This window comes from Pleurodeles waltl, chromosome 8, assembly GCF_031143425.1.
Source record: "Pleurodeles waltl isolate 20211129_DDA chromosome 8, aPleWal1.hap1.20221129, whole genome shotgun sequence".
Taxonomy (NCBI): domain Eukaryota; kingdom Metazoa; phylum Chordata; class Amphibia; order Caudata; family Salamandridae; genus Pleurodeles; species Pleurodeles waltl.
Window position 1 is genome coordinate 377,776,479 of NC_090447.1, and position 288,358 is coordinate 378,064,836.

General features: G+C 46.0%; 1 protein-coding gene across 1 annotated transcript; it reads left to right on the top strand.

The window, feature by feature from the left end:
- Nucleotides 1–21,977: 21,977 nt before the first annotated feature.
- ARGLU1 (arginine and glutamate rich 1) lies at nucleotides 21,978–134,369 on the top strand. Its single transcript, XM_069204261.1, has 4 exons — nucleotides 21,978–22,625; nucleotides 50,285–50,510; nucleotides 52,962–53,045; nucleotides 133,505–134,369. Exons 1-4 carry the CDS (start codon nucleotides 22,225–22,227, stop codon nucleotides 133,667–133,669), a joined length of 876 nt encoding a protein of 291 aa, XP_069060362.1. The 5' UTR covers nucleotides 21,978–22,224; the 3' UTR covers nucleotides 133,670–134,369.
- The last annotated feature ends 153,989 nt before the right edge of the window (nucleotides 134,370–288,358 follow it).

A 288,358-nucleotide genomic window follows, 5' to 3' on the forward strand; every position in this document is an offset into this window, starting at 1 on the left:
GCCAGAGTTGATAATGGAAGTAAGTGAGATGCGAAATTTCATAGAGCACAAAATAACACTGTGTACAAATCATGTAACACTGGGGACACCATCAGTGCTTAATTTGAATCACTGGTTTCCGGTGCTTGGTACCAGCACTTAACTCTCAATACTGGTACTTATGACAGCTGCCACATGGTGGTGTTGTTTTGTTAACTTAAATATGAGCATAACATCCGATGTTTATTAATTCAATATACATTAAGAACAACTAATACCTGCTGCTAAGCCATTCCTATATCTTTGGGGTTCTCAAACAGTCTGAATTGTTACACTTGCAGCAGTGTGATGGTTAGTAGTTGTGTCAGTAGTGTCTGTGGCAGCGCTGTCAGTGGCAATGGGTGGTGCAAGCTGTGGTGCCTCCTGGCAAGATCCCTGGCACTTATTTGTTTTTACAAATTAAGCACTTCCCGAAATGAAAGCACAAGTGTAACATCATAGAATTAGTCCTCAAGCTGGAATTGGGCAAGTCAACTACACAACACAGAGAACAGAGCAATACAATGGAAAGCTCCACTGAGTGGTGATCCTGGAGACTGTTGTTGCACCGTTGGACTTTCACATACCTAATATTAGGTGCAATAGCAGCAGTGCTCCTCTCCTGCTGCTCCTGGTGCAACTCTGGTGTGCATCCACATCCAGCTCTTGCACGTGCCAACCAAGGCACACAGACAGCAACAAAAGCATACTGCACTGACCACCACACTGTAATGGTGGGCTAATGGTTTTGCCTGGCCAGTATTTCACAGGCAAGGTTCGTATTTTTAAGGTAAAGGTCAGTAAAAACTAATTAGGGAGCATAGACAAAGATCAAACTGTTCAAAGTTGACAAAAATCTTAAAGCATCTGTTGGCCCGGTCCTTTTTGCAGAGTTATCTCCAAACGTTTGGCCTTCTTCCTCCTATTTTTTCTGACCTGTGTTGGCTTTAAGACTCCAGGCACTTCACCGCTGCTAAAGTGCATATGCTATCTGTCTTACTTGTATTGTGATTGCTTTATAGATGATTGGCATATTTGATTTACGAGTTAGTCCCCAGTACAGTGCGCCTTGTGTACCCAGGGCCTGTAAATCAAATACTACAAGTGGGCCTGCAGCACTGATTGTGCCACCACAGGAGTAGCCCTGTAAACATGCCTCAGACCTGACACTGCAGAGTCTGGGTGTGCAGTTTTAAACTGCCATTTCGATCTGGCAAGTGTACCTACTTCCCGTAAACGACCCCGAAGCTAGGCCCAAGGAAGCCCCATGGGCAGGGAGCAGTGTATTTTAAAGGTAGGACATGTGCTGGTGTGTTTTTCATGTCCTGATAGTGGAAAACTGCAAAATTCTGGTTCCACTATTCCACTATTGGAAGGCCTATATCTCCCATAGGGTAACATGGGGGTTGCCTTGAAATATCGTTTAAGTGCAATTTCCCATTGACAGCAGATAAAGATATGGAGTTTAGGGGTCTTAGAACTCACAATTTAAAAATATATCTTTTGGTGAAGTTGGTTTTTAAATTGTAAGTTTGAAATTGCCGCTTTTAGAAAGTGTTGCAAAAAAAACAGGGTAACCCAATATTCTCCACAGAACTGGGTAATCTAAACTATAAAGCACACAATGTTCATGGAGTAATTATTTGCATACAAATATTTCCGCGATGTTAAACACTATTAATGTTGTAATGAACCTTCAATCAAATTCCATACAGCAATAAATCTTCGAACAGTATGTAATTTGTTTCTGAAAAAATGAAGAATGTTTATATATTCACTAATAATATATTCATCAATTTAGCAATGCAACAAAGATCATTTTTTGTGTTTTTATACAAATGTACTGGTGACCCCTCTAGCTGCGCTGTGTATGGAGGAATTATTAAGTCCAAGCTTGCTGTTTATAATCTATTAGTTGTGCTTTACATGCAAGTCTTTGTAAGTCAGTCAGTCAAAAATCTTTATTCGGCACTATGCCATAAAAGCACATGTTGTCACGTACTGCGCTGGACTTCTCACCTCTGGATTTCGGATTGGCGAATACACCAAGTCTTCTACAGGTCCTGGATGCTCCCAGATAAGGGCGACCCCTTCTAGTAGCCACGGTGCCGCTTGACAGGCTACGCCAAAGCAGACCGTACCCTCCAGAAGGAGTCCCAGAGGGAAAAAAAACCAACACTGGGGAAAAAACCTCTAACAGGAACTCCAGAAGGAAAACAAGAAAAAACAGGACTTGACAACAGGAAACAAAAATAGGCAATATCCAGGGTACAAGGCAGGAAAAAAGGAACAGGCAAAAATATCCCAAGGCAAAAGCAGGAACAAAGAACAGGCAAAAATCTCCCAAGGCAAAAACAGGAACAAAGAACAGGCAAAAATCTCCCAAGGCAAAAGCAGGAACAAAGAACAGGCAAAAATCTCCCAAGGCAAAAAAGCAGGAACAAAGAACAGGAGCGAACAGCACAACCAGAAGGAAGTGTTTGCAACGCAAGGAGGAACAAGACTGACTGACTTATATACTGAGAAAAGGGAAGTGACATCACAGGAAAGGGAAGTAACACCATCTTGGATTGGGAAAAGCCCATAGACCAGTATAGGAAAAAGGAAGTAGTATAAAAGAAAAACAGAGCATGCTGGGACAAAAACACGAAGAAGACAAGATGGACACAACATGGATAGAGACAGGCAAAAGGCCCAACAAAAAACCCACCACCAACAATAAAAGAAGAAAAAAGGCTACAAGTAAGTGTAGCGCGACCGGGAGCGAAATATATGCTTCCCAGAAAGCTCAGTCAAAAAACGCGGGGAACGGCGCTCCGAATATCGGTAGCGCGTTCCACCCGCGAGGACAGAAAGAGACGCTGCGTCAGAGCGCGGCGTTACAGTAGGTCCCCTCCCAGAGGCTCCAGGTTTGTCAGGATGATTGTCAAAAAACAGGCGAACCAAACGGGGAGCATGGACGGAGGAAGCATCTTCCCACGAACAGTCACTGAGGGGGTATCCCTTCCAGTGGACCAAAAACTTTAGTTTGCGTCGAAAAATTCTGGAATCACAGATCTCCTGGACTTCATACTCAGGCTGTCCGGTGATAGAAAGAGGAGGTGGATGTTGGAACTGGCGATGGTAAGGATCAGGAACAAAGGGTTTTAACTGGGACACATGGAAAACAGGATGAACCCTCCAGGTATGAGGTAAGCGGAGACGCACAACTACAGGATTCAGGATGTGCGAAATTCGAAAGGGTCCATAAAAACGTGGTTTGAACTTATTGGTGGAAAACCGGGATGGTAGAAATCTGGAAGAAAGCCATGCCTTGTGGCCCACTTGATACAAAGGTGCAGCTTGCCGATAACGATCCGCCTTTCGCTTCATAGCTTGTTTCGAAGCTAGGAGAGTAGTGTGAAGTAGGCCCTGGATTCGACGGATCTGTCGTGAAAAAGAAGTGACAGCAGGCACAGAAGAGGATGTTTGGGAAACAGTAGTGAAAGTCCTTGGATGAAATCCATAGGTACAATAAAAGGGTGTGGTCTTGGTCGCACTATGTATTGTGTTGTTATAGGAGAACTCGGCAAGAGCAAGATATTCTGACCAATTGCTTTGTGTGGCATTACAGTAACATCTCAGATACTGCTGAAGTTCTTGATTCACTCGTTCAGTTTGGCCATTCGTTTGTGGATGGAAACCCGAGGATAAAGAAATCTCAATGTTAAAGAAGGCACAAAAGGCTCTCCAGAAACGTGAAACATATTGAGGCCCTCTGTCCGAAATGACCTCTAGAGGAAGACAATGGAGGCGAAAAATATCTCGTGGAAAAATGCGACTCATTTCTGGGGCCGTTGGTAGTTTCTTCAATGCTGAAAAATTGGCCATCTTGGTGAATGAATCTACGGTAACATGATTACTTGGTTACCAGAGGAAATAGGTAGAGAGCATATGAAATCAGTGGATAGAGTACACCAAGGAGCGGAAGGAACCGGTAAAGGTCTTAAAAAACCTGCCACCTTAGTTCGGGGTGTCTTAGTCTGGGCACATACTGGGCATGCTGACACATAGGTTTCAGTGTCTGTCTTTAGTGAAGGCCACCAAAAAGATCGCTGAAGCAGTTCCTGGGTCTTCCTGATACCTCGATGACCGGCTATAGGAGAATCATGGCACATTTGCAGGGCTTCTGTCTGCACTTTCTTGGTAGGTAGGAAGAGAGCATGTTGGTGATAGAAGTAGTTGTCCTTCTTCTGCAAAAAAGGAGTCACTTTATCCCATTCTGAAGCAGACAGAAACTGGTACTCGGATTGAATGCGTTCTTGAAAAGATTGAGTAGCTCCGATGATCCTGCTAGACTCAATAAGATGTGGAGAGGAGTTCTGGGCTATGTCAAGATATCTGCGGGATAAGGCATCTGCCACTAAATTCTGGGAACCAGGTATGTACGTGATCACGAAATCGTACTGGCTAAAGAAGAAAGCCCATCGAGCCTGACGACTGTTGCGACACTGAAAGCTCCAAAGACACTGGAGATTACGGTTATCAGTCCTAGCTTCAAAAGGCTCTCTGGAACCCATCAGGAAATGCCTCCATTCCTTACAAGCTACTTTGAGAGCGAGTAGTTCTCGTTCCAGTACTGAATAATTTTGTTCAGCCTCTGATAGAATATGGGACAGATAAAAGATTGGATGTTCCAATCCATCATTGTCTTGCTTCTGCAGCAAAACTGCTCCAATAGCTCTGTCTGAGGCATCAGTCACGACAATACATTTCTTGGTATTGTCAGGATGACGCAACACGGGTGCTTGGGTAAAGGCTGTCTTTAATTCTTGAAACGCGTGTTCAGCCTCCTTGGTCCAAATGAAACCCTTCTTCAGGTTCTCTTTCTTAATTGTTTGTGTTATGAAACTTTGTAGGTGGGAAAAGTTCTGAATAAACTGACGATAAAAGTTTGATAACCCAAGAAAACATTGCGTTTCTTTAATGGACGTTGGAGAAGGAAAATCTAATCTGGCACTGACCTTGTCAGGATCCATGGATATTCCATGTTGATTAATACAAAACCCGAGATACCTTACTTCAGATTTATGGAACTCGCACTTCTCAGGTTTACAAAACAATTGTTTTTTCTTGAGTCTTTCCAGGACTTGCAGGACATGATCTACATGGTGCTCAGGATCACGGGAATATATCAAGATATCATCCAAATAAATGACTACATATTGATTGAGTACATCAGAGAACACTGAATCCATAAATCGTTGAAAAACAGAAGGGGCGTTGGTCCGTCCAAAGGGCATAACACGATACTCATAGTGCCCAAAAGGGGTACGGAAAGCAGTCTTCCATTCATCTCCTTCCTTGATCCGAAGGAGATGATAGGCACCCCGTAAGGCTAATTTAGTAAATATCTTGGCTCCTTGAATGGCATCCAGTATATCTCTGATTAAAGGCAGTGGATATCGATCCTTAATCGTTATTCTGTTGAGTTCACGAAAGTCCACACAAGGACGCAGATCCTTAGTCTTCTTTGGGACGAAGAAGAGAGGAGCCCCAGCGGGGGACGTGGAAGGAGCAATCAAACTGTTGTGTAAGTTGTCGTCTAAATATTCCCTTAACACCTTCTTTTCTTGGTCTGTCAGAGAATACATTTGACCGAAGGGAACGACTTCATCAGGAATTAAAGGAATAGTACAGTCATAACTGCGATGAGGTGGCAAAATATGATTACTAGGTTTCTGAAAAATCCCGATATATTCCTGATAACAATCTGGAACCCCCTGGATAATATTGATAGAGTTAGTGTTATCCTTAGTTGACTGACAGGACCTTTTTGGAGTCCAATAAGAAGTAGTAGAATAACAATTCTGTTGACAAAATGAAGACGTTAGGGATATAGTTCGTGTTTCCCAATTGATATAGGGGTTGTGTCGAGCTAACCAGGGAATTCCCAAAATCATGATGTGATTTGGTGAGGCTATGAGATCAAAGGCAACGTGTTCTTGATGCCCCCCAAATGTCAAACAAAGAGTAGGAGTTGAGGCCACCACAGGTCCTGAGGTTAACGGAGAGCCATCCACTGTGTGAACCTGCTCAGGGGTTTCTTTAGGAATGCGGGGAATTCCTTTACTAGTAGCCCAGGTCTCATCCAGATAGAGTCCACTGGCTCCACAATCAAGGAGAGCCAGAAGATGTTCTTCTTGATCTTGTGAACTCTGTAACTTGACCGAGAGAATAAACAGGGTGGACATGCTTTCTTTGGAGGAACATATTCATGGTACTTCAGCTCCTCCCGTCTCCTTCCTCCTTACAGGGGATGGGAGCTGGCGTTTCCCGCAGGCCTTGAGGGACGTACTGGACAACTACGGATCAGGTGGCCAGCCTTACCACAGTATAGGCAAAGTCCCCTTCGTCGTCGTTCCTCCCTTTCTGACTCCGTCATTGGCCCACGAACCAGATCTATCTGCATGGGCTCTTCATGGGGAGGTGGAGAGGCTTCAGATGGACTATCTTCCGTTCGCCGACTGCTAGCACGGAAGGTACCGGGCTGGTATGGCGCTCTAGTTCTACGTCTTTCCATCTTGCGCTCTCGAAGTCTATACTCGATGTTCATAGATTGATCCATTAATTCTTTCAAAGAACAAGCTGGGGAAGAGTGTACAAGCTCATCTTTAATTTCTTCACGCAGGCCTCGGTGGAAAAGGGTTACGAAGGTGCGTTCTTCCCAGGATGTTTCAGCTGCCAGCTGTTTGAAGCGGGTTATATACTGTAGTACATCCTGATTACCTTGCTGAATGTCACATAAGGCTTCTTCAGCAGCTGCTTCTACCCCAGGTCTCTCAAACATTTGTTTGAAAACAGTCAGGAAAGCGGAATAGTTAGCCAGGACTGGGTCATCTGCAGAAACCAGAGGAGTCGCCCAAGCAAGCGCTGGACCAGACAAGGCGCTGATCAGATAGCCCACCTTAGTCTTATCCGAAGAAAATTGGAGTGGACGAAAGGCAAAGAAAACCGTCAGGGCGTCCAAAAATTCCTTCATCTTTAAAGGATCTCCGGAACATCGAGGAATAGTAGCAGATACGGGTGACATGTCCATTGATCGGGAAGACAAGACCTGTCGTAGTGCAGTGTTCTCTGCCCGTAACTGTTGTAACTCTTGGGCTTGTTGTTGGACAGTCTGTAACATAGCTTGAGCATTTTCTGACACCTCTCCCTGTGGATCTTCCATGGCGCTCTCGCAACGCAGAATCTTTTGGCGTTGCAATCTGTCACGTACTGCGCTGGACTTCTCACCTCTGGATTTCGGATTGGCGAATACACCAAGTCTTCTACAGGTCCTGGATACTCCCAGATAAGGGCGACCCCTTCTAGTAGCCACGGTGCCGCTTGACAGGCTACGCCAAAGCAGACCGTACCCTCCAGAAGGAGTCCCAGAGGGAAAAAAACCCAACACTAGGGAAAAAACCTCTAACAGGAACTCCAGAAGGAAAACAAGAAAAAACAGGTCTTGACAAAAGGAAACAAAAATAGGCAATATCCAGGGTACAAGGCAGGAAAAAAGGAACAGGCAAAAATATCCCAAGGCAAAAGCAGGAACAAAGAACAGACAAAAATCTCCCAAGGCAAAAACAGGAACAAAGAACAGGCAAAAATCTCCCAAGGCAAAAAAGCAGGAACAAAGAACAGGAGCGAACAGCACAACCAGAAGGAAGTGTTTGCAACGCAAGGAGGAACAAGACTGACTGACTTATATACTGAGAAAAGGGAAGTGACATCACAGGAAAGGGAAGTAACACCATCTTGGATTGGGAAAAGCCCATAGACCAGTATAGGAAAAAGGAAGTAGTATAAAAGAAAAACAGAGCATGCTGGGACAAAAACACAAAGAAGACAAGATGGACACAACATGGATAGAGACAGGCAAAAGGCCGAACAAAAAACCCACCACCAACAATAAAAGAAGAAAAAAGGCTACAAGTAAGTGTAGCGCGACCGGGAGCGAAATATATGCTTCCCAGAAAGCTTAGTCAAAAAACGCGGGGAACGGCGCTCCGAATATCGGTAGCGCGTTCCACCCGCGAGGACAGAAAGAGGCGCTGCGTCAGAGCGCGGCGTTACACATGTACATTTCAAGCTAAAAAGTTTAAATAATTAAAATACAATACAGATAAGTTAAGACAATAATTACAAAACATCTTCAATCAACTAAATTGCAAAACTATATACATTGCCTTTGTCAGTCTATCCAGCGACCCATATATATAAAAATATAATAATTTGCATATAATAAAATAAAATCCCAACAACAAAATAAAATCACATATTGCCTATTTATGTTAGTATGTAACTGCTTAGACCAATTCATATTGATTCCTAATGGCCATGGCAGATTTAATAAAACTTAAAACAGGATAACACATTTGTATTGAAGAAAGTCTTTGAATACTAATTAGCGCTTCCTTATATGAAGTAATTTCCAATTTGTGCAAAATTGGCAATATAAAAACTTGTCTGGGAACAGAGAGAGCAAACAAAATAATAAAAAAGCGAAAAGTGCTTTGCTTAGAAAAGTTATCACTGGGACGGTTCGGGAATGTTTTTGCATCGTATATTTCTTTGGAAAAGCCACTCTAAAATGTATCAGATTTAATCTGAATAAGACAAGAAAAGAATATGATGAGGAGCTCAGAAACCAAGTTAGATTTGGCTCTATCGAAATTGAAGTTGAAATCTTAACATAAGAATCAAATGTTTTCAATTTTACTGCCCCTTGATATCTGAGGTTCGCAGCATGCTCTATATATTGTGTTTTAACCAATTCCTTAGCGTTGATAGGCAGAGACCCTGGGTTAATAAACATAATTCTCCGAAAATAATTATGCACAAAAGAAAGCCACGGAATTTTATTACGGTTAGCTGATTGAATACAGTCTGTTAGGCAGTCTTGTACCAAGCTAGCTGCACGGTTTTACCAGACTTTTAACCATAACAGGTGTGGGGCATGCCGACCCTCCCCGTAAGTAGCTGCAGTAACACATTTAGACTTATAGAGCATGATGATCTGATTAACTGGCCTGTGCCCCAGTTTACGGGCAAAGCGAAAAATCGCTTCTATATTTCTCTCCATTTGTTAGATCTTGAAAATAAGCTGAGAGTTCCATGACAAGGAAGAGCTTAAATATAGTCCTAAATAGCAAAAGTCTTTCACTTTATTTAAAATATTTCCACCCATAGTAAAACATTTGGTTCATGTGTTTCGGGGGCCACATGTCATGACCTGCGAGTTTGTAAAATTAACTTTCAAGTCAAGCTCCTGCATAAAGGTTAAAAAGAGATCCAATAAGTTCTGAAGGCCATTTGCTGTACAAGCAATTAAGACAGCATTGTCTGCATACAGTAAAACCGGAAGTTGTCTAGATCCCATCCTGGGAAAGTCCTTACCATTTTTTACTAGAAATCTGTAAAGGCCATTAAAATATAGCAGAAATAAAAAAAGGTGCTGGGGTACAACCCCGCCTAACTCCTCGCATGGATGAAAAGGAAGAGGACCTCTCGCCAAGCTGGCCATATTGGACTGAAATTGTAAGGTCAGTGTATAAACGTTTAATTAACTCAATCACATCCTGGTCAACCCCCATTGCATCCCTGAGTTGCCACAGCTTCTCTCTATTCACCAAGTCAAACGCGCAAGATAGATCAATAAAAGCTAAGTGAATAGATCCTCTCCTGGAGGTAACATATTTACTGAGGATGAGATGCAAATTTAAAGCCTGATCCACTGTACCTAAGCCAGGCCTAAAACCATATTGGACTGGGGAGAGAATTTAGTCTTTCCCACCCAATCCTCAAGCAGGGTCAAGATGACACTCCCCAAAATCTTGGCAGTAGAATCTATAAGGGAGATTGGTCTGTAACAAGTTGGATCATGCCTATTTCCCTTTTAAAAAATAGGAACAATTATTGCAGTTTTCCATGAAGAGGGGATGTTGCTTTTAGCTACGCTGATCAGTACATTTGTGATTAACGGGCCCCAGAGGTCAGGTATAGATTTAAAGAGATCAATCGGAACCCCATCAGGGCCTGGAGCTTTCGCTGATTTCAGTCGTTTGATAGCTTTAATTACCTCATGTACCTCAAAGGATAAATCATTCGTATTCGAGTTTAGTACCACCATATTCGAATTACTACAATCCCCTTTTTCATGTTGGGGTCATTTTCGGGCTGTAATACCTTTGTAAAATGTTTCACCCAGACCCATTCAGGTATAAGACAATCATCCTCCTTGTTATCATATTCCAGAAAGAAGGGATGGTTAACTACTTTCCAGAACTGTGCAGAGTCCTTCAATTCTGTGGCAGCCAGGAGTTCTTCCCATGCTCTAGTTCTAATTTCATTTCTTCTTTCCTCCAGGGCTGTCTTATATCGGCCCCTTGCCCGTCTAAGTAATTCCTGACTGAACGGGATTGTTTTCAAGGCTACTTTTAGATCTTTATGGGTAGCTGTACAGGTAGAATTAAACCATCGCCGAGGCTTCGCGCCTTGAATGGGCCTACTGCTCACTAGGGACTCACAAATAGCATGGCTTAAGAGTTCAAATTCAAATACAAGGTGGGCATAAGTTGGCTGTAGCAACAAACATTTATTGATAGAATCAAGATTTTGCTCAATGATTTCCTTATGAAAGGTTTTTGGATCTACTCTTTCCCATTTCATGCGAAGACCAGAGTTTTTATTAAAAACTGGTTTGCCCCTGCATTCTATACTAGATGAAGCCAACCTGTTGTTAAAAACTAAATTGATACACAAGGGATTATGGTCGCTGGCACAATGTGGTATTATCTTGAAATCCAGAATTGAATGGAAATCTGGGGAGCTAATTAAAATAAAATCAATGATACTGCCTTTAGAATACCCCGTATAGGTGGGTGTCTTTTGGATATGTGTAGCAGCCTTCTCCCTAGCGTAAGCAAGATCAAATTTGTAAATAAGGGTATTTAAAGCTTCACCTTGATTAGAATGAGTAAAATGGGTAGACGTCTCTTTCCCCTCTATAAAGGTGCCACACACATGTGAAAGTTCCTGGTAGCATAGCGACACATTAAAGTCTCCAACCCAAATCATAACTAGCTCACTGTCCTGAAGCTTCCCAAAGGAATCAAGGAAGTCAGTTAGCTCTTTGAGGCTTTGTTTCAAGGAATCACATGGAATATTATTATAAAAATGTATAAGCAAAATGCCCTTATTCCCCTCCATCAATAATTGAACCACCATAAAGAATGCAGAAGACCAAATCAAGGACACCCCCATTTTGGGAAGCTGCAAAGAAACAAGAACCAAAAGCCCCCCGCTTGCGCTACCCGCTGGGGAAGGGGTTGCTGGCTGGAATGCAGAAAAATACCCATCCAAATGGAAAAGGTCCGAAGACCAGGTCTCCCGAAAAAAAATAACATCATAGGATATAAATTCCAGCCACTCAGGGTTTTTAGCCTTTGACCGGAGCCCCGCAATATTCAAACTAATCAGTGTTAAAGGTTTGTTAATATTAGAGGTCCCATCCACTGACTCCTTATATGTGACAACATCTACTATGTCTTGGAGGGGAGTGTCTATCTCATTGAGCCCTTTCAGTAATATAGGAGGCACATACCCATCACCCACCACTACTCCATATGGGACGCCTGTTGTGAGCCTGTTCTTAACCGCCTGTCAATCATTTGCGTCTAAAGGGGTCGAGTCTTGAGGCGGCTAAGAGTAAGGGTATTTTCCTGTAAAAGTGTCATAGGCAACCCCACGTTAAAATCACAATAAGCCTCAGCAGGGGAGGAGATTAAACAATTGAATCAAAAAAGAAACTCAATGGTCGTATTTGAACCCCTCCTTTTCTCTTGGCACAGCATAATGAATCCATCAACAAACGTTTAACCAAGCAAGGATTAGCAAAGTTAATCACAATACAGTCACCATCATATACCTTCTTTGAAAGACCTACCCACTTCTGCGTGCCATAAGTATATTTTTATTTAAATCATCTTGATGGTTAAGCTTTAGCCTCAGCTAATGAGCACACTTCCTCATTAGTGCCTGGGTGTCTTCCCTGTATGGGGATCAAGAGGATGCACATTAGCTAAGACCAAAACATATAGCATACAATCTGGTGGAAGTTGGAAAATCTCTTTTTGGGCAGTAATATGATTTGTCTGAGGAGCCGGTATACATTCTGATGGAGTTCCCATTCTACCTGCGAAAATAGGGACCGTGTCCGTAAATAAAGTTCTGTGGCTGGCTATGGTGTGAGCCACAGGTCGATCGTGGACCATTGATCGATCAGTTTGCAGTACTTCTTTGTATTCAGGCACGACCTCCTGCGTGTGGAAATTGCCCATTTTTGAAGAAAGTGTTTGGGTGATCAACTCAGTCATATTGTTCTGCAGTTGTTCAAACTTTGTGGTTATTAGAGTTACTAGTTTCTCCTCCAGAGCTGCAAAAAGAATTTTAAGCATGGAGTCTATTTTGTGTGTGTGATCATCCCGAGTGACTCTCTTCTCCCTAATGTCAGAACCTAAATCATCTGATGGTAAACCTGGAGCTAGTAATAGATCGACTGGAAATCCAAAGATGAATGGGTGTTTCCCTTTGCCCTTGGGCTCCGTTTTGAGGTCTTAATATGTTTGGAATGGCCTCCCTCTCTTCTTTTTTTGGACAGTGAAGGAGACCACAACAAAACGGTCCACAATAACTTCGTCACATGCATTAAGGGATTGCAGGCAGGAAGCACCAGTTTCAGGCTGGGATGAGTCATGATTAAAAGTACTCCTGGAAAGGCCTTGAGTCCCTTGGTTGGGCATTATATGAACCGAGGGCTCGAGGGGAATTCTCTGGGTGAGTTTATGAGCAGCCCCAATCTTTTCTTCAACCTGCACGATTTCGGTTTCAATGGCCCCAATAACAGAAGATAGATAACTGATTATAGATATGCGGGCCCTGGGTACCGTCTTCCCCTTGTGTGGTACTTTTCCTTTTACCCATTACATAAAAGGACTATAAAACCTATATAACTAATCCAGAGGACCGAACCCAGGGAAATATATATAGAGCGGAAGACTGCCCAAGTACCAATCCTCAAATTAGTCATGCACTATGCTGCCTTAAAAGTAAGGCTTAACTAAACATAAGCATGGGGCTAACTTCTGCTCAAAACTTCTTACCACATTGCTCCCCGAAACATGATTGTCAGGGGCGTGGCCCAGCCCGGCCTCTTCTGGCCGATGACGGGCGCAGGAAGGCCCGCCCTTGGCCCGGGCGCCGCCCGTGCACGTCCCGCGATGTGGGGTTCCGTGAGCGCTTAAGAGCGCGATGCAATCTGGCCCCGCCCCCTGGTGCCTTCACGGGGTTCTGGGACCTGTTGTCCATTGTAGCAGCATTTCTATGTTCCCGCGACGCGGGGTCCCGTGAGCGCTTAAGAGCGCAATGCAGTCTGGCCCAGCCCCCTGGTGCCTTCATGGGGTTCTGGGACCTGTTGTCCCTTGTAGCAGCGTTTCTATGTTCCCGCGACACGGGGTTCCTTGAGCGCTTAAGAGCGCAATGCAGTCTGGCCCCGCCCCCTGGTGCCTTCACGGGGTTCTGGGACCTGTTGTCCCTTGTAGCAGCATTTCTATGTTCTATGTAAAGTCTTGGTCATTTGCTGTTAATCACATGCCCTTGATGCACGCGCATGTTTAAAAATTTTACTTGCCTTTTTCTTCCTTCATTTGACAGAGTATGATTTAGCACATCGGAGCTGCTGATGTCGAAGTCTGGAGGCCGATCCTGCTGGATGCAGGACTTGAGGGAAGCCAGTTTGTGAAGATGCTGCTAGTTCAGGTGCCAAAGCCCAATTGCCAAACAAGGAGTGGCTTTGTACGTGGCCTTTTATGACCTGATGCTGTCAAGATGGCTGCTGAGACTACTAAGTCTTGCGCGACCTGGGACCCACCTAGCATGAAGTTCTGAGCCAGGGCATGTACATGTCTCTGGCATGCGGCTGGGACATGATTGGGCATGTCTGGGATGCAAGTGTGTCCTTGGTCACGTGAGGCTTCCTGACATGTGGCTGCAGTGTATGTGGGTGTGTGCCTGTGCTGAAGGAGTGTGTTGGTGTGTGTGGAAGGAGGTGTGTCTGTGTGTGCTTTTGCCTGGGTCTCACCACTCTGGGCTGAATGAGTGACAGGGGCCTACTGGCCTCTGATACTATGATTGTAGTACTTTGGTATACCAAGATCTTGTATGAACATTGAATACATCATAGTTGCCAAGTTTTCAGTGTACAATTGATTGTTATTTCTATATTTTCACTATTCCCAACAGTAATATTTAGGTCCATCAGGTGTGGCACTTTGCTTGCACTTTATCATAATCAGTTAGAAAAGAAAACATCTCCAGTACAAAAATCTAATCTTTGTTTTATTCAATACATTGCAGTACCTGGAATTAACCAGTCATACCTGATGTAGAGCAATCTGAGATTTCTGAAATTGTCCTGTGTTAGGTCCATCACATCTTCCTCTAGTTCATGTTTTTAAGTAAAAGTAAAAAATGTTGAGCGTTTCATGTATTGATTTGGCACATTGTTCCACTAGAGTTAATAACAGAAAATCTACACCCAATAGCATGATATTTTTGTAAACAATATTTAAGTCACAATATTGATGTCTGGCGATATTTTTTGCAAACAGTATCCTAACATACTACTTATAGAAAAGCAACAGGCAAGTGGCCTACCCAGTTCAGCAGACAGAGCAGGTTTTTAGTGGGGAGGAGACCTGGGAAGCAGAATTACAAGGCTTGAACAAGCACGGCCTTCGCAAAGCAGAGTCACCATCTTATGCACACAGAGTTGAAATTGAACCATAATGCACTCTTTCATGTATAAAACAGTGACACTTTCACATATGCCTACACGCAGTGAAGGAAGCAAATTAATTTACCTAGATAGACTTTTGACTAGGGAATGCCAGTTGGCATCTTCCACCAAGGAGTTAAGACACAAAGGCCTACGTCCCTCGACTATAAGGCTACTGCCACCACCTTCAACCACAATATAGTCTGGGTTGAAGAGGCAGTACCATACATGCCAAGAGAGCCAATTCGGGGAGGAGATTCCCCATTTTTGAAGCCAAAAATGTCTTCATTTTGCCTCTGTTTCAATAAAAGTAATTGGGGGAGATACATTATCTTGCTTATGTTTTAACATCTCCCAGTTCTTCAAAAATGTTGGCATGTATGCAGTACTCACTCTCAAATGGCTGGGGAAATACACATAGGGTTTGCCTGGCCACCCACGCACCACTTGAATGGCAAACAACAACATAAAAGATTGAGGTCTTCAATAGATTTGCACAGTTATTAACTTCACTAGAGGAAAATGCAGGGATAGCTCGAAAAAAACAGACATAGCAAGAATGTTCATAGTGTCTTAGTTCTGCAACTGATTTTCATCTTAGCACCTTTATTTCTAAGACTGACACAGCCGTTTGGGGAATGGAAAGAGGCAGGATGCCAGATATATGGGTTTTTGGGGAATAAAGTGGGCCTCTCTTCTGGTGAAGCGATCTAAAATTATCAGACAAACCTGGCATTTAAGTTGCATCCCAAAAATGTGAACACCTCTCCGTGGTAGCCTAGAACACGTATTATTTGCAGATCTAGCATTTTGGATATGCCTGCTTGTGCCCTTGACTGCAGTGAGCGGAACAATGTTGACATACAATCAAATGCTATCACGCTGAGAGAGAAGTTGTTACGGGAACCAGACCGGGTGTTGGGCCACGGACGCCAGGCCCCTGAAGCCCGCCTGAGGAGGGTAGACTGCCTTTAGCACTACTTCACGCCAGGAGGTGCTTGATAGAAAAGCAGCCTGGTTCTCCCGCAACCGTCTTAGCCCGTCATGGGCCAGAGGAGACTTGGCTGGGCCCTCTTCCCTTGGTTCTCTGGCTTTTGCCCTTGCCCCCTCCCCTCTCCTGGCTGCCATTGTCTTGATCAACTGACAAGGTACTGTGTGTGTTATATCTTATTCTCTATCATTTCTTGTTTGCCCTGTGGGCTTGTCTGTTTACAGAAATGGGGAAGAGGAAGGCCACTCCTGCAGCCGCTATTGACCCTCGGGCTCAATCATGCACAAAAATAGATAACGTTTTGGTGAGGTCTGTCAATGTTATTTCTAACAAGATCAAGCTTCACTTAAGGCTGAGGATCTTGGCCCAACCAGGCAATCTACATTATCAACGTTTTTCTCCTCCGCCAGTGCTAATGTTAATAGCCACAACTCTGGTTTTAATGTTAATGATGAGAAATTGTGCTCCGCAAGGAGACTGACAGTAGTAAAGGGTTGTGATATTGATCCCAATATCGCATTAAGCATTGGGTGGGTACTGTCAGGTTGCGACTCTAAAAATCCATGTGTATTAAACTCTTATGAGGAGATAATCACACTAGAGGAGGGAACTAACTCAGTTCCCGTACTGGAAATACTTGCTGGGCAGAAACTGTCTGAATCACACTGCTTATCACCAGCAGCAAAAAAAAAGCACTTTCAACACAAAAAGGGGAAAATAGGCCATGACGCACTCCTGCCATTAGAAGGGAACCTACCACAACCAGCAGGCCTTGAGACTTTGATGATGGACCTGGCTAGCAAAATTGTCCCTCTGGAAGGGAAATTTTATGACTAAGGTCTTGAGTAGGTTACACTCCCTAAAGGCCCGTCTACAAAATAACGACTGTGGTGACCCCCTTCATAGTCCACCAGCCAAGAAGTCAAGAATAAAAAATGCTAGTACAGATTTCAGTCCGGTCATTTCGCAGAGAGACTTGTCTGTATCTCAGTGGACTATCTCTCAGACATGTGAACATGTGCAGTCCCTCACCTGCCCCTAGCAGGTGACAGCAATGGGGGGTGAGGGAAGCTGGTGTCTGGTAATACATCATGTTTGCAAGGCCAATTAGGTCATAGAGAGGCCCATCAACTGATGTAATTTCTACCATGCAATCAGTCTCTCCAATTACCACGTGAGGCTACCCCATATATGTTGATTTTATAAGGTGCTCCCCCACTGATGCCAAGGACCCAGGAGAACTACGGGCAACTGCTGAATAAGGCAGGTGAATTACGTAATAAGATTAATTGCGTATGAAGGGTGCCCTGGGTATGTAACTCACTGAAACTGGACAGCAAAGACTGTATGGTTGTCAACTTTAGAAATAGGACAGTTGTTGATTACATTTTGAGCAGACTCAGCTATAGGACTCATAAGTACTCTGCCACCGAAATTCTTCTATAGATCTGCTGAAATTTGTAGGCCTTTGCACCACATTTCAGCCCATCCTGTGATAACTCAGAACAGATTTTCCCCACTGATAGGGCTTGATCTATTGGACTGACAAGAGGGGGAATTGATTGGCACAAAGCCCTCAGATGGCCAGGGAACTGGTGGGGATGCATATGTTTTCCAAACCAGATTACTTGACTCTTCCCCAACATTGAAAGGGGCATTTGCAACTCAGCAACTTATCCCCGGTGTCATTGTGGGAGTTGGTTTTGCTTCTTGGAATGATACAGGCTTGAGTGCCAAACTGGAGAACCTGGAGTGAATTAATTTTATCAAACCTTATGCGGTGTTTTGTGTCTACAGGAAAAATGGCTAGTGGAAGATGTCTATACTGATGGGTTTGCAACATATTCTATCCCAGCTGTTCCAGGAGCCATGGGTATGCCTAAAGGAGGATTAGCAGCACTAGTGGCTCTTATCTTTTCAGGTCGTGTTATCTTGACTAATTTGGCCAAGCCCCATTATGAGCTTATACTCCTGAAGTGGGACACCGAACATATATTATTAGTGAACCATTACAATAATGTGTTTGATGCTAATAATTTTGTCAGCATTAAATCTTTGCAGGATAATATGGAGTTATGTTTGAGTAATTTGGAGGGTAGCTAGGCAATTGTCTGGATGGGGAACTTTAATGTTAAACACTGCACAGCCTCCCCTAACTCTTGTGATTTCTTGACCAATGATGGAGAGACTGCTACACATTTTTGCCATGGTCATTTGGGGGTGCATTTCATTTGCCTTTGATGAATTTGATATTTGCCTTTGACTCCTCTAGCAGTGGGCTAGATGAGACACCCACATTTGTGAGGCATGGTCGTTTTGGCCTCATCGATTTTATCCTGCTTTCATACATTCTAAGATCATGGCTGGGGAGCTATGAGGTTGCGGACTTCCCCCTTGACCGACAATGGGCTGGTTTCAGTTACGATAAGTGGTGCCACAGATGGGAAAAGGCAGGAGTTAGGCTAGCCATTCCCTTCATCGTTATCTTTTACCCCCAACATAGGGAGGTGACTGTGAGTTAGGGTAAAGTTGATAAGTATCTTTTCCTCTCAAATTTGATTGGCGCCTCCTATAGTGAGTTTGTGTTAAGTTTGGAAAAATGTGAGGGCAGGGGTTTTGAAACAATATTAAACAGCTTTGATTTAATTTTGCAGGGCACCTCGAGAAATGCACACTGTCATCTCGAAATCCACCTGCACTAAGCAAACTAGATGGTTTAATACCACCTGTACTAAGGCCCACAACCTTTCATTGAAGTCTCTTAAAGATACATCAAGAGATCGAGAGAGGGTTTGTTTCTGTAGAATGGACTATAAGGCTGCATTACGAGCCAGGAAACTGTTAGTAAAGGAGGAAGCCTATTATGATTTGGTTACAGCTAGTGAGCTAAAGGACAGTAGGCTGTTCTGGCAAAGAGTGACCAGAAATTATTTAAGAAAGGATCAGAGCAGTGCTGTGGACATAGTAATTTCCCCAGGGACATGGGTCAGGCATTTTTCACAGCTATCAGGAATCTCCTGTACTGGACAGGCAGGTGTCAATCAGTCCTCAAACAACAACATTGTCAACTTGATTGATTACCGGCTAACACTTCTGTAATTTAGATATAGGGGTCTCTGATGTAACTGAGGCTATTAAGAAGTGCCCTGCACAGAAGGCTCCAGGCCCAGATGGGATTCCAGCTGATCTTTTTGGGGCCAGCTTATCCTTGCGGGCTCCCCATTTGACCAATGTTCTTAAGGCTGCACTCCACGTGGTCTACCCAAAGGCATGGTCACATGCAACAATAGTACCCTTTTCTAAAAAAGGAGCCAAGGATGACCCAAAGTGTTACCGGCCAATTTTGTTATTTAACTCGACAGCTAAGGTGATGGGCAGGGTCCTATTGGACCACTTGCAAACTTGGACGAATGACAACAACGTCCTTTCTAATCTCCAGTTCAGGTTCTGAGCTGGCCCTGGTACTGTACAGCAATGCCTTAACTTGTATATGTTAACAGGCAAGTATTGACTGGCCAAGGAGGGGAAACTTTATGTGGCATACATTGACCTGAGCTCAGCTTTTGACTCAGTCAATAGGTCGAAGCTCTGGGCAATAATGGCTGAGATGGAGGTCGAGCCCACTATTATAGACTTTCTGAGGGAGCTCGATGTGGATGTCCCTGCAAGTTAAGATACGGGCCAGCAGGGAAAATTACAGAAAGGTTTAGATTAGAACGGGGTGAGCGTCAAAGTTGACTGTTGGCCCCATTTCTCTTTTCTTTATATGTTAATGATATAGAAAAGCATCTTCTAAATATCAAAACTGATTGCCCAATGGTAGGTAGGCGTAGTATTGTGGCTTTGGCCTACACCGATAATAGTGTTCTGTTGGCAACAACTATTAGACCAATTTAAATTTTTATGTCCAACTTAGATTTATCAGTTAATCAATCTAAAACACATGTTATGGTTTTGGTCATCGTGCTAGGGCTTGCAGGACTTTCTTTGTTAGCAGGACAATGATCAATAGGGTTTCATTGTAAGCCTCCCTGTGTGTGTTGTTTGATGACAGATTGAGCTGGCATGCATTAAAAGATGGCAGGGTAGCTACCTTAGCCAGGAGCACAGAAGCAGTCTAAGGTTTTGGTACTAGGATAAGCAGCAAGCCTATCAAAGAGCTGCTGGAATTCTATACAGCTAAATGCCGCTCTGCTGCAACCTATGGCACAGGTGTCTGGGGCATTTGCGAGCAGCCAGAGCTGGAGAAAGTGGAAAAACTGATTTATAAAATGACTGCTCGCTGTACCTGAATCTACCAGCAATTATGTATGCCATTTGGAAATTGGGCATGGGAATATAAGTGATTTTGTGAGATTGCTGACCCTTTTTTATGGTTAAGAATATGGACCAAGGAGGTGACTACACTAAATTCTGCAGTCCTGGATGATTGCCTGGCCCTGGAAAAGAGTTTAAAATACCGTAGCTGTCATATATATCCAAGGCCTGTAACTGGCTGGCCTTGGATGAGCTGTTCCTGAATCTTCATTCATCTTCAGGCTCAACGTTAGGAAACATCTGGTGAAAGCCTTCTCAGATAGATGTGCAGAGGAAAGAATGGCAAAAAATTCTGGTCTGTCTACGATTGTAGCTCATGGCCAAATTAGAACTTGCCTTGGCACTGAACTGTATCTTTTATGGGTTAGATTACACCTTAACACTGCCCATTTTCTAGTGGCGTATCCGATACATAGCATTTTGTCTGCCACTCTCCCAGCCTGTCCCTGCGTTGGATTTTCTGTACAAAACACTATGCACTTTATCCGTTTTTGTAAATACTATTCTGCACTGAGGCATATATACATCTTACCATTATTGAAGAAGGCCAAGATAAGGCAGTGCAAGGCTGTCCTGGAATTTCTCCAAAGGATACCCACAGTAAAGTTGTCACTTTGTGGCAACTTATGTGCAGCAGGATTTAAATGTAGACTCTGTATCATGACCAGTATAAAACTGACATTGACAATAATTGTCTTTCCTGTGCGCTGCATTTCAAGAACCGTTATATCCTATGGAACTTGTAAAAAGGCGGACAGGATATCTGTCACTTTTGTGAAGGAGTAGCTAATCTGTCAAGGTCATAATCAGGCCCTGAATGTTTAAATTCGTGCTGCTAATTGTACTTTATACACTTTATGATGTATATGATGTATTACTCAACCCAGGCAGCTCCTAATAGAGCTTAACTATAAATTGTAATATTATTGCTTTGTTTACGATTATGTCTTGTAACTAGTATGTAATATCGGATTAATATGTACATTTATGGGGTGTTTTTCCTTTTCCCACATTGATTCGTTTAAGACCGTTTTATATTTTAAAAATGTTTTATGATATGCCTGTTGTTTATGTGTACTTTTATGATGTTTAATCAAAATCGAAAAAAGGATTGAGGGTCTTCGGGGTGGTAATGATTGTAGCCAGCAGAATGCCTGGAATTGTCTTTTGTCAGAGATGAGCTCTCTGAGCTATTCCATAAAGACGATAAAGAGATAGGGTTTATCACTACATTTATCAACAAAATTATGCAATATACGCAATTTTCTGCCTCAAAATTTCCAGCTTTAAACTATGTTTTGAATTCACTACCACAATATCAACGTTTAAGCAACGTACAATACAGCCGAACTAAATTTTAAAATAATAATAAAAGCATAAAAGCCAGACAAGCTTTCGATTAAATGAGTTGTACTTGGATAGCTATCATTTTTAAAAAATAAAAAAGGTATATTGCGGGATGCTCGTGCTATTTGTTCCTCATACGTAAAGGTGTTACTAGGTTTAGTGAAAAATGTAAACGCGTTAACGTGCCTTTTCAACCGTCAAGCACGTCCGCTTTCTGCGCAAGATGCTCCAGAGGACAAGCCTGAGTTGTCAGAATAGCTCTGCACGTTTTGACAGCTTTGATACATTTTGTTTAGATTTGAAGCCAGACAGACAACTTTCACGACTTTATCAGAGAAATTAACTATCCGAAGACGTTCGTGTATTTCCGGAGACGCTTCTAAATTCTCCGATGATGCCGTCAGTCCTCCTGAGTCAAGTGGTCGCTTTGCATTATGGGACAACAAGTCGCGCGAGAAGTCTAGCCTGTCCGCCATCTTGTCTGGGAGTAGGTTTTCCCTGCTCGGCCTGTCGGGTTTTTTCCGCTGCGGTTTCCAGGTGGCGGCGATTCCCCGTTTTTGTTTGAAGCTCCTAGAGAGGTGTCTGGCCTCAGTTTCATCTCAGAGGGTAGTACCTACGGGCAGGAGCAGCGTCGATTTATATTAATCTAGGCAGCGGGCGCTTCCGAGGCTACTGATCTGCAAGACCGGCCATGGGCCGTTCTCGCAGTCGCAGCTCGTCCCGTTCCAAGCACGTCAAGAGCAGCAAGCACAACAAGAAGCGGAGCCGCTCGCGCGACAAGGAGCGCGTGCGTAAGCGTTCCAAGTCGCGGGAGAGCAAACGCAACCGGCGGCGGGAGTCGCGTTCGCGGTCCCGGTCTAACACGGCAGCGTCGGTGGCTGCAGCGGCGGCGGCAGCTGCGGCAGCACGGCGCGAACGAGAGAGAGAAAGGGAACGAGAGCGGGAGCGCGAGAGGGAGCGGGAACGTCCAGTCACCCCACCGGAACGCGTGGACATCTTCGGGCGCACCCTGAGCAAGCGCAGCACTGTGGACGAGAAGCAGAAGCGCGAAGAGGAGGAGCGCAAAGCAGAATACGAGCGACAGCGCAAGCTGTGAGTACCAGCTTAGGAATTGCATCAGGAATGGTTGTGGAGAGATCCATTAATCTGCTGTGATCATTTTTCATGGCGATGCATGTCTAAGATCTTATGTGGGGCGTGAACTTGAGTCTAAGCTCTCACACCGGAAGCTTTAAGATCTTATGCTGAAAGGTACAGGTGATTGGAGGATGTGCATGGGCCTAGAGCATCGTACGGGGGGGGGGGGGGGGAGAGCATGTGCCGATATCTAAAAGGAAGCATACAGCTTGTCTTAGGTTTCAAACGAGGAAGTGTATATGTCTTCGTTCATAATGTGAAGTGCATGTGTCTGCTACCTGTCTTTGGAGGGGGTGTATTTGCAACTTCATGCCTGGGGTCGTAGTGTATCTGTCTGCAGTTTCATACTGTGGGCTTGTCTGGCCCTTAGCCAGTGCATGTGTGGTGTGTGGCGCAGCTTCATGCTGGAGGGAGGGTCATGTGTCTCAGGCTTCAAGCTGGGGGCGTGGCGGTGGCTGATACTTTTTATGCTTTGGATAGTGCCTGTATTTGGGACTCTCGGGATGAGGCGTGTCAGTGATTTATTAATGTGGCATGATAGATAAACTGGGGACCTTAAGTGGATGGCTATCCACATGGTAGAACGTGTGTGTTGGAACTGCTGATAAATGTTATTGTGGCCTTCATGGATAGCGTTATGTGCAGTAGATAAACTGTAAGAGGCATGTATTAAGGTACTTTTATGTAAGGGTGAATGGGTTCATTAATTCAAGTCTTGATACGTACGATGGGAATACATTAATACGATTTAGAAGATTTGCATGGGTTGCTTCAGGTATCCAGTAGAGACGAGATCCACCTTGTATTTAAATTAAAATAGCAAAACCACATTTATTTACAATTGAAGTGCGCTCAGATTGTTAACTGAGACCATTTGGTAAATGTTTACTAAGATAATTCCAGCAAGTGAACGGTCACGGTGAACTAGGCTGCCTCCACCCAAGAGGACATCAGTTTTAAAACACAATAGGTGTTAGACTTGGCATCCTTGGTGTGGTTTCTTCTAACTTTTTGCCTCTGTTTCCCAGGTTGTTGATGTGTGCTGGACTCTGTTTTTGCTGTTTTTGTTATTCTGGGCACTTTTCCACTGCTATCTAGTGCTAAAGTGCAAGTGTTCCTATACAAAATGTGTATGTAATTGGTTTTTCCATGATTGACATCATGTGTACCCACTTGCCAGGCCTAAATCTTCCCTTTTCTTACATGTAAGACACCCCTAAGGTAGGCTCTAGGTAGCCCCAATGGCAGGGTGCAGTGTATGTTTAAGGTAGGACATATTCTAATCTGTTTTATATGTCCTGACAGTGAAATACTGCCAAATTCAGTTTTCACTGCTGCAAGGCCTACGCTTCTATAGGTTAACATGGGGACTGCCTTTAAATATGATTAAAGCGTAGATTTCCTTTGGGAGCAGATAGAAGTGTGGATGTTGGGGTCTCTGAGCTCACAATTTAAAAATACATCTTTTAGTAAAGTTGATTTTAAGATTGTGTGTTTGAAAATGCCACTTTTAGAAAGAGAGCATTTTCTTGCTTAAACCGTTCTGTGACTGCCTGTTTGTGGATTCCCTGTCTGGGTCAGTTTGACAGTTGGGCTGATTGCACCTCTCTCTAGACCATGGGTACTCTCAGACACATTCCCAGGGGCCTCAAGTTTGGTCTGTGGTGTGACCGAGGGCCGCGCTGATGCTAGCAGCAGGGCGATGGAAGGGAGAAGGGGCCTCTGGATGGGGAGGGGTTGTGGCGTTATGGGGGGTGTTGGGGGCAGCAAAGCATATAGATCTAGTGGCTGAATCGCTCAATGTGAAACCAGAAAACCTGGCATTAATCCCAGCCTCCCCACTTTACCAAATTGTGTGATCCTAGGCAATTGTTTTATTTCAAGTTCTCTTCGTTTTCTTCATTATTGTATGTATGAGGACCTCCCAATGCACAACTTCAGTATGTGTGCTGTGCGGACCCTTCTCTTTTGTTTTATTTAATAAACTATGAAGTTGTTCGGATATATTAGCACATCAGGCCAATCAAAGAGTGCAGATAACAACTGACTTAATTCATTATTGGCATTATCAAGGTGGGGGTATGAATGAATGTTTCTAAATTTATATTTGAAATCTATTTTTCTAAAATAAAAATAAAAACTTCTCCCTGCACTGATATACTCTGAAGTAGTAATATTAAATGGTCCTGTGTAAATGAAAAACACGTTTGGAATTTTTAAGAACCCTTATCATAGCTGCAGACATTTGCTGCAAGATTTTCTCAAAAAAAATGAGTGTTACTGCAGTTAAGCGGTTCAGGACACATTCCTTACTTCCTTTCTTTATCTTCAATAATGTTTATATAAAGTATTGCCTGTTGAGTTCAGTAAACAGTAGCCTAGTGTTACCGCTGCCCTCATGTAAAGGTGAAAAGGGCCGCATGCGGCCCCCAGGCAGTACTTTGGGTATCACTGCTCTAGACAGTGACCAAAAGGGAGCTGGGGTGTAGCCTGCATATCCTGATGAGCCATCTGTGCTAGGAAAGAGAGTGGTCACTCACACCTGAAAGGGCTAGGCCTACCCTCACACAATGCAGTCTCCAACCCCCTGATGTGTGTCTAGAGCCTGGCCTGGGCAAGGCAGGATTTCTCAAGCAAGAGAGACTTTCCTATGAAGTAAGCCTACTTCAAAGGCCAAAATGGGTATAAGAGGGGCACCCAAAACTACAGACTTTAGATCATTTCTGGAAATCAAGGGGAACCTCTGCCTGGAGAAGTGCTGCCTTGCCTGTGACTGTGCTTTGAGGAGCTATCCTGCAGTTGCTGCTTCTGCCTGTGCAAGGAGACAAAGACTGGACTTTGTTGTGCATTCCTGCTTCTGAAGAAATCTCCAAGGGCTTTCCCTGAGCTTGCCTCCTGTTGTTAAAATCTCAGTGTCATCAAAGACTTCTCCTGCCAGCACCTGGACTCTCTGCTGAGACTCTTGCCCTGCCAAGTTGTGCCCTGCCCAGTTCCTGGGGCCTTGACAGGTGAAGATGGCAGCCCAAAGTTGGAAATTCATGCACAGACTGCCATGTGGGCAAATTTTCGCCACAACCTCCTGAGCGTGGTAGAAAAACGATGCACCGCCGTCTTCAGCTGAAATCGGTGCTCCACCTGCAGCGCAACTGGAAGATTGATGCACGTGGCTGGAGAAACGACGCAAGCCTACCCGGACCTGCGGTGTTCTGCCCGGATCGGCGCATTGCTCTTTTGCAGAGAGGAAAAATTATGCACGCCGACCAACAAAGGAGAAACGACGCACAGTCTCACTTGCAGGTGATAAATCAGCGCACCGCTTACCTTTTATTGACGCACACTCACCTGTGCGTGTTGTTTTGACGGTACCCAGGTACATTTCACCGCTAACAGTGTTTTACCTGTTTACAAAATGATTTAAGACTCTTTTGCTTTTAAAATCAATAACTTGACTTGTGTATGTTGGATTTTTGTCGTTTTTGGTATTGTTTGTTTAGATAAATATTTTCTATTTTTTCTAAACCTGTGTTGTCATTTAGTAGTGTTTTCATTAAGTTACTGTGTGTGTTGGTACAAATACTTCACACCTAGACCTCTGAAGTTAAACCTGCCTGCTCATGCCAAGCTACCAAGTGGGTGAGCGGGGGTTAGCTGAGGGTGATTCTCCTTTTACCCTGACTAGAGTGAGGGACCTTGCTTGGACAGGTGGTAACCTGAATGCCAACCAAAGACCCAATTTATAACATTGGTGATCAGCGGTTGGGATCGGACTTGTATTTGTATATGACATACAGAGATTAAGTGTAAATTACTGTTGTGAGTTCAGACCAATACGTGACCACATACTACTTGTCTTGTGGTCTGGTTTCTTTTTTTCTGTGGGACTCTTTTTGTTCTACTTTCTGTGGCTGATCCCTTGATTGACTTTTCTTGAGCTTGATTGGGAACTTGTTTTCTGCCTTTGGAACTTTGCACCTAGTTGACTTTTCATCATGTCCCAATCTGGAGATGCATCAGCTGGAGCTGCTTTTGACCTAGGGAAACTAGAGAGCAGTCGCTCAGTTGAAGCAGTTCTGTAAAGATTTTGCCTGTCCCACCTTGGGCTCCGCGAAGGAGGAGCTGCAAAAGGTGCTGACGGCCTGGGTGACAGTCAAAGAAGCTGAGGGGCACACAGAGGAGGAGGAAGAGGAGCAATCCATTCACAATGGTATAGTGGGTGGGCCATCTTTTATGTCCAGGGAGAGAGTCTCCAGCGCAGGTAGCAGTGTGTCCTTCAAAGGTCTGACCCCTGAAGAGTTACAGGACAGAGAGGCAGAGAGAGAGTACCAATTGGATCTGGAAAAGCTCAAGTTCAAGATGACCTTTGAGGAGAAGAAGCTACTGCTGGCTCGTGAGCTTAGCTTGAGAGAGGTAGATCATAAGAGCCAGTCCAGCAGAGATAGTGGCAGCAACAGCACAGTGCAGCCAGCGAGGAGGGTACACATTCCAAAAGACCTAATAAAGGATTACAGGAGTGAGGATGACATACTTGTGGTTCAAGGTGTATGAGTCTGTTCTCTGCATGAATCTAGTCCCTGAAGGTAGAGGAGAGGGATACTCTGACATCCTTAGGGGATTCTTATGGGCTCACTTGCTCTATCATGAAGGATGCCCTACTCACAAGATATGGTCTCACCCCTGAGCAGTATAAGGACAAGTTCAGCTCCTCTAAGAAGGAATCCCAAAATGGTTGGAGTGTGTTGATTCATTCTGCAGGTCACGGGTCATTTGATTGCTTGGGAGCACTTGTACAGTTTGTTTTCCAGAGCTGCACCAGCACCTAATTGACAGCAAGCTGACTGATCACAGGAAGCTTGCACAAGAAGTGGACTGCTGGGAGAGCACCACGGTCCAAAAGAGGTATGGGGGAGACCACGCCAAGGGTGGGCAGGGTCCCTCTCGGAAGAAAGGGGGGTGTAAGGGTAAACAGAGTTATCTAAGGGGCTCCAATCTGATTCCCAGGATAAATATTCCCAGCCCCCCAGTGAGAAGAAGCCATGGTTCTCCAAAGGGAAGCCAGTGGCAGGGGGCCCCCACGTAAGTGTTAACGCATGTGACCAAGTGGGTCATATGAAGGGGAGGGGGGACCCCAAATGCCCCAAGAGTACACCTGCACCCACTGGTGCGCAGTCCCAGGGTTTGGCTAGTGTAGCGCTTGGGGGAGGGAGTTGGTTCCAGGTGGGTGGGAGCCAGCTGAGATGACCCTTGTTTCTCTAGGGGACAGTGAGATGGTCCTGAAAACACTGAGAAGTACATGCAGTGGGTGACCATCAATGGACAAAGGGTGGATGCTCTGAGAGACACTGGAGCCAGTGTGACTACAGTGAGGAGTCACTTGGTGTCTGAAAAGTAGACAGGGGTGTGGAATTTATTAAAATATCTACTTGTCCAGGGGACAGGTTGCTTCTCAAATCTACTTGTCCTGTAAAAAGATCTACTTGTCCCTTTGGTGCCATGTAGTGTGGCGACAAAGTATGGCAGCAATTAATAGCCTCTCTGATTATGCCAGGGCTACTACCATAGTAGGGCTTGAATACTTGGAGTTTCAATCCCTACTGTAGCAATTTCCCTATTTTGCCACCTTTCTGCAGATCTGCATACTGGGGCTGGAGGAAGCAGTAAGCAATAGTTCCAGGGCAGAAATGCCTTTGAGTCTGCAAACCTACTAACCTGCATGTTTTAAAGATTTTTACCAGCTTCTCTCTAATATTTTCCCATAATAAGAAAGGTTGGACGTTTACTCCTGACAATGGCAGAATTAGAACTTCTTCCAGGGTTGGGAAGAAAGTGGCTGGAGGGAAAATTAACTTGCAAATGCTCAATAGATTTTCACATGAGCAAATCTACACATCGTATTTACCCATGCTAAAATAGAGTTCACAAATATTTTATAGGGGTACGACATATACCATGGGTGGACTTTTGTGACTTTCTTTAAGAATTTGGGGCCACAAGTAGGTAGGTTCAGATTTGTGACCTGCAAATTGCGAGTCGCAAATCCGAATGTAGGATGGTGTCCTTGACACCATCTGTGATTCGCAAGGGCTTCGCAAATGCCCACATCATGAATAATCATGAGGTGGGTCGCAATTTGCGACCCCCTCGTGAATGGTGGCCTGCTGGAGACAGCAGACCACCATGTCTGTGACTGCTTTTCAATAAAGCAGTTTTTTGGGTTTTTTTTTGTAATGCAGCCCGTTTTCCTTAAAGGAAAACGAGATGCATAACAAAAACGAAAAATGAAACGTTTTCGTTTCATTTTTTCAGAGCAGGCAGTGGTCCACAGGACCACTGCCTGCTCTGAAAAAATGTTTACAGTGACATTCACAATGGGGGAAGGGGTCCCATGGGGATCCCTTCCCTTTTGCGAAAGTGTTAGCACCCATTTGAAATGGGTGCAAACTGCGATTGGTTTGCGCCCGCGTTCGCGGTCACAAAACAATCCTACATTGCACTGCGAGTTGCAATTAGGAAGGGAACACCCCTTACTAATTGCGAGTCGCAAACCCGTTTTGTGATTCGGTAACCAGGTTACTGAATCGCAAAACTGGGTATGTGCATCACAATGTGCTTTTTGCACGTCGCAAACAGCGAAAGTCGCTGTTTGCGACATGCAAAAAGCTACCTACATGTGGGTCTTGGTCCCTAATTAGGTCTGGTGTTAACAAAGACATTTTGTTTTTATTAAACTTTTATTTCTCTCTCTTTCGGCTGGCTTAACTGTGAGTGATCGCATTCTGCTCTTCCACAAGGAGCATATTGCCACACAAAGTAGTTTTGTTCAGTGTCAGGAACTACAGTGGCAGTCAGTGACGTAACGAAACTGGAGGGTGCCCCTTTGCAAAGAACATGGAGGAGCCCCCTCTCCAGACTCACTCAGGGCAGGTGCTGTGCTGAAGGGGCCTCCTGGAGGGCGGCTGCAGGGCCTTTGTTATGCCGCTGGTGGCAACGTGTGCTTTAAGAGTTCAAAAACTTTTTGGGGGGGTTTTGCCAATGTTTGTTACAATGTTGAGGGCCTGGTAGCTCCCACAACAATAAAGTGTTACAAAAGCCATGTCAAAACAAGACACGCATTGATGAAACTAAAAGACTTATAAAAATATGTCAGATCAGTTGGCTTTGTCAGTGTTTGTTTATTTTCATGCTTCCCATAATCGTGTTGAAAATGGTTACACTGATTTTCCATTAGAAATATTTTTGGGAAATACTAGCATGCATCAACACATTTTACTAAATGACACTTCATTTGCATATAATCAGAGAGCATTCTGGGAGCATTATACTTAGCCTCTTAGCTTAAACTTTTCAAACATGTGTGTACACTTTTTTTTTTTGTATTGGAACCAACGTCAGTAGTGAAGTGTGACCTTAAAACATTTATTTACAGCACGCACCCTAATAATGAAGGCTTTCAAATAATGAACCATAAATACAAGTTCGAACAGCATTATCTTTTGGAAACACATTACCTCAACTGCAGAGAGTTCCACACTCTGTAAACAGGCAGCCAAAGGGTTTGTGCTGCAGGGGGTTGGGCCTACTTGTCCCAAGGACAAAGTAAACATAAAAACTTGTTGCCCTTGACCCCAAACAAGATGTCCCGGGCGTCGGGAGATAGGAATTCCACATCCCTGGTAGATTGATTCCCAGTGTACTTCACCAAGTAGTTGCAGTGGACAACTCGGAGCGCCTGTGTAGAGTGACGCAGGTTCCTTTTGAATTGGGGGGGGGGGGGGGTCTCAGGTTCCTTGAAGGTAGCTGTCCAGCCATGCCTGTAGATTGTTTGTTTGGCAATGACCTGGATAATTCCCCTTGGAAGGAGGTGGAACACAGGTCACACTTGGAGATGTTGGGTCTGCCTGGGTGGGTATGCGTACCTACCAGGTCAATGGCAGCCCGTCATTATGTAACACATTTTCATCCACCAACCGGGTTGCAACAAGACAGTGGCCTCCGTTTTATTTTATTATCTCTTTTTCAGTCATAATTGTAACATTTTTTTTAAAAAAAATATTCTACGTATTCCATCCCTGTGTTCGAAATATTTTGTGAGCTGCCCTTTGTATGCTGCTGGTTGTCAGTCCTAGTTGTAGCATTGTGTTTTGAGTGTTTTTGAGATCTAAATAATCCATCCATGCGTTCAAAATATGTTGTGAGCTGCTCTTTTGCTTTGTGGGAAGTTACTCTAGTCTGATACATTAACTGATTCTTCTCCCCAGGCACCTTTTTGTAATATGATTTTCAGACATTGTGTAGTCTATTGGTCTCTATTGAAGCTGGCGGATAACCTGTTTTCTGTATCTTGTGAAAGGGATGCTTGTCTGTCTGAAATTGAATATATAATTGGTGGCACCTAACGAGTTGTCAAAGAGTTGCAAAAAAGTATGTTAGTGCCCTGGATCCCAGTCTTGGAGGTGGTTCGTGGTCCTGTTGATGTTTGTCATTTTCTTTAATATATAGCACAGAACAGTTGTTCACTGTAGCCTTATTTAAAAGGAAAGCTCAACAATATATCAGTGGATTCATACGATCTCCACAATAGTGCTTTGTTAAAAAAGATTCAGTATTTTTCTGACTTTTGCAATTCATGATTTCCAAAAATCCAACCATCAGCTAGTTACATTTAGTTACGTTTATTATTAAACTCAATCAAAACCACTATTAGTTATATGAAACAAAGTGCTTAAAATTGTGCACAAGTGCTTTGTTTTGTGAATTCAGCATGAAAAAGTGCATCCAAACAAAGACGTATGGCAGTTGATGACTCAATTAATTTTCATAGGAGGGGGTCAAGGTTGAAGTCTGACGTCATTGTTGAGAGTGTTTTCACCTCAGGTCTTTGGAGGTCATCATTATGACAGGGGGTGATGGATAGAACCCAAGGTGTGAATAAAATATACTAAGATTATGTAATAGTTGGAGCTGGTAAGAGAACCCCAACATTTAGAACTATGTAAGTTAACTTACAGGAGTGGATACTCCTACTTAGTAGGATCACAAGGAATTTCTCCCAGTTTTGGGAGCAGAAACAATCAGGATTGCAGAGAAATAATAATAGACCACTGTCACAAGGACAGCAGAAGGAACATGAGTGGGGTTTGGGGAAGCAGAGGTGGAATTACTTGTTCTTATCTTGGGAAGATGGTAGGCACTCCTCATCAATAGGTAAGATAAGCAACAGCAGGAGGTCATGAACTACTGAGGGGAAAAACAAGAATTGATAAGCCCACTTGGCGGGTATAAGTTTAAGAAAAACAAATTGAGGAAAAATTGTAAGACAGTATGAAGAGGACTCATCTTCGAAGGACTAGAAGCCCAGGTGTCGTTCCAAAGGGTCAACAGTCTTGATCGACTCACATCCGTCTTAGTGGTTAATGTTGGTACGTACGGGCCAAAATGTGTCCAGGAATAAATCCTTTCCAAAATGGTTGAAATTGTGGTCGAATCTTGGCGGATAATGGTTGGTACAGACTGGCCAAAGAGGACCCAAGAATAAGTCTTCAATTTTTATTTTATTTTTTAAAGCACTCAAGGTGCTGCGTCAACAGATTGCGCACTGCCACCAGAGAGATCTACGTGTGAGGGAGAGGCGTGGTGAGTGAATGCATATGTCAATACGACAAGTGAGCAGGGTGACCACATGGCATGACTCCAAAGCAGTAAAGTCTAGGCCATGGGTACTCACAAACATTTTTCCAGGGGTCAAACAGTTTGGTCTGTGATGTCCTCAAGGGCCGCATTGATGCGAGGGAGGTAGGGCGAGGGCAATGGAGTATTGGGGGTAAGGTACGTGTAGGCAAAGCGAAATATATACTTCTAGTGCCTGAAATGAAAAATGTGAAAGCAGAAAACCCAGAATTAATCCCAGCTTCCCCACTTTTCCTAATTTTGTGATCCTAGGCAAATGTTTAATTTCACCTTTCTTCCTTTTTCTTCATTATCACATATAAGACCTCGAAATACATGATTTCATGGTGTGCACTGTACAAAAACTGCTCTTGTGTTTGATTTAATAATCTATAGTGTTGTTCATCTATAATAGGAACCCAGGCCACCCAAAAAGTTGACGTAACTGACTTGCCTCGTTAATTTACAATTGGTGTTGTTGTCAGGGCAGGGGACAGAATTAATGTTTCTAAATTCATGTTCGAAAACTACCACCTCTAAATGAATGCTTCTCACTGCCATGATAGAATAGAATAGCTTACACTAATGTTAAAAATGTTCTGCATGTTAACTGAATACACTGAATTTTGAAGAGGCTGTCATATTTTTACACTTTTACTGCAAGATAACTTTAGAAACACTTTCATTTTTAAAGATAAGCGCAGGACTCCCATGTAACTTCCTTTCTTTAACACCATTTTAGCTTGAAATTAATGATTGCCTGTCTATGCAATCGCTTTATTTTTTTTATTGTTAGTGCTGAGGTGAGTAAACAGCTGATCAGTGCTCCTGTTGCTCAGGGGAGCATGTAAAGGTCACATGGGCCTCATGCGGCCCCGTACTTTGAGTATCCATGGTCTAGGCCTAATCATGTATTTCAGTCATAAGCATTCAAGTGGCTGAGCCAACACAAGGACAGAATCTCAGCCCAATCAAGCAATTGATGCACAATTATTGACATAAGATACAGAATAAACTATTTCAACATTCATGTGTTCAATTTTCACAACAAATATTCTGCCTACACATTATAAAGAACGAACTATCTATAAAATACATCAACAACAAATCAAACATGTAAATAATACAGTAAGGGACATTTAAAAAAATATAAAAGACTTGTCCATGTTATGGCAAGAAGAGTGTAATGAAAGTTATTAACTCCTAGCACCGTAGACATTTTTTACGGAATAAAAACATATATAAATTATAATGGGTCAACAAGGTCTGGGGGTATAAAACACAGACTGGTGCCTGAAAACAGTTATCATATCAAACAGGCGTTGATTTACAGTGCCTTAGGAGTAGATAAAAAATTGAATGGCTTGAAACAACACAAGCAAACATTCAGAATAAAGACATGTATTAGTCTACAGGGTCAGTATTACAGTCGGGGTCTAACAAGCCTTAACAGCACAGACGGGTAGGTGAAATCAAATGCAAGAGTTGTTATGGGGAGGTAAGCGTATTCCATACCATTCTTTGATTGTGTTCAAGCCATTGGTAATTGACAACAGAACACCTGTTTACATTTGCCTAGTCAACATTTAATCTAAATCACCACCTATGGTTGTGTGTGTGTTTTTTTTTTTTTTGATCAACTAAGGGAGCATTCAACAGTTCAAAAAAAAAAAAAATCTGCGCCTGTTGTTTGCATGGTTTTAGCTTCCACGAGCTATGGCCTATGTAAACTAAATTCCCAGGGCAACGTATGCTGTAAATCACATTATTCAAATTGCAGTTAGGGGAAAAAATGTAAGTCATGTTTTATATGATAATGAAAAACGTTCGTGGTAGTGATCAAATTGCAAGCCTTGCCATTCCCATATGCATAGTGATATTTTGCAGGTGTATGTTGTATAATGATTGAATTGTATTGGTCATAGAGCTTAGATTTTACACCCATCCAGGGTGATCCTTTAAATTACAGCCCCATTTGAAGGACAATAGTGGGACACCTAAGGCCATATGTACGGAAGGACTTAGCATTTCTTAACGGACCCAAACGGAATTTTGGTCCGTTAAGAAACGCTAAGTTGCCGTTCCGTATATATAAAGGCAGATAGGAAACCGTAAAACGCGATTTCTACCCAGTAGAAACTGCATTTTGCTATTTCCTAAACACATGTACAGTACAGAGCAGTTCCTAAATGCAAAATGGCCATTTATGAAATGCTATTACAGTCAGCGCCAAGTCGATGATAACCGTGTGCAATTTTAAGAAATGCACTAAAAATGCATTTTATTTTTTAGAATGCCATGTAGCGCAGGCCCCTAGGGTATTTTTGTGCTTCACATGTGCGCCAATTTTTAAGTTTGCATCGGGGGATCTGGGACTGTAGGCCCATAGGCACACTTGATTTTGCATTTCCTTATTTGCGACATCTTGTTAAGAAATCGCAAATTTGGAAATGGAACACCATTTGTACCTATGGCCTGATAGCTGTGCAGGCAGCAACCCTCTTTGCAGGCAAAGGCCACTGAGGCAAGGGCTGCTGCAGATACCGTTACTGTATTGAACAGGCCAGAGCCCGTGGACAGTGAGTTGTGGTGACGCAGTATGTTGGAAGTGGTCAACATGGACTGCATCTTGTTGTCCCCATGCTTCTCAGACCACATTATCGTGAGAGTCCGGTGCAGAAGGGGTACTTGTCCCAGTTTCTCAGAGTAGGATAGGCCTCCCCTCCAATTGGGCCTAGTAACCACTGCTAGATTTGTGGCCCTCTGGTAGCTCAGTACTTCAACCAGATGTTAAGTGAAAAGAACATTCCTCAAGGCAGAAAAGCCTTTCCTCCCCCTCCTTGTGAAGCTTATTGACTTGGCAAGCTTTTTGCCCCATCGGGACTATTATGCTATACTGTGGAATGCTGGCCTGACAAAACCGATGGTGGCCTTAAAAATCAAGTGTCTCTGCTGCTTCTCCACCACACAAGTGCCATACCAGCGGCCCGTGTGTCTGAGCCCAGTTGACAGTGCCTTCCTCTATAGGTGGAGCTGCTGCTTATTAACATCCAGTGGTGGAGAACTGACCCCCTGCATTCATACTGAGCAATATTTTGACTCACTGTATGGCTTAATTTGTGACTTATTCTTCAGCACTGTGATGGGCAATTCAGTCAAAACTAGGGGAAAGGTTTTCTGTATATTCTTTAGCTACAGGCTCCAGAATACAGAAGTGTTCACTCTACTTACATAGCCCTTAGTTGTAAGCCCTACTGGTCTCATCTCCCAGTTATTCCTGCTCTCCCATCTGCTGCTTAATTATTCAGAGATGGAGCAACACCCCATAGCTACATTGTGTAGCTTCAGGGAGGGGTGGCTATTTCCAAATACCCATTTCAGCTTTTGCATAATTCATAAAAGCCCTGGGAGTTGTCTTTAATTTTCACCCTCATTTATTCCTGAGTGGTTAAATGCATATCAGACAGATGGGAATTCATTCCCTAAATTGATGAACTGAGACTTAAATTGGAATAATACAATTAGAAAAGGAAATTTCATACTCCCTTTTTTCCCTTGTCTTTCAATGTTAATAGCTAGTGGTGAGTTAGCTTTGCCTAGACAATTAAGTCTGTTAGGTAGAGCCTAGGCAGCGCACATGTGCTGTCTTGGAGACATGCTGTATTCACTCTGTGGGCTTTCAAAGCAACTTTCGCATTTGATTGGTTCCTTTTATGTGCCTTTTAAAATGTGTGTTTTTCTTCAGTGAATAGTCTACATTTGTCCCCTCTTTTACTGTTTTGGTCACGCCATGGAGACTGGCCCTGTTACATGTATAATTTCCCAATCAGCCATATACATTTGTTTCAGTGCACTACTTTTTTTTGCCTCAGCTTGGGGTTTAAGATTCTTGTGTTTATTGGCTTTCTGTACGCGTTTCGCCACAGCTTTTTCAAATGCCCCAGCAGACTGCTGTATTTCGGTGCTGTGGTTGCCCCTGAATCTGGATTGGAAGGGGTCTAGGATGGGGTTTGCCTTGAGGAACTCAGTTAGTTGCATGTTGATGGCCTTTTCTGTTACCTTTGCCGGACTGGGAGCAGAAAGATGAGTCTGTAATTCCTCATCTCCCTGGGGTCGGCAGAGGATTTCTTTAGGAGCGTGTTGATCTCTGCTTGCTTCCAGTCAGATGGGAAGGTGGAGGTTTCGATGGAGGAGTTGATAGTCCAGCATAGCTCGGTGGTGATGGTGGCACTGGCTAGGTTGAAGATGTAATGTGGGCATGCATCCGTGGGTCCCCCTGAATAGATGGAGCTCATGAGTTTTTGGGTGTCTTCTCTGGAAATAGGGGTCCAGTGGTCCAGAGTTGGCTGTGGCCTAGGATCCGAGGTAGTGCAGTGGGGTCAGCCTTTGGTTTGCGAATCCTCCTTATATGTCCTGCATCTTCTGGTGGATAAAGGTGGTGAGGTTGTCACAAACGTTTTGTTGGGTGGGGTGGATGTCTGAGGTGTCAATTCTGGGGTTCGTGAACTCGTTGACTATGGTGAAATGATCCTCTCTGTGGTGTGCGTTTGTGCTGACTGCATAATATCTCTGTCAGCAATGCCTACCAAAATGGGTTTTCCATTGGCAAACGCTCAGGAAGCTAGAAAAGGAAAAAAAAGCTGCCCTGTTCCCACAGTTTGCAAAGGTAAATTTAAATCCCTGGCGGCACAACAGCCAGGATAATGTGCTGCACAAATAAACACTTATAAGGTCCCAAAGGCTAGACCTATTTGGTATGCCAATGCTTGTTTTTGCTTATGCATGCTATTGGGAGCAGAGCTAGGAGGCAGGATGGAGATTTTATTGTGATTTCTGTTGCCAGGGTAGTCGTGGAGGATGATGGAAAGGTATGCCAATCCAATCACTTTTCTTCTTACTTTGGAGCAGTGGAGTGAGGGGTATTGCAGTGGGTAACACTGGATGAGTGTAGAGTGTGCATCAACCCATCCAATCTTCCAGGCTATGATCTTCCTAAAACAGCAAACCTTTAAATTAATGCTGGCCATCTACAATCTCTGACCATAGTGCAGCCATTCCTCCTGTAGTCCCTGACAACAGATTAACAAGGATGTCCCAAACCACGCTACTTCCTTTGCTCTCTGGGACCTGCTCCTGCAAATCCACCCGCGCCATGTCTGTGGATTAGAAGAACCATGTTAGACTAAAGGCTTCTTTCATATGCTGGTGGATGATCCCAGTTACGCAGAATTGTCCCCAATATTGAGTAATTCCCTATCAATGCCTTGGAGATTTTGACAGGAAGATAGATTAACTAAATTGGTGGTCTCCTTGAACACATTAGTACTGCCTGCTACATCAGTTCTCTTCTTCCACACACATTCTCATGTAGCCAGCTGACTCCATCAGTTTTGAGTGCCGTCGCCTTGTCTTCTGGGCTTTAGAGTGCTACATAATTGGCTCCTCTAGGTTTCTCCGACCTGCTCCACCATTCCGCTACCCATTTGGTGGAATGTTGCTGTCCATGGGAAAGATTTCGATATCAAATAATTTAAATCGTTCTTATTTATCCTGTTTAGTTTGTTACGTAAAGTGTTGACTTGTGACAAAACCACTTTGGTGAGCACTGATGGCCTTGAGAAGAAAGCAGTTATTGAACGTTTACATTGGATGAGGCACCATCAGAATTGAAGATGATCGTCATGCAATGTAGAAAGTTCAGATGTAATCTTCAGCTAGAGTTAAACTGCACATAATGGGGCACTGTTTGTGCTTCCAGTGCGAGTGAACCAGGAGACTCCTAAGATGGATCTGAAGACTTTTTTAAAAGTCTTCTTCTCCGTAATTTTTTTTTTATTTGAATGATTCGTAGTTAAATAGATTCTTTTTTTTTTTTTTTTTTTTTTTTTTTTTTTCACACACAAAGAGCATTCCTGAGTTGTGCTTTAACCCCTTCGCTGCCAGGCCTTTTCCCCTCCTGTGCCGAGCCTTTTTTTTGGCTATTTGTGGCAGTTCGCGCTTACGTCCTCATAACTTTTTGTTCACATAAGCTACCCACGCCAGATTTGCGTCCTTTTTTCCCAACATCCTACGGATTCTAGAGGTACCCAGACTTTGTGGGTTCCCCTGAAGGAGACCAAGAAATTACGCAAAATACAGCAAAAAAAAAAAAAAACGTTTTAAAACAAGGGGTGGTGCAGAAGAAGGCTCGTGGTTTTCCCCCTGAAAATGGCATCAACAAAGGGTTTGCAGTGGTAAAATCACCATCTTCCCAGCTTTCAGGAACAGGCAGACTTGAATGAGAACCCAATTTTTCCACACAATTTTGCCATTTTATTGGGACATACCACAATTTTACTATTTTTGTGTGCTTTCAGGCTCCTTCCAGTTAGTAACAGAAATGGGGGAGAAATCAATGCTGGATCCCAGAAAGCTAAACAATTCTGAATTCAGCAAGGGGTCATTTGTGTAGATCCTACAAGTGTTTTGTACAGAAAATAACAGCTGAAGTAAATGAATATCGAAATTGAGGTGAAAAAAACAGCCATTTTTCTCCAGGTTTTACTCTGTAACTTTTCCCTGCGTTGTCAGATTTTTGAAAGCAATATGGCGTTACATCAGCTGGACTCTTCTCGTTGCAGGGATATATTGGGGTTGTAGGTTCATCAAGAACCCTAGGTACCCAGAGCCAATAAATGAGCTCCACCTTGCAATGGGTTTCCATTCTGTACCAGGTATACAGCAATTAATTTGCTGAAATATAAAAAGTGAAAAATAGGTATCAAGAAAACCTTTGCATTTCCAAAATGGTCACAAGATAAGGTGTTGAGAAGCACTTCTCTGAATTCCGGGGTTCTCATACTAGCGTGTGAATTACAGGGCATTTATCAAATAGACATATTTTTTATACACTGTCTTACATTTGGAAGGAAAAAATGTAGAGAAAGGCAAGGGGCAATAACACTTGTTTTGCTATTCTGTGTTCCCCCAAGTCTCCCGATAAAAATGGTACCTCACTTGTGTGGTTAGGCCTACTGCTCGCAACAGGAAACACAAAATGGACACATCACATTTTTACATTGAAATCTGACATGTTTTTTGGAAACTACCTAGCTGTAGGTTTTGGCCTCTAGCTCAGCCGGCACCTAGGGAAACATGGCAAACCTGCACATTTTTGAAAACTAGACACCTAGGGGGAATCCAAGATGGGGTGACTTGTGGAGCTCTACCAGGTTCTGTTACCCAGATTCCTTTGCAAACCTCAATTTGGCCCAAAAAACACTTTCCTCTCATTTCGGTGACACAAAGTTCAGGAATCGGAGAGGATCCACAAATTTCCTTCCCCCCAGTCTCCCGATAAAAATGGTACCTCACTTGTGTGGGTGGCCCAGGTACCTGCAACAGAAAAATGCCAAAAACTTGTAGAGATTGAGTGGATAGCACAGCGACTTAATAAGCACATATTTTTCTTTTATACATCTTTTAGCCTGACTCTGCTTTGGGGACTTACACAAGTGAGGTATCATTTTACTTTTGGAGACTGAGGGGAACTCTGGGTGGTAGGAAATTTGTGCTGCAGCGGTGATCCTACAAAGAAAAGTGAGGAAAATATTCTTTTTAAGCAAATGTTAAGGTTTGCAGAGGAGTCTGGGTAAGAAAGTGTTGGGGGATCCAGGCAAGCCACGCCTCCATGGACTCCTTGGGGTGTCAATTTTTATAACCTGTCTGGGTTTGGTAGGTTTCACTAGACGAAGGCGGCACCGGGACCTAAACACAGGTACCACCCCCCACCTGCCCCTAAACACTGGTAGTTTTGAAATAGATAAATTTGATGCGTCAACGCACTTTGGTTATGTTAAAAAGACCCCTCACCCACCATCCAAGTTGGTGGCATGCTTCATCATCGGGGTCCCACCCGAGACACCTAGCGTGTGTCAGATATGCTGCGACGCCGGATTAAAGAGGAGCAGGTTTTGTCATTTTTACCACACACACATACTGGTTGGATTTGGCATGAGGGTGAGTGATGGTTCAGTGGATCAAATTTTATTAACATGAGATTTCACAAAAATGAAATGCACTGAAAGGCCAAAAAACGGAACCAATGACTCGCAGCTCGTGGGCTGTAATGCCACGACAAGGCACCAACCGCTTTGCAGTCCATTCACATCTTCCAGACATGACATGCACAAGACCATTCACGCCGCCAGCCACGGGCCCAGCACACTATAACACCCGCATCGGCAGACAGCGCCACTTACGGGCCCATCACTTTCATACGCCCGCATGCCTGATACAGCAATCACACCAGCTGATGTGTGTGGACTGGCGTTTGGCTGGCACCTCCAGCCAAGCGCCACCCCCACACACAGCGCCATCACTTTTTTTTTTTTTTGTATTTACACAACAAAGAAACCACTAATTTATAAGTAAGTACAAAACTACACACACAAAAGCTCTAAGTGAATATTTCACAGTAATGGCAACTGTGAAACTGAACATATAAAAATATAAAACAGCAGTTTACACCCACGGAGTTTCCCAATAATTTCTCTGTGTGTGGTAGCTCATGAAACAGCCACCCACACAGCCCAGGCTTTGAAGGACAATCAGGGCAGTACATCCTAGTCTTCTTCCTGATACCTCTTCGAGCACAGACTCTACATCTCTTAGCAAGAAAGTTTTTTTTTTTTTTTTTTTTTTTTGCTGTGGAAGGAATGTGCTCAACAAAATGACGACCTTTCAATCTAGCCACATCCTCCACTACTGCTTCTCTAGGAACTCTTGCCTGTTCCAGCCCAACAATGCTCGCTATGATAGACTCCTGAAACTTCACAAATGTCATTGTTGACTCTGGAGAACTAACCTTGAAGACAACAAAAGCATTAAAAATTGCCAAGTGTAACAGATGAACTGTTAATTTCTTATACCAAACCTAAGACTTAGGAGCAGCAGTGTAAGGATCCAACCTCTGATCTACTCTATCAACACCACCCATGTGCTTATTATAGTCTAAAATGCACACAGGTTTGCACACTTCGGCAACCTGACCCCAAACAGCCACAGGTGAAGTACTCTTTTCATGGATGGTACTTAGCATGTGCACATCCCTATTGTTTACAAATTTCAGAGCTAGCAGCTCATCATTCTGCAAGGCACTGCACTGTCCCTTCTCAAGTTTTTTTACAGACAAGCTCTCTTGGATAGCCTTTCCGAATAGAGCGGATTGTGCCACAAGCAACAGTGTCCACTCTGAACAACTCCTTGAACAACTGAACTCCAGTGTAGAAGTTATCTTCATATAAATGGTGACCTTTGTTAAACAGTCTACCAAGTTCCCACATAATTTTCTCACTAACCAACCCGGAGGTGGTCAATATTGGAATCCCTACCAGTGTAGACCCGGAAATAATAAACATATCCTGTACTACTTTCAGACAACATATACATCTTAATTCCATACTGTGCCCTCTTGCTAGGAATGTACTGCCTAAAAACCAAACGACCCTTGAACAGGACCAAAGACTTTTCTAAAGATATTTCTTTGCCTGGAACATAGATCTCTGAAAACCGATCTACCAAATGATCAAGGACTGGTCTAATCTTAAAAAGACGCTTAGAATCAGGGTGATCTCGTGGCAACGTTAAAGCATTATCTACAAAATGCAACATCTGAAGAAGAAGCTCATACCAGTTACAACTCTGGCAAGAAATATAGCAGTTGCCATCAAGGGACTAGTAGACCAATATGAAGACAGTGATGGCTTCCTTATCAGCCCCATCAAAAAAGTTAAACCCAAGAACTTCTTCAACTCTTCCAGATTTGTGGGAATCCACCGGCTAGCTCTAGAGTGTGGCCTAAGTCTGGCAGCGTTGTCCCTCAAATACTGCTCTGCATACAAATTAGTCTGCTCAACAATCTCTTCAAAAAATATATTGTCCATAAACAACTCAAAAAAAAGTTGACGGGCAAAACGTTTTCCGTATTAACTCGACACCCTGGGAAACCAGTAAACGCAGGCAACAGTGGCTGCTCCATGTTTGGTGCAACCCACGTGTCAGGTCTTCCAATGGGAAGCCTTTCAGCCGCTGGCTCCTGCACCATTGGCACATCCGTGTCCTACTCTAAAATAGGCCCTTCATCAGCACTGAGAGAAAATTCACTTCCAGAATCTTGCACTTCCTCCTCTGCCTCAGATGCAGTCAGTCTCAGAATCATGGACAGAAGATGACTCAAAAAGCACACCAACAACCTGCTGAGCGGTCATCTTACGTCTAGCCATGATCCTTCCTACAAAAATTAACTGGACAAATGCACCACCAACAACCAGCATTGTGTAAGATAAGTAACAAAGTGTAGCTTTATCACTAAGAGTTATAAACTCAAAAACTACACCGCTCACTTGCCTGAAAAAGCTTGAATCACCAGAAACTACTCTGCACAGCCACAGCAATCACCAATGATATGCCACTAAAAAGAAGAAAAAAAAAGAAAATTAGACATAAGACAACACAATAATCGTGCATAAATATAAAGACAATTTCACACACAATCCTGCATTCAGCACACCACCTACAAACATGTCATTCATGCATGGCAACAATGCTCCTTTGGAGTAAATTCGTTTATTTAACTAAAACATGCAACTACGCATACCGCAGGACAACCACTGCCAAAACTGCAACAAGCCACAGCAACGGAAGCAAACGCTTTTAACTAGAACAAAAAGAAGAAATAAACTGTTAGTATCATAAGTGCAAATACTTCGCCAGTTGACAAACACCCCGCCACCAACCATTCTAAAATGTTTTATTGTGTCTAGTCTTCTCTGCTTGGGGGCAGATGGGCCTAAAAAAGTAGGCCAATCTGCCCCAAAGGGGGGCAGAAATGCCATAAAATATATTGCCACACTTTGGAGGGCGACCCTTGCCCAAGGGGCCACCCTCCCCACACAAAACACACACATGATCTCTGGCGCAAAGTGGATTCTGCCCCTCTTGAGGGCAGGTGGGCCTGAAAAAAAAAAAATAGGCCGATCTGCCCCCAACGGGCAGAACTGCCCAATAGTGCTTTTTGCCCCAACACAAAAAAAAGAAAAAAAAATCTCTGGCGTCTTCATGGTTTCCTTTGCCCACACACATGATCCCTGGTGCTAAGTTGATTCTGCACCCTTTGGGGGTAGAAATGCCTAAAAAAAACTAGGCAGAACTGCCCATAGTGCTTTTGGGCCCAAGGGGCTGCCCCCCAAACACAAAAAAACAATACCTGGTGTCTAGTGGCTTTCTGCCTCCCTTGGGGGCAGATCGGCCTAAAAATAAGACCAATCTACCCCCAAAGGGGGCAGAAATGGCAAAAAAGCATTGCCCCCCACCTCCCCCCCCCCCCCGAAGAAGAGCGACCCTTGCCCAAGGGTTGCTCTCCCATGCCGTACAAACATACACGCACACTAATTACCAGGTGTCTAGTGGGCATTTCTGCTGCCTTTCCTTTCCCTCGATGTCTCTTTAACCTACCTCCTTCCTGGTAGACGCACTGGAAGCAAATGGCTTCACCGTGTCTTTCCTCCTTTCATGCGGTCATCGTGCGCTGACGTCAGGGGGCGGCGTGGGTGGAAGGGAAAGGGATTCCCCTTCCATCCCTGGCCTGAGGGGTTGGCCCTCGGGGAGCGCTATCGCTTCTCCCGAGGGCTGTTCAGTGGACGTAATGGTTACGTCCATGGCGCCTCACAGCCGCAGCCATGGACGTAACTATTACGTCCAATGCAGACAAGGGGTTAAACACAGAAATATTTTCCTTCATGGATCTTAAGGTTAAATCTGGCCTAACCTTAAAGGATCCTAGGTTGGCTTTTGAAACTTAGTCCAACAACAAAGACTGAATATATTTTGATCCGAGGCCCGAACTTTGAGGATGCACTTTAGATTTTGATTTTTATCCTGTCTACTGTTGGAAGTTAATGCAGATCTTTTAAAGGCCGTTGTGATGTGAAAATGTCTTTAATTGAAAGTGTTTTCTTGCCTGATTTTTTTTTTTTTTTTCCCCAGCATTTGTAGTTTCTCTAATTGTATTTATTTTTAAGCGTTAAACCATCCAGTCTTGCTAGCCATGGAAGTGGTAAAAAATAGAAAATTCCTTCTCTGTAACATGAGAAAGTTGTTCTTGTTACTGTTAAGCTATTTACAACCAGGAGAGAGATCCATATCAGCCATACATTTAAGAATCCCCTTCTATGGCTGGCTTTGGCCTACTTATTTCAACTTCTTTCCTCTGACCAATTGGAGGGAAGTCTGTAAGTAGCGGGCTGTTTATTTCAGTATTTAGATAGAAGCAAGTCTTTCTTCCATTAATGGAGGAGTTAGAAGAAGGGGGTGATGTTTTTACTCATGCCCCTTGTGATTTTTCACTCCGTTGAGTACTGTGCTTAATGTGGAAGTGTAACTGGTATTGACATCATTTGGGCAGGTAGCCTTGTACATGTTGAATGGATGGTGAGATGGAATCCTTACTGGGCTTATTTCAAGTGCTTTTCACAAATGTCATTGTGTAACCAGCTTCGGGTTGAAAAGGAGTAACGCAATCTGAGTGCAGATCCCAGCCCATTACTGGGTAGTGTATTATGGCCCTCGGGTCAAATGGGTATTTGCATTTGAGCATCCCACCTTCATGGAGAAAAGCAGGTCTTCCCAAACACTACAGGGCTTGAAAAACCATAAAAATGTTACTAGACCTGCAGGTCGAGTAACTTAAGTAATCTATTCAACCTAACTGTAATGTACTTGACCCGCAAACGGGTCTCAAACTGTGTGATACAAAGCAAATAGTTTAGAGTCTCCTTTTTCTTAATTCTCACATGATTGCACCGTCAAATATGTGAGCTCAGCATTTATGCAGTACAAAAAAACCCTCTTTTGTTTAAGTAGACTAAAGTTTGCTGCACGCATCACAAGAAGCTAGCCCGCATACACATGAGGTCTAGCCACCACAACCTAGAACTTTTTAGTTTAGTAACAACATAGCCATCAGGGCAGGAGTGTTTCTCAGTTTATTTAAACACTCAAGTTTGATATATATTATTAAACCATTGTGTGGTAACATATCGTCATCTTCACAGAGCAACTTTCCAAGAAATGTCTAAAAACCTCTCCACTAACTTGCAGCTTTACTGATATAACTATATATAATGCATCAACAATGTGTGAAAATTGGGTTTCAGTAAACATATCCTTTGCACATCAACATGTAAAGTATTCTGATTTGTTTTCATCCTATTAAACTATTTTTTCATCACATAGAAATATATTTTAAAAAAAGGCTTTCACAACTACTGAAATATATTTTGAAATGTTTGCACAGTTGAAATAGTAATTTAAATGTTTTATGTTAGGAAAATGTGTGTTAGGAAAAACCTGACTCCCTATATCCTTTTATTTTACATTCTAAGCAGCAGGTCACACAGTTTACCTTACAAAGTCCCTGAATTCTGCAGTCAGAAGGGAAAATAATTGTAAGAAAAACTGACTTCTGACCTCTGTCTGTGAACACTGAGTAAAAGTGACATAAGAACAAGATTTAAAGGCATCTTTTATTGCCCCTCTACTTTTCAACGGAACAGAGCACCTGTTCAGTGTCAACTGGATAGAAGGGAGGAGTAAGTATTAACAAGCATTTGTAATGCAACCGGTGCATTTGCCTGAGCAATTAGAGTTGTAAACTCCTAACCAAACTTTTCTTGCCACTTAAATTGAAAATGAAAATAAAACAGTTTCACATAACTAACTGGACTTTTCTTGCCATATAAACTGAAAAGTAAAAGTTTCACATAAGCAAGCTGACGGCCGCTATCAGTGCAAAGCAGACACACAAAAGGAAATAAAAGTTCACTGGTAGTGAAAACTATCGGCAAAATTATCTACATGACCGGCAAAAGTGCAATTAACTATGTAACTGGGTCGATATCATGCAAAGCACTCGACTTTTGCCCAGCGAGATCGTGCTGCGAAAAAAGAGAAATAGTAGTCCAAAAATCAGATGGAAAACGTGGAGCCTCTTAGGTTTTCAGTACTTGGTCGTTGTGCTCGAGGACAGCTAAACACCGAAAAAGACATGACTTATGCATGCCTTTCATTAATGAAAGCAAGCCGATTTTGAAAGGCAAGCTCACGAACCAATGAAAGGTACTGACATGACGTGCGTGGTTTAAAGCCCAAAGAGATTACAACACAGGACGGAGCGATTTGCGCTCGCCCGTAAAAATAGCTCTACATCATCAAATAAGACTCGCCAATGCGAGTGGTTGAGTGGATTTTTCATTTTTGAGCCCTGCATGATTGTAGTTTGTCCTTTGCTCCAGTCTGAATATGTCTACATGAGTAGTTACACTATGATTTACACTGAGTTATTTCAGTTGTTGTGTAACTTCCCCTAACATTTTGCTAATAATGTTTTAAAATTAGCTTGAGTTTGCTGATTTAAGTGAGGTTGGCTCATGGTTTATTCAGTAAAGCAATAAATATAGCCTGCTTTAGGTTTCTGTGGACCAGACCTTGTTGTAGAAGGACAAGATATAACCTCAGGTGAATGCTGAAGTATTGTGAAGTGGTCTTTGCTTGTATTAGAAGAGCAGGGATTGACTAGGGTATTTAAAGCTTCTTGTTTTTGTCTGTTTCTCACTTTTTCTGGTCTTAATGACAAAAAAGAGAGTAAGGATGGGCTGAATTCATATTTTCTCTTATCCAGTTGTATTTGGCTTATGCTCTAATTGTGATCAGAGAATGGTTTGTCTTGGAGTAGGATTTGTCTGTGAAATTACAGAATGGTACAGCTCTGGGACAGTTAAGTTCCAATGTGTGTCCATCAGAATAGGTCAGTGTCCTACTTCTTCCAGAGGCCTAATTTTTAATAAGGATATTGTTTGAAGCCCTTGTATTGCTTTTGAGGTCTGCTTATTCATTAGAATGCCTGCCAAAGTCTGTGTAGGACATTTTCATCAAGCCTTTAACATTTTTGCGTGTACATTGCTGTTTTTACTACATCCATGGGTAAAATGCTTTCTTCCCAGAATCTTTACTACTTTAGTTGCGCTAAACTGCTGCAGTTGATGCCACTTCATCCAATTGACTGCCTGTTATGGTTTAAGAAGCATTCACACTTTCTTTTAGTGTTACCTTGGTCAATGCAACTTAAAACAACTTAACATTGCAAGAAGAGTATACAAAGCAAGCGTTCAATCTCAGGTAGTATAAACTATGGTATAATTGTATTTGTCATTGTAAAACTTATCACTTACTTTAATTTTTTCAAAAATCTTGCACACACAGATATATTTACGTCAAAACTCGGTTATGTGTAGTCCTAAGCATGATAATGTTGCAAAGTGTGATTGAACCAGTTGCATATCTTGTCATTATTTATGGCGCCAGAATCTTTCTTGACTTTTTTTTTTTTTTTTTTTTTAAATATACAGAAACTCTAGTTTAAAGGCATTATCAGCAAGTAAATGTTACATCTTTTTTTAATTTCACCGTAAGCTTAGTTTACTATATTAGTTGTTTTCGGGCTGTTCCCAATGTGCTCAAGCTTTTATTCACATTTCAAGATGCTGGTACTTTCTGCCTTTATGTGCAGTTTTGTTTTATAAGTGCTCTCAATGAATTCCCAGTAGATTGTGCTAGCCAGACTTAAACAAGCATTGGCATAGCCAGTAGGCCTCACCTTTAGACCTTAAAAATGTTTAGCCATGCAGCACTTGGTTCTCAGTGCTACCACATCTACTGTTAATTCATGTGCAACTGCTGAGAGACCACACGCTGGCGGGGATGGTGGACAATTTGCGAGCAGCTCAGCACTTTGTTTCCCTGAGCGGTCCTTAATTTTGTTTTTCATTTGACGCAGCTTTAACCTGTTACATAGCTGTGTATTAATCCCTCTCTTCTTCCTGACTAGGGGGATCTGGCATAGTGGATTGAGGTCCTAACGTAAAACCTGTGTTTTGGAACTGATGGATTCGCTTGTACCTGTGACACAACATTTGAGGTGATGGGAGGAGCCATAATTAATTTGCAAAGCAAACAGGTCCCAGATAACAAACATAATGGCAAATTGTTCCAAGTATTTCCACACACCACTTTAAACCTCTTCCAGAAGGTTGCAGACTGGCCTGGTTCGGAGGTGTGACTGAGTACGCATGCATGTGGCACAAAAAAAAGAGCAAGCACAAGGCTCAAGCGGTAAAGCATCACTGCATATGCCTGGTTGCAAGCAGAGTTAGAGCGGTCATTAGTGCAGCAGGTGCAGTGAGATTAGGACAAGCAGTGTGAAATGTATTCCAATTATAACTGCCTTTTGCTGCTCAGCAGGTGGGTATGAGGGAATTTTCCTCAGTTGCATATGGGATGTGGCAGTCTTGCTCCTCCACAGGTTGCAGGGATAGGCTGGAGAGAAATATGTCTGTAGAGCATTTTCAAATGTACAATAATGTTACATTGTCAATAAATAATGTATTTTTGTGTTTACAAAGGGAGGCCATGGGTTAGCTGGGCAACGGCCCAGGGCTGCTAATTTCAGAGGGGCACACTGACCTTAATTACAAATGTTCGTTGCTCTCTTCCAAATAACTCTTTATATTCATAGCACTTAGAGGAGATATAAAGGAGAACACATGGTAAAAGATGAAGGGCACCAAATTTGGTGCTCCCGGGGCGCATTCTTAACAAAGACTGGCTTTGACAGCAGCAACATTGAATGGCATCTTTCATTGTGCAGCAGTAAGCTAGTGGGTTATGGTACTGTACAAGCTTGAAATCCTCTGCGGGGGGAGATGTATCTATACCTTTAGTTTACCATCAGAGTATTGTGTTTTCTACAACTTAGTCAATGGTTGCTACTACGTAAAGAGTTGGCTGTTATTGATGATGCACAAAAGCACTGCGGGCAATGGCCACTGTCTTTTCGGGTGTTCACCCCAATTCACTGTGCCTGTGGGATTGTCACTAGTTTTATTTCTCCCAAACAAAATAGAAGCAGTGAGAAACATAACAGGCTGAAACATGAGCAGTTGTGTTTGTTATTGGGGGAATAAAAAGTTGCGCTCACCAAGGCACATTTCATAGTGTGCGTTTTAGTCCCCAATGCCACCTGGTGCAAAGGTGGGACAAAGTCGAAGATTAACCACTTGCGACAAAGATTTTATTCCTTACTTCAGCTGTCTTTCAAAATAACAGTGCAATGGGTGGGATATAAGCCCACACTGAATACAGCATGTCTCATAGAGACAGCACATATGCTGCCTAGGCTCAACCTAAAAACTAGTGTTTGAATTTGTTCAAGGAATGAAAGCTAAATATGATGGTAAAGAGAGTAAAACTTTCAGGATACATCCCGAAATGTTTTAAAATGCCATTCGACTACTTGACATTTCTGTCAAACTTTATCTATTATCCCAGTCTACTTTTTTTTTTTTTTCTTTTTTTTTGCTGGTCATCTATTTGAATATTATATGTATCTAACCTCTGTGAAAAGTTAGTTTGAACTGCTTTATCGTATAGGTGTGGTGGTCTTAATCCTTTTCCTTAATGCATCTTTTTTTAGTACAGCAGCGATGTGCATGCTGTTAGAGGGGCACACATTTTTGGAAGTTTTTGCCTGTTTCGTCTCTGTAGTCTACAGCTACTTAACATGAAGACTTATCTGTAAACCAGCTTTATTGAGATTTATGAAGGGTCTCCACACTTGCATTGTTTGAATGTGATTTATAATCTGTGTTTGTGTTGTCCCAGGATCGCAAGCTTTATAATGTTTCTTTTATGGCCCCTCATATTCATTTGTGTGTGTTATTGTTTAAAGATCTGTACATGTTAAAAATCATATATTTATTTTCAACTTAGAAATCTGCCATGTTTAAATGTTTAAAATTCAATTCACTCTCCATTGTAAATCATTTGAAGCACGTTTTTTTTTGCCTTGCTTCCAATAGGCGGCAGCAAGAAATCGAGGAGAAACTTATAGAGGAAGAGACGGCGCGGAGAGTGGAAGAGTTGGTGGCCAAGCGAGTGGAGGAGGAACTAGAGAAACGAAAAGATGAAATTGAACGAGAGGTTCTCCGCAGAGTGGAGGAAGCCAAGCGCATCATGGAAAAGCAGTTGCTCGAAGAACTCGAGCGACAGCGACAAGCAGAGCTTGCAGCTCAAAAAGCTAGAGAGGTAACGCTTGGTCGTTTGAGAAGTAGAGACAGTCCATGGCAAAACTTTCAGTTTCGGGATGTGCCTCCTGTATTATTTTGATTATGTAATGTATCACATCTAATTCATTTTTTTTTTTTTCTAAAAAGAAACCTGTTGCTGTGAATCTTATTTCCAGCCTGTATTAACAAATGGAGCTAACAAGCACTATCTCAAAATACTTTCTGTTAACTGATAATAATGGATATGGCCAACATACATATTTCAGAAGTGTTTGAAACTTTTGCCATGGCTGTGGGAAATATACAGTCTTATCTGTTTTTCTTCTACAGACTGACTGACATATATTGCTGTAAACTCAGATTAGAGAGTTGTTTTCAGTCGGATGCATAGCATGGCCCCTAAACTACAGTGTCTGCTTTTGGCCTCTAGGTCCAGCTAAATGTAGCTAACTAGGAAGCATATTACATAATCTCATCATTTGTTAATACACCGCTGCTCAGATATTATTTATCTTTTGAAAAATAATTCTAAATCACTGCAATGAGTGGGCGTACTCGCCACACTCTTCTTACCCTTTTTCCATCTACTTGTAGCCATTACTCAGCCTCCTATAGAAGTATACCGAGGGGGCAAATATGCCAAAGTCCTGGTGAAGGGTGACATACCCAAAACGTTGTCTAAAATGAGGCAGTTGTTATTGAAACATAGAATTTTTAGTGCACTTCGGATTTTTCATGCCTTGTGGCCATTTCAGCATTTGCTGCCTTTCCCCTTCTCTATCTATATAGTCTTCATTTTGTCATCCACAGTTCAACTACTAGTGTTTACTATTTAGAAACCTGTTGAATTGAATTTGTCAAGTGAAGGTACGGGTGTTTCTTTTTTTTGATTCTAGTAAACTGCAAACATGAGGAATGCTTTTCTGTGACAGTAATTTGCTACTGAAGACTTCCAGTAACACTATCACAAATCGCTCCAGGATCTTAAAATCAAGTCTTGTTCTTTCCTCACCTTTTTTGTACTCCTAATTTTACACGATCATTCTGAGATAATTACCCTGATAACCAGCCTTTTTAAAAATTATTTAACTGTAGATTTGTTTTGTGTTTTTTCTTTTTTTTAGTAATTAAGTGCTGCTTATCTTAATATTTTTGTATTGCACTGGCATCATGGCCAAAAGAAGTGTACCAGATACTTAATATCACTTGCCTACTAACTTAATTGTAATCAGTTTGCAATAATCTACACGTTGGAGGTTAACATTTTCCCTTAAGTATGACTTATCTGCAGTTTAATTTTGCTCCACTGAATGCAGTTAAGACCGCTATCCAGTGCTTCAGAGCCCATATGAATAATATTTCCCATAAGCGTTTCTCCTTTAATGTTTGTTCCTGGAGTGATGGGTGCAAGTCAGTAGCTAGTTACTAATCATGGTGAGTCGTTTTTCTTCTCATAGTTGTTTTGTTGCCTATTAACATTTTTTTCCAAACAGAAAACCTTCTGATTAAAGAGATCCCCATTGTAAATTATTTGGCTATATGTGACATACCCTGAAATAGGTCCACATGCACTCCGTCTGACTTTTTCCAAATTTCCAATTCTCTTCATTAGTACCATGTAATGTAACTGGAATCCAAGGTTCCAAGCCATTCATCTGTTTGTTATAGTCTTTTTGCACCTCGTGACAGTTAATGCTGTCTTTAAAATTCTCGTCAACCGATAAAAGTATTGAGAGCCAATTTTTGGAGGTTGCAACAAAAGCCCACCTCTCCATGAAGTCTAGATTACCCTCTGTATTTTTCACTAACAGTAAATGTACTTTTCTTATTAATTGTTTGCCTTAGGAATGATTTACATATTTTTGTTCCTTCTTATCATAAACATCTGCATTCCTCAGCTCAGCCTCCCTTGTATGTTGTTTCATGTAAATGGTTGAGCTGCTGATGGCAGGTGTTGCCAAGCTAACAGTACAAATCATTTTAAAGAGGAAGCTGGTGCGTATCGCAGCTGAGGAGCACACTCTGCAGGACACTGGACAAGACAGTAAATATCCAACTTTTAATGCTGATTAAAGGAGTATAGGTAAAGAAGTAACGTAGGTATACGTGCGTAATTGGTGAGACTTACTATTCACTTTATTTATATATTTATTTTATATATATTTTTAATTTGGTAAATAATTTCCATTTATGTAGTTGTCCTTGTTGATTTGTGTGATATTAAAGTATTTGTAATTTCAGGCTTCTGATTAGGGAGGGTTTAGTTGGATGCTGTTTGGTCTGGGTGGGTTGATTTAAATCTAGTGCAACATGCCGCTTTTGTGGCAGCACTGCTTACTTTTGAGAGAAAAGGTAGTCTGAAGGGCTACCCTTCAAGTCATTGCACAGAGAGGACTTTGAAGAAAGAAAGGAGAAGGAGCCCCACATATTGCTTTTCTTTCCTTAATACTTTTACGTATCCCCCCTTTAGGAGGAAGAACGCGCTAAGCGTGAGGAACTGGAGCGCATTTTGGAAGAGAATAATCGTAAAATTGCTGATGCACAAGCAAAATTGGTATGTACACTTAAAGTATTTCTAATGTAATTTTCAAAATCTAGTACTTTAGGTTTTGTACAGCTGATAAACGTGTGTTCATTTTGCTTTGTTTCACACTTTTAAATGTGGAGCTACGGAGTTTTGTCATCTCCACTTATTACTAGGTGTTATTGTAGTAAAAATTAATATGCACTCTTGTTTCCTCTATTGGTTATTGCTAATGAAATCTAGCATATTGAATATCCAGGTCTCCTCATCTGGGCCAAAAAATTTGATTGCTTTAGTTGTGTTATCTTCATTCGCTAACGATTATTCAGCAGTCTTTCTCCCCAGTCAGTTGGAATTTAGAAGGCATGGTGTTTTTCATTACTTTGAGGTTAACACCTACCCCATGGCAATCAACAGGTGAATGATCTTGTTAGGAAGCTTTGCATATTGCTGGTGCTAAAGAGAGGTACGGAGCAGACCTGCTTACACCAGTTACTTACAAAATCATCTTCTGGTGTGGTCTACATCCTGTAGAGAGGTGTGTTTTTGGTTTTTTTTTCTTTCTTTTGTGTTTTTTTTTATTTTTTTATTTCTGAGTATGTGGAGATGCCATTATCTCTTATTTTCATGGGACATGTTGGCAGGATATTGTTCAATCCCCTCGTCTTTAGGCAGATCTTGCAGCTCTTCGCTTACAGAAGAAGCCCATGCATGCATTTTGATCTCCCTAATCCAGTCCTAGTTGAGAGCAGCTGTTTAAATGGAATCTTGGTGTTTTGGGTTTGTTTCCGTTTTTTCCCCACCAGAATTGTCTTACTTTGTTTTATTAATGACCTGAGTAGAGTTAAAGGTTTTCAGATGCTTACCCATGTTACTTGGAACTGTTATTATTTAAGATTGCTTGGTACTTTATTGCCCTCTCAAGACTATGCATAAACTTCAACAGCAGCTGGCCAATGGATGTGCTTCACAGAGATTCCACTGAACTTTTCTTTTTCTTTTTTTAAAGACAAAAGTACATTTTTTAGAATCATTCATTTTGTATCATTTAAAAACAAGCACAGCGCTCCCACATAAAATTTCCCATCACAATTCAACATCCTTGTAGTATATCACAATCCTTCCTATCTAAATCAGTGCCCTCCTCTAGCAAGCCATGATTCACTTCTCTGTCATGTGCAACTCAGACAGGCTGATAAGCGGGGGGATTGACACCGTTCTCGGGGGCGTCTGTGCTGGCTGGTTAAAATCATTCTTGAATAGGGTATCCAACATTGTGTGCCAGTCTTGAATGTCTTCATGGGCCCGGTTGTCTGTCTGCACCGTGTTAAGCTATATCGCTTTGGCCAGCAGCCATTCCTGGCATCCCCAAACCACTGTTATATAAAAGGACCACCAGGCTGTGTCCTGTGAATCATGATTCTGGGTTTTGCCAGCAGCAACACCAATGATGTGAAGTGATACTGTATTTTTCCCTTTTTTAAAGTAGGGTTCAGGCCCAGCACACAGTGTTTCAAGGAATGATCATTTCACTAATAAAACTGCACTGGATGATTATTTCTCTAACCTCAGAAGAGTATTCATGTACTTAAAAACATTAATTACAGGTTCAGGATTAAACTAAAACAATGTGCTTTTCCTGACTACAGTGTTTTAATAACCTACCAGGTGATGTATTTGTTTTCTCCCACTGGGCCTGATTCTTCCACAAGTTGTAGAGCTACAGGGTAGATCTCAGCACAGCCAGGGGTATAGTGTCCCTTATTTACAAGGTAATCAAAAATTATTGTGGACAAGACAGTGGTTCAGTTTGACTCCATAAGGGAAGAACCAGTCCAAATATTATGCTTGGAGTTGAGTAACCTCCACGGTAGTCAGATCACCCACACCCCCATGCAGCACACTTCTGTGCAGAAAGATAACAGTCCTGCTTTAGGGCCCACACAGAGGGGGATAGCCGTATTAAAAATCATACTGGACACTATATTGCATGAGATATGGGAGCTCAAGCTTTCAGAGGTACAAGAGATGGCAGCTCTCCATAACACTTGTGTAAAGAAATGGCTCCCTGTTGCAGTTACCCCCCACTTTTTGCCTGATACTGATGCTGACTTGACTGAGAAGTGTGCTGGGACCCTGCTAACCAGGCCCCAGCACCAGTGTTCCTTCACCTAAAATGTACCATTGTGTCCACAATTGGCACACCCTGGCATTCAGATAAGTCCCTTGTAACTGGTACTTCTAGTACCAAGGGCCCTGATGCCAAGAAAGGTCTCTAAGGGCTGCAGCATGTCTTATGCCACCCTAGAGACCCCTCACTCAGCACAGACACACTGCTTACAAGCCTGTGTGTGCTAGTGAGAACAAAATGAGTAAGTCGACATGGCACTCCCCTCAGGGTGCCATGCCAGCCTCTCACTGCCTATGCAGTGTAGGTAAGACACCCCTCTAGCAGGCCTTACAGCCCTAAGGCAGGGTGCACTATACCATAGGTGAGGGTACCAGTGCATGAGCACTGTGCCCCTACAGTGTCTAAACAAAACCTTAGACATTGTAAGTGCAGGGTAGCCATAAGAGTATATGGTCTGGGAGTCTGTTTTACACGAACTCCACAGCACCATAATGGCTACACTGAAAACTGGGAAGTTTGGTATCAAACTTCTCAGCACAATAAATGCACACTGATGCCAGTGTACATTTTATTGTAAAATACACCACAGAGGGCACCTTAGAGGTGCCCCCTGAAACTTAACCAACTATCTGTGTAGGCTGACTGGTTCCAGCAGCCTGCCACACTAGAGACATGTTGCTGGCCCCATGGGGAGAGTGCCTTTGTCACTCTGAGGCCAGTAACAAAGCCTGCACTGGGTGGAGATGCTAACACCTCCCCCAGGCAGGAGCTGTAACACCTGGCGGTGAGCCTCAAAGGCTCACCCCTTTGTCACAGCCCAGCAGGGCACTCCAGCTTAGTGGAGTTGCCCGCCCCCTCCGGCCACGGCCCCCACTTTTGGCAGCAAGGCTGGAGGGAACAAAGAAAGCAACAAGGAGGAGTCACTGGCCAGTCAGGACAGCCCCTAAGGTGTCCTGAGCTGAGGTGACTCTAACTTTTAGGAATCCTCCATCTTGCAGATGGAGGATTCCCCCAATAGGGTTAGGATTGTGACCCCCCTCCCCTTGGGAGGAGGCACAAAGAGGGTGTACCCACCCTCAAGGCTAGTAGCCATTGGCTACTAACCCCCCAGACCTAAACACGCCCTTAAATTTAGTATTTAAGGGCTACCCTGAACCCTAGAAAATTAGATTCCTGCAACTACAAGAAGAAGGACTGCCTAGCTGAAAACCCCTGCAGAGGAAGACCAGAAGACGACAACTGCCTTGGCTCCAGAAACTCACCGGCCTGTCTCCTGCCTTCCAAAGATCCTGCTCCAGCGACGCCTTCCAAAGGGACCAGCGACCTCGACATCCTCTGAGGACTGCCCCTGCTTCGAAAAGACAAGAAACTCCCGAGGACAGCGGACCTGCTCCAAGAAAAGCTGCAACTTTGTTTCCAGCAGCTTTAAAGATCCCTGCAAGCTCCCCGCAAGAAGCGTGAGACTTGCAACACTGCACCCGGCGACCCCGACTCGGCTGGTGGAGATCCAACACCTCAGGAGGGACCCCAGGACTACTCTGATACTGTGAGTACCAAAACCTGTCCCCCCTGAGCCCCCACAGCGCCGCCTGCAGAGGGAATCCCGAGGCTTCCCCTGACCACGACTCTTTGAACCTAAAGTCCCGACGCCTGGGAGAGACCCTGCACCCGCAGCCCCCAGGACCTGAAGGACCGGACTTTCACTGGAGAAGTGACCCCCAGGAGTCCCTCTCCCTTGCCCAAGTGGAGGTTTCCCCGAGGAATCCCCCCCCCTTGCCTGCCTGCAGCGCTGAAGAGATCCCGAGATCTCTCATAGACTAACATTGCAAACCCGACGCTTGTTTCTACACTGCACCCGGCCGCCCCCGCGCTGCTGAGGGTGAAATTTCTGTGTGGACTTGTGTCCCCCCCGGTGCCCTACAAAACCCCCCTGGTCTGCCCTCCGAAGACGCGGGTACTTACCTGCAAGCAGACCGGAACCGGGGCACCCCCTTCTCTCCATTCTAGCCTATGTGTTTTGGGCACCACTTTGAACTCTGCACCTGACCGGCCCTAAGCTACTGGTGTGGTGACTTTGGGGTTGCTCTGAACCCCCAACGGTGGGCTACCTTGGACCAAGAACTAAGCCCTGTAAGTGTCTTACTTACCTGGTTAACCTAACAAAAACTTACCTCCCCTAGGAACTGTGAAAATTGCACTAAGTGTCCACTTTTAAAACAGCTATTTGTGAATAACTTGAAAAGTATACATGCAATTTTGATGATTTAAAGTTCCTAAAGTACTTACCTGCAATACCTTTCAAATGAGATATTACATGTAGAAATTGAACCTGTGGTTCTTAAAATAAACTAAGAAAAGATATTTTTCTATATAAAAACCTATTGGCTGGATTTGTCTCTGAGTGTGTGTACCTCATTTATTGTCTATGTGTATGTACAACAAATGCTTAACACTACTCCTTGGATAAGCCTACTGCTCGACCACACTACCACAAAATAGAGCATTAGTATTATCTCTTTTTGCCACTATCTTACCTCTAAGGGGAACCCTTGGACTCTGTGCATACTATTCCTTACTTTGAAATAGTGCATACAGAGCCAACTTCCTACAACTTGCTAAAAATGGCAAAGGATATGCTGCTACTGGCAGTTAGACTGAAGGGGGGGCAATCCAGAATATTAGATCTTGAGGGTGAAATTAAAAACCTTTAATAGGGGATGTGCAATATGGAGAAGCAAAAAAGGATTTCTTGAGTACAATGCAGAAGAGCTAGAGATATAAAGAACACGCTCTAACCTGTGCCTTGTGAACATTCCGGAGAGGAGGGAAGGTCATAATGTGCCTCAGTGGGTGGGTTCTTTGAGTAAATCTCATGTATTGCCCGAATTTGCAGAGGACTTGTCTATTACGAGGGCCCATTGTGTACCAGCACAAAGCTCGCCCATCTTGTAATACCCACACATTTTAGTGAACTTTGCTGACTTCCGCATCAAGGAACAGATCTTGACAAAAGCACTGGAGAAGGAACGTTTTTCTACCTCTGAATATACTCCGTTCCGAACCTTTTTGGATATGTTGACTTCTGCAGCTCGTCTCCACATAGAGTTTTAAGACTGACATGCTTGTTTAGAACTCAAGTTGCCCATGTCTCTGTGGTACAACAATCAAAGTTAAAGGTGAGGGTGAAGGGGCAGAGGAATGTTGGCAAAGCTTAGGATTTTCTGTCTAAAATAGAGAGGTCACTTTTGTGTGTTTTTTTTTTTTATTCTTTTCTTGGGTTTTCAGTTTCTTTTCCGAAGGGCCTGGCATTGAATGCATTGACGGTGTAATGATCAGGGGACAGAGAAGGTCACCCTTTCCTCAGGGGAGGTCACTAGTTATGCCAGGTGCAGCAACATGCCACCCATTGGATTTGATGGAGGGGTTGGGGATATGGTGGGAAGCTCCCTCCCGCCAATCCCCCCACCCCCCCCCCCAAAGGTTTGGATTGCATGCTGAAAAAATGAGCAGGTCAAACACTAGGATTAGTGAAATGATCTAGGTGTTCAGGATCAAAAGGGGAGTGCATGTATGAATTACAGAGAAATGTTTAAATGATGAGTAAGGGCAAGGTCTTAACTTGCAATGATAATGGTGTTGAAATTTTAGGAATACAAGATGAAGATGGCTCTTGTTGAAGGTCACAATTCAAGACTTACCTTTTAAGTTTGGTGAACTATTACGGCTCTGTCGATGATGTAGAATTATTAATAGTTACACAGTCTTGCTTTGGGTGCAGAAGGGCCCATGATTTTTGGGAGTGACTTTAATTATTTCCACTGGTTCTCTGTTATTCTCTGGTTATTCGGTCATATCTATTCGGTTCAATCTGGAAACTACCAGCGGAGAGAAACCTAGCTCAGAGTTCAATAAGTCCCTATTAGCAGCTCAGGATTGGCTGGCGGCAACAAGACTTTTTTGATGTCAGTTATAACATGTCTGTAGATTTTGATGTCTGGAAAGCCTCCAAGGCCACTTTTCCAGGACGGGTCATAGCATGTAAGGCAAAAAAAAATAGGTTGTGTGCTACTTGAATACAGAAACTACAATAGGCAGTCAACTCTGCCACAAGGGCCTTTATAGATAATCGATCCAGGTCTGTCTCACGCAGATGGAGACGACCAAACAGAATCAAAGGAATTTTTGTTGTTGTTGTACTAGAGGAAGTAAGTAATTTTAGATCATACCAGCAACGTATATATGAAGAGACCCAGCAGATGGGGAAATCCCTTGCCTGGTCCATGCGGATTAAGCAGGGAAAACAAATGGTTAGTAAGATTGAGCACCCTGTTACTCACTTGATAGGAAGGAGGACATTTCTCCGTTTTTATTATTATTATTTTTTGCAACATTTTAAAAGCCTTTTAAGAGTGCCCATCATGTTTCGGTCTCAAGTTAAACAGTATTTTAGCTTATAAAATTTACCTTGGATGCAGAACACGCAAAAAGATGCAATACTAGCTAAATTAACTATCTCCAAGGTAGCAGAAGATCTCCAGCATACCAATAGAGGTTTAAGAGGCATTTGCAAAAGAACTGCTCCCCTTTGTTATTGAATTATTTAATGCAGTAAGGGAAGGTGTTGAGATATCTTCAACCTTTTAAAGAATCCACCACAGTTGTCCCCGACAAATGTCTATTCTTGCAAATCTTTAAATTTGCTGAACACAGATTATAAATTTTTAATAAGCATCCTGTGTAATACCCGTAGCACAATCACGAATTCATAAAGATCAGAGCGGATCTGTACGAATAGGATCATAGCAGCAAACACTTACTTTATGAATGATGCTATAGATTATTTTACGAGCTACCAAACTAGGGCAGCGATAATCATGATAGACGCCAAAAAGGCCTTTTACCTGCTTAATTGGGATGCTCTTCCTTTTTTTTTTTTGAGTAAATTCAGGTTTCCCGACCAATTTATAAAAATTCTCAGAAATGTATACAAGAGGATGGAGGCCAAAATTGTTATAAATTCAAAGGTAGAGGGTTTTGTGATAATAAATAGAGGTACGCAACATGGGTGCCCATGCCCCATTCATTTAAACTTTTGTATAGAACCTCTAGGACAGATGACAGGGTTGATCTACTCGCCAATAGAGGGGATGCCGAAAAATAAAATTGTTTGCGGACGATATCATTCTTTACTGTAAAGCCCACAGGGCTAATTTTAGGGGGTATTTGATCTAATACAAGATTTCACTCTCAGAGTTGGGTACAAGGTTAATCAAGATAAAACCGATTTGCTTTCATTTAACACATCTTTTAGCGATCTTCCACTTTTAGCTTTGCAGCATCAGGGTAGCTCTCACCACCCAATCCTCTGCTTAGGGTTCTTTATTACTAATAGGTACTCAACTATTTCAGTTGAATTATGTCACATTGCTGTGGAACCCCAGAGTTCATTAGAAAGATAGCCTCTACTTCAGTTGACGCTGATAGACAGGGTAGCGCTTATTAAAACGTTTGTCACAGATTTTTGTATTTATTTTTTCCTAATGTACCTTTTTAAAATCAATAGCTTATGTTTTAAGGAGTTAAGATTCCCTCATTAGAAGCTTTGCATGGAACAGGAAACCCTCTAGGGTTAAATACTCAATTCCCCAGTTGGTCAAAACCCGGGGTGGTTTAGCGCTTCCCCAGTTTCAGACTTATTATCGGGGGCAGCTTGATACAATGGCATGACTCACTAAAGGGACTGGAGTATTGGATGATATTTTTATTGAGGAGTATGGTGCAAGAATCAGCAATCCACTTAGCAGCTTTCATGATATCCACGAAGCAACAGAATAAGACTAGGTATAAATTATTACCGGAGTTGGCAAATCGGATTAGTATTCTGCTCAGATCACAGCAGATCCCAGCTTGTCATAAATTCATCCCTCAGCAGGAATGCCTGAATCTGTCTGGAGTAATGTTAGGATTTAGGAAATCGAAAGGTTTCAAAGAGTTGGGAGTGTTTTTTTTTTTTTAATAAGTCATAACCAGAATAAATGGGGTGCTATATGTTGAATTTTAGTTTTATTCAACTCACTAGTTACTTTTGAACAGCTAATTATCAGGAGATCAACAAAGGCTCAGATAATTGTTTGCTCCTTAATTAAGAGCAAGCTGACAGAAATTGACGAGTGGTACTGCGTTTGCAGAAACATTCGGATCAAGCTTTAACTACCACACATTTGGAAAAAATCTATGAGAAAATGATTGTAGGCAGCCAAAGGGAGACTGTCGGGTGGACAATTTTTAAAGGATATCCTTTGTTTCTCATTGGATTGGGTATCACACTCCACAAGCTATGCATAAAATTTTTGTCAGTCCCGGATTAGTGCTATTGCTGTCAAAGTGATGGATTACGTAACAGGCTGCACATATTCTATGCGTGCTCAAAACTCTCAATTCTGGTAAGTTTTTTTCAGCTCTTAGTAAAGGTTTGCAATTTAGGATTACACCGGAAGCAAGTTTAGCGTTATTTGGCATTGCCAGTGAGTGGTGTAAGGTAAATAGGTTTGGGCAGTATTCTATCTCAATTGCCTTAATGGTAGTACGTTATTTAATACTCCAGTGTTGAAGAGTGCCAAATGTTCTAACTTTGCATGGCTGGCATGAGAAAATGCCTTAGAAGCGTATATGAGGCGAGTGGGGAACGTCACAAGGTTCACAGCTATCTGAAAATCTTTAGACTCCTATAGTAAACAACGCATTGTTACAAATTTGATGGCCTATATGGTCTAATTCTTCAAAATATTTAAAGATCAATGGTAATTCCAGCTTTTTATGAAGTTGGAGCCATGTTATGATTATATGCAAGCAAAGCTGTATTTTATTGGAATAATGGTTTGTCTTGCACTAGGAAGTTGCTGGCATGTATAATAATGCACTGTATTATAATGTACATGAATAGGGAGGAGTGCACATTGTTTTGAAGGAGGTTTTTATCCTATCTTACCACTCCATCTCAGTGGCATCAGCACTTTAAGCCCTTTATGGGTTTATATGAATGTTCTATATCGTATGTACTGCAACTTTGATGCACTTTATCCAGGTTTCAATGATTTCAAGCGATTATTTTGCATTTGCAAAGTTCATGACTATATGTAGATGCTTGTTCATTAGTAAAGAAAAGATATAGGTTGCCTAAAAGACAGTAATGGTAATTAAGTAGATGGGTTTTAAAAAACCAGCAAAGTCTACGAATAATGGTCACATACGGTTGCTCTTTCTGATGATTTAGAACAATTTATTATTCTTTGGTATCTGCTCGATCTGCAACTCAGAGTTCACGCTTCTACGCTTTGTTTAGAGTAGATGTACCTTTTTTTTGTGTGTAATTCCAGTAGAATTCCTTGGAGCTTCAACAATTGTAGCTTTTACAGGAGTATTCACAGGTGTTAGTATTTACACATGCATAAACTCACCTGTTACACATGTATGAATCTGTTAGTACTTAACAAAAGAGCAAATATGTTTTTTTTGCTCCATTTGGAAGATACGTTGGAGATATATCTTCACCTACAGTTTTTCTACTGTCCTCTACTGCAATATAATATCTGATCGCACCAAGGACTTGGGAAATGGTCCTTGTAAAAGTTTGTGAATATCCCAAAACTCGATAGTTTAATCTGTTTTGCAAGGCATCTGTGCCCTGAAAATCCCAACTCTTTGCTTCTGGAACACATTTATCGCACATTTATGCCGCCTGTGTATTAGGCCATTATTTTGTTCCTAAATTGAACTAGGATACCCAAACGACTTTGTCAATTTAGACAACGGTGCTAGGCATTTTAACAGAAACAGCTAACGTCCCAGCAGTTTAAAACTCATAGAATGCACATTGGCTGCATTGCATCTCTTAAATGTTAAACCAATTTGATCTGAACTGTTAACCAATTTATTGTACTAAAAGAAAGCTGGCTTGTGGTAGTAGCCATCATTTTTTTTTTTTCCATAAATCTGTTTATTAGATTTTTTGTTAAATCTTTAGATTTTGTCATAGCTGGGGTTCGTTTCAGTACAACATATTTTAGTTTGTAGTGTTCACATTATTAAATGATGTTTGGTACAATGACAACATGGTTACACTGCATATATTACATAGTGCTTCTGTAATTCTGTTTTTCAACACAGTCGCAACTCTTATTGGGATAACATTGTTACTGTCACAAATATCCGGTTATTGCGGTTTGGTTAAAGGGGAAGAAAAGCAGATAATATGAGTTTTATATTGGTTAACCTTAACAAAAGAACAGAAGGAAAGAGAAAAAACCCCATCTATAACAACAATGTGTGCCGAGGTCAAAATCTATGTGGTTATTTTAGGCTTAGCTGGTTTCATATCAGGTTGTGGGTCAATTGTGACAAATATGTTTGCGGGGGGGGGGGGAGGGAGTTGTTGATTGGGCCGTGTGTCAGGTTTAGCACATGCAGTTTTCCCTTTCCTCGATGCCATAGCGTATCCAGTAGCGCTCTACACTCTGTCCTCCTATATGGTGTGATCTTCTCACTCGTAAACACTGGTTCGCGTTAGTCCAGTCCCTTTTCCATCAGGTGTGCTTCCGTGTTATGTAGCTGTAGTAAGAACCCCTTCCAACAGGTGGAGATCGGAAATTGTCGTAGTCCCAGAGTTTCTTCTCGTGTAAATGCTAAGCCCTCTGCACCCGCCCATACCTCGAGCGAGCATCTCCAGGCCTGTATCGGCGAAGGGTCTGGAGATATCCACCTTCGAGTCACTAGTCGTTTCGCGACTATGATCCCTAGATCTGTGAATCGCGCCTCTGCTCTGCGTTGTTTGTCTCTTGGGAATAGTCCCAGGATACATGCCACCCATGTGAATGGCATTTGTTGTGCTATGCAGTTAGATAGGTTGTCAATTACCACCCTCCAATAGGTGTCCAAGTTGGGACAGGACCACACCATGTGTAGCATATCTGCCCCAATCTTGCGGCATCTGGGGCAGACCGCATCTTGACGAGTAAAGTATTTGTTTATTCGTGCAGGTGTAAGGTAGGTTCTGTTCACTATATAATATTGGATTAGTCTGGATCGCGAGTTAAGTGGTATCCTGAGGTAGCTGATCTCCATCGCAGAATCGCGATGGAATCACCAGCGTACATTTCCCACGCCACACGCAGCGCATAATTGTCGGAGGCAGTTTGGATTCTCAAGGCGTCCGCCAGCCAGCTGATCTGGTGCTGGCCGCGGCCCACCCACTGTAGGTATTGGACCAACAGGTGGGTAGGTGGAGCTGTTGAGAAATCTCCACATTTGGAGTTCTGAGCCCTCACCAATGAGCAGTATAATAGGAATTGACCAGGCGAGAGTCCCATTTCCTGGAGTCTAGCGAACGGGAGTAGTTGGTTTTCTTCATAAACGTCGCCCAGCGTATGTATTTCTAATTCGTGCCATGTACGCAGTTCTGAGTCTGCGGTGATCCTAGGGCCCCTTGGTGTACCCGCCAGCGCTAAGGCAGGTGCAAATGGGATCATTGATTTCGTGAGGTAGAGCGATCTACGGAAACACTTATGAGCTGTTTTCAGAAACAGTTGCCGTGGGGCCTGTGTGAGTGTGAGCGGATGGAATAAATGCTGTATTTGTTGGAGCGGGCGTGTCCCTTCCTCTGTTGCTGTGTCTGCGAGCTGCATACCAGCCAGCCGTCTAGATATCCATTGAAGTTGGACTGCCAGATAATATTGTTCCCGGTTGGGGACTGCAAGCCCACCCTTATCAGGCGGTAGGTACATTTTTTTTTTTTTTTTTTTTTTTTAGTGCAACCCTGCAACGGCCTCCGTTACATATAAATTCCCTCAGCCCTGTCTCTAGTGCCCTGAAGCAACTAGCGCGAGGGGGGTTCATATTGCGGGGGGGTTAGAGAAGAAGTACAGAAGCCGTGGGAGTATCACCATTTTTAGGAGTGCTTCCCACGGATAGTGGCAGTGTCCTTCAGAACGCCATTTGGGACTTGACTGATGTTACCCTCAAATATGTCTTCTTCATTATGGTAGACTCGGACGCCCAGGTATTTAAATGTATTTGGTTGCCATGGGACAGGAATTCCGTCCAGCACAATTCTCGGGTCCGGTAGGCCCGGGTCGAATGGAGAGAGGCATGATTTAGACCAGTTGACCTTTAGGCCTGATATTGACGCAAAGTGCTGTAAGAGCGAACCGGCTCTATGTGGGATCTGTGTGATATCTCTGAAATATAGCAAGAGGTCGTCAGCGTACAGTGACACTATGTGTAAGCCGTCTCCCAGAGGGATTCCCCAGTTGTTTCCCTCCTCGCGTAGGGCCGCCGCCAGGGGCTCCATTGCAAGTGAGAATAATAACGGCGATAGGGGACAGCCCTGTCTCGTTACCTCTACACACTCTGATTGGTTCCGATATCTCAGATCCCAGTCCACCCGTATCGTTGGTCTGGTGTATAATAGTTTAACTAAACGAATGTAGGATGGTCCCAAGCCATATTGTTGCAGCACCCTAAACAGGAAGGGCCATTCCAGAGAGTCGAAGGCTTTCTCTAGATCAAGGACAAGACAGCCCGCCCGCGGCCAGTCACGTCTCGCATATTGCATAACCCGGAATAGTCTTCTGATATTATGGGAAGTATCTCTAGCTGGCACAAACCTGTTTTGGTCAGGGTGTATTAGTTCTGGCACACTAGGCGCTAGCCTTGTCGCCAATGTTTTGGCTAATATTTTATAATCAGTGTTTAACATTGCCAGTGGTCTGTATGAGCCCATGTCTGTTGGATCCCTTCTGGGCTTGGGAAGGGAGGTCAGTAGCGCCTCCCTTTGTGTGGTCAACAGGTGGCCCTCTTGCTCGGCTGTCTCATATACCTGAAGTAGCTTGGGTGCTAACTGTAGTGCGAAGGCTTGGTAAAAGTTGACTGGTAGCCCGTCTGGGCCCGGTGTCTTGCCGGACGTGAGTTCCCGGATACTGGCTTTAATCTCCTCAAGGTCAAGGGGTGTCTCAAGCGCTTCAATCTGGTCATTTTCTAAGTGTGGAACTATCACCCTATCAAGAAATTCAGCATTGGAGTCTCCTCCAGTGGTTGTCCTTGAGGTGTAGAGTACCTCATAGTGTCTTGTAATTTCGGCCTGTATCTCCGTGGGTGTGTATACTAATTCCCCTGTTTGTGAGCGAATTTCCGTTATCGGTTTCCTCTCCCAATCACAACGTATCAGCCAAGCCAGTAATTTACTTGCTTTATCTGCTGATGCATGAGTTCTCGTGGAGTGTGCAGCGTAGTTTAGACATCTCAGACGCTCTAATAGTGTCTGATGCTCTGCGCGTATTATTGCTAGTCTCGCTTTTTCAGTTTGGTTATTAGTGGTTTCGTCTTGTGACTGCGGTAAAGTCCGTTCTATTCGGGTCAGGTCAGGTCGTGCTCAATAGAGCGTTGCATGTTACACTGGGCCCCCAGACAGTGACCTCGAGTAAAGACCTTGAATGCATCACATTCGATCAACCCCGAGGTGGCCGTGCCTTCGTTCTGCTAAAAATATTCTAGAATTGCAGCACTTAATGATGCTCTAAAATCAGCGTCTTCTAGGAGCTCTGGTCTCAACTTCCACGTGGGAATGGGTGTACGAGGGGATCCCCAGCGCATTCGTGCTATCAGAGGGTTATGGTCTGAGTGTGTGCGTCCCATGTATTCCGAGCTCACCACCACCGGGGCAAGGCTCGCAGTACAAAATATGTTATCTAGGTGTACATGTAAGGAGTGTGGGGCGGAGTAGAAGGAGTAGACTCTGTCTTCTCTGTGTCTCTGCCGCCACACATCCACCAGTTGCCATTGCTGTGTCCAGTCTGTCAGACCGCGCTAGGCAGTTACCACTGGGGATGTGGGCAGCGGGGTGGTAGGAACGATCTAGCTCAACATGCAGCACGCTGTTAAAGTCTCCCCCCAGTAACCACGGTAGTGTACTCCAGTTTGCTAGGTGGTGTGATAGACTATGTAGAATGGTAGTTTGGTCTGTGTTTGGGGCATATATAGAGCCCAATACAATTGTGCGACCCGCCAGCTTCCCCTTAATGAGTATGAATCTACCCTGCGGGTCTATAATCTGTTCTTCAGCCGCGAGGGGAGTGCTTGCCCTAATCCAGATAAGCGCGCCCCTGGCATTGGCCGAGTGACCTGTCGCGTATAATTGCCCTCTCCAACGCTGGCATAGCCAGGGGATCGCATGGTTTGTTAGGTGTGTTTCTTGTAAGAGCGCCAGTTGAACTGAGTCTTTTAAGGTAGGAGTAGATAGCATAGCGTTGCCAGGGGGTATGTATGCCCCTTACGTTCCAGGTGATTGTTGTGTATGTAGCCATATCATAGGTGTTGGAACTTTTCTCCCATAGGAGTGTGGGGGTAGGCCAAATGTAGCGGGAGATGGTGTAGTCTAGGGCCTTTTAGTCCGGCTGTGACGGATAATTAAGATACTAGGTGGGAGCACGGGGTGGGGTCTCAACTGCGTTTGCTCATCAAAAGAAAGAGAAGGAAAGGGGGAGCGTAGTATGCAGTGCCTGGCACTGCATCTATCTGCGCGTTCACAACTCCCACGCGGGCTGACCTTGGTATTTCTTTATTATGTTGTTGTTTGTGTGCCTTTTAAGATCATTTGTGTAGGTGTCTTTAGTTGGATTTTTCCTGCAGTGTGTTAGCTCTTTGCTTTGTTCAAGAGTCTTTTTTAGAAAAGTTCATCTGCAGTGGCTGGTGTCGCGGGGGCCCATCGGTAAGACCCAATTCTGATAGGCGATCCGGTGTGGGGGGACGGTCGCTGGTCTGTTGCGAGAAATCGGTGTCGGATCCCGAGCCCGGGGGGGAGTGTACCCATTGTTGCCACAGCGTGGATCGCCTCTCTTCTCTCCTGGATTAGTTGTTCCAGGTCTGGTGCGCATTTTGTTGGCTCTGTGTGAGTTGTGTTTCTTCTCCGATCCCGTGTGCTTCGGCTGCGCTTGGCTCGGGGCACTTGTTCAGCTCGCTCCGGAGCGCCGTCAGTAGATAGCCCTGTCGATTCGAGCCATTCCCAGGCTGCCTCAGGCATGGGGAAGAAGTGCGTTTTGTCCTCTACCACTACTCGCAGTTTGGCCGGGAACAGCAAAGAGTAGGTTAGGCCCAGTGATCGCAGCTTACGCTTCAGCGGAAGGTAAGAAGCACGGTCTCTTTGCACCGCCAGGGTGTAATCTGGGAATAAAATTTGCATGTCGTCTATCCGGAGCGGCGGTGCAGCCCTTACCGTCCTCAATATTATATCTCTGTCTGCCTGGTGGAGGAGGTGAATGATGAATGGGCGTGGAACGCTTCCTGGCGGTCTCGCCCGAGCCGGGACTCGGTGTGCACGTTTCACAGAGAAAAAGGGGGTAAGCATACCATCTGGTACCAGCCCTCACAGCCAGCTCTCCGAGTAAGTCATCGGGTCTCGGCCCTCCGTGCCCTCCGGTAGGTTTACCACGCTAATGTTTCTTCTGGAACAGCCTTCCGCGTCTTCCGCTCGGTGCTCCAGTTCCGCCACTCTAGCTTGTATGTCTTCCATTCCTGATTTCAGCTGGGTGGTCGCAGGCGTTAATTCCTTTACTGTGGCTTCGATCTCATTAGTCTTGTCTGTTTGCGGTGGTCCGCGTGCAGAAGGATAAGGTAACTTGCCACTCTGTCTATCTTGGCTTCCAATGACGTGCGGGCACGCTCCATTGAGTCTCTAATGCGTTCTACTGCAGCAAGCACTGCATCTAGTTTTTGGTTATCTTGGGTTGGGGGGGGGGGGGGGTCTTGTGTTTTCCCGGTTCCAGCTCCGGAGCGGAGGCGCCCGGTTCCGGCATGGACCAAATTATTGATGAGAACTGTTTGGTTTCTGGTCAGCACTCTCCGTTTGACTAGTCTTCACTCTCAGTATAGACCATGTATCAGTTTCCGTTAAAAAGGTGTGAGACAGTTATATTGTTCTTCGGCAGTTATCGGCTGTTTGGTGGGAGGCCTCGCTGTCGGTGGTCGTTCCTAGATCTTTAGTGTGGAGTCCCCATCATGTCTAGTCTCGTATAGGATCGCGTTTAGTGAAGGCTTCTCAGGAGTGTTTCGCTTATCGTTTCAGTTGCAGCAGTCCTCTCCTCTCCCGTATTTGGGCCCCTCAGCAGCCGCCTGGGAGGCTTGATCCCCAAAGCCTTATCACCTCCCTTCAGTCGAGAGCAACAGGGGGAGGTGAGGGAGGGAAGAAAGGGAGGCTACAGGCACCTCCTGGCATTATTCCCCAAGTCCTGTGTAGCCCCCCTGAGGGCCGTATGCGCGTTTCTTTATTTTGGCACCGAAGGGAGTAGGGGCGTCTTCTTTCACCTGAATATGTTGGTTTGTGGATGGGAGAGGTCAGGAGCGTCCCGGTTCCAGCGCACAGCTCAAGCCGCAGCGGGCTCTCCCTTCTCCGTACCATCGCCTCCCCGTGGTCCGGCCCCTGGGCGTAGTCCACAGAACCGCAGCTAGAGTCCGCCAGTAAGGCCACCAGAAGATCAGTCCCCGTCACAGGTGGATGCCGCCGCAGTGTGGGCTCGGGGCACCGCCAACCCAGAGGGGGGGGGCGCCACAGGCTCGGCGCGCAGTCCCAGCCGAGGCAGCCGTCTCTCCCCGCCAGCAGGGCCCTTAGTCCTCACGGCCCCTCTGTCTCCCCTCGCACAGGGTTGAAGAGGGAAAGAGGGGGGAAATGGAGGGGGCGGCCGGCACTCCCGTCCCCGCTCACCACTCCAGCGCCGTTCTCCAGTGGGGCGCGTGCACGCTCTGAAGTTAATATGCCGGGGGGATTGTGTCTGACCGCCGTGAAGGGGGTTCCGTCTCGGCCTCAGGGAGCAGCCGCGGCCGCGCCAGCCGCCCTCTTCTTCGCCCGGGCGCCGCCTCGCGGCCTGGTCCCAGCTCGCGGTCCGCTCCGCTGCGGCCTAAGTCCGAGCGTCGTGGTCGCCTGGGGAACAGCATTGTTCCAAACGGTCCCGGTGTGCCCCCCCCCCCCCCCCCCCCGCTCCCGAGCAACCAACACAGGGTATTATACCCCGTGTCCTCCCCTAGATTCTGTTTTGGCCGGTCGTGGCGCGGAGCTCTAGCAGCTCGCGCCCGCCATGTTTGGTGGCTTAGCCACACCCCGTGGTAGTAGCCATCATAATTATAAGGGAAACTTAGTTGGTTCACATTTTTGAATGACTAAAAACGCCAAAAAAACAACTAAAAGGATTTGCCTTGAAATACAGTAGCAGAACAACATAACGGATCTGCACTGCATGAGCTCACCTATTTCACTGGGAAATCCCAGCCTTAAAGTTAGGGAGATGCCCATGGCTTTGTGCATTGAAGAAACAGTCTTAGATAGACTGTTTATGAAGGGGGGCACTTAAAAATTAAAAGAATCGCTAGCCACGTCTAGTTTTTGTAGGTGATCCAAAAAGATGAGCTGGTAAGCCTTTAACAGGACCAGTATGATTTAGGATTTCCCCCTCATAGTCTGTTCTGAACAAATCAGCTAAGCAGTTAAAATTCCTGAACAATAGTTTCTTTTCAAAACTCACTCTAGAACGAACTTCTGAACCTGAAGGTGTGAACCTAAATGTCTACTCTGAAGGGTTTTGAATCCAATAAATGAAGTCTCTATCATGAGGTTGTCACTTATAATAAACCATGTAAACGTTAGCCTCCATGGAAGATGTTGTAAGGAAGATCCCATAACGTTTTCTATAATATATATTTTTTCTTCATTTTTAAAATTTTATTTATGCCTATCTTAGTTTGGCCTTTTGGCATCAACTTACCTTCAAGTTTTACTTTACCTTTTTGCTTAAAAAAAAACAAAAAAAAACACCACTGTTGCTCTGGCCTCCTGCCGAACGTCATATTGCAGAGGGCACTACTTCAATAATTGGCTCTGTATTGTGGTATTTCTAAAGCATTTCTTGAGAGCAGATCCTCATAGACTCAGTGAGATTGGTGACTGTTCATAACTAACTGATAATGAAAACAGGAACCTCCGGGTGATGGGACAGAGTTGTGTGCTTCTGTAAGAGCCATAACAAACTGCTGGTACCTCAGTCTATTAGGTGGTTATAACAGATCCAGTTGGGAGCCAGTTGAAACTTTTACTTTGGTTGATATTTCAGATTTTGGTACTCAAATTCTTCCATAGAATACCCTTAAACCATGTCTTAGGGAGAAGGCTTTATAAGCCAGAGATAGTCAGACTACTTTCCTCTGATTCAGTCCTTTTCTGACACCACACTGACAAATCAAAATTGTATCTGAAACGTTAAACAGTTGGACCAAAAAAGATAAGATTTCCTAAAGCTCATTTAGTACAGGTAGAAGAATATAATGTCATCACCATTGGAAGTTTTCCAGCCCATCTGTCACAAACACCCACAAAAAAACTACACTGCCAGTTGTGGAGACCATCTAGCAGAAGAGATAGGCAGCGCCCTTCCTGCTTTAACCGGGCAGTGATTCTTCCACGTCCTTTTCTCTGTATGCTTTTATAAGGGGCGGGGATGTATCAAAACATAGATGGATGCTGATTATTGTGCCAAATAATCATGGCCTACTGTTTAAAATCATCCACCAACAGCAAGCCCAGAGAATCAGACTGTTTTGTCAGGTCCTTATCAAGCAGAGACCAAGATCATTCGACAAAAGCAAGTAGTGAATCTAAATCTTTTTGCAGTACTCCAAAACCAGGTTACCTTTTTACATTTTCAAATGGCAAACATACGAGTAAACAAGAAATGTTCAGGATATTGCCATTATGCCAAATATTCCTTCAAGTTAATTGGATCGAACAAGACTTCAGTACCCAAGCACAAAAACAGTTCAAACGTTTTTGCACTTTGTCGCAGCAAAATCCAGTATTATCAATACAGAGTACTATCTTTTGCTGATGTGCACTCCAAGAAGCATTTCAAAATTAAATATTATTTACTTTACATATATCTGTGCTACTGGCTATTAAAACTCCATCTTCCAACAAGATCAAGATTTTCAGGCAACAGCCTCTTCTTAAGTTGCCAGTCAAAGGCCCTAGAATCGCCCCTGTTAGATTGCACCCTACAGGGTAAAGTGTTTGATTCATAAGAGGCTGTTGCTTCTCCCACAGAAATGTGATCTTCAAGGGAGTTTGACCACAGCTACTCATTACATTGTTTTTATTTTGGGCATTATGAGGTCTTCAGTTGCCTCACCATGACACTGTCTGCTTTGCATACACCATCCTTGATGGCATGCCAAAGGTACCTGGTAAGACAAGCTTGAATACTGCTAAGTAAATCCCCAAACCCTGCCATAGTCGTACCTTTCAAAGAATCACTTGATAGGGGTACCATCCTATCTGGAGTTGTCCACTCAGTCAGTTGTGACTGATGCTTCCCTCGTAGGACGGGCGTTCGTTTGGGTCATCCGTCCAAGCATATGGGTTAATAAGTAATTTCAATATCACAGAATCTGGAGCTCAGTGTGTTCTCTCTGCATTAAGTCTAATTTTTTTCTTCCTTGTAAAATTGAAGCTAGTTATCATTCTGGTAATAAGTACCACCTCAGCATTTAGGTACAGTGTCTAGAGTCTTGCCCCTAGAACTCTAACCACCTGAAGGTAGCAAACAGACACAAACGTTCTTGCAGTCAGTGTTGTTCACCTGTCAGTTGCATCAGGAATGGGACATAAAGCCTGTGCTGCAGCCAGGCCTTGCATCCTCCTGCCGGTGAACAAAACTATAATACAGTGGTACCTGCCTATACATTATGCCAGGCTCTACGTGTGGCCAGTGCCCAACTCCTACACTTTATTTTAACACTTTTATAAGCTTGTATACTTAATCTTTTCTGGGCACGCAACTTCAGTAAATTTACAGGATTGTTGCCTATGAAACTCTCAATGTTTGTGGTATGTCTGGCTGTAGATACACATGCTTTACATACTCCTGCCATCTAGTTTGGGTTCAGACACGTATAACTTGCTTTTTGTTTGAAGAGGTTTTTTTGAGTCACAAGCTCTCATGACTCCTCCCTTAGGTGGCAGTTGCACATGAGCATCAACTTTGTGGTTAGATTGATTTCTTCTGCTGTCAGGTGTGCTTTGATGGGGGCATTGAATGACCGCTGGATTGCAGTCTTTGTCTGGGCCTCTTGATTTCAGCCCTCCAGGTAGCCCTGGAGCAATCCTTCAGTGCACCTATGTTTCTTCTCAATGCCATGGTTTACTGCTCTAGTTTTGCATTAACAGTGTTCACGACACCCGCACGGGCCTCATCTTGTGGAACGTTATTCAAGTCTTGCGCTCAAGAATGTTAGAAGTATAATGGGAAATACACCTTTTAATACTGCCCACAGTTCCATTCGAACTGCTTGTGGACAGACCAGCATGCCATCTGCAACCTTTGTCTGTCACCAAACCACATAGAGGCCTCCTGCTCTGCCTTCCACACATTGTAACCATTTTTAATCTTCAAGACTGTTGACTCACATGGCGTGCCATGAAATAGCAGTGTGACAATTATACCCCTGACATCTTGGGTGAAGAAGGGGTCGAAGTGGAGAAAAAAGTTGATGCTGGACAGGTAGCAGCCTTCAGCAGAACCTTATTGTCCAGATCCAGAGCTAGATGCGGCTCAACTTCTGAAAACTACAGAAAAGCACAGCTGCCCCTCCAGTGGTGGGCTTCAAGCCCGTATTCCGTGAGACAGCCTTCTGGGCCACCGCTGCCTCCCAGTCAAGGCCAATACTGACCTAAGTCTTTGGAGCTGACTCAGGCACAGGGCAATCCGCATAAGTCCCAGCCTGCCTCAACTGCTCCCTTTGCTCTCTCTGGTGGATCAATGCCGACTCCAGGGGACTTATCAGAGCCAAAACATGGATCGACGTCGAAAGCCTGCTCAAAGCCAAAATAAACCTTGGTGTCCAGTCGCCTGTCCTCCTTGGACTCAGACGGTCTGGACCTCCCGAAGACCTTCAGGAGAAGCTGGACTCTAGGCAGCAGATCATTATTCACCGGAGCAAGATTATTGTTAAGCGCCTGCCGCAAGTGCAGAAGACTATTCCTCTTAAGAGGCAGCTCACCATTGAGCAAAAACTGGTTTTGGAGCCTTCAATGTCTCCAGAACAGTAAAAGAGACCAGATAGCCTGCCAAACCCTCCCCTCTTGCCAAATCACGTTAATCTTAGAGCAGCCATCTTTCACAAAGTGGATCTACACTCCATATCTGAAGAGAAGGACTTCTTGGTGGAAACACTTTCCCACACTCAGTGTGCCACCCAATTCTTGTCAAGGCTTAAGTGCATGTTTAAGCCTACACAGGAGGTGTTTACGGACCCAGTGACAAGCATAGTTTTCACCCCAAGGTTTGACGAAGTGTAATCCCTCCCACCCTATATTAGAGGCCAGGTTCTTCCGGACTCTGTTGATACATGGCGCCTGCAACCGAGCTATTGCCCAGGGCACCAAGGACACCCCATCCCCACATAAGGAAAGTAAAAAAATTGAAGCGGTAGGGAAAAGAATTACCTTACAATCGGAGACTCATTGACACATTGATAGTTCTATAGGGCTGTTGGTGAGCTATAACTGTGTGCAATGGCCCACAATGGGGGGGATCTCCCTTACTAATGCTGGCAGCGTTTTATGGGGATTTTGAAGAGCAGACCACTTTCAACACTTAAGTTAGATGCTCCCTTAATATGCATGCATGCTTGGCTTCGTATCTCTGGCTTTAAACCAGAAGTCCATCAGCATCTGATCGACTTGGTGTTTGATGGAGAACACCTCTCAGACCCAAAAATTGATCAGGTGATGGAGAAAATGAAAAAAGACACTGATACAGCCAATCCAAAGACAGGTGTCCAGTCCCTATCATCTTGTTCTACTTTTCACTGCACAGAGTTTCCTGGCAGTGTAAAAGCCACCTCCCCGGAGGTTTCCTCACCTATCAGAGACAGCAGCAGCAATCATCCCAAGGAGACTCTGGGGGCACCTACAGGGGAAGCATACGGAAGGCCGGGGCAGAGTTGCCATGACACTCTCTCCCTTACTACTATTCACTCAACACCTGCCCGGGGACATCGCAGGGGTTCCTTTCACAATGGCAAAACTTCACTTCAGACGAGTTGGCCCTAGCCGCTATTGAGCACGGTTACTGTCTGAAGCGGACTGCCACACAAGAAGCAAACATCCCACCATGCAAACACTCCCTTTTCCCCTCAACACTAACAGCTCCTCCAAGATGTGGGCAGCGGGGTGGTAGGAACGATCTAGCTCAACATGCAGCACGCTGTTAAAGTCTCCCCCCAGTAACCACGGTAGTGTACTCCAGTTTGCTAGGTGGTGTGATAGACTATGTAGAATGGTAGTTTGGTCTGTGTTTGGGGCATATATAGAGCCCAATACAATTGTGCGACCCGCCAGCTTCCCCTTAATGAGTATGAATCTACCCTGCGGGTCTATAATCTGTTCTTCAGCCGCGAGGGGAGTGCTTGCCCTAATCCAGATAAGCGCGCCCCTGGCATTGGCCGAGTGACCTGTCGCGTATAATTGCCCTCTCCAACGCTGGCATAGCCAGGGGATCGCATGGTTTGTTAGGTGTGTTTCTTGTAAGAGCGCCAGTTGAACTGAGTCTTTTAAGGTAGGAGTAGATAGCATAGCGTTGCCAGGGGGTATGTATGCCCCTTACGTTCCAGGTGATTGTTGTGTATGTAGCCATATCATAGGTGTTGGAACTTTTCTCCCATAGGAGTGTGGGGGTAGGCCAAATGTAGCGGGAGATGGTGTAGTCTAGGGCCTTTTAGTCCGGCTGTGACGGATAATTAAGATACTAGGTGGGAGCACGGGGTGGGGTCTCAACTGCGTTTGCTCATCAAAAGAAAGAGAAGGAAAGGGGGAGCGTAGTATGCAGTGCCTGGCACTGCATCTATCTGCGCGTTCACAACTCCCACGCGGGCTGACCTTGGTATTTCTTCATTATGTTGTTGTTTGTGCGCCTTTTAAGATCATTTGTGTAGGTGTCTTTAGTTGGATTTTTCCTGCAGTGTGTTAGCTCTTTGCTTTGTTCAAGAGTCTTTTTTAGAAAAGTTCATCTGCAGTGGCTGGTGTCGCGGGGGCCCATCGGTAAGACCCAATTCTGATAGGCGATCCGGTGTGGGGGGACGGTCGCTGGTCTGTTGCGAGAAATCGGTGTCGGATCCCGAGCCCGGGGGGGAGTGTACCCATTGTTGCCACAGCGTGGATCGCCTCTCTTCTCTCCTGGATTAGTTGTTCCAGGTCTGGTGCGCATTTTGTTGGCTCTGTGTGAGTTGTGTTTCTTCTCCGATCCCGTGTGCTTCGGCTGCGCTTGGCTCGGGGCACTTGTTCAGCTCGCTCCGGAGCGCCGTCAGTAGATAGCCCTGTCGATTCGAGCCATTCCCAGGCTGCCTCAGGCATGGGGAAGAAGTGCGTTTTGTCCTCTACCACTACTCGCAGTTTGGCCGGGAACAGCAAAGAGTAGGTTAGGCCCAGTGATCGCAGCTTACGCTTCAGCGGAAGGTAAGAAGCACGGTCTCTTTGCACCGCCAGGGTGTAATCTGGGAATAAAATTTGCATGTCGTCTATCCGGAGCGGCGGTGCAGCCCTTACCGTCCTCAATATTATATCTCTGTCTGCCTGGTGGAGGAGGTGAATGATGAATGGGCGTGGAACGCTTCCTGGCGGTCTCGCCCGAGCCGGGACTCGGTGTGCACGTTTCACAGAGAAAAAGGGGGTAAGCATACCATCTGGTACCAGCCCTCACAGCCAGCTCTCCGAGTAAGTCATCGGGTCTCGGCCCTCCGTGCCCTCCGGTAGGTTTACCACGCTAATGTTTCTTCTGGAACAGCCTTCCGCGTCTTCCGCTCGGTGCTCCAGTTCCGCCACTCTAGCTTGTATGTCTTCCATTCCTGATTTCAGCTGGGTGGTCGCAGGCGTTAATTCCTTTACTGTGGCTTCGATCTCATTAGTCTTGTCTGTTTGCGGTGGTCCGCGTGCAGAAGGATAAGGTAACTTGCCACTCTGTCTATCTTGGCTTCCAATGACGTGCGGGCACGCTCCATTGAGTCTCTAATGCGTTCTACTGCAGCAAGCACTGCATCTAGTTTTTGGTTATCTTGGGTTGGGGGGGGGGGGGTCTTGTGTTTTCCCGGTTCCAGCTCCGGAGCGGAGGCGCCCGGTTCCGGCATGGACCAAATTATTGATGAGAACTGTTTGGTTTCTGGTCAGCACTCTCCGTTTGACTAGTCTTCACTCTCAGTATAGACCATGTATCAGTTTCCGTTAAAAAGGTGTGAGACAGTTATATTGTTCTTCGGCAGTTATCGGCTGTTTGGTGGGAGGCCTCGCTGTCGGTGGTCGTTCCTAGATCTTTAGTGTGGAGTCCCCATCATGTCTAGTCTCGTATAGGATCGCGTTTAGTGAAGGCTTCTCAGGAGTGTTTCGCTTATCGTTTCAGTTGCAGCAGTCCTCTCCTCTCCCGTATTTGGGCCCCTCAGCAGCCGCCTGGGAGGCTTGATCCCCAAAGCCTTATCACCTCCCTTCAGTCGAGAGCAACAGGGGGAGGTGAGGGAGGGAAGAAAGGGAGGCTACAGGCACCTCCTGGCATTATTCCCCAAGTCCTGTGTAGCCCCCCTGAGGGCCGTATGCGCGTTTCTTTATTTTGGCACCGAAGGGAGTAGGGGCGTCTTCTTTCACCTGAATATGTTGGTTTGTGGATGGGAGAGGTCAGGAGCGTCCCGGTTCCAGCGCACAGCTCAAGCCGCAGCGGGCTCTCCCTTCTCCGTACCATCGCCTCCCCGTGGTCCGGCCCCTGGGCGTAGTCCACAGAACCGCAGCTAGAGTCCGCCAGTAAGGCCACCAGAAGATCAGTCCCCGTCACAGGTGGATGCCGCCGCAGTGTGGGCTCGGGGCACCGCCAACCCAGAGGGGGGGGGGCGCCACAGGCTCGGCGCGCAGTCCCAGCCGAGGCAGCCGTCTCTCCCCGCCAGCAGGGCCCTTAGTCCTCACGGCCCCTCTGTCTCCCCTCGCACAGGGTTGAAGAGGGAAAGAGGGGGGAAATGGAGGGGGCGGCCGGCACTCCCGTCCCCGCTCACCACTCCAGCGCCGTTCTCCAGTGGGGCGCGTGCACGCTCTGAAGTTAATATGCCGGGGGGATTGTGTCTGACCGCCGTGAAGGGGGTTCCGTCTCGGCCTCAGGGAGCAGCCGCGGCCGCGCCAGCCGCCCTCTTCTTCGCCCGGGCGCCGCCTCGCGGCCTGGTCCCAGCTCGCGGTCCGCTCCGCTGCGGCCTAAGTCCGAGCGTCGTGGTCGCCTGGGGAACAGCATTGTTCCAAACGGTCCCGGTGTGCCTCCCCCCCCCGCTCCCGAGCAACCAACACAGGGTATTATACCCCGTGTCCTCCCCTAGATTCTGTTTTGGCCGGTCGTGGCGCGGAGCTCTAGCAGCTCGCGCCCGCCATGTTTGGTGGCTTAGCCACACCCCGTGGTAGTAGCCATCATAATTATAAGGGAAACTTAGTTGGTTCACATTTTTGAATGACTAAAAACGCCAAAAAAACAACTAAAAGGATTTGCCTTGAAATACAGTAGCAGAACAACATAACGGATCTGCACTGCATGAGCTCACCTATTTCACTGGGAAATCCCAGCCTTAAAGTTAGGGAGATGCCCATGGCTTTGTGCATTGAAGAAACAGTCTTAGATAGACTGTTTATGAAGGGGGGCACTTAAAAATTAAAAGAATCGCTAGCCACGTCTAGTTTTTGTAGGTGATCCAAAAAGATGAGCTGGTAAGCCTTTAACAGGACCAGTATGATTTAGGATTTCCCCCTCATAGTCTGTTCTGAACAAATCAGCTAAGCAGTTAAAATTCCTGAACAATAGTTTCTTTTCAAAACTCACTCTAGAACGAACTTCTGAACCTGAAGGTGTGAACCTAAATGTCTACTCTGAAGGGTTTTGAATCCAATAAATGAAGTCTCTATCATGAGGTTGTCACTTATAATAAACCATGTAAACGTTAGCCTCCATGGAAGATGTTGTAAGGAAGATCCCATAACGTTTTCTATAATATATATTTTTTCTTCATTTTTAAAATTTTATTTATGCCTATCTTAGTTTGGCCTTTTGGCATCAACTTACCTTCAAGTTTTACTTTACCTTTTTGCTTAAAAAAAAACAAAAAAAAACACCACTGTTGCTCTGGCCTCCTGCCGAACGTCATATTGCAGAGGGCACTACTTCAATAATTGGCTCTGTATTGTGGTATTTCTAAAGCATTTCTTGAGAGCAGATCCTCATAGACTCAGTGAGATTGGTGACTGTTCATAACTAACTGATAATGAAAACAGGAACCTCCGGGTGATGGGACAGAGTTGTGTGCTTCTGTAAGAGCCATAACAAACTGCTGGTACCTCCAGTCTATTAGGTGGTTATAACAGATCCAGTTGGGAGCCAGTTGAAACTTTTACTTTGGTTGATATTTCAGATTTGGTACTCAAATTCTTCCATAGAATACCCTTAAACCATGTCTTAGGGAGAAGGCTTTATAAGCCAGAGATAGTCAGACTACTTTCCTCTGATTCAGTCCTTTTCTGACACCACACTGACAAATCAAAATTGTATCTGAAACGTTAAACAGTTGGACCAAAAAAGATAAAGATTTCCTAAAGCTCATTTAGTACAGGTAGAAGAATATAATGTCATCACCATTGGAAGTTTTCCAGCCCATCTGTTCACAAACACCCACAAAAAAACTACACTGCCAGTTGTGGAGACCATCTAGCAGAAGAGATAGGCAGCGCCCTTCCTGCTTTAACCGGGCAGTGATTCTTCCACGTCCTTTTCTCTGTATGCTTTTATAAGGGGCGGGGATGTATCAAAACATAGATGGATGCTGATTATTGTGCCAAATAATCATGGCCTACTGTTTAAAATCATCCACCAACAGCAAGCCCAGAGAATCAGACTGTTTTGTCAGGTCCTTATCAAGCAGAGACCAAGATCATTCGACAAAAGCAAGTAGTGAATCTAAATCTTTTTGCAGTACTCCAAAACCAGGTTACCTTTTTACATTTTCAAATGGCAAACAAACGAGTAAAACAAGAAATGTTCAGGATATTGCCATTATGCCAAATATTCCTTCAAGTTAATTGGGATCGAACAAGACTTCAGTACCCAAGCACAAAAACAGTTCAAACGTTTTTGCACTTTGTCGCAGCAAAAATCCAGTATTATCAATACAGAGTACTATCTTTTGCTGATGTGCACTCCAAGAAGCATTTCAAAATTAAATATTATTTTACTTTACATATATCTGTGCTACTGGCTATTAAAACTCCATCTTCCAACAAGATCAAGATTTTCAGGCAACAGCCTCTTCTTAAGTTGCCAGTCAAAGGCCCTAGAATCGCCCCTGTTAGATTGCACCCTACAGGGTAAAGTGTTTGATTCATAAGAGGCTGTTGCTTCTCCCACAGAAATGTGATCTTCAAGGGAGTTTGACCACAGCTACTCATTACATTGTTTTTATTTTGGGCATTATGAGGTCTTCAGTTGCCTCACCATGACACTGTCTGCTTTGCATACACCATCCTTGATGGCATGCCAAAGGTACCTGGTAAGACAAGCTTGAATACTGCTAAGTAAATCCCCAAACCCTGCCATAGTCGTACCTTTCAAAGAATCACTTGATAGGGGTACCATCCTATCTGGAGTTGTCCACTCAGTCAGTTGTGACTGATGCTTCCCTCGTAGGACGGGCGTTCGTTTGGGTCATCCGTCCAAGCATATGGGTTAATAAGTAATTTCAATATCACAGAATCTGGAGCTCAGTGTGTTCTCTCTGCATTAAGTCTAATTTTTTTCTTCCTTGTAAAATTGAAGCTAGTTATCATTCTGGTAATAAGTACCACCTCAGCATTTAGGTACAGTGTCTAGAGTCTTGCCCCTAGAACTCTAACCACCTGAAGGTAGCAAACAGACACAAACGTTCTTGCAGTCAGTGTTGTTCACCTGTCAGTTGCATCAGGAATGGGACATAAAGCCTGTGCTGCAGCCAGGCCTTGCATCCTCCTGCCGGTGAACAAAACTATAATACAGTGGTACCTGCCTATACATTATGCCAGGCTCTACGTGTGGCCAGTGCCCAACTCCTACACTTTATTTTAACACTTTTATAAGCTTGTATACTTAATCTTTTCTGGGCACGCAACTTCAGTAAATTTACAGGATTGTTGCCTATGAAACTCTCAATGTTTGTGGTATGTCTGGCTGTAGATACACATGCTTTACATACTCCTGCCATCTAGTTTGGGTTCAGACACGTATAACTTGCTTTTTGTTTGAAGAGGTTTTTTTGAGTCACAAGCTCTCATGACTCCTCCCTTAGGTGGCAGTTGCACATGAGCATCAACTTTGTGGTTAGATTGATTTCTTCTGCTGTCAGGTGTGCTTTGATGGGGGCATTGAATGACCGCTGGATTGCAGTCTTTGTCTGGGCCTCTTGATTTCAGCCCTCCAGGTAGCCCTGGAGCAATCCTTCAGTGCACCTATGTTTCTTCTCAATGCCATGGTTTACTGCTCTAGTTTTGCATTAACAGTGTTCACGACACCCGCACGGGCCTCATCTTGTGGAACGTTATTCAAGTCTTGCGCTCAAGAATGTTAGAAGTATAATGGGAAATACACCTTTTAATACTGCCCACAGTTCCATTCGAACTGCTTGTGGACAGACCAGCATGCCATCTGCAACCTTTGTCTGTCACCAAACCACATAGAGGCCTCCTGCTCTGCCTTCCACACATTGTAACCATTTTTAATCTTCAAGACTGTTGACTCACATGGCGTGCCATGAAATAGCAGTGTGACAATTATACCCCTGACATCTTGGGTGAAGAAGGGGTCGAAGTGGAGAAAAAAGTTGATGCTGGACAGGTAGCAGCCTTCAGCAGAACCTTATTGTCCAGATCCAGAGCTAGATGCGGCTCAACTTCTGAAAACTACAGAAAAGCACAGCTGCCCCTCCAGTGGTGGGCTTCAAGCCCGTATTCCGTGAGACAGCCTTCTGGGCCACCGCTGCCTCCCAGTCAAGGCCAATACTGACCTAAGTCTTTGGAGCTGACTCAGGCACAGGGCAATCCGCATAAGTCCCAGCCTGCCTCAACTGCTCCCTTTGCTCTCTCTGGTGGATCAATGCCGACTCCAGGGGACTTATCAGAGCCAAAACATGGATCGACGTCGAAAGCCTGCTCAAAGCCAAAATAAACCTTGGTGTCCAGTCGCCTGTCCTCCTTGGACTCAGACGGTCTGGACCTCCCGAAGACCTTCAGGAGAAGCTGGACTCTAGGCAGCAGATCATTATTCACCGGAGCAAGATTATTGTTAAGCGCCTGCCGCAAGTGCAGAAGACTATTCCTCTTAAGAGGCAGCTCACCATTGAGCAAAAACTGGTTTTGGAGCCTTCAATGTCTCCAGAACAGTAAAAGAGACCAGATAGCCTGCCAAACCCTCCCCTCTTGCCAAATCACGTTAATCTTAGAGCAGCCATCTTTCACAAAGTGGATCTACACTCCATATCTGAAGAGAAGGACTTCTTGGTGGAAACACTTTCCCACACTCAGTGTGCCACCCAATTCTTGTCAAGGCTTAAGTGCATGTTTAAGCCTACACAGGAGGTGTTTACGGACCCAGTGACAAGCATAGTTTTCACCCCAAGGTTTGACGAAGTGTAATCCCTCCCACCCTATATTAGAGGCCAGGTTCTTCCGGACTCTGTTGATACATGGCGCCTGCAACCGAGCTATTGCCCAGGGCACCAAGGACACCCCATCCCCACATAAGGAAAGTAAAAAAATTGAAGCGGTAGGGAAAAGAATTACCTTACAATCGGAGACTCATTGACACATTGATAGTTCTATAGGGCTGTTGGTGAGCTATAACTGTGTGCAATGGCCCACAATGGGGGGGATCTCCCTTACTAATGCTGGCAGCGTTTTATGGGGATTTTGAAGAGCAGACCACTTTCAACACTTAAGTTAGATGCTCCCTTAATATGCATGCATGCTTGGCTTCGTATCTCTGGCTTTAAACCAGAAGTCCATCAGCATCTGATCGACTTGGTGTTTGATGGAGAACACCTCTCAGACCCAAAAATTGATCAGGTGATGGAGAAAATGAAAAAAGACACTGATACAGCCAATCCAAAGACAGGTGTCCAGTCCCTATCATCTTGTTCTACTTTTCACTGCACAGAGTTTCCTGGCAGTGTAAAAGCCACCTCCCCGGAGGTTTCCTCACCTATCAGAGACAGCAGCAGCAATCATCCCAAGGAGACTCTGGGGGCACCTACAGGGGAAGCATACGGAAGGCCGGGGCAGAGTTGCCATGACACTCTCTCCCTTACTACTATTCACTCAACACCTGCCCGGGGACATCGCAGGGGTTCCTTTCACAATGGCAAAACTTCACTTCAGACGAGTTGGCCCTAGCCGCTATTGAGCACGGTTACTGTCTGAAGCGGACTGCCACACAAGAAGCAAACATCCCACCATGCAAACACTCCCTTTTCCCCTCAACACTAACAGCTCCTCCAAGATGTGGGCAGCGGGGTGGTAGGAACGATCTAGCTCAACATGCAGCACGCTGTTAAAGTCTCCCCCCAGTAACCACGGTAGTGTACTCCAGTTTGCTAGGTGGTGTGATAGACTATGTAGAATGGTAGTTTGGTCTGTGTTTGGGGCATATATAGAGCCCAATACAATTGTGCGACCCGCCAGCTTCCCCTTAATGAGTATGAATCTACCCTGCGGGTCTATAATCTGTTCTTCAGCCGCGAGGGGAGTGCTTGCCCTAATCCAGATAAGCGCGCCCCTGGCATTGGCCGAGTGACCTGTCGCGTATAATTGCCCTCTCCAACGCTGGCATAGCCAGGGGATCGCATGGTTTGTTAGGTGTGTTTCTTGTAAGAGCGCCAGTTGAACTGAGTCTTTTAAGGTAGGAGTAGATAGCATAGCGTTGCCAGGGGGTATGTATGCCCCTTACGTTCCAGGTGATTGTTGTGTATGTAGCCATATCATAGGTGTTGGAACTTTTCTCCCATAGGAGTGTGGGGGTAGGCCAAATGTAGCGGGAGATGGTGTAGTCTAGGGCCTTTTAGTCCGGCTGTGACGGATAATTAAGATACTAGGTGGGAGCACGGGGTGGGGTCTCAACTGCGTTTGCTCATCAAAAGAAAGAGAAGGAAAGGGGGAGCGTAGTATGCAGTGCCTGGCACTGCATCTATCTGCGCGTTCACAACTCCCACGCGGGCTGACCTTGGTATTTCTTCATTATGTTGTTGTTTGTGCGCCTTTTAAGATCATTTGTGTAGGTGTCTTTAGTTGGATTTTTCCTGCAGTGTGTTAGCTCTTTGCTTTGTTCAAGAGTCTTTTTTAGAAAAGTTCATCTGCAGTGGCTGGTGTCGCGGGGGCCCATCGGTAAGACCCAATTCTGATAGGCGATCCGGTGTGGGGGGACGGTCGCTGGTCTGTTGCGAGAAATCGGTGTCGGATCCCGAGCCCGGGGGGGAGTGTACCCATTGTTGCCACAGCGTGGATCGCCTCTCTTCTCTCCTGGATTAGTTGTTCCAGGTCTGGTGCGCATTTTGTTGGCTCTGTGTGAGTTGTGTTTCTTCTCCGATCCCGTGTGCTTCGGCTGCGCTTGGCTCGGGGCACTTGTTCAGCTCGCTCCGGAGCGCCGTCAGTAGATAGCCCTGTCGATTCGAGCCATTCCCAGGCTGCCTCAGGCATGGGGAAGAAGTGCGTTTTGTCCTCTACCACTACTCGCAGTTTGGCCGGGAACAGCAAAGAGTAGGTTAGGCCCAGTGATCGCAGCTTACGCTTCAGCGGAAGGTAAGAAGCACGGTCTCTTTGCACCGCCAGGGTGTAATCTGGGAATAAAATTTGCATGTCGTCTATCCGGAGCGGCGGTGCAGCCCTTACCGTCCTCAATATTATATCTCTGTCTGCCTGGTGGAGGAGGTGAATGATGAATGGGCGTGGAACGCTTCCTGGCGGTCTCGCCCGAGCCGGGACTCGGTGTGCACGTTTCACAGAGAAAAAGGGGGTAAGCATACCATCTGGTACCAGCCCTCACAGCCAGCTCTCCGAGTAAGTCATCGGGTCTCGGCCCTCCGTGCCCTCCGGTAGGTTTACCACGCTAATGTTTCTTCTGGAACAGCCTTCCGCGTCTTCCGCTCGGTGCTCCAGTTCCGCCACTCTAGCTTGTATGTCTTCCATTCCTGATTTCAGCTGGGTGGTCGCAGGCGTTAATTCCTTTACTGTGGCTTCGATCTCATTAGTCTTGTCTGTTTGCGGTGGTCCGCGTGCAGAAGGATAAGGTAACTTGCCACTCTGTCTATCTTGGCTTCCAATGACGTGCGGGCACGCTCCATTGAGTCTCTAATGCGTTCTACTGCAGCAAGCACTGCATCTAGTTTTTGGTTATCTTGGGTTGGGGGGGGGGGGGTCTTGTGTTTTCCCGGTTCCAGCTCCGGAGCGGAGGCGCCCGGTTCCGGCATGGACCAAATTATTGATGAGAACTGTTTGGTTTCTGGTCAGCACTCTCCGTTTGACTAGTCTTCACTCTCAGTATAGACCATGTATCAGTTTCCGTTAAAAAGGTGTGAGACAGTTATATTGTTCTTCGGCAGTTATCGGCTGTTTGGTGGGAGGCCTCGCTGTCGGTGGTCGTTCCTAGATCTTTAGTGTGGAGTCCCCATCATGTCTAGTCTCGTATAGGATCGCGTTTAGTGAAGGCTTCTCAGGAGTGTTTCGCTTATCGTTTCAGTTGCAGCAGTCCTCTCCTCTCCCGTATTTGGGCCCCTCAGCAGCCGCCTGGGAGGCTTGATCCCCAAAGCCTTATCACCTCCCTTCAGTCGAGAGCAACAGGGGGAGGTGAGGGAGGGAAGAAAGGGAGGCTACAGGCACCTCCTGGCATTATTCCCCAAGTCCTGTGTAGCCCCCCTGAGGGCCGTATGCGCGTTTCTTTATTTTGGCACCGAAGGGAGTAGGGGCGTCTTCTTTCACCTGAATATGTTGGTTTGTGGATGGGAGAGGTCAGGAGCGTCCCGGTTCCAGCGCACAGCTCAAGCCGCAGCGGGCTCTCCCTTCTCCGTACCATCGCCTCCCCGTGGTCCGGCCCCTGGGCGTAGTCCACAGAACCGCAGCTAGAGTCCGCCAGTAAGGCCACCAGAAGATCAGTCCCCGTCACAGGTGGATGCCGCCGCAGTGTGGGCTCGGGGCACCGCCAACCCAGAGGGGGGGGGCGCCACAGGCTCGGCGCGCAGTCCCAGCCGAGGCAGCCGTCTCTCCCCGCCAGCAGGGCCCTTAGTCCTCACGGCCCCTCTGTCTCCCCTCGCACAGGGTTGAAGAGGGAAAGAGGGGGGAAATGGAGGGGGCGGCCGGCACTCCCGTCCCCGCTCACCACTCCAGCGCCGTTCTCCAGTGGGGCGCGTGCACGCTCTGAAGTTAATATGCCGGGGGGATTGTGTCTGACCGCCGTGAAGGGGGTTCCGTCTCGGCCTCAGGGAGCAGCCGCGGCCGCGCCAGCCGCCCTCTTCTTCGCCCGGGCGCCGCCTCGCGGCCTGGTCCCAGCTCGCGGTCCGCTCCGCTGCGGCCTAAGTCCGAGCGTCGTGGTCGCCTGGGGAACAGCATTGTTCCAAACGGTCCCGGTGTGCCTCCCCCCCCCGCTCCCGAGCAACCAACACAGGGTATTATACCCCGTGTCCTCCCCTAGATTCTGTTTTGGCCGGTCGTGGCGCGGAGCTCTAGCAGCTCGCGCCCGCCATGTTTGGTGGCTTAGCCACACCCCGTGGTAGTAGCCATCATAATTATAAGGGAAACTTAGTTGGTTCACATTTTTGAATGACTAAAAACGCCAAAAAAACAACTAAAAGGATTTGCCTTGAAATACAGTAGCAGAACAACATAACGGATCTGCACTGCATGAGCTCACCTATTTCACTGGGAAATCCCAGCCTTAAAGTTAGGGAGATGCCCATGGCTTTGTGCATTGAAGAAACAGTCTTAGATAGACTGTTTATGAAGGGGGGCACTTAAAAATTAAAAGAATCGCTAGCCACGTCTAGTTTTTGTAGGTGATCCAAAAAGATGAGCTGGTAAGCCTTTAACAGGACCAGTATGATTTAGGATTTCCCCCTCATAGTCTGTTCTGAACAAATCAGCTAAGCAGTTAAAATTCCTGAACAATAGTTTCTTTTCAAAACTCACTCTAGAACGAACTTCTGAACCTGAAGGTGTGAACCTAAATGTCTACTCTGAAGGGTTTTGAATCCAATAAATGAAGTCTCTATCATGAGGTTGTCACTTATAATAAACCATGTAAACGTTAGCCTCCATGGAAGATGTTGTAAGGAAGATCCCATAACGTTTTCTATAATATATATTTTTTCTTCATTTTTAAAATTTTATTTATGCCTATCTTAGTTTGGCCTTTTGGCATCAACTTACCTTCAAGTTTTACTTTACCTTTTTGCTTAAAAAAAAACAAAAAAAAACACCACTGTTGCTCTGGCCTCCTGCCGAACGTCATATTGCAGAGGGCACTACTTCAATAATTGGCTCTGTATTGTGGTATTTCTAAAGCATTTCTTGAGAGCAGATCCTCATAGACTCAGTGAGATTGGTGACTGTTCATAACTAACTGATAATGAAAACAGGAACCTCCGGGTGATGGGACAGAGTTGTGTGCTTCTGTAAGAGCCATAACAAACTGCTGGTACCTCCAGTCTATTAGGTGGTTATAACAGATCCAGTTGGGAGCCAGTTGAAACTTTTACTTTGGTTGATATTTCAGATTTGGTACTCAAATTCTTCCATAGAATACCCTTAAACCATGTCTTAGGGAGAAGGCTTTATAAGCCAGAGATAGTCAGACTACTTTCCTCTGATTCAGTCCTTTTCTGACACCACACTGACAAATCAAAATTGTATCTGAAACGTTAAACAGTTGGACCAAAAAAGATAAAGATTTCCTAAAGCTCATTTAGTACAGGTAGAAGAATATAATGTCATCACCATTGGAAGTTTTCCAGCCCATCTGTTCACAAACACCCACAAAAAAACTACACTGCCAGTTGTGGAGACCATCTAGCAGAAGAGATAGGCAGCGCCCTTCCTGCTTTAACCGGGCAGTGATTCTTCCACGTCCTTTTCTCTGTATGCTTTTATAAGGGGCGGGGATGTATCAAAACATAGATGGATGCTGATTATTGTGCCAAATAATCATGGCCTACTGTTTAAAATCATCCACCAACAGCAAGCCCAGAGAATCAGACTGTTTTGTCAGGTCCTTATCAAGCAGAGACCAAGATCATTCGACAAAAGCAAGTAGTGAATCTAAATCTTTTTGCAGTACTCCAAAACCAGGTTACCTTTTTACATTTTCAAATGGCAAACAAACGAGTAAAACAAGAAATGTTCAGGATATTGCCATTATGCCAAATATTCCTTCAAGTTAATTGGGATCGAACAAGACTTCAGTACCCAAGCACAAAAACAGTTCAAACGTTTTTGCACTTTGTCGCAGCAAAAATCCAGTATTATCAATACAGAGTACTATCTTTTGCTGATGTGCACTCCAAGAAGCATTTCAAAATTAAATATTATTTTACTTTACATATATCTGTGCTACTGGCTATTAAAACTCCATCTTCCAACAAGATCAAGATTTTCAGGCAACAGCCTCTTCTTAAGTTGCCAGTCAAAGGCCCTAGAATCGCCCCTGTTAGATTGCACCCTACAGGGTAAAGTGTTTGATTCATAAGAGGCTGTTGCTTCTCCCACAGAAATGTGATCTTCAAGGGAGTTTGACCACAGCTACTCATTACATTGTTTTTATTTTGGGCATTATGAGGTCTTCAGTTGCCTCACCATGACACTGTCTGCTTTGCATACACCATCCTTGATGGCATGCCAAAGGTACCTGGTAAGACAAGCTTGAATACTGCTAAGTAAATCCCCAAACCCTGCCATAGTCGTACCTTTCAAAGAATCACTTGATAGGGGTACCATCCTATCTGGAGTTGTCCACTCAGTCAGTTGTGACTGATGCTTCCCTCGTAGGACGGGCGTTCGTTTGGGTCATCCGTCCAAGCATATGGGTTAATAAGTAATTTCAATATCACAGAATCTGGAGCTCAGTGTGTTCTCTCTGCATTAAGTCTAATTTTTTTCTTCCTTGTAAAATTGAAGCTAGTTATCATTCTGGTAATAAGTACCACCTCAGCATTTAGGTACAGTGTCTAGAGTCTTGCCCCTAGAACTCTAACCACCTGAAGGTAGCAAACAGACACAAACGTTCTTGCAGTCAGTGTTGTTCACCTGTCAGTTGCATCAGGAATGGGACATAAAGCCTGTGCTGCAGCCAGGCCTTGCATCCTCCTGCCGGTGAACAAAACTATAATACAGTGGTACCTGCCTATACATTATGCCAGGCTCTACGTGTGGCCAGTGCCCAACTCCTACACTTTATTTTAACACTTTTATAAGCTTGTATACTTAATCTTTTCTGGGCACGCAACTTCAGTAAATTTACAGGATTGTTGCCTATGAAACTCTCAATGTTTGTGGTATGTCTGGCTGTAGATACACATGCTTTACATACTCCTGCCATCTAGTTTGGGTTCAGACACGTATAACTTGCTTTTTGTTTGAAGAGGTTTTTTTGAGTCACAAGCTCTCATGACTCCTCCCTTAGGTGGCAGTTGCACATGAGCATCAACTTTGTGGTTAGATTGATTTCTTCTGCTGTCAGGTGTGCTTTGATGGGGGCATTGAATGACCGCTGGATTGCAGTCTTTGTCTGGGCCTCTTGATTTCAGCCCTCCAGGTAGCCCTGGAGCAATCCTTCAGTGCACCTATGTTTCTTCTCAATGCCATGGTTTACTGCTCTAGTTTTGCATTAACAGTGTTCACGACACCCGCACGGGCCTCATCTTGTGGAACGTTATTCAAGTCTTGCGCTCAAGAATGTTAGAAGTATAATGGGAAATACACCTTTTAATACTGCCCACAGTTCCATTCGAACTGCTTGTGGACAGACCAGCATGCCATCTGCAACCTTTGTCTGTCACCAAACCACATAGAGGCCTCCTGCTCTGCCTTCCACACATTGTAACCATTTTTAATCTTCAAGACTGTTGACTCACATGGCGTGCCATGAAATAGCAGTGTGACAATTATACCCCTGACATCTTGGGTGAAGAAGGGGTCGAAGTGGAGAAAAAAGTTGATGCTGGACAGGTAGCAGCCTTCAGCAGAACCTTATTGTCCAGATCCAGAGCTAGATGCGGCTCAACTTCTGAAAACTACAGAAAAGCACAGCTGCCCCTCCAGTGGTGGGCTTCAAGCCCGTATTCCGTGAGACAGCCTTCTGGGCCACCGCTGCCTCCCAGTCAAGGCCAATACTGACCTAAGTCTTTGGAGCTGACTCAGGCACAGGGCAATCCGCATAAGTCCCAGCCTGCCTCAACTGCTCCCTTTGCTCTCTCTGGTGGATCAATGCCGACTCCAGGGGACTTATCAGAGCCAAAACATGGATCGACGTCGAAAGCCTGCTCAAAGCCAAAATAAACCTTGGTGTCCAGTCGCCTGTCCTCCTTGGACTCAGACGGTCTGGACCTCCCGAAGACCTTCAGGAGAAGCTGGACTCTAGGCAGCAGATCATTATTCACCGGAGCAAGATTATTGTTAAGCGCCTGCCGCAAGTGCAGAAGACTATTCCTCTTAAGAGGCAGCTCACCATTGAGCAAAAACTGGTTTTGGAGCCTTCAATGTCTCCAGAACAGTAAAAGAGACCAGATAGCCTGCCAAACCCTCCCCTCTTGCCAAATCACGTTAATCTTAGAGCAGCCATCTTTCACAAAGTGGATCTACACTCCATATCTGAAGAGAAGGACTTCTTGGTGGAAACACTTTCCCACACTCAGTGTGCCACCCAATTCTTGTCAAGGCTTAAGTGCATGTTTAAGCCTACACAGGAGGTGTTTACGGACCCAGTGACAAGCATAGTTTTCACCCCAAGGTTTGACGAAGTGTAATCCCTCCCACCCTATATTAGAGGCCAGGTTCTTCCGGACTCTGTTGATACATGGCGCCTGCAACCGAGCTATTGCCCAGGGCACCAAGGACACCCCATCCCCACATAAGGAAAGTAAAAAAATTGAAGCGGTAGGGAAAAGAATTACCTTACAATCGGAGACTCATTGACACATTGATAGTTCTATAGGGCTGTTGGTGAGCTATAACTGTGTGCAATGGCCCACAATGGGGGGGATCTCCCTTACTAATGCTGGCAGCGTTTTATGGGGATTTTGAAGAGCAGACCACTTTCAACACTTAAGTTAGATGCTCCCTTAATATGCATGCATGCTTGGCTTCGTATCTCTGGCTTTAAACCAGAAGTCCATCAGCATCTGATCGACTTGGTGTTTGATGGAGAACACCTCTCAGACCCAAAAATTGATCAGGTGATGGAGAAAATGAAAAAAGACACTGATACAGCCAATCCAAAGACAGGTGTCCAGTCCCTATCATCTTGTTCTACTTTTCACTGCACAGAGTTTCCTGGCAGTGTAAAAGCCACCTCCCCGGAGGTTTCCTCACCTATCAGAGACAGCAGCAGCAATCATCCCAAGGAGACTCTGGGGGCACCTACAGGGGAAGCATACGGAAGGCCGGGGCAGAGTTGCCATGACACTCTCTCCCTTACTACTATTCACTCAACACCTGCCCGGGGACATCGCAGGGGTTCCTTTCACAATGGCAAAACTTCACTTCAGACGAGTTGGCCCTAGCCGCTATTGAGCACGGTTACTGTCTGAAGCGGACTGCCACACAAGAAGCAAACATCCCACCATGCAAACACTCCCTTTTCCCCTCAACACTAACAGCTCCTCCAAGAGGAAGTGGCTGTTGCTTTGCTCAAGGGAGCCATAGAGCCAGTGCTGCATTATCAATGTGGCACAGTAGTGTACTCCCTCTGCTTTCTACTTCCCTAAAAAAGACAAGTCTCTCAACCTCATTCTAGACCTTCAACCCTTTAACAGGTACATCCTGTCAAATCATTTCCAGATGGTCACGCTCTTAAGATGTAATATCAATTTTGCAGCAAGGTGACTTAATGGCTTGTCACCTTGACTTTAAAGATGGCTATTTCTATATCCCAGTCCAACCTGCACATCACTGCTCTCTGATTCATAGTAAGTATACTGCACCTTAAATTCAAGGTTCTGCCCTATGGTGTTAGTACGGCATCCAGAGTTTTCACTGAATGTCTGGCATCCACGTCTCTCTGTACCTCAACTGGTTGATAGTTCAAGCAGAAGTGTTTAGCTCGCATGCAAATCACCTTAGATCTCCTACACGATCTCTACTTCACCATCAATTTGGAAAAATTCTACCTTCAGCGACTACAGATACAACCCTTAGGGGCAATATTGAGTTCAGTCACTGGAAAGGCTTTTCTCAGTTCTACACGAGAACAAGCCTTTCATTCTATGCTGCCACTCTTTCAGTCAGATTGTCAACTAACTGTACGCACAGTGATGTCTTCTCATTCCCCATGCCTCTTTATAAGTGTCTGCTCCAAGAGTCTCTGTTGCGAGGCAAGCCTTTCCTATATCCCTTTCCCCAAGTGACCATCACCACGATGCCTCTCTCATAGGCTGGGAGGTGCCTCTACAGAACATCACTGTCCAGGGTTTGTGGGCTCCCTTCACCGAAACTGTCTGGAGTTGTTAGCAATCCAATTGGCTCTCAAAGCGTTCTGCCTGTTGAGCACTGAACGGTCTGACTGAAATTTACTACCTACAGAAAAAGGCAGGCACTCCTCCCAGCTGTTCGGGTTGATGTAGGACATTTAGTGATGGACGATCCACCACAAGGTTTACCTCCAACCGGAGTACCTTCTGGGGGTGCAGAACAACTTTACAGACCTGCTCAGCAAGATGCAGCAACAAAGCAATGAGTGGAAACTCCTCCCAGAAGCCCTACACCTCTATTTTCAGCTTTGTAGGTTTCCAGAGATAGATATGTTCACCCAAACTTTCCTTCCAGGTTACACACCCACAGTCCTAAAGCTCTCTGGATGAATTGTTCAGGGATATTTGCCTATACTTTCCTGCCTCTGCATCCGCAATTCAGAAGCTTTAGCAAATCTCCTTCACCTAACGCTATTAGTTCCCACATGGGACAGACACTCTTGGTTCACAACCCTCCTCAAGCTGTTGGTATGGTAATCCCATGCAAGAAGCTTTGCAGGAGACCAGACTTTTTCACTTATCTCAGACATCCCAAACCCAGGCTTTTCAATCTAGCAATGTGGTTCCTGAGGTTCTAGAACTTTAACTCAGTTTATGCCCTGAGTGCATGGTCATCCTCGGGGAAGCCAGTCGCTCCATTACTAGGGCCTGCTGTATCACAGAGTGAAAGAGGTTTGTCCACCCCTGTCTACCCAAACACATTGACCTACTGAAACCAACAGTGCAGGACATTGTCTGCTACCTGTTGCTCCTCTAACGCTCAGGCCTGGCTTAGATATCCATTCATCTATATGTAACTGCAGTGGCAGCATACAGGGAGCACTCTTTTCTATTCAGAATCCCCGATATTAAAACTTTAATGGAAGGGCTCAAGTGGGTTATCCCTCTCAGGATACCACCAGTCCCATCCTGGAATCTCACTGTAATCCTTATCAGGCTTATGCCCCTGCCCCTTCATTCTTACCCTCTACAGTGTTTTTTTTCTGGAAGGTGCCCTTCTTATTTACCATTACTTCCCTTAGACAGGTAAGTGAGATTCAAGTGCTCATGTTAGAAGAACCTTTCTCTAAGGAACATGACAGAGTAGGCCTTAGAACTAATTCAAAAATTCTTCCCAAGGCGATCTTATCCTTACATTTTTACCAGACAATTGAACTACCAGTGTTCTTTCAGCATCTAAACTCCGTGGCAGAGAGGGACTTTGTATATTAGATGTAAAGAAGGCCCACATATACTACATTGGTAGGACAAAACAATTTAGTAAAATGCAACATCTATTTGTACCCAATTCAAAACCACACAAAAGCTGCACCATTTCAAAATCTGGTATACCTCACCAGCTAGTCAAATGTATTCAAACCTGCTGTACCAAAGGTAAAAGGCAGTTCCCTGCTTTGCCAAGACTGCATTCTACACGTTAAAAAAACTGCCTCAATGGCTTTCTAGGGCAATATTCCAATACCTACATATAGAAAAATCTGCCTCAATGGCTATTTGTAAAGCAGCCACCTTGTCCATACTGCACACATTCACCAAACATTTTTTTATGGATGTTTTAGCAAGACAGCAAGCCCAAGTGATCCAGTCTGTCCTGCATACACTTCTGCAACATCCTCCGGCTAGCCACTGCCTGATAGGAGGAACTGCTTTACATTCTATGTAAAACATGTATTGACAGCTACACATGCCACTAACGTTTTGTGCACCACATGCACCACTCTACTCCCTGGAAGCCTTTGGTTGCTGCAGTTAACTTTTCCTCCTAAACTTTTCTGTTGCATGCACATCTTTGCACATTCCCATGTTCTCTCTCCATCCTTGCCTGCCTGTGGGAAACAGTCAATTCACACGGATCGAAATCCATGTGCATTACCAACTAAACAAGAAGTCACTTCTCCTTGTGACTCGGGAAAAAAAAAAAAACAACAAAAAAACTTGTGGACGTCCATACCCACTACTATGTGGCATGAGTAAGCAAAGCTTGTGAATGTGCATCATTACATGCCACAAACAGATTTCGGGGTAAGTAAAATTTTCCTTTTATATTCAACCAATGATTGTCCTCTGTTTATCATTGGTAACTGTCTCTAAAACTTTTATTGCAACAGTGCTTTAAATTTGTTTACACTGTCAAGTAAAATCATTTATTGCAAATTCATGAGCTCTAAAAGAGGATTCCAAATATAAAATGGCAGCCGCAAACTTATCATAAACTACCGTAAAAGCTTTTTTTCCCCCCTTTCTTGTGGAATAGTCTTGTCTACTTAGCTACCCCCCTCTACTGAAAAGAATAGAATCATTGTGTTTCTCTGCTGTGTTTGTTTTAGCCCCATACTCAAAGGTATGACTGAATTCTGATTACAAATGAAGGGCAAAAATAATTGTAGCTCTTCGTTAGTCACTTTTTTCATGAAAATATAAATTGGATTGCTAATGCTCGTGAGCTTTGTGATTTGCTTTGGCAGCCAAATAAATATACATTAAACAACCAACACTAAAACTTCAAACATTACAGAACAAATTTTCACTGATGCAAGCTGCATTTTCATGCTTTAACTGTAGGATAATACGGACAAATGACTTCTCACTGTCTCTGATTATAGGTCATTGAGGTACCTAGGCTACATAACCTCTTCCTGATAGGGGCTGATGAGGAACATGCCCCACATTGGATAAATTTAGCCAAGCAGTCAATGTCACACCTTTCCACTCTCCATAGAAAGCATGTTTCCTGGACACCACCATCAGAATCAAAAGTGACTGGCTAAAAACTACCATGGTACACCAACAGACCAAGCTAGCTTCCTGAAGAGTGATAGTTTACATCCACTGCACTCTAAGCATGCCACAGTGTTTATAGATGAAATAGTACAACATATTATCCTCAACCACAACAGATCGAGGATGAACTGCAAATGCCCTGAGAATTAATATCATAAACCTTCTGTCCAACCAAAGATTTGTGGACAACTAGATCCACAGAGCAGCAAGACTTCAGTATAGCAACTTCTTGATAAAGCAAAAGAGACCCAACCTTAGGTCCCATTGGTTGTCAATTACAAATCAGTGTTAGAAGCCCTACACAAGATTGCAAAACACTTACAGCATGTTCTTCCAATAGTATAGTAAGAAGCAGTTTGTATACCTGTACACCAGAGAGATGGTAAATATGTTAACAAACAAGGTGTGCTCTTGTCAACTCATCCACACATCAGATACTTTCAGAGTACCACAGATTAGACAAGATTACACAATACACTGGAGGTTCGCATGTGCTTCAGGCAGTGCGATTTACTTAGTCTTGTATCTGACATGCATCAGTGGTGGCTATTATGTAGGAGACATTTGCTAAGAATTACACCAGAGATTGGATTACCGCAGCCTCGAAAAACCTTAGTAATATCTGGTTATGGCTGTGTGTGTGTGTGTGTGTGTGTGTGTGTGTGTGTTGTTTTTTTTTGTTGGTTTTTTTTATAGGTTTAGAAGTACAGTTCCCAGATCTTAAGATTGATGTAATTGCAGGCAAATCATGACTGAATTAGACTGGTAGCTAAAACCATTATTATTGTCCATTCAAATCTCGGTGCCATTTCTAAGATTGCATGTTTTTACTTTGTAAGGTAATTGTATAGTTTGTGGTAAAACATTTGGAAAATAAGGATGCAGACCAGCTGCATGTCATTCATACATGATGGCGTTGAAAATTCTGGCCAGGGTCCTCAACAAGACCAACATCTAAGGCACATAATTGACATTATGACAGGCAGAGTTAGGAACAGGGTTAAAACTCAAGTATTATGAAAGTAGCCTGGAGAACTCTGTTATAGTTTCCTATAGCTCTTACTCAGGGTTTGGCTTTTAGGGTAGATATCCTGTCCCCTAGCCTTCTCAACTTGTGCTTTGAATGCTACCGCTCTGTAGGCTAATGGTGATGCTCTGCAAGGTTATAGCTTTCATATTACAACCACGAATATGACCATATAGTGTCCTGAGAAATTAATTTGTAAACTACACAAGTACCATTTCAGGTGCTTAAATATCCCCAAATCACACTCTACAGTACCTCCAGATTTTAGTTCCAGGTCGAGTGTACATCTGAAAGGTTTCACTTCCAATTTCCTGCTAATTAGACGGTTTCCTATAAGTGGAAGGTAAAATGTAAAAATGTTTCCTTCATCTCTGTTGTTTCCCATTGGCCACCAATTTCATATCCAACTTCAATCAATCAGTAATTTGTTAAGCGTGCTACTCACCCGGAAGGTTCTCAAGGCGCTTGAACTGGGGGTGGTGGTGCTACTGATCGTACAGCCAGGTCTTGAGGCGCTTCCTGAAGGTCGGGAGGTCCTGGGTCAGGCGAAGGTTGAAGTTGAGGGAGTTCCAGGTTTTGGCAGCAAGGTGGGAGAAGGATCTGCTGCCGGTTGTGGTCCGGTGGATGGGGGGGCACGGTTGCGAGAGCGAGGTTCGGGGAGCTGAGGTGGTGTGTTGGGATATGGAAGTTGAGACGCTCGTTGTGGTAGGCAGGTTCGGCGTCGTGGAGAGCTTTGTGAGCGTGGATCAGAAGTTTGAAGACAATCCTTTTATTGAAGGGTAGCCAGTGGAGGTCTCTGAGGTGAGCTGAGATGTGTTCGTGGGGAGGGAGGCTGAGTCGTGCTTAGGGTTCTGGATGCGTTGGAGTTTCCTCTGGAGCTTGACTGTTGTTCCCGCGTAGAGGGTGTTGACGTAGTCCATTCTGTTGCTGACGAGGGCGTGGGTGACCGTTCTTCTGGTTTCAACGGGAATCCATCTGAAGGTCTTGCGAAGAATGCGAAGGGTGTTAAAACATAAGGATGAGATGGCGTTGACTTGCTGGGTCATAGAGAGCGATGAGTCCAGTATGAAGCCGAGGTTGCATGCGTGGGTGGTGAGCGTAGGAGCAGACCCCAGAGTGGCCGGCCACCAGGAGTCGTCCCATGCTGATCTGTTGGAGCCAAAGATCATGATCACGTTCTTCTCTGATTTCAGTTTGAGGCGGCTTGCTTCCATCCAGTTGGCGATGGCGTGAAGTCCAGTGTGGAGGTTGGTCCTAGCGGTTGTGGGGTCCTTCGTGAGGGAGAGGATGAGCTGAGTATCGTCTGCGTAGGAGACTATGTTGAGGCCGTGGGATCGGACGATGTTGGCGAGCGGTGCCATGTAGACCTTGAAGAGGGTGGGGCGGCTGAGTGAGGATCCCTGGGGACTCCGCAGATGGTCTTGGTGGCTTTAGACAGGAATGGGTGGAGGCGGACTCTTTGGGTTCTTGCAGAGAGGAAGGATGTGAGCCAATCCAGGGCTCTGAGGCGGAGTCTGCGTCGTGTGCGAAGGGTGTGTGACACTGTGTCAAAGGCTGCGGAAAGGTCCAGGAGGATGAGGGCAACGCTTTCACCTTTGTCGAGCCTGCTTCTGATGTCCGTGCAAGTGATAAGGGTGGTCTCGGTGCTGTGTTTCTTGCAGAAGCCGGACTGGGAGATGTCGAGTAGGCTGTTGTCCTCCAAGAAGCGAGATAGTTGTATGTTGACCATTGTAGGAAGTTGGCTCTGTATGTGCTATTTCAAAGTAAGGAATAGCATGCACAGAGTCCAAGGGTTCCCCTTAGAGGTAAAATAGTGGTAAAAAGAGATAATACTAATGCTCTATTTTGTGGTAGTGTGGTCGAGCAGTAGGCTTATCCAAGGAGTAGTGTTAAGCATTTGTTGTACATACACATAGACAATAAATGAGGTACACACACTCAGAGACAAATCCAGCCAATAGGTTTTGTTATAGAAAAATATATTTTCTTAGTTTATTTTAAGAACCACAGGTTCAAATTTAACATGTAATATCTTGTTTGAAAGGTATTGCAGGTAAGTACATTAGGAACTTTGAATCATTTCAATTGCATGTATACTTTTCAAGTTATTGACAAATAGCTATTTCAAAAGTGGACACTTAGTGCAATTTTCACAGTTCCTGGGGGAGGTAAGTTTTTGTTAGTTTTACCAGGTAAGTAAGACACTTACAGGGTTCAGTTCTTGGTCCAAGGTAGCCCACCGTTGGGGATTCAGAGCAACCCCAAAGTCACCACACCAGCAGCTCAGGGCCGGTCAGGTGCAGAGTTCAAAGTGGTGCCCAAAACGCATAGGCTAGAATAGAGAGAAGGGGGTGCCCCGGTTCCGGTCTGCTTTCAGGTAAGTACCCGCGTCTTCGGAGGGCAGACCAGGGGGGTTTTGTAGGGCACCGGGGGGGACACAAGCCCACACAGAAATTTCACCTCAGCAGCGCGGGGGCGGCCGGGTGCAGTGTAGAAACAAGCGTCGGGTTTGCAATGTTAGTCTATGAGAGATCAACGGATCTCTTCAGCGCTGCAGGCAGGCAAGGGGGGGCTTCCTCTGGGAAACCTCCACTTGGGCAAGGGAGAGGGACTCCTGGGGGTCACTTCTCCAGTGAAAGTCCGGTCCTTCAGGTCCTGGGGGCTGCGGGTGCAGGGTCTTTTCCAGGCGTCGGGACTTAGGTTTCAGAGAGTCGCGGTCAGGGGAAGCCTCGGGATTCCCTCTGCAGGCGGCGCTGTGGGGGCTCAGGGGGGACAGGTTTTGGTACTCACAGTCGGAGAGTAGTCCGGGGGTCCTCCCTGAGGTGTTGGTTCTCCACCAGCCGAGTCGGGGTCGCCGGGTGCAGTGTTGCAAGTCTCACGCTTCTTGCGGGGAGTTGCAGGGTTCTTTAAAGCTGCTTCTTGAAACAAAGTTGCAGTCTTTTTGGAGCAGGTCCGCTGTCCTCGGGAGTTTCTTGTCGTCGTCGAAGCAGGGCAGTCCTCAGAGGATTCAGAGGTCGCTGGTCCCTTTGGAAGGCGTCGCTGGAGCAGAGTTCTTTGGAAGGCAGGAGACAGGCCGGTGAGTTTCTGGAGCCAAGGCAGTTGTTGTCTTCTGGTCTTCCTCTGCAGGGGTTTTCAGCTGGGCAGTCCTTCTTCTTGTTGTCGCAGGAATCTGATTTTCTAGGGTTCAGGGTAGCCCTTAAATACTAAATTTAAGGGCGTGTTTAGGTCTGGGGGGTTAGTAGCCAATGGCTACTAGCCCTGAGGATGGGTACACCCTCTTTGTGCCTCCTCCCAAGGGGAGGGGGTCACAATCCTAACCCTATTGGGGGAATCCTCCATCTGCAAGATGGAGGATTTCTAAAAGTTAGGGTCACCTCAGCTCAGGACACCTTAGGGGCTGTCCTGACTGGCCAGTGACTCCTCCTTGTTGCTTTCTTTGTTCCCTCCAGCCTTGCCGCCAAAGGTGGGGGCCGTGGCCGGAGGGGGCGGGCAACTCCACTAAGCTGGAGTGCTCTGCTGGGCTGTGACAAAGGGGTGAGCCTTTGAGGCTCACCGCCAGGTGTCACAGCTCCTGCCTGGGGGAGGTGTTAGCATCTCCACCCAGTGCAGGCTTTGTTACTGGCCTCAGAGTGACAAAGGCACTCTCCCCATGGGGCCAGCAACATGTCTCTAGTGTGGCAGGCTGCTGGAACTAGTCAGCCTACACAGACAGTCGGTTAAGTTTCAGGGGGCACCTCTAAGGTGCCCTCTGGGGTGTATTTTGCAATAAAATGTACACTGGCATCAGTGTGCATTTATTGTGCTGAGAAGTTTGATACCAAACTTCCCAGTTTTCAGTGTAGCCATTATGGTGCTGTGGAGTTCGTGTTTGACAAACTCCCAGACCATATACTCTTATGGCTACCCTGCACTTACAATGTCTAAGGTTTTGTTTAGACACTGTAGGGGTACCATGCTCATGCACTGGTACCCTCACCTATGGTATAGTGCACCCTGCCTTAGGGCTGTAAGGCCTGCTAGAGGGGTGTCTTACCTATACTGCATAGGCAGTGAGAGGCTGGCATGGCACCCTGAGGGGAGTGCCATGTCGACTTACTCGTTTTGTCCTCACTAGCACACACAAGCTGGCAAGCAGTGTGTCTGTGCTGAGTGAGAGGTCTCCAGGGTGGCATAAGACATGCTGCAGCCCTTAGAGACCTTCCTTGGCATCAGGGCCCTTGGTACTTGAAGTACCAGTTACAAGGGACTTATCTGGATGCCAGGGTCTGCCAATTGTGGATACAAAAGTACAGGTTAGGGAAAGAACACTGGTGCTGGGGCCTGGTTAGCAGGCCTCAGCACACTTTCAATTGTAAACATAGCATCAGCAAAGGCAAAAAGTCAGGGGGCAACCATGCCAAGGAGGCATTTCCTTACAACCATCTTCTCGATGACCTTCGCAGAACTTCAGACTTTGTCATGGCAAATAGCCTGCCACTAAGGGGAACTGTTGCAAGGTCTGTGGATTGCACAGGACTACGTTGCACATTGGTTCTCTTGAGGTTGGGAGCCCTTCCAATGGGGTTGAAGGTTTTTACCCTGAAGCTGCACTCTTTATGTAGTAAGTCATTTTTGGTTGCTTAGTTTCAAATAGTTTTTTTTTTTTTTTACCTACAAGTTTGCTTTGTGAACGCTTGTGCTGTGTCCCCTGAGGAAGAGTGTTGTTTTTGGCGCTTTAGACCAGAACAAAGACACTTCATTTATAGAAATGATCAGATCCTCTAAGGAGACAAATCCTTATTCAGACCATGCAGCCTGTCATGTGAAGAAGAGGATTTAGGGCTTTTCAGTTTTATTTAGAAGTGGTGTCACCTCCTAGGTTCCACATCTATTGGCAAGTTAGGGCGAGATCCTGTGTCCTGTTAGAGGAAGAATGGAACTATGGAACAAGACCATTCAGTATATTTATTGCAGCACAGATTCCTGTGATAGACCAGTGTAAAGGCTGCATCACCTGCCTAAAAATCTTCATGTGGGGGTTAATCACCTGATGTCGCAGAAGAGCGAGCTTCTTTTAATGGCTAGGAAGTGATGGCACCAGCAAGCTTCAGTTGGTGTGGTCAAGGATCTTGTAAGGTTTCTCATTAGTATGTGATTTGAGATGTGATGTGGTACAAGAATCAGCAATACCTTATAGTACCATAATAGGCAAAACACGTTTGTGACCTTGCTTTTGCCTGGTTACTAAGTTAATACTTAATAGTATCTAATTGATATGACCTTTGTCACTAACTGGACCTCATGCGGTGCTGCAGAGTTCAGCCCTGCTTTTTGTACTGATTGCTAGTTATATTAGATCTGTTATGTTATTGTATAAATCCTTTCATTGCAAGCTTAAGCGTAGTTTTCTCTGGCCAGATTATGATCGGATCAGTGCGCACACAAGCCTCTTACGGGAGAAAAAGAATCTTCTGGAGCTGCCACTGTTAGAAGACTGATTTATTCAACTTAAAGTACAAAAGAAATGTTAACTGTTGGGTGTGTGCGTCCATTTTTTTTTTTTTTATGGCTTTGCATCAACATCAAAGGACAATAGAAGGTTAGAGAGACTGGTAACCGGACCTTTTCAGTCTATCTTCAGGAACACCCAATTCCTTTGCATTTAACTTTGTTTAGGCAGCAGCCATTCAGTGAATTAATTTTAAGATTAACCTAGATGCCTTCTTGTTAAAACTAAAGACTAACTTGGTAGCTCCAGAAACTATTTGCCGCACAAGCCAAACTGATTTAAGAGGTTTACTAATTCGTGCATATCCCTTTAAGGTACAGTTGTCACCAGTATGTTGATGGTCTGACTTTGTGATTGTGATGAGCTAAGAATGTCAACAGTCACTCAAGTAGTACCCTTCTCTTCCATAAAGACTGGCCAAGTAGCTTATGCTCTGTTGTAATCAAGGGCACAACATAGGCAAAAATGTCTGTAAGCAGACCTCTACTTTTCATCTATGCAGAGTACCTTGAGCATTCAGTCCCCCTTGCTGTATATTTCTAGCCGCAAAGCATTTTATCTGCGCCACAGCATTGAAAAAAACTGAGCAAGTAAGGCCCCCGGGGTATGCACATCTTGCTGTCTCAATCCATTCGCCATCCAGGCCTGTATACCTCAATTATTTCTTCTTCCTTTGAGTGTGAACCTTTAGGACATAACTCCATGCTTTATTTTTTTCTCTTTCCCTCTGATAGACCACTCACTTCTATATTCTGATCTTCCCATGCCTCTTGTGGTCCACATCACTCCTAAGTGTATCATTCTCCTAATGCAAAAGATGTCTCGGAATTGCCCTTGAGGCCTGCTCATCAGGGACAGCTAGGCTTGGTCCTTTCCTTCTCAGTGTTTGTTTCACCATCTTAGGCTGTGTGCCCCGAACACTAGCCATGTCCAGTGTGAGGCCCCATACCAGCACATCTGCTAAGCACATCAAGCTTTTCAAAGGTAATGGCTGCTGTTTTGTGATTTAAAAGGTTGCAACCTGTAGGAGCGTGTTCCACCTGCGAATTCTTGCTCCCGACTCTTGGATTCAGTTCCACTGCTTTATGCTTTCTAAAAGTGAAGAAAACTGTGGTAATTTTCCTATTTGCCTTTGCACCACTTTATGATTATACTAATAGGGTTTTGATTGCTGCAGTCAAAACCATCCTCTAAAAAGGTCTTTACATTGTAAATTCGATGGTGTGCAGTTGCTGGAGGCAATCCCTGGAAAAACAAATGGTCAGTTGTAGTGGAACAGCATATGTATGGCATTCCACTTGCCACTGTCTTTACAGGTAACTCTGGCCTGCTTGCGGTGACCACCGCTAGGACTCTGCACCATTGATTTTACAGTGCAGAGATATTTTGGTGGATACTTCTGCCCGCAGTAGTCTAATGAGTTAAGTCCTGATGAGATCCTCAAACACACAGTTCCATTTTGTTTTGAAATGTCATCAGTTGCAAATGAAACAGGATTTTTGTTATCTAATGCAGTAAGGGTGCGTAAGCATATAATACCACACACTCGGTGATTAAAACTACCACTTATCAGCTTTTTGTTGGTTTTATTTGTCACTAGTGCAAATTCCTGACACTGCAATCAGTCCTACTTCTATGATTTTTATATATATATATATATATATATATATATATATATATATATATATAAAATCATATTTTCCAATTTCAATGCAATACCTAAAGTTATCACACATTTTGTCATGTTGTGGTGTGAATGATGTCTAACTCTATATTCTTTCAGATTAATGAATTTCTACACCAGTCATTGACATTGATTTATGATTGAGTGCCCCACCACATGTGACCATTGGTCTATATACCTGCAAATAACTGATTCAAGTACCTGAATTAATCAGCAGGAACTGCCGATTTTACTTTCACCAAGTGATATTCTGGAAACACTTAAGTACAAGCATATAGAATCTTCCACTGATAGTTTTTCAACAATAGATACCTATCTTTAGAGACACCAGCGCTATATTTAGCTGAACTGTGTGTTGCAGGAGGGTGGTGACTAGAGTGCACCTTCATAAATTTTCACCATCGCTGCTTTCCCACTTAGAGCACTCTAGGGCATGTACTCTTCTTACACACACAATGTGTATCATTTTGTAGACTCTATAGTAATTTAGTTGATGCCTTTCTTTAAAACAGGACATACTATCAGTTTGTCATTTCCTATTAACCATCTCATCTCTGGTGCCAAAGAGCACTCCCCACATTTGCCTTCATTTGATTATTTATACATATCCCCATCCTTAACATGAGTTTTGGGTTCATTTATCCATCTTATACACATGCTGCTCTGATAAGCCTCCATGTTTTAGGCTAAATAAATGATCTGATTGACACTTCTAGCTGTAGATTCCTTACCTGCAGAATCCTAACCAATTCCAGGTGTCAACTTGGTATCTAGGACTCTTGCTCAGGAATACCCTTGTGCGTGCCGTCGGGTGGCCTCATTCACATCCGCGTGGCTTCGTTGGAATAGTCTGACATGTCATAGTTGCTTACAACGGTATCACCCAGGTGTGTGTATGCCAGTTCTTTTCCTTCTGCGACGGTTAAGTTCAGATCCGGAACAGAGCTACCCTGTCTTTTGACGGGCCTTTTTCTACTTTTTTTGTCAAGGCTTTTAGCCTCTGTGTGAGGATGACCTCGAGAGAGACCGGATTCAAGCCATGTGGCGCCTATTATCGGACCACGTCTCAAGCGCAACAATACCTTGAAGTTGTGCTTGGCCTGCCCAGCCATGGCTCTGAAAGGTTTGAGGGAACGGTCCCTGAAGCTTACTGGCACTGATGAAGAATGGAAGGGATATTTGGACCCTCTAGAAACCCAAATGGAGCCATTGGATTGGTAGGAGGAACTGGAAGAGGCCAGTGGAGTGGATACCTCTCCAGATACTGGCTTGCTCTCCTCCTACACTGGCTATGGAGGAGGGTGCATCGTACACAATGGTGGTGCTTAGGGCATCTGAGGTACTGGACCTAGATCTGCCTACGGTGCCAGTTGGGACTAACCTCCTGACAGAGGTGCTTTAGCCAGGAACTTCTGAATCCGAACCGATGTTGCCTTTCAGTGAAGCTCTCACTGATGTCCTGCTAGGGACGTGGTCCAAACCTAGCACAGGGGCTTGTGTGAATAGGACAAATGGCCACTGCCATCGTCTGGCTCCCGGTGACCCTGGTTTCCTCACCTAACACCCTACACCAGAGAGCTTGGTAGTCCAAGCATCTACATCCCATGGTGCCTTTTTTTCTCCACCTCCGGATAGGTAACCCAAGTGGTGGATCAGCTTGGGAAGAAGATGTTTTTTCCAACAGCCTGGCATAGATGTCCCTGAACATCTCATGCCTATTCGGCCATTTTCCCCCCACTTTGTGCGGTACGGTGGCACACGTGCTTCCTCGGGTCCCGGAGGATGCGCAGGCCATTCTTTCTCAAGTGGTTAAGGATGGGAGAGATGCTGCAAAGTTTACCATAAGGTGTGGTTTGGACACGACTTGAGTTGCTGGGTATAGTAATTTTGTTGATGGTGAGCCTTCGGCGCCACACATCTGGCTTTTTGGGGGATGCCCAGGCAAACCTAATGAACATGAGCTTTGATGGGTCCCGCCTATTTGGCGAAAAGGCAGATGAGGCGCTGAAGCGCTTTAAGGACTCCCGGGTGATGGGCAAGTCTTTGGGCCTCTGGGCGGTCCCTCGCCAACAGTCTGTCTAGCGCCCCTTTCGAGGCTTTGGGAGGGGTGTGGCACCATGCCATCCACAGACAAGCCACAGTCTTCTGCCAGGCCAACATCTTGTGTGGGTACCCGGTTGTAGTTACTCAGTCTGGTTATAAGTCGTCTGCCACCCAGCCCCCCACCTCTACAGCGTCCAAGCCCTCCTAGTGTGGTTTTGCAAGACCACATACTTCCAGTTGGACGGAGGATTTAATTTAATCTCCCTCACTGGCAGTCCATAACATTAGACAAATGGTCTTCCAGTCTTTCTCTCCCCCAATGCCTCCCTCAAAAGAATGACTGATGGAGGATCACTTGGTTTTACTCGGCGAGGAAGTTGCAGCTCTCCTGGTCAAGGGCGCTCTAGATAGGGTCCTGATATCAGAAGTAAGCAGTGCTTGTTATTCCCACTACCGTCTGTTATCCACAAAAGAACAAGGGACTTCGCCCTATTCTAGAATTGCGAGACATTGTTCTCTTCCTCAAAAAGAAGAAATTCAAAATGCTCACTCTGGCTCAGGTCTTGTCTGCCCTAGACCAAGGAGACTGGATGGTAGCATCGGACTTGCAGGATGCAGATTTCTACATCCCCATCCTTCCTGCCCATAGGTGCTATCAGAGATTCAGGGTAGGCCACTAGCACTTCTACCCTTCAAGGCGCCTCAAGTGCTACCCTTGGCCCTTACCAGTGGACCTCAGGTACTCACCAAGGTGATGGTTGCAGCTCATCTGCACAGGCAAGGGGTTTCAATCTTCTCCTACCTAGACGACTGGCTGTTGAAGGCTCCTTTGCCGCAGGCAGTTGTCACCCAGCTTCAGTCTTCGGTGAACCTGTTTCATTTGCTGGGGTTCACTATAAACATGCCAAAGTCGCACCTGACTTCCTCTCAGACGCTCCTTTTCATCTGAGCTGTTCTGGACACTGCAGGTTTGGGCCTATCCTCCCGAGCAGCGAGTCCAGGATATTCAGGTTATAATTCCAATGTTTTGGCCTCTCTCCTGGACTGAGGCTGTTGGGTCCTACGGCCTCATGCATCCTGTTAGTAAAACATGCCAGATGGCATATGAGGGCTCTGCAGTGGGGCCTGAAGTTCCAGTGGGCACAGAATCAGGGAAATCTCACCAGCACAGTTCAGATCTCAGATGGAACTGCAAAAGAACTGCAGTGGTGGTTAATGAACCGCAATTGGGTCAGAGGCAGAATCCTCCACCTTCCACAACCAGATTTGACAGTACTGACAGACACGTCCCTTCTGCAGTGGGGCGGCCATTTGGCAGAGGTGGAGATCTGAGGCCTCTGGTCTCCGGCGCAATCCGAACAACTTCCTGGAGCTCTAGGCGATTCAGCTAGCATTGAAAGCATTTCTTCCAGTTGTCAAAGGGTGTCGAGACTGACCACTCACGTGAAAAGCAGAATGTCTGCAGGGGCAATGATATGCTCCCCGACATCCTTGAACCCCTCTCAGCACTTCCTGGTAGACACAGAAACCCCGGCAGGTGTCCCAAAAGGAAAGGGGGAGTGGAAGAGAAAGAGACCAAACACTTCCACGTCTTGCCGGTCCAGCCAGGCACCCTGTACCTTCGGGGGGGGGGGGGGGGGGCGGCAGGTCGTTGTTGACAGAATGATAGTAGAGTTAGTGCACTCATCTTCCTTGAAACTGAATCTCTCTTTGTGATATGGGCATGGGAGCGGTAGAAGAACACCAGGATGCTCCGGCACCTTTCTTGGATAATAATAACTGTTGGCCCAATTACTAACACTGCATTACCAAAAACTCAAACTGAGTACAATAACAAGTACTGCGACACTAGGGCTAGCTTCACAGAGATTCACTGTTGCACACTACAATTAGAACTGTGGTTGTACCTATTGTGTTCAAGAAAGACAAACCAGGGCATTCATTATATCACATATAACTTTCCTGCATGCATAGAGTTAAACTAAAAGGGACAAAAACAATCCAAGAAATACAAATGTCCACTCTGGGTTTAAACAGTTAGGTTGGCACAGTTTGGTTTCACTGTGTGTGTGTGTGTGTGCGAAAAACCCTTCAAAAGCAAATTCCTCAAACCTGAAACACAGGCATGAATGGCACAATTTAAATCCAAGAGTTATGCTATTAGAGAAAGAAAAGTCACGTAAATGCTCTTTTTTTAAATTGCACTGTCACTTTTTGTAGTACTTGAGCTCAAGCAGATTTCCTGAAGCACATTTAGACAAGTAACTACAATAATAACGTAGAATGTTCAGAAATGTGCATTTGTCTCTTCAAGATAAAGACTCTGCTAAAATATGAGGTGTAAAATACACCAGCTGTTCTAGGAAAGCGCGGCGCTCAAAGAACAAACTCCTTAGAGAATGCTAGTCACTTAGCTGGTGTCAGCTGGTACAGGAACGAAGAAAATAATTGCATCAAAGGTCCTGAATACGAGGATGACAGCAGGGGCTGGACTGCCAAATCAGATGCTGAGATCAGGAAGCAAAACAAAGCCAAGCAGAGAGGCATGCTTCACTCTGCCATTTATAGCCAATCAGGAAAGCAGTTGAGTTTCCACATGTGGATGACTCACCACACCGAATTAGAAGCACATGTCTACACCACAACCAAGTACAAGCACATTTCTACATTTGCTCACATTAGCAAACAAGCAGTGGTAAAACGAGCATTGATAAATCCAATTGTATAACACAGCACATTGTTTACTTAGAAACATGAAGTTTTAACCAAGAACAGCAATATGATTTAACCCTAATCCCTGGGGATGCTGACTGATAACGCAGGAGGCACCTTGGGTCTTCCTGACAAAGGGAAGATAGATAGTGCTGGTGTTCATGGACAACACCACCTCAGTGTTGTTCTGCAACAAGCAGGATGGTGTGGGGTTGTGGGCCCTTTGTAAAGAGGCCTTGCGTTCCTCGACATGGCTAGAACAGCAGGGCACAACCCTTGTAGTTCAACACCTAGCAGGTTCTCTGAATGCCACAGCAGATGAAATCAGCTGTTGATACCTAGCGAATCACGAGTTGGGGTCTCCATCCAGAGGTGGCATAAGGACTCTCAGCAGTGGGGAGAGCCTTGATTGGATCTGTTAGCCTCCACAGAGAACCCACAATGTCAGCAGTATTGCACGTTGGCATTTCCAAGGCAGCACTCGTTCGGCAGCGCTTTTTGCCATGATTGGAGCTCAGGCTTCCTGTACACCTTTCCACCCATACCACTTCTGCCCAGAGTTGACAAGAAAATCAAGAACGACCAGGCCCAAGTAATCCTAGTGGCTCTGGACTGGGGACGTCGAGTCTGGTATCCAGAGCTTCTGAAAATTAGCATTGATCTTCCGATTAGGCTCCTTCCGGGAGATCTTCTGTTGCTGCAGCAGGGGAAGGTTCTCCACCTGAACCTGTCAACTCTGTGCCTTGATGCTTGGAGATTGAGCGGCAGCAGTTGACAGCCTTCGACCTTCTGCCCAAAGTCTGTAAAGTTATTCTGGCAGCCAGGAGTCCCTCCACCAAGACGGTATGTGCCTGCCCTTGGAAACACTTTGTATATTATACAGAAAGAGCTATTCTTCCGCTTCTCTCTCTGACATTCTTCTCTTTATCTTGTCCCTTGCCTAGTAGGGCTCTGTATTGGGCACTCCCAATGGTTATCTTTCCGCCTTATCGGCTTTTTTCGGCTGTCAGATCAGCCTTCATTGTTCAAATCTCCTAATGTAAATAGATTCCTTAAACGTCTTGTACATGTGTTTCCTCCTAGGCCCTTTATTATGCCTCAGTGAGTATTAAATCTAGTTCTCACCTATCTTATGTGCGCTCCCTTTGAGCAATAACACAATAGTCGCATTTGGTTCCTCCCTACCAAGACAGCTTTCTTAGTGGCAATAACATCTGTCAGGAGGGTGAGTGAGATGCAGGCTCTCTCATCAAAACCTCAGTTTCTCACCATGTTTTTGGAGTAGTGCTTCATACTCGTGCCTCTTTCCTCCCTAAGGTGGTGACCACATGTAACCTGGGTCAGAATATCATCCTGACCACCTTCTTTGCCCCACTGCATCCCTCTAAGGAAGATGAACAACTCCATCTACGGGACTGAAAAAGAGCATTGTTGTTCTACCTTGACCACTCAAGAGTTCCAGGTGGATGACCAGCTCTTTGTGGGCTACGTGGGAGCAAAGAAAGGTTGAACAATGCAGAAACTAACCATTTCGCGCTGGGTCATTCTCTACATAAAAATCTGCCCGCCCTGGCCAAGAAGCAGCTCCCTGAGGGCTCTTTCCACCAGGGGCAAGACTGCTATCACTGCGTTAGCCAGTGGTGTACCAGTCCTGGACATCTGTCAGGCTGCAAAGTGGGCGTTTCTGCACACGTTTGCTAAACACTACTGCCTGGACAGCGGGTACGCAGAGATAAGCATTTTCCCCGTTCAGTCCTGCAAGACTTTTTAGTTTGAGGACAATTTGTCCGAAGCCCACCCATGCCTCCCCAATCTCTGGACTCCTTTCCTAGCGTTAAGGATTGTCCTTTTCAGGGCTCTAGTTTTTTTTGTTTTTTTTTTGTAAAAAGCAAAACTGTGTTTTTTTTTCTTTTTTTTTCTTCCATGACTTAGATTCTGGGGTGGAAGTTTATGGAACAGTACTGTCGTACGCGCGCCTGGGTGGTGTCTTTGTAGGTGACCGTGATGTCACAGACAGCTCCAGCGATGGCACGCTGATCCAAATGACACCACCTGACTGCGCGCACAAGGATATTGCTCAGCAAAGGTCTGGATTCCAAGCCTGTGCTTGAAAATTCTATTGGTAAGGAATCTGCAGCTAGATAGTCTCTACCAGATAATGTGTAATGATGGTAAGTAACTTGTTCGACATCACAAACAGGAAAATTGTCTTCTTGTTAGAAGGGCATGGATGCCTAAAACCTAGTTGATTTACCAAAGAGATATCAAACATCAAACCGACACTCCTTATTGTCTAAGCTAGAGTTAGTAGGGATTTATATGTCAACTTAAACCTGAAACTTTCAAATTCCAGCCAGAATGCATTTTACTATGCCTCTCCACGAATAGCGGGGTCACAGTAATGGTGATCAGATGTAGATTATAATGCTAGCTTTGTATGATGTCTGCTTATCAAACTTGAAACAGCCAATGAAGGTAATGAAGCTGTTACCTAGTTTTCAGCATGCAAAAAAGACCATATTACCTTTTACCCAGGCATCCTTAGTGGTAGATATTTCCATATATATTTTTTTGAAATAAATTTATGGCTCCTCCCTTTGACTCCTGTCCGCAGCGTTTAAAGCAATCATTAGGCACAGAGGTCTTTTGCTATGACTAATTGCATAATTCCTTGCATCTGCCACCTCCAAACCTATTATCAGTTCTATATCAGCTTCTACCTGTGCTGTCTTTGGACCTGCCTTAATGGAATACTGACTGAGGATAAGAAATTTGTAATCCTACTCCTTGAATAGAAAAGGCATGTGTGGGTAAGGACGACTCTGGCTAACACTTTAAACTTAATTTCAATGTGTGACCTCACATCTCCTGTTTCTGGAGTTTCCTCTGAGCGCATCTATATGCTTATACCTGCCGGTTATGGTACAGTACAACATCTTCCATATCAGAGTGCTTGAACTTTGAGGCCTGTGGGATCCTGGGATTAATTGGAGTCTTGCCAAATTCACCAAAAAGGCTGTTTAGTCTGCAGCCGACGCAGTCTCATGAGTAGAGTCTTGATCATGTCAATCCTTCTTTCTAATTTTTTTAAACAAGTTGCTTCTGAAATTTCTTGCAACAAGAAGAGTCCAGTTTTGTTCCTCTGCAGTATGCCGCAAAATGAGCCGTCGGAATTAAGACGTTCCAAAAAGCTTAAATGGTCTGTTATGCAGATCTCCTGCAAGGCCAATTCCCTAAAGGCAAAAGCGGCTGGAGTCCTCAAGCGAAAATAAGAAGTACTAGTACATAGTTCTTTTGTACCATTGACAACCGCTTATAACGAGCTCAGGAAACTAGTTGTGTCCCGCTTGGGCGCTCTTCCAGTTATTGGTGCTAAACCGTGAGAATCCTAATTTGATCTCTTTGTAGATGCCTTCACGAAACCTTTTATCCTTCAAGTATCTTTGTAGAGTTACCTTATCAGGTCTTCAAAAATTCTACCCACAGTTATGAGGAAATGCCAGTTCTGTCTGAGTTGGTTTTGTCTCATAAATTTACTTCTAACCGTGGCAAACACTTTCATGAGCTATATCAATTTCAAAGACAGTGCACTAGGCTGCCATATTCACTGATACAAATGTTTACACAACTTCCAGTTCCCTACTTCCAGACTTAATGAGTATTATTTTTCTCTGACCATCACTTGGTAGATTCTTTACTTCCCAATAGACAGTATGACCTTATAAATTGAAGAGCACAGGTGTCTCTTCTGAACCCAAGGTTTCACAGTTTATGGGTCTGATTGAATGTTCGTAATCCATAAGGGGGTGATGAGGGTGATTCTCTTTTACCCTGACTAGAGTGAGCGTCCTTGCTTGGACAGGGGGTAACCTGACTGCCAACCAAAGACCCCATTTCTAACAGTTCCTTTTAGGTGGTCCGCACTAGACTTATTCTTTGGCTGATGCCTGCTACAAAAGCAGTCACAACGTATCATGTTGGAAAAGGGAATCAAGTCAAAAACAATGAATGGGGGATGAAAATAGAACAAAATGTAACCTGGCTAACCCATTTTTAAAGCAAAAATGCGATCAGACCAAATAAAGTATGCAGAAATAGTTGACAAGTAATAATTGAGTCACCTTTAATCGCAGTATTGGTTAATAGTTCAAAAATGATTAGATGAAGGAAGTTTTTTTTTTTTAAGCTATTAGAGATTTCCTTGACTAGTCTTTCTGACAGCATAACTTCCACAGATTATCCTAAGACCCTCAGGCTGAAACCGGGAAATAAGGTATCATAGAAGATCTACTAAAGAGTTTTATGAAACTGTTTTGTTACAAACGATGTTGCAAGAGGCCATTTCTTCAAGGTCAACAGGGCCATCACAAGAAAACAGGCTAGGGATTGACAAGGCAAAGGGAAAAGTGGATAAGTCAAATGACTAGATGCAGTTTGTGAACTAGTTACAACGAAGAAGAGAAAATGGAAGGATCTTTATCCAGGATAAGCAAGATGGTCTAGGATAAACATGCAAACTTTGAAAATAAAATGAGACTGGAACAGCAATTTTATATTAGAGGCGAGCACTAAAGTGTGCTTGTCTGCTTCACAGAGGTGAACCAAACTAAGTTTTTTTTTTTTCCAGTGCACTGATTCCAAATGATTCACAGTTAACAAGAAATGAGAAGGGAGTTCATCCAGTTATTTATTATGAACACTGTAGCCAACTGTCTACATAATATGTGTAATTCTGTGCTCACACTAAGATCAAAGCTCCAGCCAGCAGACATTAACCTTTTATCTAAAGAATCAGTTGTAAGAGAATTCTTTCAGGCTCTTCAAGAACCCATGAGGAGCAACACTGAAGGACAAGTTTAAGATGCAATAAATTCCAGCATTCTCTGGGACCACCATGGATGTCAGATTTTTCAGCAAAATAAACTGCATCTTGACAAGGAGGCCATGACTGCTGTGGTATCTTAGACTGCCCAAAGTATAGGGTGGAAGGCTATGAAATTGGCGAGGCCAGGACGTTTAATTATACCCATGGGTACTTTGAATTGGACCTCCATATCCATAGCTCATTCCTGGGTGCAAGAACTTTCAAACTACATCCATACACCCACCCGTTGGAGTAACTACCTGTGTGGGCAATACAGAGCACCCAGTCACTCAGCTGTGGAAATAATTCTACTAGAGAGGTTTGTTATTCGATCCTTCATTTCCAACCCATGAAGCCATGCACAAATTGTGTCATGAGTTACCCACAGTAAATCTCGAATTTGTAACGCATTACACAATTTATGGGTTAGACTTGAAAGAACTGGCTTATCAATGCTAATGATGATTAACAGCCACAAAAGTGTCTGGATTTTTAAAGGCAAAACAAGTGTTCACACATTTGTAACTACCATCAAAGGTCCTGCTGATGCTGCAGGTGGTCAGGCCATGGCTCCAAACGATGCTGTTTTGGAGAGCTGTGATCATCTTTTTCAGCCATAAGCCAAAGCTATGGATTCCTCCGATGACACAGGCCCAAAAGAGAAAGTTACCACAATAGTGAGGAGTTTGTAGGGCTCTAGGTGCCGGTTGCCACAGGTAGACAGTGCAGGTGAAGGAAGTCAGGATGGGCAACAGCACAGTGCAACAGTTTGCAGAACTCCTGGTAAAGTACAACTGGGCTGCACTCCAGAGACACAAATAGGCTGCGGTGAGATGTCAAGTGGGTTGGAAAAGCCTTCAGGCAAGTGACATTGTGTAAGGAAATGCCTCCTTGGCATGGTTGCCCCCTGACTTTTTGCCTTTGCTGATGCTATGTTTACAATTGAAAGTGTGCTGAGGCCTGCTAACCAGGCCCCAGCACCAGTGTTCTTTCCCTAACCTGTACTTTTGTATCCACAATTGGCAGACCCTGGCATCCAGATAAGTCCCTTGTAACTGGTACTTCTAGTACCAAGGGCCCTGATGCCAAGGAAGGTCTCTAAGGGCTGCAGCATGCCTTATGCCACCCTGGAGACCTCTCACTCAGCACAGACACTGCTTGCCAGCTTGTGTGTGCTAGTGAGGACAAAACGAGTAAGTCGACATGGCACTCCCCTCAGGGTGCCATGCCAGCCTCTCACTGCCTATGCAGTATAGGTAAGACACCCCTCTAGCAGGCCTTACAGCCCTAAGGCAGGGTGCACTATACCATAGGTGAGGGTACCAGTGCATGAGCATGGTACCCCTACAGTGTCTAAACAATAACCTTAGACATTGTAAGTGCAGGGTAGCCATAAGAGTATATGGTCTGGGAGTTTGTCAAACACGAACTCCACAGCACCATAATGGCTACACTGAAAACTGGGAAGTTTGGTATCAAACTTCTCAGCACAATAAATGCACACTGATGCCAGTGTACATTTTATTGTAACATACACCCCAGAGGGCACCTTAGAGGTGCCCCCTGAAACTTAACCAACTATCTGTGTAGGCTGACTAGTTTTAGCAGCCTGCCACAACCCGAGACATGTTGCTGGCCCCATGGGGAGAGTGCCTTTGTCACTCTGAGGCCAGTAACAAAGCCTGCACTGGGTGGAGATGCTAACACCTCCCCCAGGCAGGAATTGTCACACCTGGCGGTGAGCCTCAAAGGCTCACCTCCTTTGTGCCAACCCAGCAGGACACTCCAGCTAGTGGAGTTGCCCGCCCCCTCCGGCCAGGCCCCACTTTTGGCGGCAAGGCCAGAGAAGATAATGAGAAAAACAAGGAGGAGTCACTGACCAGTCAGGACAGCCCCTAAGGTGTCCTGAGCTGAAGTGACTCTAACTTTTAGAAATCCTCCATCTTGCAGATGGAGGATTCCCCCAATAGGGTTAGGATTGTGACCCCCTCCCCTTGGGAGGAGGCACAAAGAGGGTGTACCCACCCTCAGGGCTAGTAGCCATTGGCTACTAACCCCCCAGACCTAAACACGCCCTTAAATTTAGTATTTAAGGGCTACCCTGAACCCTAGAAAATGAGATTCCTGCAACTACAAGAAGAAGGACTGCCCAGCTGAAACCCCTGCAGCGGAAGACCAGAAGACGACAACTGCCTTGGCTCCAGAAACTCACCGGCCTGTCTCCTGCCTTCCAAAGATCCTGCTCCAGCGACGCCTTCCGAAGGGACCAGCGACCTCGACATCCTCTGAGGACTGCCCCTGCTTCGAAAAGACAAGAAACTCCCGAGGACAGCGGACCTGCTCCAAGAAAGGCTGCAACTTTGTTTCCAGCAGCTTTAAAGAACCCTGCAAGCTCCCCGCAAGAAGCGTGAGACTTGCAACACTGCACCCGGCGACCCCGACTCGGCTGGTGGAGACCCGACACCTCAGGAGGGGCCCCAGGACTACTCTGATACTGTGAGTACCAAAACCTGTCCCCCCTGAGCCCCCACAGCGCCGCCTGCAGAGGGAATCCCGAGGCTTCCCCTGACCGCGACTCTTTGAATCCAAAGTCCCGACGCCTGGGAGAGACCCTGCACCCGCAGCCCCCAGGACCTGAAGGACCGGACTTTCACTGGAGAAGTGACCCCCAGGAGTCCCTCTCCCTTGCCCAAGTGGAGGTTTCCCCGAGGAACCCCCCTCTTGCCTGCCTGCAGCGCTGAAGAGATCCCGAGATCTCTCATAGACTAACATTGCGAACCCGACGCTTGTTTCGACACTGCACCCGGCCGCCCCCGCGCTGCTGAGGGTGAAATTTCTGTGTGGACTTGTGTCCCCCCCGGTGCCCTACAAAACCCCCCTGGTCTGCCCTCCGAAGACGCGGGTACTTACCTGCAAGCAGACCGGAACCGGGGCACCCCCTTCTCTCCATTCTAGCCTATGTGTTTTGGGCACCACTTTGAACTCTGCACCTGACCGGCCCTGAGCTGCTGGTGTGGTGACTTTGGGGTTGCTCTGAACCCCCAACGGTGGGCTACCTTGGACCAAGAACTGAACCCTGTAAGTGTCTTACTTACCTGGTAAAACTAACCAAAACTTACCTCCCCTAGGAACTGTGAAAATTGCACTAAGTGTCCACTTTTAAAACAGCTATTTGTCAATAACTTGAAAAGTATACATGCAATTTTGATGATTTGAAGTTCCTAAAGTACTTACCTGCAATACCTTTCGAATGAGATATTACATGTAGAATTTGAACCTGTGGTTCTTAAAATAAACTAAGAAAAGATATTTTTCTATACAAAAACCTATTGGCTGGATTTGTCTCCGAGTGTGTGTACCTCATTTATTGTCTATGGGTATGTACAACAAATGCTTAACACTACTCCTTGGATAAGCCTACTGCTCGACCACACTACCACAAAATAGAGCATTAGTATTATCTATTTTTACCACTATTTTACCTCTAAGGGGAACCCTTGGACTCTGTGCATGCTATTCCTTACTTTGAAATAGCACATACAGAGCCAACTTCCTACATTGGTGGATCAGCGGTGGGGTACAAGACTTTGCATTTGCTGGACTACTCAGCCAATACCTGATCACACGACAAATTCCAAAATTGTCATTAGAAATTGATTTTTGCAATTTTAAATTTTTCTAAATTCTTAAAAGTCCTGCTAGGGCCTTGTGTGTTAAGTCCCTGTTTAGCATTGTCTTTTAGAGTTTAAAAGTTTGTTAAAGGTTTGAAATTAGATTCTAGAAACAGTTTTAGATTCTTTAAAAAGTCTTCCAACTTTTAGCAAAATAATGTCTGATACAGAGATGAATGTGGTGGAACTCGACACCACACCTTACCTCCATCTTAAGATGAGGGAGCTAAGGTCTCTCTGTAATATCAAAAAAATAACCATTGGCTCCAGACCTACCAAAATTCAGCTCCAGGAGCTGTTGGCAGAGTTTGAAAAAGCCAACCCCTCTGATGATGACCTCACAGAGGAAGAAATTAGTGACTTGGAGGCCAATGTCCCTCCTCCAGTCCTAAATAGGGAGAACAGGACCCCTCAAGTCCTGTCTCCAACTGTGTTAGTCAGAAATAGTGAGTCCCTCACAGGAGGGTCCCACATTTCTGAAATCACTGAGGATGCTCTCAGTGAAGATGACCTCCTGTTAGCCAGGATGGCCAAAAGATTGGCTTTAGAGAGACAGCTCCTAGCCATAGAAAGGGAAAGACAAGAGATGGGCCTAGGACCCATCAATGGTGGCAGCAATATAAATAGGGTCAGAGATTCTCCTGACATGTTAAAAATCCCCAAAGGGATTGTGACAAAATATGAAGATGGTGATGACATCACCAAATGGTTCACAGCTTTTGAGAGGGCTTGTGTAACCAGAAAAGTGAACAGATCTCACTGGGGTGCTCTCCTTTGGGAAATGTTCACTGGAAAGTGTAGGGATAGACTCCTCACACTCTCTGGAAAAGATGCAGAATCTTATGACCTCATGAAGGGTACCCTGATTGAGGGCTTTGGATTCTCCACTGAGGAGTACAGGATTAGGTTCAGGGGGGCTCAAAAATCCTCGAGCCAGACCTGGGTTGACTTTGTTGACTACTCAGTGAAAACACTAGATGGTTGGATTCAAGGCAGTGGTGTAAGTAATTATGATGGGCTGTACAATTTATTTGTGAAAGAACACCTGTTAAGTAATTGTTTCAATGATAAACTGCATCAGCATCTGGTAGACCTAGGACCAATTTCTCCCCAAGAATTGGGAAAGAAGGCAGACCATTGGGTCAAGACAAGGGTGTCCAAGACTTCAACAGGGGGTGACCAAAAGAAAGGGGTCACAAAGACTCCCCAGGGGAAGGGTGATGAGACAGCCAAAACTAAAAATAGTAAAGAGTCTTCTACAGGCCCCCAAAAACCTGCACAGGAGGGTGGGCCCAGAGCCTCTTCACAAAACAATGGGTACAAGGGTAAAAACTTTGATCCCAAAAAGGCCTGGTGTCATAGCTGTAAACAGCATGGACACCAAACTGGAGACAAGGCCTGTCCCAAGAAAGGTTCCACTCCAAACTCCCATCCAGGTAACACTGGTATGGCTAGTCTCCAAGTGGGATCAACAGTGTGCCCAGAGCAAATCAGGGTCCACACTGAAGCTATTCTAGTTTCTGAGGGTGGGGTGGATTTAGCCACACTAGCTGTCTGGCCGCCTAACATGCAAAAATACAGACAGCAACTCTTCATTAATGGGACTAGAATAGAGGGCCTGAGGGATACAGGTGCCAGTGTCACCATGGTGACAGAGAAACTGGTTTCCCCTGGCCAATACCTGACTGGAAAAACTTACACAGTCACCAACGCTGACAATCAGAGAAAAGTACATCCCATGGCAATGGTTACTTTAGAATGGGGAGGGGTCAATGGCCTGAAACAGGTGGTGGTCTCCTCAAATATCCCAGTGGACTGTCTGCTTGGAAATGACCTGGAGTCCTCAGCATGGGCTGAGGTAGAACTAAAAACCCATGCAGCAATGCTGGGTATCCCTGAACTGGTGTGTGTGAAAACGAGCACAATGCAAGGCACAGGGTGAACAAGTAGAGCTGGAGTCTGGAAGAATGGCCCAGCCTACCAAGAGAACAGGAAAGTCAGTTGGGAAACCAACTACAACACAGCAAAAGAAAGGGAACCTCTCTTCTCAGGAAGAAGTTCTGCCCTCTGAGGGAACTGAGCCTTTGGAGCTTGAACCTTATCAGGTTGAGCTCTTAGGCCCAGGGGGACCCTCAAGGGAGGAGCTGTGTAAGGGACAAGAAACCTGTCCCTCTCTTGAAGGCCTTAGGCAGCAAGCTGCTGAAGAGTCCAAAGGCAAGAAAGATGGAACGCATAGGGTCTATTGGGAAGATGGACTCCTGTACACTGAGGCCAGAGACCCCAAACCTGGTGCCACTAGGAGAGTGGTAGTGCCTCAGCTGTTCAGGAAGTTCATCCTAACATTGGCCCATGACATTCCCCTTGCTGGACATTTGGGACAAACCAAGACGTGGGAGAGGTTAGTCAACCACTTCTACTGGCCCAATATGTCCAACATGGTTAAGGAGTTTTGCCTCTCCTGCCCCACCTGTCAAGCCAGTGGTAAGACAGGTGGACATCCAAAGGCCCCCCTCATTCCACTTTCAGTGGTGGGGGTTCCCTTTGAAAGAGTGGGTGTGGACATAGTTGGTCCACTGGAACCTCCCACAGCCTCAGGAAATATGTATATCCTGGTAGTAGTGGATCATGCTACCAGGTATCCTGAAGCTATCCCCCTTAGGTCGACTACTGCCCCTGCAGTAGCCAAGGCCCTCATTGGTATCTTTACCAGAGTGGGTTTCCCTAAGGAGGTGGTGTCTGACAGAGGTACCAACTTCATGTCAGCATACCTAAAGCACATGTGGAATGAGTGTGGAGTGACTTATAAATTCACTACACCATACCATCCACAAACTAATGGCTTGGTTGAGAGATTCAACAAGACATTAAAAGGCATGATCATGGGGCTCCCAGAAAAACTCAAAAGGAGATGGGATGTCCTCTTGCCATGCCTGCTTTTCGCTTACAGAGAGGTACCACAGAAGGGAGTAGGATTCTCACCTTTTGAACTTCTGTTTGGTCATCCTGTAAGGGGACCACTTGCCCTTGTTAAAGAAGGCTGGGAGAGACCTCTCCATGAGCCTAAACAGGACATAGTGGACTATGTACTTGGCCTTCGCTCTAGAATGGCAGAGTACATGGAAAAGGCAACCAAAAACCTTGAGGCCAGCCAACAGCTCCAGAAGTTTTGGTATGACCAAAAGGCTGCACTGGTTGAGTTCCAACCAGGGCAGAAAGTCTGGGTTCTGGAGCCTGTGGCTCCCAGGGCACTCCAGGACAAATGGAGTGGCCCTTACCCAGTACTAGAAAGGAAGAGTCAGGTCACCTACCTGGTGGACCTGGGCACAAGCAGGAGCCCCAAGAGGGTGATCCATGTGAACCGCCTTAAGCTCTTCCATGACAGGGCTGATGTCAATCTGTTGATGGTAACAGATGAGGATCAGGAGGCAGAGAGTGAACCTCTCCCTGATCTTCTATCATCAGACCCAAAAGATGGCACAGTAGATGGAGTGATCTACTCAGACACCCTCTCTGGCCAACAGCAAGCTGATTGTAGGAGAGTCCTACAACAGTTTCCTGAACTCTTCTCCTTAACCCCTGGTCAGACACACCTGTGTACCCATGATGTGGACACAGGAGACAGCATGCCTGTCAAGAACAAAATCTTTAGACAGTCTGACCATGTTAAGGAAAGCATCAAGGTGGAAGTCCACAAGATGCTGGAATTGGGAGTAATTGAGCGCTCTGACAGCCCCTGGGCTAGCCCAGTGGTCTTAGTCCCCAAACCTCACACCAAAGATGGAAAGAAAGAGATGAGGTTTTGTGTGGACTACAGAGGGCTCAATTCTGTCACCAAGACAGATGCTCATCCAATTCCTAGAGCTGATGAGCTCATAGATAAATTAGGTGCTGCCAAATTCTTAAGTACCTTTGACTTGACAGCAGGGTACTGGCAAATAAAAATGGCACCTGGAGCAAAAGAGAAAACAGCATTCTCCACACCTGATGGGCATTATCAGTTTACTGTTATGCCCTTTGGTTTAAAGAATGCCCCTGCCACCTTCCAAAGGTTGGTGAATCAAGTCCTTGCTGGCTTGGAGTCCTTTAGCACAGCTTATCTTGATGATATTGCTGTCTTTAGCTCCACCTGGCAGGATCACCTGGTCCACCTGAAGAAGGTTTTGAAGGCTCTGCAATCTGCAGGCCTCTCTATCAAGGCATCCAAATGCCAGATAGGGCAGGGAACTGTGGTTTACTTGGGACACCTTGTAGGTGGAGGCCAAGTTCAGCCACTCCAACCCAAGATCCAGACTATTCTGGACTGGGTAGCTCCAAAAACCCAGACTCAAGTCAGGGCATTCCTTGGCTTGACTGGGTACTATAGGAGGTTTGTGAAGGGATATGGATCCATTGTGACAGCCCTCACTGAACTCACCTCCAAGAAAATGCCCAAGAAAGTGAACTGGACTGTGGAATGCCAACAGGCCTTTGACACCCTGAAACAAGCAATGTGCTCAGCACCAGTTCTAAAAGCTCCAGATTATTCTAAGCAGTTCATTGTGCAGACTGATGCCTCTGAACATGGGATAGGGGCAGTTTTGTCCCAAACAAATGATGATGGCATTGACCAGCCTGTTGCTTTCATTAGCAGGAGGTTACTCCCCAGGGAGCAGCGTTGGAGTGCCATTGAGAGGGAGGCCTTTGCTGTGGTTTGGTCCCTGAAGAAGCTGAGACCATACCTCTTTGGGACTCACTTCCTAGTTCAAACTGACCACAGACCTCTCAAATGGCTGATGCAAATGAAAGGTGAAAATCCTAAACTGTTGAGGTGGTCCATCTCCCTACAGGGAATGGACTTTATAGTGGAACACAGACCTGGGACTGCCCATGCCAATGCAGATGGCCTTTCCAGGTTCTTCCACTTAGAAAATGAAGACTCTCTTGGGAAAGGTTAGTCTCATCCTCTTTCGTTTGGGGGGGGGGTTGTGTAAGGAAATGCCTCCTTGGCATGGTTGCCCCCTGACTTTTTGCCTTTGCTGATGCTATGTTTACAATTGAAAGTGTGCTGAGGCCTGCTAACCAGGCCCCAGCACCAGTGTTCTTTCCCTAACCTGTACTTTTGTATCCACAATTGGCAGACCCTGGCATCCAGATAAGTCCCTTGTAACTGGTACTTCTAGTACCAAGGGCCCTGATGCCAAGGAAGGTCTCTAAGGGCTGCAGCATGCCTTATGCCACCCTGGAGACCTCTCACTCAGCACAGACACTGCTTGCCAGCTTGTGTGTGCTAGTGAGGACAAAACGAGTAAGTCGACATGGCACTCCCCTCAGGGAGCCTCTCACTGCCTATGCAGTATAGGTAAGACACCCCTCTAGCAGGCCTTACAGCCCTAAGGCAGGGTGCACTATACCATAGGTGAGGGTACCAGTGCATGAGCATGGTACCCCTACAGTGTCTAAACAAAAACCTTAGACATTGTAAGTGCAGGGTAGCCATAAGAGTATATGGTCTGGGAGTTTGTCAAACACGAACTCCACAGCACCATAATGGCTACACTGAAAACTGGGAAGTTTGGTATCAAACTTCTCAGCACAATAAATGCACACTGATGCCAGTGTACATTTTATTGTAACATACACCCCAGAGGGCACCTTAGAGGTGCCCCTTGAAACTTAACCAACTATCTGTGTAGGCTGACTAGTTTTAGCAGCCTGCCACAACCCGAGACATGTTGCTGGCCCCATGGGGAGAGTGCCTTTGTCACTCTGAGGCCAGTAACAAAGCCTGCACTGGGTGGAGATGCTAACACCTCCCCCAGGCAGGAATTGTCACACCTGGCGGTGAGCCTCAAAGGCTCACCTCCTTTGTGCCAACCCAGCAGGACACTCCAGCTAGTGGAGTTGCCCGCCCCCTCCGGCCAGGCCCCACTTTTGGCGGCAAGGCCGGAGAAGATAATGAGAAAAACAAGGAGGAGTCACTGACCAGTCAGGACAGCCCCTAAGGTGTCCTGAGCTGAAGTGACTCTAACTTTTAGAAATCCTCCATCTTGCAGATGGAGGATTCCCCCAATAGGGTTAGGATTGTGACCCCCTCCCCTTGGGAGGAGGCACAAAGAGGGTGTACCCACCCTCAGGGCTAGTAGCCATTGGCTACTAACCCCCCAGACCTAAACACGCCCTTAAATTTAGTATTTAAGGGCTACCCTGAACCCTAGAAAATGAGATTCCTGCAACTACAAGAAGAAGGACTGCCCAGCTGAAACCCCTGCAGCGGAAGACCAGAAGACGACAACTGCCTTGGCTCCAGAAACTCACCGGCCTGTCTCCTGCCTTCCAAAGATCCTGCTCCAGCGACGCCTTCCGAAGGGACCAGCGACCTCGACATCCTCTGAGGACTGCCCCTGCTTCGAAAAGACAAGAAACTCCCGAGGACAGCGGACCTGCTCCAAGAAAGGCTGCAACTTTGTTTCCAGCAGCTTTAAAGAACCCTGCAAGCTCCCCGCAAGAAGCGTGAGACTTGCAACACTGCACCCGGCGACCCCGACTCGGCTGGTGGAGACCCGACACCTCAGGAGGGGCCCCAGGACTACTCTGATACTGTGAGTACCAAAACCTGTCCCCCCTGAGCCCCCACAGCGCCGCCTGCAGAGGGAATCCCGAGGCTTCCCCTGACCGCGACTCTTTGAATCCAAAGTCCCGACGCCTGGGAGAGACCCTGCACCCGCAGCCCCCAGGACCTGAAGGACCGGACTTTCACTGGAGAAGTGACCCCCAGGAGTCCCTCTCCCTTGCCCAAGTGGAGGTTTCCCCGAGGAACCCCCCTCTTGCCTGCCTGCAGCGCTGAAGAGATCCCGAGATCTCTCATAGACTAACATTGCGAACCCGACGCTTGTTTCGACACTGCACCCGGCCGCCCCTGCGCTGCTGAGGGTGAAATTTCTGTGTGGACTTGTGTCCCCCCCGGTGCCCTACAAAACCCCCCTGGTCTGCCCTCCGAAGACGCGGGTACTTACCTGCAAGCAGACCGGAACCGGGGCACCCCCTTCTCTCCATTCTAGCCTATGTGTTTTGGGCACCACTTTGAACTCTGCACCTGACCGGCCCTGAGCTGCTGGTGTGGTGACTTTGGGGTTGCTCTGAACCCCCAACGGTGGGCTACCTTGGACCAAGAACTGAACCCTGTAAGTGTCTTACTTACCTGGTAAAACTAACCAAAACTTACCTCCCCTAGGAACTGTGAAAATTGCACTAAGTGTCCACTTTTAAAACAGCTATTTGTCAATAACTTGAAAAGTATACATGCAATTTTGATGATTTGAAGTTCCTAAAGTACTTACCTGCAATACCTTTCGAATGAGATATTACATGTAGAATTTGAACCTGTGGTTCTTAAAATAAACTAAGAAAATATATTTTTCTATACAAAAACCTATTGGCTGGATTTGTCTCTGAGTGTGTGTACCTCATTTATTGTCTATGGGTATGTACAACAAATGCTTAACACTACTCCTTGGATAAGCCTACTGCTCGACCACACTACCACAAAATAGAGCATTAGTATTATCTATTTTTACCACTATTTTACCTCTAAGGGGAACCCTTGGACTCTGTGCATGCTATTCCTTACTTTGAAATAGCACATACAGAGCCAACTTCCTACACATTGCTTCATCAACATGCCCATCAGATATCTGACTCTCGCCAGTCACAATACATGCTCTTCAGGTTGCAATAAGGTTTGACTGGCCAATAAGCATCCCCTTTGATTCAGACTAGCTCTGCATGTCAAAGCTCACAACAGCATTGGGGAGAGCTGAGATAAGGCAGATTCTCTACACGACAATCAGTTGATCTCCTCTTTACAGACTGCAGAAGGGCCAAGTGTCTTCCTCTGCCAGAATACATTTCATACTTGTTTAGGGGGGGGAAAGCCAAGTTATACTTGATCTCAATTCAACCTGTCTCAGCACAAGTGTACTTAGCTTTTTCAAAGTCAAAATATGAACTCAGAACAGTAGAGACATTTGGAGCTGGGATCAAGCTTTGTTGCTACTAACATTTTAACTTTCTTGATTGGGTGCCGTAGTTGGCCACAGGGAGGTGTGTCTTTCCCAGATAACGTCAGACGTACACCCAAGAAGCTCCACTGCGTGATCTGGATATTTGATACCACCTTTGGGAGGTATCTGGGATTCATTCTCATTACTATTCTGTCCTTGTGTACCTGAGTGTACGGCTTCTGCACAGTCAGTGCCTGCAATTTGCTAACCTGTGCATCAATGTTATGGCTACCGGCAGGTCGTTTTTAAGGTGAGCATTTAGAGTGGCTTTATCAGTTGCGTGAGAACCAGCTTAAGGTTTCAGGTGGGCGTGCACATTTCGCTGGGTGAGGCCAGTGTTTCCACCCCTTCCAGAAACATTGAGCATTGGAGTTCGGAAGAAGCTCCTTTCTTCCTATGACACTTCTTGTGTAAGCTAGAATGGCTGGCAGATCTCCCATCAGCGTTTGTGGGAAAGGGCTTTGCCAAGTAGGTGTGCGAGTTAATTTAGATTATTTTCTCTGGCACCCTTTATGTTTTTAACTTATGTTTAATTGATTGTCACTCCCTCCTTGCTGGAAATCTCAGTGCTAATTTTCTGGCAGAGTTGGTAGGGACGCCTATAAACCAGAAAGTCTTCAGGGTGCACATCTACTCCTATAGGCAAGCAACCATAACACTCTGCAGCCTGAATCCTTCTGGATTCACATGCTGTTCATTGTGTCCCAGTATTCTCTTGTCCTCCGGGTGTACGAGTATGCTGTCCAGTGTGTGCAGCCTTGCATGCTGGGATGTCGCTACAGTAATGTTCAGTAACGCTGTGCACTGAAGACCAGGTGGCAGCCATGTAGATGCTGTTAAATAAGACATTAGCCATGAAGGCCGGTGGTGTCCCTTTCTTCCTTGTGGAGTGTGCCCTTGGGTATTTTATAGTGTCAGTATGTGGCAGTCTCATGAGGGGCCAGGTGTTTGGTATGAGCAGTATGCATGGTGCCATCTTGCCCAGGAGTTTTCACATTGTCCTCCCTTCAGAGCTTGTCTCTTCGAGTAGTCTTGAAATTCTAGTGCCACTGTCTGACCTTTCTCTGTATAGGGAACGCTCACTACCGTTTCGAGTCTAGTATGGCTCCTAGAAATATTTTCCCTTTCGGATGCTGTGGATGACTTTTTCAGGTGGATGAAGAAGCAAAATTAATGCAGAGTTTGCATGATCTTGCTTGTGTTGTCTCTGCATTGCTGGTACAATTTTGCCTCTACGAACCAGCCGTCCAGGCAGAGCTAGAAGTGGTTCCCCTTTCTTAGGTGTGCTGCCGCAGCAGTCAAACATTTTTTTTTAACACCATCAGTGCCGATTTTATTGTGAAGGGCAACACTATGAACTGGTAGTGAGGCTTGGGGAACTTCTTGTGTCTTGCTCATTGGCACATGTAGGATCGTGTACTTGAGGTATATTGTTGTCAGGCAGTCCCCTTTCTGATGAGTTGGATGACCTCTCAATGTTGTCATCTGAAACGTTAATGTATCTTTTCAGAACTTGGGCGTTGGGGGTCATATCTGGTTTTGGCACCAAGAATAAGGCTTGGCCCTTACCGGATAGCAGAACCTTTTCTATAGTTCTTTCCTGTATCAGGTGTGAAGCTTCGTTTTTAAGTGTTAAAGTTATAGGCAATATCGGTGTCCGATTATGTTGAGTATCCATTTGTCGCAGGTGATGGTCTGTAATTCCCCGAGGAACTCTCCGATTCTTCCCCTAAAGGTGTTGAGTTCAAAGGAGGGTGCTCTGAGGAGTCATGGTGTTGCTGCCTTTTCTACATCCCCTGCCAAAAAAGGGCTGCCTTTGTTGTCCAGCGTATTGCCAATGTGGTGATGTTCCCTTGCTAGCCTGTGTGGTGAAGTATGTTTGGGAGTTTGATGGCTGTAAACCTCCTTGTACACCTACTCTCCTTCGTGGGTTGGTTGCTTCCCCGAATTATAGTGCACCCATAGATTTGGCTGCCTCAGTCTTTCATTTGCTAAAGGCACTCTGACTGCCAATCCAAAGAAGGAACCCCTGCTAACTGCAAATTCAGCTCAGCCGCCTGCACTTCTTGCTTTAACCCAGATACCCATGACCAGGCCTGCCTCCTGAGCGTGGTGTGCGCGCACATTTGCCTACTGGCAGTGTCCGCCACGTCTAGGGCTCACATAGGTACTGCAGACTGTCCTGCCCTCCTCAACAAGCGCCTTCCCTGTCTATTGGTATTGCTCTGGGAAGTTGTAGGAGACTTTCTGTCCCTTACCACTGCAGGCGGGCATATCTATTCAGGAGGGTGATTGAGTTAGCAATCCTTAACTGGACTGTGGCTGACCTCTCCATTTTCCAGCCCACCGTAAGCACACCAGCTTTCCCTATCGGGCGGTGGGCCCACCAGTACCAGCGAGTTGGCACGCTTGCGTACAATGGAGGTAATGGAACACTTATACAGTAGGGTTTTGAGTAGGCTCACTCACCTTGTCCTTCCTCAGGTTTGATGCCTTAGGGGTCTGCCGCTGTTCCACCACCACGCTGTACACAGGTGTTGTCTGGGGATGATAGCATCAAAAGGTATGTATCCTCATCTTTCACCAGTGAGTCTGCATCCTGCCAATCCTCCAAAGTGTTGGCCTCAAACAACACCTGGTAGGGGCTTTAGTCTAATTTGTCTTCAATTTCGAAGGCAGATGTTTCTTTTGGATGCTGGTGTGGGATCCTGAAATCCCTTAAAGAGTTAAGCAGCTCTTTTTTTTTTTTTTTTTTTTTTTTTTTTTTTTTTACTTTTAAGGCCCCTATTTTGGCCACAAGATTATTATTATTATTATTATTATTATTATTATTTTTTTAACTCATTAAAAACCTTTTTCCTCAGCTCCAACTGTAAATTCGTTTTCAGCGGGGACGATGTCTTCCTCTGTCCCCTTTTGGGGTAGAGGCGTGGGGCGATGTGTGTGGTAGGGTGTGTGTGTGTGTATGTGCCTGTCTGTCACCTTCAAGCTAAACATGGGTGTCTTTCAGAGATCACTTCTTCGGTGCCCTTCCCCTTTGAGTGTCTACCACCTCAGTGTCAGAATCTTGCCACTGTGCCCTTCATGCATAGTCTTCGTCCTACAGCGCCTTTCCCCTGGGGTTTCTTCCTGCTTCTGTGCCATGGCATAGGCACCCACCTCTGCTTTTCTCCTATTCTGAGTGTTTTGGGTTGAAACTCGCTGCACACTTAATGTCTATCTTTCTGTGCAAACTTACAATGGCACTTAGGGAAGTACCTGGATGGCACTTGTTCCATACGCTACCAGAATTGTTCTGCCATGGCTCGTGATCTGTTAGGGCTGAAAATCCCAAGATGTTCTGTGTAAAACAGTTGACCGTTGGTGTTCTTAGTTTCTGATTATGTTTTGTTGATTTTCACTAGTTCTTCCTTTCTCTCTTTTGAAGAAAAACTCACTCCTCTTGGTAGCTTGGCACGAGCAGCAGGCTTAACTTCAGAGTGCTAGGTGTAAAGTATTTGTACCAACACACATAGTAACTTAATGAAAACACTACAAAATGAAAATATTTATCTAAACAAAACTAGACCAAAAGAATAAAAATCTATACTACACAAGTCAAGATATCAATGAAAAATCAAAAAGAGTCTTCATGTAATTTTAAACACAACGCTAACACTGCTAGCGTGAAAAAGTACCTGGGTGCGTCAATTATAACCCCGCACAGGCGAGTGCGTAAAAAGGGGCTTGCGATGCGTCTATCATTCACGAGCAAGACCTTGCGTCTTTTCTCCTTCAGTCAAGTCGGCGTGCGTTGTTTCTTCTCTCTGCAGGAGAGCAATGCGTCGATTCAAACCACTCTCGGGTCCGGGCAGGCCTTGTGTCGTTTTTACACGCCCAGCGATGTTTGCAGCAGAACTCCTCTCCTCTCGCACGATGATCCGAAAACCACGCAGCGCGAGTTGTGATCTGACCAGTCTGTCAGTGATGCCGTGTGTCGTTTCTCCAGCCGCGTGTGTCGATCTTTCAGTCGCGCTGCAGGTGATTTTCAGCCGCAGATCAGAGTTGCGTCAATCTTTCCCCCGCACGGTGGTCGGTGCGTGGATTTCTCACACTTGGGCTGCCAGCTTCTCATTTTGAGGTGCCAGGAACTGGATGGCACCACTTTGAAGAGTAGGAGTCTCAGCAGAGGCCCCAGGTGCTGGCAGAGAGAAGTCTTTGCTGTTCCTGAGACTTCAAATAACAGGAAGCAAGCTCTAAATCAAGCCCTTGGAGAGTTCTTCACAGGAAGGAAGGCACACAAAGTCCAGTCTTTGTCCTCTAGCACAGGCAGAAGTAGCAACTGCAAGAGGGCTCCACAAAGCACAGTGACAGGCAGGGCAGCTCTTCTTCCTCAGCTCTTCAGCTCTTTTCCAGGCAGAGGTTCCTCTTGGTTTCCAGAAGTGTTCTAAAGTCTGTGGTTTGGGTGCCCTTCTTATACCCATGTTGCCCTTTGAAGTAGGCTTACTTCAAAGAAAAGTCTCTTGTTTGAGAAATCCTGCCTTGCCCAGGCCAGGCCCCAGACACACACATCACGGGGTTGGAGACTGCATTGTGTGAGGGCAGGCACAGCCCTTTGAGGTGTGAGTGACCACTCCTTCCTTCCTTCCCTCCCTCCTAGCACACATGGCTCATCAGGATATGCCGGCTACATACACCCCAGCTCCCTTTGTGTCACTGTCTAGTGAGAGGTGCAACCAGCCCAACTGTCAAAGTGACCCAGACAGGGAATCCACAAACAGGCAGAGTCACAGAAATGGTTTAAGCAAGCAAATGCTTACTTTCTAAAAGTGGCATTTTCAAACGCACAATCTTAAAATCAACTTTACTTAAAGATGTATTTTTAATTTGAGCTCAGAGACCCCAAACTCCACATGTCTATCTGCTCCCAAAGGGAATCTACACTTTAATCATATTTAAAGGTAGCCCCCATGTTAACCTATGAGAGGCACAGGCCTTGCAACAGTGAAAAACAAATTTAGCTATATTTCACTGTTGGGACATATAAAACACATTACTATATGTCCTACCTTAACCATACACTGCACCCTGCCCTTGGGGCTACCTAGGGCCTACATTAGGGGTGTCTGACATATAAGAAAAGGGAAGGTTTAGGCCTGGCAAGTGGGTATGCTTGCCAAGTCGAATTTACAGTTTAAAACTGCACACACAGACACTGCAGTGGCCGGTTTGAGCCATGTTTACAGAGCTACTAATGTGGTTGGCACAACCAGTGCTGCAGGCCCACTAGTAGCATTTGATTTATAGGCCCAGGGCATCTGTAGTGCACTGTACTAGGGACTTACTAATAAATTATATATGCCAATCATGGATGAACCAATTACTTACACATTTTGTATGGGAGCACTTGCACTTTAGCACTGGTTAGCAGTGGCAAAGTGCCCAGAGTAACAAAAACAGCAAAAACAGAGTCCAGCACACTTCAACAACCTGGGAAACCGAGGTAAAAACTTAAGGGAGACCACGCCAAGGATGAAACGTCTAACAGGAACCATTTGCAGTTTTTAGATTTTAGAAAAGTTATATTTGGTACTGTAATTTAACGTATCCTAATTGTTATATTGGAGTCCCACCGACCAGTTTTTCCACGTTTGTACTCCATATCAATGTTACTGCTCAAACATTCGGGTGGTTCAGATATACATCCAAAATACAGGATTCAAATAATGATGAAGTAGCGAAATTTAAATGTAAACTGAAGTTGTACAAAGAATGTAAGCCCAGTGTGGACTTATTTAAAACAGGCTTGTGGGAATGCTGGTATTCTGTAGTCCTGTACTGATAATAGTTCCATTTTGTTATAAACAATAGAGTATTTATAGAAGGGCTTGCAGAATGCTCACTTTGTTTGCTTTATAGCCTTGAACTAAAATGTTACCATCCTGTTTTGATTATTTTTTCATTTTTCACAACTTCTGCCATCTTTTAAGTGAAGAGTATTGGAAATGCTTCTAGAAAATAAATTATAAATCAAGTAGTTTGAAAGAATAGTATTCCCCCATCTTTTAATTGCAGACCTAAATTAGCTCAAGTGTAAATAATCATATGTGGCAAAAAACACCAGTAAACTGGCCTTGTCCTGTATTAAATAGTAGCGCCTTGCTGCATTTCAGGCTATGCTTTGAATATCCATTGTAATTTGATCAGGACAACTATTTAGAGGTGTCAGGAGTATAGCACCACAAAAACACTGCCTAGGGCAGGCCTCTCCATAAAGACCGATGACCAGCAAATGAAATGACAAAGCAGCCTGACTTTCCACACAGATCTAACAGCAAGGTTGAATCAGCTGAAATTTGTCTGATTTTCAAAATACTTTTACAAGTCACACCTTTATGGAACATTTGCAATGAGAAATCTGTTATTCAGAATATACATTTACATATGCAAAAACACCAGACTCTCGGTGGCAGTCGGACTGCTGCCAGTGCGGCGTTCTGAGTGCCACATTATGACCACGATGTTGGTGCTGCGGTCAGGCTTCCAGCATCATCAAGATCAGAGATTCTGGCAGGTGCGGCGGTCCTTATCAACCAGGGCAGCTCTGCCCTGGTGAATACAACTTCGTTCTCTGCCAGCGATTTCATCGTGGTAATACTGCCATGAAAAGGCTGGTGGAGAACAGATGCAGGGATCCCACTGGCCAGCACCATCGCAGTGTTCACTGTCTGTTTTGCAGGCAGTGAACATTGTGAGGGTGCTGGTGCACCCTGCATTGTACAGCACTGCTGCTGCCTCCATTACAAGCTGAAGACTATACTATATGGTGTTTCCTGCTAGGCAAGTGGGCAAAAACTCAGGCTTCCGCCCACTGGCCTTGCGTGAAACTCTTAGTGGGCCTGGCGAGAGGTAGCCACTATGGCGGCAACCTCCCCGTCGGAAGTTCGGCGCACAGCCTAAACCTTCCGCCTAACTCATAATGATGCCCCTAGTCTAGCCATTTTGCTAAAGGATAGTAGTTTAACAATGCTAAATGAGAACGTTTTTGACTGAAGGCCAAGTGTTAACCAAACAAAACCACCATTCCTAGTTTGGCTACTTCTTTATGGAAGTTCTGATTATCTACATAGAAAAGGGCACCTGCTCGAATATAAGACACCGTATAAAATAGAATATAACAAGTCCAAAGTTCAAAAGAGACAAGAAGGTAAACCTGTGCTAGAAACATGAAAATGGTTTAAATTTTTTGTTTTGCATCTGACATTACGTCTTTGTGGTGTGTTGATTAGTGGAATAATACACAGAAAAGGTTAAGTGTTTGGTTTAACATTGAAACTATGTTACTATGTAATCCTTCAACACGTGTGAAAGCCTACTTATGCTCGCAAGAAAGTTATGGAGGGTTAAGCTGTCTCGTGCAACATAAAAACATTCATCGGTTTGGGAGATGGCTGGCAGGGGACTGACTGTAGGCGGTCAATTTTGGAAAGGGACCATTGATTCCAGAACTCGAACTTTAAGATTGTCAGTTTATGCAGAGTACATACATTGGGATATTCCTAATACAAAAAAATCTTTAATTCTTTAATTTGAAACTTGTCAACATTTGAAAGCAAGCAGGTCATTCCTTTGATATTTAATGAAGTTCTATTAGTGGGCCTTCTGATTTGCATGGTGTGTGGAATATTCTTAGCTGAAGATGTATTTGCTTACAGTGAAAAGGTATTTGTGGATTTTGTTCTGTAGGCTTGAAGCACAAAGATTCAAATGAGAAACAGACTGATTTCCCCATTGCAAGCCTGTTCTTTTCTGCCTCTTTCGATCTTTAGGCTTGCTTTTTCTCCCTTTTGAGTTTTTCACTGGCTCCCTTGTCAAAACTTGCAGTCTGTCCACTCATAATGTTTCCCTTGCATATGCCATGGCAGAGTCGTGATGGCATTCCCTGCACATCTGCATTGGATACAAGATGTCCATTTTCTTCTGGACACTTCCATTATTGAAGTAAACCAATAGGCAACGCCTAGACAAATAATGAAAAAATCCAAGAGCCCTTAACCATAGAAGTCCCTATCCATAGTGTTGTGTTCTAAAAAGAGAAATAGTACTTGTGTGTCAGCATCCTCAGCAGTAAATTGCATTTGTTGAATAAGATAACAGTACTATTCGCTACAAGATAAAGAAAAGCTTTTTAAATTTGTATTAATACAATTGTATGTGTTTATGTGCAGGCTGAAGAGCAATTAAAAATTGTTGAGGAACAAAGGAAAATTCACGAGGAGAGGATGAAACTTGAACAGGAGAGGCAGCGTCAACAAAAGGAAGAGCAAAAAATAATCCTGGGAAAGGGAAAGTCGCGACCAAAACTGTCATTTTCATTAAAAACTCCTGATTAAATATACACAGAACTTTTTAAGGAAAAAAAAACTTTGTATGGTAGCTTCATGTTGAAGTGATTTTTTTGTTTCTTTTGACTTTTTTTTGTTGTTTTTGAAAGTGGAAAGTTAGTTTGTTCTAATAGGGGCTGTGCTCTGAATTTCTTAACTTGTTTTCCTTTTAAATTGAGTTCTATTAGGTCAAATCCTTATCAGATCAGTGTCTTTTAGAGAATAATGTATTTGCTCCGTTTTGATTCCGGAAGGGATCTGTAAGGATTAGGTCACCAGATGCACCATATGATCTGATAAGGTTTTTAAGTGACCCAGTGTATGTCAGAGTTTTACATAACTCTGATTATTGTACAAAACTCGACCCTTTTTTTAGTTTTTTTTTTTTTGTATTTTTTTTTAAAGTTTTTTTTTTTTCTTTACTTGTTGGTATTTGCAACAGAATTCCCAGAGTATTACTGGACCTCTGTGATGTATTAAAACAGTGTCTAGGATACTGTTCCCTTGTTGCACTTGGTGTTCCTGATACAGGTAAGGATACAGATGGTTCAATCAGTTCAGCAAATTTGTGTATAACTATATAAAGTTCAGTATTGTCTCTGGTGAATTTCTTTTAATCAAAATGTAAATACGCAGCCAGCTTCCGAAACCCATTGTGTAAATAACCCAGTTTACTGAATAAAATAAAGTCTTAAATGCGCTCCTTCAAGGATTTTGTTTGACTGTTTCATAAGGTTCTGAAGTGTTCTGCTCCTTAGTGTTGTAAAGTAATAGATTTCTGTTGGTGCTTACCAGTTTTTACATAAAACTAAGTAGTGTAATGATTTCATAAAAAAAAAAAAAAGCCAGATAAAAACTAATTGAGGTTAATGGGCTTTAGTAACTTGTTGGGTGTTTGCACAGTACCCTTTTCTTATATATTTAGTTTGTGGATATGATAGTCCCTCTCCGCCATCCTTTTTTAAAATCTCTAGCTGCTAATCTGTTGCACTGGATCACACTTAAAATATTAGCAGTAATCATCCTAAGGAAAATAAGTCAGCAATTAAGATTGTTTTTCTTTTGTTTTTTTCCAATAACCAGAAGTATGTTTTATGCAGTCGTTTCTGAAAGTGTGGAAACGTGTAATGTATATAAATGTCTCCATACATAGCTACTCTTTGCTCTAGTGCATGGGGGACGGTATAACAGGACAACGCAACAACAACTGAGAAAATTAGAATGACAAGTTATGAACTGACTACAAGGGCAGTTTTAATGACGTTTTTAAATGTGTGCAGGGAACAGGTCTTAGGCTTGGTTATCAAATTGTTTTTTTGCAAATATTTGTTTAGCTTAATGTGCATTCACATGAAAGAAAAATAAACTGCCCCTGTTTGAGTACTACCTTTGTAGTATGACATGTAGTTTGCCCTATTTTAAACCTATTGCAGTGGTGTTTTAATTTTCCTGAAAAAGTAGCAGCATAACACTGACTGGAAATAAAGTATTACGTAACACAATACTGTTCTGGAGAAATATATATTTATAATTTAAAAAATGACCAAGTAAGATTAATCAACTTGTTTGGATTGAGCATTAACTTACTCCTAATCTTGATACCACATTGGGTTACTTTTTTGATAAGTGTGTGTGCGTGCATTAATAATCAAAACACATTACTCTCAAATCAGGCTACCATTCAGTTTGTAACATGATTCCCATCCATGAGGCTAAAAACGGATTCTAAAAAGAAATGTTTTATTTCATTTGTTGCACTGCCAGGGCCTCCCGCAAAACAATGCGATGTATGTAACCTTTCACCCAGGTTAATATTTAACCTTGAATACCTTTTTTGTATTTAAGTGAAACATTTAAACAATGCTAGATCGTAAACAACAGTGAATAAATAAGTCTGTACTGCACACAGTATTTCAAGAGATCTCTTAGATCTTCTGAAGTAGAAATCATTGTTCACAAATAAAATGAGCATGGTATGATTACATCAGTTACGTTAATAAAAATCAACCACAATGGAAAATTTAGGTCCATCAGAACGTGTATTTGTAATGGTTTGTTTCCATAAAAAAAAGATACAACTCATTGCCATTAACCCCCAAGCATTGCCATTGAATATCATTCACAGAGTGTCAAAGGAACATTGACATTTGTGGCACCTCTGAAACTCTGGTCGATGTTGAAGGTACTCGCATCAAGGTCCTCCAAATGATATTAAGAATTAAATAAGCACTTAGGCACTTGACTTGTGTGCCACTTGATATCACGTCATTAGAGGCCTCATCATTCAACATCGCACAGCTCATCGTCACATTGGTCTGATTATGGTTTTACCTGAGATGACTTGAGGTCATCCATCTCAGATAGTGAGGTGAGGACCCTTTGAAGACTCCCTTCTTCTCCAGCTCCCTCCGAACTCTCCTACAAGGTTCATGGCCATACCAAAACAGCCAGCCACATCTCTTAAAAGAAGGGAGGATCCTGGCTTAATCATCTTTCAGAATGGATGCAGATGATGACAGTCTTGAACACCTGCGTAGAACACTGTCACACCTTCAAGGATCTCCCCTGGAGACAACATCACAGTTCTTGATCTGTTTGCACGGGTAGAGCAAAGCTTAGTATTTCCCTGACAGAATCTGTGTATAATCATTTGTCCTAATGAAGATTCTACAACCACAGATTTTCTAAAGACTTTTTTTGGTTCCCAGCTTTTCCGAACTTAAGAAAGAAGTGTTCCTCACTCAAGCCATGACAACGATTAAAGATTTGTGTCTGCTGGAGAACTATGTAATTTGTGGGCAGAAAGCACTAGACAAGTTTGTGTTTGAAACCTCATGCCATCTGGCAACAAAATATTGTACATTGTAGGACAGAAGGTATGTGGCATAATTGCTACAGTTGTAAAAGCAGCTAGTCCTACAGCTGTCTTGGGTAGTTCTGATAGATCTCTGCGATAGAATATCCAGAGGGTAGTCAAAAAACTTTCAACAAGTGCAGACAAGATATTCTATGAGGATCTTTGGCCTCAAATTTAGTGTTCAGGTCATTGTTCCACTCTGCAGACTTGACCATCACAGACTATTGTCACAGTAGAGTCAACTTTGAGTCATCTAGGGTAGGCCTACTGGATATATGGGAAATACCTTTTTCTTCTTTGAACTCTCGCTCACTTTTAATGAAAAAGGGTGGGGGATCTTTAAGATCGCTTAAGTGTTGCCCAAATCAATATTTATTCAGGGTCTGCCTGACAAGTTTAAAAACTGGGGGAAATGGGCTAGTTGGTGTTAATATTACTCGTTTTTTCTCAAGTGTGATCAACTTGTTTCTGCCACATACCCAAATTCAGTGGGTTTTGTCCGGGTCAGTATGCCCCTATGAATATCATTTTGGGAAAGGATGGCTGGTTATTTAATCATTCATATCATGCCACAAACACTACCGTAATAATCTTTCTTATTAAGAGGGTTCCGGTCCACCTGAGGATACAAAACAAATTTAGTCACAGCAGGGGACCATAAGTATGGTTCAAAACGTTGTTTTGCTACGACCTGCACCATTGGTCCTTCTTGCTAAAGGAACTCGATGGGTTGTTTTGGCACAATTCGAAAACAGCACCAACTAAGAGAGTATCCTCTTTGAAACAGAACAGCACTGGGTGGCTACAGACAGATAGGACAGGTCTCAATGATGGGATGCCAAAGCTAGCAGGATGAATGTTTTGAGGTCCCACAGGCATGATGTGTAATATCAAATTGTTTGCCTTCCTTTCTCATTCTCAGCTAAATTACACTGTCATGTGATGAGGGTACATACAGTGTTTTAGTGATGCTGCAATTCTTAAAGCTTTTGGTCTGTTTGAACATTTCAGTGGATATCAGTGCAGGCAGAAGACACACTCAACAACCCAGGGTTGAACCTCATCAGTCGTCAATACACCCCTTATAAGGAACGGAAGAGTCCAAACGTGTGCTTGAGACTGAGATGAGCTCCCCAATTCCCATACAATGACAAATCTCACTCCAATCTCCACATAACACTGGTGGGGGAAAATATTGCACATCATCTCAAAGAGTGATGAAAAATGACCAGCTACTAATTGCTGCTAAGTATTGTGCAAAATGGATATTCGCTTCATTTCAGCACAACACTACTTTGTTACTCTGAAAACTGTATCAAATTCATATATGAAGCATCAGTAAATCTGTAGAAACAGCTTTTAAACCAACCCATGTGGTGCAGAAGAACACACATGACTGGGAAATTGGGTTGTTTTTGGAGAGAGGTGTGAGCCCTTCCCAAGCAATAACCATAATCTCTGTGTTGCTGAAGCACAAATAGTCAATAAATTAAGCTGTGCTTAACACTCGTAATTATCTGGTCATGCGAGACCAGGTAAAAGTCGCAAGTTCAAGCTGACTGTGAAGGAGCGTGGGCCAGATACAGAGACCAGTCTAGTTCTCCTGAAACAGTTACCTTTAGGAGTCTAGTGCAGAGAGTTCCATTTGCAGTGGAGGAGGATGGTCATTCTGTAGGGCAGGGATCCTCTTGGGTGCTATGGATGGTTGTTGCTGGAGATTCGCATTGGTGGTCACCGTTGGCTGCCGATGCATGAAGTGCAGCTCTCGCATTGCTGGTAGTTGTTGGCGGTCGTTGTAGGGTGAAAAATTGATTCCACTCCAGCTTCACATTGGCTGCAAGATCTTGCTGCAAACAGTCCTGTTCATGGTTGTGAGAAGCCCAGAATTTCTCTCTTTCTTGCAGGAGGAGCTAAACTTGTGCCACATCAAGGGTCCAGGACTTGGGAGGCACCACTTAGGGATCAGGAACTCATACCAGCAGAGGCGATCAGGGCTCCGGCAGGTCCAGCTGCAGGTCCAGTTGCAGCAGGTCAGCTGGGCAGATGAGTAGCCTCTGAATCTTCTTGTGTCCCTGTAGCTCAGAGCAAGACGTGTTTTTTTTTGGACCCTTGGAGTCTCTTCAGACTGGGAGGAAAGGAGCAGGTCCAGGCTTCTTTGTCAGTAAGCAGGGCATGCTTCAAGCAGCAGGGCATCCTGCAGTATCCACAGTTCCAGAACTGTACTGATGAGTGGGTCTGAGGGTTCAAATTTTTAGGTCAAGCTTGGCTTCGACCTGTTGTAGTCTACTTTTGTGGGCTTTAACCACACCCATCTCATGCTAATCACTTTCATTCATGGGCCTGCCTTTCACACTTCCCTTGATTTCGTAGGTAAATGCTTTACATTTGTCCAGTCTTGAAGCTGCTTTATTACTCCTTGCGGACTGACCCTATGACATGGATTATTGCACCATTGGCCAGATACCTTAGTGAGACGCACTATTTTTTCTCTTTTGCCTTGCTGCTTTACTCTGCATGGCTGTATGATGTTTGTTCCTCTTCCTTGTTTTGGGCATCCCGCTGTTACTTTGTGGTGTCTGCAAGTTGGAGGGTGGTTCTTTTTAATTTAGTAATTCTATTTTTTTTTTTTTTTTAAGGTTCAAATAGCGCAAACTTAATTGGAGGAGCACTGAAGTTTCATATAGTGCGACCTCCATCAGAGGAGAGCTTTACATGAGGACCACTTTGCAAGTTTAGCAGTTGACAAATATACAAACTGGAGCATTTACAACAAAAATAAACACAATCATCAAAGCGTCTGTCCCAGCACAGTGGGAGAGCTGATACTACAATATTCACTGCATCCAGGAAACTCGCCTCATAATGCAGGGCATTTCTTTTTCAAAACATACCTACAACTCAGCTTATGGTGGTCCTACAACAATGGAAGCACCACCACCAAATCGTTTAACACGGCACTTTCTATCTAGGTCATCTGTCCCCTGCATAGGTTGGGGGGGAGGGCAAAGTAGTCCCCTCTCCCACCATACCTTGTCTTTTTAATCTCTCTCATGGCTGGAACCTTTGTTATACACCTTGGAGTAGTTTGTGGTTCAAGGGCCTTGTTTGTAAGTATTGCAGTAGGCCTGCTCGGCTTGTAAATGTGTAAGGCTCTATGCTCTCTAGGGGCTATTTGGGTTAAACTGCATTACTTTTTGCCATTTTGTTTTCATCTCGTTATGCCCTCTAGGATCTGACTATATGATTACATGACAATGTTTCTTAGGGATGCTATTTTTATTATGGTGTTCTATAGGGGCTATTCTGAGCATTGCAATCGAGATACTACAATATTTGCTGCACTTCGGAAAATCGCCCCATAATGCTTTGTGGGGCATTCCTTTTAGAAAAGATTTTGCCCATGACTCAATGTGGTGGTTGTAGGGCAATGGGACCATCATCAAAATGATGAGCACAACTCGCTGTCTAGAGCATCTCTGGGTCTCCACACTAGGTTAAAACATTTTTGCCCATAACTCCCCGCACGACCTTTTACATAACTCTGATTATTGTACAAAACTCGACCCTTTTTTTAGTTTTTTTTTTTTTGTATTTTTTTTTAAAGTTTTTTTTTTTTTCTTTACTTGTTGGTATTTGCAACAGAATTCCCAGAGTATTACTGGACCTCTGTGATGTATTAAAACAGTGTCTAGGATACTGTTCCCTTGTTGCACTTGGTGTTCCTGATACAGGTAAGGATACAGATGGTTCAATCAGTTCAGCAAATTTGTGTATAACTATATAAAGTTCAGTATTGTCTCTGGTGAATTTCTTTTAATCAAAATGTAAATACGCAGCCAGCTTCCGAAACCCATTGTGTAAATAACCCAGTTTACTGAATAAAATAAAGTCTTAAATGCGCTCCTTCAAGGATTTTGTTTGACTGTTTCATAAGGTTCTGAAGTGTTCTGCTCCTTAGTGTTGTAAAGTAATAGATTTCTGTTGGTGCTTACCAGTTTTTACATAAAACTAAGTAGTGTAATGATTTCATAAAAAAAAAAAAAAGCCAGATAAAAACTAATTGAGGTTAATGGGCTTTAGTAACTTGTTGGGTGTTTGCACAGTACCCTTTTCTTATATATTTAGTTTGTGGATATGATAGTCCCTCTCCGCCATCCTTTTTTAAAATCTCTAGCTGCTAATCTGTTGCACTGGATCACACTTAAAATATTAGCAGTAATCATCCTAAGGAAAATAAGTCAGCAATTAAGATTGTTTTTCTTTTGTTTTTTTCCAATAACCAGAAGTATGTTTTATGCAGTCGTTTCTGAAAGTGTGGAAACGTGTAATGTATATAAATGTCTCCATACATAGCTACTCTTTGCTCTAGTGCATGGGGGACGGTATAACAGGACAACGCAACAACAACTGAGAAAATTAGAATGACAAGTTATGAACTGACTACAAGGGCAGTTTTAATGACGTTTTTAAATGTGTGCAGGGAACAGGTCTTAGGCTTGGTTATCAAATTGTTTTTTTGCAAATATTTGTTTAGCTTAATGTGCATTCACATGAAAGAAAAATAAACTGCCCCTGTTTGAGTACTACCTTTGTAGTATGACATGTAGTTTGCCCTATTTTAAACCTATTGCAGTGGTGTTTTAATTTTCCTGAAAAAGTAGCAGCATAACACTGACTGGAAATAAAGTATTACGTAACACAATACTGTTCTGGAGAAATATATATTTATAATTTAAAAAATGACCAAGTAAGATTAATCAACTTGTTTGGATTGAGCATTAACTTACTCCTAATCTTGATACCACATTGGGTTACTTTTTTGATAAGTGTGTGTGCGTGCATTAATAATCAAAACACATTACTCTCAAATCAGGCTACCATTCAGTTTGTAACATGATTCCCATCCATGAGGCTAAAAACGGATTCTAAAAAGAAATGTTTTATTTCATTTGTTGCACTGCCAGGGCCTCCCGCAAAACAATGCGATGTATGTAACCTTTCACCCAGGTTAATATTTAACCTTGAATACCTTTTTTGTATTTAAGTGAAACATTTAAACAATGCTAGATCGTAAACAACAGTGAATAAATAAGTCTGTACTGCACACAGTATTTCAAGAGATCTCTTAGATCTTCTGAAGTAGAAATCATTGTTCACAAATAAAATGAGCATGGTATGATTACATCAGTTACGTTAATAAAAATCAACCACAATGGAAAATTTAGGTCCATCAGAACGTGTATTTGTAATGGTTTGTTTCCATAAAAAAAAGATACAACTCATTGCCATTAACCCCCAAGCATTGCCATTGAATATCATTCACAGAGTGTCAAAGGAACATTGACATTTGTGGCACCTCTGAAACTCTGGTCGATGTTGAAGGTACTCGCATCAAGGTCCTCCAAATGATATTAAGAATTAAATAAGCACTTAGGCACTTGACTTGTGTGCCACTTGATATCACGTCATTAGAGGCCTCATCATTCAACATCGCACAGCTCATCGTCACATTGGTCTGATTATGGTTTTACCTGAGATGACTTGAGGTCATCCATCTCAGATAGTGAGGTGAGGACCCTTTGAAGACTCCCTTCTTCTCCAGCTCCCTCCGAACTCTCCTACAAGGTTCATGGCCATACCAAAACAGCCAGCCACATCTCTTAAAAGAAGGGAGGATCCTGGCTTAATCATCTTTCAGAATGGATGCAGATGATGACAGTCTTGAACACCTGCGTAGAACACTGTCACACCTTCAAGGATCTCCCCTGGAGACAACATCACAGTTCTTGATCTGTTTGCACGGGTAGAGCAAAGCTTAGTATTTCCCTGACAGAATCTGTGTATAATCATTTGTCCTAATGAAGATTCTACAACCACAGATTTTCTAAAGACTTTTTTTGGTTCCCAGCTTTTCCGAACTTAAGAAAGAAGTGTTCCTCACTCAAGCCATGACAACGATTAAAGATTTGTGTCTGCTGGAGAACTATGTAATTTGTGGGCAGAAAGCACTAGACAAGTTTGTGTTTGAAACCTCATGCCATCTGGCAACAAAATATTGTACATTGTAGGACAGAAGGTATGTGGCATAATTGCTACAGTTGTAAAAGCAGCTAGTCCTACAGCTGTCTTGGGTAGTTCTGATAGATCTCTGCGATAGAATATCCAGAGGGTAGTCAAAAAACTTTCAACAAGTGCAGACAAGATATTCTATGAGGATCTTTGGCCTCAAATTTAGTGTTCAGGTCATTGTTCCACTCTGCAGACTTGACCATCACAGACTATTGTCACAGTAGAGTCAACTTTGAGTCATCTAGGGTAGGCCTACTGGATATATGGGAAATACCTTTTTCTTCTTTGAACTCTCGCTCACTTTTAATGAAAAAGGGTGGGGGATCTTTAAGATCGCTTAAGTGTTGCCCAAATCAATATTTATTCAGGGTCTGCCTGACAAGTTTAAAAACTGGGGGAAATGGGCTAGTTGGTGTTAATATTACTCGTTTTTTCTCAAGTGTGATCAACTTGTTTCTGCCACATACCCAAATTCAGTGGGTTTTGTCCGGGTCAGTATGCCCCTATGAATATCATTTTGGGAAAGGATGGCTGGTTATTTAATCATTCATATCATGCCACAAACACTACCGTAATAATCTTTCTTATTAAGAGGGTTCCGGTCCACCTGAGGATACAAAACAAATTTAGTCACAGCAGGGGACCATAAGTATGGTTCAAAACGTTGTTTTGCTACGACCTGCACCATTGGTCCTTCTTGCTAAAGGAACTCGATGGGTTGTTTTGGCACAATTCGAAAACAGCACCAACTAAGAGAGTATCCTCTTTGAAACAGAACAGCACTGGGTGGCTACAGACAGATAGGACAGGTCTCAATGATGGGATGCCAAAGCTAGCAGGATGAATGTTTTGAGGTCCCACAGGCATGATGTGTAATATCAAATTGTTTGCCTTCCTTTCTCATTCTCAGCTAAATTACACTGTCATGTGATGAGGGTACATACAGTGTTTTAGTGATGCTGCAATTCTTAAAGCTTTTGGTCTGTTTGAACATTTCAGTGGATATCAGTGCAGGCAGAAGACACACTCAACAACCCAGGGTTGAACCTCATCAGTCGTCAATACACCCCTTATAAGGAACGGAAGAGTCCAAACGTGTGCTTGAGACTGAGATGAGCTCCCCAATTCCCATACAATGACAAATCTCACTCCAATCTCCACATAACACTGGTGGGTGAAAATATTGCACATCATCTCAAAGAGTGATGAAAAATGACCAGCTACTAATTGCTGCTAAGTATTGTGCAAAATGGATATTCGCTTCATTTCAGCACAACACTACTTTGTTACTCTGAAAACTGTATCAAATTCATATATGAAGCATCAGTAAATCTGTAGAAACAGCTTTTAAACCAACCCATGTGGTGCAGAAGAACACACATGACTGGGAAATTGGGTTGTTTTTGGAGAGAGGTGTGAGCCCTTCCCAAGCAATAACCATAATCTCTGTGTTGCTGAAGCACAAATAGTCAATAAATTAAGCTGTGCTTAACACTCGTAATTATCTGGTCATGCGAGACCAGGTAAAAGTCGCAAGTTCAAGCTGACTGTGAAGGAGCGTGGGCCAGATACAGAGACCAGTCTAGTTCTCCTGAAACAGTTACCTTTAGGAGTCTAGTGCAGAGAGTTCCATTTGCAGTGGAGGAGGATGGTCATTCTGTAGGGCAGGGATCCTCTTGGGTGCTATGGATGGTTGTTGCTGGAGATTCGCATTGGTGGTCACCGTTGGCTGCCGATGCATGAAGTGCAGCTCTCGCATTGCTGGTAGTTGTTGGCGGTCGTTGTAGGGTGAAAAATTGATTCCACTCCAGCTTCACATTGGCTGCAAGATCTTGCTGCAAACAGTCCTGTTCATGGTTGTGAGAAGCCCAGAATTTCTCTCTTTCTTGCAGGAGGAGCTAAACTTGTGCCACATCAAGGGTCCAGGACTTGGGAGGCACCACTTAGGGATCAGGAACTCATACCAGCAGAGGCGATCAGGGCTCCGGCAGGTCCAGCTGCAGGTCCAGTTGCAGCAGGTCAGCTGGGCAGATGAGTAGCCTCTGAATCTTCTTGTGTCCCTGTAGCTCAGAGCAAGACGTGTTTTTTTTTGGACCCTTGGAGTCTCTTCAGACTGGGAGGAAAGGAGCAGGTCCAGGCTTCTTTGTCAGTAAGCAGGGCATGCTTCAAGCAGCAGGGCATCCTGCAGTATCCACAGTTCCAGAACTGTACTGATGAGTGGGTCTGAGGGTTCAAATGTTTAGGTCAAGCTTGGCTTCGACCTGTTGTAGTCTACTTTTGTGGGCTTTAACCACACCCATCTCATGCTAATCACTTTCATTCATGGGCCTGCCTTTCACACTTCCCTTGATTTCGTAGGTAAATGCTTTACATTTGTCCAGTCTTGAAGCTGCTTTATTACTCCTTGCGGACTGACCCTATGACATGGATTATTGCACCATTGGCCAGATACCTTAGTGAGACGCACTATTTTTTCTCTTTTGCCTTGCTGCTTTACTCTGCATGGCTGTATGATGTTTGTTCCTCTTCCTTGTTTTGGGCATCCCGCTGTTACTTTGTGGTGTCTGCAAGTTGGAGGGTGGTTCTTTTTAATTTAGTAATTCTATTTTTTTTTTTTTTTTAAGGTTCAAATAGCGCAAACTTAATTGGAGGAGCACTGAAGTTTCATATAGTGCGACCTCCATCAGAGGAGAGCTTTACATGAGGACCACTTTGCAAGTTTAGCAGTTGACAAATATACAAACTGGAGCATTTACAACAAAAATAAACACAATCATCAAAGCGTCTGTCCCAGCACAGTGGGAGAGCTGATACTACAATATTCACTGCATCCAGGAAACTCGCCTCATAATGCAGGGCATTTCTTTTTCAAAACATACCTACAACTCAGCTTATGGTGGTCCTACAACAATGGAAGCACCACCACCAAATCGTTTAACACGGCACTTTCTATCTAGGTCATCTGTCCCCTGCATAGGTTGGGGGGGAGGGCAAAGTAGTCCCCTCTCCCACCATACCTTGTCTTTTTAATCTCTCTCATGGCTGGAACCTTTGTTATACACCTTGGAGTAGTTTGTGGTTCAAGGGCCTTGTTTGTAAGTATTGCAGTAGGCCTGCTCGGCTTGTAAATGTGTAAGGCTCTATGCTCTCTAGGGGCTATTTGGGTTAAACTGCATTACTTTTTGCCATTTTGTTTTCATCTCGTTATGCCCTCTAGGATCTGACTATATGATTACATGACAATGTTTCTTAGGGATGCTATTTTTATTATGGTGTTCTATAGGGGCTATTCTGAGCATTGCAATCGAGATACTACAATATTTGCTGCACTTCGGAAAATCGCCCCATAATGCTTTGTGGGGCATTCCTTTTAGAAAAGATTTTGCCCATGACTCAATGTGGTGGTTGTAGGGCAATGGGACCATCATCAAAATGATGAGCACAACTCGCTGTCTAGAGCATCTCTGGGTCTCCACACTAGGTTAAAACATTTTTGCCCATAACTCCCCGCACGACCTGCTCTTTCTAGCTAGATCATCTGAGTCCCCACACTAAGTGGAGGGCCCCCAAAGTAATATTAAAAATATAATAATTGCAATATTTCATTTTTTGCTGCAGATAGCGGAAGACAGTAAATGGAAGTGCTTTAGTTAAATGCAGGGACACTGGAATTATGTGGCAGAGAGCACCAACTTATGCAGCAGGGTTGACCAATTTATGTGGCAAGAAAAGTCAAGTTATGCATTTCCATCGCCAATAGCTCTAACTCGAGCAAATGCAAGACCTATTGCATTGGAAAGGCTTGCTGTACTTGGTGCCACCATTGAAGTGGGAGAAGCTTCTAGACTTTTCCCCCTACAGAAGTGTCTGGAATTTTCTGCCTTCTGACCCTGTATTGTCTGGTGTTATAATAGGCTAGTGTGAAGTTTTTGTGTGTGTGAGCTGCGCCAGTGCCTTTGAAGTGTTGTAGTTAACATCCCCACCATCCTGCGATAGATGGCCCATCCTGCCAACATTTAGATCCTCTATTCTGATGCTGTCTGGGATGAATACACAAAAGACATCTACAGCTAGTCATATGGCCCAGGAAAAAAGGCTGCAGTCACCGAATGGTTACGACAGGAAAATGCTACCTTTCAAAAAGTGAGATTTTCAGAATAGTGACATAAAATCCGACTTTAGCATTAGAGAGGTATTTCAATTGCAATTCCAGAGATCACCAATCGTGAGGTTAGTCCCTGCTTTCAAACAAAATATATCACTTATTATGTATAAGTTAATTCAATGTAATCCTATGGGAGAAGTAGCCCCAAGAAGTGAAAAACAAATTGAGTTTTTCACTACCAGACAACTTGAAAGTACATCTCTAACTTTTAAATACACTGCACTCCTGCCCCGTAGGCTGTTTAGGGCCTACCCTGGGGTTACATGTCTGTATTAAACAGGGAGGTTTAGGCCTGCAAAAGGTTTATTTTGATAGGTCGAGACATGCAGGCCTGAGACATGCTTTAAGGGCCTACTTAAATGAGTGGCACAGGTTAAGTGTTGCTGACCTACTGGTAGTATTTAATTTACAGGCACTGGGTACCTGTAGTACCACTTTACTAAGGTCGTGTAAGTAAATTAAATGTGCCAATTAAATATCAATTTTACCATGTTTAATGGAGAGAGCACAAACATGTTAGCACTGGTTTGCAGTGGTGAAGTGTTAATAGTCCTAAAACTAGCAAAAAATGATTTTAGCAAAACAGGAGGGGTGAAGTCAATACGTTTGGGGAACTACCACCCAAAAGTGTCCAGTCTTACTAGAACTATTCACTGTCCTGTGTTTTAAAAGAATCATTGTAAGCATAAATTATGGACTCTCTGGATAGCTGTATTTTCAGCAATGCAGACAGACGTTTGTCATGTTAACTCTCCCCAGATCTTTCCACTTGGGTGCTTTTGTGTGTTCTGTGGATTTATTTGATGTTTCCACATCCAAATTGCAAGAAAATACTTTAATTCAAATTTGTGATGGTGAAAGTCATACCAAGTATACATTTATCCCATGTTTGCCTGAAAGTTGCCCTTCACACTTTTGTCAAGGTACATCGCTGTGCTAGTGGCACACTTGGTGAAACAGATTTCTCTTTACCCATATCTGAATGACAAGCTTTTCACTCAACAAAGGACCATTGCAAAGCGTCCAGACAGCTGTATGTCTCCTCTCGGAGTATGCAGGTAAATTACCTGTAGTCAGTCACAGTCCCCAGTCCAAGTTCGTTCTTATGAGGGAGATAACCTGAATATACAGATGTGCCAACTTCTTCGGGGTACAATGACTTAATAAGCATATCCAATCAGGTCTCTCTTAAGCGCAAACGCTTTAGGCATTTGCATCGTTCATAATTAAGACTCCCAGTTTGAAGTTTTTACTGATTTTTACAGATAAAGATTAAAAATTGCAATAAATATTTTTCTGCTTAAAACAAAGCACTTCTATCTGCCTAAGTCTTCTTTTGGGATAACTTGAAGCCTCCCTGGGGGACCCACCCCCCAGTTTGAAGACCCCTGCTCTCGGGTGATACAATTGGTCCATCCTGCTACAGTGTTTTACCTGTCATCAGTATTTTCCTTCACAAACTATTATGATTGTCGCATGTGGCCTGATGGGATGCCCATCTGGGAGAGCATATGGTGAGAGCCTTGTTAAAGAGAGACTGCATTGCTTCAGTTTCCTAAAACCTAGACCAATTAATGTGGGTCTGAAGGTGTTCTTACTGTCTGTGGACTAACAAGTTGTGATACAAAAAAAATAACACAAGAAAGGCTCCCTTCAAGATAGTCCTGGACCTGGTGCTTTAGTCAGTTTGGAAATCCCATTATGATTGATTACTCAGTCAATGGCTTTATTCTTTTCTGCCAATTTCACTGATTCCTTTGCAGCAAATGAAGCAGAGGCAGAAACACAAAAATTATGCTTCTGAAGGGCCTGATCTCTTTGTTCACAACTATTTGCAGGTGACATGCGGTCGCCAGGCGAGAGTAAAATGAAACATACCCAGGTACATCCTCCTGTCTATACATTGAATACACATAAGGTGCTTGGGTATACTAGGGACTTGGGGACAAAATATTTATTTTCCCAGGTGGAAAAACCTCCTTACCTACGGGCTCAAAGAGGTGTTTGAGAGGTTGGCTCACCCATAACTTACCATGGCATACTACATCCTTGGTGATTCCCCCACACTGGAATAAGCTAGTACTACTCCAGTGGGCTCAATTAAACCTGGGAGTTCTTTGGTATTTTGTTTCTGGGCATCAACAGAGGCCCAGTTATTCAATTAAAAAATACCTTATACCCAAAGAGTATTTCTTTATTTAAAGATGCCCTTAGTGTTTGTTAACAGCAAACAATGTGTAGTATGGAGGTGAAATCAATGTTCTTCCTAACCACAAATAAGTGCCAACATGTTTAGAACAAGAACGGTTAGCTGTCTTCAGGGCTGCAGAACTCACTACCTAACTAGTGAGAGCATAGCATGCAAAATGTGGCACAAGGCTCTCATACCTGCCTGTCACTCAGTAATGGGCCCTGTAAGAGCGCACACCTATGCTGAATTAATGCAGAATAAAAACATCTGAAACAACCACTCAAAATTATAGCCTGTTGTATTTTTTGTTCCCGGAACAAAGGTATACAACTCTCAGCATACTCGTCTTACTCGTGGACTTTGAAGATCTCTACTAGGAGTGAGTGATTCATTGTATATCAACAGTTACTGTAATACAGTGTATTTACATGCAAATGTTTTTAATAATGTCACATATAATCCACAGCTGCTTACACTATTGAGGGATACAGCTGAGCTTCATGGGTCAGAGTGGCATACTAGGTGTATCGTAGAAGAGTATGAGAAATGTGTTTAATGAAAGACCAAGTGGCTTATAACAATACAGTTGTAGTAAAACACAAAAGGTAGTGTTTAGACCACAAGACTGTAAATGGTGTGGATAAATGACCTCACATAAAATAGTTTCAAGAAAGGTAGTTATTTAAATCTAAACTGATCCAAGTGGATTTGCCAATGGACATAGAAAAGTAGAAAGTGATAAGGGAAAACAGATTAATACTGACAATGCATCTTGTTTAAATGTTCATTGTTCTGGGATCCCCTAGTGAAAAGGTATATAATTAAAGAAAAATCTGCCTATCTAGGGGAGGATTACTATCCTTACCAAATGTATATTTGCCTTGGAAAGTATTTCAAGTTGTCCTTATTATACCATGATCTCAAATAACAAACCACAAGTATGCATACGTAGGCATGTACAACCAGCGTTTTGCGCATCGGCTTCACCATCTGAAGTAGGAAAGGCATGGTAATGGAGATAACAAACCTAAGTAAATAATTCTTTGCTCATGGTGCTGGGGGAATTTATTACATTGGTAAAGAGAACCAAAATTGGAAGTCATATGGACTATGCAGAAAGCCCAAATATCTAAAATCTCTTTCCATTCATACATATATACACCTAGTTCATTAAGAGGTAGACATGTAAATATGGGTCTTTTGAAGTATTTGTGTAGCACGTGAGTTTGCAGCACCTAGAATGATAAGGAATGGATTTCAAAGGAGGGGAAGTCACATACAAGATGTGGGATCCTGAATTAATCCACGGATCTGTGTAGAAATTTCAAGTGAAACATTTGACAATAGGTTGTAAACCAAAAACCCTTTTCTACACATAATCTGAAAAAGACATAATTACAGAGCTGCACCCCCAAAATCAGGTGAACAGACCTTATTAAGACCACTTTGAGAAAAAGCAGTCATTTGAACAGCTTTTGATTTCATAAGAGGGTGTTTTAAGATAAGGGATGTTGAAGGCTTGTATATCTATTCCATAATTAAGATAAAAAGGGGATTCCAGAGTAGCAAGAACATGATGGTCAATGTAGTGTCCACCTCACTTCATCCTTGAAGCCTATATTTCATGTCCTCAAATGGTAAATTCACCCTTGTTCTACATAAACTTTTTTTTTTCTTCAATGTTTAATGTATTGATTGATATCTGTTTGATGACAGTCCATTCAAGGTCTTCCTCAGAATTATATTTTTTCCAAGAAGTATTATATCTTGTTTTGTGGCTGTCTTCCTACACTTTATTGTACTTGTGTTCATTGATTCTAGTCTTTACCTACATATCTAAGGCCACAAGGGTGTCACAGTTTGAAATGTCTGAGGATCCACGTGGTATGCATCCCAAGATCAAGTTGCTGTATCTATAAACATTGCAGTGTCCGCAGCAAGATTGTTCTACTACATGTAGTGATGAGAGTATTCTTAATTTATGTTTTCTAGTATGTGTACTAGCTCATCTTTAGAGACGTTCCTTGGCTGAAGAAGAGCATTGGTTTTGTGAAGTTCATTTGTCTTGAGGTTAAGGTTCTCTAATGCTTAATTTTCTGTATTGCATTGGAATGAATCCCATATGTTGGTACACAGATGAGGTCTGTGGTTGGTTTATGAGATGTTTGCATCAGTGAGTCTCTTGGACCATTGTACACTCTTAGATGCCCTTTTAATTATTCTTAAAGGGCACTCTTTTTTTTGGTACTTTTTCGGTTAATTGATGCACATGGTGAGTATAGTCCTGATTATCTGTACAGTTGTGTTGTAGTGTCAAAAACTGTCCAACTGAAAGATTCTTGTGAATAGATTTGGGATGGAAACTCTCCTACTTTAAAAGCTCATTGAGATCATTAGGTCAGAGTCATCAGGAGCGGTGTATGGGGGTTGAAAAATGTACCCTCCTAAGATGTTAAGGATATCTTTTTGGTCTCTCTTGTCTGATGGCATAGTCATTACTAGAGGGTCTCAGAAAATGGTCTGCAAACGTGGATAAGATCTCTAATGCAGAATTTATCCCAGCTACAATTGGCCGGCCTGCAGGTGGCACTTTTACTTTGTGCATTTTAGGTTGGATATAAAAGTACAGAACTTAAGGGCCACTTTCAAACAGAAAGTCTGCCTCCTATTTGGTTATCCAATGTTTCTCTTCTGCTGGTTTTACCACAGATGAGAAGTCTTCCTTAATATCTTGTGTGGGGCCCATAATCAGTTTCTTATTTCTGATGTCCCCCATTAATCCTATGCATTTAATTTTTGTCCTCATACACCTCTGGCCTTTAAACCACTCCATATTGCCCATACAATGTTCACCATATATGGAGATAACTGATGCCAGGGAAAACCGAGCTCTCATTCAGACCTCGACCAGAGTCGATGTTCATGACACAAGAGTAACTAAGTTCCCAATCACAGGACACAAATTATTAATAAATACAGAGTACCTTATACTGCAGTGTCCTTCCAGTTCCATAAACTTGACCAGATCTTTATTGTCTTTTCCTTATTTAATTGACTCGTTCCCACATCCAATCTTGAGGTAGCCATCAAAGCATTAAGCCAGTCTATATACGAAGGGGAGGAAGAAACCATCCACTTCCTGCAAATCTCCCTCCCAGCCAAGAGTATTACATAGAACAATATTGTACTAATATCTTTATTAATTATTTCATCCCCTTCCTGAACCAAAAAAATAACTAACGATGGGGTTGGACAAACATTTTGCAGAATAATAGCAGAAAGAGCTATACACACTTCCCGCCAAAAACAGAACACCCCTGGGCAATCGAAAAACATATGAGTATCAGAAGCACCTGACAAGCCACATTTTGCACATAACGCTTCCTCGCCTCATCTTGGGGAGCCTATTAGGAGAGAAGAAGGCCCGATGCAATTTATAAAGATAATTCCTCCTCAATGAGGTTAGTTTAACTATTTAGAATACCCCTTGCATTGAAGATTCCCACCAATCCTAGACCTTTTTTTCTGTACATTTCTAGAGGCATCTCCTTGATGGCTCCTCCTGTGTCAGGTGGTTTTATTACAACCTGTGATGTTTCAGATAATTCCACTAGTGCCTTTTTCTCATCACTTGAAATTATGAAAACTCTGTGCATTGTGTTTTTCAGCTCACCCACTTCTTTTGCCATTTTCTGTTCAAACGCTAATACCTCAGCCATCCTGGTACTAGAGGGAGGATTAAACTGAGATTTTATTTTCAATTTGTTGTTGTTTTCCAACTTTTCATGTGATTTATTGTAAGAAAAAAGAAAAACACCCTTTAAAATGGGTGGTACAAAAAGATTTGTTCCGAGGTTCAAAGATGTCATTGGTGTGGGGATAAAACCTAGACCCTTATTGTGTAACTTCATTTGGGTCTCAGAGAGCGCAATTACGGAGGATGATCACAGAATTTGCTGCTTGCTCATCCCCATTTGTGGTGAAGGCTCCCTTCCTATTTGATGATGTGGTTCCTCCCACTGGACCCTTCGATCCTTTTTCTTTCCTTTGCCTCTTCAACTTTCTCTGCCTAAAAAAAGGCATTGAGGGGTTGAGACCAATGGAAGTTCCCAAAAGGAGATGGTGGTGGGTGGGCGGGCTTGATAAGGGTCCCATCCAAAGAATTGTTGGTTTTGTGGTAATGGAAAGTGTTGTTGAAAAAGGTGCCCCTTTCGATGTTGTGCACCCTTAGGCCTGGGGGGGTCCTGTGATCTGTGTCACCGTGCTCTGATTCTGAAGATAAAGCACTACAGCTGTCTGATCTTTCTGTTCTCTTTGGTTCAAAGTCTGGTTTAGAGTATTGGAATATTCCCATCAGTGGAAATGTTTTCAGATCTTTTTTGAAGGTTCTGTATTTTAGATGCTATCAGGAAGTCTTTGTATTCTGTAATTGTTTTGTTTCTTCTTAAATACGGTGATTGACAGTTGTTTGTAGAGAAGCTTTGCTAATTTCTGTTTTAATCAATAGTGCGTCAGTTTTGTTTTTGCCACCCACGCATCTGCAGAACAACCACTGGTGTCAGATCGTTCTCGCACCTCTCCTCCAAGATGTGGAACACTCTTCCCACCCACCTGCGTCAGACCAAGGACCTCCTTACCTTCAGGAGACATCTCAAGACATGGCTGCTGGAGCAGTAGCAGCCTCCCCTCCTCCTCCATCCCCCCAACTTCCTCAGCGCCTTGAGACCCTTACAGGTGAGTAGTGCGCTTTACAATTTCCCTGATTGATTGATTTTTGTGCCTTGAGGATAATCAGCACTAACCAGTACCTGGTACACTACCACACAATCAAAGACCAGCTCTTTCTGAACTCGTCGACTTCCAGAAAAATTTATTCATTATAATTCATTATTCAATGAGTCCTCTGGGTGCAGCATTGCCCCTCAAGTACTCGGTTATTACGGCTTCTTGCAGTAGTCTCTTTACTTGAGACCACTTTAAACCAGTCAAAGATTCCCATTTGTTGGCATTAGAGATAGTCTGATTAATTGTAGTGTCATTGAAGAGTGGAGCTGAGAGTAATGCGGAAACCAAATTATCTTCGAAGGAAACACCTTCGGACATCCTATTTAATTTCTCTTTGCCCTTGGTTAAAGTAACCATTGGGAAAAAGGCTAATTGCCTTAGTAACTCTCGGAGCTGACTCACTCCTCAACCATGCAGTCACCGGTAAAAGGACGTACCCAGGCACATCCTCCTCTCTGTACACTGAATACAGGCAAGGTGTTCGAGTATATAAGGGACTTGGTGAAAATACAGATTTATTTTCACAAGTGGAGAAACCGCCTTACCAATGGGCTAAAAAATAGATATTTATGAGGTAGCCTCACCCACAACCTATCGGATTTTAAGCCTCAAGCTATTTACTCTAGTGTAAAGTTATTGAATTTGATGGCATGGATCTAAACATCATGCATTATGGTCACTCAGAATTGCTGTAGCCCTCTCCCTAATGAAAGCCAAAATACTTGTGATGATGGGCTTTTTATGTGGAAAAAAAGTTCTGAATTTGGAGCCAACAGACCTGGTCTCTTTCAAGAAAAAGCACTGCTACCTTAAGTTAATCACCTGGCATACTTGAATCTGCAAATGTATTAGGGTTTTAAAGTGTACTGGACAAGTCCAGTATGTCCTTCAATAATTTTGTAGTGTGTTTCTAATTTCATGAGATGGCTAACAAGATATTGGCGGGCTACCCCAGATCTCATTGTACCAGGGAAAAAAGGCTACTGGTTGAAAAATGTAAAGCAGCTATAAGGTGGTAAAATCGTACATCTACAAAGCACTATTGCCTTGAATTTTACTCCGGCGAAGACACTGTGGTTGTTAGAACTGCTTTGAGAAATTTCTTTCTTTAAGTTTTGTTGCACCGTCTGCACTCTACATTTTTGCTTTCCTATTTTGAAGGCCTTCTGTTGACATAGGTTTCCTAATCTATTCTATTTTTTTTTTTTTGGTTTGTGTTTTAAATACCAGTCAAGATCCTATGATGTAGAAAGAACAATTAAATTACTTGTAATCCCAGTTCTGCATCATTGGTATGTTCATTGAAGTCCTAAACAACCATCCGACATCCACTGCCGATGTTCTTGGATGGTATCCATCAAAATGAACATTAGCAACTGCCAACAAATAGCAAGATGTTATATGGAAGCGTATATCTCTCTAAAGGAACAATGTATACTTTTCCAGTTTTGAATGGTTGCCACCTATCTGGTTACGTTTTCCTTGCATTAGCCTCCGGTTTGTGCTTCAGTGTTTTATGTATTTATCTTCTGATTCGGAAAACAGAAATATTAGGAAACGCGTTAGAACTTTTAGCCTTAAATAGTCTTTTAATTTTATATCTTCATTTAGACATGTCCGATTGTCACGATTTCAAGATATTTTTAGAGTCGAAAGTGATCCGAGGCATGCGGGGGGATTTTTATAACTTCAATGAAGACCTATATGATGTAGAACTAGTATTAAATAACATGTCCATTTTGTTACATTGTCATTCACTCGCCTCAAGACCACATTTACACACGCATTTTAATTATAATAATATAAATAAAAGCATTTTTTTTTAAAATCTCTGCAGAAGATGTTTCTTGTCTTCAGTCCGGTTTTCTTTGCTCTGAGTGAGGCATATGGGTCTCTATTTTAGATCTTATTCTTAATGTTACTGTTTTTTTATTTCCTTTACATTTTTTCTGTCCCTAGTTACTTTCATCCAATAATTGTGAACAGTATAGGGGGACTGTAGATTTCTTGACATATTCTGGGTCTCTCTTGTAAAGAATGTAATTGTTTTACAAAGATTGAAGCCTTTTCTATGAGTCCTTTGCCAGTGAGCCTAGACAGATCTAGCCTCAACAGTAGGTGGTAAGAATTTGCTACTTCCCACAATAGGTCCACTTGGGATAGAAAATGTTTTTGTTCTTCTATCTCAAGAATGGTTAGTCAAACTTAATTATTCTGACACTTAGGCGCACATAAATCCTGGGGGATTATCTAGTTGCCAGTAGCAATTCAACTGGGGTTCTTTCGAGACATGCATGCTAAAGAGATGGGTCAAACGGTTCTTCATTTAGGTTGTCCCGTGTCAACCACGTTTTGCTAACTTAGTGGATAAAGTGCACATAAAAAAAAATATTTGTCAGGCTAAAGGATGGTTGATACAGGCATCCATCAAGCCAGGTGCATAATGGATGGTTTGGGCCGCTTTGAGCAATTTAGGTTCACCACTTTCTCCTGTAATACTTTGACCCTCTTGTTAAGCTAATGTCTTCAGTGTGGAATCATTTCCATGCTGTTCATTGTTTTGTCATGTAACTGTTTGGTTTTCAATAGCATCTTGAAATGTTTGGGGCTACCATATGCATGATCAGAGTGACTACTGTCAAGACATTGACCTGAAAGCAACGATCCGCTATACCGTAGACTCCATCTTTATTTTTACAGTTGTGTTTGGATTTGGGAGTAAAGACAAGGGTAACAAATCACTGTTCTTGGTATTTGGAGTTTTCACTGCCATTGACTGCGCCTCATTACTGAAAGGTGCGGGTTGTTGCAAAGTGACTAAGTTTGTGGTTTTTCTCTCTTTCGATGTCCTAGATGAACAGAATACCTAGAAATGATGTTGTCTGTTTGGTGGATTGATTTGTTTCCGGTTTTACAAAGCATGTTTGTTCATAGTGCTAATGTCAAATAGGTCCCAGAACGGGTTCTTGACTTGTGTGACTGCATAAGTTCAAATATACTTAAGGTAGGAAAGTTATGTTAATTGCACTGTCAATGTGAGCTTTGTTTGTGTTGTATTGCCTAAAATGTTAGCCACAGAAAGGAAAACAAAATGGTTTCCTGAATCCCAAAGTCACCACACCAGGTTGAAAAGATGCAAATACAGTTTCGAAGCCTCTCTCCTTGGTAAATGGACTGTAACTACCACACCAAAAGGCAGCATCTTAAAGCTCAGGCTGATCTCGATGGTCCGTTAAATGGACCGCGATCCTGAATTAAACAGACTAAAAATGCTCCCCTTACCTCTGTCTGAAGAAGGTTCAGCTTTTTCAAAAATTGACATTGAAAACAAAACGAGATTTTGCCACCCAAAAGAACAATTGTTCTGTGTTTTGGGTTGGTAACCATTTAACAAGCAGAATAGACCCATAAAGGGTATGTCTTCTACAAAGCAATACCCAACATGTTTATTACAGCCCCACACTTGGTACAGTGTAGCATATATCATGTTTATTTAGGAAAATGGTAAGAACGTACATTATACAGAGTATAATCCAGAATAGGAGTAGAAGTAGAATGTTGGGTGATGGCATTAGTTTCTTGAATCATACCGTTGGAGGTAGGAGGAAATTTCATGCACAGTGACATCAGCCGTTTTTATGTGGTGCTCAAGCATACAACCACTTTACCAGTCCTTAATGGAAACTCCCACCAATAACGAGTTAAAGTAACCGGTACTGATCTTTGGAATTTATTTGAAATGTTTGTTCTGATGATGAAAGGATACCTGAACAAGCAATTGATTGCAAGTGCTACCTCAAAGTGTGCCTGATTGTTGGGCGGGGGGATCAACTAGCTGCATGTACAATGGCAGGACAGTGGCCAGATGCTACCACAATATACCAGAATCACCCTACCCGTATGGTGAGGACCAACATCTTGGTAGCAGCAAAATACAGTGCCTGCCGTATCAGTATCCTGAACATGCTGATAGTTCTAACAGTGACTTTTTGTTGCCCTGCTTTACCGACCACTGTTGCAGGCAGAGACTAGGAATACCATCAAAGATGGCAGTAACAAACCAAAAACTGATACTGCATGGGTGATTCAATGGTGTCTCATTTTCTGCCCAGCTCCCAGTCATGGACACATCCACCTCCCTGTATTACCACCGCAAGTCCTCACAGCCTCCCTCTGTGCCTCACACAGATCCTACTCAACCATTTCGGATCACCCTTCCTTTTGGTCAGGCCACCAAATCTACCCAACTGGCTGAGGGTGTGTCTCGCCTTTCTTCCTTTGTAAATGTTAGATGAAGTGGAATCCTCTCTTGTTCATTTTGAACCTAACGCTGAGTCTACCACCTTATATCATGAACACTTAACCAACTGTTTTTGCATATTTACCAAAAGGAGGGTCCTTGCCTGTAGAAATAGCACTAGACCTCTCTACTATTGTAAACAAAGCCTTGTAGAGGTCATCATCAGAGTAAATTGACTGCATCACAGTCCAGCAGGATGGAAACAATCACCTGATAGCAAAAATGTCTGGATGCTTCCTTTCCTGCCACACCAGGGCATTATCCATCCAGACACCCTCCAACCTATCAAAGAACAGTACACCATGTCGGAGCACTGTTACCATGTTTTTACCTCTGCCACCCCTGCCAACTGAATGCTTCTGACCATCCAGGCACTTTTGTCTCCCACCTTTATCTTTTTACTCTTCTTGCCGATAGCCATTTCTTATGACACAACTCAACCAATTCTCCAGGCTTCCTGCAAACCCACCTCATCCTCACGTGGTTACTCAAGTGCCCTAACCTCATTATTGCCAGTTCACTTCACTTCACTGTAGCTCAGCATCTGAGCAGAGTGGCTGGCCTTTAGCCTCCTATCCCAAATGCTATTGAACCTTATTCCTTCGAATCACCAACTCTGTATTGTAGCTGCATCATCAGTGGAAGACAACACAATACTGCAACCATACTGCAATGGTGGTTGCAAGACCAGTAGTGTGCTGTGAAGACCCCTCACCGCCCCCCCAGCACACACATATTTGATTTGTGTTAATAAGTCCATCATGCATCTGAAGCTCCTTTCCTATGTGAATAGTGGCGTGCAGTGGAGGACACGAACAGATTATAGGGATGCGGAAAACATGGGTGAGTCAGGGAAATGTAACCTTGAAAGCTCAACATCAGTCAGTGCCCATTCTGAATCCATAGCTTTCCACCTTGGGGCATATCTAGAGACCCAGCTCCTGTGCCCTCCCAGTCATAAGCAGTTTATATTTCCCCCTCTCACAAAAGCTCCTAGATTGCCTAGACAAGCTCATCACCATCCCCTGCCAGATCAAATGTCCTTTGTCCTCCCTTTTAACACTTTCAGTTATTTGCCAGTTTGCCCTTATTGTGATCTAACGAAAAACAGGTAGTAGAAATGTGGGACAAGATGATCATGCCATTCACGCTCGTGGAGGAAAGAAGCCTACTTTTTCACTGTGAGACACTCATACAGTCACTCTCAAGGTAACTTAGTGTGCTCTATAGTGTAAAATACCAAGACAATCACCATCCGGGCCTTCCCAAAAGCCTGTTATGTACCAGCTTACTCCACTCGTTTCAGGCAGTTCTCTCGTAGGGGATTTCCATGTATAGTCATAAGCACTGAATAGTTCCGCGCGCCTGCGGGGACCCCGGAGCACTGTTGTGTAGTATATTCTTAAGTGCAATCATCAGCTCCTTGACAAAAAAGGTCTGTGAAAAACACTTAAGAATAACAATGTGCAGCCTATGTGAACAGCTACACGGGCCAAATTGTTAGAAGAAAAAACAGTTGTAGTGTAAATTTCACGTTTAAACCTCTATTTATTCTATAAATACATAAATAAATACATTCTCATATTTTATTTACACCTCTCATGAGAATAAAACAATGTAGGGCAGTGTAGCCCATAGGCTGCCATTATACAGAATGAAAATAGAGCTGTGCCTTTAAGAAAGTAAAGTCTTCCTGTTTCCCATCATGCACAGCAAAAAGGCAGTTGCCTCAGTTCTTTTTTCCGGCTCCTTTCTGACAGGACCCTGAAGCATTGAGCTCTACCTCACAAAATCCTTTTGTGACAGAAATTCATTTAAAATCTTTTGAATTTCATTTTCACTCGACGTTTTTAACATTGAGTGATAATTTTCTGCTTTTTTCTGTTAGATTCTGACAGAATTTTGAGGTTTTTCTACTTCAGAAATGCCTTCACTGTTTGACAAATGTCCTTCTTGTGGCAGAAAAAAGGCCAAAACAGATCCACATCGGGTCTGCATAATTTGCCTTCCATCCAGCCACAAACCGGAGTCGTGTGACATCTGCAAAACCTTCTCCAGAAGGACCCTTCGTGACCGGGAGAAGATCCGACTCCAGGCGAAAGAGGAGAGGAGGAAAAGTGGTCATTCTACCACAGAGCGAGGAGAAGGTCAGTCTTCTACCAGGGCTCACACTGGTTCCTCTATAACTCCGACCAGACCGGCTCAAAAACGGCACAGGTCTCCGACGTCGAGGGCGTCGACGTCGAGGCAAGGAACGGCGCCAACATGCTCGCCGTCGAGGAGTGGTTCGCCGGCGAGAAAGAGACATCGCTCGCCGTCGACGACGATTTCGCCGTCGAGACGGCGTGGACTTTCGCCGTCGAGATCTGGGTCACCGTCGACACGGCGAGGACGTTCCACGTCGAGGAGATCTGAATCCGGTTCGCTGTCGAAACGGCGAGATCGATCAACGTCGAGGGGTGCTCGACGTCGTAGACGTTCACCGTCATCGCGGCGACGTCGAGGGTCGTCGTCGAGAGATTCTCAACGGCGAGAAGAATCGACGGCGAAGGGCACTCGCCGTCACCGTACTTCGACGTCGAGGAGTGTGTCGACGTCGAGACAATCAAAAAGACCTAGGAGGGTTTATACAACCTCAGAATCCTCGGCTTCACTCATCCTCCTTCCAGCGTCTCCACAACTCTCTCCTCGACAATCACCATTGCCACAGACGCCGGTAACACCTACGGCGCCTCTTCCGGCTCCGCCTTCAGAGTCTGTTTTGAGGACTCCAACGCGGTCTGTAAGACGTTCGGGACATTCCTCTAGACGCTCTTCTTCCTCTCGGCACCGTCATGACTCACAGAGATCTCAGCATTCACATCACAGGCGTTCTTCGTCTACACGGGACTACTCTCCAACCCTATCGGACTCACCGTCCCCGAGAGTGTCCCCCATAGATGATGTGAATACGTTCCAGGAGGTCTTAGCTGAACATCCTGCTGGCGGTACCTGCCCCATCGACGTCAGTGATCTTCGAGACCTTGCATCACAGGACATCTTCCAGACCTTTGCTTCCACTGGTTCCAGGTCTCCTTGAACCAGCAATGGATATTTTCCTTGCACCGGCCGCAACAAAGTCTGCTCCTTCCAGACTTATTAAAAAATATCGTCCACCAGAACAAGATCCTCTATTCTTGAGGTCGGACCCAGTTCCTGATTCGGTGGTCATAGTAGCGGCAAAGAAACTGCATTCAACCTCACCATCTTCTTCTTCACCTCCAGATAAAGAGAGCAGAAAGATAGATGCTGCAGGACGAAAAGTATGCTCTACTGCAGCCGTCACGATGAAGGCAGCCAGCGCTACTGCGTTATTAGGGCGGTACGATCGTGCCCTCTGGGACTCTTTAATGCAGTTTGCGGAACATCTTCCTAAGGATAAAAGGGAAGATTTCCTGGAGGTCGTGGGTGAGGGAGCCATGGTGTCTAACCAAATTATAAGTGCTGCAGCTGAATCTTCGGTGCTATCCGCACACAATTATGCACACGGGATAGCGCTCAGAAGGCATGCATGGTTGAGACTTACATCACTCAAACCTGAAGCGCAGCAGAGAATACAAAACCTGCCTTTCTCGGGCTCCACCTTGTTCGGTTCTCATGCCGATGACGAGATGGCTAGAATGAAAGCTGAACTAGATACCTTGAAAGCGGTAGGCATGAAAAGACCGAAAGAACAAAGAAAGGTTTTCCGGCCATATCAACGACGACTTTTCACCCACCGGTATCAGTCGCCACACTGGATGCCTTCGCGCCCCCAGCAGCAGCAACAACAGCAGCAGTATCAAAGGGGTTTCTCTACTCAGCGAAGGTCGACAAGGGGTCGTTCAACACCTCAAACTCAGGCAACTCGACAGGCTCCCACGTCTAAGCCCTGAATCTTTGCTTCCCCCTCCTCCGTTATCCACTCCGGTAGGGGGAAGTATCTCAAATCATCTGGACGAGTGGCTACGCATCACAACAGACGCCTGGGTATTGAATATTGTGAGACATGGTTACGCTCTCAGATTCACCAGTTCTCCACCATCTGTTCCACCCAAAACAGCCAACCGCCATCTCGAAGCTCTACAGTTAGAGGTCAATATCCTATTGCAAAAAAGAGCCATAGAACCCGTTCCCATCAGCCAACAAGGGAAGGGGATTTATTCGAGATATTTCCTTGTACCGAAAAAAGACAAACAAGAGTTTCGTCCCATCTTAGATCTGAGGACAGCAAACAAATGGATTCGCAAAGAAAAATTCAGGATGTTAGCCTTACACCAAATTTATCCACATCTACGTCAGGGCGACTGGCTATGTGCGATAGATCTTTGCGACGCTTACTTTCATATCCCAGTAACCAAGAAACATCGAAAATTCCTAAGGTTCACCGTCGGAAAACGCCATTACCAATTTGCAGTTCTACCTTTCGGCCTAAAATCAGCGCCAAGAACTTTTTCCAAATGCATGGCGGTAGTAGCCGCCCACTTGAGGAAACAGCGAATATTCGTCTACCCCTATCTAGACGATTGGCTCATAAAGGCCTCCAGTTGTCTCGAGACACAGCAACATTTCGAATGGACTCTACAACTGCTGCAAAAACTTGGTCTTCAAGTCAATCTCCTGAAATCTACAGCAACACCTGTTCAGAGGTTGCATTACTTAGGGGCCATTGTAGATACCAGGCTAGGAAAGGTGTTTCCTTCGGAGGAACGACGGTTATCGATTCTCCAGAAGTGCAAACAACTGCAGGAAAGACCTCAAGCCACTGCAAGAATAATAGCTTCTCTACTGGGCTCGATGGCGTCTTGTATCCATCTGGTTCCCAATGCTCGCCTCCATATGAGACCATTGCAGGAAAATCTGGAGGATCAGTGGTGTCAACTGAGGGACGATTGGGAGAACAAAGTCCTTCTTTCTCCTCACACCCTACAATCCCTCAAGTGGTGGTGTTTACCCAGCAATCTCTTGGTGGGGATTCCGTTCCAACAACGGCCCCCATCTCAAACCATCGTAACAGATGCGTCACTGATCGGATGGGGGGCGCACATGGAACATCTTCGAGTCCAAGGCGAGTGGTCACAGAGAGAGAGTCTCTATCACATCAACCTGCTGGAACTTCGCGCAGTCCACCTTGCGCTCAAAGCCTTCCTTCCCTCTCTGAGAACGGAAACTCTCCTTCTCCAGACAGACAACATGGCCACTATGTACTACGTGAACAAACAAGGAGGCACCAGGTCCAGAATTTTATCCAGAGAGGCTCAGACAATCTGGCATTGGCTTCTAGCCAGGAACCTGTCACTAGTGGCAACTCACCTGCCCGGCATCCAGAATGTTCAAGCGGATGCCCTCAGTCGGGTAATGGACGAGAACCACGAATGGGTACTACACGACGACGTCGTTCATTCCATTTTCGCACTCTGGGGTACCCCCTCTACAGACCTATTCGCAACCCCAGAAAACAAAAAATGCCAAAACTTCGCCTCCAGATATTACCATCCAGGGACACTGGGGAATGCCCTGTGGATAAGCTGGTCAGGAGCATTTCTTTACGCCTTTCCACCGCTTCCCCTGATTCCGGCGGTCCTCCAGAAGCTGTCCAATGTTCAGACCAAAATGATCCTAATTGCTCCGGAGTGGCCACGCCAGTGGTGGTTCCCAGACCTTCTTCACCGGTCACTCAAACCACACATCAGGCTACCATATCGTCCGGACCTTCTCACGAAGTTCAGAGGGCAGATATCTCATCCCAACCCCTCATCGTTGAGTTTGGCAGCATGGCTCCTGAGCTAGTGCAATATGGACACTTGAACCTACCTCAGGACTGTATGGAAATTCTGAAGGAAGCAAAGCGCCCTTCCACACGATCAGCCTATGCAAGCAAGTGGAAGAGATTCTGCATTTGGTGTTTACACAACAACATTGACCCGGTTTCCTGTGGGGAACAATCTATCCTGCCATACTTGTTAAGTTTGGCAAAATCGGGCTTACAACTGTCGTCAATAAAAGTTCACTTGGCGGCGATAACGGCATACAGAAAGAGTCCTTCACAAACTTCCTTTTTTCGGATTCCGATTATTAAGGATTTCCTAGAAGGTTTAAAGAAGGTTTTTCCTCCCATTAGAAAGCCTTCTCCTCCATGGGAACTGAACGTTGTCTTATCACGTCTGATGCTGCCGCCATTCGAGCCGATACATAAGGCATCGCTGCAGCATCTCACATGGAAAGCTGCTTTTCTGGTGGCAATCACTTCAGCGCGTAGGGTCAGCGAAATCCAGGCCCTTTGCGCTCAGGAACCCTACACGGTTTTTCATTCTGCGAAAGTGGTAATGAGAACTCATCCAAAATTTTTACCTAAGGTAGTCTCCGACTTCCATGTGAACCAAACAATTTCATTACCGACTTTCTTTCAGAATCCAGCTACCTCTGCTGAGAGAACTCTGCACTCTCTGGATGTAAAGAGAGTCTTGAAATTTTACCTGGACAGGACAAAAAGCTTTCGAAAATCACAACAGCTTTTTATTAACTATGGCCCAATCAGAACAGGTTTGGGCACATCTAAACAATCGTTATCCAGGTGGATTGTTTCATGTATAATGTTATGTTATCAGTTAGCAAACAAATCCCTTGGTGGTAGGCCAAAAGCCCACTCTACCAGAGGGAAAGCAGCTACTGTAGCCTTGATGAGAAATGTCCCTTTGGCAGAAATATGCAAGGCTGCCACTTGGAGGTCGGTCCATACCTTTACTAAGCATTACTGCCTTGATACAGACGCTAGGGCAGATGCTCAGGTTAGGCAGGCTTTGCTCAAGAATTTGTTTGCATGATTCATGTTTTTCTCAGTATTCTTATATCTACTACACCGCGGTTATGGGGATGGGCTTGCTACTCTATTCAGTGCTTATGACTATACATGGAAATCCCCTACGAGAGAAGGAATGGTTTCTTACCTGTAACTTCAGTTCTCTCGTAGGGGTATTTCCATGATAGTCATAAGCAACCCTCCCTCCTCCCCGGTGGAGTTGACATAGAACATGAATATTATGGAGGTTGGTACTCCAACAAATGTTTTGTTTTTTCTTCATGTCAGGTTAATAGCCTCCAAAAAAGAACTGAGGCAACTGCCTTTTTGCTGTGCATGATGGGAAACAGGAAGACTTTACTTTCTTAAAGGCACAGCTCTATTTTCATTCTGTATAATGGCAGCCTATGGGCTACACTGCCCTACATTGTTTTATTCTCATGAGAGGTGTAAATAAAATATGAGAATGTATTTATTTATGTATTTATAGAATAAATAGAGGTTTAAACGTGAAATTTACACTACAACTGTTTTTTCTTCTAACAATTTGGCCTGTGTAGCTGTTCACATAGGCTGCACATTGTTATTCTTAAGTGTTTTTCACAGACCTTTTTTGTCAAGGAGCTGATGATTGCACTTAAGAATATACTACACAACAGTGCTCCGGGGTCCCCGCAGGCGCGCAGAACTATTCAGTGCTTATGACTATCATGGAAATACCCCTACGAGAGAACTGGAGTTACAGGTAAGAAACCATTCCTTCTGACCCAAACTCTAATGGCAGTCACAGTGACCATACTGACAGCTGGACCTAAGTGACAATATTGTAATTGGCCTGAACAGTCTAAGGACTGCTTATTAGATGAGCCCTGATTAGAGCTTTGTGGTCTCTGAAAGTCCCATGTTGCTGTCATTCTAGTCCTAGTAGCCAAACAGTGGTGTTTTTGTTCAGGAAAATCTGGGTGGACTGATGCAGGGAGTTGTATTCTGATAAAGTATGCCCCTTTAAAACTACATGCGCAGGAGTTGTTGAGAGGAAGGGGGCGAAGGAGATTGCCTGCAGCCTTGGCTTTCCTTCTTTTCTTTCAGTTTTTTATTTTCTAGTCCTTTATTGAATGAAGGGGCAGCTGCACTAACCTACCCTCCCGCCTCCACACCTGCATGTGCAGTTTGTTTGGCCCTGTGAGTTAAATAACATGGAGCCCACTCAGCGACTTCCTCCCCTTCAGTCCCCACCCTTCTTAATCATTTCTCTTGGGGAATCTAGCTCAGTTGTCCAGATAAAGGGAGTGGGCAATTTAAAGGAGTGGCTAAGTAAAATTACTACTGTGAAGCATAATGTCCTTCTCTTTTTGTCCCCATGTTGCTCCTTTGTGCCCTTTCTGTAGCTCCCCCAAAACACCCATCAAACCAGTGAGTACTGTCCTATGTACCCCTAGATTAACCACAGTTTTCACTACTGGAGTTGTCTAGTGTTCTCCAGAACTGCTTGTGTTTTTTTCGGTAGGCCACTCAACCCTGCTACTTTTTACTAATGTACTGCCTATGCTTTCACTTGGCTACCTCTCTGGCCTGCTATTGTAGTGCTTGGGAATCTTTCTGTTTTGGTTCAAATCCACTGCTGGGAATCCCTCCACAGACCAACTACTGTGGTGTCTGATTGTGCTTGGTTACCCTGTAGTTCCCATCTGGGTATGCTCCACAGACTTTCTGTTGTCTGGTTCTTCCTGTGTTGCTCCTGTTCCACTTCCAAATAGGTTAAAAAATACTTAATACTTTGCACCTTAAGTACTTCTGTAGCTACCTTTATTTCTTTTTGTGATAGTCCCTTCTGCCTTAGTACTGCTGTGCTTATTGTTCTAGGTCAACTGGTATTCCCCTTCTTGTGAGGGTCCACAAACCTAAAGCTGCAGTGTCTTCATTTTTTTCTTGGGTTCCTTCTTGTACAGCTTCTGGTTAGGCACCTTCAGTAGTTTCCATTGTGAAGACTTACCTGGCTGTTTTTCTGCCTTTGTGTCTCCCAGATCAACCCTTTTATTTAGGTCACTCCAACTGGTGCTTTATCTGACTACAAAAACAAGGTGATGGATGGAATGCTTTAATTAATCTCAGCCATTGGCAATCGCTTGTGGCCGCATCTGTCTATTGTTTATTTTGCCCACATGCCACCTCAGTGATGAATCAGCCATATGCAAAACAGGCTTGACCCCGCTTGCCTTGGGAATAGTCCAGCCTGAAATGGCAGGCCTGGTCCTCCCTGGAACAGAAACAAGCATCCTGGAACTGGTTTCAGGGTATCATCCCTCATCAGCCAGGCCAGCTTGAATCTAGTGGCACCGTGAGCCAGGGACCCACGTCTGGGCATAGCTGGCACACTTAGGGCGACAAATGCAAAAATAATAGATGATGGTTCAGCATTTCAACAATGTCAAACATTAACCCTCAGTCACAGATCTGGCTTAAGTCTATTTTGTGTTTTTTGGCCCACCATGCCATCCGAGTTTGGACCCAACCATATGCAAATCAGTCTTGACCCTGCTCCCCAGGGGAACAGTGCAGTCCAAACTGCCAGGCGAGGTCCTCCTTGGACTGAAAACAAGCATCCTGGGACCGGTTTCCAGGTATCACCACACATCAGCCAGGTATGGATATATTGTGGAATTGTTAATTCTGGACCCTGTATCTCTTCCCAGGGTTTATCGTGAAATCATAATTGCATCTTAAGAGGGATGTGAGCTACTTCAGGACTGATATAGGGGTAATCACCAGTCAATGAATAAGACAACCAACAATCTATAAGATGGATAATTATCTTGCAGCTTAGAATAATAGTACTGTAAAGCTAGGAAACGGCCTTGATAATTTTGCCTACAAACTAGATGACTTAGGGGTAGATTTACTAAAACCTCACGCAGCACTGCAACCAACGTTGCTGTGTTGCATGTAAGGGAGAGAGCATGGCAGCCATATCTAGTAAGATATGGTGCTTTCCTGCCACAGCCCTAGCGCTGGCACACAATCAGGCTGCCCAGCAAAAAATAAATAAATAAATAAAAAACACACACACCGATTTCTCCCCCCCCCCCCACCCCTCTCCCCCAAACACCATATTGCAACTGTGTGTGCATAATGTATAGCATAGGTTTTTGTACTGAAGGGATCACTTGGCCCACTTTTAATTTGTGCTGTACAATGCAGAACTTCTGCAAAAGCAGAACATTTTGGAGGAATAAAAACATTTCTCCTTTTTCACTCCAGCCTCAAGGGAGTGTGATGTTTTGGCCCATAGCACTCACTGCCATTGGTAGTAGACAGGGCTTCGCATCAAAAACCATAGGTGGTTTCATGGGAATGCCCATGTTTCATCTATGGAATGCCCCCTTGATGCAAGGTAATGCAAAGCACTGCTCTCCGTTACTTTCAGGCATTTTTCCAGGACAAAACAAGTTTTGCACTAGAAAGTAAATCCCAAATAAACATTTTGCCCCAGTTTGTCCAGTGCACAATGCTACTAAACCTACCTATAAGTGATGAGAAAAGAGGGTGAACATAGAGGTGCTATGGCTTCAATGTGGCATAAAAGTCCTAAGTGTCCAGCAGTTTATGCTCCAAGGTCTCTGTCGTTCTACAACCTGAAATTGGGTACTACACCCAAAAAATAGTGTAGAGGCAATGTTCTTTCTAATGAGGCTATTAACCCCTTCCCCACCAAGGATGTAGTGGTTACACCCTGTTGCGCAGCGCTCAGGGTCCAACCCCGAGGGCCTCCCACAGTGATCACGCGCTGACCTCATCAGAGGCCGCCCCCATCGAGCTTCCAGCACAATCGGAAGAGAAATGCTTTCATTTCTCTTCCAATCGGGGTGGGTGGGGGACGGCAGAGACACATGAAAGGAAAGGCCTTTCCTTTATTTTCATGACTTTCTGAGCATTTCTGCTGTTGATCGTAAAGTGATTAGGCTACAGGAATGCCCACTAGACAACAGGGAGTTATATATATATATATATATATATATATATATATATATATGAACGACTTATTAGGCAAGGGTCGCTCGGTGGGGGGAGGGGGGTGGGGGAGAAATGTTTTAGGCCATTTCTGCTACCCTTGGGGCAGATTGGCCTATTTTTCGTAGGTTGATCTGTGAAGCCACTAGGCACCAGGGTTTAAAAATTTTTTTTTTACAGATGGGGAGCGACCCCTTAGGCAAGGGTCGCTCCTCTGGGGGGCAAATTTATTTTAGACCATTTCTGCCCCCCCTTGGGGGGGAGATTGGCCTGTTTCTATGAGGCTGATCTGCCCCCAGGTGGGGCAGAAACCACTTAGGCACCAGGGATTGTGGTGTGTGTGTTTTGTTTGGGGGGGGGCAACCCCTTGGGCAAGGGCCGCTCCCCATGGGAACACATTACTGTTGGGCTTTAGATCGGTCTCTTGTTGTAAGGCCCATCGGCCCCCAAGGGGGGCAGAAAGCCCAGCAGAGACCAGGGAAGATTTTTTTTCTCCAAATAATGGCCATACCCCCACCCCAAATAAATGAGGGCAAAGTTGTTCTGCCCACTGGTGAGCAGATGGGGCTATTACCGGAGGGGGTAACAGTCTTTCAGCTCTCCCTCGCACACTAAAAAGATCTTAGCCCAACAGCAAGTGTGTTTTCCTGTTTCACTGGGATCCTGCTAGACAGGACCCCAGTGCTCATAGTTTGTGGCCTAATGTGTATGCCTGTGTAGGGCGTAACTGTGTCACTGAGGCTTTGCTAATCAGAACCTCAGTGTTTATGCTCTCTCAGCTTTTAAATTTGTCACTGTAGGCCAGTGAATTTATTTACCAATTTCAGTTGGCACACTGGACACCCATTATAAGTCCCTAGTATATGGTACCTAGGTACCCAGGGCATTGGGGTTCCAGGAGATCCATATGGGCTGCAGCATTTCTTTTGCCACCCATAGGGAGCTCAGACAAACCCTTACACTGGACGTGAAATAACATGCCTGAGGTCCTGCTGATGCAATTTGGAGGAGGTAAGACCTTGCCTTCCCCGAGAACGACGGTACCCCTGTGTATTGTCTTCTTCGCCTCCTGAGGCCTTTGTGCACTCCTTGCAAAATTCCTTTGTGCACAGCCTGGCCCAGGTCTTCAGCACTCCACCCTGCGGTGCTCAACTCGCTGAGTTGTTCTCCGGCAGCGTGGGACTTTTTTTTGTTGTGCTGCATCAACTGTGTTTTGTACCTCCTTTGAACCCAGATCCTGCAGCTTCTGGGGGTGCTGGCTGGCATCCTGAGGGCTCTCTAAAGTGCTGAGAGCCCCCTCTTCCTCCTCACACAGAGTTGAGGCCACCAGGTCCCTCCTGGGTCCATCCAGTGTCATTTTTATGAAAAACGCACTTTTGCCGTAGCCAAGGCTTGTTGGCACCTTCCAACACGAAATCTTGTCTGCAACGATCTTCACGCAATGGGACATATTTTGCATCATGCAAGAACCCGCTGGCATCTTCCTAGGGAGCATTTATGCAGTCATCGACTAACCAGGGACTCTTCTTTTGCACCCTCTTCTGGGTTGGCAGGGGCTCCTGTCCTTCCTGGAACTTCTTTCGACTTCTGGTCCTCTTCCTTTGCAGGTCTTCAGGTCCAATAATCCAGCAGTTGTTCTTTGCAGACTTGGTTGGCTGCTGCAAAATCCCAAAAATGAGGTGTAGTGAGTCCTAAGGAAACTTGCAGTATTTTACTGCTGCTTTTCTGGGCTCTGGGGTGGTGTAATTTACTTACCTTCACTGTATTCTTACTCTCCCAGCAATTATGCACACACTAAACTTGTCTAGGGGGGAATTCGTGATTCACATTCCACTTTTTTAGTATATGGTTTGTGTTGCCTCTAGACCTATTTTCTCCCATTGCATTCTGTAGGATTTCCTACTGTTTTCATTGTTCTATGACTATTTACTCGTCTAATTTTGGGTCTAGTGTATACATTGTGTATAATACTTAGGATAAGAAAATGTATTTTTGGTACTGTCACCCAAATAAATACCTTTATTTTTTGGTAACACTGAGTATTGTCTTTACTTGTCTATAAGTAATGTGTAACTATAAGTGGTATTGCATGAGCTTTGCATGTCTCCAAGTTCAGCCTAAGTTGCTCTGCTATAGCTACCTCTATCAACCTAAGCTGCTAGAACACTACTACATTCACTAACAAGGGATAACTGGACCTGGTGTAAGTACCCAAGGTACCCACTACAAACTAGGCAAGCCTCCTACAAAGTCTGCCTGTTCCTGAAAGCTGAGAAGATGGTTATTTTAACAACACAAAGCCTTTGTTGATGCCATTTTCAGGGGGGGGAAAAAACACATGCTTTCTTCGGCAGGTCTTTTTCCCATATTTTTTATTTTTTTTTTAACAACATTTTAGCTGTATTTTGACTAATTTCTAGGTCTCCTCCAGGGGAATCCACAAACTCTGGGTACCTCTAGAATCTCTGATGTTGGGGGGGAAAAAGGACGCAAATTGGGCTTGGGTAGATTATGTGGACCAAAAGTTAAGAAGGCCTAAGCGCAGACTACCCCAAATAGCACAAAAAAGGCTTGGCACACAAGGGTGGTAAAGGCCTGGCAGCGAAAGGGTTGAGGAACAGTATATACAAAAAAAGTAATGTATGTTGTGACAGAAAACTTTCAAGTAAGCAGGAAGATCATAATATATGGTGGTACCAACAATCTGAGATGTACCTTCACAAAAAGATCCCCAGCAGGATATCTTAGAAAATAAGATTAACCCCAGGAGCAGCAGATGTGATTAAAAAGACAGTGGCGGGATACATTAACCACTTAAACAACAGAACAAGAGAAGATATGTGTTGAAAACAAATCCAAGCAAATTAATAAAATAGAAACCAGCACAACAAGGTATGACCAAGCCAAGATAGTGATGCCGGAATCTGCAGTCTGGACCCAAACACCCTAACGATTACTGCTACTAATGATGAACTAGCAGCTGCTGTGCAACATGGATTAAGGAGGATGATCAAGAGGAGGAGGTGGAGGAGGAGGATCAAGAACCACTGTCCTAAGCTAGTACTATCTTGGCCCATTGGCTTTCGGACTTGAGCACCAAGAAAAACATAAAGGGGCGTCAACCTACCAATCTTAGGGTTGGCACATCTTTGGTTGGTGTGTTTTACGTATTCCAGGGGGTTTATGCAGTGTTTTGTAGCAGGTGCATCAAAACTAAATGACTGCACATCTACGTTGTAGTTACAGTCCTGTCTGGTTTCAAGATTATTAGACAATTCAGGTCCCATATTTCATTCCACACTCCTAGTGTTCCATTCTGGAAGCCGGCTCCCATGCCTGGCTGGAATGCCTCGTCTCTACACTGAAAATACATCCACACCACTGCTTCTGTGGCGCTCTTATGTACCACCCTTGCAACCTAGGCCCAGTTGTAGGAGACCACCCTGGCTTATAGTGGGTACCTTGTGGTACTTACCCCCTGTGCCAGGTCCAGTTATCCATTAATAGTAGAATAGAGGTGTTTCTAGCAGCTTAGGCTGATAGAAGGTAGCTATGGCAAAGAAGCTTAGGCTGAACTAGGAGACATGCAAAGTTCCTGCTATACAACTTATATCATGTAGCTCAATACCATAAGAAAACACAATACTCAGTTACTAAAAATAAAGGTACTTTATTTTTATGCCAAAAGTATCTCAGTGAGTACCCTCAGTTAGAAGTTAAGTAATATACACAAGTTATATGTACACAAACCCAAAACAGGTAAGTAATAAGAAAAGTAGTGCAAACAGTGTAGAATTACAATAGGATGCAATAGGAGAACATAGGTCTAGGGGCAACACAAACCATATACTCCAAAAGTGGAATGCGAATCACAAGTGGGCCCCAGACCTATGGGAGCTTGTAGAGGGTCGCTGGGACTGTAAGAAAACAGTCCGGGTGTCCAAGATTCCCCACCCCAAGACCCTGAAAAGTAGGAGTAAAGTACCCCTACTACCCCAAAAGGACACAATAGTCGTGATAGGGAGATTCTGAAAGAACCACAAACACCAGCAAAGCACTGAAGACGGATTCCTGGACCTGAGGACCGGCAAGGCAAGGGGACCAGGAAACCCCGGATGAAGGTGCAAGAAGGCTGCCTCTGGGTGGAAGAAGCCGAAGATTCTGCAACAATGAAAAGGGCTAGGAACTTCTCCTTTGGATGGAAGATGTCCCACGGCGTGCTGGATGTTGCAGAAGTGTTTCCACGCAGAAATACCGCAAACAAGCCTTGCTAGCTGCAAGGGTCGCGGTAGAGGTTTTTGGGTGCTGCTGGGGACCAGGAAGGACCAGGATGTCGCCCCTTGGAGGAGATGACAGAGGGGACGCTCAGCAACTCAGAGAGCCCCCACAGGCAGCACCCGCAGAAGTACCGGAGCAGGCACTTAGAAGATTTGTGAACCGGAGCTGGCTCAGAGTCACAAAGGAGGGTCCCACGACGTCGGAGTCCCACACGGAGGGTTGAGCACTGCAGGACGGAGTGCTGGGGACCCAGGGTAGGCTGTGCACGAAGGAATCCTTGGAGAAGTGCACAGAAGCCGGAGAAGCTGCAAATCACACAGTACCCATCAATGCAGTCTAGCGTGGGGAGGCAAGGACTTGCCTCCACCAAACTTGGACTGAAGGATCACTGGACTGTGGGAGTCACTTGGATAGAGTTCCTGTGTTCCAGGGACCACGCTAGTCAGGATGAGAGGGGACCCAGAGGACCGGTGATGCAGTCTTTTTGGTGCCTGTGTTAGCAGGGGGAAGATTCCGTCGACCCACGGGAGGTTTCTTCTTGGCCTCCAGTGCAGGGTGAAGGCAGACAGCCCCCAGAGCATGCACCACCAGGAAACAGTCAAGAAAGCAGGTAGGAGGAGGTGCTACAATGTTGCTGGTAGTCGTCTTGCTACTTTGTTGCGGTTTTGCAGGCGTCCTGGAGCAGTCAGCGGTCGATCCTTGGCAGAAGTTGAAGAGGGAAGTGCAGAGGAACTCTGGTGAGCTCTTGCATTTGTTATATCTGAAGAATACCCCAGAGGAGAGACCCTAAATAGCCAAAAAATGAGGTTTGGCTACCAAGAGAGATAAGAGCCTATCAGAGGGGGTCTCTGACGTCACCTACTGGCACTGGCCACTCAGAGCAGTCCAGTGTGCCCCCAACACCTCTGAATCCAAGATGGCAGAGGTCTGGGACACACTGGAGGAGCTCTGGGCACCTCCCCTGGGAGGTGCAGGTCAGGGGAGTGGTCGCTCCCCTTTCCTTTGTCCAGTTTTGCACCAGGGCAGGGCTGGGGGATCCCTGAACCGGTGTAGACTGGCTTATGCAGAGATGGGCACCATATGTGCCCATCAAAGCATTTCCAGAGGCTGGGGGAGGCTACTCCTCCCCAGGCCTTCACACCTATTTCCAAAGGGAGAGGCTGTAACACCCTCTCTCAGAGGAAATCCTTTGTTCTGCATTCCTGGGCTGGGGCTGCCCAGACCCCAGGAGGGCAGAATCCTGTTTGAGGGGTTGACAGCAGCTGCAGTGGAAACCCCGGAAAGGCAGTTTGGCAGTACCCGGGTTCTTTGCTAGAGACCCGGGGGATGATGGAATTGTCACCCCAATACCAGAATGGTATTGGGGTGACAATTCCATGATCTTAGACATGTTACATGGCCATGTTCGGAGTTACCATTGTGACGCTATACATAGGTAGTGACCTATGTATAGTGCACACGTGTAATGGTGTCCCCACACTCATAAAGTCTGGGGAATTTGCCCTGAACGATGTAGGGGCACCTTGGCTGGTGCCAGGGTGCCCACACACACACTAAGTAACTTGGCACCCAACCTTCACTAAGTGAGGGTTAGACATATAGGTGACTTATAAGTTACTTATGTGCAGTGAAAAATGGCTGTGAAATAACGTGGACGTTATTTCACTCAGGCTGCAGTGGCAGGCCTGTGTAAGAATTGTCTGAGCTCCCTATGGGTGGCAAAAGAAATGCTGCAGCCCATAGGGATCTCCTGGAACCCAATACCCTGGGTACCTAAGTACCATATACAAGGGGATTATATGGGTGTACCAGTGAGAATTGGTAAAATTAGTCACTAGGACAAAGAGAAGGGTTGTAATTAGTGGGAAAGAGGGGCGCTCAAGGGTAAAGGTTCGGCCACGGAGTCACTAAATGGTGCCCTCACAAGGGACCACACCCATCCCTCAACCGTTTACAAAAGTAAACAAAACATTGAAATAACCTACGTGAGGCACTCAAAAACAGTTACAGCACAAGCATAAGTATATACAAAAAATAATGTAGTGAAATAATGACACAGTTCCAATTAGGTAATACAGTCAGTCCATGTATAACAGATCGAGTTTCTCGAAGTTTATTGAAGAGAACAGTTCTCCTGAAGATGAAATCACCAAAGTATCCGATCACTGAAGCGCCACAAAATGGTTTGAGACGCAAAACAGATCTAGAGATGCAATCAAGCCAACACGTGTTTTGTCACGGGACCAAAATACCACACGACTTCTTTAGGGCTGTAAATTGCATAGACACAACATTTGAGTAGGGAACAAAAATTCCAGGTGTTTGCAACGGGTGAAAACACCCAATAATGCACAGAGACAGAGAAGAAGGAGAAAATCTCAAGAAGAGAAATAACTGAAAGCAACAGGAACACCCGAACAACCCCAGAATAAAGAACCAAAAGTTTCAATGTGCACTACAAAACGAGTCAAATGGATCACCAAGTACCCCTAGTGCAAAAGACCAAATATTAAAACAAATAGAAAATGTGCACTGCAAATTGTGGACCTGAAAGTTAAGCCTGAAAAAGAGCACACAGAATATCTCAAGCAAGAACCCGAAGAAACTTACTGGTAGAACATGCAGAAAAATATATAATCATCACCCCAAAGGGTCATGTATAGTGTCCAATGAAATATAACTAACATGAGATTCGGCAGAATAACTAACTAAAACGCTCACATTTACCTCGAAAGTAGAAACATCATGGTATGACAAGATTCCCTCAAAAACAATGGAGTCATGATGTCAGCGGTCCGGGTCCAACTGAATAAAGTATAAACACACATGTTGAGAAAAGCGACCAACAGCCTGTAGAGTACTAAGACCATCACCAGACCCGTTAGAGAAAACCAAAAGAATAATTTGTATACCTGAAAAAGCTCCCCCGTGAATAAACCAAAATGTCCGTATTGGAAATCCCATATATTCAACTAGACCGCATAGATTTAGGGCCATATGTACGAAAGCTTTTTCCCATAGACAGAATGGGTAAAATCCTTTGGTACATCTGGCCCTTAATCCCCATAAAACTGCAAAGAGAGAACAATCCCAAATTGCATGTTAAGCAAAATACCCTTCACTGATGTTAATCACCGTAAAGCGCCATGTCCAATACGCGTAACCAGGTCCTGACTTACCAAGTATCGTGAGCAAAGTAACCGGCGTCCCGGTGTGCGTGCCAAGTGCGACCGTGAGTATGCTGACCGCCGTCGCTAACAAGCGGAAGTTGAATTAAAGCTGTGGATTTAGTAGCAATAGACAAAGGACCACCACCAAGAAAAAAGAAAGAGGACAAGTGCACTCCTCGCGTATGGCCATAGTTTCTAGAATAACAAAGCAACTAGTAAACTAAAGAAAAGGACAATCTGCAGCTGATTGATACCAAATATCAGTACCCATATCACGAAGTTCAAAAGTGGAGAATGAACCCCACCCCTGTAACATAAAAATTATATAAAACAAACAGAAAGGAAATACAAAGGACATAGTGGGTCAAGAACAAATAAGGTGAAATAGATGAATGAATAATCCATAAATAATGGTTGAATAAAAGGTAAAATACCAATCCATAAGTCCAAATGAATGAGTGTCTAACATATATAACAATAAAAGTGAATTTAGGTTAGCAGCTCAAATGTTGTAGAAAAAATAAATCAATCAATGTATAATACAAAGTAACATTACACATAACTGACTGTGTACGGAGCAGTAAATCATAATTGTCAACCTAGATAATAAAATGGGAGGAACAAGTGAAAAACCAACATACGATAAAAGAAAAACATCAAACCACATATTATGGTAAGTACTGGAGTCAATGGTTAGTCACCTAAGAAATATTCTAGCTCCCTATCAGAGTTAAGTCCAAGCTCCACCGCTCTCAATTTCATAATCCATATGGCTTCTTTTCTGCGTAGAGCCAATTTCCTATTACCTTCTCTTGGATTCATGGGAACCTGATCAAATCCAAAGAAATCAAAGCTTTTATCAGCATCCTGTGAATCACAACTCATAATGTGTGCCACAACCGGATATCGTACATCACAGTTTTTAAGAGCTCTGACATGTTCACAAGTTCTGACCTTCAATGAGCGAATAGTACTTCCTACATATATACGAAGACATTTACAACGTATTGTATAGATAACGAATGAGGTATTGCAGTCAGTCATTGAAGTGATCTTGTAAGTCCGTTGATTACCTGTGGAGAACTCATGAGTATTATGGCAGGCCAAGCGGCAAACACAACAATGTCCACATTTAAAGAAACTTTAAATTCCCCGTGGTGAGAGCCATGTTTTAATGGGCGTGGTGACTGTGAAGCTGGGGCTCAGAATATCCCTCAGAGTTCTACCTCTGCGATAACGTACGTACTTTCATAGGAACCACATCTTTCAAAGATTCATCTTGGAGTAATAAATACCGGTGTTTCAACATAAATTTCCTTAAAATCAACGAAGAGTTGTTGTAGTCTGTAACAAACCTAACCTTGTTAGAATTCTTATTGTCCTAGTTAACAACTTTTACTTTTAAAGTGTCACTCCTCTTGAGTTGTCTGGCCCGTTGCTGCGCCTTCTTGATCACAAGATCAGAGTAACCCCATTTGGCAAACCTCATCTCCATATCATCTACATGACACAAAAATTCATGCTCCAAACTACAGTTACATCGTGCTCTTACCAGTTCACCATACGGAATAGAGACAATTTGATGTTCAGGGTGAGCACTACTGGCATGTAAAATGGAGTTACATGCCATTGCCTTATGGAAAAGCCTACTCTGTATTTTGTTATTCACAACAAAAAGCTCCACATCCAAAAACTTGATACTCTCCGAGCTAAATTGATAAGTGAACTTCACATTCATGGTGTTTGAATTCAGGAATTCACAAAATTCCATCAATTTATCTGTACCACCCGTCCAAATAAAAAAAACAGTCATCTATGTAGCGACCCCAGTACAAAATATGTGTTTGCCACTCAGAAGATCCAGGACCCCATACCCACTTGTCCTCAAACCAGCCCATAAAAAGATTAACTTATGAGGGGGAGAATTTGGAGCTCATCGCTACACCTTGTTTTTGATGAAGCCAGTTCCCATTGAACAGAAAAAAGTTGTTAGTAAGAATCAAGTCCATCATTTCAATTAACATGGTTGAATGCTCCCATAGGCTCGCACTTGGGACGCACTCCGGGACGCCGGTTACTTTGCTCACGATACTTGGTAAGTCAGGACGTGGTTACGCGCATTTGACATGGCGCTTTTTTGCTTTACGGTGATTAACATCAGTGAAGGGTATTTTGCTTAACGTGCAATTTGGGATTTTTCTCTCTTTGCAGTTTTGTGGGGATTAAATCTATGTGGCCTAGTTGAATATATGGGATTTCCAATACTGACATTTTGGTTTATCCACAAGGGATCCTTTTCAGGTATACAAATTATTCTTTTGGTTTTCTCTAATGGGTCTGGTGAGGGTTTTAGTACTCTACAAGCTGTTGGTCGCTTTTCTAAACATGTGTGTTTATACTTTATTCAGTTGGACCCGGACCGCTGACATCGTGACTCCATTGTTTTTGAGGGAATCTTGTCATACCATGATGTTTTTTCTTTTGAGGTAAATGTGAGCGTTTTAGTTAGTTATTCTGACAAATCTCACGTTACTTATATTTCATTGGATGCTATACATGACCCTTTGGGGGTGATCATTATATATTTTTTCTGCATGTTCTACCAGTAAGTTTCATCTGGTTCTTGCTTGAGATATTCTGTGTGCTCTTTTTTGGGCTTAACTTTCAAGTCCACAATTTGCAGTGCACATTTTCTAGTTGTTTTAAGATTTAGTCTTTTGCACTAGGGGTATTTGGTGATCCATTTGACTCGTTTCGTAGCGCACATTGAAACTTTTGGTTCTTTATTCTGGGGTAGTTTGGGTGTTCCTGTTGCTTTCAGTTATTTCTCTTGAGATTTTCTCCTTCTTCTCTGTCTCTGTGCATTATTGGGTGTTTTCACCAGTTTCAAACACCTGGAATTTTTGTTCTCTACTCAAATGTTGTGTCTATGCAATTTACAGCCCTGAAGAAGTCTTGTGGGATTTTGGTCCCGTGACGTAACACATGTTGGCTTGATTCCATCTCTAGATCTGTTTTGCGTCTCAAATCATTTTGTGAAGCTTCAGTGATTGGATACTTTGGTGATTTCATCTTCAGGAAAACTGTTCTCTTCAATAAACTTTGAGAAGCTCGATCTGTTATACGTGGACTGACTGTGTTACCTAATTGGAACTGTGTAATTATTTCACTACATTACTTTTTGTAAAATTAGTCACTAGCCTGCAGTGACCATTTTAGAAAGCAGAGATAGAATAAACACTGAGGTTCTGGTTAGCAGAGTCTCAATGATACAGTTAGGCACCACACAGGGAACACATACAGGGCACATACTATGAGCACTACTGGGGTCCTGCCTGGCAGGATCCCGGTGGCACAAGGGCTAAAACATACATACATACATACATACATACATACATACATACAAACAAACAAACAAACAAACAAACAAACAAACAAACATACAGCGAAAGTGGGGGGTAACATGCCAGGCAAGATGGTACGTTCCTACACCAGTTTATTATATATTTGCAGAAATGATCTCAACTTTCATACTAAGGCCCATATTTATACTCTGTTTGTGCAGCGGATGTGTGTCTTTTTTTTATTTTTTTTATGCAAATCCAGCACAAACTTAACTCCAAATTCATATTTTGACATTAGACCCATCTAGCATCAGAAATATGGAGTTAGCATCATTTTAAGGATGTGTGAAACCGCCTTGCATCAAGGAGATGCGAATTAGGCGTTCCCGTCCCAAAAAAATTACTCAAACACCTTAGCGCCATATTTATCCAACAGGGCAAAAATGATGCACGGGTGGGAGGCGGACCTGAAAAATGACGCTAAACCCAATATGCATCAAAATTTAACGCCTAGGTCAGTCAGATGTTAAAATGAGGCAAACACACCACTACTTACAAAAAACGCACACAAGCAACATTACAGACCAACAGGACAACACAGAGGTGCTCTACTGATGCAGCTTGCAAGATGACGCTGAGCACAGGACCAACAGCAGCAACCACCACCACCCGAACGCGGCCCACAAAGGCAATGCAGAGGGCAGGCGAGGGTCTTCAGGAACAGGACAACCCTCCTTGGCCTCAGGGAACAGGACATCATCCGGAGGTATCAACTGAACTTGGAAGCCATACAGCAGCATCTACGCCAAATTGAGCCACAAATAAAAGCTAGCCTGCAGCCACTACACAATATACCACTGGTGACCAAGCTGCTAGCTGTCCTGCATATGTTGGCAAGTGGCTCCTTCCAGACAACAGGTGCCCTGGTTGCTGGGGTATCACAGCCCTCATTCTCAGCCTTCCTGCCCAAGGTCTTACATGCCATAATCTCCCTCACCCCCCCCCCCCCCCACATCAGCTTCCCCAACACCCAGCAGAAGCAGCAGGACAACAAGCCTGTAGGACACACAAAACATTACTACTACTACATTGACACGTGGGCAGGATGACTGAGGTATGACACAGGTAGTTATGTTGTACACCCTGACACAATGGGATACACACCTGTGGACAAATGATGGCTGCCACAAACATTAGCTGCCACTCTAGAGCAACAAGCGACAAATGTCAAAGCCCACAGTGACAATGACATGGCCTGCACTGAAGTACAACTTGGAAGATGAACCATTTACACTTACAATAGGCCACATAGTCAATCCAACACCCTCCCAAGCAGTATGTAGCATGGAAGGGGCGTGCAATGTGTGTTACTGCAGGTCTAACACCATGAGAGACAGAGCATGATGATGCTGACTCTCATGCAGGTGACACTGAAATACTGAGGCAGTCCCAACATCATACATCACTCCTGGGGTGCCTTTGCCAGGTAGCAATAAGGAAGTGGACTGTGCTATGAACACATATTGATGTGCCACTAATGCAAACTGCATACTGCTGCACACATTGAAAGAGCCAATTGTCCATCAAAATAACATGTGCAGGGAGATGGTCCTTCCTGTACAGATACATCCACCTCCATAAGGCATTTAGCCAGGTTCCCTGGAGCAAGTTTGGTAGTGTAGGTGCACGGCTGCACATGAGCCACTGGCAGAGGAAACAACAAAGGTTTGCCTAGAAACAAGTCACACATGGGACAATTGTGTATTGTCAATACTGAACACCTCAGTGCTGCCAACTTATGGAGATGTGTTGTGCATTGTCACCTAGCCAAATCAATGAGACTCACTGTTGCATTTCATCTGCAATGACATATGTCTAATAGGCTGGGATGTCCAGGCCATGTAGTGCAACCATGTTACCACCACATCGGAATCTATTGTGTGTGGAAATATCATGTCCCCTCCAGCGAAAGCACACTAGAACATGTTGGGCACTACACAATGCATGGTACATACATACTGACCAACAGTTTGGAATTAAAATCATAGATTCCAGGTCAATGAGCCAAACACAAGTTGTCAAGTCAAACAACCCACTGCAGAAAAAAACCTCACAGAAGCCCAGGATCTCACACATTACTACAAACATATATGAGTCACAGACGACACAAGATATCAACTGCCATGCTACATGATATTCCTGTTGCAAGCACTAACAAAATACTCACACCTATTATCTTTTGCAGCGGGTCAGGGTTACGGGATACAGCCATGGATCATGACCCATTTCTCCAACCCAAGCACAGCAGCAGAGTGTGCCTATAATGAGGCACATTGGAGGACACACACCATTGTGGAAAGGACCTTTGGCATCCTAAAGTCCAGATCCAGGTCCCTGGGCATCACAGGAGGCAGCCTCCTATATGCCCCACACGTTGTGTGCAAAATCATACTTACCTGTGCTATCCTGCACAACATTTGCATGAGGAGGAACAGCCTTCTGTATGAGCCATAGCAAGAACTGCCTGAGGAGAAGGAGGATGGGGCCAGGGAAAATGAAGTGGAACAGCAAAACACAGCTGCAGGAATGTGCTGCAAACAGCTAATTGTACAAAATTCTTTTAACCAATAGGCACTCTACACACCTTGTTAAGATATGTAAATAAACATCTTACTTGATCACACAATCCTGCTCTGGTTTCTTCTTTCTCCATCACGTTCCTTAGGAATGTGAGTATTACCTCAGGGAGCATGTTACAAAGATAACTCTGACAACTTCTGATGCAACATCAAATGTGATGTGTATGATTGTACAGCAAACATCACACACATATAAAAAATATTGATCTTTTGAATTTCACATATGAAGGACAAAATCAATGGACTACATCATATGACTCACATCCACGTTGCCAACATGTGCTACAGTAGAACATGACACACAACTATGACATCTCAGTGGAGAATTGTGGCACAATTGTTAGAGCGGCAGACCCTGATGCAGAGATCTGGCCTGGGACCAGGGTTCAATTCCCACCTCGGGGGTCTTGGGCTCAATTCTCTTGGACCAGATAATTCTCGCCTTGGTGCCTAATCTAATGAATGGGTCCCACTCTGTAACTCTGGGCCATAGCTTGCTTAATCTTCACAACGGCCCTCACAGCGCTTAGATGCCTGGCTTCACCCTGGGGCTGTACAGGAGTGGGTGCCTCACAGGGAAAAGCCAGGAGGGGTTCCACAGCGGTATGCGTGCAGCGCCTTGAGACCCTAACGGGTGAGTAGTGCGCTATACAAGTGTGAACTTTTACAGTTTATCTCCAATCATAAGGTAAATAAGCACCCCATACATGAGGCAGTGGATGTGAAATATCAGTGGAAAAAAGGAATGTATGAACAAACCTGTGACATTTGCAATTTCTGCAACGAGCTTGTGTGACAAGGGGGGCATCATTTGTGAAAATGGATAGCATGAGTGTGCCAGGTATGACAAGCAATGTTCACAACACATGCTCTGCACAGTCCATCCCTGGAAATAAGTCCTGCCACTGCCATGTGTTACGTCACTGCCCTCCCATCTATAGGGGCGCTGTAAATGGACAATCTGTACTCAGGGAATCATTAACATTCACCCAAAGTCCCTTTCTGACTCCTGTTTGCTTCCTTTTTCCATATGGAATGCTATAGAAGAACTATATTAGTTTGCATGGACTTCAGATCCCATAATGCACCTCCTGGTAGTCGGTAAGACCTGTAAGCCTCTGTCCATTGCTTCCTATGGGAAAAGTCCGGTTGTCCCTTTATACTGAATTCTCTCCTCCAGGACTTGTGAGAGACTTAAGCTGCACACACCTGTGACCTCTCTTGTGCAGGCCAGCCATGTGACTCTGCCTTGGCCTTGCTGCTGCCTGGAACTGCTTATAAGCTGCCATTCCCTGAAGCTCCTTGTCGTGCATTAGAGTACGATTCCTTTGTGTTTCAGACCCCTTGTTGGATTGTGTTACAGTCCTGATTCAGCCTGAACCTGCTCTCTGTGTATCCAGTCCTGTTCCTGCTTCTTCCAGTCAGAGTCTGCTCCCTGTTTCTCAGCCTTGTTCATATTTATTTCTGCCAGAGCCTGCTTTCTGTTTCCCAGAGCTGTTCCAGCCTTTGCGTCAGCCTGAGCCTGTTCCCTGTGCCTCGCTTTGCTTCCTAGTTGGTTCCCTCACTTTCTGTTTCCTCTTGGGTTATCGTGTCTGGTAAGTGACCTATCAGTCCTCAGCTGTGTAGAAGTGTTTTCCTTTGTACTTGGGTTGGCACTCGGTTTCCAGGAGGCAAATCTAGCCCACAACCTTTGTCTAGTGGTGCATGTAGTCTTTAGAGCCTAACAGAGACAGTGTGCTATGGCTGTATTCCAGGAATTCCCACTGTCTCACCAGCCGGACCCAGAAGGGCTTGTCTCGTGCATGTAAGTACAATCCTTGCCCTAAGGGTCCAGACACAGAATCATTCTGCTGCCTCCTTTCTATGGGGCTTGCGTGGTGACTATCTGTTAGATTAATCGGCACAGACACACTGATGTTCCCTGTTGCTGTGGAAAGTTCTGAGCCCTACCCTGTGTACAACCTTAGAGATAAGCCCTGCATGTTTGTCCATTACTGACCCGTTCCATATTTGTTCACACTAAGGTTGCTCTGCCTTCACATTTCTGTTTTCTCTGGCTTACCATAGCTGGCCTTTCCCCTTGTATGCCTTTAGCTGCTCTTCTGCTTTGGTACACTACCTCCTTGCAAGATACTCTGTGAACTCAAGGGGTGCCCCTAATAGAGTCCTGACTAGACCCGCATGAAACCATAATACCATGGAACCCAATCCTGACACAGGGTACACATGCCCACACTTGAATTGGACAATTCTGTGGAATGCACATCTGAAAATATCTGAACACATGCAGCCAGTTAAATGTTTGAGAATCACGCAATCACAGCAGTTTGAGTCAAATATTTTGACGCAAATACGTCAAAAAATCATGCAAATGCTAACTAACCATACATGGGCCCTTAGCGTGAATTCCACCTGCAACCACACACATTTGGCTATCCATTGAAATTGAAGTCTACAGGTAATGAGTGGTATTTTGCCACAAATGTAGGTTATGTGTCAAAAATATTCATGCAAACATCGTATGTGTCAAAAAAATACACGCATGAAGGAAAACGGGCCGCAAAGGGGAGAGGAAGTGATGTAATAGGAAAGTGGGTGTACTTTCACTTTCACTTTACAGTCTGTGCTTTTTCTTGACTGTGCGACTGTGTCTTGGTGTTGCTGGTGTCTGGATTGCGTTTCTTGTATCTTGTGGTGTCTCTCTTGTGTCTTTTGTGAATTCTCTTTGTTTATTGTAACTGTGAATGTGCTTTTCTGTAGTTTAGTGTCTTTAAAATTGTATTACTACTGTCAGGTGTCTGTCTGGGGGTTAGATTAGTTGGGTTAGTTGGGGTTCTTAGGTTTGGGCTGTAAGTTTCCTTTTGTTACATTTATTTTCCTTCTTTTTTTTTTCACACTTTTTCAGTTTTGATTTGTTGTGCAAGGACATGTCGGGAAGGGTGAGGCTGACCCGCATGGGGGAGGAGGAGCTTGGGGGCTTTGTGTGGCTGGTGTACCACTTCCTTCTCTTAATGCTGGAGATGGGAGGCCGTGTGATAAACGGGTATCACACAGAGGCAAGGCGGCTGCGGTAGGGCAAAGTGTTCTACCACCTTAAGAGTCTACCATGTGAGCAGGAATTAGCACCAGCTGAAGCATCACTGGGCTGACCTGGTAGCCAGAGAGCAGGATCTGCTGGACCACCTGGACGTGGTGATCGGTGGCCCTGTTGGTGAGTATCACATTGACAAATGTGTACAGTAGAATGCTCCTGAGTGACAGTAGCAGATGTCTTGACGTGCTGCATGCAATGTTTGTGGCCATGTTGAATGCAAACAGATCAAATTGGTAGTGTCCCAGTACTAAGATGGAGTTCACATGTCTATACATCTTAACAATGCAGACCTGAAGTTTGTTGAGTCATGTACGACTATCACTTAGGGCCACATGTACCAAGCTATTTTTAATTGTCACAAACGCCCTAGTTTTCAGAATTTGTGTTTACGTCGAGAAAAAATGTATTCCAATGCACATACCCAAATCACATTGCCGAATCACAAAACAGGGTTTGCTAGTGGCATTTAGGAAGGCGCGTTCCCTTTCTATTTGCGAGTCGCAGTCTGCTGATTGATTGTTTGGTGACCGCGAATGCTGTCACTAAACAATTGCAGTTACCCCCAGTTTCAAGTTGGTGCTATCCCATTCGCAAAAGGGGAGGGGTCCCCATGGGATCCTTTCCCCTTTGTGAATGCATGCCAAAAAATTGTTTCAAAGCAGGTAGTGGTCCCACGGACCACTGTCTGCTTTAAAAAAATATATATTAAGGTTATAATATTGTTTTTTTACATGCTTTCTGTTTACCCTTAACGAAATAAGGCTGCATTTTTAAAATTAAAATACATTTCTATTGAAAGCAGTCACAAACATGATGGTTTGCTGAGCCCAGCAGGCCAGCATCCCTGTGAGTGCTGCCATTCCCAAAGGGTTTGCAAAATGAGACCTACCTCAATAAAATTCATGACGTAGGTCATTTTGCTTCCCCATTTGTGATTTGCAAACAGTGTCATTGACAGTGTTGTAGATCAGATTATCCTACTCACAAATTGTGAGTTGCTAAGTCTCGCAATGTGTGACTCACAAAACCTGATCTTCGTACATGTGGCCCTTAGTCACACATTACAGGTGCAATGACAACACCTGTGCCCATGTATTCTGTCAATGATGATCAGGTAAGACACTGTCAGCATACCACATTTCACTGTATCAGGATAGCAAAGTGGCCAATCCAAGTTTAGCACTACATTGTCATCATTACATACACACACATGATCCCTGCCATTATGTTTGCAAAGGGGCCATACACGGCTTAGGGGACACTGCCTAAGGGGCATTTATTACCTACTTACAACTGTGCCACATCTATCATGGATGACTTAATGCATGATAATTGCAGACTGAAAATTGAGCCACATGTCCATCACACAGTAACTCAGTGTCCCTTGATTCACAAGCCACAATACCTGAGTCACTTGTATTGCAGTGCACCAGGGAAGTGCCATTAAAATTGTCACCCAATTACAAATCATGACATGGAGTACTATCTGAAATGGATTAGCCACAAATGGTTGTAGTCAGGTTTAGCACCACATGATTGTTAGGCCCAGTGCATGTGTGCAGATGTGTGGCTATCACTCACTGGAGTGTCAGTGTCAATGTGAGTTTGCAGTGGTATGTCTGTTGGACTGTCTACATGCAGGATCACCAGCTCACTCATTTAAAGTGTTACACACTGTGATATGTTGTCCACACGTTTGTACAGTGATTAGACATTGAGCATATATTTCCTTTCCGTGTCTTACAGGTGGACCTGCCCCCTATATCAATAGGAAGTGGCTCGATTTCAGGACCCAGACGTATCCAGTAAGTGTGATAATGTCTGTCCTGTGAAGTGATTGCAGCTTTTGTGCCATTCATTGCAAGATATGATGAGCTGGCATGTGATCTGATATATTACTTGACTGGATGTTGCCGTGCAAGCGTTGGACATTCACAGGCAGAGAGTCAGATCTGGGAGTCTTGTGCTGTGCAATAGGCAGCAGCATGTGAACAAGGTGCCCACATGTGACTTGGAAGTGCTCCAGTGTCAGTATATTGGCACTGGGTCATACCCTCATTCTCACAACACAGTGATGCATCTGTTTTCCACACACATTTGTGCATCCCTGTATTGTAATGTACATGTAGGACTGTATGGGTAACTGTCCCCCAGCATCTAGCCCCATAAGTTGTACTCCATTTACGTGACACTTATGTGGTATGCAATAGGCATGAATACAGGTCAAGGCCACAGACGTGTGCTGGCATCATTGTGGGTGTTTTGGGAATTGTGTTGGCAGATCAGGTGTTGATGGTTGTCCACAACTGGACACATGAATGTATATGTGAATGACCAATGCATACCTTATTCCTAGGTGGCAGCCCTCCTCACATATATTCCACTCACTAAATCCATGTACAAGTGGACATGCCTTTGTGGTTGTCCTCGACAGTTGTGATGATGTATTACATGCCCATCCCTCCTGAGGCTCAGGGGTAGTGGAACAACATATATGTAGGGAGATGTGAAGGTCACAGTGTAGATGACAATCATCTCATTCAAGCATGCATGTGTCCGAAACAACACTGACCCCTTATGATTAGCAACTGCATACTATCCTGCCAATTACATCTACAAGGCACTGGTTTTGTGTGCTTGGAAGTTGGCTTAGATGATAAAGATTAGTCGGCCTGGCACATGTGAAGTAGTTGCTGCCTTTGCATTGTAACACATTGCACTACATCAATGGACAGATCACTTTATTTGGTCCAACTCTTGTTGTGCTTTGCTGTGATGTAAAAGGCATTGCCATCATATTCATCAGGGACATTGTATTATCTGGACTGTGTTTGGACTGCACGTGGAAATTGAGGCAGAGTGTTAGATTATCATCTGTACATGCATCACACAGTGATGACACTAATGGTTGCATGTCTCATTTTACAGCTGCCAACATGGATGTAGTGAAAATCAGGGCTTTCCAGAAGGGGACAGTGGGATACCGACACATCTTGGATGTGGAGTCTGGGTACAGAAGGATGGAAAGACGCTATCAAAGAGAGAGAGCCACAGGGGAATGGCGGGCTTTCAGTCAATGATGACCGGCATTGGCCACAAAGGTTGTAGCCAACACCACAACTGCACACAGTACCACAGCAGCCACCGTCACATCTGCCCCACCTGCTGCACCTTCAACCTGTGCACCACTGACTACCACACCTGCTGCACCATCAACCGCAGCAACACAGACCACCACACCTGCTGCAATGGACATGGCCGCAATTGCTGAGCTCCAGAGGGACATGAAGAAGGTTTTTAAAAAGCTTGACACTATTCAGAAGGATGTGGACAAAAATACACGGAGGCTGAAGGCAATTAAAAAGACACTGAGGAGGGCAAACGTGAACTCTTGCCTCCCTTCACCCCTAATTCAGTTCCCTTCCTCCTCATTCCTCATTCTGTTTTGTAGTGAGTTTAAGGGGTTTAGTGATGAGTTAGAGTAGGGTAGTTGGTCAGATAGGATACGTAGGTTTGGGGGGTGGTTTCATATTTTTACATGTTAGTTTGTGGGTGGGGGTTAATTTTGGGGCTTTTGTGTATTTAAAACAAACAAAAAAATATATATTTGTTTAGTATTAGGTAGTTTATGTTTAGGTTAGTATATGTTGTCCTGCATGTGTCTCGTCATATAAGGGGGTGTGGGGGCAAATGTTTAGAGTGTGTTGTTACATATGGTAAGTAAGCTTAGCATAGGGTAGTTAGGGCCAGTTGTGGGTAATGTATAGTTAGGGCAGATTAGGTTAGTATAGGGGTGTTACATAGTTTTAAGTTCTGTTTCGTACATAGTTATTAAAGATTTATGTACTCCCTTACTGCATGTGTCATATGCTTGGGGCTCAGGGTCTTTGCATGAGTGTACAGTGCCAATTGTCTGTTGGCCTGTGAATTCAGTCCTGGATCCACATCCCTCTCTTGACATGTTAATTCCCACTTCCAACTGAGCTGTCACATTGGCAGCTACAACAAATATAAATCGCAATGCATCTGCCATCCATTGTACCCACCACTCAACATGAATATGGTTCCCATGTATTGGACAGGTAGGTGTGCTTTTTAAACTGTAATTGTTTTGATCCTGTGTCGTGCTGTTGGGCACTGTGGGATGTCTGCCTGCAGCCTGAAGTTCATGTGAACACTGCTAAACTGAGTAGGGCCAATTTCAGAGGAGGTCAAGTATGACATTATTGGCCGAACACCCTTACACAGCCATTCCTGCTATATGTTGTGGGTGAGGCATGTTTGTTTTAAAGCAAATGTCACATACACAGTGACTTGCTTGTAGGGGATGTGGCCAGCATTGACTTTCATCTTGTAGATACCTTTGCCCTGATTCATACCTTTTTTGCGCCTCATTTGTGTCATTTTTTGACGCAAAACCGGCACAAACTTACAAAATACAAATATATTTTGTAAGTCCGCGCCGCTTTTGCGTAAAAAATGGCACAAATGCGTTGCAAAGAAAGTATAAATCAGTGCCCTCGTGCGTGGATATCTGCTATCATTATTTCTGCACTCTGGTATTGACAATCTGTGACCATAGACATGTTACACGCATCGCAAATCTCCAGAAAAGTAGATGTGTCACATTACAAAGAGACAAAGTGAATGTGTAAGTGCTGTTTATTTTAAAGTGCTTACATAGTCCAGGTCTGTGACCCCATTAGTGTAAAGCATTCTATTGTGACGCAACACAAGTGCAAGGTTGAGGGACATGTCATTGGATATGCTGAGCTGAAGGGTCGTTCGGTGCAGAGGAACATAAATTGCCAATGGAGTAGTGAGAGAGAATTGCAGTCCCTAGTAGAAAGGTTAACAGTGTGTCGGTAAAGAGTGCATGTCACCAACTGTAGCAACACTGGCATATTGTCAGGACCGGACAAAGGAAAATCAGTGCCCATGTTGCATGGGCTGGTGCTACCGTGTACTCCTATGGGTGAAGATGATCGGTTCCACGTCTTCATCCTCTGATGTGTGTGTGTGGTCTCCTCTGCCCTTGATGGTGGTGCTGGTGGGTTTGAGGGAGCAGCACACTTCAGTGGTTGGAAAAGTGGACACCAAATTCCCAGCAGCTGCCATGTGTGGAACTACATATGGCATCACTGCAGCAAGGAGCCGCCGCTAATTATTGAGTATGGCAGCAACATAACTGTGGTAGGCAGCCATGTGTACCCCCAGGGAGGCCAGTTCTTGTTGCATGGGGTCCAGCTTGTTGTCATGCATGCAGCAGCAAGATTGGGAGGGCAGGTGTTGTGGCAACTCCCTCACAGCAGTGGTTAGGTCCCTCACACACTGTTGGGTTCCATGCAGTAGGGAATGTGTGACTTGTTTGGCTGCTGTCTGTTCTGCGGACATCGTCATGCACATGCGCATTCCCTCAAGGCTGGCTGCCATAGTTTGCATTCCCACCCGCACCTCCTTGGCCAGCTTCCGCTGTACACCCACTACTGTCCTCTCAAAGGTGGTACCTCTGTCATCAGAGTCCTCAGTTGTGTTTGAGCTGGCAGGTCGTACTACTGGGTACTCTGGGATGGGTGCTTCATGAATGCTCCTCCTTGCGACTGGAGGTGGTGTCTGGAGGGTTCCCAGGACATCTTGGAGGGTTTACTGGCTGATGGTTGTCAGCTTGTCATCCAGGTCATCAGGGTAGTCCAGGACAGAAAGATCCATAGGAGAGCCATCGTCCTCTGCAATGACATATTGTACAATTAGTGTGTCTGTGTTGTGCCAGTTGTAATGTGACATCACTGACTTCCTATTGGTGGTACATTGTCATCTTGTTCCCCATGCATTGATCCTGTCACTAATGTTTGCAGTCTCTCAGCCCTATGCCCCACCTGCATGTCACATGTAGTGTGGGCAGTTTGGGCAACTGTCTGGGTCACATCTTCTAGGCTGTCCAAATTGTGGCTTGCCACCTTTTTGTCCTCATCAATCCTCCCTCTAATTCCATTTGCATGGTGAGGCCTTGCAATGATTCTTCGTGTGCTGATGCCACAGCACCACACACAACAATATGGCCCATTCCCAGTCTATCATTTTTCACATACACCTATGCGGTGCTAAGACCTAGCACAACACTGTGCATGGCATTTCCCTGAAACAATACAGGTGTTACCGTTGGTAGTTTCTCATGTTGATGTATGCATATGTGTGCTACATTGCATTGCACTGATGGAGCTGGCAGAGTTCAATTTCCTCTTGTGACTGTGCGGGTGTATTTGCCTTCCTACACACACATGGCCTCCCCTTCAATGCAGTTGTCTTAGCATTCTTATACCTGAGATTTTGCATGGTGGCATTGCAGCTAATGTGGCAAAGGGGTAAACCCAGGAATGGGCAGCAAGGGCATGAGATTACTGCTGTGTACATCATTATGTATGGGACAGTGCCTGGTGGTTATTGAGTCTATGGACATGAGCAGTTTACAGGAGTTGCACTTGGATAGGGATTGATGGGGATTGATCATATAGTCATACTGGACCCTCATTTTGAGTGTGTTTGTGCCATGGGCACCTAACTGCCATTTACTAATTGACCAGCGCACACAGCACAGGTAGTTGTGGCAACTGTTGTCAATGGTGAATGCCGCTTGAGCCAAAGGCCTGAGACTGGACATTGTCCTCTAGTTTACATTCTGACATTACCAGCTGTCCTGTGACACCAGGCCAGTTTTACGTTCTACCTTGCCCTCCTGGTCAGCTTCAGCATTTCCAGCAGCCTTGGCATGGCAGTGTACCCCCATGCAAAGGTTGTTGGTGTTGTGTTGTGCCGCTGGATGCACCTCCACAGCCCATGCACCTGGCATGGGCAGTGCAGGGAGTCCCGTGCAGTGCCCCTTTGCCCTTGCCACTGACTGATTTGCAGGGCTGACATGCATTGTGTAGTGGCAATGTGCCCCCCCCTTCTTGCACTTGACATGTAGGCATTTTGGTCCCCCATGCAACTTACCCTGCATATGTGTTGCTTCCTGGTAGTCCGCACTGTCCTGTCCTGCGATACCAGTGACGATATCCTCTGGGATGACGGCTGAAACCGTTTCCTCCATCTCGTCCAAGTCCTCTTGCAGTGCTGGAATCCCACTTCCGGTCTGCAGTGCTGCCTTCCTGTTCCTTGCCATTTTTTCCTTTGTCCTCCGCTTGCAGTCATGCCAGTGTTTCTTGCACTCAGTGACAGTTCTCCTGACCTCTGCCACACTGTTAATCTTGTCCACAATTTGTTGCCAAATTGCACCTCTCCTCCCAGTTATCAATTTAGAGGTGATGAAGAGTTGATGCTGGTGCTCCGTCACCTCTCTCACCAGTATTTCATGCTCCTCTGCGCTGAAGCGACACTTCCTCTTCTTCTGGTCTCTCCCTTGGGTCTTGTCTGTGTCCTGACTGGTTCCTGGTTGTCTGGGGTCTCCCTGGGGTCTCCCTGGGGTCTCACCTGGCTTCTGGGATCCATTTTGGGGCTCCTTTGCACTGTTTGATCCATTGCCATTGTTTTTTTTACGCTATTGCGGGGAAAAATGGTGCATATCCGTTTTTGCGACGTGTTTCCATGTTGTAAACCGGATTAGAGTAATTTTTCCTGCGTTAACGTCATATTGCCTTACGACAAGGAGCAATAGTTAGCGTCAGAAAAAATGACTAACCTTTTCTTAGCGCCACCCAGCACTAAAGTATAAATATGACGCACGGGTGGCATGAAGAAATGGCGCTAGCCAGTGCTAAACCTTTTGACGCAAAACTGCATTAGCGCAGTTTTGCATCAAAAAGTATCAATCTGGCACTAAATGTTAGACCTGGCATCCTTGGCAGGGTTTCCCCTTTCTTTTTGCCTCCGCTTCCTGTATTTCTTTTTACTGTGTTCTGGATTTCGGTTTTGCTGTTTTTTTTTAAAATTTCCAAGCCATTTCTATCTGCCTTTTAACCAAAGCCAGGGCCCAGACCAAACACCTAGACCCCCCCCCCACTTTCTGCTGCTTAGGCCTAGGGGACAACCCTAAGAGACATACCTCCAGTGTACAAGCAAAGTCGCAGCCCAGTGCAGTATTTTGGGTGTGTATTACCATGTTCCAGAACTGCTGCAGGCTGGGGCAGCTCTATGTTATAAGGCAGAAATCTGTGTCCAGGACTGTCAACAAGCACAGTCCTGCAGCTCACCCCCGTTGATGACCTGGGGTCTGTGAAGTGTCAAGTAAGAAATATGTTCATAATTAAACTGAATATATTCCAACCTTGTGTTTCTGGAGACATTTTTATGATACACCGGTATCCAACGCCATTCCGGGTCTGTAAGCACCCCTTTCCTAACCATCACATTCAGAGCCCAGTAGAACCGTGTCACCAAGTGCCAAATCAAATCCATGGAGACTAACTGTTGAAGCACTGCGTGTGTTGCTGGTTCCTCACTGCCCCTGGCCTGGTCCTCATTAGTGCTTCATACATCTGAAACTGTGCTGCGGGCAAAATGGCTGGGCCATCATCTCATCGAGGGGAACATGGGAGCCCAGATACAACTACCTCACCATAACAAGGCCAGCATCTGTCCAAGCTGATAGATGTGATGCTACAAAAAAAGAAAGGGGGTTCCCCTGCAGAAGTCCCACTAATGGCAAGGCAGTGGCATAAAGGGGTGTCTCCCTAGTCTTCATTTTGCAGCATCTCCAACATTTCAATGCCACTGCAAATAATAATCCTGGGTGAGGTTTCACCATTGCTGGGTGGAGCAACTTCGCCAGTAGAGCTCCCTAATCCTACGCCATCCCGACCTTGCCTAACTCCCCCTGATGGGCCTCATCAGTTCATTAAGTGAGCAAAAGTAACTGTGCTGCCAGGAAAAACACTTCGAAATCAGGGTACCCAGTCCCCCCTCGTCAGGTAGATGCCAAAGAATTTCAAGGGCCACCCTAATGTGGGCCCCAACTGAGATCAGCTCCGCGAAGCAGGGTATCTGTAGGAGGCTGGCCTGGTTTGTAGTGGGTACCTAAGGTACTTACACCTTATACCAGGTCCAGTTTTCCCTTATTAGTGAAATGTAGGCAGTGCCCTAGAAGCTTAGGCTGTCTAGAGGTAACTGTAGCAGAGCAGCTTACGCTGAACTAGGAGACATGCAAAGCTCCTGCAATACCACTATTGTTACACAGTACTTATACACAATAAAAGACAATTCTCAGTGTTACCAAAAATAAAGGTACTTTACTTTAGTGACACAAGGCCAAAAATATCTTCGAGGCAATACTCCTTCTGGAGGTAAATATTATACACTAGTAACCAAAATCAGGTAAGTAAACAGTCATAGAATAGTGCAAACAGTAGAAAACACAATAGATTGCAATGGGCCTAGGGGCAACACAAACCACATACTAAAATAGTGGAATGCAAATGTCGAATTCACCCCTAGGCAAGTGTAGTGTGTAGAGGGGTGCTGAGAGTGTAGGAAAACACTAAAGGTAAATGAAATACCCGACCCCAGAGCCCAGGAAAGCAGGAGTAAAGTAAGCAGGTTTCTTCAGGACACACTATAAGTTGTGATAAAGGATTTTGCAAGAACCAAGCAAGACTGCAAACAACAAACAATGGATTCCTGAACCTGAAGACCTGTGGAGCGAGGAGACCAAGTCCAGAAGTCTACGAAGAGTCCAGGAAGGACAGGAGCCCCTGCCAACCTAGAAGAAGGTTCAAAAGTGGATTCTCCGGTCTGAAGAAAAGTACAGAAGTGCACCAAAGAAGATGGCGGCTGGTTCCTGCTTGGTGCAGTAGGTGGTTTGCGTCAAAGAGTAGCTGCCCGGACCCAGGAGGGACCTTGGGGGTCTCAACTTGGACCAAGGAGACAGAGGGGGCTCTCAGCACTTGAAAGAGCCCTCAGAAGACCAGGCAACACCCACGGGAGTCGCAAAACATGGGGACCAAGAAGATGCAAAGTGCGGTCTTCACAGCACTACACTGAAAAGTCCCTCGCCGCCGGAGAGCAACTCGGGGAGCTGGGCATCGCAGGATGTACTGCTGGGGACCTGGGCTACGCTGTGCATGAAGAACTTTTGAAAGAAGTGCACAGAAGCCCAAGGAACTGCAAAAGACGTGGTGCAAGCTCTTACCGCCACCAAATTTGGACATCTGTACCTTTGGACAGTCTGGGTCACTTCGGTCCACCACCTGTGTTCCAGGAAGCACGCTTTTTGTCAGGAGAGGTGTCCCAGAGCACCTGTTGTTGTCGCAGAAATGTGAAGCAGGGAAGTGACTTTGTTGCTCCACTGGAGATTCCTTCGGTTCTTCTGGTGCAGGGTGAAGACAGGCAGTCTTCAGAGCGTGCACACCTTGGAAACTGTTGCAAATGCTGGCTGGAGCTGAAGTTGCAGGTCACAGGAGTCCTCCTGGATACTTTGTTGCAGTTACAGCAGCTCCTGGAGCAGTCTGCGGTTTATCCGATAGAAGCTGAAGCAAAGGATGCAGAGAAGTCCTGGAGGAATCTTGCAAACTGAATCTGCGGAAACACCCAGAGGAGAGACCCTAAATAGCCCTGAGAGGGGGATTGGCTACCTACCCAGGTATGCACCTATTGGGACGGGTCGCTGACGTCACCTGCTGGCACTGGCCACTCTGAGGTCTCCAGAGGGTCCCCACACCTTGGCATTCAGGATGGCTAATGCCAGGGAGACACTGGCAGAGCCCTGAGGACCACCCTGGGTTGGGGATAGACAGGGGAGTGGTCATTCCCCTTTCCTTTGTCCAGTTTTACGCCAGAGCAGAGACTGGGGGGGGTCCCTGAACCGGTGTAGACTGGATTATGCAAGGAGGGCACCTTTTGTGCCCTTTAAAGCACTTCCAGAGGCTCTGGGAGGATATCCCTCCCATGCCTGTAACACTTATTTCCAATGTGAGAGGGTGTAACACCCCTCTCATAAGGGAATTGCATTGTTCTGCCTTCCTGGGATTGAGCTGCTCAATCCCCAGGAGGGCAGAAGCCTGTCTGTGAGGTGGCAGCCGCTGGGGCTGCAGTGGAAACCTCAGAGAGCTGATTTGGCAGTACTGGGGGTCCATGGTGGAGCCCCCAGGGTGCATGGGATTAGCCCCCCAATACCAGATTTGAATTGGGGGGGTGTCAATTCCATGATCTTAGACACCTCCCATGGCCATATGCAGAGTTACCGTTGTGAAGCTACATATATGTATTGACATATATGTAGTTCACGCTTATAATAGTGTCCCCGCACTCACGAAGTCCGGGGAATTGGCACACAGAGTAACTTTGCACCTAGCCTTTGGTAAATGAAGGTTAGACATACAGGTGACTTATAAGTTACTTAGTGCAGTGAAAAATGGCTGTGAAATAGTGTGTGCACTATTTCAATCAGACTGCAGTGGCAGTTCTGATGAAAGGTTTGTATGAGCTCCTTATGGGTGACAAAAGAAATAATGCAGCCCAAAAGGCGGTTATGAGTACCACAACTTAACCCCATTGATCCATTGCTACCCCTGCTCCATCCGACCAAGTACCTCAAACAAAGTCCCAGTGCACTTTTAGCTGCCTTTTTGTGGTCCACTGACAGAAGTGTGACTCCCAGATGAGCGTGAACGTCCGGGTGGTAGAGGACACAGTACAGTCGCCTTAGGTTGAAGGAAGTTCTATGGGCTGCGATGAAACCATTTCGATCACTGCGGATCAGCGCAGGCATACGGGGACGCAGTTGAAGGGCCAAGACTTTGTGAATTTTGAAGTCCATATTGAGCATGGATAGTGGTTGGAAGGGGAGCCCCCGAGCCTTGGTTAGAGGTAGAGGTATCACAAGTGCATCCTGTGTAGATTCGAGAAGCTCCCCCCCTCTTAAGGACTCAGCATAAAGTGCCTTCAACTGCAGGGCCAAAGCCTCCACAAAAGTGGAGTGAAACTCCACAGGCAGGCTTTTCATGGCACATCGAATCTCCTGGACTGTCACTAGGCCCCTAGATCCTCCCCAGTCTCCCAACCAAGTTCCTGAGTGGCAGCTTTGCAAGAAAAGTGGACTGCGTTCCCAGCTGGAGGGGTACCAGGCACCTTTAGATAATTTCATAATAGTCCCTAAAGGTGCCATTAATTTCACCCAAGAAATAGTCTTGTGCCATCTCCCGCATGGACTAGGGTGATAGGAGCACCCTGGAACTCAGGCCTTAAGAGCCAAGCTAAAAGTCTACCCGGCCATCCTTCAACATGGGCTCTAGCTATATCGATTTTGTAATCATGGTCACAAATGTTCTAGGTTTGTATTATACTGCTCCGGTGCCTCCCGAAGTCTAGGTAGCACTGTCTCATCTGTACCCAGGCCGTTGTCTAATCTGTGCAACATGTCATCAAAGGACCACAATTCCCTGTCCAATTCCCTCTGGACCCCAACAGAGTGGCTCAGACAGTGACCGCGAATCACCACTTTAAATGCGTACCACTTCACTAGGCCAGTGGACACGGAGCCCTGATTAAGTTCAAAGTATCCTGTGATAGCTTCCCTCAGGGAGTCCCTAAAACAGGCATCCTCAAGGGATACTGTTGAGCCGCCACGTAGGGATCACGGTGCACTCTTTAGCAGGTCGGAAGCCTAACAACAGCTGGCTGTGATCCAAAAGGGTACAGCCAAGATACTCAGTACTTGTTGCTCATGGGCGAAGCCTGCCTGAGCATACAAATCTGTCCAGCTGAGTGTGTAATTAGTAGATGTGGGAATAGTATGAATACTTCCTTTCCACCCTATGCTGAATTCGCCAAATGTCTGACAGCCCCTAATGTTGTAAGCACTCACTGAGACCCTCTGCAATCCTATGTGCCGGCACTGCGGGCAAAGGGGACGTTAGGAAGTTCCAACACAACATCAGCCACTTAATTAAGGTCCCGGCACAGGAGAAGGTTGTCAGTTATTGAAGACACTGGGTGTGCCAACAGGGACTGGAAAAACACCACCTGATCCTGGCTTGGCACATAGACACCCACCAATGTAACGTCTGTATCCAACAGTTTGCCCTTAACTAACACAAAGCATCCTTCCTTGTCAATAGAGGAGTGAACATGTTCAAAAGGCGTCCTGGCCCTAATCCACACCAGAGTCCCTGAGCATAAGCAGAGTAGGAGGTAGCATATAACTGGCAACGCCACCGCCATCCTAAGCACTCAATTTCTAGTCCAGAAAGGTGTGTCTCATGGAGCATTGCTACAAGCACCCCTTGCCATCTCAAATTCCTGTGTACATTATGATGTTTAGTCACTGACCCCATGCCACGGGTATTTCATGGCAAAAAAGTAAGTTCCTGTTGTTGATCAGGTATCTGATCTGCTTGTGAGTGCGAGCCCTGTGCTCACCCCAGGACCTCCCCATGTCTAAACCTCCCACATCAGCATGTATTGCAGTCCCTGAGACAGATAACAATAACCCCAACCTCGAACTCTCTAACACAAGAGCTGCCCAGCAGGAGCCGGCCACCCAAACTCAGAATTGTCCTAGGAACAGCTCCTCAAGGCTCCAGGTAGGGGCCAGTGATTGGTGGAGAGGGGGGAGGGGGCAGGTAATGGTGTAGGATTGCAACCATGTCTGCGCCAGCCCCGATTCAAAAACTAGCGGACGATCCCCTTGCTTGCATACCCAGCCAAAGTACTCAGGAAGGCCATCAACCGACAGCTCACCGACTACCTAGAACAATACCACCTGCTCGACATATCACAATCAAGTTTTCAGGGCAACCATAGCACCAAGACCACTCTTACCTCTGCAACAGACAACATCAGAATTCCCCTCAACTAAGGGGAAAAGTGGTTCTGTCTCTCCTCAGCCTATCTGCAGAATTCAACACCATCGCCCACCGCATTCTCATCGACAGACTCCACAAAATCGGCATTCAAAAATACGCCCTCAAGTGGATCATCTCATTCCTCTCAGGGTGCACCTAGGGCATCCATCTACCTCCTTTTATCTCCGCTCCCAAGAACATTATATGCGGTGTGCCCCAAGGATCATCCCTCAACCACATTCTCTTCAACATCCACATGACCCCCCTCGTGGACATCATCAGATCCCACAGACTCAACATCATCTCCTACACCGACGACACAACTCATTCTCTCACTCACCAAAGACCCCTCTAACACCAAAGCCAACATCAGTAATGCCATACCTGATGTAGCCAACTGGATGAGGGACAGCTCCTCAAATTGAACTTCAACAAAACTGAGGTACTGATGTCTGGAAAGAACACCTCCAGTTGGGACCACAGCTGGTGGCTGGAAGAACTCCGACCCACTCCCACACTGACTGTGCTCGCAACCTCTGCATAATCTTGGACAGCCAACTGACCATGAAACAAGTCATAGCAGTCGCCTCTTCAAGTTTCCACAGCCCCCACATGCTCCGCAAGCTCTTCAGAAGGATCCCAGAAAACACCAGAAATATTGTTGCACAAGCCCTCGTCACCAGCCGCCTTAACTACCAGGCTACACCGCTATCTCCTCCTCAGAAGACTCCAGACAATAAAGAACACGGCAGCCAGACTCATCCCGGATCTCCCCATCTGGCTCCCTGTCCAGGAAAGATGCCACTTCAAGACGCTCACACACACCTACAAAGTTCTCAACAAACTAGGACCTTACTACATCAACCACCAACTGAAATTCCATCTTCCCTTGGGGCACCTGTGTTCCACGTCACTCGCCCTCGCACGTCTCCCACTTCCATCACACACTGCAGATCTAGCTGGTAAGCCTTGTCCTATGCTTGCTCCGACACACGATGTCTCCACTGTCGAGCCTCGATTAGGACTCTGCTTGTCTCAGATCCCAGAATGTCCCTCAGTGTCGCTGCACAGCTGCGCCGGGTTGTCTCCAGACCTTGCACACCAGCACTGTGCCTCGACACAGGCCCTGGATTGTCACAACTCCACCTCCTCAGGTCATCGGGCAGGATCCCCTTACAGCCCATAGGCCTGGAAGAACCTCCCAGCACAGCTCCACTCTCTCCAGGTTCCCAACAGAGGTCCGCTATCACATCCGGTCCTCTGCTACTGTCAGTGACCCCTCCACTCAAATGTTGCGGGCCCATGAGTGTAAAAACTGAGTCTCTTTAGGCCCCAGTTCCATCTTGGGTGTTCGTGAACGTCAGTGCAGGGCTTCACAGGGAACCACCATCGCCTCTAACTGTGGTTCATCACCCATCCAAACTGCATCCGGGTACACAGCCATCAGTTCACATTGATTTTGGGGGCCAGGGGCACCTCCAGATGGGACAGGATAATAGGCAGGTTGTGGCATAGCAACAAGCTCAGGTGTCCGTCTTCTTTGGCTTGCAAGCCACGCCCCCCCATATAAAAATAGTGTTAGTATTTATTTTTTTGTTAAATATATATATATATTTTTTTTACATTTTCTCTATGCTTTACCATAGGAAGCCTCTGTAGCTGGGGAGCAAATCTCTGCAAGGTGAAGTATAGGGAAAAATAAAAACAGGGTAAATAACGTAACTTAAATCTAAAATGTAGTTAATGTGAACATATTAAATGAATAAAATTATGTTTCTGAAGTTTATATTAAAAAGAAATCTCAAATGAAGTAAAAGAATATTTCTTTATTATGTATTAATAATTAAGTGTTGCAAAGAATTAATTAAAACTAATGTAATTATATTTTATTACATTGTAATGTTACCTTAATTTTTAAGTTCAAAAACATTATTAAAATAGGTTTCTATATATATATTTTTTTAGATATTTTCATGTTAAATTGAAATTATTTATATGTATATTTTCACTTTATTTAACATTATTTTCTATGGGGGTATATTTTAAGTCCCTACCTGCAATATATTTTATGGAATACTTGTGAGTGAACATGTGTGCTGCAGTCATGCCTATAGAAGTGCAGTTTGTAAATAAGAGTGGGATTACTCTTTTGTTAGTTGGTGCATGTCTGTCCCTTTACTCACCCCAAGCCATCCCTTAACCCCTCCTAAGTCTTCTCTAAACCTCTCCCCTTTACTCATAAATATTCCTAATTTTCCAGCCACACCTCCCGTCCCTCCCACATTTACTGCTAACTCATAGATTTACATTTGAGGAGACCTCGATGTCTGGGAGGAGATCTCTGCACAAAAAAGATTGAATTGGCCGAGTAAATCCGCACGTAGTTTGCAAATAGCATTGTGTAGTGCCTTTGTAGTACTAATGTGTCGCAAAATGTAACACACAGTGCGGTTTGTGAACAGGGAACATAATGTACAGTAAGCGTGTGACATTTGTAGTGTCGCGCCAGTGAATGAATTGGTTGCTGGGCACTACCATTAAAGTAAAATATGGAGGGGCGATAGCGGGTTCGGCGTACCCGTTTCCCCCTCAGTTTCCAGAGTTGTTGAATGTGCCTCAGGTCATGTGACCGAGGTTATGTAATAAAGTGAGCCCAGGGGGCGGAGTCTCATGTATGTGCTAACATGAAGGGCCGGGTTCGGACGGACTGTGCTGAATACATCGAACCCTGCTCACGGGTCCGGAGTTATACACCAGAGCGATGTGTCCGAGTATTTATGGTGTGCTGAGTGCCGGTATTCCCCGACACTACATTTTGGTGATGAGGGTGTCGCGCACGCCGAACGCTGTTTACCGTGGTGGACGCTCTCACTGTGGTGCTCGTGCCACGTGGACTACAGCTGGTGTCACGCATATTAAATGCTGGATCCCGTGGCGGCCGCTCTTATCGCGGTGCTCGTGCCACGTGGACTGCAGCTTAAAGCCCACATCGTGCAGGGAGCGACGGTCTCCTCTCATCACAAAAAAATAATAATTGGACAGCCTGCTGATGGTCATCTGGCCCCTGAGTGAGTATTACCTCACTGTTCTGCACCTAGCACTGACATTTGCAGTAAGGGCCGGCAGCTCCAGTAGCAAGTATCGCGCAACTTGCCTGTCCACAGTTTTGGACTCACCCCAGCACACAGTGTTTGTTGTGCTACCACGCCCATCACCTCCAGTGTCCGGCCAGTTCCTCCAGTGCCTACCCTGCTACTTACCCTGCATTAGTGCTGCTGTGCCACACACCGCCTTTGCTGCTCCTCCTCCCGCAGACTGTGTAATCTTCTCTCCGTACGCTCTTCTGCACAACAGATGCTTTGTCCCTCCTCCATCATGTCAGGCATTCCTCCTGTTGAGCCTTTCGTTGTGGAGGGTGCCCCATCTTTGCAGGCTCCAAAGTGGAAGGAATGGGTAGAGAGGGTTCTGCTGTTTTTCGAAGCGACAAAAGTAGAAGATGATCAGTAACGGGCCCTGCTCATTCATTTGGGAGGAAGAGAAATCTACAAAATTACAAAAAACCTGGTTGAAGATGCACCCAAGACTCACATCACGTTAATAGCAGCCCTCAATAGGCATTTCGAGCCTATGGCCAATACTGATTACGAGCAGGTCGTTTTCAGACAAGCCAGACAACACATGGAAGAGTCTATTGACTCTTTCCACATGAGACTGCGTGATCTAGCCAGCACATGTAGGTTTGTGGACGAAGCAGAAGAGATACGGGAGCAGATAATTCAAGGGTGCACATCAACAAAACTGAGAGAACGCATTCTTGAGGAGTCCGGAAGGTCCTTGGCAGACATCCTCATGATGGGACGCACAAAAGAACTTTCAAAAGCCCGAGCATCACATATGGAGGCGGCACTACAAAGGCCAATCAAGGAAGAAGCTGTCAACACCATGGCGATGCCACCCAATAAAGCAAAGTGTCGTACATATAAGCCATCGGCAAGAACACGCAGCCACTGTGGCGGTCCGCCACACAAGCCAACCGAATGCCCGGCGAAAGGAAAGACATGCGTTGGTTGTGGGAAACTGAATCACTTCGTCAAAGTATGCAGGTCGAGCGAAACACGAACAAATAAGGCACCCATCAATGTGACAACAAGCAAATCCGAACACGGAAGCAATATGGATATATAGATGATGACGAGACAGAGGAACATGTCATTCACTCCCTGTTTACAATAGGGAACGCCGCACAGTCGTCAAAGAGACTACCCAAATGTCAGATCAAAGTAGGTAATCACAACATTGTAGCAGTTGTGGACACAGGAGCATCTATAAACATCCTAGCAGCCAACGAGTATGGGAAAATTAGCCCACTCCCAATTTTAAACAAAGCAAAAATCAGAGTATATGCATACGGACAAAACACGCTGTTAGCCTTGAGAGGAGTGTTTCACATGACCGTCACATATGAAGCAAAGACAGTCAGCACTAAAGTGTATGTGGCTAAAGAAGGAAATGGAATGTTCTTGGGTTGTAAAACAGCTGAGGAGCTAGAGGTGGTCGTTTTCACTTTTGGCATACATCAAGAGTCAGTGGAAGAGCTCCTTACACAATACCACAAGGTGTTTGAAGGGATTGGATGTTTGAAGAACAAAGAGATAAAACTACACATTGACAACACTGTCCAACCAGTGGTCTTACGGCACCGACGCATAGCCTTCCACCTCAGACCACAAGTGGAGAAAGATTTAGACCAGCTGAAGAGAGCTGACATCATTGAGAAGGTGACAGGACCAATGCCATGGGTATCACCAATAGTAGTAGCACGAAAGCCAAAGCAACCTGGCGAAGTCCGCATCTGCGTCGACATGCACCTTCCCAACATAGCCATTCGACGAGAGAGACACCTAACACCCACGATAGATGATATAATTGGAGAATTAAGTGGTTCGAGTTGGTTCTCAAAGCTAGACCTTCGGTCAGGTTACCACCAGCTAGTACTGTCCATGGAATCACGCTACATCACGACCTTCTCCATACACGTGGATTTGAGGCGCTATAAGCGGCTAAGTTTTGGAATATCCAGCGCGGCTGATGTATTTCAAAATACTATACAGCAGCTGTTAATAGGTTTACCAGGTACCATCAATGTCAGTGACGACATACTCATTCATGCGCCAACCTTAGCAGAACACCACTCCAGACTTAAGGGTGTCCTACAGAGGATACAAGAGTCAGGTTTGACCCTTCACCGTCAAAAGTGCGAATTCCTGAAGAATCAGATACAGTTCTTTGGGTATGTGTTCTCCGCAACTGGGTCGCTCCTGACCCTACGAAGGTGCAAGATGTCAAGAACGCTCCTCCCCCTTCCTGTGTGACGGAAGTCTGAAGTTTCCTCTGGATGGTGAATTATTGTGGTTGTTTTATTAAAGATCTCGCATCACTCACTCAACCCCTCAGAATGCTGACCAAGTCCTCGGGACCCTGGACATGGGGTCCAAATCAACAACAGGCATTTGAGACAGTCAAAGACGCTCTATCGAGCGACACGATCCTCCGGTACTTCGACCCAAAGAGAGACACCAAAGTTGCTGTTGATGCAGGGCCAAAAGGTCTAGGTGCTGTACTATTCCAAAAGCAAGATGACGGTGACTGGGCTCCGGTAGCTTTCGCCAGTAGATCCCTCACGGAGACAGAACAGAGATACTCCCAAATCGAAAAGGAAGCTATTGCAGTACACTGGGGATGTAAACACTTCCACATCTACGTTTATGGCTGCCCTTTTTTTGGTAACCTCTGACCACAAACCGCTTATACCCCTGTTCAATGGCACTGCCTTCAAGCCCCCTCCAAGAATTGAAAAATGGATGCTCCAATTGCAAGACTTTGGGAGCCTACCAGATGGTCGGCATACAATGGTTATAATTGATGACTTCTCTAAATATCCAGAAGTTTAAGTTCTTCCCTCCATCTCGGCCGAGATAGTTATTACCCTCATCGAGAAAATCATGGCCACCCACGGACTCATCCGAGAAATCAAGACTGACAATGGTCCACCATTTCAGAGCCGAGAGTTAGCTGGGTATCTCGAGAGCGTTGGTGTCAGGCATCAGCAGATCACCCCTCGGTGGCCACAAGCTAATGGTGAAGTTGAACGTTTTATGAGGACACTGAACAAGGTAATACGCATTGCACATGCTGGTGGACAGCCGGTTGAGCACGCAATATACTCCTTTCTGAGGAACTACCGTCAGACTCCTCACTCTACCACCAACAGAGCACCGGGGCATGTGATTTTTGGAAGAGCAACTGTTGATTCAATACCACACCACCAATCCTGGGTCCCCAGTTCTGTGGACCTAGACAAAGCGCATGAAACCAACAACAGATATGCCTGCATCCGTAGATGAGTGCAATACTCAGACCTCAAAGTGGGTGATTTTGTGCTGCTCAAACAGCTGTCCCCGGGCAGTAAATTTTGCATGCCCTTTGACCCTGCCCCGTGGCGAATTCTGAAACAGCATGGATCTTCCGTAGTAGCACGACGTGGTACAGAGTCAGTGACTCGCAATGTGTTGCTGTTTAAAAGGTTCTGCTCCCCTAATGCGTTTTGTCCAGTGGAGGTATCCTCTGAGCCAGCGGGTGGTCAGCCATCCGTGGACTGGGATTACGATGACAATGACATATCATGTCGCGAGACAGGTGGTGACAACCTGCCAGACGCTATAACAGAATGTACCCCCGCTGACAGCGAGACACTCAGTACCAGTAAAGGCAGAGCTGACAGCACCAGTTACTATCTGCGCAATAATCCGGCTCTGTCAGTGGAGCTACGTGACCATGAGACTGATGACTAGATGTTGAATGTATTTGTAATTTGTGTAGTTCTGTGTTTTTGATTTTTGGGAGGAATGTAGTGTTGCGCCAGTGAATGAACTGGTTGCTGGGCACTACCATTAAAGTAAAATATGGAGGGGCGATGGTGGGTTCGGCGTACCCGTTTCCCCCTCAGTTTCCAGAGTTGTTGAATGTGCCTCAGGTCATGTGACCGAGGTTATGTAATAAAGTGAGCCCAGGGGGCGGGGTCTCATGTATGTGCTAGCGCGAAGGGCCGGGATCGGACGGACCGCGCTGAATATATCAAATCCTGCTCACAGGTCCTGAGTTACACCAGAGCACTGTGTCCAAGTATTTATGGTGTGCTGAGTGCCAGTATTCCCGACACTACATTTTGGCGATGAGGGTGTCGCGCAAGTCGAACGCTGTTTCCCATGGCGGATGCTCTCACCGCGGTGCTCGTGCCACGTGGACTACAGCTGGTGTCGCGCACATTGAACGCTGCATCCTGTGGCGGACGCTCTTATCGCGGTGCTCGTGCCACGTGGACTGCAGCTGAAAGTCCACAATGTGAAAAATATATACTTTTTTTTTTTTATATTTTCTTGTTAAATTGAAATTATTTATATGTTTATTTTCACTTTATTGTACATTATTTTCTATGGGGGTCTATTCTAAGTCCCTACCTGCAATATATTTTATGGAATACTTGTGAGTGAACATGTGTGCTGCAGCCATGCCTATAGAAGTGCAGTTTGTAAATAAGAGTGGGATTACTCTTTTGTCAGTTGGTGCATGGCTGTCTCTTTACCCATCCCAAGCCATCCCTTAACCCCTCCTAAGTCTTCTCTAAACCTCTCTCCTTTACTCATAAATATTCCTAATTTTCCAGCCACACCTCCCGTCCCTCCCACATTTACTGCTAACTCATAGATTTGCATTTAAGGAGACCTCGATGTCTGGAAGGAGATCTCTGCACAAAAAGATTGAATTGGCCGAGTAAATCCGCACGTAGTTTGCAAATAGCATTGTGTAGTGCATTTGTAGTTCTTATGTGTCGCAAAATGTAACAGAAAGTGCGGTTTGTGAATAGGGCACATAATGTACAGTAAGCGTGTGACATTGACGATATGATCCCTATGGTTCTTTCCCCTGTCATTCTGTGCCATTAAACAATCCTTACACAACAACGTACGAATTCAGTTTTGGGGTTACATGATGATTCACACCTACTTTTCATCTTAAGCATTAATTCCATCGGTGTGTTGAAAGCTATTGCTAGGATGACATGGTATTGTATGTATGACTTTATGGAGAGTTCATGGGGGAACGGGAGCTAGGGTTACCTTTCTACCGTAACTGAAATTCCAGTATTTTTAGGTTTTGTGGGGTATCCACTGTCCCCGCCAAAGTTAACTGACATTTTCCACTGAATATATATTTTTATATTCGCTACCGACACTTTTGATGGGGCGATATGGACCCTGTTAAAAACAGAGGAGTGTGTAACTTTATAAAAGATTACAAAAACAATTATGATTAAAAACTTAAATGGAAAGGACTGTATGGTTAAGTTCCAAACCTAATAAAAAAATCCTAATGTGCCAATTATGCCACCATAGTCCCCACTTCCCCCAAGTACACTGGCCATGATCGATCCGTGATACTGTTACGGTGTTGGTATCATTTTTTGTTTCCTGGCTGTGCATATACGAATTTAGAGATGCTGTTGGTACACACACATACAGTTACATTGACATTAACTGAAGTGAAGGCTGCAGCATCACTTTCAACAACAATTCTCACAGTATTACATATGGAAACGAAGTTGTATTACTGCTGTTGTCAAACATATAGGAAAATAATCATATGTGGTTTTAACGATCACAATGATGTGAGATCATGAGGGATTTATTATGGGATTTAAAGTTGCACAGCTAACCAAATCTGGTGATTTGCAGTGGCTTTGGGGTTTGGATACTAACGTCAATGCTCCTTCAACTAATTTTCTTATGTTTGTTTTCTATAATGTTTAATATTCGCTGATCTTGACAGGGCCCTGCGTCCAGTCCCCTATCTTTAATGGAAGGGTATACATGCATCTTTGTGACTCGCAAAGAGTGCTTTGAGTTTGAAGCTCCAGTACGGTGTTGCTTTTTCTTTGCACACAAATGTGGGGATGGAGTGACACTCGTGCTGTCCTTAAGCTTCACGGATGTCAGTCATTCATTCACCATGTTTTCTGCTGATATGAGATACTCTGTGCAGGCTTGCGGATTTACTTTTTTTCTTTGCAGTTTTATCACCCTTGGATTTCACCATGTGTTCCATTAGTGTACGAAACTCCTTTCGCCCATGGACCATGGCCATGGCCAATAGAATTATGTGGCAGGGGAGTGTCACAGTATGCAGCAGAGTTGAGTAAATAATACCATAATATCATATATTGTGTGGCAATAAGTTCTGTATTTACTGGGGTTAAAGCATTAACCGTGTTAGTAGCCAAGCAATCTTAGTCAGCTTTGCAATCTTCACATCATTTGAAACCACATCTTACTTAGGGGACACTTTACGCCCCTGTCATCTATGTCATCTACATGACATACTATAGGAAACACTAAAGCTAAATAGAAACTCCTTATCTAATTTGGCAGAAGCTGAAAATAAGCATTCTTTCCACACACATAATAAACTCTAACAGTAGATTCCTCTACTAATAGCACAACATCACTAGCTCTGAGCTCTTAAACACAATTGATCCAACCCATCAGCTGGCCTTTGAGCCTGATTTTTATCTCTTACCGCACATAAATGTCCCCACTTTTGTAAAGCCGGTTACGTTTTGGGTGCATTCCTAAGTCCCTAACTGCTGCTTCTTCCTTTTCCCAACCAGTTATTTTTCCTTTCCTTACTCCTTCTCCAGCTTTCGATTTTCATGAATTCATTTCTCTATAAAAAAAATAAAAAAAACTTCCTCAGCATTATTCAACTTACATGAAGCCTTAAACGTAATTGGTATAGTTGAAATAATTTGTGTGATAGGCCTCATTTAATGATACATGCGATCCATGGATTTCGGCCCTGGTTGTGGATTTAAAGACTTATACATAGGCACATTATCCATCAGCATATAAACTTGAAAAATAACATTCAAAGTGATTTGATGATAGAACAAACGCATAATCGCACTAAAGAGAATAGACTAAGTAAGAGGCAAATGCTGGTAGGTAACGCTCGCTTGAGTAGAAGCGGGAGGATACATGCAAATATAACAATCTTAAACACCCATTACCTTGGAATACTCATTTACAGCCTAAAGTAAGCATTGCCGCAACAATTTCACATTACATCTGTGCTGTAGGCATGGTTATATCTAATCTCAGTGGAAGCATGCTCAACAGAAAAGTTAAGACTCGCTAATAAACTCACTATTAATATAATTCTGGCTAATGCAAAGATTAATAAAATAATCTTCAACCTTTTTGTGTTAATGACACCATTATTTCTCTTGAATGAGATCAAAACACAAAAAAAGGAAAAAATCAAATACACTTGTTGACACTAACGTGAAAATAAACACATCTTTCAGTTCTTTTCACTGTAAATCGATTAGCTAGTGCTTAATGTACAAAATCAGGAACCTACGACTTTGACTGGATAGCTAAAAAGAAAACACTCTTCAGCTGGACACCTGTAGGATCCTAATCGCTTTATCTGGTTAAACTAAGGTACAAAAGGTGAATTTTCAACAGTATGGATGTATGTCACTTGAGGTCATTAATCAAAATATCATGTAATCCTTAGCTGTGGTAACATCATTCATGGGGGGGGGTTAAACACATTTTGATTATTTCCAGTTTCATAAATTCTCACAGCAGGATTGCTTTTAATATATTCAGTCATCTCAGGAGTGTAATACCTTCAGGTTGGCAATTCACATTTGCATGGGCAGTGCAGGAGCTCCTCTGCATAGCCCCATCGCGCATGTCACTGCCTGATTTACAGGCAGTGATATGCACGATGGGTGCTGCTGCACCCGCCGCACTGGAGCATTGACGAAGGCTCCATGTGGAGCCGTCGGCAATGTCCAGGCCCAGCATTCCACTGGGCCGGGTGGTGGAAGCACTGTTTCCGCCCGCTGGCCCAGCGGAATGTTGGTAATATAGCCGGCCGGGTTGTCAACGGGCTGGCGGTCTGTGTTCAGACCGCCAGCATGAACACGGCGGGTATTCCTGCCGTGTTCCTGATGTGCCCCTTAATCTCGTCTCTTACTTATTGGTGGGGAATACACTTTAACAACCTCCTAAGACTTTACACACTATGAATTATAAATATGAAATATGTACCTACTTAAAGCATTAATAAATATTGATTGCTTAATGAATAACGCTGCTGCTCTTAGATACATAGACTACTTCATCCCCTGAAAGAAAGTAATATGCACACTGGTGTTGTCTGGTACAGCACCACCAGTCTGCGCACTCTCCTATCGTCAGACACTGACCCAGCTGCAGAGGACGAGAGGGTCCCGTTCATCCCTCCTGCTGACACACACCTCCCCGAGCAGCAGCTCTCCAGCAGACATAGCGATGTGAATCACTGAGAGGTGCTCTGGAGGGTTGCAGATCTGATCTCCCCTTCACATACATCAGAGACGTCCAAGACTGGTCTTGCCTGTGCAGTGCCTGACCTCGAGGTGCCCTAAGTGATTAAATAGCATTTGCAGCCACAGCTAAAATCTGCGTTCTACGGTGAAGGGATCTGGCATTTCTGCTTTTCAGCTTGGCTCGGTGTTAGAGGAGTGGACAGCAGCAAGCTTAATGTGGTGGTGAGTTTTTGAATCACCCCCACCAGGGGCAGCACGAAGTCAGAGTATGATGCTGCTTACCTTCCAGCTGCTGTGTAGGGTGAGAGAGAGCAAACTAGGACGTCTGTAGCAGGCACCTGGGCTTCTATTCTCACCCGCCTGCCAACCTGTTTGTCTACCACAATCCAGAGACAGTCTTCGGCCTTCATGCTCAGTTGACTGACCGCAGAGCCAGTTCTCCTCGCCAGTCCACCCTTCCTCTCCCAAATCCAGTTCTCAAATGTTTGGTAAGGATAGCGTGGGCTTGTGGATTTCAGAGAATGAACAGAGGACGATTTGGCATAGTGAATAGGCGAATGGAGTGTGGAGTGAGTCAGCTGCCTTACGTGAGCTGACACATTGATGGGCATCGGAGATACAGAAGTGACTGGCTGAGGGGTCGGTGTGGCTTCTGCCCCAACTGCTCTCCTGCTCCAGTTGGCTCTTTTGTGTACTAAAGTGTTTTAAGTGAAGGTTGTCACTGTATGTCCACAGTTTTCAGTAGCCTGCGGCTCGCCATCGCCTGGGCCTGTGATCATTGTTTGGAGCTACCGTGGTCTGAGCAACTCTCCATCACTTCCCACCATTTTTCATTGCATTCTAGTCACTTGGTAGAATAACGTTTGTTGCAAGCCTCTGTGCTTTCCAAGGCGGCTTGGCTTTGTTGGACCGTAGCTCTAATTTACTGTGCACCCCTAAATAAAGGGGCAAAAAAGCTGAAAAAAAAAAAAAAAAAAAAGCCAGTCACTTGGAAGAAGAATCCTTCACAGTTATAAAACCTGGAAGAGTGTTATTCTCTGGTCTTTGCAGACCTTAAAACACTACCAAAACAGACTAATAATGCTGCATTTTCAATTAATACTGGCTGGTCAGATGAGGGTATTAAAAGATACTTTAACCACAAACACGAGGAAGGAGATCCTGAGTGGACAGATAAGCATACAGCACTTATAGACTTTGATTTCAGTGAGTGCTCAGCTCATAATACAAGTCTGCTGCCATCACTGCCCCCAACATAGTGAAAACCTCAAGGACAGATGATATACCCACTGTAGATACTGAAAAAGAATTGTCCGTGGTGGTGGAAGATATTGAAGTACATCCATCAATTGAGAACTCCTCCATTATGATTTCATTTGACGACAAAAGCCTGATTTTACTTGAAGAACCAAGAGTGAACCCTAGAAGGTGTATAAATTCCGTAAATGTGTCAAGATCAGAAAATACCAGTAAGATCCCATCGTATGAGGGTCTAATTGTTTTGCTCCTCCCTAGAGAAACAGATGCTCTTGTTCTGGAATCTGTATCACAAGAAAAGCTATGTATGATTTTTGCCACTCGTCCGTCCTGTGCTCCATCAGAGAATAAACTTCCACTGTCACCTATTATACAAATCATGAAACCTCATGTCACCATCCTGGTATCAGATAATCAATGTCCACCTTTGGAAGAAGAGGAAACTCCTTGTAACAGGCCTTTTGTACTATCTAGACACCAAGGCACGGTATCTGTTGCTCTCCATACACCACTGTTTTGTCCCACAACTTCGATTAAGCCTGACTCTCGCAAGCCTGACCTGCGAGCTCTTGTGTAGGAGAGGAGATGGCCTGGAGACAACTAATGGAAAAAAACATCTCCGCTATAGGTAGAGCGGGAGAAATACATGTTGACTAATTTGATGTCCAAACAATGATTTTACAAAATGTGACGCAAGAAGACACCAATAGCTGCTACTCAACCCAGGGGACGCAAACTGATCTAATGCTCCAGTCCCTGAAGGGCCCTGATGGCACTATGGAGCAGGCTGAGACAGCTAGCAGGCACCCATTTTACTGCTACTGATAAGTGTGATGTTGAACCTTGCAATTTGAACCCTAACGTTCATAAGGTGGTCAATGTTTACTCCATCCCTGAATTGAAGGCACAAGAAAATCTCTCCAGGCCGCTGATACCCTCAGATAGAGGTCAGTATTTGGTGGTCGCATCCCACCCTAAGATAATTAGTCAACCGGGTACGGTGGAGCCTTTGGACTCTTCCTCTAGACTCAATCCAGCGATCTCTGAAATAAACTATTTAAAAAGAGTCTCACTATACCTTGAATATGCACCACAGGAGAGGGAGGATATATTAAATTGGGGCAACTTATTAAAACTATTTGCTTCCGTCCCAAGTTTAATCAGTATATCTACTAAGGACATCAACTATATCGCCATCAGGGAAGGACTGAGTGAGGAATACAATGTAAGAAATGAAATTTGTTTTTTTTGATAATAAGGCTCATCAAGTACACGCAGAAAAGGAAAGACTGAAACATTGAGGTATAAGGATCGTCACACGGGCTGAAGTTAAATATTCCCCAATTTTTGTTTGTGGTAAACCCCAGTCAGTCAGGAGCAATGATGCTTCAAATTATGCCCCTTCGGAAAAAGTATAATTGAATATAACAATTATTTCATAGAACACCAGGGGCTACAAGAAATTAGGGGCTTATTTAGAAGCCCCTTGCTCCACAGTAGGGTCACATTTTGTGGCGATCCTGTGCCGCTGTGCCCTGCTCCATATTTACAAGGTGGTGTTAAGCCACTTTTCATGGCTTAACTTGGCCTTGTAAATATGGGCCGCCCTGATGCCATTTTCTGAGGCAAAGCGGCGTTCAATGGGTGATGCTGTGTGCGTACCCACGCAACACCCATTGCGTTTTGACACTGCCCCAGATTTGCAAGGAAACGTAAATCTGATGCAGCACCAAAAACAAACGTATCCCCAACGGTGGCGTTAGAGTGGCGTAACAAGGAGAAATACTTGTTTCTCCTAGTTTTTTTTCTCTTTCTATGTGTGATGCATTTTGCAGCACACATAGGAGGAGTAAAACGCCATTAATGATTGTTTTTGTGCAGGAAGGTATCCCTTCCAGCACATAAACAATTACCCCCACAACCTAGGCATCATTGCACCATTGTGCAACGGGACTTGCGTTAGTGCTAGGCAACTGGGAGAAAAAAATGAATACAAAAAATTCAAGATCGACACTTTGACACAGCTAAAGCCAGATCATTCAAATTCCATGTGGCTAGTAGCCAGTGACTTCAAAGGCAATCTGCTAATTAATATGGATGAAAAAGAGTAGGTGGACGTTGAAGGTACAATATGGAACATCCCTTCACTGGAACCCACCTCCACTCAGAGAAGCTCAAAGATTATCACGGAGCTCTCATCTTCTCTTCATACAATGGGCTTGTTTCCCTCAACGTCAGGAGTGCTACTGATCATAAGCAGCCTATACGCATATCTCACGTGAAAGACTTGCAACACTTGAATACTTGTGGTTATGATCCAAGATTTTATTCGGACCAAGTATTTTAAAATCGAACATAACTTAATGAGTAATAATGCTATAGTATCATGCTCTCTCCATCTGGAGACTGCTCCTTTTCATAAGGAAATTCGGTTAGGAGACCAAGCTGAACTGGAAGCTAATAAACGGATAAGGCGGAATATTACGTTTGAGCTTCCGACTGTGAAGTTTTTACAAACTTATCTGCAGGCTGATTTACAACTGAGTTATTAAAATCCTTAGTGATCCATCAGTGATCTTGCTTAAAAGATGACTAAATGGAAGTGTAAGGGTAGAACGCAAGGATCCATTGAACATCACACAGACAGATGAGACCAAACTAGCACACAAGGATTACAGGCTATGTCTACATGAGAAAAAAGGTGTGATATGAACATCCAATGGTAAGCAGTCTTATTGGCTATAAAATCAAGAGATTCTAAAAACCTCTGGTGCATAGTTCATAAGGTGTCAGGGAAACAAAAACAAGAGGAGCTCTTTAGCATTTCCATGGCAGGTTGGACAGCATAAATATCTACTTTGTATGTTGATCAAACTTCAACTTTAGTGGCCTCTCGGGCACTGTACTCCGATGACATGCCAAGCCATGTAGTTGGTCCTTTGAATAAAATGTCTGACAAGATGGTCCAGAATGACTGGGCAACAATTAGATCTGCAGGCGCTACAGGCCCCATAGGGCTTCTGGCAACCATCTTTAAAGCAGCGATGGACAAATGGGCCTCCTACGCAACCCCACTGTTCAACACATGTTCATTAGGCAATATCGTGCCAGAGAGCTGGCGTGGGTCCCTAGTAGTTCCAATTCGCAAGACGGGCGCCTGGGATAAGCCAGAAAACTTCAGACTTCTTGCCCTTCTGGATGCTGAGGAGAAATGCAATGCTAAAATTCTCCATAAGCAATTAGAGGCTTCAGCCCAAGATAAGAAAATCATTCCTGTCTCACAGACTGGTTTTCAAAAGGGCGAGGGCACACAGAATAACCGAAGATGTATGCCAGTTTTGATTAACAAAGCGGCAAAAAAAGAGTGCTGGTTAACATTATAGCACTTTTATTGACTTTGCCACAGCCTTCCATAAGGTAGACAGAGGTTTGCTATGGGTTAAACTGACAACATGGGGCCTTCCATCATGTTTGTTGTCCGCTATCATGAGGCTTTATACAAACACATGGGTCAAAGTATGAATGTCCAGCAAATGGGGTCTCATCAGCAAAGATTCACACAACAGCTTTCAACAAGGGTGTATCTTGACCCCTTTACTTTTTAATTTATATTTGACAAACTTTAAAGAGAAGTTCAGTAGTGTCAAGTGTTTTCCACCTAAACCCCTAGGGAAGAGAGTGCATGTGCTACAATATGTCGACGATACAATACTCATGGACCAAACTTCAATTGGGCTTCAAAGAGCTCTGACAAGCCTGGCAGAGTATTGCAAGACCAACAAACTTAGCATCAAAGTAACGAAAACTAAGATCTTAATTTTCGGCAAAAAGAGTATTAAAAGAGGAGCATGGTTTATAGATGGCCAAAAGGTCGAAAGAGTGTCTAAATCAAGTATTTGGGTGTTATGGATAAATGAGTGTGGCATTCCAACTCCTCATGTTGAGGCCTTAATTACTTCAGCTAATCTTCTTACCTTCGTCTTCCAGCACCTTTTCAAGAATCTCTCAGGTCCAGATTTAAAGACAGTTCGTAAAGTTTTTTAATGTAAACTTGTGTCCACGCTTGTATATAGAGCCTTTTTTCTTCTTAAATTGTATAACAAGTTGGCTTGATCAGGCCTAATGGCTATGTTATAGGCATCTCTTCAAGCTACCGGCCTCTACATTAGAGGCTCAAATTCACCTGGAATTTAATCTGGCCAGTCAAAAGTATGTTTTAAATGGAAGCTTCCTTTCAATATGCTCCAAGCTTGCTATGGCGGAGCAGGGATTGCTTATCGACTCTTGTGGGACATGGTGCAAAATCCAGAATCCGATCGCTGCACTCTCTACCAGTCAGCTATGGATCTACTTGCTCCTAGAGAGCTCACGCTGGCCGCATGACCATCAAAAAGACTTTCAAAGCTACTTATAAAGCAAACAATGGTATTACCAGCCCAAGATTATATAAATATGGTCCTCGCTAAAACGAAAGTGGATTTAAAAGCTTCCCTATATCAAACAATGACACTTCAGGTGTATTTGTCCCTTCCAGTTAATCTGAAGGACAAGCTGGTACGCTGTGCTTTGGCCTAATTCCACTTATGGCCTGCCAGTATGGTCAACTGTCTGGCATTCAGGCTGTGGTATGTAGGGGCTGTGGTTTCAGGCAAGAATCACTATCACACATCCAATGCCTGTGCCCTTATTTGTCCTCACTTAGACAATATTGGTTTTTACCCCTCTTTAGGCAACTGAACATTAGCGCCTGTAATATTGCTCCCATAGAATGCCTGAAAGGAGATTTGTGCCAGCTAACCGCCAGATTTATAAAGTCTATGACGCATTCCTTCAGCAATGCTTAAAAGGGTAGTACCTTGAACTTACAGCTCATCGTCCAATGTTCATATCTCTGAGTACCAGGAGATCGTCTCTGGTTGATGTTACCTGCAACCCTGACATTTACTGATATCTGAACTTTTTTCTTAATGTTTTGGACAATGACAATGACAATGGGAGGCTCTGCTCCCGTCCTTGTTGACTTGAAAGCACTGAATCGCACTTACACTTTTTCTCATTCTTTATCTGTAATGGTGATATTCAAGCTGTATGCAGCCTTCAGGTTGCTGCTAGTATGAATGAGTATTTTTTCTGCAAATTTTACCCTTAGTTTATGTTCTACTCTTTCTGGAAGACTGCCATTATAGCGACTGAGATATTTTTTATGGCCATTGTGCTTTCTCTTGTATTTTGTGGTTTTATTCTTTATAATGTGATATTTTATTATTTTGATAGAAGCTAATCTATAGGTTTATGTTCTATTCCATCCTTTGTATTGTGTTTTTAAAGTACTTCGTGCTTTTACTTTTGGTAACGTTTGCTATGATTCTAAGTAATCGAGCAACAGAATAAACTTTGAACATAATTGAAACCTTTGCATTGTTACCACAAATTACCTTTCTTGTGGCCTTCTATAGTTTGTATTATGTATGTATTTGTTAATAGTGTTTTTTTTAAAATGCCACTCATACAATAAACCTACACCTTGTTTTAAAAGATATAGGGGGTCATTACAGGCTGGCGGTACCTACCTCCACTAAGCCAAACCGCCAAGTCAACACACTGACCGCCACGGTGGTTCCGAACACCGGGCTGGAGACTTCAGTCTCCAGCCTGGCAGCCGTCACTAGGCCGCCCATGGCATTTTGACCCCGCCCACCGCCATGGTATCCGTGGTTTCTGTACCGCCACGGAAACCATGGCGGTAGGCACTATCAGTGCCAGGGAATTTCTTCCCTGGCACTGATAGGGGTCTCCCCGCCCCCTCCGTCTCCCCAGAGTCTTCCCCCACCCTCCCCCTCCCAACCCACTCTATATACACACATACACGCACATACATACACACCCATACACACACACATACACACATTCAGCCACGCATGCATACATTCATAAACACTCAAAGCAACACTCACTAACATACATCCAGGAACACACGCACTCACACGACACAACATGCACGTATACACACACACACCCACTCATACACACACAATACACATTCATGCACACATTCACACACAGTCAGACACCCCCCCACACACACAACACCCCCACCCCCTTCTCCTGTCGGACTCACCTGCTTGCATCCGCCAGCAAAACACCGCCAGGTCGTATTATGAAACATGATACAGTAGGTGGTGTGTTGCTGATGTGGCGCTGCCACTGGCAGCAGCGCCACCTTACCACCGCCATGACAGAAGGCTGGCAGAATTCCGGCTACGGTCATAATGGCATGGACGGTCTGTAGGCATGGAGACGGTATGTTGGCAGCCGTCGCCGTGGTGGTAGGTGGCATTTGCCGCCAAGGTCCTAATGAGGGCCATCGTTTTTAATTATATTTTGAAAATGAAAATCATTATTCTAGCGTACATTTGAAATCACTAGTTGGATTTAGGCAACCCTATTTACTGAAAATGAAATGGAATTATCTCAAGCAGCCCAACCATTAAAAATGAAAAACATATTCACAATATAATAATAGTCATGACAGTTATATACCTTCCCACATTAGCTGCAGGAAATTATTGATCATTGACATTACATTAGTTGAGTCATTAAAACACCTGTGAATTTTTCCAGATCCTGTTCTTAACAAAATACTTCTAGCTTTACAACAGTTGGGGCTGGTTTCTTTCATGACCTGGAGCCCCAATTCTCTGAAAGCTAAAGTAAGGGAGGTATTGCTAATACGTTTGGACAAATACACACAATGCTCCCCAGCTTTTGAAATTGAATGCTGCAAAATCACCGTAGACCAGGAGTCTTCAAACTAGGGGGCGGGCCCCCCTATGGGGAGAGCTCTAGTGATCCAGTGGTGGGGGGAGGAAGGGTGCCAGGCTCTGGCCAAAAGAAGCAATAGCTGAAAACAGGGCTTTGTTTTAATTTGAAAAAAATGAGCAGCAGTAAACCGCTCTGTAATGGGCCATCACCAACATGTTGAATTATTTACGTCCAAGCTCAGAGTATTTGTCAAGAGGGAAGAGACTCTAAATGCTCTTCAAAACCCCCACGCCCACTTCTAATATTCACAGTGTGGATACTTTTAGACAGTATTGAGGCCTGCCTGACCAGAATAGTATGTTTGGCATCATGTATTTGGTTGCATTTTTAAAACAATATCAGAATCTAACTACAATGTTTAAATAATTCTAGAAATATTCAAACATCGGCAATTTAATACAATAATTATACCATATTTGAAGGGGGGGGGGCACGATGATTTTTCTTTTTCACTAAGGAGGGTGTGGCATTAAAAAGTTTGAAGACCACTGCCATAGACCAAGGCAATTCCGAAACAACTTCCAAGACGATAGAAGGTCGTTCATTGGTATTTAAAGGAATCTTGACTGTAAAATATTATCTCTTAGGTTTCTTTAACCCGTTGGGTGCCTTGGACATAATAGTTACGTCCTGGGAAGCACCGCTCGGGTGCCCAGAACGTAACCGTTGCGTCCTGCAGCAGGCCCTCTGGGGAAGCCATCCCACCCTCCTAGGGCAGGACTGGAAGGGGAATCGCTTCCCCTTCCACCCCGCCCCCTTCAGCCCCATCTAATGACATCAGTGCACGATCGTGCGCTGACATCTTTAGAGGCTGCCCACTGCGCTGGAAGCCTTTTGCTTCTAGCACGTCGAGTGAGAAGAAGGTAAGTTTCTCCTCCGTACGGGGAGTGAATTCCTCTAAAAGAGGCATCGGGGGAAAGGAAAGGGTTTTGCTTTTCCTCAATGTCTCTTTCAGCATTCCTGCTGCCCTATTGCCCACCAAAGGGGGCAATATATTTCATGCCATTTCTGCGGCACATCTGGCTACATTTTTTTAGGCCCATCTGCCCCCAACTTGGGCAGGAGCCACCAAGATGCCATGGATTTTGTATGTGTGTGCTTTGTGTGGGGGAGTGGCCCCTTGGGCAAGGGTTGCTCCCCAAGGGTGGGCCAATATTATTTACACCATTTCGGCCTATTATTTTTAGGCCTATCTGCCCCCAAGGGGGACAGAAGATACTAAGGTGCCAGGGATTTTTTTAGCTTTGTTTTCTTTTTTTTGTAGGGGGTGCCTCTTGGGCACGGGATTCAGCACAGTACTGATGGCCCTTTCTGCCCCCTTGGGGGAAGATCGGCCTAGTTTTTTTAAGCCCATCTGCCCCCAAGGGGGCAGAGACCACTAGACACCCAGGAAAATGTCTAAATGTTTGATGGCGGGGTGTTTGTTAACTGGCAAAGTATTCACATTTGTGATTATAACAGTTTACTTCTCCTTTTTGTTCTAGTTCAAAGCTTTTGATTCCTCTGCTGTGGCGCGTTGCGGTTTTGGTAGTGGTTGGCCTGCAGTTTGTGTAGTTGCATGTTTTAGGTAAGTAAAAACGATTCACTCCAAAGGAGTATTGTTGTCATGTATGAATGACATGTTTGTAGGTGGTGTACTAAATGCAGGATTGTGTGTGAAATTGTCCTTAGATTTGTGCACAATAATATTCGTTGTCTTGTGTCTAATTTGTTTTTCTTTTTTCTTTTTAGTGGGATATCATTGGTGATTGCTGTATCTGTGCGGGGTAGTTGCTGGTGACTCTAGCTTTTTCAGGTAAGTGAGTGGTATAGTTTTTGAGAAAATAACTCTTTGTGATAAAGCCACACTTTGTTTAGTATTACTTATTGTAGACAGTGCTGGTTGTTGTTGGTGCATTTGTCACGTTACACTTCTTAGAAAGGATCACGGCTAGCCGCAGAGTGACTGTTCAGCAGGTTGTTGCCATGCTTGTTGAGCCGTCTTCTGACCATGATTATGAGACTGACTCTGCATCTGAGGCAGAGGAGGAAGTGAGAGATTCTGGCAGTGAGTTTTCTGCCGAGAGGAATCTTCTGATGAGGAAGCCGCTCTTAGTGCAGATGAAGGGCCTGTTTTAGAGGAGGACATTGATGTGCCAATAGTGCAGCAGCCTGGGGCTGAAAGGTTTCCCATTGGAAGACCTGACACCTGGGTTGACCCTAACATGGAGCAGCCACAGTTGCCTGCCTTTACTGGTCTCCCATGGGTAAATACGGAAAACTTTTTGCCTGTCAATTTCTTTGAGTTGTTTATGGACGATGTATTTTTGGAAGAGATTGTTGAACAGACTAATTTGTATGCGGAGCAGAATTTGAGGGAGAAACCTGCCAGACTTAGACCTCAGTCTAGAGCTACCCAGTGGATTCCCACAAATCTGGAAGAGATGAAAAAGTTATTGGGTTTGACTTTTTTGATGGTCTACTAGTACCTTGATGGCAACGGCTATATTTCCTGAAACCATGACTCGTAATAGGTATTTGCTTCCTCTTCGGAAGCTGCATTTTGTTGACAATGCTTTAGCCTTGCCACGAGATCACCCTGTTCATGACCGCCATTTTGAGATTAGGCCTATCCTTGATCACTTTGTAGATTGGTTTTCAGAGTTGTATGTTCCAGGCAAAGAAAAAAGTGTGAATGAGTCTTTGGTCCTGTCTAAGGGTCATTTGATTTTTAGGCAGTACATTCCTACCAAGAGGGCACAGTACGGAATTAAATTGTATATGCTGTTTGAAAGTAGTACAGGATATGTTTATAATTTCCAGGTCTACACTGGTAGGGATTCCAGTACTGACCCCCCCTAGTTGTCCGCCCACTTTTGGAGTTAGTGAGAAAATTGTGTGGAAACCTAGTAGACAACTATTTAACAAAAGTCACCATTTGTATGTAGATAACTTCTACACTGGAGTGCAGTTGTTCAAGAAATAGTTCAGAGTGGACACTGTTGCTTGTGGCACAATCTGCTATAACCAGAAAGGTTATCCAAGGGAGCTTGTTTGTAAAAAAACGTGAGAAGGGACAGTCCAGTGCCTTGCGAAATGATGAGCTGCTAGCTCTGAAATTTGAAGACAGGAGGGATGTGTACATGCTAACTACCATCCAGGATGAGAGTACTTCACCTGTGGCTGTTTTGGGTCAAGTTACAGTGCGCAAACCTGTGTGCATTTTAGACTACAATAAGCACATGGGTGGTGTTGATAGAGTAGATCAGATGTTGGAATCTTACACTGCTGTTTGTAAGTCTTATGTTTGGTATAAAAAGTTGGTGATTCATTTGTTTAATCTAGCAACTTTTAATGCTTTTACTGTGTTCAAGGATTGTTCCCCTGAGTCAAGGATGAAATGTGTTAAATTTCAGGTGTCAGTGATAGAGAGCCTTGTTGTGGTGGATCATGCAAGAGTTCCTACAGTAGCAGTGGTGGAGGATGTGGCTAGGTTGAAAGATCACCACTTTCCTGATCAGATTCCTCCCACTCCCAAAAAAGACTTTCCCACTAAGGAAAGTAGCGTCTGTGCCCGAAGAGGTATTCGGAGGGAGACTCAGATGTACTGCCCCGATTGCCCTTCAAAGCCTGGGCTGTGTATAGCTGGCTGTTTCAGGAGTTACCACACAAAAAATAATTCTGGGAAATACCGTGAGCATAAACTGCCTGTTTCATATGTTCAGTTTCACGGTTGGCATTACTGTCATGTACTTAGTTAGAGCTTTTGTGTCAGTAGTTGTGTACTTACTTATAATTAGTTAGTGGTTCCTTTGTAGTTTAAAAAAAAAGTGATGGCGGTGTGCGTGGTGTGGCACTTGGCTGGCGGTGTAAATAGTGACTTGCTGTTTGCCACTGCAACACTCTGTCAGCCAAACGCCAGTCCACACACCCCCATCAGCTAGTGTGATTGTTGTATCAGGCATGTGGGTGTATGAAAGTGATGTGCCCTTGAATGACACTGTCTGTTGTGCGAGTGTTGTAATGTGCCTGGCCCACGGCTGGCAGTGTGAATGGTCTTGTGCATGTCATGTATGAAAGGTTTATGAATGTACTGTAAAGTGGGTGGTGCCTTGACGCAGCTTAGCAGCTCAACAGCTGTGAGTCATTGGTTCAGTTTTTTAACTTTTTAGTTATTAAAAGTGCATTTCATTTTTGTGAAATCTCTTGTTAATAAAGTCTGATCTACTGAGCCATCACTCACTCTCGTGCCAAATCCACCCAGCGATCTTCTCAATCTCCCAAGTAAAATAATACCTCACTTATGTGGGTCCCCAAAGCAGAGTCATCATAAAAATTTACAAAAGAAAAAATTGTGCTTATCAACTTGCTGTGCTATCCTCTCAATCGCTACATGTTTTTTGCCTTTTCCTGTTGCAGGCACCTGGGCCACCCACACAAGTGAGGTATCATTTTTATCGGCAGACCTAGGGGAACATTGGGTGGTAGGAAATTTATACACAGAGATTTTACAAAGAAAAGTGTGTAAATGTGATTCTTTTTAGGTATATTTGAGGTTTGCAGAGGAGTCTGGGTAGGAAAATGTTGGGGGATCCACATAAGCCACACCTCCCTGGACTCCTCCTGGTGTCTAGCTTTAAAAATGTCTGGGTTTGGTAGGTTTCTCCAGATGATGGCGGCACCTTGGACCAAAAACGCGCGTCCCCCTCCTTAATGCAAAAACAGGTAGTTTTGTAATAGATCATTTTGATGTGTCCATGTTGTGTTTTGGGGCATTTCCTGTTGCGGGCTCTAGGCCTACCCACACAAGTTAGGTACCATTTTTATCGGGAGACTTGGGGGAATGCTGGGTGGAAGGGAATTTGTGGATCCTCTCAGATTCCAAAACTTTCTGTCACCGAAATGTGAGGAAATAGTGTTTGTTTGCTAAAATCTGAGGTTTTGGTAACAGAACCTGGTGAGAGCCCAACAGAGTCACCCCATCCCGGATTCCCCTAGGTGTCTAGTGCTCAAAAATGCACAGGTTTGGTAGGTTTCCCTAGGTGCTGGCTGAGCTAGAGGCCTATATCCACAGCTATGTACTTTCCAAAAAACACGTGAGATTTCCATGTCAAAATATGATGTGTCCCTGTTGTGTTTCCTGTTGTGGGCGTTAGGCCTACCCACACAAAAGAGGTACCATTCTTATTGGGAGACTTGGGGGGAAAACAGAATAGAAGAACAAGTGTTATTGCTCCTTGTCTTTCTCTAATTGTTTTCCTTCCAAATGTAAGACAGTGTGTAAAAAAGATGTCTATTTGAGAAATGCCCTGTAATTCACATGCTAGTATCGGGGCCCCGGAATTCAGAGATGTGCAAATACCCACTGCTTCTCAACACCTTATCTTGTTCTCATTTTGGAAATACAAAGGTTTCCTTGATACCTATTTTTCACTCTTTATATTTCACCAAATGAATTGCCGTGTACCCGGTATACAATCAAAACTCATTGCAAGCTGCAGTTCTTTTATTGGCTCTGGGCACCTAGAGTTATTGATGAACCTACAAGATCTATATATCTCCGCAACCAGAGGAGTCCAGCAGACATACTGTATATTGCTTTTGAAATTCTGACATAGCAGGAAAAAGTTACAGAGTAAAACATGTAGAACAATTGCTGTTTCTTTACCTAAATTTGAGTATTTTTTTGTTTCACTAGTTATTTTGTCTACTTTTCAGAAATGTTTAGCTGTCCTGGATCCAGCATTGGTTTCACACCCATTTCTGTCACTAACTGGAAGGAGGCTAAAAGCACAAAAAAATAGTAAAAATGGATTATGTCCAAGCAAAATGTCAAAATTGTGTTGAACACAATGTGGTTTTCTGATTCAAGTCTGCCTGTTCCTGAAAGCTGGGAAGATGGTGATTTTAGCACCGCAAACCCTTTGCTGATACCACTTTCAAGGGAATAAACACAAGCCTGCTTCTGCAGCCTTTTTTCCCCTTTTTAAAAAAACAACAATTTTTGCTGTATTTTGGCTAATTTCTTGGTCTCCTCCAGGGGAACCCACAAACTCTGGGTACCTCTAGAATCCCTAGGATGTTGGAAAAAAAGGACATAAATTGGGTGTGGGTAGCTTATGTGGACAAAAAGATATGAGGGCCTAAGAGCGAACTGCCCCAAATAGACAAAAAAAGGCCTGGCACCTGAGGGGGAAAAGGCCTGACAGCGAAGGGGTTAAAGGAAGGGTGGCAGACAGTGTTGGCTTGGGTCCAAACTATAAGAGTTGGACATGTAACTACAAAACCCGGTTTTACAAACAATAGCTCTAAACTCCGTCTTGAAGCTCCCTTGAACTTCTGATAACAATTCATAGTGTCCCAAACAGATTTGTCAAAGTGTTTACTAACAAATCATAGCAAAAACAACAAGTGATGGACGGAATGCTGAACATTGTCAAACACTCACCCCCAGTCATAGATCTGGGTTTAATCCATCGTTCTTTTGCTCATCATGCCACCCCAGTTTGGACCCAGCCATATGCAAATCAGTCTTGACCCTGTTCCTCATGGGAACAATCCAGACCGAACTGCCAAGCCAGTTCCTCACTGGACCGGAAACAAGCATCCTGGGACCGGTTTCGGGGTTTCACCCCTCATCAGCCAGGCTAGCTTGAATCCAGTGGCATGGGAAGCACGGGACCCACGTCTGGGCATACCCTTCCCACTTAGGGCGACAAAGTAAAAACAACAAGTGATGGACGGAATGCTGAACATTGTCAAACACTCACCCCCAGTCATAGATCTGGGTTTAATCCATCGTTCTTTTGCTCACCATGCCACCCAAGTTTGGACCCAGCCATATGCAAATCAGTCTTGACCCTGTTCCTCATGAGAACAGTCCAGACTGAACTGCCAAGCCAGGTCCTCACTGGACCGGAAACAAGCATCCTGGGACCGGTTTCGGGGTTTCACCCCTCATCAGCCAGGCTAGCTTGAATCCAGTGGCATGGGAAGCACGGGACCCACATCTGGGCATACCCTTCCCACTTAGGGCGACAAAGCAAAAACAACAAGTGATGGACGGAATGCTGAACATTGTCAAACACTCACCCCCAGTCATAGATCTGGGTTTAATCCATCGTTCTTTTGCTCACCATGCCACCCCAGTTTGGACCCAGCCATATGCAAATCAGTCTTGACCCTGTTCCTCATGGGAACAGTCCAGACCGAACTGCCAAGCCAGGTCCTCCCTGGACCGGAAACAAGCATCCTGGGACCGGTTTCGGGGTTTCACCCCTCATCAGCCAGGCTAGCTTGAATCCAGTGGCATGGGAAGCACGGGACCCACGTCTGGGCATACCCTTCTCACTTAGGGCGACAAAGCAAAAACAACAAGTGATGGACGGAATGCTGAACATTGTCAAACACTCACCCCCAGTCATAGATCTGGGTTTAATCCATCGTTCTTTTGCTCACCATGCCACCCCAGTTTGGACTCAGCCATATGCAAATCAGTCTTGACCCTGTTCCTCATGGGAACAGTCCAGACCGAACTGCCAAGCCAGGTCCTCACTGGACCGGAAACAAGCATCCTGGGACCGGTTTCGGGGTTTCACCCCTCATCAGCCAGGCTAGCTTGAATCCAGTGGCATGGGAAGCACGGGACCCACGTCTGGGCATACCCTTCCCACTTAGGGCGACAAAGCAAAAACAACAAGTGATGGATGGAATGCTGAACATTGTCAAACACTCACCCCAGTCATAGATCTGGGTTTAATCCATCGTTCTTTTGCTCACCATGCCACCCCAGTTTGGACCCAGCCATATGCAAATCAGTCTTGACCCTGTTCCTCATGGGAACAGTCCAGACCGAACTGCCAAGCCAGGTCCTCACTGGACCGGAAACAAGCATCCTGGGACCGGTTTCGGGGTTTCACCCCTCATCAGCCAGGCTAGCTAGAATCATAACAAATCATGCCTAAACATAAACTAATGTTTTTCTCTCCTGTGAGTTCAACCCATTAAATCTCTGATAAAGCAACTAATGCTATTCCGTTTGTACCGCATATCCTTCAGTTTGTAACAATAAACATTTTTGGAAAAAAAGCACGTTCATGCTACTTGTTTTACATTTTTGTCACTTTCCAATCTATCTTGGATTGCTATATAAACAAGCTTTTCAATGCAATAGGTTTCTCATTTGTGAGAGTTTGAGCTATTGGCGTTGTAAATGACAATATGTTTTACCTATATGTTTTGGTTTTGAGTGTAGTGGATGTATGTGGTGTGGAGTGGAATTATGTGGATTTGTATTGGGACCATTAGTTGTGGAATTATGTGGAATTAAAATGTGTGGCATGGATACTCTGTGGCGTTGAGAGAAATGATGCTTATTGGAACTTTGTCTTATGGTCTGGAGTGCATTTATGTGGATTGTTGGTATGTGGCATAGAGCACATTTGTGTGAGTAGAGTGTAATTATGTGCAGTGTACTTATGTGGCACTGAGTGGTATTATGTAGAGTGTAATTAGGTTGTGTGGTGCAGAATTGTGTGGTGTGTGGAATTATGTGGCATGGTTGGTAGTGGTATTATGTGTCATGCTGTGGAGTAGTATTATATGGTGTGAATGTCTGTGGGATGTTGCAAAGTTAATTTGTTTGGGTGGAGTGTAATTATGTGTTTAGGAATTGAGTGAATATCTGTGTAGTGTAAAAGTGTTGAGTGCAGGGATATTAATACTAAACTTACCAATGTGTGTGATGTGAAGTGCTCCAACACCATAATTGGTATGAGTGGCACCATAAAACAAATCAAATGCATGTCAGAGAAGCGTTATGGAGAGATGAGGGGGCCTGTCGGAGGGTGATAGCAAGGTAATCCGTGAAGGAAGAAGTCATAGGGGAGTAGGTGGTGCTCTAAAAATGAATACCGCACTGGGCGCTGCCAGCACTAAAGCCAGCTCTGGTTCTGTCATGACATTCCATTGTCCAGCCCATGCCAAATTGCACACCTGCTTTTAGGTATACAGCTTGTCCTAACTTTGAAAACTTGATATTTGCTCACCCTAGTATAGGCGGTTCCTCCTGAAACCACTACCCCAAGGTAGGCAGCAGACTTACAGCACAGAGTTTAAGAGGAAGTCCTTCTTGCAGTTATAATTTCCTGGCCCTGCCCCTCAGAACACAGACACACTCTATTCAATTTGTCACTGCGCCCTGATAGATTCCAGTCTCTAATTCCCACCCGCAGAACACCAACAAGAAACCACTCTCCACAACACTAACCCACTAATGTGTCGCTACCTTGATCCCAAAGTTTCACCTCACAATGAAATGCAGCCTCCCCAACGCTGGTCTCTTTGGGTTATGCTGCTCTTGTATATCAATGTAACGCTGCCAATGGAAAGCAACATAACACATTGTTGTATGGGAACCCCACTGTAGTGTCGGCGGTGACTGGCACTAGTCTAAAATAAGTGCTGTATACACACTGTTGCTTTTACTCGTGGCTGAGTGGGTTAACTTCCCAGCACCTTGCTGCGAGGCTCTCGCATGCGTCCTTCTACCGTTATGTTACCACACCCATGACCACACCTTTACTTATTATATTGGTCACATGACCATGGTAGAGCTCAAGCATCTCAAAACATAAAGGAGGATAACACGTTGCTAGAGCATATCTCAGCACCCCTCCAGTCCCACCAGTCTTAGTAGTGCCCAGCGACCAGTTACCTCACTGGCGCGACACTACACCCACACAACCCACATCATTTATTTGCTGACAAGTACATGTGCTTCATTTTGTAAACGATTCTACAGCTGATTGAGCTCCGCTCATGTTTCATGAATCTGATAGCTTTGCACGCATGTTAGTAGCGGAATGCACAGAAGCTGTGCCACCTGCATCACCAGCACACTTGCGGCTGGGTAATGCTTTTCTTGGCCACAAGGCCAGGAACAGGCACAAAGGGTGTAAAATTATTAAGTGACAAGAGAACTGTGTTTGATTTTTTTTTAACCAGTACTGTACTTAGTGGGGAAAGAGTGAGTTAAAATAGTGCGTGGCAAGGCTGGTGACAATGGAGGGGCCCGCGGAGATGAGACACGCTCTAGTCTCCGCGGGCAGATTCGGGACAGAAGGGAAGTGACATAGGGGAGTAGGGCAGGATGTTAGCTAAGCGGGGGTGGGGCCTAGGCAGGGGATAAAAAGGGGCGTGGGGGAGGGCTCTGCCTCCTCCGTGCAAAAACTAGGGAGTGAGAAGTTTGGCCACCCACCCACCCGGAAAGATTCACAAGGAGGTAGTTAGGGTTTAAATCGGTGGGGGGCAATTTTGGAAGGGTAGGGAATTTGAGGGAAGTCAGTTAGGGCAGGTTGTAAGACAGAAGAGTGGGAGCAGTAGATAAGGGAGGGTGGAGAGTCAAATGCGGGCTTGGCCTCCCTTCTAGGAGAAAAATAACCAGGAAAAGGATCACAGCGGGGGGATGCACGAAACAAATAGGGCATGAAAAGAAAAGGGGAGTGCTTAGCGGAAAAGGTGGGGGTTTTGAAGTAAAAAGATGAGCGGGGAAAGGTTAAAGGGTGGGATCTGTTAAAGTTGGGGTACACGCGTTTTAAGGTTAAATATGTATTATTGTTACAATCCTGTCCTAATAAATGACCTTTTACACTAACGACTGGTGTCACTGAAATATGTCCCGAACGTTTATGTGCGTTTTAAAACAACAAATAGTTATTTCTACTGAATTGAATTTTTCAGATTTCAGATAACTGCAACAATGTTTTTCGGATGTTATCTGATATGGCCTGTTATAATGTGCTTTGGACAAGCGATGACTATAAAGAACATACAGGAAAGTAGGCCATTACCTCTTTCCCACAAGAAACTAGCATACAGCCTAAAGCTCTACATAGGAGTATTATTTTTGAAGTGAACACTATTCCTTTGAGCATGCGCAGGGCACATGTAAAGCATTCAAATACCTTCGGGATCTTTTTGCGCTATATAAATCTTCAGGGGGAAGAAGGAAAACAAGAGGGAGGACAGTGGGAAATAAAGGTAGTGGGGAAGAGGACCTAAACCAAAGCCGGAGGGCAGGCAGATTAAAAATAATGGAAAGTGGGAGTTGTTTTTAAAAATTAATAACAGAGCGGGAGGCCACATACGGATGGTTTTAAAAGAACAAAGGTGAACGAAGAAATGCAAATATAATGGAGCTGGGGAGGGCATTGAAGCTGGGGAATAGGTTTCAGGTCTGACAGGAGGCTCGACATCCTGTGATTGGTGTGGGGGAGGGAGGGAGCAGGCAGAACGGACCAATGAAGATGATACTCGCATACATGTAAGGGTAAGATGGGGAGGCAGAAACATGTACATCAGAACCTGAGCTGAGGCAGGAAACAAAAAAAGAGTTCCCCCAAACAACAAATAAATAAAGCGTAAGGAAACTGTAGTTTGCTACTCAGCCAGGAATGGAAGTGACACATTGGCTGCTTGAACAGGTTAGGAGGCAGCAAAGAAGAGCGACACTGCAGTCAACCTATGGTATGCAGCAAGCGGGATCAAAGTCCTTTTCCTGAATACAGCAGGTCTTGCAGACAGTGCATGCTCTCTGTCTAGGCTCGACCTAAAAAAGAATGTCACCTAGGTAATTTTGGAGATGCGCAAGCGTAATGACGTAAGTACAAAATTATGCAGTTGTCATTGCATTTTTTTCTTCTGTCCAAACTATTATACAGCAATGCCAATAAGCACTGGCAAAGCCAATAGATCCTAAAGGCTAGAACTGTTAGCTTTGCCAATGTTTGTTTCCATAGCATGTCTCTGTTGACACCAATAAAACATGTATTAAAGCTCATGAGTTTGATATGTAGCATTTTTTGCAATCAAAAAAGAACTAAGCTGTTATCCAACTTGTTCAAGGTGTCGTAGATGGGAAAAAATATTGTCCAAAAGAAAGCAACAATGTCCATTCTTGAGTTCGCTGAAAAGAATGTGGGCAAATATCCTTGCTTTTCATATGACAAGATGATCAAGTGACAATGGCAAGTTCACCCTTTGGCGTGCAATAGTGAGCCTCTAAATGAAATAGGAATAACCTTGCTCAGTGAGCAGAATGGCCAAGCTCAGTAAACAGGATCTACTCTGTCTACCTTCAAAGGAAAGACTTTCTGCTCCATCAGCGCTTAAGCTTTATATACAAAGTTTTTTCAAGAGCTCAAACTGACTAAAACTGGATTTGCATCTGATTTAAGCCCACAGATGTCTTGCACTTTGAGCCACCTAATTATTATTCTCCACAATTAACGAAATAGTAGCAAAATAATGAAATCTTGGCAGACATGCAGTGTTAATTTAGGTCTTTAGCAAACATATACAATATAAAACATGGTAATATAAAAAATATGTAAAAATAAAGGAGTTGCCCAAGCGCATCAGCCATGTCAGTGACGTGCATTCCTTTTCACGCGATCAGGCAAAACAGTTCACTCTTTCTGCAAGACAGCTTATAGACAGATCTATTGTCCAATTCTGCATGCTATGGTGACAGAAAACATAGGGGGTCATTACAACCCTGGTGGACGGTGTTAAAGCGGCGGTAAGACCGCCAACAGGCTGGCGGTCTTTTTTTTAGTATTATGACCATGGCGGTTACCGCCATGGTCATCTGCTGATTCTCAGTTCCGCCCGCCAGGGCGGAGACGAACGCTGGGCTGGAGACCTGGGTCTCCAGCCCGGCGGCCGTCACAATACCGCTGCTGGTATTTTGACCCGGCTTACCGCCGTGGATTTCCAGCGATAGGAACCGCCATGAAATCCATGGCGGTAAGCACTATCAGTGCCAGGGAATTCCTTCCCTGGCACTGATAGGGGTCTCCCCCACCCCCCACCCCGACTCCCTCCCCTACACCCCCCACCACACCTGCCACCCCCCAAAGGTGGCAGGACCCCCCTCCCCACCCCGACATTACCTTACACATACACACCCGACACGCACGCAGGCACCACCAACACACATACACGCACACACACCGACATACATGCCAACATCCACACACACAGTCAGACACGCACACCCACATTCAAACATACACGCACACATCCATACAGACATACACGCACTCATTCCCAAAACACGCAACACCCCCGCAAGCATACACGCACTCACACACCCCCTCTACATACACAGACGTACATCCCCATGCACCCACACAACACAAAACACCCCCTCACCCCCTCCCCTAACGGCCGATCGACTTACCCGTTCCATTGATCTGCCGGGAGGGGACGGGAGCCATGGGGGCAGCTCCGCCGACACCACACCGCCAACAGAACACCGCTGCGCCGAATCACAGGACGTGATTCGCTGGGCAGTGTTCTGTTGGCGTGGCGGTGGAGGTGGAGCAACCTCCACTTCCCCGCCGCCCGCCAGTAGGGGTGTTGGCGGCTCTCTGTCGGAAAAACGACAGAGGGCAGCCAGTGGTCATAATACGCCGAGCGGCAAACCGCCACTACTGGCGGTCTTCCGCACGGCGGTCCCTCAGAGGTCTTGTTAAAAGACCGCCGAGGTTGTAATGACCCCCATAATGTGAGATTTGAATAGAGAACTGGATGTAGAAGGCTGAACAAATGTCCCTGTGTGTATGTATATATTTGTGATAGATAAATAGATAGATTCTTTATTTGCATGATTAATTAAAATCTTAGCAAAAGAACAATAAAAGTACATAGATTATAAACGATTCGAGAAGTTCTGAATGGTGCATGACATTTTTGGATAAAACCGTTAAAACTATTGCAGGCCTTGAGTCACATGGAAATCCTCTAAATTTTGTTAAAATCTGGTACACAGTTAAAAAACTCTACATACACTGTAAGATAATTTACATTAGTCCATTGAAAATATACAAAATACTGAAAATCCACATCCCGTGATGGGAGTTTTAAACAGGTGAGCATTGACGATGAAATGGGGCCTGATTAGAGAGCAACCCTACAAATTACCAAGCGCACATTTGTTATTTGATCTCATACTTTAAAATGGTGAATTCATCTTATCTAATTGCACAAAACCATTTACATAAAAGTCGTTAAATCCTCATATTGTACTAATATTAGCTATGAAGTAATGGTCACGTGAAGCGAGTTTAAGTGTTTATTTGCAAGGCTAACAATTTCACACACCTACAATTTGTCTGCGGTTCGGCTGGATCGAACATTTTCATTACTGTCTGCCGACAGGTACGAACCCCATTCATGGTAAAAACCGGTTTTAGCAATTGACGGCACGCTTCTCTTAGACCTGGGCAGATACAAATCAAGTGAAACCAGGTCCTCTCTGACGGCATTACATAGCCTGCATAACATCTCACCCCCATTCTTCCATGGTGGTTGATCCACTCAGGATGGAAGAGACCCTAATCGTATTGCAAGCAGCTGGTGTTTAATGTGCACTGGAAATGTTGAGATCAAGTATTGCAGTGGTACCAAACTGCTGTAATTGTGCATGATGATCCAAGCATGCGAGCAACCTGCAAATTTGTACTTGTCGTCCAATAAGGATTGCAGTCTGATTTCCATTTTTTAATGCGCAACACAAGAGGGGTAAGACACGTTGGACTCCCATAGATGTGTCATTTAAGTCTTGTGCAGAGAACGCAGTAGATACATATTGTACACTGACTTCGAGTCTTTGACTACTGAATTCCATAAGGCTACAACCAGAGGGCTTGTTTTGTTTCCTCTTATTTTATACCAGGTCTTAATCGCATGGAATTTCCTGTATAACTGTTGTTGTTTAGGGCCAAACTCTAGCCTAACTTAAAAAGGAGAAGGGGTGCGAGGGAGACAGAAAATTTGCATGAAGAATGTTATTTCTTGTTGTTCCAGGAGTAAAGCATCTTTCCCGTATAGAGCTGTGCTTCAATATGTGATGGCTGGTAGGAGTTTAGCAGACATAACAGACAGTAGAGGTTTATACAATGGCCCTTTTAACCTTTTGGCTAAGGCACAAAAGGCAAATGCCAACGCTTTGCATTTCTGTGCGATGTGCTGCTTTTGTGGCAGAAGATTAAGGGCCTGATTACAACTTTGGCAGAGGGTGTTAATCTGTCCCAACTGTGACAGATATCCCGCCCACCGTATTACGAGTTCCATAGGATATAATGGACTCCTAATACAGCGGGTGGGATATCCATCACATTTGGGACAGATTAACCACCTCCACCAAAGTTGTAATTAGGCCCTAAATTTGTTATCTATTTTGAAGCCCAAATATTTGTGGTGACTGATATCTTCCAGTCCTGTATTACCTAGCTTAGGTTTTGTTGCAGAATTAAATGGGCACCCCATGGACATAGCTTTTGACTTAGTGATGTTAATTTCCAGTTTATTTGATGTTGCAGAAGCTGCCAAGGCGCTGACTAACTGTTGTAACCCTACTTTTGTATGGTTCAGTAAAACTATGTCATCAGCATATGGAAGGTGTGATGTAAGCTAATTTCCCAGATTCAGGAAGTGTGAGTTTATCGTATTCAACTTGGGGGAAAGATCAGCCATGAAAAGATTAAACAGGTGCAGAGCCAGGACACATCCTTGTTTCAGGCCTATGTTTCCTTGAGACTTATATATTTGTAAACTTTTTAATTATTTGTTGTGGACATCATAAAGCTGTTGAGACATCTAAAACAGTCTGTAGGTTCCACCAAAAAGAACCATTAACCATAAGTTTATTCAGATAGGCTGTCCCTTGACTGTTCCGGTGTTCTCCTTCAATCATAGCAGTTAGAGTATACTGGTAATCCTGTATCTTTTTCATTAATTGGTCATCAGGAAATGCTTTGAGAAAACAGGCAAGCTTTGTGTCTAATTTTTACTAAGGCTAGCCATTGTGATCAACCCACCCATGGGCTCCCAAACCCTGCTGTGTGTGGCCTTCAGCTAGGGCCTAGCATTTGGTCTAGCCCTGCACCAACCAGCTGCAGCCGGCTGACTCCTGCTAAGTAACACACTTGTCCATATGAACCCCACCCGCCACAGGTGGCCATCTCATGTACACATGCTCTACAGCTGTGTATGGAATGACCCATCTCAGCATCTATCCCTCCACCATTAGCTAATCATTGCTGTCCACTGCCTTTGGCCATGTGTGGGGGGTTGGCCTCAGGGTCAAGGCTAGGCCAAGCTCTGTGCCCAAATCACACACATTCCACACCCTCATTACCCACAGCCATATGCGCAGTTGAGGATAGTCAAATCGATTTTTGTTAAATCCTTTCTGGATTCAAGGACCCTGAGACCCCGAAGTGTCACCAAGGTCTAGAGAGGGTCGAGGTCAGTGGCAGCTGGTGAAATTTCAATTTTGTGGGGCATAAACACATGCCTAAAACTGAACAGAGTAAAGTGTAACTTGTCTTAGGTTGATCCCGGAGGGAAGACTGCTGGGGCTTGAAAATTAGTGCATTATATGCCATACTTTACCCAGCAGTTCTTAAGGGGTACGTGATGAATGACGATTTCTTTAGTAAGGTGGGACCCAATTGGCCAACTGCTAGTGCATACATCACTTTAAGCAGATCTGTGTATTGCATTTAGGAGCACAGCTTGGTTCTGGATGCAGGATCATTAACATCAACAAAATGTAAGAGATAGCCAAGTTTAGAATTATTTTTAAACTGGGGCCATTTGAATACAAAATGGTCTGCATGGTAAGTGTGCATAAACATACATACATGGAAGTATAGTCCCAAAGCTATGTCACATGGAAGGCAACATAAGCACATATCATGTAGTGCTATGAAACCATATGCAAAAAGTATACAAATGTACTAAAAAAGGATGTTATGATGCATTCTGTGTCATGTAGTGCCATGGTGTGCAGAGGAAAAACGTAACTAAGTATATGCAACAATAATGCTGTAGCTGGTAAAGCCAACATTTTCAGAAGTGATGGGACTTCCCAAGTGCCATCTTATACTTTGCTTGTAATCTCAGTGCAATACAGAAACATCTCAACACACAGAGAGAGGTCATTACATAAAATGTGTCACAATTTAGGTAGGAAGACAAGCCTCCAGGATTACAGCTACCCAAGCATAATTTAGCCTTTTACAGCATATTACACTAGTGGGCACTGATCACTGAGCAGCCACATCTTATGCACTCTGTGGGAAAATATCACATCAATACGGTGCCAGCATGGGAGGGTCTCTACCAGGAACGTTTTCAATTATGTAAAATATGTAATACCTTAGTCCTAAAATGTGCTGCATCACATTCTGCATCAAACTGACAGAGTAAACTCGCAAACGTGAAACTTACTTTTTTTTAAATAAATAAATTGTTACAGACCTTACCGTTTATTGATGTTTCCCTCCTACATGTTCTTCACTCCACTAAAAAGGCTGCTAGCAAATGCAGTGTCATAACTTCGGAGGCGAAATCTCTTCGTTTTGCATTTCAAAACAGCAGCATGGTCTTCATATCTACAGTTAGCGTGTCTTGACTCATCCATTAATGCAATCCAGTTATAGTGATCCGAAACTACCCTCCCTACGCTTGGGGCCTAAGCTTTGAACCAGTGTCATGTGGAGCATAAATGAAGGGTGAATATGGATGTAACCTGACATCAGAAAATTACATATTTTTCTTATCACTGATGTCTGGTTCAGTGGTGGCACATGTTCTTCACTCTACTAAAAAGGCTGCTAACAAATGCAGTGTAATAATTTCGGAGGCAAAATCTCTTGGTTTTGCATTTCAAAACAGCAGCATGGTTTTCATAGCTACAGTTAGTGGTCTTGACTCATCCATCAATGCAATCCAGTTACATGTGATCCTAAACTCCCCTTCTGTCACTCGGGACCTAAGCTTTGAACCAGTGTCATGTGGAGCATAAATGAAGGGTGAATCTGGATGCAACCTGAAATCAGCAAATAACATATTTTCCTTATCACTAACGTCTGGTTCAGTGGCGGCTGCCACACATCTGCATAATTTGGGCAGTGTGACCTGCGTGACGGGGCACTGCATGGGGGCCCTGGAGCACCCCTTCCGCCATCCTTTCCCTGGTGGGTGAACCCACCAGGGAATGGCTGGCGGAACAAGGGTTCTTTATCCGCAGGGCAGCGCTGCCCTATTGGATGAAGAATTCTGCCATTGTCAGGCTGCCTGTCGGCAGTAGCCTGATGGTGGTGGAAGGCCACCTCTGGCAGTCCCCACTGTCTTCACTATGTGGCAGTCGAGAATGCCATGCCGGTGGCGGAAATTTCCGCCGCCACCGACATGGCAGTCTTGACCACCAAGTTCATAATGAGGGCCTATGACCCACGAATCACCACGGCAGACATTCAATGGCGGTGAACCATTCGCGGTACATACCGCCGCGCTCAAAACACACAAGCACATACAAAACAGCACCACATTGGACAATTCAAACTACACCCACCTGATACACATACACACACCACACCGACACACCCACACCACTATAAAACACACACCCACAGTACCCACAACCCTTTATAACTACAAACAATTGCCACGAGATAGACACCACGACCACAGACAAGACCAGAGCCACACAGCAACATCACCTGTACCCTACATGCACCTCACAACACACACCCCAACACATCACCCTACACACTCTCACCACACTACTCACACAACACCCATGGCACCACAACAAAACCCCAGATTCTCTGAGGAGGAGCTAAGGGTCATGGTGGAGGAAATCATCCGGGTAGAGCCACAGCTATTTGGAGCACAGGTGCAGCAGATATCCATTTCTAGGAAGATGGAGCTATGGCGGAAGTTCGTGGACAGGGTCAATGCCGTGGGACAGCACCCCAGAACAAGGGATGACATCAGGAAGAGGTGGAACGACCTACGGGGGAGGGTACGTTCCATTGCAGCAAGACACCGGCTTGCAGTACAGAGGACTGGCGGTGGACCCCTACCTCCTTCCCCACAACTAACAACATGGGAGGAGCAAGTCTTGGCAATCATGCATCCTGAGGTCCTGGCATGGGTAGGAGGAGGACTGGACTCTGGTAAGTCAACTCTTCACTACTTTCACCCCCCTACCTGCATGCCATCACAAATCCCCACCCTCACTCCCATCACTCACCACTTCCCACACACCCCACCATCACATCTCACTCATCTCAATGCCAAGCCCTGCATGCCATATCAATGCATGGACACCACTCACAGACCTGCATGGACACCTATCAATAAAGCATGCACACTAGAGAGAATCAGCTAGCCCACCACATACCAACTCACACAAGTGAAAGCTGCCAGGGCAAATACAAACAAAGAGGGCAACCCACCCATCCACAATATGTCACACACAGAAACAATAACACTGCATTTACACACAGGTATCCCAGCCAATGTCAAGAAGAGGTGCCAGCAATTTCCAGTCTTCCCACAGAAGAGGCCCACAGTGATGGCAGCAGCTCTGGTGCCCTGGATCTGGATGACCAACCTGGCCCATCAGGGACCTCTGGACAGTTGGTTACCCAGGCACAGTCACACACTGTAGGAAAGTACCATCTTGTCTGGCATGTTACCCCCATTTTCACTGTATGTATGTTTGTTTTTGCCTATGTGTCACTGGGATCCTGCCAGGCAGGACCCCAGTGCTCATAATGTATGCCCTGTATGTGTTCCCCGTGTAGTGCCTAACTGTATCACTGAGGCTCTGCTAACCAGAACCTCAGTGTTTATGCTCTCTCTTTGCTTTAAAATTGTCACTGCAGGCTAGTGACTAATTGTACCAATTCTCATTGGCACACTGGAACACCCCTATAATTCCCTTGTATATGGTACCTAGGTACCCAGGGTATTGGGGTTCCAGGAGATCCCTATGGGCTGCAGCATTTCTTTTGCCACCCATAGGGAGCTCAGACAATTCTCACACAGGACTGCCACTGCGGCCTAAGTGAAATAACATCCATGTTATTTCACAGCCATTTTCACTGCACATAAGTAACTTATAAGTCACCTATATGTCTAACCCTCACTTGGTGAAGGTCAGTTGCCAAGTTACTTAGTGTGTGGGCACCCTGGCACTAGCCAAGGGGCTCCCACATTGTTCAGGGAAAATTCCCCGGACTTTGTGAGTGCGGGGACACCATTACACATGTGCACTACATATAGGTCACTACCTATATGTGGCGTCACAATGGTAACTCCGAACATGGCCATGTAACATGTCTATGATCATGGAATTGTCACCCCAATACCATTCTGGTATTGAGGGGACAATTCCATGCATCCCCGGGTCTCTAGCACAAAACCCGGGTACTGCCAAACTGCCTTTCCGGGGTCTCCACTGCAGCTGCTGCCAACCCCTCAGACAGGTTTGTGCCCCCCTGGGGCCTGGGCAGCCCAGACCCAGGAAGGCAGAACCAAGGATTTCCTCTGAGAGAGGGTGTTACACCCTCTCCCTTTGGAAATAGGTGTGAAGGGCTGGGGAGGAGTAGCCTCCCCCAGCCGCTGGAAATGCTTTGATGGGCACAGATGGTGCCCATCTCGGCATAAACCAGTCTACACCAGTTCAAAGATGCCCCAGCCCTGCTCTGGCTCTAAAATGGACAAAGGAAAAGGGAGTGACCACTCCCCTGACCAGCACCTCCCAGAGGTGGTGCCCAGAGATCCTCCAGTGTGTCCCAGACCTCTGCCATCTTGGATTCAGAGGTGTTGGGGCACAATGGACAGCTCTGAGTGGCCAGTGCCAGCAGGTGACATCAGAGACCCCTCCTGATAGGTGCTTACCTCTCTTAGTAGCCAAGCCTCCTTTCTCAGTATCCAAACCTCCTTTTTGGGCTATTTAGGGTCTCTCCTCTGGGCTATTCCTCAGATAACAAATGCAAGAGCTCACCAGAGTTCCTCTGCACTTCCTTCTTCAACTTCTGCCAAGGATCGACCGCTGACTGCTCCAGGACACCTGCAAAACCGCAACAAAGTAGCAAGAAGACTACCAGCAACATTATAGCGCCTCATCCTACTGGCTTTCTCGGCTGTTTCCTGGTGGTGCATGCTCTGAGGGCTGTCTGCCTTCACCCTGCACTGGAAGCCAAAAAGAAATCTCCTGTGGGTCGACGGAATCTTGCCCCTGCTAACACAGGCACCAAACTTCTGCATCACCGGTCCTCTGGGTCCCCTCTCATCCTGACATGCATGGTTCCTGGAACACAGGAGCTGGGTCCAAGTGTCTATCACAGTCCAGTGGCCCTTCTGTCCAAATTTGGTGGAGGTAAGTCCTCGCCTCCCCACGTCAGACAGCAAACCTGTGTGATGCGTGAATTGCAGCTGCTCCGGCTTCTGTGCACTTTTCCAGGACTTCCTTTATGCACAGCCTAGCCTGGGTCCCCAGCACTCTGTCCTGCATTGCCCAACTCGCTGAGTTGGACTCAGACGTCGTGGGACCCTCCTTTGTGACTCAGAGTTGACTGCTGTCCTCAGGTCTTCCAAGTGCCTGTTGTGGTATTTCTGCAGGTGCTGTCTGCTTCTGTGGGGGCTCTCTGAGTTGTGGAGCACCCACTCTGTCTCCTCCTCCAAGGGGCGACATCCTGGTCCTTCCTGGGCCCCAGCAGCACCCAAAATCCTCTACCATGACTCTTGCAGCTAGCAAGGCTTGTTTGCAGTATTTATGCTTGGAAACACTCCTGCATCCTCCAGCACACCGTGGGACATCTGACAAAAGGAGAGGTTCCTGGCACCTTCCGTTGTTGCAGAATCCTCGGCTTCTTCCACCCAGAGGCAGCCCTTTTGCACCTTCATCCTGGGTTTAGTGGGCTCCTGCCCCCCCCCCCCCCCGGACACTTGCATGACTCTTGGACTTGGTCCCCTTCTTTTACAGGTCCTCAGGTCCAGGAATCCATCTTCAGTGCTTTGGTAGCAGTTTTGGTTCTTGCAGAATCCCCTATCTCGTCTATACTTTCTGGGGTAGTAGGGTAACTTTACTCCTACTTTTCAGGGTCTTGGGGTGGGGTATTTTAGACACCCTTACTGTTTTCTCACAGTCCCAGCGACCCTCTACAACCTCCCATAGGTCTGGGGTCCATTCGTGATTCGCATTCCACTTTTGGAGTATATGGTTTGTGTTGCCCCTAGACCAATGTCTACCTATTGCATCCTATTGTGATTCTACATTGTTTGCACTACTTTTCTTACTGTTGCTTACCTGTTCTGGGTTTGTGTACATATAATTTGTGTATATTACTTACTTCCTAAGTGAGGGTATCCTCTGAGATACTTTTGGCATATTGTCACTAAAATAATGTACCTTTATTTTTAGTAACTCTAAGCATTGTGTTTTCTTATGATATTGTGATATAAGTGGTATAGTAGGAGCTTTGCATGTCTCCTAGTTCAGCCTAAGCTGCTTTGCCATAGCAACCTCTAACAGCCTAAGCTGCTAGAAACACCTCTATTCTACTAATAAGGGATAACTGGACCTGGCACAAGGTGCAAGTACCACAAGGTACCCACTATAAACCAGGCCAGCCTCCTACACACACCGCCACAGAGCCTCCCCCCCAGGAAACACCACCACAGCACCCTCCCAGCGTACCCACACCTCTGTCCCCAGGACATGTCAATCAGCAGTGTGTCCACCACTACAGGGACCCCAGGGCACACCTCGCCCCAAGACAATCAGGGACCTGGGGTCAGTGGCGATGGGCACGCGGTTTAGGGGACAGAGACACAGGACAACAGGGAAACTGGGAGGAGTGCTGTGCCCCAGGGGGAGAACAGGCCCAGGGAACTGACTCTCCATGAGGGACTCACTGAGATCCTGGGAACATACCAACATTCCCAGGATATGCTGGGCCAGATCCTGGACAACGTGCAGGAGAACAGGCGGCTGCAGGAAGGACAGAACCAGGGGATCAGGGAGGACTTGAAGGCCATTAACACCACCCTAGTCTCCATTGCAGGGGTGCTGCCTGACATGGCCAACACTATGAGGGAGGCAGTGGCACAACACTGGGCCCCTGCCACTAGCCAGACTACTGAACTGCCCTCCACCTCCGCTGTCGCTAGTGGACAGCAGGCCCCGCAACTAGACAAACAGGCCACCAGCACCACCTCCCCCTGCAGAAGGAGAACTACCCCGCAAATGTTCCCTGCAATCCAGGCAGAAGCCAGAGACTATTGCCAATACCCCCTCTAGGAAATAAGACTCTCCTGATTGTCACCCTTGTGTCCCACTCAGTCACCCTGTCCACCTTGAACTGCCATTGCTCCCCTTCCTATGCCCCCTTGGACTATGCACCTGTGCTACAGATAGACTGGAACAATACCCTGGACTTTCCTCCATCATCACCCCAGCCCATTGTACTTCCCCTTTTTCTTCTTAGCACTGCAATAAATACACTTTAAAAAATACAAGTATGGAGTATGTGAAATGATTTAAGTATGTATTTGTTTAACAAGATTCAAACATTGGAAATCAACTGTATAGTAAAGTGCGTATAGGATAGACCTGTAGTTGGCTGCAGTGAACACATCAGGAGCGATAGTGGGGCACCAACATCTACAAAAAGAGTTGCCAAAAGGTACAGTGAGTGGGTATAGAAGTGGGAAATCACAGCCTGCCAGTGACAATGTGAAACAAGAAAATGACAATGAAATGCGAAGTTACACTGTCTTACCTGTGTGTCATTGGACGTATTGTCTAATCACTGCAGTTCTCATCCTCATCCTCTGCCTCCTCATCTTCACTATCCACAGGGCCCACTGCTGGCACACGGCCATCTCCAGTCTCCTCTTCCTGCAGAAAAGGCACATGAAGTCTCAAGGCAAGGTTTTGCAACATGCAGCATGCCATTATTATCAGGCAGACCATCTTGGGTGAGTAGCACAGGGATCCACCTGTTAGATGGAGGCACCAAAACTTGGCCTTCAGCAGGCCAAAAGTATGTTCAATTATCCTTCTTGTTCGCCCATGTGCCTCATTGTAATGTTCCTCTGCCCTTGTCTTTGGATTCCTCACGGGGTCAGTAGCCAAGATAGGTTGGGGTAACCAGAGTCACCTGCAAATATTGAGGGACAATATTTAGCCACACACTATCCCTTATGGCCCACATGGGTGGGAACCAGGGCTCACCTATTAGCTTCACCAGGTGCCTCTGTAGTTGGCCCATCACATTTGGAATGCTGCTATTCCTCAGGATAAAGGCATTGTGCACAGACCCAGGATACGTAGCATTGACATGGGAGATGTACTGGCCCGTCAGGCACACCATCTGGACATTCATTGAGCGAAAAATCTTTGGATTTCTGCACATCTGTTCATTTTGCCGGGGCGGGGGACAAATGCAATATGTGTTCCATCAATCGCACCAATGATGTTGGGGATATGTCCCATTGCATAGAAGTCAGCCTTCACTGTGGCCAAATCCTCCACCTGGGGGAAAACAATGTAGCTGCACATGTGTTTAATCAGGGCAGACAACACTCTGGTCAGCACTATTGAGAATATTGGCTGTGACATTCCTGCTGCCAAGCCCACTGTCACTTGGAAAGAACCAGTTGCCAAGAATTGGAGCACATATACCACTTGCACAAGAGGGGGGATCCCAGTGGGGTGACGGATGCCAGGTATCAGGTCAGGCTCCGGTTGGGCACACAGCTCCGTGATTGTGGCCCTGTCAAGTCTGTAGGTAAGGATAATGTACCTGTCCTCAATTGTTGCCAAGTCTATCAGGGGTCTTTACACCGGGGTATGTCTCCATCTGCTATTCATCCACAGCGGTTGCAACTTATGGGGCAAAAGAGTGAGGAGCCGGTCATAAACTGTAGATTGTAGCCACAACAGTACAATGCATGATGTTTATTTGAAATGTATAAGTGGCATTTGTCCTGCATGTATAATTGTGAACTGTGATGCAGTTTTAAACCAGGGCCTGCCCCCCCCCCCCCGAAATGGCATCCGCCTTTAATGTGTGGAGGGACAGGTGGAAGTGAGGTAATTCCACTGATGTGGAACGCCGTTGTGGGAGGCTGTCGGGAACCCCCGTGCAACGCCTCATTGGATAATATTGGGCCCTATGGGGTACAGTGGGCAATGGTGATGTACGCCGGCGGTGACGGTATGCACCGCCACAGACGTCACTGCCATTTTCTATTTGTTTACTCACTTGCTACCTGACCTTCAACAGGAGAGGACCTACACTGCATGTGCTGCTGTGACCTGTGTCTGGAACCTACCATGGCCAGTGTGACTGGGGACAGGGCCCCTGTTTTCACCTCAGCGGAGTTGGAGTGACTAGTGGGTGGGGTCCTACCCCAGTATGGACTGCTGCATGGGCCTCCAGACCAACAGGTGAGTACACTGTGAGCACGATGCATAGGGCATGAATGCATGGAGTTGTGTGTGAAGGCCTTGTGTGGGGGGGGGATTGGTGGATGTCCCCTGGGAGGCATGCAGCTTGTCTGTGCAAATGGGGATGGGAAGAGGTAAGTTGGGCCATGAGTGTAACATGCAGGACAGTCTGACTAATACCTTCCCAAGAGTGTATTTCCTCTGTAGGTAAGCGCCCATCAAAAGGAGGGTATATGGCGTGCCATCGCCAAGGACGTGCGGACCCTGGGGTTCTGCGGCAGGTGAAGCACCCACTGTCGGAAACGGTGGGAAGACATCAGACGCTGGGCACGGAAGACAGTGGAGGCCCAGCTGGGGACAGCCTCTCAACGAGGAAGGGGTGCCCATCAAACCCTGATCTCCCTGATGGCCCACATACTGGCAGTGACCTATCCGGAGCTTGATGGGTGCTTGAGGGCATTACAGCAGCCACAAGGGGGTGAGTACAGTGCCCCTCATTACTACTGATGCCTGGTGGGGTGGTATCTGGGTGAGGGATGTGTGTCTGTGAGTGCCCTTAGGCCAGGCCTGACATTGCAGAGTAGGTCCCATGTTGGCCAGGGTTCTGATGTGATATTCCTCCTACCTAGCTTGTAGGCATCCAATGCAGGGCTATGTGGGTCCCAGGTATGCTGCAGTTGGCGGTATGTGTCCCTCCCCATGCCTTGGTGACTAGCATTGTTACTGACAGTGCATTGCATAGTGCGTAGGGCTGTTCCCTGTGTGTGAGGGTGGTGTGTATGCCACCTGTGATGTTGGTGCAGCCATTGACCAAGTGTAGCCTTTGTCTCGCCCCCCCCCCCCTTTTTGTTTTGTCATCCTTTCCTTATGTGCATCAGAATCATCTGGCGGAGGAGCAGAGACACCAGCAACGGAGGGAGCTACATCCCACAGGACCCACCAACGCTGATGGCACCAGTGGGATGGAGGGTGAAGGGAGCACCACGGCGGAGACTGGAGAGGACAGTTCTGACACAGATACCTCCTCCGAAGGAAGCTCCCTGGTGATGGCGGACACCTCTGTACCCACCCCAGCTACAGGTACAACCGCCACCCCTGTACCTGCACCGCCCTCCCAGCAGCCCCTCAGCGAGTTGCCCGTGGCCACTTACCCAGGAGGGTGGGCATTTTCTTCGCCCAGGCACCTCAGGCCCTACCCCAGTTAGGGGATGGGCAGGAGCTTCCCCCCACAACCACCACCAGCAGAAGCACCACCACCACCACCTCCGAGGCTGCAGGGGATGGGCTGGAGCCTCCCCCCACCACCAGCACCAGCACCACTACCACCAGTGGGCAGCCATCTGAGGCTGCAGGGGATGGACTGGAGCCTCCCCCCACAACCACCACCACCAGCAGCAGCACCACCACCACCTCCCGTAGGCAGCCATCTGAGGCTGCAGGGGATGGGTTGGAGCTTCCCCCTACCACCAACAGCGACATCAGCAGCACCAGCACTGAGCAGCCATCACCGCCTGCGGACGGTCTGTAGTCCTGCCTCCATGGGCTGTTGTGCAGCCTGCCCCCTGCAAATCCTGTGGGTATGACACCGACCTGACTGTGACCTTGCACTCCCCAAGATCTGCATCATGGGGCTCGATGCCCCCTCCAAAACCAGTGGGGAAAACACCCACTCACCCCATTCTCCCCAGGATGAAGATCACAGGGCGCGATGCCCCCTCCAGAACCAGTGGGGAAAACACCCAATCACCCCATCCTCCCCAGGATGAAGATCACAGGGCACAATGCCTCCTCCAGAACCAGTGAGGAAAACACCCACTCACCCCATCTTCCCCAGGATGAAGATCACAGGGCATGTTTTCTCCTCCAGAGCATGTGGTCAAGTCACCCACTTGGGAGACTGTGGCCTTGCACACCCCAGGACCAAGCACAGGGCATGTTGCCCCCTCCAGAGCATGTTGGCATGTCACCCAATTGAGAGACTGTGGCCTTACACTCCCCAGGACAGAGCACAGGGCATGTTGCCCCCTACAGGACCAGTGGAGTTGTTCCATCTGCCGGATTAGGTGCCCCCCGTTCCCCATTCCCCTGAGGTGCTTGCCTATTTTCAAACTGATGCCCCTGCAGTGTTCTCTCCGTGTTGTTGCAGGAGACAAGTGGGGCCTTGGACTTTGTCATGTGGCCCTGTGGCCCACGCACATTGAGGACTAGGCAGTGTCCCTTGTATTGTACATATGTATATACTTTTAGATTGGATGTACGTATGTTTACTGTATTTATATTATTACGCTCACTTTAATCTATTTGTGTTGTCCTTGCATTATTCCTGAGGGGTACAGGGTATATATGTTTTATTACTGCTTCTGATTGTGTGTATGGTGCTGAGGGTGTGGGGGTGTTGCGTGTGTGTGTCACTCTCTTTTTCCTCCCTCCCTCTCTCCCTCCCCTTTGTGCTAGGTGGCTGTACTCACCGTGGTCGCCTTCGCCGTCGTTGGTGATCGTGGTGGAGCAGGATGTAGAAGATCATCGGAAAAATCTGCAGCTCAGGCTCCATGGTGACGTGTGAGTCCTTTCCCTTCTGTGCAGTGTTTCCGTCAGGCTTTTGATGTCGCTGGTACTGCCCTGGAAAAGGTGGCGGATTGGATTGTCATAATACGGTGGGCGGAACAATGACTTCCAGCTGGCTGTAGGCAGCTACCGCCGTGGTGCCAGTTGTTTCTGTGTGTGGCTGTTATTCAAAAGACAGCTTAATCAGAGTGGACTGTTTACTTTGATGAGCTCATGCCATCTGTAAAGATAGCACATGCAGTGTGTAGCAGATTGCGCATGGCATCTGAGAGACACCATGGGGAGAGAGTGTGTCTCTTTGATCACGCTGTAATTGTAGAGAGATGCATTGACAGAGCCATCTTAGACAGCGTGTGTTATTGTGCTGAGTTGTATCGAAAAAAAAACAAATTAACATGAGCAGGCCAATGTTATAAGCTGTGGGATATCTCAACATTCTTCAAAGAGCAACGTCAGGACAGGTAATAACAAGTAGAGAGAACAAGTTTAACAGGTAAAGTATGGTCTTCCAGTTGACTTGTTTGCTGAGTCCCCCCCCCCTTTCTACAAGTGAGGTTATGGGGTACCTGATCTGTTCCAGGACGTTTTCAGTGAGGAAGACTAGAGCAGAGACCTAGAAAATTGGAAAAGTTAGTGCAGGGAGATAATGTGTGCCAATTTTTCATATTGATGGATAAGGAATACAATGTACAGTAGCAATGTATTCAGGTGAGAAGTCACTCACTGGCATGGAGGATCTGAATATTTTCCACTGAATAATTTAACTTTAGATTTACTGTCATGTGCATTTTACTTAATGCCCTACACTGCTTGAGAGTATTTTTCAATGCTGCCATACTGGATTTTAAAGATGTGGTGCTGTATGTTGTATGTCGGAGTCTAATGTGGTGTTGTAACTCAGTCATAATACTGGATGAATAGTCCAAGGGTTATTGTTGTTCTTGATTAGGAGTAAATTCCCAGGTGCAGAAGGAGAGTAAGTGTAATGTAATCTTTCAGCAGGATTTGAGGAAATGGTGCTGGCTCTAAATGTGTGTTGATCCTGGTATATTTCCCAGTGCGAAGGTTCAAGCAAAAGTCATCACTGCTCCTGTGACACAGTTGTGACTCATGGGTCTTGGTGGTGAGTGCAGTGTCTTGATGAGTATTTTCCCCAGTACTGTTGTTATGCAGAAGGGGGTGGTGGCTATATACCCCTGGTCCTGCCAGGTGAACGCAGTAGGGGGTATGCCTTGTAGCCTGCATATGTTAATGCCTTGAAGCATTTCCATGCTGACAGTAGGGTGTTATATGTGTATGTACCCTGATCCTGCTAGGTGTGCAGTATAGGGTGACTGTGTGGTTTGCACCCTAGTGTTGAGTGTCCTTTCTAAGGGGGAAGGATGTAAGGGCATGTTGTGTTATGCCTTAAGGTTGAGTTTCTTTCCTAAGGGGTTAAAGATATAAAGGCATGTTGGGTTACATCCTAGTGTTGAGTGTCCTTCCTAAAGGGTTAGGGGTGTAAGAGCATGTTGTGAAACTCCCTAATGTTAAGAGACCTTCCTAAGGGTTTAAGGATTTAAGGCATGTATGTTCAGTACCCTGGCTAAGGGCTTAAGGATGTAAGGCCATGTTGTGTTACACCCTAATTTTGTGTGTCGTTCCTAAGAGGGTATGGGTGTAAGAGCATGTTAAGTTATGCCCTAATGTTTGGAGTAAGGGAGTGTGTGGTTGCACCCTAATGTTTTAGTATGTTGCATTATTGGGTGAGTGTGTGTGTTGCTCCCCAGTGATACAAATGCCTTTAGGGGCATTATTAGTTCCCTAAGTCCTGCAGAGGATTACATGATGTTCATTGTTAATGTATATGATGTTATAAGACTTTTTCAGCAATTATTCCCATCCTTTGTCCTTTTTAATTATATACTTCTCAGTTTGAAATTTTACTTCCATCTGTTGTCCACATGTTAAAGGATGTTGTTATTTCCATTGTATCTGGTTTGTTATTTTCAATTGTTTCCGTAAGGAGAGGAGATGTGTTGTAACTACGCATCCTCTCCTTAGTTACCAGTTCCTTGTTGCTCACCCAGTGTGTGTGAGGTCACAGAATGGTGATGAGTGCAGGCACATCAGTGATGTCACTGACCATGTCATGAGTGATGTAATATGTGAGGTCAAAGGCAGTGCATTGCGGGGGCATTAGTTATAGTTAGGGCTGGTAAATGTAACTTCTGAATTTGTATGGTTTTGTGAGAGTATATTCAGTACCCAACTATAATGTCCTGTAACCTTTGCTTTTTTCAGTGAATTTCTAAGGTTTTTTAAATTTTATTTCTTAACTATAACATCCTTGTAACCTGTTTTTTTAGTGAATTTCTGAGGATTTTTTTATTAGATTTTCTAACTAAAACACCCTAATAACCTTTGTTTTTTTTTCAGGGAATTTCTAAAAAATAAATTAAACTCTATTTCCTAACTATAACGTCCCTGTAACCTTTGTTTTTCTAGTGAATTTCTAATGCTTTTTAGTTCTATTTCCTAGCTATAATGTCCCTGTAACCTTCGTTTTTTTTCAGTGAATATCTAAGGTTTTTTATTCTATTTCCTAACTATAACTTCCATGTAACCAATGGTATGTTTAGTGAATTTTTATGTTTTTTTCTAATTCTCATTCCTAACTATAACATCCTTGTAACCTTTGTTTTTTTCAGTGAATTTCTACAGTTTTCTTAAATACACAGAGGGGGTTGACCCCATGGCCAACTGCCTGTGAGCATCCAACCCAGGTGTGTGCATCCAACCACATGCCGTGAACATCCTTCAAGGGAAAAGCAAGTACAAGGCACAAAAAAACGGGGGTGAATGCTTGCCTTCCGCTTGCTCACACTGTTTTCTCTTTGCTCCCCCCGGGTGTTTGCGTACCTGCTCTTTAACTTTATCTCCTTCTCACCACTTTCTCCTTCCTCTCAGCCCCATGATCTCTGTGCCTCCTGCCTGTCCCTCCTTCTCATTGCTTTCTCCTTCCTCTCAGCCCGTGGTCTGCGTCCCTACTGCCTGCCTATCCCTCCTTCTCACTGATTTCTCCTTCCTCTCAGCCCTGTTGAGTGTGTGCCTGATGCCTGCCGGTCTCTCCTTCTCACCGCTCTCTTTGGGCTGTCAGCCCTGTGGTCTGCATGCCTTCTGCCTGCCTGTCCCTTCTTCTCACCACTTTCTCATTTCAGCTCTGTGGGTCTGCATGTCTGCTACCTGCCTGTCCATTCTTCACATTGCTTTTTCCACCCTCTCAGCCCCAGTGTGTGTGTACCTGTTGACTGCCTGTCCCTTCTTCTCAATGCTTTCTCCAGACTTTCAGCCCTGTGGTCTGCATGCCTGCTGTCCCTCATTCTCACCGTTTTCTCTTTCCCCTCAGCCCTGTAGTCTGCATGCCTGCATATCCCTCCATCTCACCACTTTCTCCATGTACTCAGCCCTGCAGTCTGCAGGCCTGCGTGACAGCTGCCTGCCTGTCCCTCTTTCTCACTGCTTTCCCCTCCCTCTAAGCCCCACTGTCTGCGTGTCTTCTTGTCATTCGTTTTTACCACTTTCTCCTTCCTCTCAGCCCTTTGGTCTCAGTGACTACTGCCTGTTTGTCCCCCCCTTTCTCCTTCCTCTCAACCCTCTGGTCACTGCACCTGCTGCCTCCCTCGTTTTCACCACTTTCTCCTTTCTCTCCGCCCAGTGGTCTGCATGCCTGCTGCCTGCCTGTCCCTCCCTCTCACTGCTTTCTCCATCCTCTCAGTTCCATAATGTGTGTGCCTGCTGACAGCCTGCCATCCTTATCAGAACTTTCTCCTCCCTCTCAATCCTATGGTCTGCGTGCCTTCTGCCTGTCTGTCCTTTTTTCTCACTGCTATATTCCCCTTTCTAGCCAATGGCCTGCATGGCTGCAGCTTGCCTGTCCCTCCTTCTCACCGCTTTCTCCTCCCTCTCATCCCCGTGGTCTACATGCCTGCTGATTACTTCTCCCTCCTTCTCACCACTTTCGCCTCCCTCCCAGTCCTGTGGTCTGCCTGCTTGCTGCCTGCATATCCTCTATCTCACTGCTTTCTCTGGATTTTCAGCCCCGAGATCTGCATACCTGCTGCCTGCCTGTCCCTCCCTCTCACTGCTTTCTCCATCCTCTCCGCCCGGTGGTCTGCATGCCTGCTGCCTGCCTGTCCCTCCCTCTCACTGCTTTCTCCATCCTCTGAGCTCCGTAATGTGTGTGCCTTCTGCCAGCCTGCCATCCTTATCAGAAGTTTCTCCTCCATCTCAGTCCTATGGTCTGCATGCTTGCTGCCTGCCTATCCTCCGTCTCACCGCTTTCTTGGTCCTCTCAGCCCTGTAATGTGCATGCCTACTGATTGCTTGTCCCTCCTTCTTACCGCTTACTCTTAACTCTCAGCCCATAGTCTGCATGCCTGCTGCCTGCTGCATGCCTGTCCCTCCTTCTCACCACTTTCTCCTCTCTTTGAGCTCAATGGTTTGCATGCCTGCCTATCCCTCCTCTTCACCACTTTCTCCTTCCTCTCAGCCCTGAGGGCTGAGTGCCTTCCTTTCCCTCTCTCAACACTTTCTCTGTCCTCTCAGCCCTGTTGTCTGCTGCCTTCTGCCTGCCTGTCCCTCCTTTTCATTGCTTTCTCCATCTTCTCAGGCCAGTTGTCTGTGTGCCTGCGGCTTACCTGTCCCTCCTTCTCACATCTTTCTCCTTCCTATCAGCCCAAAGGTATGTGTTCCTGCTGCCTGCCTGTCCCGCCTTTTCACCACTTTAGCCTTCCTCTCAGTCCTGAGATCTGTGTGCCTGCTCCCTGACTGTCCCTCCCTCTCAATGCTTCCTCCCTCCTCTCAGCCACGTAGTGTGTGTGCTAGCCGCCAGCCTGTCATACTTCTCACCACTTTCCCTACCCTCCTAGCCCCATGGTCTGCGTGCCTTCTGCCTGCCTGTCCCTCTTTCTCACTGCATTATTCTCCTTTCTAGCCCCATGGTCTGAGTGTCTGAAGCCTACCTGTCCCTCCTTCTCACCACTTTTGCCTCCCTTTCAGCCTCATGATCTGCATGCCTGCTGCTTCCCTATCCCTCTCTCTCTCTGCTTTCTGCTCCCTCTCAGCCCCATGGTCTGCATCCTTGCTGCCTACCTGTCCTTCTTCTCATCACTTTCTTTGGACTTTCAGCCCAGATATCTGTGTGGCTGCTGCCTTTCCCGTCTCTCCTTCTAACCTCTTTCTATGGCCTCTCAGCCCTGTGTTCTATGTGCCTGCCTGTTTCTCCTTCTCACCCTTTCTCCCTCCTCTCAGCTATGTAGTCTGTATGCCTGCCTGTCCCTCCTTCTCACTGCTTTCTCCCCTCTCTCTGTCTTGTCTACATGCCTGCTGCCTATCTGTTCCTTCTTCTCACTGCTTTCTCCTCCCTCTCAGCCCCATTGCCTGCATACCTGCTGCTTGCTTGTCCTTGCTTCACACTGCTTTCTGCTCCCTCTCACACTGTGGACTGCATGCCTGTGGCCTTCATATCTCTCTTTCCCACTGCTTTCTCTGCCCTCTCTGCCATGTGGTCTGCGATCCTGCTGCCTGCATGTCCTTCCTTCTCACTGACTTCTCCTCCCACTCAGCCTTATGTCTGCATGCCTGCCTGTTCCTCTTTTGCACCACTTTTCCTCCTTCTCAGCCCCGTGGTCTGTGTTCCTGTTCCCTGCCTGTCACTCCTTACCACTGCTTTCTCCGGGCTCTCGGCCGAGAGATCTCTGTGCCTGCCTGTATCTCCTTTTCATCGCTTTCTCTGGACCATTAGCCCAGTGGTCTGCATGTCTGCTGCCTGCCTGTTACTCCTTCTCACCACTTTCTCCTTCCTCTCAGCTTCATGATCTGCATGCCTGCCCATACCTCCTTCTCACCACTTTCTCTTCCTTCTCAGCCTCACAGTCTGCATTCCTGCTGCCTGCCTGTCCCTCTTTCTCACCACTTTCTCCATGCTCTCAGCCTAGAGAAGAGACCTGTGTGTTTGCTACCTGCCAGTCTCTCTCCGCCACTTTCTCCGGTCTCTCAGCCCTGTGGTGTATGGGCCTGCTTGTCCCTCCTTCTTGCCTCTTTCTCCTTCCTCTCAGCACCTTGGTCTGAGTGCCTGCTGGCTGTCCCTCCTTTTCACTACTTTCTCCTTCCTCTCAGCCCTGTGGACTGCATGCCAGCTGTCTGCCTGCCCCTCCCTTGCACTGCTTTCTCCATCCTCTCAGCCCCATAGTGTGTGTGCCTGCTGCCAGCCGGTCATCCTTCTCACCACTTTCTCCTCCCTCTTAGCCTCATGGTCTGCATGCCTTCTGCCTGCCTGTCCCTCTTTCTCACTGCTTTATTCTCCTTTCCAGCCCAATGGTCTGCGTATCTGCAGCCTACCTCTCCCTACTTCTCATTACTTTCTGCTACCTCTCAGCCCCGTGGTCTGTGTGCCTGCTGCCTGCCTGTCCTCCTTCTCACTGCTTTCTCTGGACTTTCAGCCCAGAGATCTGCGTGTCTGCTGCCTGCCTGTCTCTCCTTCTAACCTCTTTCTTGGGCTCTCAGCCCTGTGTTCTATGTGCCTGCCTGTCTCTCACCACTTTGTCCTTCCTCTCAGCTCTGTGGTTTGTGTACCTGCCTGTCTCTCTTTCTCGTTGCTTTCTTCTCCCTCTCAGCTCCATGGTCTGCATGCCTGCTACATGCATGTCTCTTCTTCTCACTGCTTTTTCCTCCCTTTCAGTCCTATTGTCTGCATGCCTGCTGCCTGCCTATCTCTCCTTCACACTGCTTTCTCCTCCCTCTCACACTACGGACTACATGCCTGTGGCCTGCCTGTCCCTCTTTCCCACTGCTTTTTCTATCCTCTAAGCCATGTGGTGTGCGTGACTACGGCCTGACTGTCCTTCATTCTCGCTGACTTCTTCTACCTCTCAGCCTTTTGTCTGTGTGCATGCCTGTCCCTCTTTTTGCACTGCTTTTTCCTCCTTCTCAGCCCTGTGCTCTGCGTTCCTGCTGCCTGTCTGTCACTCCTTCCCACCACTTTTTCCGAGCTCTCAGCCCAGAGATCTCTTTGCCTGCTGCCTGCCTGTCTCTCCTTCTTACCCCATTCTCTGGGCTCTGAGCCCTGTGGTCTGTGCGTTTGCTGCCTGCCTGTCTCTCCTTCCCATCACGTTCTCCTTTCTCTCAGCTTCATGGTCTGCGTTACTGACCATTCCTTCTTCTCACCGCCTTCTCCTCCTCCTCAGGCCTGTGGTCTACGTTCCTGTTGCCTGCCTGTCCCTCCTTCTCACTGCTTTCTCTGGGCTCTCAGCCTAGAGAAGAGATCTGTGTGCTTGCTGCCTGCCTGTCTCTCCTTCTCACCACTTTTGCCTGTCTCTCAGCCCTGTGGTCTGTGTGCCTGCTGCTTACTTGTCGCTCCTTCTCATCTCTTTCACCTTCCTCTCAATCCCGTGGTCTGTGTGCCTGCTGTCTGTCCCTCCTTTTTACCACTTTCTCCTTCCTCTCAGCCCTGTGGTCTGCATACCAGCTGTCTGCCTGTCCCTTCCTCTCACTCCTTTCTCCATCAGCCCCACAATGTGCATGCCTCCTGCCAGCCTGTCATCCTTTTCACCACTTTGTTGTCTCTCTCAGTCCAATGGTCCGCATGCCTTCTGCATGCCTGGCCCACTTTCTCACTGCTTTATTCTCCTTCCTAGCCCCATGGTATGTATCTGCAGCCTGCTTGTCCTTCCTTCTCATTGCCTTCCCCTCCCTCTCAGCGCTGTGGTCTGCATGCCTGCTGCTTGCCTGTCCCTCCCTCTCACAGCTTTCTCCTACCTCTCAGCACTGTAGTCTGTGTGTCTTCTGCATGACTGTCCTCCTTCTCACAGCTTTCTCTGCATGCCTGCCTGACTCTTCTTCTCACTGCTGTCTCTGTGAAATCAGCCCAGTTGTGTGCATGCCTGCCTGTCCCTACTTCTAACCATTTATAAAGCCCCTTTGTGCGTAGGCCTGCTGCCTGACTGTTCCTCCTTCTCACAGCTTTCTCCTCCTTCTCAGCCCAGTTTTGTGTGTGCCTGCCACTTGCCTGTCCCTCCTTCTCATCATTTTCTCACACCTCTCAGCCCTTTGGTCTGTGTGCCTGCCTGTTTCCCCTTCTCACCACTTTCTCCCTCCTCTCAGCTATGTAGTCTGTGTGCCTGCCTGTCCCTCCTTCTCACTGCTTTCTCCCCTCTCTCTGTCTTGTCTACATGCCTGCTGCCTATCTGTTCCTTCTTCTCACCGCTTTCTCCTCCCTCTCAGCCCCATTGCCTGCATACCTGCTGCTTGCTTGTCCTTGCTTCACACTGCTTTCTGCTCCCTCTCACACTGTGGACTGCATGCCTGTGGCCTTCCTATCTCTCTTTCCCACTGCTTTCTCTGCCCTCTCTGCCATGTGGTCTGCGATCCTGCTGCCTGCATGTCCTTCCTTCTCACTGACTTCTCCTCCCACTCAGCCTTATGTCTGCATGCCTGCCTGTTCGTCTTTTGCACCACTTTTCCTCCTTCTCAGCCCCGTGGTCTGTGTTCCTGTTCCCTGCCTGTCACTCCTTACCACTGCTTTCTCCGGGCTCTCGGCCAAGAGATCTCTGTGCCTGCCTATATCTCCTTTTCATCGCTTTCTCTGGACCATTAGCCCAGTGGTCTGCATGCCTGCTGCCTGCCTGTCACTCCTTCTCACCACTTTCTCCTTCCTCTCAGCTTCATGATCTGCATGCCTGCCCATACCTCCTTCTCACCACTTTCTCTTCCTTCTCAGCCTCATAGTCTGCATTCCTGCTGCCTGCCTGTCCCTCTTTCTCACCACTTTCTCCATGCTCTCAGCCTAGAGAAGAGACCTGTGTGTTTGCTACCTGCCAGTCTCTCTCCGCCACTTTCTCCGGTCTCTCAGCCCTGTGGTGTATGGGCCTGCTTGTCCCTCCTTCTTGCCTCTTTCTCCTTCCTCTCAGCCCCTTGGTCTGAGTGCCTGCTGGCTGTCCCTCCTTTTCACTACTTTCTCCTTCCTCTCAGCCCTGTGGACTGCATGCCAGCTGTCTGCCTGCCCCTCCCTTGCACTGCTTTCTTCATCCTCTCAGCCCCATAGTGTGTGTGCCTGCTGCCAGCCGGTCATCCTTCTCACCACTTTCTCCTCCCTCTTAGCCTCATGGTCTGCATGCCTTCTGCCTGCCTGTCCCTCTTTCTCACTGCTTTATTCTCCTTTCCAGCCCAATGGTCTGCGTATCTGCAGCCTGCCTCTCCCTACTTCTCATTACTTTCTCCTACCTCTCAGCCCTGTGGTCTGTGTGCCTGCTGCCTGCCTGTCCTCCTTCTCACTGCTTTCTCTGGACTTTCAGCCCAGAGATCTGCGTGTCTGCTGCCTGCCTGTCTATCCTTCTAACCTCTTTCTTGGGCTCTCAGCCCTGTGTTCTATGTGCCTGCCTGTCTCTCACCACTTTGTTCTTCCTCTCAGCTCTGTGGTTTGTGTACCTGCCTGTCTCTCTTTCTCGTTGCTTTCTTCTCCCTCTCAGCCCCATGGTCTGCATGCCTGCTACATACATGTCTCTTCTTCTCACTGCTTTTTCCTCCCTTTCAGTCCTATTGTCTGCATGCCTGCTGCCTGCCTATCTCTCCTTCACACTGCTTTCTCCTCCCTCTCACACTACGGACTACATGCCTGTGGTCTGCCTGTCCCTCTTTCCCACTGCTTTTTCTATCCTCTCAGCCATGTGGTGTGCGTGACTACGGCCTGACTGTCCTTCCTTCTCGCTGACTTCTTCTACCTCTCAGCCTTTTGTCTGTGTGCATGCCTGTCCCTCTTTTTGAACTGCTTTTTCCTCCTTCTCAGCCCTGTGCTCTGCGTTCCTGCTGCCTGTCTGTCACTCCTTCCCACCACTTTTTCTGAGCTCTCAGCCCAGAGATCTCTTTGCCTGCTGCCTGCCTGTCTCTCCTTCTTACCCCATTCTCTGGGCTCTGAGCCCTGTGGTCTGGGCGTTTGCTGCCTGACTGTCTCTCCTTCCCATCACGTTCTCCTTTCTCTCAGCTTCATGGTCTGCGTTACTGACCATTCCTCCTTCTCACCGCCTTCTCCTCCTCCTCAGGCCTGTGGTCTACGTTCCTGTTGCCTGCCTGTCCCTCCTTCTCACTGCTTTCTCTGGGCTCTCAGCCTAGAGAAGAGATCTGTGTGCTTGCTGCCTGCCTGTCTCTCCTTCTCACCACTTTTGCCTGTCTCTCAGCCCTGTGGTCTGTGTGCCTGCTGCTTACTTGTCCCTCCTTCTCATCTCTTTCACCTTCTTCTCAATCCCGTGGTCTGTGTGCCTGCTGTCTGTCCCTCCTTTTTACAACTTTCTCCTTCCTCTCAGCCCTGTGGAATGCATACCAGCTGTCTGCCTGTCCCTTCCTCTCACTCCTTTCTCCATCAGCCCCACGTGTGCATGCCTCCTGCCAGCCTGTCATCCTTTTCACCACTTTGTTGTCTCTCTCAGTCTAATGGTCCGCATGCCTTCTGCATGCCTGGCCCACTTTCTCACTGCTTTATTCTCCTTCCTAGCCCCATGGTATGTATCTGCAGCCTGCTTGTCCTTCATTCTCATTGCCTTCCCCTCCCTCTCAGCGCTGTGGTCTGCATGCCTGCTGCTTGCCTGTCCCTCCCTCTCACAGCTTTCTCCTACCTCTCAGCACTTTAGTCTGTGTGTCTTCTGCATGACTGTCCTCCTTCTCACAGCTTTCTCTGCATGCCTGCCTGACTCTTCTTCTCACTGCTGTCTCTGTGAAATCAGCCCAGTTGTGTGCATGCCTGCCTGTCCCTCCTTCTAACCATTTATAAAGCCCCTTTGTGCGTAGGCCTGCTGCCTGACTGTTCCTCCTTCTCACAGCTTTCTCCTCCTTCTCAGCCCAGTTTTGTGTGTGCCTGCCACTTGCCTGTCCCTCCTTCTCATCATTTTCTCACACCTCTCAGCCCTTTGGTCTGTGTGCCTGCTGTCTGCATGTCCCTCCTCACCAATGCCTCCTTCCTCTAAGTTTAAATGTGTGTGCGCCCCCTGCCTGTCCCTCCTCACCACTTCCTTTGGGCTCTCAGCCACATGATCTGCAGGCCTGATTCCTGCCTGCCCCTCCTTCTCAAATTGTTCCCCTCCCTCTCAACCCCGTGATCTGCATGCCTTCTCACTGACTTCTTCTCATTCTCAGCCCTGTAGTCTGTGTGCCTGCTGCCTGCCTATTCCTCCTTCCCACTGCTTTCCCTTCCCTTTCAGCCCCATGGTCTGCTGCCTTCCTGTCCTTCATCTCACGCTTTCTCCTCCCTCTCAGCCCTGTGTTCTGTGTTCCTGCTGCCTGCCTGTCCCTCCTTCTCACCACTTTCTCTATGCTCTCAGTTCAGTGGTCTCCGTACCTGCTGCCTGCCTCTCTCTCCTTCTCAGTGCTTTCTCCAGGCCCTTAGCAGTGTGGTCCGTTTGCCTGGTACCTGTCTGTCCCTCCTTCTCACTGCTTTCTCCTTCCTCTCAGACCTGTGGTCTGCATGCCTACCTTTCCCTCCTTCTTACTGCTTTGTCCTTGCTCTCAGCCCCATGGGCTGTGTCCCTGCTGCCTGCCTTTCCCTCCTTCTCACAGCTTTCACCGTCCTCAGACCCACTGTCAACGTGCCTGGTTCCTGCCTGGCCCTCCTTCTCACCACTTTCTCCTTTCTCTTAGCCCTGTTGTCTGCATGCCCGCTGCCTGCCGGTCCCTCCTTCTCTCCACTTTCTCCTTTCTCTCTGCCCCATCATCGGTGTGCCTGCTGTCTGGCTGTCCCTTCTTCTTACAACTTTCTCTACTTTTCAGCCCTGTTGTCTTTGTGCCTGCTGCCTGCCTGTTCCTCCTTCTCACTGCTTTCTCATCCTTCTCAGCCCTGTGGTATGCATGCCTGCCTATCTCTCCTTCCCACTGCTTTCTCCTCCCTTTCAGCCCAGTGGGCCGCTTGCCTGCTGCTTGCCTGTCCCTCCTTCTCACCACTTTTCTGGGCTCTCAGCCCCATGTTTTGCAGGCCTGCTTCCTGCCTGACCCTCCTTCTCAACGCTTTCTCCTTCTTCTCAGCCCCATGGTCTGCATGCCTGCTTGTCCCCCTTTCTCATCACTTTCTGCGTCCTCACATTCCCGTGGTCTGGGTGCCGGTTGCCTGTCTGCTTTCTGCTTAATCAACCCGTGGCTGGAGTGCCTACTGCCTGCATGTCCCTCCTTCTCACTGCTTTGTGCGTCCTCTCAGCCCCATGGTCTGCGTTCCTGCTGCCTGCCTGTCCCTCCTTCTAATCGCTTTCTCCTCCCTCTTGGTCCTGTGGTCTGTGTTACTGCTGCCTGCCAGTCCTTCCTCCTCACCACTTTCTCTTCCCTCTCAGCATTGTGGTGCGTGTGCCTGCTACTGGATTGTCCCTCCTTCTCACTGCTTCTCGGGCTCTCAGCACTTTGGTCTGCATACCTTCTGCCTGTCCCTTATTCTCACTGCTTTCTTTTTTCTCTCAGCTTTGTGGTCTGTGTGTCTGCTGCCTACCTCTCCCTCTTGTCACCACTTTATCCTTCCTCTCCGCCTCATGGTCTGTATGCCTGCTTGTCCCTTCTTCTCACCACTATCTCTGTCCTGTCAGCCCCGAGGTCTGTGTGACTGTTGCCTGCCTGTCCTTCCTTCTCACTGACTTCTCGGTCCTCTCAGCCCCATTGTGTGCATGCCTGCTTCCCGCCTTACTCTCCATGTCACTGCTTTCTCCTCCCTCTCAGCATGTGTTCATCGTGCTTGCTGCCTTTCCCTCTTTCTTAACACTTTCTCCTCCTTCTCAGCCCTGTGGTCTGCATGTCTGATGCCTGATTGTACTTCCTTTTCACCACTTTCTCCTCCCTCTCAGCCCTGTGGTCTGCATGCCTGCTGCCTGCCTGGCCCTCCTTCTCACCGCTTTCTCCGGTCTCTCAGCTCAGTGGTCTCCATGCCTTCTGCCTGCCTCTCTCTCCTTCTCAGTGCTTTCTCCAGGCTGTAAGCACTGTGATCCTTGTGCCTGGTACCTGCCTGTCCCTCCTTCTCATTGCTTTCTCCTTCCTCTCAGCTCTATGGTCTGGATGCCTGCCTATCCCTCCTTCTCACTGCCTTCTCCTCAATCTCAGCCCTGTGGTCAGCGTGCCTGTTGCCTACCTATCTCTCTTCTCACTGCTTTCTCCTCCCTCACAGCCCCTTTGTTTGTGTGCCTACTGCCTGCCTGTCTCTCCTTCTCACAGCTTTCTTCTGCCTCTCAGCCCTAAGGTCTGCGTGCCTGGACATCATCCCTTCTCACCGTTTTCTTCTCCCTTTCAGCCCTGTGGTCTGCGTTCCTGCTGCCTACCTGTTTCTCCTTCTCTCCGCTTTCTCCTTCCTCTCAGCCCCTTTGCCTGTGTGCCTTCTGCCTGCTGTACCACCTTATCGCTTTGTCCTCCCACTCAGCTCTGTTGACTGTATGCCTGCTGCATGCCTGTCATTCCTTGTCACCCTGTTCTCCTTTCTCTGAACTCTGTGGTCTGCAAGTATGCTTCTCCCTCCTTCTCACCACTTTCTTTGTGCTCTCAGCCAGTAGTCCGGGTGCCTGCCTGTCCTTCCCTCTCAGCGCTTTCTTCTTCCTTGTAGCCTCGTGAGATGCATGCCTGCTTGCCCCTCCTTCTCACTACTTTCTCCATTCCCTCAGCCCCAAAGTGTACATGCCTACCTGTCCCTCTTTCTCACTGCTTTCTCCTCCCTCTCAGACCTGTGGTCTGCATGCCTACCTTTCCCTCCTTCTTACTGCTTTGTCCTTGCTCTCAGCCCCGTGGGCTGTGTCCCTGCTGCCTGCCTTTCCCTCCTTCTCACAGCTTTCACCGTCCTCAGACCCACTGTCAACGTGCCTGGTTCCTGCCTGGCCCTCCTTCTCACCACTTTCTCCTTTCTCTTAGCCCTGTTGTCTGCATGCCCGCTGCCTGCCGGTCCCTCCTTCTCACCACTTTCTCCTTTCTCTCTGCCCCATCATCAGTGTGCCTGCTGTCTGGCTGTCCCTTCTTCTTACAACTTTCTCTACTTCTCAGCTCTGTTGCCTTTGTGCCTGCTGCCTGCCTGTTCCTCCTTCTCACTGCTTTCTCATCCTTCTCAGCCCTGTGGTATGCATGCCTGCCTATCTCTCCTTCCCACTGCTTTCTCCTCCCTTTCAGCCCAGTGGGCCGCTTGCCTGCTGCTTGCCTGTCCCTCCTTCTCACCACTTTTCTGGGCTCTCAGCCCCATGTTTTGCAGGCCTGCTTCCTGCCTGACCCTCCTTCTCAACGCTTTCTCCTTCTTCTCAGCCCCATGGTCTGCATGCCTGCTTGTCCCCCTTTCTCATCACTTTCTGCGTCCTCACATTCCCGTGGTCTGGGTGCCGGTTGCCTGTCTGCTTTCTGCTTAATCAAGCAGTGGCTGGAGTGCCTACTGCCTGCATGTCCCTCCTTCTCACTGCTTTGTGCGTCCTCTCAGCCCCATGGTCTGCGTTCCTGCTGCCTGCCTGTCCCTCCTTCTAATCGCTTTCTCCTCCCTCTTGGTCCTGTGGTCTGTGTTACTGCTGCCTGCCAGTCCTTCCTCCTCACCACTTTCTCTTCCCTCTCAGCATTGTGGTGCGTGTGCCTGCTACTGGATTGTCCCTCCTTCTCACTGCTTCTCGGGCTCTCAGCACTTTGGTCTGCATACCTGCTGCCTGTCCCTTATTCTCACTGCTTTCTTTTTTCTCTCAGCTTTGTGGTCTGTGTGTCTGCTGCCTACCTCTCCCTCTTGTCACCACTTTATCCTTCCTCTCCGCCTCATGGTCTGTATGCCTGCTTGTCCCTTCTTCTCACCACTATCTCTGTCCTGTCAGCCCCGAGGTCTGTGTGACTGTTGCCTGCCTGTCCTTCCTTCTCACTGACTTCTCGGTCCTCTCAGCCCCATTGTGTGCATGCCTGCTTCCCGCCTTACTCTCCATGTCACTGCTTTCTCCTCCCTCTCAGCATGTGTTCATCGTGCTTGCTGCCTTTCCCTCTTTCTTAACACTTTCTCCTCCTTCTCAGCCCTGTGGTCTGCATGTCTGATGCCTGATTGTACTTCCTTCTCACCACTTTCTCCTCCCTCTCAGCCCTGTGGTCTGCATGCCTGCTGCCTGCCTGGCCCTCCTTCTCACCGCTTTCTCCGGTCTCTCAGCTCAGTGGTCTCCATGCCTTCTGCCTGCCTCTCTCTCCTTCTCAGTGCTTTCTCCAGGCTGTAAGCACTGTGATCCTTGTGCCTGGTACCTGCCTGTCCCTCCTTCTCATTGCTTTCTCCTTCCTCTCAGCTCTATGGTCTGGATGCCTGCCTATCCCTCCTTCTCACTGCCTTCTCCTCAATCTCAGCCCTGTGGTCAGCGTGCCTGTTGCCTACCTATCTCTCTTCTCACTGCTTTCTCCTCCCTCACAGCCCCTTTGTTTGTGTGCCTACTGCCTGCCTGTCACTCCTTCTCACAGCTTTCTTCTGCCTCTCAGCCCTAAGGTCTGCGTGCCTGGACATCATCCCTTCTCACCGTTTTCTTCTCCCTTTCAGCCCTGTGGTCTGCGTTCCTGCTGCCTACCTGTTTCTCCTTCTCTCCGCTTTCTCCTTCCTCTCAGCCCCTTTGCCTGTGTGCCTTCTGCCTGCTGTACCACCTTATCGCTTTGTCCTCCCACTCAGCTCTGTTGACTGTATGCCTGCTGCATGCCTGTCATTCCTTGTCACCCTGTTCTCCTTTCTCTGAACTCTGTGGTCTGCAAGTATGCTTCTCCCTCCTTCTCACCACTTTCTTTGTGCTCTCAGCCAGTAGTCCGGGTGCCTGCCTGTCCTTCCCTCTCAGCGCTTTCTTCTTCCTTGTAGCCTCGTGAGATGCATGCCTGCTTGCCCCTCCTTCTCACTACTTTCTCCATTCCCTCAGCCCCAAAGTGTACATGCCTACCTGTCCCTCTTTCTCACTGCTTTCTCCTCCCTCTCAGACCTGTGGTCTGCATGCCTACCTTTCCCTCCTTCTTACTGCTTTGTCCTTGCTCTCAGCCCCGTGGGCTGTGTCCCTGCTGCCTGCCTTTCCCTCCTTCTCACAGCTTTCACCGTCCTCAGACCCACTGTCAACGTGCCTGGTTCCTGCCTGGCCCTCCTTCTCACCACTTTCTCCTTTCTCTTAGCCCTGTTGTCTGCATGCCCGCTGCCTGCCGGTCCCTCCTTCTCACCACTTTCTCCTTTCTCTCTGCCCCATCATCGGTGTGCCTGCTGTCTGGCTGTCCCTTCTTCTTACAACTTTCTCTACTTCTCAGCCCTGTTGCCTTTGTTCCTGCTGCCTGCCTGTTCCTCCTTCTCACTGCTTTCTCATCCTTCTCAGCCCTGTGGTATGCATGCCTGCCTATCTCTCCTTCCCACTGCTTTCTCCTCCCTTTCAGCCCAGTGGGCCGCTTGCCTGCTGCTTGCCTGTCCCTCCTTCTCACCACTTTTCTGGGCTCTCAGCCCCATGTTTTGCAGGCCTGCTTCCTGCCTGACCCTCCTTCTCAACGCTTTCTCCTTCTTCTCAGCCCCATGGTCTGCATGCCTGCTTGTCCCCCTTTCTCATCACTTTCTGCGTCCTCACATTCCCGTGGTCTGGGTGCCGGTTGCCTGTCTGCTTTCTGCTTAATCAAGCAGTGGCTGGAGTGCCTACTGCCTGCATGTCCCTCCTTCTCACTGCTTTGTGCGTCCTCTCAGCCCCATGGTCTGAGTTCCTGCTGCCTGCCTGTCCCTCCTTCTAATCGCTTTCTCCTCCCTCTTGGTCCTGTGGTCTGTGTTACTGCTGCCTGCCAGTCCTTCCTCCTCACCACTTTCTCTTCCCTCTCAGCATTGTGGTGCGTGTGCCTGCTACTGGATTGTCCCTCCTTCTCACTGCTTCTCGGGCTCTCAGCACTTTGGTCTGCATACCTTCTGCCTGTCCCTTATTCTCACTGCTTTCTTTTTTCTCTCAGCTTTGTGGTCTGTGTGTCTGCTGCCTACCTCTCCCTCTTGTCACCACTTTATCCTTCCTCTCCGCCTCATGGTCTGTATGCCTGCTTGTCCCTTCTTCTCACCACTATCTCTGTCCTGTCAGCCCCGAGGTCTGTGTGACTGTTGCCTGCCTGTCCTTCCTTCTCACTGACTTCTCGGTCCTCTCAGCCCCATTGTGTGCATGCCTGCTTCCCGCCTTACTCTCCATGTCACTGCTTTCTCCTCCCTCTCAGCATGTGTTCATCGTGCTTGCTGCCTTTCCCTCTTTCTTAACACTTTCTCCTCCTTCTCAGCCCTGTGGTCTGCATGTCTGATGCCTGATTGTACTTCCTTCTCACCACTTTCTCCTCCCTCTCAGCCCTGTGGTCTGCATGCCTGCTGCCTGCCTGGCCCTCCTTCTCACCGCTTTCTCCGGTCTCTCAGCTCAGTGGTCTCCATGCCTTCTGCCTGCCTCTCTCTCCTTCTCAGTGCTTTCTCCAGGCTGTAAGCACTGTGATCCTTGTGCCTGGTACCTGCCTGTCCCTCCTTCTCATTGCTTTCTCCTTCCTCTCAGCTCTATGGTCTGGATGCCTGCCTATCCCTCCTTCTCACTGCCTTCTCCTCAATCTCAGCCCTGTGGTCAGCGTGCCTGTTGCCTACCTATCTCTCTTCTCACTGCTTTCTCCTCCCTCACAGCCCCTTTGTTTGTGTGCCTACTGCCTGCCTGTCTCTCCTTCTCACAGCTTTCTTCTGCCTCTCAGCCCTAAGGTCTGCGTGCCTGGACATCATCCCTTCTCACCGTTTTCTTCTCCCTTTCAGCCCTGTGGTCTGCGTTCCTGCTGCCTACCTGTTTCTCCTTCTCTCCGCTTTCTCCTTCCTCTCAGCCCCTTTGCCTGTGTGCCTTCTGCCTGCTGTACCACCTTATCGCTTTGTCCTCCCACTCAGCTCTGTTGACTGTATGCCTGCTGCATGCCTGTCATTCCTTGTCACCCTGTTCTCCTTTCTCTGAACTCTGTGGTCTGCAAGTATGCTTCTCCCTCCTTCTCACCACTTTCTTTGTGCTCTCAGCCAGTAGTCCGGGTGCCTGCCTGTCCTTCCCTCTCAGCGCTTTCTTCTTCCTTGTAGCCTCGTGAGATGCATGCCTGCTTGCCCCTCCTTCTCACTACTTTCTCCATTCCCTCAGCCCCAAAGTGTACATGCCTACCTGTCCCTCTTTCTCACTGCTTTCTCCTCCCTCTCAGACCTGTGGTCTGCATGCCTACCTTTCCCTCCTTCTTACTGCTTTGTCCTTGCTCTCAGCCCCGTGAGCTGTGTCCCTGCTGCCTGCCTTTCCCTCCTTCTCACAGCTTTCACCGTCCTCAGACCCACTGTCAACGTGCCTGGTTCCTGCCTGGCCCTCCTTCTCACCACTTTCTCCTTTCTCTTAGCCCTGTTGTCTGCATGCCCGCTGCCTGCCGGTCCCTCCTTCTCACCACTTTCTCCTTTCTCTCTGCCCCATCATCGGTGTGCCTGCTGTCTGGCTGTCCCTTCTTCTTACAACTTTCTCTACTTCTCAGCCCTGTTGCCTTTGTGCCTGCTGCCTGCCTGTTCCTCCTTCTCACTGCTTTCTCATCCTTCTCAGCCCTGTGGTATGCATGCCTGCCTATCTCTCCTTCCCACTGCTTTCTCCTCCCTTTCAGCCCAGTGGGCCGCTTGCCTGCTGCTTGCCTGTCCCTCCTTCTCACCACTTTTCTGGGCTCTCAGCCCCATGTTTTGCAGGCCTGCTTCCTGCCTGACCCTCCTTCTCAACGCTTTCTCCTTCTTCTCAGCCCCATGGTCTGCATGCCTGCTTGTCCCCCTTTCTCATCACTTTCTGCGTCCTCACATTCCCGTGGTCTGGGTGCCGGTTGCCTGTCTGCTTTCTGCTTAATCAAGCAGTGGCTGGAGTGCCTACTGCCTGCATGTCCCTCCTTCTCACTGCTTTGTGCGTCCTCTCAGCCCCATGGTCTGCGTTCCTGCTGCCTGCCTGTCCCTCCTTCTAATCGCTTTCTCCTCCCTCTTGGTCCTGTGGTCTGTGTTACTGCTGCCTGCCAGTCCTTCCTCCTCACCACTTTCTCTTCCCTCTCAGCATTGTGGTGCGTGTGCCTGCTACTAGATTGTCCCTCCTTCTCACTGCTTCTCGGGCTCTCAGCACTTTGGTCTGCATACCTGCTGCCTGTCCCTTATTCTCACTGCTTTCTTTTTTCTCTCAGCTTTGTGGTCTGTGTGTCTGCTGCCTACCTCTCCCTCTTGTCACCACTTTCTCCTTCCTCTCCACTTCATGCTCTGCATGCCTGGTTGTCCCTCCTTCTCACCACTTTCTCTGTCCTGTCAGCCCCGAGGTCTGTGTGACTGCTGCCTGCCTGTCCCTCCTCACTGCGTTCCCTGCGCTCTCAACACTGTGGTCTACATGCCTGCTCCCTGCCTATTCCTCCTTCTCAGTGCTTTGTCCTCCCTCTCAGTACCGTGGCCTGCATGCCTGCTGCCTACATGTCCCTCCTTCTCACCACTTTTTCCTGGCTCTCAGCCCCATTCTCTGCTTGCCTGCTGCAAGCCTGTCCCTCCTTCTCAACACGTTGTCCTTCCTCTCAGCCCTATTGTCTGCATGCTTGCTGCCTGTCCCTCCTTCTCACCACTTTCTCTGGACTCACAGCCACGTGGTCTGAATGCCTTCTGCCTGCTTGTTGTTCCTTTTCCCTCACAGCGATTTACCGCGGGACGCGCCGGTGATTCAACTGCAGATTTTCTTTCTTCTTAATATTTTTCAAGATTTCCACCTACAATTGAGACAATTTATGTCAGAAGTTTTTGCATAATGTTCTGAATTGGCCTTGAGAAAGCCCCCGCTTACTCGCCAAAGGGGCGAACACGTGTTGGCTGTTACTCCATCGTATACTTCTACCTGATCTCTTTCCAACCTTGGGATTATTTGATTGGACTTTAATGTTGCTGATCAATGGAACTATACTCTAATTTCAAGATCGTCTCTATTTAATTGGACTTAAAACCCTTGGAACTGATTTTCTTTTCTATAACGAAATAAAACAACTTTTGAAGCATTGTGCCTATTATATGAAAAAAATCTCTGATGTGGGAATTCACCTCTTCATTAATCTAGGACAGTAATTATTGGGAGGCTTAGGGTCCAGGCCCCCCGGTTTGGATTTCCCATATCTCTCTTAAAAAATTAAATAATTAAAAAATTAAAAAATTTAAAAATCAGGCATTCCAAGGAAGTCGACAGGCTGGACTCCTCTTCTCCTTTCTGTTCCTTTTCCCTGCATTCTTCTTCCTCTCATCCCACTTGTGTGGGTGCCTCTTGTCTCCATGTCTTTTTAACCCCACTGTCTCCGAACTTGTCTGCGTGCCTACTGCCTGCCTGTCTCCCCTTCTCACCCCTTTCTAAGGGCTCTCAGACCCATTCTCTGCGTGACTGCTGCCTGCTTGTCCCTCTTTCTCACCGCTTTCTCTGGATTTGTCTGTGTGCCTCCTGTCTGCCTGTCCCTCTTTCTCACCGCTTTCTTTGGGTTTGTCTGCGTGCCTCCTGCCTGACCATCCCACTCTCTCAATGCGTTCCCTGGGCTCTCAGCCCCGTGGTCTAGATGCCTACTACCTGCCTGTTCCTCCTTCTCTCCGCTTTCTCCTTCCTCTCACCCCTGTGGTGTGCGTTTCTGCTGCTTGCCTGTCCCTCCTTCCCACTGCTTTCTCCTTGCTCTTCTGAGACCGCGGGGAGCTTCAAGGCTCCCACGGTCCCACGGGCTCCTGTCTCCTGCAGGAGCTGGCATTGCTCCTTCATGCTGGGAGCTTAATAGCAGCTCCCTGTTTGTAGGGGCAATGTTTTTCTCTCTTTCCATGCGAACATGTTAGTGTGTAGGGAAAGAGATTAAAACTCAGCTTTCAGCAAGCGGGAGCAGTTTGTCAGCTCCCGCTTGTTGACAATGAAGGATGTTCAAACAGCTACCTCCCAAAGATGGCCACCTCAGGAGGTAGAAGGAGCAGGCCTGGGGGGAGTGGATGTCTTGGAGGGGGGCCACGTGGCCCCACTCCATCTACCAATTTGGCCCGGGGGTGGTTCTACTTGGGGCCAGGCACCCTTGATGGACCCCTTGCTTTAATGTATTTGTAGCCCCGGGGAGCCAGAGGTCCCTTGGGCATGGGAAGGGGTATGCAGGACACCCACCTTATATTCAGTGAGTAGTTTGCCCTGGGGAGGTGGTGGTCCCCGGGGCAAGATGGACCAAGCTGCCCCCCTGCATACTTTATATGCATAGCCCTGGGGAATACATTGTGTATGCTGCGGTTTCCTTGACAGACGAGTTGCGTACTGTGCAAGAAAATGGAGTACGGGGCAAAAATGATTGATAAATATGAAAGCATTGTAGTAGCGTATCATGTTGGTAACTTCATCACATTCACTTATGTTTACTTGTTTATCTGTTTAATTGTGTAGTAACTTTTTGTTTTTCATGATGACGTAATGACTATTTATAACACACTAAAATGGAGCAAATGCTATGTGACCAAGGCCACATGAAATGGCTGAAACGCGTTATCGGATCAATTAATAAATCACTTTAGCAGTACCTCAGCATCTGCATCAATCCTTTGTGTGGATTACAACTGGAGATTGTAAATGTACAAAACCACAGAAATTCACCAGTTATAGTTAGAACAAGTAACTTTAACTCGTGCTCTAAGGTAACTATAACTCGCACCCCCTCCAAGCACTGTTTTTTCATCAAAAATGTTACAGCAAATATTACACAGATATTATCAAAGATTGACATGGGGGACGTGGTTTGGCCACGAGTTAAGATGGCCGCCTAGGACCGGAGCTCCGCGAATCGGCGGGCCTCGGCCGGGGGCGGCGGTGTTGCACGGGCATTCCGCCTTGAGCACCAGAGAAGCGCTGAAGGTCGCTGCCGCCGGGGTTGCCGTCTATGGAAGAGCCCGGCCCCCCGGCTGGAGAAGCGAGTGGAGGAGCGACCCGCGATCGCGTGCCGAGCAGCGGCCTCGCGTGATCCTGAGGTCCGATGCGAGGTGGATAGTGCGGGGAGAGCGGCTCTGAGCACCCCGGGGAGGAGCACGTGCAGCGGATTGTGACTCGCCGGAGCATTATTGGAACAGCTGGCGGCTCTGCTCACCATTTTTGTGTGCCGGCATACATGTCAGCCTCACTTGCTTCCCTGCCCCTTCCGCCCATGGATTGTGCTGCACGGGGGACGGGGATTCTGCGAGTCATGGGCCCGGCGCACCATTAACCACAGAATAAGCGAGTCTTGGGAGGTGATGACCCAGCCCCCCTCTTCCACTTCCACATATCGCCTCGGACCCCTCCTCCCATCCCCTCTAAGGCTGACTTATGGGGGTGTAACAATACCGAAGCACCTTGGATGTGGTGACTCCGCAGCAACGGCCCAGCCCTGCCAGGAGAGGCCCTGACCGGTGACCGCGAGGAGGGGCACGTGGCCAGGAGACAGCAGGAATTGTGGACAGGGTCGAGACCCACCATGGAGTAGAGCCTCTCGGGACTGAGAGGTGGACTTGCGGACAAGGTGAATGGTGGGCCCCTCCCCGCACCGCGCAGGTGGAACATGGGGAACCAATTGGAGCTGCCTGGGGAGCAGCATCCGTGCCATTGAACAACTGTGACGCTATAAGCAGTGGTCCCCAGGATGGAGGGCCCATGGGTTGGGAGAGGCTACCCCGCCATCGGACCGCCTGACGCTTTCTGGTAAAGATGTTTTCCTTCTCAACTGACTCTGAGCCCCTGGGACCTGCACTCTCCATTCCTCTCCTGTTCTCTACCCTCTGTCTGAGGGATTTGCAGTAGTTACCTACCGGACCTTGCTGGGCACTGGACACATAGCGGAGGGGATTGAGTGTCTCTTCTCCTCCCCACCCTCTACCGTGTCATTTGCTTGCCCGCATCCGGCTAGCGCTTCGCCAGCCACTCTTCGACAAGAATCTCCCTCCTCTTCCGCAGTCTACCGGACCACACCCGTGACTGGGAGTCTGCGATGCCTGGTGGTAGGACGTCAGGCAAGCAATCAGGTAAACCATCCCGGCAATTGCTCTTATCGGAAGCTCTACAAAATTCAAGGGTGCCATCACCCGCTTCGGAGCTGCAGGCACTCACTCCACCTGGTATCATGACAGAACCAGCACAGGAAGCCACTATGGAATGCATTTTACAGGGGATTTCGGCGGTGGGTCGCAGGCTGGAGGGGATGGACAACGCCATGGCTTCCCTGAAGGCGAAGACAAAATCCATGCGCTTGGACATAGCGGGCTTTCAGTCAGGAGTACTGGGGCTAGAGCAGCGGGTCTCGACAGTGGAGACACATATCACCTCCTTTACGGGCAGAGATCGGGAACTTCTATACGAAGTAAGCTGATTGATCTAGAAGACAGAAGCTGCCGAGACAATGTCCATTTTTGTGGCTTCCCGGAGACGATTGAAGGCGCGGACATTCACTTCTTCCTGCAAGAGACCCTCCCCAAACTAACGGGCCTCACTTTCGACCCCCCACTGGAATTCCAGAGGGTGCACAGGCTTGGTCCCAAAAGGCGAGACGACACCAATCTCCCCTGCCCCATCATAAGATGCCTTCTACGACATGTGCAGACTCATCACCTCCTACAAGCGGCCCGGTCACACTGCACATTCCAGATGGATGGACTAGAGATCAGGCTGACAGACCACTTTTCCAAAGAGACCAGTGAGCGCTGGAGAGCGTTCTTGCCCGTTCGACCCCGTTTACCTCAACTGGAAGTGAAATGTGGTCTGTTCGAACTAGCAAGAATGTGATCACTAAAAATGGGGTGTCCAAAGACTTTTACGACCCTGAGGACCTACGAGTTTTTTTGGAAGGGCTCCAGCCCCAGACCCAGTCCATGGATATAGTGCCCCCGGCCTGGTTCCGGGACTTGCCGGGGACGACTAGGGGAGACACCCCCCCGAATCCCAATCCTACCCTCGGAGAAGCAGGATGGGCCACCGTGGACTCCCAAGCTAGGGGGAGAGACTTAGAGAGCGCCACAAAGAGCCACAATGACAGGGGTCAAGTTCTGCAGGCAGTGGTGCTGCATACGCAGACCACGGACAGGGACAAATCTCATTCCCCACTGAAGCCCACCGTGACTCCCACCTGATGGCATGGCTGTATGACATCCCAAGGGAACTATAACAGTGAAACATGCGATATTCTGCGTGAGCTGCAGAGGTCCTTCTGCTGAGACGACAGAGGGATGAGTACCTGCCTCTTTGATACTGTGGCTGATGTTTGTTTTATAAGTTGAACTGTATTCCAGTAGGTTCTATGACTAACTTAGCTTATTGTCCGGCTCTCATTTGGCATGTTTGAGTCCATTGTATAACTAGTTTATTGCCCTTCGAATTTCAGATTTTGATTTTATACGAGTGTGGTACGTTTTAAATTTGATTGCCCCCAATTGGTTATTACATACGGTTTCTAGTCTTCACTGTCCGAACGCTCATCAGCTCGTAGATCGCCCTCTATCCTCTATATCTCCCCCCTGCTCACCCTACCCCCTCCCTTGTGCATCGCTCCCCCTCCCCCCTTCCAATCTGCACTCATATGCCTCCCACATCCATCTTCAAGCTAGGATATCACCCCAATATGCTGTCCGATTTCCAACACCTGGGCACAATATCTATACCCACTGTTTGAGACGTCTAGGGAATAGTGCACCGGGTATAGTGGGGTCCTTCCCGGGCCGTTCTGACGGCTGCTTTCCCCTTCCTCCTTCCCCCCCTTCCATCTGTGGATATTTTTCCGCCTACGTCATCTGAGCGACTTGACAATGTCATAATATATTGGTGGCATGGTTTTAACCTAGGCACACTCTGCGAAGGTCCCACCCCCCTTTGGCATGGTGCCGGACTGACTCCTGCTGTGAGGCCTTGCGGCTCCCTCCGGTGCTTATATCTCTTATACCGCATATCATCCATCTAATATCTTATGCCCTACAGGGACGATAGATTGGTGGGACTGGGATGTCTTGTGTGCCTCCCCCCTCCCCCGGCCGGGGGCCTGCTGGTTGGGTGCTTGAGGGTCTGAGCTTTGCAGGCTTAGGTTTAGACCCGCAGATTACAGATCGAGACCAGCGGAACTTCCCTGTTCCGCTCTCTTTTCTTTACTTCTTCCTTCTTCTTTTCTTCCTCTCTCTCTCTCTCTCTCCCTTTCTCACTCTTCCTCTCTCTCTCCTTCCCCCTTCCCCTTCTTTTTAATTTTTTTTATTGCATGTGAGGGTAGTACTGAGCTCTCCTCTTTTGGCACATTTCCCGCGTTTCTATCTTCCCCCCCCTTTCTTTTCTGCTCCCTCTCTCCTGCTTTCTCTCTCCCTTTCTATTTCTTGTCCTTCTTCTTCCCTTTCTCGAGGTTCTCCCTCCCCTTCCTTTTCTTCTCTCTTCTTTTCTCTCCCCTCCTCCCCTACCCCATCCCGCCCCCCTCGTTTATACCCCTCTTCCGCACTCTCTTCCCCTCCTATTATACCCTCCTCTGCCCGTGACAGACCCTTCCTCCAGGTCCTTGGCATTACTTTTTTTCTGCCTTTTCTAGCTGTTTCCCCCTCCACCCCTCCCTCTCTTCTCCCCATCTGGACCTCCTGGCTCCTATCTCTGAGTTTCATGATGGTCGACTCTTCCCCACCCTCCTCCACAACACTACGGATCATATCCTGGAACGTAAATGGCCTTACCCATTTCATAAAATTGAAAAAGGTGCTCTCCTACCTTAATTCCAAGCGGGCTGACCTAGCCCTACTCCAGGAGACGCACTTTGACAGGGATGAGTCCGACAAGCTACGCAGGGATTCCGTGGGAACAGCATAATTCAGCTGCAGCCCTACCCGGCAAGATCCAGGAGGCAATGCCACCCAGAAGTGTGGTATTGCGCTGCTGTTGCAGAAAACCATCCCCTTCACCGTCATCAAATCATGGGACGACCCAGAAGGGAGATATGTGTTTGCCAAGCTCAAACTGGGGGAATCCTCCCTGTGCATGGGTTCTGTTTATGCCCCAATCGGCTCTAAACGGCTGTTCTTTCTGCAAATCAATTGTCTCTTGACTGAAATAGGGGCGACTCGTTATATGATCGGGAGAGATTGGAATCTGGCTAGAGACACAGTACTGGATAGGACAGGGCCCCTAGATAACAGCAATAATGCCAACAGGGCCCTACAGTCTGATATAATGCTGGACAACAGCCTGGTGGACCACTGGCGTCTGACACATCCGATTGACAGGGAGTACACCATTTTGTCGCTGGTGCACGGCACCCAATCCCGTCTAGACTACTTCCTCATGTTGCATAATCTAGTGGACAATGCCCAAGATTCTCGCATCCTTGAATCTGGCCTTTCGGATCACTCTCCAATCCATGTTGCTGTCCAGCTGGGCCTGGTGTCCCCGGGTCGCAAACCATGGAGATTTGCTATACATCGCTACCATTCACCACAGGACAAAACACAGCTGAGAGCCCATGCGTCCACCTTCGTCCAAGAAAACATAGGTACGGTCGACTCCAAGAGGGTGGTGTGGGCAGCGGCCAAAGCAACCATTCGTGGGCAACTGATGCGGGATGCGGCGTTGGCGAATAGAGAAGAGCGCAGCAAGAGGCACTGGAAACAGACATTAGACTTCTCACGCGGCGATACACTACCCACCCCTCTGTTCACACGCGCAGATGTCTGCAACGTGCTTGCATGGCTCTCAACGAGCTGTACACCTCCCAGGCCGAATACGCCTTGCAATGACTGCAAGAGAGACACTATGAGCAAGGTGAGAAAGTCGGCCGGCTGCTGACAGCACAGCTTCGTCAGAGAGCCGCCGCTCTCGCTATATGGGCCATCCGCACCCATTCAGGAGAAGTACTTAAACACCCACAAGAGACAGTCAATAAATTTGCGTCCTTTTACTGGCACCTCTACACACCGGGGGTGACATCTAGCCCTGCCCAAATGTAGGCTTTTCTCACCGGCATTGATCTACCCTCCCTTTCCGATGAAGGTCGCAACCTTCTAGATGGAGAAATCAGTAGGCTGGAAATTGAGAAGGTCATTTCCGACCTCCCCTACCACAAGTCACCTGGGGAGGATGGATTCCCTGTGGAATTCTATAAGTGGGCAGGGGAGGAGGTGATCGTTGTTCTACATTGGGCTCTGGACAAAGCCTGCTGGACGAAGACCCTGGCTGCTATCTCCAACAATGCTACTATAGCGGTCATACCGAAACCGGGAAGGAACCCTCTTCTTTGTAGCAGCTACCGACCCATTTCTCTACTAAACTGCAACATCAAGATACTGGCTAGTGTCTTGGCGAACTGTTTGCGTAAAGTAATCTCATCTCTAATACACCACACTCAAATGGGGTTTGTACCGGGTCGCAACTCAAGAAACCACCTGCGCACTCTGGTGGTCATTACAACCCTGGCGGACGGTGTTAAAGGTGCGGTAATGCCGCAAACAGGCCGGCAGACCAAAAAAGGGAATTATGACTGTGGCGGAAACCGCCAACAAAGACAGCCACTTTAACACTCCGACCGCCACGGCGGTACAGACAAGCAGCGCGTCGGTCACCGCCAACAGACAGGCAGAAGACAATGTACCGCCCACAGTATCACAACCCGCCACCTTTTCCCGGGCGGATTCACCGTGTATAAAAACACGGCGGAAACAGCTTTTGCAATGGGAAAACGCTCACCTCTACACATCCCACGAGGAAGGAGGACACCATGGAGCCGGAATTACAAATCCTCCCTGCCCTTGTCTTCCTACTCATCTACGAACACCAGCGCCAGCAGCGGCGAAGACAACGGTGAGTACTGCACCTACGGCATAGGGGAGGGGGGAGGCAAAAGTCAGGGGGACCAAACACGCAACACCCCCACCCTCGCACATTACAACACACACACCAATGCATTTCCAAACATCACAGTAACAACCGACAACCCCCCCGGAAGAATGCAAAGACAAAAGGAAATCAGTTCAAACATTGTAATGTATCAAAATACATGTACCAAATATATACGGATATATATAAACACATTCAAAAGTATATACATTACAAGAAGTAGTGCAGATATGCACATATCAATGTCCGTGCACCACTGGGCCAAAAATGCATGGGCGAGGCCCACACAAGATACCTGTCCACAAACGGAGAGAACACTGCCGGGGCATCAGATAGAAATACAACAGGCACCTCAGGGGGAAGGGGAGGGGGCACCTCAGCCGGATTACAGTACCACGCCAGACGGGGCTCCATGCCCATTGATGTATCCTGGGGAGTGCAAAGCCACAGTCTCTCAAGTCTCTACAGTGGGTGGGTTGCCCACTGCCATATCCTGGGGAGTGCAAAGCCACAGTCTCTCAAGTCTCTACAGTGGGTGGGTTGCCCACTGCCACATCCTGGGGAGTGCAAAGCCACAGTCTCTCAAGTCTCTACAGTGGGTGGGTTGCCCACTGCCATATCCTGGGGAGAGCAAAGCCACAGTCTCTCAAGTCTCTCAAGTCTCTACAGTGGGTGGGTTGCCCACTGTACCATCCTGGGGAGTGCAAAGCCACAATCTCTCAAGTGGATAACAGTCTCCACTGGTTCTGGAGGGGGACTGGTGCCCAGAGTGCTTCATCCTGTTAAGGACAGACGGATTGGATGGATCTCTCCACTGGTTCTCGAGGGGGAATGGTGCCTAGACTGGATTAGGCTCCCGTGACAGTTCCTGTACCGTCACTGTCCCAGCTGTACATGGGATAACGATGCTTGATGTGGCGGTGTTTTCCTTCTGCAGCGGTGCTCTTCCCTGTTCAGCGGTGCTTTGCCATGGCGGTCTCTGGCCTGTTCAGCGGTGCTTTGCCATGGCGGTCTCTGGCCTGTTCAGCGGTGCTTGCCCTGTTCAGCGGTGCTTGCCCTGTTCAGCGGTGCTTTGCTATGGCGGTCTCTGACCTGTTCAGCGGTGCTTGCCCTGTTCAGCGGTGCTTTGCCATGCCGGTCTCTGACCTGTGCATTGGTGTGTGGCATGACGGTCCCTCATTGCCCAGCGGGGCTGTGGCAGCTGGGGCCCTCCTGGGCACTCACTCCGGCGGTGGTCTCCTGACCAGTGACAATACCTGTGCCCTACTGGGCACTGACTCCGGCGGTGGTCTCCTGACCAGTAAAGGACGATACCTGTGCCCTCCTGGGCACTGACTCCGGCAGTGGTCTCCTGACCAGTGACGATACTTCTGCCCTCCTGGCCACTGACTCAGGCGGTGGTCTCCTGACCAGTGACGATACCTGTGCCCTCCTGGGCACTGACTCCGGTGGTGGTCTCCTGACCAGTGACGATACTTCTGCCCTCCTTGGCACTGACTCTGGCGGTGGATCCTGACCAGTGACGATAATTCTGCCCTCCTGGGCACTGACTCCGGCGGTGGACTCCTGACCAGTGACGACGGTGCTGGCGGTGGCGTCCCGTCCGCCAGGGAGGATGCCGACCATTCTCCGCTGTGCTGCTCTCACGAGGCTGTGCAGACTTCTTCTGGCACTTCACCAACTTTGGAGGAGTCACAGCTGACTCTGCAATCCCCCTGGGACCCTTGTGAGTAGTTTTGCCTCCAGGAGTGTTCACCCGGTGCCGTCGGCCACTTTCCAACTTGAGATGTCTTACAGGGGGTGGACTGGCAGTGCCTTGGCTCCGTGTCACACTGTCTGCCCTGGTGGCCGGTGCACTCCACACACCTGTAACACGCACCACTGGTACTGGAGTCTTTTTGGCTGAGGCGCTACTACGGGACTGATGAATTGGAGGGGTGGGGGTGGGGGCAAAGAGGTCAACGTTGCAGAGGGACAGTTTCTGACGAACACTGGGATGGGTAGCTGGAGGGGGTCTGGGAGTGGAGGAAGAGGAGGTGGTTGTAGGAGGTGTCACTTTAGGTGTTTTGGGTGCAGGTGCAGGTACTGGAGGCTGTCGTGAGGTGGATGAATGTTGGGTGTGTGGGTGCCCGCGTTTGTGTACTTTGGGAGGGGGCGTCACAGACACACTAGGAGAGGACACAGGGGACGTGTAAATGGGAGTGGGGTGGTGAGTGCAGGTGAGCGGGGTGTGGTGCTGGGTGTTCTGGTGCAAGTCCTAGTGCCTGTAGATGTAGTGCATGCAGGTGAGAGTGTAGACGATACTGGGAGGGAGGAGGGTGACGACGAGGAGGGGGACACAGTGGAGGCAGTGGATGTTGCTGTGTCTGCATGTGTGTGATGCTTGTGTGAGTGACTGTGGGTTGTGTGGTGCTTATGTTTGCCTGAGCTACTTTTGGGTGTAGAGGTGTATGCATGCTTGTCTGATGGTGTGCTTGGGACAGGCTGGGGTACAGGGAATTGGGTCTGGGTGGAGGAATTTGGAAGTGGGAGGCCAGAGACAGGGACAATGGCTGCCATCAGTGCTGAGGCCAGAGATTGCAGGGTTCAATGATGGGCAGCCTGACCAGAATGAATGCCCTCCAGGAATGCATTAGTGTGTTGCAACTCCCTTTCTACACCCTGGATGGCATTCACAATGGTAGACTGCCCAACAGTGAGTGACCTGAGGAGGTCAATGGCCTCCTCACTGAGGGCAGCAGCGGTGACTGGGGCAGGGGCTGAGGTGCCTGGGGCGAAGGTGATGCCCACCCTCCTGGGTGAGCGGGCACGGGCCGAACGCTGAGGGGCTGCTGGGAGGGCGGTGCTGGTAGGGGAGGTGGCGGCTGTACCTGTAGAAGTGGGGGGCACACAAGGGAGCTCCCATCCGCGGACGAGTCCGTGTCGCTGGTTGGTGATCCAGTGACCGACGTGTAGCTCCCCTCGCCCTCCGCCCCACTGGTGCATTCTGAGTCCGTGGTGTGGCCCTCCATGGCCATGTGGGATGCAGCTCCCTCGTGCTTCGGTGCCACTGTACCTCCGCCTGATGATGCTGATGCACACAAGAACAGGGAGACCACAAAAAGGGGGAGGGGATGACAGAAGAAAGACAGGTTGAGTGCATTGCTTACCGCTACCGTTGGCGGACAATACAGACACAGCAGCCCCCTGCACTATGCCGTGCTCTTGGCCTCTACAGATGTAATTGCTGGGATATGGCCTACATGGCTAGGGTGGACATCTGCACCCATGGATGCCACAGGGGCATCTATACCTGTACTTGGCCCACTACTGAGGTGGCGGCGAGTGCCACATGCCCTGAATTACGGAGGGGCCTAGTCTACGTATTTCTGACTGGCCTAGGTACACCCACAGCCCTCCTCCCACACCCAGACCCCTCAACTGCGCGCCAAGTCCCCAGAATGAGAGTGTACTCACCCCCTTGTGTCTGCTGTGATGCCCTCAAGCGCCCATCCAACTCCGGGTAGGCCACCGCCAGGATCCTGAACATCAGGGGGGTCATGATGCGACGGGCACCCCTCCCACGTTGGGAGGCCATCCCCAGCTGAGCCTCCGCCGTCTTCTTGCTCCAGCGGCGAATGGCCTCCCATCTTTTCCGCCAGTGGGTGCCCCGTCTCTGGTGGACCCCCAGGGTCCGGACTTCCTTGGTGATGGCATGCCAAATGTCCTTCTTCTGGTGGGCACTGACCTACATTACATGCACAGGGGAAGAAGAGAAGTCATTACCAACTACACCGTCGATGGGAGTGGCCCCCATCCCTACCCTTGCCATGTGGCACATCATTCACAGTCCTTCATGTTCCCTGCACTCTGCCCCCTTCCCTCTTACAACCAGCCCTCCCCACCCAGGCATAGCCCATGCAACGTGCTCTCTGTGTACTTACCTGTTGGTCTGGAGGACCATAGAGTAGCGTGTACTGGGGAAGGACCCCGTCTACTAGCTTCTCGAACTCCTCAGCAGTGAAGGCAGGGGCCCTTTCCCCAGACGCAGCAGCCATTGTCTCTTCCAGACCGAGGTCACAGCAGCACTTGCAGTGTAGGTCCTCTCCTGTCGAAGATCAGGTATTGAGTGATTGAACAGATAGAAAATGGCAGTCACGTCCGCGGCGGTGACGTCCGCGGCGGTGCGTATCATCACCACCGGCGCACTTCGTCATTGGCTCCTGGGACCCATAGGGTCCAATGTTAACCAATGCAGCATTGCGCCGCGGTCTACGACCGCCTACCGCGACGGTGTACAACGCCAGCGCAGATACCTCACATTCCCATTGTCCCAGTTTAGAGGTCAGGCAGCCGCCATTTCAGGGGCCCACATGGCTTCATTTACTACTGCGTCACACATAGCTAGGCCTACACTCAACACACATACAGGAAGAGTTTTGTGTTTGGTGTTGTGTTCTGTGTATCTGTGGGTACATACCTGAGAATTTGTTGACTCTGTGGTCGCTGTTGTCCTTCCTAGGCACCGTCAGCTGGGACATTTGAGAAGATGGCGGAATCCTCCGGTGTACCGACCGCTGGTGGACCTGTCGACAATGGAGGAGCGACATTTAATCATCACCTACAGGTTTGACTGTGCCACTATCCAGGAACTATGTACCCAGTTGGAGCCAGACCTGATGTCACCAATCCGCCATCCCACTGGAATCCCCCCTGACTTGCAAGTGCTGTCAGTGCTCCATTTCCTTGCTAGTGCGTCTTTTCAGACAACAGTGGCCATGGCATCAGGGATGTCCCAGCCTATGTTTTCCAACGTGTTGTCCAGAGTGTTGGCTGCCCTGCTGAAACACGTAAGGAGATACATTGTTTTCCCTGAGGTGGAGGATTTGCCCACAGTGAAAGGTGACTTCTATGCCCTTGGACATATCCCCAACATCATAGGTGCCATTGATGGGACCCATGTAGCTCTGGTCCCCCCCCCACAGGAGTGAACAGGTGTACAGGAACCAGAAGAGTTATCATTCGATGAATGTACAGATGGTATGTTTGGCAGACCAGTACATCTCGCAGGTAAATGCTATGTTCCCTGGCTCAGTGCATGACGCCTACATCCTGCGGAATAGCAGCATCCCTTATATGATGGGTCAACTCCAGAGGCACCGTGTGTGGCTATTAGGGGACTCTGGTTAACCCAACCTTTCCTGGCTATTGACCCCAGTGAGGAATCCCAGGGCCAGGGCAGAGGAACGCTACAATGAGGCCCATGGGCGGACTAGGAGGGTGATCGAACGCACCTTCAGCCTCCTGAAGGCTAGGTTCAGGTGCCTCCATATGACAGGTGGTTCCCTATTCTACTCACCCAAGAAGGTGTGCCAGATCATCATCGCCTGCTCGATGCTTCACAATCTTGCTTTGCGACGCCAGGTGCCTTTTCTGCAGGAGGATGGTCCAGATGGCGGTGTTGTGGCAGCTGTGGAGCCTGCGGACAGTGATGAGGATGAAGCTGAGGAAGAAGACATGGACAACAGGGAGTCAGTCATACAGCAATATTTCCAGTGACACACAGGTGAGAACATCTTATTTTTTAACATTACAATCACTTTCACACTTCTTCCTCTATCCTGTCTGTTATTTAATAGCAGTATTTGGTCACTGAGTTGTACCTTTCCATTACGGTTTCACAGGTGTGGTTACCAACGTGTGTCATCTGCTTGCATCCTTCAAGGACTTGTGATTTGTGACATAGGTATGTTGGCTTTACAATTGAGAATGCATTTTGACACTGTCATTGATAATACACATTTACCAAATCACAGACTGACTCCAGATTGTTTTGTGGTTCAAGGGTGTTTATTTAACTGCTCAAAAAAGAGGGGGTTGTAAAATGGTGATGGGGGACGGTGGAGGAATGTCCATGGCAGAGTCCAGTCTATTGGTCACACAGGTGCACTGCCCATATGGGCATAGGAAGTGGAGCTGGGGCAGTTTAAGTATGGACAGGGTAACAAAGTGGGACAGTGGGAGGACAATCAGGGTGGTCTCATTTCCTGGTGGGGTCTTGCCATCTTGCTCTGTCCTGTTCCTGTATCTCAGGGACCGCTTGCGTGGTGGTTGTCCGTCTGCAGGGGGTGGGGTGCTGGTGTGGTGGTCCTGTGGCGGGGCGTCCTGTCCACTAGCGCCGGCGGAGGTGGTGGGCAGTTCATCGTCCAGGCTAGTGTCAGGGGCCCCTTGGAGTGCCACGGTGTCCCTCATGGTCTTTTGTATGTCCTTCAGCACCCCTACGATGGTGCCCAGGGTGGAGCTGGTGGTCCTGAGCTCCTCCCTGAACCCCAAATACTGTTCCTCCTGCAGGCGCTGGGTCTCCTGAAACTTGTCCAGGACCGTCGCCATCGTCTCCTGGGAGTGATGGTATGCTCCCATGATGGAGGAGAGGGCCTCGTGGAGAGTGCGTTCCCTTGGCCTGTCTGCCCCCTGTCGCACAGCAGCCCTCCCAGTTCCCCTGTGTTCCTGTGCCTCCGTCCCCTGGACCTTGTGCCCACTACCACTGCCCCCAGGTCCCTGTTGTTGTTGGGGTGGTGGGTTCTCCTGGGTTCCCTGTAGTGGTGGACACACCGCTGATTGACGTGCACTGGGTACGGAGGTATGGGCCCGCTGGGTGGGTGCTGTGCTGGTGTTACCAGAGGGTGGAAGGTCAGTGTTGGGCTGTGCCTGTGCAAGGGGAACCGACTGTCCAGAGGCCCACGATGGTCCAGGCTGGTCATCAGGATCCAGTAGGGCAGAGCTGCTGTCATCACTGTGGGCCTCTTCTGTGGGTGGAGTGGAGATGTCTGGACCCTCCTGTGTGGTGACGTTCCTTAGTGGTCCTGCAGGGATATAAGAGCATGATTATTGCATCTGTGTGTGTCATGGTGTGCAATGGGTGGGTGTTTGTGTACCCCAGTGCAAGCATACCTGTGTGTGGGTTTGTGTGATGATGGTTAGGGGATTGTTATGGGTATGTGCAGTGAGCATGCTTTGTTGTGTCATGCAGGGCTTGGTGTTGGGATGTGTGGTTTGTGTTATGAGTACATTAGTGAGGAGTTGTAGTGATAGGGGAGGGGGAGAGGGTGGGGGTATGTGAGAGCATGCAGGTAGGGTGGGGGATATGATATGATAGTTGAGATTTGACTTACCAGTGTCCATTCCTCCACCGACTCCTCCGAGGCCCTCTGGATGCATGATGGTCAAGACTTGTTCCTCCCATGTTGTTAGTTATGGGGGAGGAGGTGGGGGTCCGCCGCCAGTCTGCTGAACCGCAATGTTGTGCCTGGAGACCACTGAACGCACCTTCCCCCGTAGGTCGTTCCACCTCTTCCTGATGTCCTCCCGATTTCTTGGATGCTGTCCCACTGCGTTGACCCTGTCGACCATTCTGCGCCATAGCTCCATCTTCCTGGCTATGGATGTGTGCTGCACCTGTGAGCCAAATAGCTGTGGCTCTACCTGTAGGATTTCCTCCACCATGACCCGGAGCTCCTCCTCGGAAAACCGGGGGTGTCTTTGGCGTGACATGGGGTGGTTTGGGTGGTGTGTGGGGTGGTGTCAGTGTTGATGTGTGTGGTAATGTGTAGTGGTGTGTGGTGTATTGTGCGTGTAATGTTGTATGGGTGATGGTGTTGTGTGCCTCTGTGTGGTGGGGTTCTCAGTTGCTGTGCTCTCTGTCTCTCTGGCCTTCGGTCTTGACTTGGGGTCATAGGGGTTTGTGGGTGATGTGGGTGTGTGTTTTATATTGTGTTGGGTGTGTGGGAGTGGTGTGTGTATGTGTATCAGGTGTGTGTATTTGGAATTGTCAAATGTGGCGGTGTTTTGGAGATGTGTGTGTATTTTGAGCGCAGCTGTGTATACCGCCAATGGAATACCACGGTTGAAAGACCGCTGCGTGGATTCGTGGGTCGTGATAGCATGGGCGTGTTTCTGTTGACGTGACGGTGGAGGATTTGTTTTCGCCAGTTTATCACTGACCTTTGGTGTGGCGGACTTGTGTGGGTGTCTGAGTTTCGGCTGATTCCGAGATGTGTGTAATAATAGCTGTGGCGGAATTCCGCGGCCACGGTGGTGTGTTGGTGGTCTTCTGCACAGCGGTAAGCGGCTTTTACCGCCAATGTTGTAATGACCCCCTCTGTGTCATACTCTGTGGGAGGCAAGGGACATGCCAGAGGCTGCACTGGCTCTGTCTATGGATGCCGAGAAGGCATTCAATCACATAGAGTGGCCCTGTCTCTTCGCGACTCTGGGGAAGTTTGGTCTGGGGGACCGGTTTATTTCTTTGCTGCGACTGCTATATGATCATCCCACGGCACGGGTTAACTGTGGAGGTTTCCTCTCGGACCCCTTTCCCATCCGCAGAGGGATGCGCCAGGGATGTCCCCTCTCACCCCATTTGTTCCTGTTGGCAAGGGAACCATTGGCAGCCGCCATTCGTTCTTCCCCCTCGTTGAAGGGCCTCCCCCAACCAAACGGCACGTCTAAAATATACTTATATGCCGACAATGTCCTTTTAACTGTGACGGACTTGGAGCGTTCCCTACCAGCTCTGCTGGAGGTCAGTGATGGGTTTGCCCCCCTCTCTGGCTACCGCATAAACTGGGACAAGAGCGAGGCCCTTCCCCTCTCGCGAATGACCACGAAGGATACCGAGATGCCTTAAATACTTGGGAGTGCTAGTCAATCAAGGATTGGCGCATATGGTGGCAGACAACCTTGATGCCATCGTCGCAGGACTGAAGCTCGACTTTGAGAAATGGAACCAATTGGGCCTTTCCATGTGGGGTAGGGTGCAGGCGGTTCGGATGGTCAAGTTCCCTCGCTTTACCTACGTTCTGGGCCTTCTACCTCTGCAGGTGTCTCTGTCCACCCTGCGGTCAATTGATGCGCAAATAGGAGCCTTTGTCTGGGGTTCTACGTGACCACGTCTGGCATCAGCTAAGTTGATGGCGTGCCGCTCCCATGGGGGAATAGGACTTCCTTCGGTGGAACACTATGCGTTAGCGCTGCAGCTGTCACTACTGCCCCATACACTGCCTAGGTCGCCGGAGCCACTGCAGTGGGTGACTTTGGAAAAGACTCTGCTTTCCCATTATGGGGGGCTTGGCGGGCTCTATTGCGGCGGGCGCTCGTCCTCTGTTGCAGCAAATCCGATTATGAAGGCGACCCGAGCAGCCTGGCGCAGGGCTTGTCGTCTGTTCGGGGTGCCCCCTCTTCTACACGCCCAGGCCCCCTTGTGGAACAATGATGGCCTACGGATAGGCAGGGAGGTGCTGAATTGGCCGCAATGGAGCAGAGCTGGCATCCTTGACCTTGCTCAGGTGCTAGAGGATGGAGCGCCCAAATCTTTCACCAAGCTACAGGAGGAATTTAACCTCCACCCGAGGCAGGAATGGCAATATCTGCAACTTAAACACTGTTTACAGCAGGGCGCCGATACGATTCGTTGGGGGCTCCAAACCTCCCCTGTGGCAATTTACTTAAAAACTTGGGGAAACTATAAGGGTGCTATGGCTTGCGTCTACGGGGTTTAAAATGGCAAGAAGGCCTGCAACGGACATTTGAGAGGACTGGGCGGATATTCTGGAGGCCCTGGATAGGGGCACTTGAGAAGCTCGACTAAAATTCTGTCTCTTCAAGGTCATCCATGACTGGTACTGGACTCCAACGAAATTACATAGAACAGGGCTCCTTCCGCATGCAAAGTGCTGGCGCTGCACAGAACCACACTGCGACCTGCTTCATATCCTAATCGATTGCCCGACGGTTCAGCCTTTATGGACAGCTGTAGGCCTCACTCTGGCTGAATCCATACCGCTTCAGGTACTGCTCTCTCCCTCCCTTATCATATTGCATGACATGGCCTCCCTCTTGCCTCTGCCCGGGCCGCATAGACGCTTGTTGCACACAGCGTTAGCTACCGCTATAATATGCATCCTCCGCCATTGGAGATCTGCAACATCCCCAACCGCGGAGGAATCGATTGTGGCAATGAACCATATAGCCACACATGAAAGAGTCATTTACAACCTACGGGATCAGGCCGCTGTATTTAATCAGGTGTGGACTCCCTTTCTTGCAGTGGGACCATCGTAAAATGTCCACCACCACCTACACCTGTCCCATGCTGCTTCTCGTCTCTGCTTTCATTGGTCCCCACCCAGAACCATAGTCCTAGCTGATACCCCCCCTCCCCTGTCCACACCCCGCTCTCATACGTAAGCCCCTCCCCGTCCTTTACATGCCCTTCCCTCTCTCTCTTTCTTTCTTTCTTCCTTTCCTTCTTTTCTTTCCCCTCCCCTAGTATTTCAGTCTCCCAGCCTCACCCCCTCTCTCCTCCTCCCCCTCTTTTCCCTCCTCTCTCTCCCCTTCACTCCTTTTTCTTTTCCCTCTTCTTCTTCTTCTTTTCTTTCACCCTCCCGAGCTTCCTGCTACCCTCTTGCATCAATATCAGTCTTTCTACCTCTTCTTCTCCTCTCCTCACTCACTCCCCCCTTAACCTTCTCTTTTCTCTCTTATACTTTGCTTCTACCACCACAAGCTGGGCCGTCCTGCATTGTGCCCTCTGAAGACCCTAGCGGGCCTCGCACACATCCTCTGTTTGGGAACTCAGACTCAGACCGGGGTTACCCCCTCCCTCATCAGGCAGCTTCATTACTATATTTTAATGACCCACAGCTGCCGTGCAAGGCAGTACTCTTTACCCGTCAATTTCACAGGATATTGTGAACCCGGCCCCGGATAGCCTATCCTTTAGGGCGAGGGAGGGCGACTCAGTAAGGCGTTCTGGACTAGTTAGATGGTACGTAGTCCCCTTCCGGGTTGAGCCTCTTTTCAGCGAGACATGCCATTACAGATGTCGTGTCACGAGATCATATACGTTGCACTTTGGCTATCCCCCTCCCCCTCTATTTCCCCATCTTCTCTTTTTTCTTGCCATTAGCTTCTTCTTTTCTCCCGCCTTTACGTACTTAAGTTTTGTATTATTATTAGTGTCCTTCATAAATGTATAGACGAGTTGTTGGCTGTACTTCGCTTAAGTTACACCCTAGGTGATATTATTTAAGTTATTTTCTGTATATGTGGGGACTTAGGTCCCTCTTTGCTTTGTACCACCTTACAATGTTAATAAAGAATTTCAACACAAAAAAAAAGATTGACGTAATTTGTGTGGTAATTAGCAGTGCATGGCATAGGCAATGTACTGTTACGCTATAATTTGTTTTGTTTTTAAACTATTTTCAAGCCGTTTGCGGGCTTTCTGGGACTGCAGAGGGGAACACCGAGGCCTCCCCCGCACCCTGACTGATTTAAAAAAAAGAATTGGTGGCCCTTTACAGGCTATCTGAGACCGCACAGGAGCCTCAAGGCCTCCCCCCACCGTCCCTGCCGATTAAAAAAAAAAAGATTTGCCCTTTATCGGCTATCTGGGACTGCGGAGAGCCTCTAGGCTTCCCCGCTGTCTCATTGTTTCAGCAAGCAAGGAGCTGTTTTAACAGCAACTCCCTGGTTGCTGGAGCAATGTTTTCATCTGTCTTCCCTGCACGCAAGGTCCCGCTGTCAGAAAGCAGAGTTATGTTTGCGGTGACTTGGTTGCAACTGGAAAGCTGCCACCAAGCCACAGCAAACAGCTATGTCCCAGGGGTGGGCATCCCAGGACATAGCAGGAGCCGGGCCTAGTGGGTGAAGGTCCCTATGGCCATTAGTGGCTCCTCGAGAGGGGTGCACCATCCCCCTTCAACGTGAAAGTAGGCCCAGGGAGATGGTGGTCCCTGGGGCTGGTCCCCAGGGTGAAGTGGGGAGGGGGTGGCCCCCCATATTACAAAAACAAAATACTCCTGGGACTTTAAATTAAAAAATAAAATGCTCACGCCTAGTCCCAAACTACTGAAAGGATTTACACTAAATATAAAAGGACTTTTTCTGGACCCTTTGCCAAATTTGGTTCAATTCCGTCCAGTGGTTTTGGTGCTATCACTGTTCAATTTTTCCTATGGGAATTAACATTGGAAACGCTCTAAACTTCACCCCACCTTTATCTCAGACCCCGCTTGACAGACCATCCTGAAACTTTCCAGACAGCAGCTCAGGTGATTGTCAATTTTTTTTCGGAAATATTCATGAAGAATCATCAAGCAGCACCAAAGATATAGGCAAGTGATAAACAGCCTTTTCTATAGAAACTAGGTCCTAACTCTATAACTACCTTGTGGTGACCACCACTCGTGTATATGTATATATATATATATATATATATATATATATATATATATATATATATATATATATATATATATATATATATATATATATATATATCAAACAGTGTCAGTGCTGGGTTTCTATATGACAGTGATTCCCACAATTACAACAGTTTTAAGAGAAAAAGTCAGCACTCCAAATATCTTCTGCAGCATTTATTGTGACATATTTTGTGGATGTCTGTCTTCTTCAGATAAAAGTTTCCAAACAACCCATGAGAAACAAACACTATCATAGATAGTGAAAACATACTACATTGCATCATAATCAATCATATGATTCTCAAAAAAATAATTTTATCATCATTGTATGTACAATATTGGATATGCAGACTAAAACAATTCATGGTCAATCCATCAAAATATGTGTAGTTTTTTAAATATTCCTACATAATGTACTGGCAGGAACTCGTACCTCCTCACGACACTACATAATCCCATGATTCTTCATTCATGAGATGCTGTTACGTCAGTGCCCTTATTCCCCGACATGATTAATAAGCAATTAAAAGTTCATTAAAAATAAAAGACATATTCCAATAAATTTAAAATATTAATAATTTTAATAACATCCCATCCTATCCTCCCACTAATCCAACAATCTGCTTCAACACTATAAATTATTAATAACTTTTGAAAAAAATACTAAATCACTTTGAGTTAAAAACTATATTTTATAAAATATATAACAATTTTACCAACAATACTAAAACTTAAAATATATGATCTGAAATGCATTAAAATAATTAAAAATAATATTTTTGTACCTATGCTATTGAACACTATATTAAAAACAATTATAATCTTTAAAAAATTATTATTTACCAACAAAAATGATATTCTTGACAATGATATTCTATACCACGATAGGTTTGAATCACAATATAGTTTTTTATATTTATGTTCTACAATATTTTAAACCTACCAGTTTTGTCCAAATGCCAAATCAGTCCACAGCCCTCTCTTCCTCACTTTTGAAGAAGCAATACAAAGGAAGCATCCTGAACAAGCATTGGCAAAGCCAATAATTCTTACCACTGAGACATCCCCGATGCTGCACTAAATAGTTAAAGAAAAATCAGCTGGCTGTGTAAATTTGAAGGCAGGCACACCACACATTTGCGCCTACAAAATAACACAGGTGTTTTGTTTTTATTTGTATTTACTGGGCCGAGTTGGATCAGTATATAAGAAGAAAAAGTAGTGCAAAGGTGATTTTTTTGGGGGTAAGTAGGTGAAAGGGATAAGGGAATAAACAAAGGAGAGATCGCCGTAACACAGAGGGCTTAATGAAGCAACATGGAGGAAAGGGGGAAGCGACATGAAGTGCCATCGGATTGGGGGCGAACGCAATGCATACGGTGAGTGTGGGGGAAGTCTCAGAGAGAGAGCAATACATAGTGCGAGGGCAGAGAAGAACATGGGTAAGAGAGTGTAACTTGGAACTGGAGGGGGAGAAGAACACAGGTGAGAATGTAAAGCGAGGTGCTGGGAAAAAACACTCAGCAGAACGGCATCACTGGGGTAGGAAGAAACATACATGTGAGAGAGAGTAGAGGGCACAAGAAAGCATATGCACTCTCATGGAGTGCTTAAACTAAAAAAAAAATGCTTTATATTAAGCTGTGGAAGGACACAAATAAGGAGTCTACTCTCCAGGGGAAGGATAGCAAACACATGAAGAGGAAGGAAAGCTCAAACCAGCTAAAGAATGAAAACCAAGCAAATGAGAGTGACAATGGGG

Bases quoted from the DNA above. Each gene is read 5' to 3' on its own strand.
- ARGLU1 (XM_069204261.1), top strand. From the start codon at position 22,225: ATGGGCCGTTCTCGCAGTCGCAGCTCGTCCCGTTCCAAGCACGTCAAG. The intron at 50,511-52,961 runs GTAACGCTTGGT...TCCCCCCTTTAG, and splicing joins CAGCTCAAAAAGCTAGAGAG to GAGGAAGAACGCGCTAAGCG. The intron at 53,046-133,504 runs GTATGTACACTT...GTTTATGTGCAG, and splicing joins CTGATGCACAAGCAAAATTG to GCTGAAGAGCAATTAAAAAT.